We start from the raw sequence: 288,358 nt of genomic DNA on the forward strand, positions 1-288,358 counted from the left end.
AACTCCACAGAAATATGCCCCGAACATGTACACGTCCATAACCTCCCTGTCTCACTGGAACGTCCCACCGCAGAACTCCACACAAATCTGCCATGGACCTGTATCCTCCATAACCTCCCTGTCTCACTGGAAAGTACCAATGCAGAGCTCCACACAAATATGCCCTGAACCTGTACCCGTCCATAACCTCCCTGTCTCACTGGAACGTACCACTGCAGAACTCCACAAAAATATGCGGTGAACCTGTACCCTCCATAACCTCCCTGTCTCACTGGAACGTACCAATGTAGAACTACACACAAATTTGCCCTGAACCTGTACCCCTCCATAACATCCCTGTCTCACTGGAATGTACCAATGAAGAACTCCAAACAAATATGCCCTGAACCTGTACCCCTCCATAACCTCCCAGTTACCCTGGAACGTACCAACGCAGAACTCCACACAAATATACCCTGGATCTGTGCCACTCCATAACCTCCCTGTCTCACTGGAACGTCCCACTGCAGAACTCCACACAAATCTGCCATGAACCTGTATCCTCCATAACCTCCCTGTCTCACTGGAAAGTACCAATGCAGAACTCCACACAAATATGCCCTGAACCTGTACCCGTCCATAACCTCCCTGTCTCACTGGAACGTACCACTGCAGAACTCCACACAAATATGCGGTGAACCTGTACCCTCCATAACCTCCCTGTCTCACTGGAACGTACCAATGTAGAACTACACACAAATTTGCCCTGAACCTGTACCCCTCCATAACATCCCTGTCTCACTGGAACGTACCAATGCAGAACTCCACACAAATATGCCCTGAACCTGTACCCCTCCATAACCTCCAGGTCTCACTGGAACGTACCAATGCAGAAGTCCACACAAATGTGCCCTGAACCTGTACCCGTCCATAACCTCATGTCTCACTGGAACGTCCCACTGCAGAACTACACACAAATTTGCCCTGAACCTGTACCCCTCCATAACCTCCCTGTCTCACTGGAACGTACCAATGCAGAGCTCCACACAAATATGCCCTGAACCAGTACCCCTCCATAACCTCCCTGTCTCACTGGAACGTACCAATGCAGAAATCCACACAAATGTGCCCTGAACCTGTACCCCTCCATAACCTCCCTGTCTCACTGGAACGTCCCACTGCAGAACTACACACAAATTTGCCCTGAACCTTTACCCCTCCATAACCTCCCTGTCTCAATGGAACGTACCAATGCAGAGCTCCACACAAATATGCCCTGACCTGTACCCCTCCATAACCTCCCTGTCTCACTGGAACGTACCAATGCAGAAATCCACACAAATATGCCCTGAGCCTGTACTCCACCTTAACCTCCCTGTCTCACTGGAACGTACCACTGCAGAACTCCAAACAAATATGCCCTGAACCTGTACCCCTCCATAACCTCACTGTCTCACTGGAACGTACCAATGCAGAAATCCAAAAAAATATGCCCTGAACCTGTACTCCACCATAACCACCCTGTCTCACTGGAACGTACCACTGCAGAACTCCACACAAATATGCTCTGAACCTGTAACCTCCATAAACTCCCTGTCTCACTGGAACGTACCAATGCAGAACTACACTCAAATTTGTCCTGAACCTGTACCCTCCATAACCTCCCTGTCTCACTGGAACGTACCAATGCAGAACTCCACACAAATATGCCCTGAACGTGTACCCTCCATAACCTCCCAGTCACACTGGAACGTACCAATGCAGAACTCCAAACAAATATGCCCTTAACCTGTACCCCTCCAAAACCTCCCTGTCTCACTGGAACGTACCAATGCAGGATTCCACACAAATATGCCCTGAACCTGTACCCTCCATAACCTCTCTGTCTCACTGGAACATACCAATGCAGAACTCCACACAAATATGCCCTGAAAATGTAACCCTCCATAAACTCCATGTCTCACTGGAACGCACCAATGCCGAACTGCACTCAAATATGCCCTGATCCTGTACCGTGCATAACCTCCCTGTCTCACTGGAACGAACCATTGCAGAACACCACACAAATATGCCCTGAACCTGTACCCCTCCAAAACCTCCCTGTCTCACTGGAACGTACCAATGCAGAATTCCAAACAAATAGGCCCTGAACCTGTACACGTCCATAAACTCCCTGTCTCACTGGAACGTCCCATTGCAGAAATCCACACAAATATGCCATGAACCGGTACCCTCCATAACCTCCCTGTCCCACTGGAAAGTACCAATGCAGAACTCCACACAAATATGCCCTGAACCTGTAACCATCCATAACCTCCCTGTCTCACTGGAACGTACCAATGCAGAACTCAACACAAATATGCCCTGAACCTGTACACGTCCATAACCTCCCTGTCTCACTGGAACGTACAACTGCCGAACTCCACAGAAATATGCCCTGAACCTGTACCCTCCATAACGTCCCTGTCTCACTGGAACGGACCATTGCAGAACTACACACAAATATGCCCTGAACCTGTACACTCCATAACCTCACTGTCACACTGGAACGTACCATTGCAGAACACCAGACAAATATGCCCTGAACATGTACCCCTCCATAACCTCCCTGTCTCACTGGAACGTACCAATGCAGAACTCCGCACAAATATGCCCTGAACCTTTACCCCTCCATAACTTCCCTGTCTCACTGGAATGTACCAATGCAGAACTCCACACAAATATGCCCCGAACCTGTACACGTCCATAACCTCCCTGTCTCACTGGAACGTCCCACTGCAGAACTCCACACAAATCAGCCATGAACCTTTATCCTCCATAATCTCCCTGTCTCACTGGAAAGTACCAATGCAGAACTCCACACAAATATGCCCTGAACCTGTACCCGTCCATAACCTCCATGTCTCACCTGAACGTACCACTGCAGAACTCCACAGAAATATGCGGTGAACCTGTACCCTCCATAACCTCCCTGTCTCACTGGAACGTACCAATGCAGAACTACACACAAATTTGCCCTGAACCTGTACACCTCCATAACGTCCCTGTCTCACTGGAACGTACCAATGCAGAACTCCACACAAATATGCCCTGAACCTGTACCACTCCATATCCTCCCTGTCTCACTGGAATGTACCAATGAAGAACTCCAAACAAATATGCCCTGAATATGTACCCCTCCATAACCTCCCAGTTACCCTGGAACGTACCAACGCAGAACTCCACACAAATATACCCTGAACCTGTACCCCTCCATAACCTCCCTGTCTCACTGGAACGTACCATTGCAGAACTCCACACAAATATGCCCTGAACCTGTACCCTCCATAACCTCCCTGTTTCACTGGAACGTACCAATGCAGAATTCCACACAAATATGCCCTGAACCTGTACCCACCCAGAACCTCCTTGTCTCACTGGAATGGACCAATGCAGAACTCCACACAAATTTGCCCTGAACCTGTACCTCTCCATAACCTCCTTGTCTCACTGGAATGTACCACTGCAGAACTCCACACAAATATGCCCTGAACCTGTACCCTCCATAACCTCCCTGTCTTACTGGAACGTACCAATGCAGAACTCCACACAAATATGTCCTGAACGTGTACCCTCCATAACCTCCCAGACACACTGGAACGTACCAATGCAGAACTCCAAACAAATATGCCCTTAACCTGTACCCCTGCAAAACCACCCTGTCTCACTGGAACGTACCAATGCCGGATTCCACACAAATATGCCCTGAACCTCTACCCTCCATAACCTCCCTGTCTCACTGGAAGGTACCAATGCAGAATTCCACACAAATATGCCTTGAACCTGTACCCGCCCATATCCTCCTTGTCTCACTGGAACATACCAATGCAGAACTCCACACAAATATGCCCTGAACCTGTACCCTCCATAAACTCCCTGTCTCACTGGAACGCACCAATGCCGAACTCCACTCAAATATGCCCTGATCCTGTACCGTGCATAACCTCCCTGTCTCACTGGAGCGAACCATTGCAGAACACCAGACAAATATTCCCTGAACCTGTACCCCTCCAAAACCTCCCTGTCTCACTGGAACGTACCAATGCAGAATTCCACACAAATAGGCCCTGAACCTGTACACGTCCATAAACTCCCGGTCTCACTGGAACGTCCCACTGCAGAATTCCACACAAATATGCCCTGAACCGGTACCCTCCATAACCTCCCTGTCACACTGGAAAGTACCAATGCAGAACTCCACACAAATATGCCCTGAACCTGTACCCATCCATAACCTCCCTGTCTCACTGGAACGTACCAATGCAGAACTCCACACAAATATGCCCTGAACTTGTACCCTCCATAACCTCCCTGTCTCACTGGAACGTACCATTGCAGAACTCCACACAAATATGCCCTGAAACTGTACCCCTCCATAACCTCCCTGTCTCACTGGAACGTATCACTGCAGAACTCCACACAAATATGCCCTGAACCTGTACCCTCCATAACCTCCCTATCTCACTGGAACGTACCAATGCAGAATTCCACACAAATATGCCCTGAACCTGTACCCACCCAGAAAGTCCTTGTCTCACTGGACCGTACCAATGCAGAAATCCACACAAATATGACCTGAACCTGTTCTCCACGTTAACCTCCCAGTCTCACTGGAACGTCCCAACGCAGAACTCCACACAAATATGCCCTGAACCTGTACCCTCCATAACCTCACTGTCTCACTGGAACGTACCATTGCAGAACACCACACAAATATGCCCTGAACCTGTACCCCTCCATAACCTCCCTGTCTCACTGGAACGTACCAATGCAGAACTCCACACAAATATGCCCAGAACCTGTACCCCGCCATAACTTCCCTGTCTCACTGGAACGTACAACTGATGAACTCCACAGAAATATACCCTGAACCTGTACCACTCCATAACCTCCCCGTCTCACTGGAACGTCCCACTGCAGAACTACACACAAATTTGCCCTGAACCTGTACCCCTCCATAACCTCCCAGTCTCAGTGGAACGTACCAATGCAGAGCTCCACACAAATATGCCCTGAACCTGTACCCTCCATAAACTCCCTGTCTCACTGGAACGCACCAATGCCGAACTCCACTCAAATATGCCCTGATCCTGTACCGTGCATAACCTCCCTGTCTCACTGGAGCGAACCATTGCAGAACACCAGACAAATATTCCCTGAACCTGTACCCCTCCAAAACCTCCCTGTCTCACTGGAACGTACCAATGCAGAATTCCACACAAATAGGCCCTGAACCTGTACACGTCCATAAACTCCCGGTCTCACTGGAACGTCCCACTGCAGAATTCCACACAAATATGCCCTGAACCGGTACCCTCCATAACCTCCCTGTCACACTGGAAAGTACCAATGCAGAACTCCACACAAATATGCCCTGAACCTGTACCCATCCATAACCTCCCTGTCTCACTGGAACGTACCAATGCAGAACTCCACACAAATATGCCCTGAACTTGTACCCTCCATAACCTCCCTGTCTCACTGGAACGTACCATTGCAGAACTCCACACAAATATGCCCTGAAACTGTACCCCTCCATAACCTCCCTGTCTCACTGGAACGTATCACTGCAGAACTCCACACAAATATGCCCTGAACCTGTACCCTCCATAACCTCCCTATCTCACTGGAACGTACCAATGCAGAATTCCACACAAATATGCCCTGAACCTGTACCCACCCAGAAAGTCCTTGTCTCACTGGACCGTACCAATGCAGAAATCCACACAAATATGACCTGAACCTGTTCTCCACGTTAACCTCCCAGTCTCACTGGAACGTCCCAACGCAGAACTCCACACAAATATGCCCTGAACCTGTACCCTCCATAACCTCACTGTCTCACTGGAACGTACCATTGCAGAACACCACACAAATATGCCCTGAACCTGTACCCCTCCATAACCTCCCTGTCTCACTGGAACGTACCAATGCAGAACTCCACACAAATATGCCCAGAACCTGTACCCCGCCATAACTTCCCTGTCTCACTGGAACGTACAACTGATGAACTCCACAGAAATATACCCTGAACCTGTACCACTCCATAACCTCCCCGTCTCACTGGAACGTCCCACTGCAGAACTACACACAAATTTGCCCTGAACCTGTACCCCTCCATAACCTCCCAGTCTCAGTGGAACGTACCAATGCAGAGCTCCACACAAATATGCCCTGAACCTGTACCCCTCCATAACCTCCCTGTCTCACTGGAACGTCCCAATGCAGAAATCCACACAAATGTGCCCTGAACCTGTACCCGTCCATAACCTCATGTCTCACTGGAACGTCCCACTGCAGAACTCCACACAAATATGCCCTGAACCTGTACCCCTCCATAACTTCACTGTCTCACTGGAAAGTACCAATGCAGAACTCCACACAAATATGCCCCGAACATGTACACGTCCATAACCTCCCTGTCTCACTGGAACGTCCCACCGCAGAACTCCACACAAATCTGCCATGAACCTGTATCCTCCATAACCTCCCTGTCTCACTGGAAAGTACCAATGCAGAGCTCCACACAAATATGCCCTGAACCTGTACCCGTCCATAACCTCCCTGTCTCACTGGAACGTACCACTGCAGAACTCCACAAAAATATGCGGTGAACCTGTACCCTCCATAACCTCCCTGTCTCACTGGAACGTACCAATGTAGAACTACACACAAATTTGCCCTGAACCTGTACCCCTCCATAACATCCCTGTCTCACTGGAATGTACCAATGAAGAACTCCAAACAAATATGCCCTGAACCTGTACCCCTCCATAACCTCCCAGTTACCCTGGAACGTACCAACGCAGAACTCCACACAAATATACCCTGGACCTGTGCCCCTCCATAACCTCCCTGTCTCACTGGAACGTACCATTGCAGAACTCCACACAAATAGGCCCTGAACCTGTACCCCTCCATAACCTCCCTGTCTCACTGGAACGTACCAATGCAGAAATCCACACAAATATGCCCTGAACCTGTACTCCACCTTAACCTCCCTGTCTCACTGGAACGTCCCACTGCAGAACTCCACACAAATATGCCCTGAACCTGTACACTCCATAACCTCACTGTCACACTGGAACGTACCATTGCAGAACACCACACAAATATGCCCTGAACCTGTACCCCTCCATAACCTCCCTGTCTCACTGGAACGTACCATTGCAGAACTCCACACAAATAGGCCATGAACCTGTACCCCTCAATAACATCCCTGTCTCACTGGAACGTACCAATGCAGAACTCCACACAAATATGCCCTGAACCTGTACCCCTCCATAACCTCCCGGTCTCACTGGAACGTACCAATTTAGAAGTCCACACAAATGTGCCCTGAACCTGTACTCCACCTTAACCTCCCTGTCTCACTGGAACGTCCCACTGCAGAACTCCACACAAATATGCCCTGAACCTGTACACTCCATAACCTCACTGTCACACTGGAACGTACCATTGCAGAACACCACACAAATATGCCCTGAACCTGTACCCCTCCATAACTTCACTGTCTCACTGGAATGTACCAATGCAGAACTCCACACAAATATGCCCCGAACATGTACACGTCCATAACCTCCCTGTCTCACTGGAACGTCCCACTGCAGAACTCCACACAAATCTGCCATGAACCTGTATCCTCCATAACCTCCCTGTCTCACTGGAAAGTACCAATGCAGAACTCCACACAAATATGCCCTGAACCTGTACCCGTCCATAACCTCCCTGTCTCACTGGAACGTACCAATGCAGAAGTCCACACAAATGTGCCCTGAACCTGTACCCGTCCATAACCTCATGTCTCACTGGAACGTCCCACTGCAGAACTACACACAAATTTGCCCTGAACCTGTACCCCTCCATAACCTCCCTGGCTCACTGGAACGTACCAATGCAGAGCTCCACACAAATATGCCCTGAACCTGTACCCCTCCATAACCTCCCTGTCTCACTGGAACGTACCAATGCAGAAATCCACACAAATGTGCCCTGAACCTGTACCCCTCCATAACCTCCCTGTCTCACTGGAACGTACCATTGCAGAACTCCACACAAATATACCCTGAACCTGTACCACTCCATAACCTCCCCGTCTCACTGGAACGTCCCACTGCAGAACTACACACAAATTTGCCCTGAACCTGTACCCCTCCATAACCTCCCAGTCTCAGTGGAACGTACCAATGCAGAGCTCCACACAAATATGCCCTGAACCTGTACCCCTCCATAACCTCCCTGTCTCACTGGAACGTCCCAATGCAGAAATCCACACAAATGTGCCCTGAACCTGTACCCGTCCATAACCTCATGTCTCACTGGAACGTCCCACTGCAGAACTCCACACAAATATGCCCTGAACCTGTACCCGCCATAACTTCCCTGTCTCACTGGAATGTACCAATGAAGAACTCCAAACAAATATGCCCTGAACCTGTACCCCTCCATAACCTCCCAGTTACCCTGGAACGTACCATTGCAGAACTCCACACAAATAGGCCCTGAACCTGTACCCCTCCATAACATCCCTGTCTCACTGGAACGTACCAATGCAGAAGTCCACACAAATATGCCCTGAACCTGTACCCCTCCATAACCTCCCGGTCTCACTGGAACGTACCAATGCAGAACTCCACACATATATGCCCTGAACCTGTACCCCTCCATAACCTCCCTGTCTCACTGGAACGAACCATTGCAGAACACCACACAAATATGCCCTGAACCTGTACCCCTCCAAAACCTCCCAGTCTCACTGGAACGTACCAATGCAGAATTCCAAACAAATAGGCCCTGAACCTGTACACGTCCATAAACTCCCTGTCTCACTGGAACGTCCCATTGCAGAAATCCACACAAATATGCCATGAACCGGTACCCTCCATAACCTCCCTGTCCCACTGGAAAGTACCAATGCAGAACTCCACACAAATATGCCCTGAACCTGTACCCATCCATAACCTCCCTGTCTCACTGGAACGTACCAATGAAGAACTCCACACAAATATGCCCGGAACTTGTACCCTCCATAAACTCCCTGTCTCACTGGAACGTACCAATGCAGCACTCCACACAAATATGCCCTGAACCTGTACTCCAACTTAACCTCCCTGTCTCAATGGAACGTACCACTGCAGAACTCCACACAAATATGCCCTGAACCTGTACCCCTCCATAACCTCCCTGTCTCACTGGAACGTACCAATGCAAAAATCCACAAAAATATGCCCTGAACCTGTACTCCACCATAACCTCCCTGTCTCACTGGAACGTACCACTGCAGAACTCCACACAAATATGCCCTGATCCTGTACCCTCCATAACCTCCCTGTCTCACTGGAACGTACCAATGCAGAACTACACTCAAATTTGCCCTGAACCTGTACCCTCCATAACCTCCCTGTCTCACTGGAACGTACCAATGCAGTACTCCACACAAATGTGCCCTGAACCTGTACCCTCCATAACTTCCCTGTCTCACTGGAACGTCCCACTGCAGAACTCCACACAAGTATGCCCTGAACGTGTACCCTCCATAACCTCCCAGTCACACTGGAACGTACCAATGCAGAACTCCAAACAAATATGCCCTGAACCTATACCCCTCCATAACCTCCCAGTCACACTGGAACGTACCAACGCAGAACTCCAAACAAATATTCCCTGAACCTGTACCCCTCCAAAACCTCCCTGTCTCACTGGAACGTACCAATGCAGAACTCCACAAAAATATGCCCTGAACCTGTAGCCTCCATAACCTCCCTGTCGCACTGGAACCTACCAATGCAGAATTGCACACAAATATGCCCTGAACCTGTACCCGCCCATAACCTCCTTGTCTCACTGGAACGTACCAATGCAGAACTCCACACAAATTTGCCCTGAACCTGTACCCCTCCATAATCTCCCTGTCTCACTGGAACGTACCAATGCAGAACTCCACAGAAATATGCCCTGAAACTGTACCCCTCCATAACCTCCCTGTTTCACTGGAACGTACCAAAGCAGAAATTCATAGAAAATGCCCTGAACCTGTACCCCTCCATAACCTCATGTCTCACTGGAACGTCCCACTGCAGAACTACACACAAATTTGCCCTGAACCTGTACACCTCCATAACCTCCCTGTCTCACTGGAACGTACCAATGCAGAGCTCCACACAAATATGCCCTGAACCTGTACCCCTCCATAACCTCCCTGTCTCACTGGAACGTACCAATGCAGAGCTCCACACAAATATGCCCTGAACCTGTACCCCTCCTTAACCTCCCTGTCTCACTGGAACGTACCAATGCAGAAATCCACACAAATGTGCCCTGAACCTGTACCCCTCCATAACCTCCCTGTCTCACTGGAACGTACCATTGCAGAACTCCACACAAATATACCCTGAACCTGTACCCCTCTATAACCTCCCCGTCTCACTGGAACGTCCCACTGCAGAACTACACACAAATTTGCCCTGAACCTGTACCCCTCCATAACCTCCCTGTCTCAGTGGAACGTACCAATGCAGAGCTCCACACAAATATGCCCTGAACCTGTACCCCTCCATAACCTCCCTGTCTCACTGGAACGTCCCAATGCAGAAATCCACACAAATGTGCCCTGAACCTGTACACGTCCATAACCTCATGTCTCACTGGAACGTCCCACTGCAGAACTCCACACAAATATGCCCTGAACCTGTACCCGCCATAATTTCCCTGTCTCACTGGAATGTACCAATGAAGAACTCCAAACAAATATGCCCTGAACCTGTACCCCTCCATAACCTCCCAGTTACCCTGGAACGTACCATTGCAGAACTCCACACAAATAGGCCCTGAACCTGAACCCCTCCATAACATCCCTGTCTCACTGGAACGTACCAATGCAGAACTCCACACAAATATGCCCTGAACCTGTACCCCTCCATAACCTCCCGGTCTCACTGGAACGTACCAATGCAGAAGTCCACACAAATGTGCCCTGAACCTGTACTCCACCTTAACCTCCCTGTCTCACTGGAACGTTCCACTGCAGAACTCCACACAAATATGCCCTGAACCTGTACACTCCATAACCTCACTGTCACACTGGAACGTACCATTGCAGAACACCACACAAATATGCCCTGAACCTGTACCCCTCCATAACTTCACTGTCTCACTGGAATGTACCAATGCAGAACTCCACAGAAATATGCCCCGAACATGTACACGTCCATAACCTCCCTGTCTCACTGGAACGTCCCACTGCAGAACTCCACACAAATCTGCCATGAACCTGTATCCTCCATAACCTCCCTGTCTCACTGGAACGTACCAATGCAGAACTCCACACAAATATGCCCTGAACCTGTACCCCTCCATAACCTCCCTGTCTCACTGGAACGAACCATTGCAGAACACCACACAAATATGCCCTGAACCTGTACCCCTCCAAAACCTCCCTGTCTCACTGGAACGTACCAATGCAGAATTCCAAACAAATAGGCCCTGAACCTGTACACGTCCATAAACTCCCTGTCTCACTGGAACGTCCCATTGCAGAAATCCACACAAATATGCCATGAACCGGTACCCTCCATAACCTCCCTGTCCCACTGGAAAGTACCAATGCAGAACTCCACACAAATATGCCCTGAACCTGTACCCATCCATAACCTCCCTGTCTCACTGGAACGTACCAATGAAGAACTCCACACAAATATGCCCTGAACTTGTACCCTCCATAAACTCCCTGTCTCACTGGAACGTACCAATGCAGCACTCCACACAAATATGCCCTTTACCTGTACCCTCCATAACCTCCCTGTCTCACTGGAACGTACCAATGCAGAATTCCACACAAATATGCCCTGAACCTGTACCCACCCAGAACCTCCTTGTCTCACTGGAATGTACCAATGCAGAACTCCACAAAAATTTGCCCTGAACCTGTATCCCTCCATAACCTCCCTGTCTCACTGGAACGTAGCAATGCAGAAATCCACACAAATATGCCCTGAACCTGTACTCCAACTTAACCTCCCTGTCTCAATGGAACGTGCCACTGCAGAACTCCACACAAATCTGCCATGAACCTGTACCCCTCCATAACCTCCCTGTCTCACTGGAACGTACCAATGCAGAGCTCCACACAAATATGCCCTGAACCTGTACCCCTCCATAACATCCCTGTCTCACTGGAACGTACCAATGCAGAACTCCACACAAATATGCCCTGAACCTGTACCCCTCCATAACCTCCCGGTCTCACTGGAACGTACCAATGCAGAAGTCCACACAAATGTGCCCTGAACCTGTACCCGTCCATAGCCTCATGTCTCACTGGAACGTCCCACTGCAGAACTACACACAAATTTGCCCTGAACCTGTACCCCTCCATAACCTCCCTGTCTCACTGGAACGTACCAATGCAGAGCTACACACAAATATGCCCTGAACCTGTACCCCTCCATAACCTCCCAGTTACCCTGGAACGTACCAACGCAGAACTCCACACAAATATACCCTGAACCTGTACCCCTCCATAACCTCCCTGTCTCACTGAAACGTACCAATGCAGAACTCCAAACAAATATGCCCTGAACCTGTACCCCTCCATAACCTCCCAGTTACCCTGGAACGTACCATTGCAGAACTCCACACAAATAGGCCCTGAACCTGTACCCCTCCATAACATCCCTGTCTCACTGGAACGTACCAATGCAGAACTCCACACAAATATGCCCTGAACCTGTACCCCTCCATAACCTCCCGGTCTCACTGGAACGTACCAATGCAGAAGTCCACACAAATGTGCCCTGAACCTGTACTCCACCTTAACCTCCCTGTCTCACTGGAATGTCCCACTGCAGACCTCCACACAAATATGCCCTGAACCTGTACACTCCATAACCTCACTGTCACACTGGAACGTACCATTGCAGAACACCACACAAATATGCCCTGAACCTGTACCCCTCCATAACTTCACTGTCTCACTGGAATGTACCAATGCAGAACTCCACACAAATATGCCCCGAACATGTACACGTCCATAACCTCCCTGTCTCACTGGAACGTCCCACTGCAGAACTCCACACAAATCTGCCATGAACCTGTATCCTCCATAACCTCCCTGTCTCACTGGAAAGTACCAATGCAGAACACCACACAAATATGCCCTGAACCTGTACCCGTCCATAACCTCCCTGTCTCACTGGAACGTACCACTGCAGAACTCCACACAAATATGCGGTGAACCTGTACCCTCCATAACCTCCCTGTCTCACTGGAACGTACCAATGTAGAATTACACACAAATTTGCCCTGAACCTGTACCCCTCCATAACCTCCCTGTCTCACTGGAACGTACCAATGCAGAACTCCACACAAATATGCCCTGAACCTGTACCCCTCCATAACCTCCCTGTCTCACTGGAACGAACCATTGCAGAACACCACACAAATATGCCCTGAACCTGTACCCCTCCAAAACCTCCCTGTCTCACTGGAACGTACCAATGCAGAATTCCAAACAAATAGGCCCTGAACCTGTACACGTCCATAAACTCCCAGTCTCACTGGAACGTCCCATTGCAGAAATCCACACAAATATGCCATGAACCGGTACCCTCCATAACCTCCCTGTCCCACTGGAAAGTACCAATGCAGAACTCCACACAAATATGCCGTGAACCTGTACCCATCCATAACCTCCCTGTCTCACTGGAACGTACCAATGAAGAACTCCACACAAATATGCCCTGAACTTCTACCCTCCATAAACTCCCTGTCTCACTGGAACGTACCAATGCAGCACTCCACACAAATATGCCCTTTACCTGTACCCTCCATAACCTCCCTGTCTCACTGGAACGTACCAATGCAGAATTCCACACAAATATGCCCTGAACCTGTACCCACCCAGAAACTCCTTGTCTCACTGGAATGTACCAATGCAGAACTCCACAAAAATTTGCCCTGAACCTGTATCCCTCCATAACCTCCCTGTCTCACTGGAACGTAGCAATGCAGAAATCCACACAAATATGCCCTGAACCTGTACTCCAACTTAACCTCCCTGTCTCAATGGAACGTGCCACTGCAGAACTCCACACAAATCTGCCATGAACCTGTATCCTCCATAACCTCCCTGTCTCACTGGAACGTACCAATGCAGAACTCCACACAAATATGCCCTGAACCTGTACCCCTCCATAACCTCCCTGTCTCACTGGAACGAACCATTGCAGAACACCACACAAATATGCCCTGAACCTGTACCCCTCCAAAACCTCCCTGTCTCACTGGAACGTACCAATGCAGAATTCCAAACAAATAGGCCCTGAACCTGTACACGTCCATAAACTCCCTGTCTCACTGGAACGTCCCATTGCAGAAATCCACACAAATATGCCATGAACCGGTACCCTCCATAACCTCCCTGTCCCACTGGAAAGTACCAATGCAGAACTCCACACAAATATGCCCTGAACCTGTACCCATCCATAACCTCCCTGTCTCACTGGAACGTACCAATGAAGAACTCCACACAAATATGCGCTGAACTTGTACCCTCCATAAACTCCCTGTCTCACTGGAACGTACCAATGCAGCACTCCACACAAATATGCCCTTTACCTGTACCCTCCATAACCTCCCTGTCTCACTGGAACGTACCAATGCAGAATTCCACACAAATATGCCCTGAACCTGTACCCACCCAGAACCTCCTTGTCTCACTGGAATGTACCAATGCAGAACTCCACAAAAATATGCCCTGAACCTGTATCCCTCCATAACCTCCCTGTCTCACTGGAACGTAGCAATGCAGAAATCCACACAAATATGCCCTGAACCTGTACTCCAACTTAACCTCCCTGTCTCAATGGAACGTGCCACTGCAGAACTCCACACAAATCTGCCATGAACCTGTACCCCTCCATAACCTCCCTGTCTCACTGGAACGTACCAATGCAGAGCTCCACACAAATATGCCCTGAACCTGTACCCCTCCATAACCTCCCTGTCTCACTGGAAAGTACCAATGCAGAACTCCACACAAATATGCACTGAACCTGTACCCGTCCATAACCTCCCTGTCTCTCTGGAACGTACCACTGCAGAACTCCACACAAATATGCGGTGAACCTGTACCCTCCATAACCTCCCTGTCTCACTGGAACGTACCAATGCAGAACTACACTCAAATTTGCTCTGAACCTGTACCCCTCCATAACATCCCTGTCTCACTGGAACGTACCAATGCAGAACTCCACACAAATATGCCCTGAACCTGTACCCCTCCATAACCTCCCGGTCTCACTGGAACGTACCAATGCAGAAGTCCACACAAATGTGCCCTGAACCTGTACCCGTCCATAGCCTCATGTCTCACTGGAACGTCCCACTGCAGAACTACACACAAATTTGCCCTGAACCTGTACCCCTCCATAACCTCCCTGTCTCACTGGAACGTACCAATGCAGAGCTACACACAAATATGCCCTGAACCTGTACCCCTCCATAACCTCCCAGTTACCCTGGAACGTACCAACGCAGAACTCCACACAAATATACCCTGAACCTGTAACCCTCCATAACCTCCCTGTCTCACTGAAACGTACCAATGCAGAACTCCAAACAAATATGCCCTGAACCTGTACCCCTCCATAACCTCCCAGTTACCCTGGAACGTACCATTGCAGAACTCCACACAAATAGGCCCTGAACCTGTACCCCTCCATAACATCCCAGTCTCACTGGAACGTACCAATGCAGAACTCCACACAAATATGCCCTGAACCTGTACCCCTCCATAACCTCCCGGTCTCACTGGAACGTACCAATGCAGAAGTCCACACAAATGTGCCCTGAACCTGTACTCCACCTTAACCTCCCTGTCTCACTGGAACGTCCCACTGCAGACCTCCACACAAATATGCCCTGAAACTGTACACTCCATAACCTCACTGTCACACTGGAACGTACCATTGCAGAACACCACACAAATATGCCCTGAACCTGTACCCCTCCATAACTTCACTGTCTCACTGGAATGTACCAATGCAGAACTCCACACAAATATGCCCCGAACATGTACACGTCCATAACCTCCCTGTCTCACTGGAACGTCCCACTGCAGAACTCCACACAAATCTGCCATGAACCTCTATCCTCCATAACCTCCCTGTCTCACTGGAAAGTACCAATGCAGAACACCACACAAATATGCCCTGAACCTGTACCCGTCCATAACCTCCCTGTCTCTCTGGAACGTACCACTGCAGAACTCCACACAAATATGCGGTGAACCTGTACCCTCCATAACCTCCCTGTCTCACTGGAACGTACCAATGCAGAACTACACTCAAATTTGCTCTGAACCTGTACCCCTCCATAACATCCCTGTCTCACTGGAACGTACCAATGCAGAACTCCACACAAATATGCCCTGAACCTGTACCCCTCCATAACCTCCCGGTCTCACTGGAACGTACCAATGCAGAAGTCCACACAAATGTGCCCTGAACCTGTACCCGTCCATAGCCTCATGTCTCACTGGAACGTCCCACTGCAGAACTACACACAAATTTGCCCTGAACCTGTACCCCTCCATAACCTCCCTGTCTCACTGGAACGTACCAATGCAGAGCTACACACAAATATGCCCTGAACCTGTACCCCTCCATAACCTCCCAGTTACCCTGGAACGTACCAACGCAGAACTCCACACAAATATACCCTGAACCTGTACCCCTCCATAACCTCCCTGTCTCACTGAAACGTACCATTGCAGAACTCCACACTAATATGCCCTGAACCTGTACCCCTCCATAACCTCCATGTCTCACTGGAACGCACCAATGCAGAAATCCACACAAATATGCCCTGAACCTGTACTCCACCTTAACCTCCCTGTCTCACCGGAACGTACCACTGCAGAACTCCACACAAATATGCCCTGAACCTGTACTCCACCATAACCACCCTGTCTCACTGGAACGTACCACTGCAGAACTCCACACAAATATACCCTGAACCTGTAACCTCCATAACCTCCCTGTCTCACAGGAACGTACCAATGCAGAACTACACTCAAATTTGCCCTGAACCTGTACCCTCCATAACCTCCCTGTCTCACTGGAACGTACCAATGCAGAACTCAATACAAATATGCCCTGAACGTGTACCCTCCATAACCTCCCAGTCAGACTGGAACGTACCAATGCAGAGCTCCACACAAATTTGCCCGGAACCTGTACCCCTCCATAACCTCCCTGTCTCACTGGAACGTACCAATGCAGAGCTCCACACAAATATGCCCTGAACCTGTACCTCTCCATAAACTCCCAGTTACCCTGGAACGTACCAACGCAGAACTCCACACAAATATACCCTGAGCATGTACCCCTCCATAACCTCCCTGTCTCACTTGAACGTACCATTGCAGAACTCCACACAAATAGGCCCTGAACCTGTACCCCTCCATAACATCCCTGTCTCACTGGAACGTACCAATGCAGAACTCCACACAAATATGCCCTGAACCTGTACCCCTCCATAACCTCCCGGTCTCACTGGAACGTACCAATGCAGAAGTCCACACAAATGTGCCCTGAACCTGTACTCCACCTTAACCTCCCTGTCTCACTGGAACGTCCCACTGCAGAACTCCACACAAATATGCCCTGAACCTGTACACTCCATAACCTCACTGTCACACTGGAACGTACCATTGCAGAACACCACACAAATATGCCCTGAACCTGTACCCCTCCATAACTTCACTGTCTCACTGGAATGTACCAATGCAGAACTCCACACAAATATGCCCCGAACATGTACACGTCCATAACCTCCCTGTCTCACTGGAACGTCCCACTGCAGAACTCCACACAAATCTGCCATGAACCTGTATCCTCCATAACCTCCCTGTCTCACTGGAAAGTACCAATGCAGAGCACCACACAAATATGCCCTGAACCTGTACCCGTCCATAACCTCCCTGTCTCACTGGAACGTACCACTGCAGAACTCCACACAAATATGCGGTGAACCTGTACCCTCCATAACCTCCCTGTCTCACTGGAACGTACCAATGTAGAACTACACACAAATTTGCCCTGAACCTGTACCCCTCCATAACCTCCCTGTCTCACTGGAACGTACCAATGCAGAACTCCACACAAATATGCCCTGAACCTGTACCCCTCCATAACCTCCCTGTCTCACTGGAACGAACCATTGCAGAACACCACACAAATATGCCCTGAACCTGTACCCCTCCAAAACCTCCCTGTCTCACTGGAACGTACCAATGCAGAATTCCAAACAAATAGGCCCTGAACCTGTACACGTCCATAAACTCCCAGTCTCACTGGAACGTCCCATTGCAGAAATCCACACAAATATGCCATGAACCGGTACCCTCCATAACCTCCCTGTCCCACTGGAAAGTACCAATGCAGAACTCCACACAAATATGCCCTGAACCTGTACCCATCCATAACCTCCCTGTCTCACTGGAACGTACCAATGAAGAACTCCACACAAATATGCCCTGAACTTCTACCCTCCATAAACTCCCTGTCTCACTGGAACGTACCAATGCAGCACTCCACACAAATATGCCCTTTACCTGTACCCTCCATAACCTCCCTGTCTCACTGGAACGTACCAATGCAGAATTCCACACAAATATGCCCTGAACCTGTACCCACCCAGAACCTCCTTGTCTCACTGGAATGTACCAATGCAGAACTCCACAAAAATTTGCCCTGAACCTGTATCCCTCCATAACCTCCCTGTCTCACTGGAACGTAGCAATGCAGAAATCCACACAAATATGCCCTGAACCTGTACTCCAACTTAACCTCCCTGTCTCAATGGAACGTGCCACTGCAGAACTCCACACAAATCTGCCATGAACCTGTACCCTCCGTAACCTCCCTGTCTCACTGGAACGTACCAATGCAGAACTACACTCAAATTTGCTCTGAACCTGTACCCCTCCATAACATCCCTGTCTCACTGGAACGTACCAATGCAGAACTCCACACAAATATGCCCTGAACCTGTACCCCTCCATAACCTCCCGGTCTCACTGGAACGTACCAATGCAGAACTCCACACAAATATGCGGTGAACCTGTACCCTCCATAACCTCCCTGTCTCACTGGAACGTACCAATGCAGAACTACACTCAAATTTGCTCTGAACCTGTACCCCTCCATAACATCCCTGTCTCACTGGAACGTACCAATGCAGAACTCCACACAAATATGCCCTGAACCTGTACCCCTCCATAACCTCCCGGTCTCACTGGAACGTACCAATGCAGAAGTCCACACAAATGTGCCCTGAACCTGTACCCGTCCATAGCCTCATGTCTCACTGGAACGTCCCACTGCAGAACTACACACAAATTTGCCCTGAACCTGTACCCCTCCATAACCTCCCTGTCTCACTGGAACGTACCAATGCAGAGCTACACACAAATATGCCCTGAACCTGTACCCCTCCATAACCTCCCAGTTACCCTGGAACGTACCAACGCAGAACTCCACACAAATATACCCTGAACCTGTAACCCTCCATAACCTCCCTGTCTCACTGAAACGTACCAATGCAGAACTCCAAACAAATATGCCCTGAACCTGTACCCCTCCATAACCTCCCAGTTACCCTGGAACGTACCATTGCAGAACTCCACACAAATAGGCCCTGAACCTGTACCCCTCCATAACATCCCTGTCTCACTGGAACGTACCAATGCAGAACTCCACACAAATATGCCCTGAACCTGTACCCCTCCATAACCTCCCGGTCTCACTGGAACGTACCAATGCAGAAGTCCACACAAATGTGCCCTGAACCTGTACTCCACCTTAACCTCCCTGTCTCACTGGAACGTCCCACTGCAGACCTCCACACAAATATGCCCTGAAACTGTACACTCCATAACCTCACTGTCACACTGGAACGTACCATTGCAGAACACCACACAAATATGCCCTGAACCTGTACCCCTCCATAACTTCACTGTCTCACTGGAATGTACCAATGCAGAACTCCACACAAATATGCCCCGAACATGTACACGTCCATAACCTCCCTGTCTCACTGGAACGTCCCACTGCAGAACTCCACACAAATCTGCCATGAACCTGTATCCTCCATAACCTCCCTGTCTCACTGGAAAGTACCAATGCAGAACACCACACAAATATGCCCTGAACCTGTACCCGTCCATAACCTCCCTGTCTCTCTGGAACGTACCACTGCAGAACTCCACACAAATATGCGGTGAACCTGTACCCTCCATAACCTCCCTGTCTCACTGGAACGTACCAATGCAGAACTACACTCAAATTTGCTCTGAACCTGTACCCCTCCATAACATCCCTGTCTCGCTGGAACGTACCAATGCAGAACTCCACACAAATATGCCCTGAACCTGTACCCCTCCATAACCTCCCGGTCTCACTGGAACGTACCAATGCAGAAGTCCACACAAATGTGCCCTGAACCTGTACCCGTCCATAGCCTCATGTCTCACTGGAACGTCCCACTGCAGAACTACACACAAATTTGCCCTGAACCTGTACCCCTCCATAACCTCCCTGTCTCACTGGAACGTACCAATGCAGAGCTACACACAAATATGCCCTGAACCTGTACCCCTCCATAACCTCCCAGTTACCCTGGAACGTACCAACGCAGAACTCCACACAAATATACCCTGAACCTGTACCCCTCCATAACCTCCCTGTCTCACTGAAACGTACCATTGCAGAACTCCACACTAATATGCCCTGAACCTGTACCCCTCCATAACCTCCATGTCTCACTGGAACGCACCAATGCAGAAATCCACACAAATATGCCCTGAACCTGTACTCCACCTTAACCTCCCTGTCTCACCGGAACGTACCACTGCAGAACTCCACACAAATATGCCCTGAACCTGTACTCCACCATAACCACCCTGTCTCACTGGAACGTACCACTGCAGAACTCCACACAAATATACCCTGAACCTGTAACCTCCATAACCTCCCTGTCTCACAGGAACGTACCAATGCAGAACTACACTCAAATTTGCCCTGAACCTGTACCCTCCATAACCTCCCTGTCTCACTGGAACGTACCAATGCAGAACTCAATACAAATATGCCCTGAACGTGTACCCTCCATAACCTCCCAGTCAGACTGGAACGTACCAATGCAGAGCTCCACACAAATTTGCCCGGAACCTGTACCCCTCCATAACCTCCCTGTCTCACTGGAACGTACCAATGCAGAGCTCCACACAAATATGCCCTGAACCTGTACCTCTCCATAAACTCCCAGTTACCCTGGAACGTACCAACGCAGAACTCCACACAAATATACCCTGAGCATGTACCCCTCCATAACCTCCCTGTCTCACTTGAACGTACCATTGCAGAACTCCACACAAATAGGCCCTGAACCTGTACCCCTCCATAACATCCCTGTCTCACTGGAACGTACCAATGCAGAACTCCACACAAATATGCCCTGAACCTGTACCCCTCCATAACCTCCCGGTCTCACTGGAACGTACCAATGCAGAAGTCCACACAAATGTGCCCTGAACCTGTACTCCACCTTAACCTCCCTGTCTCACTGGAACGTCCCACTGCAGAACTCCACACAAATATGCCCTGAACCTGTACACTCCATAACCTCACTGTCACACTGGAACGTACCATTGCAGAACACCACACAAATATGCCCTGAACCTGTACCCCTCCATAACTTCACTGTCTCACTGGAATGTACCAATGCAGAACTCCACACAAATATGCCCCGAACATGTACACGTCCATAACCTCCCTGTCTCACTGGAACGTCCCACTGCAGAACTCCACACAAATCTGCCATGAACCTGTATCCTCCATAACCTCCCTGTCTCACTGGAAAGTACCAATGCAGAGCACCACACAAATATGCCCTGAACCTGTACCCGTCCATAACCTCCCTGTCTCACTGGAACGTACCACTGTAGAACTCCACACAAATATGCGGTGAACCTGTACCCTCCATAACCTCCCTGTCTCACTGGAACGTACCAATGTAGAACTACACACAAATTTGCCCTGAACCTGTACCCCTCCATAACCTCCCTGTCTCACTGGAACGTACCAATGCAGAACTCCACACAAATATGCCCTGAACCTGTACCCCTCCATAACCTCCCTGTCTCACTGGAACGAACCATTGCAGAACACCACACAAATATGCCCTGAACCTGTACCCCTCCAAAACCTCCCTGTCTCACTGGAACGTACCAATGCAGAATTCCAAACAAATAGGCCCTGAACCTGTACACGTCCATAAACTCCCAGTCTCACTGGAACGTCCCATTGCAGAAATCCACACAAATATGCCATGAACCGGTACCCTCCATAACCTCCCTGTCCCACTGGAAAGTACCAATGCAGAACTCCACACAAATATGCCCTGAACCTGTACCCATCCATAACCTCCCTGTCTCACTGGAACGTACCAATGAAGAACTCCACACAAATATGCCCTGAACTTCTACCCTCCATAAACTCCCTGTCTCACTGGAACGTACCAATGCAGCACTCCACACAAATATGCCCTTTACCTGTACCCTCCATAACCTCCCTGTCTCACTGGAACGTACCAATGCAGAATTCCACACAAATATGCCCTGAACCTGTACCCACCCAGAACCTCCTTGTCTCACTGGAATGTACCAATGCAGAACTCCACAAAAATTTGCCCTGAACCTGTATCCCTCCATAACCTCCCTGTCTCACTGGAACGTAGCAATGCAGAAATCCACACAAATATGCCCTGAACCTGTACTCCAACTTAACCTCCCTGTCTCAATGGAACGTGCCACTGCAGAACTCCACACAAATCTGCCATGAACCTGTACCCTCCGTAACCTCCCTGTCTCACTGGAACGTACCAATGCAGAACTACACTCAAATTTGCTCTGAACCTGTACCCCTCCATAACATCCCTGTCTCACTGGAACGTACCAATGCAGAACTCCACACAAATATGCCCTGAACCTGTACCCCTCCATAACCTCCCGGTCTCACTGGAACGTACCAATGCAGAAGTCCACACAAATGTGCCCTGAACCTGTACCCGTCCATAGCCTCATGTCTCACTGGAACGTCCCACTGCAGAACTACACACAAATTTGCCCTGAACCTGTACCCCTCCATAACCTCCCTGTCTCACTGGAACGTACCAATGCAGAGCTACACACAAATATGCCCTGAACCTGTACCCCTCCATAACCTCCCAGTTACCCTGGAACGTACCAACGCAGAACTCCACACAAATATACCCTGAACCTGTACCCCTCCATAACCTCCCTGTCTCACTGAAACGTACCATTGCAGAACTCCACACAAATATGCCCTGAACCTGTACCCCTCCATAACCTCCATGTCTCACTGGAACGCACCAATGCAGAAATCCACACAAATATGCCCTGAACCTGTACTCCACCTTAACCTCCCTGTCTCACCGGAACGTACCACTGCAGAACTCCACACAAATATACCCTGAACCTGTAACCTCCATAACCTCCCTGTCTCACAGGAACGTACCAATGCAGAACTACACTCAAATTTGCCCTGAACCTGTACCCTCCATAACCTCCCTGTCTCACTGGAACGTACCAATGCAGAACTCCACACAAATATGCCCTGAACGTGTACCCTCCATAACCTCCCAGTCAGACTGGAACGTACCAATGCAGAGCTCCACACAAATTTGCCCGGAACCTGTACCCCTCCATAACCTCCCTGTCTCACTGGAACGTACCAATGCAGAGCTCCACACAAATATGCCCTGAACCTGTACCTCTCCATAACCTCCCAGTTACCCTGGAACGTACCAACGCAGAACTCCACACAAATATACCCTGAGCCTGTACCCCTCCATAACCTCCCTGTCTCACTTGAACGTACCATTGCAGAACTCCACACAAATATGCCGTGAACCTGTACCCCTCCATAACCTCCCTGTCTCACTGGAACGTACCAATGCAGAAATCCACACAAATATGCCCTGAGCCTGTACTCCACCTTAACCTCCCTGTCTCACTGGAACGTCCCACTGCAGAACTCCACACAAATATGCCCTGAACCTGTACCCTTCCATAACCTCCCTGTCTCACTGGAACGTACCAATGCAGAACTCCACACAAATATGCCCCGAACATGTACACGTCCATAACCTCCCTGTCTCACTGGAACGTCCCACGGCAGAACTCCACACAAATCTGCCATGAACCTGTATCCTCCATAACCTCCCTGTCTCACTGGAAAGTATCAATGCAGAACTCCACACAAATATGCCCTGAACCTGTACCCGTCCATAACCTCCCTGTCTCACTGGAACGTACCACTGCAGAACTCCACACAAATATGCTGTGAACCTGTACCCTCCATGACCTCCCTGTCTCACTGGAACGTACCAATGTAGAACTACACACAAATTTGCCCTGAACCTGTACTCCAACTTAACCTCCCTGTCTCAATGGAACGTACCAATGCAGAAATCCACACAAATATGCCCTCAGCCTGTACTCCACCTTAACCTCCCTGTCTCACTGGAACGTACCACTGCAGAACTCCACACAAATATGCCCTGAACCTGTACCCCTCTATAACCTCACTGTCTCACTGGAACGTACCAATGCAGAAATCCAAAAAAATATGCCCTGAACCTGTACTCCACCATAACCACCCTGTCTCACTGGAACGTACCACTGCAGAACTCCACACAAATATGCTCTGAACCTGTAACCTCCATAAACTCCCTGTCTCACTGGAACGTACCAATGCAGAAGTACACTCAAATTCGTCCTGAACCTGTACCCTCCATAACCTCCCTGTCTCACCGTAACGTACCAATGCAGAACTCCACACAAATATGCCCTGAACGTGTACCCTCCATAACCTCCCAGTCACACTGGAACGTACCAATGCAGAACTCCAAACAAATATGCCCTTAACCTGTACCCCTCCAAAACCTCCCTGTCTCACTGGAACGTACCAATGCAGGATTCCACACAAATATGCCCTGAACCTGTACCCTCCATAACCTCTCTGTCTCACTGGAACATACCAATGCAGAACTCCACACAAATATGCCCTGAAAATGTAACCCTCCATAAACTCCCTGTCTCACTGGAACGCACCAATGCCGAACTCCACTCAAATATGCCCTGATCCTGTACCGTGCATAACCTCCCTGTCTCACTGGAACGAACCATTGCAGAACACCACACAAATATGCCCTGAACCTGTACCCCTCCAAAACCTCCCTGTCTCACTGGAACGTACCAATGCAGAATTCCAAACAAATATGCCCTGAACTTGTACCCTCCATAAACTCCCTGTCTCACTGGAACGTACCAATGCAGCACTCCACACCATTATGCCCTTTACCTGTACCCTCCATAACCTCCCTGTCTCACTGGAACGTACCAATGCAGAATTCCACACAAATATGCCCTGAACCTGTACCCACCCAGAACCTCCTTGTCTCACTGGAATGTACCAATGCAGAACTCCACAAAAATTTGCCCTGAACCTGTACCCCTCCATAACCTCCCTGTCTCACTGGAACGTACCAATGCAGAAATCCACACAAATATGCCCTGAGCCTGTACTCCACCTTAACCTCCCTGTCTCACTGGAACGTCCCACTGCAGAACTACACTCAAATTTGCCCTGAACCTGTACCCTCCATAACCTCCCTGTCTCACTGGAACGTACCAATGCAGAACTCCACACAAATATGCCCTGAACGTGTACCCTCCATAACCTCCCAGTCACACTGGAACGTACCAATGCAGAGCTCCACACAAATTTGCCCTGAACCTGTACCCCTCCATAACCTCCCTGTCTCACTGGAACGTACCAATGCAGAGCTCCACACAAATATGCCCTGAACCTGTACCCCTCCATAACCTCCCAGTTACCCTGGAACGTACCAACGCAGAACTCCACACAAATATACCCTGAACCTGTACCCCTCCATAACCTCCCTGTCTCACTTGAACGTACCATTGCAGAACTCCACACAAATATGCCCTGAACCTGTACCCCTCCATAACCTCCCTGTCTCACTGGAACGTACCAATGCAGAAATCCACACAAATATGCCCTGAGCCTGTACTCCACCTTAACCTCCCTGTCTCACTGGAACGTCCCACTGCAGAACTCCACACAAATATGCCCTGAACCTGTACCCTTCCATAACCTCCCTGTCTCACTGGAACGTACCAATGCAGAACTCCGCACAAATATGCCCTGAACCTTTACCCCTCCATAACTTCCCTGTCTCACTGGAATGTACCAATGCAGAACTCCACACAAATATGCCCCGAACATGTACACGTCCATAACCTCCCTGTCTCACTGGAACGTCCCACGGCAGAACTCCACACAAATCTGCCATGAACCTGTATCCTCCATAACCTCCCTGTCTCACTGGAAAGTATCAATGCAGAACTCCACACAAATATGCCCTGAACCTGTACCCGTCCATAGCCTCCCTGTCTCACTGGAACGTACCACTGCAGAACTCCACACAAATATGCTGTGAACCTGTACCCTCCATGACCTCCCTGTCTCACTGGAATGTACCAATGTAGAACTACACACAAATTTGCCCTGAACCTGTACCCCTCCATAACCTCCCTGTCTCACTGGAACGTACCAATGCAGAACTCCACACAAATATGCCCTGAACCTGTACCCCTCCATAACCTCCCGGTCTCACTGGAACGTACCACTGCAGAACTCCACACAAATATGCCCTGAACCTGTACCCCTCCATAACCTCCCTGTCTCACTGGAACGTACCAATGCAGAAATCCAAAAAAATATGCCCTGAACCTGTACTCCACCATAACCACCCTGTCTCACTGGAACGTACCACTGCAGAACTCCACACAAATATGCCCTGAACCTGTAACCTCCATAAACTCCCTGTCTCACTGGAACGTACCAATGCAGAACTACACTCAAATTTGCCCTGAACCTGTACCCTCCATAACCTCCCTGTCTCACTGGAAAGTACCAATGCAGAACTCCACACAAATATGCCCTGAACGTGTACCCTCCATAACCTCCCAGTCACACTGGAACGTACCAATGCAGAACTCCAAACAAATATGCCCTTAACCTGTACCCCTCCAAAACCTCCCTGTCTCACTGGAACGTACCAATGCAGAATTCCAAACAAATAGGCCCTGAACCTGTACACGTCCATAAACTCCCTGTCTCACTGGAACGTCCCATTGCAGAAATCCACACAAATATGCCATGAACCGGTACCCTCCATAACCTCCCTGTCCCACTGGAAAGTACCAATGCAGAACTCCACACAAATATGCCCTGAACCTGTACCCATCCATAACCTCCCTGTCTCACTGGAACGTACCAATGCAGAACTCAACACAAATATGCCCTGAACTTGTACCCTCCATAAACTCCCTGTCTCACTGGAACGTACCAATGCAGCACTCCACACAAATATGCCCTTTACCTGTACCCTCCATAACCTCCCTGTCTCACTGGAACGTACCAATGCAGAATTCCACACAAATATGCCCTGAACCTGTACCCACCCAGAACCTCCTTGTCTCACTGGAATGTACCAATGCAGAACTCCACAAAAATTTGCCCTGAACCTGTACCCCTCCATAACCTCCCTGTCTCACTGGAACGTACCAATGCAGAAATCCACACAAATATGCCCTGAGCCTGTACTCCACATTAACCTCCCTGTCTCACTGGAACGTACCAATGCAGAACTCCGCACAAATATGCCCTGAACCTGTACCCGTCCATAACCTCCCTGTCTCTCTGGAACGTACCACTGCAGAACTCCACACAAATATGCGGTGAACCTGTACCCTCCATAACCTCCCTGTCTCACTGGAACGTACCAATGCAGAACTACACTCAAATTTGCTCTGAACCTGTACCCCTCCATAACATCCCTGTCTCACTGGAACGTACCAATGCAGAACTCCACACAAATATGCCCTGAACCTGTACCCCTCCATAACCTCCCGGTCTCACTGGAACGTACCAATGCAGAAGTCCACACAAATGTGCCCTGAACCTGTACCCGTCCATAGCCTCATGTCTCACTGGAACGTCCCACTGCAGAACTACACACAAATTTGCCCTGAACCTGTACCCCTCCATAACCTCCCTGTCTCACTGGAACGTACCAATGCAGAGCTACACACAAATATGCCCTGAACCTGTACCCCTCCATAACCTCCCAGTTACCCTGGAACGTACCAACGCAGAACTCCACACAAATATACCCTGAACCTGTACCCCTCCATAACCTCCCTGTCTCACTGAAACGTACCATTGCAGAACTCCACACAAATATGCCCTGAACCTGTACCCCTCCATAACCTCCATGTCTCACTGGAACGCACCAATGCAGAAATCCACACAAATATGCCCTGAACCTGTACTCCACCTTAACCTCCCTGTCTCACCGGAAGGTACCACTGCAGAACTACACACAAATATGCCCTGAACCTGTACCCCTCCATAACCTCCCTGTCTCACTGGAACGTACCAATTCAGAAATCCACAAAAATATGCCCTGAACCTGTACTCCACCATAACCACCCTGTCTCACTGGAACGTACCACTGCAGAACTCCACACAAATATACCCTGAACCTGTAACCTCCATAACCTCCCTGTCTCACAGGAACGTACCAATGCAGAACTACACTCAAATTTGCCCTGAACCTGTACCCTCCATAACCTCCCTGTCTCACTGGAACGTACCAATGCAGAACTCCACACAAATATGCCCTGAACGTGTACCCTCCATAACCTCCCAGTCAGACTGGAACGTACCAATGCAGAGCTCCACACAAATTTGCCCGGAACCTGTACCCCTCCATAACCTCCCTGTCTCACTGGAACGTACCAATGCAGAGCTCCACACAAATATGCCCTGAACCTGTACCTCTCCATAACCTCCCAGTTACCCTGGAACGTACCAACGCAGAACTCCACACAAATATACCCTGAGCCTGTACCCCTCCATAACCTCCCTGTCTCACTGGAACGTACCAATGCAGAACTCCACACAAATATGCCCTGAACCTGTACCCCTCCATAACCTCCCGGTCTCACTGGAACGTACCACTGCAGAACTCCACACCAATATGCCCTGAACCTGTACCCCTCCATAACCTCCCTGTCTCACTGGAACGTACCAATGCAGAAATCCAAAAAAATATGCCCTGAACCTGTACTCCACCATAACCACCCTGTCTCACTGGAACGTACCACTGCAGAACTCCACACAAATATGCCCTGAACCTGTAACCTCCATAAACTCCCTGTCTCACTGGAACGTACCAATGCAGAACTACACTCAAATTTGCCCTGAACCTGTACCCTCCATAACCTCCCTGTCTCACTGGAAAGTACCAATGCAGAACTCCACACAAATATGCCCTGAACGTGTACCCTCCATAACCTCCCAGTCACACTGGAACGTACCAATGCAGAACTCCAAACAAATATGCCCTTAACCTGTACCCCTCCAAAACCTCCCTGTCTCACTGGAACGTACCAATGCAGAATTCCAAACAAATAGGCCCTGAACCTGTACACGTCCATAAACTCCCTGTCTCACTGGAACGTCCCATTGCAGAAATCCACACAAATATGCCATGAACCGGTACCCTCCATAACCTCCCTGTCCCACTGGAAAGTACCAATGCAGAACTCCACACAAATATGCCCTGAACCTGTACCCATCCATAACCTCCCTGTCTCACTGGAACGTACCAATGCAGAACTCAACACAAATATGCCCTGAACTTGTACCCTCCATAAACTCCCTGTCTCACTGGAACGTACCAATGTAGAACTACACACAAATTTGCCCTGAACCTGTACTCCAACTTAACCTCCCTGTCTCAATGGAACGTGCCACTGCAGAACTCCACACAAATATGCCCTGAACCTGTACCCCTCCATAACCTCCCGGTCTCACTGGAACGTACCAATGCAGAAGTCCACACAAATGTGCCCTGAACCTGTACCCGTCCATAACCTCATGTCTCACTGGAACGTCCCACTGCAGAACTACACACAAATTTGCCCTGAACCTATACCCCTCCATAACCTCCCTGTCTCAATGGAACGTACCAATGAAGAGCTCCACACAAATATGCCTGACTGTACCCCTCCATAACCTCCCTGTCTCACTGGAACGTACCAATGCAGAAATCCACACAAATATGCCCTGAGCCTGTACTCCACCTTAAACTCCCTGTCTCACTGGAACGTACCACTGCAGAACTCCACACAAATATGCCCTGAACCTGTACCCCTCCATAACCTCACTGTCTCACTGGAACGTACCAATGCAGAAATCCAAAAAAATATGCCCTGAACCTGTACTCCACCATAACCACCCTGTCTCACTGGAACGTACCACTGCAGAACTCCACACAAATATGCTCTGAACCTGTAACCTCCATAACTCCCTGTCTCACTGGAACGTACCAATGCAGAAGTACACTCAAATTTGTCCTGAACCTGTACCCTCCATAACCTCCCTGTCTCACTGGAACGTACCAATGCAGAACTCCACACAAATATGCCCTGAACGTGTACCCTCCATAACCTCCCAGTCACACTGGAACGTACCAATGCAGAACTCCAAACAAATATGCCCTTAACCTGTACCCCTCCAAAACCTCCCTTTCTCACTGGAACGTACCAATGCAGGATTCCACACAAATATGCCCTGAACCTGTACCCTCCATAACCTCTCTGTCTCACTGGAACATACCAATGCAGAACTCCACACAAATATGCCCTGAAAATGTAACCCTCCATAAACTCCCTGTCTCACTGGAACGCACCAATGCCGAACTCCACTCAAATATGCCCTGATCCTGTACCGTGCATAACCTCGCTGTCTCACTGGAACGAACCATTGCAGAACACCACACAAATATGCCCTGAACCTGTACCCCTCCAAAACCTCCCTGTCTCACTGGAACGTACCAATGCAGCACTCCACACCATTATGCCCTTTACCTGTACCCTCCATAACCTCCCTGTCTCACTGGAACGTACCAATGCAGAATTCCACACAAATATGCCCTGAACCTGTACCCACACAGAACCTCCTTGTGTCACTGGAATGTACCAATGCAGAACTCCACAAAAATTTGCCCTGAACCTGTACCCCTCCATAACCTCCCTGTCTCACTGGAACGTACCAATGCAGAAATCCACACAAATATGCCCTGAGCCTGTACTCCACCTTAACCTCCCTGTCTCACTGGAACGTACCAATGCAGAACTCCACACAAATATGCCCTGAACGTGTACCCTCCATAACCTCCCAGTCACACTGGAACGTACCAATGCAGAGCTCCACACAAATTTGCCCTGAACCTGTACCCCTCCATAACCTCCCTGTCTCACTGGAACGTACCAATGCAGAGCTCCACACAAATATGCCCTGAACCTGTACCCCTCCATAACCTCCCAGTTACCCTGGAACGTACCAACGCAGAACTCCACACAAATATACCCTGAACCTGTACCCCTCCATAACCTTCCTGTCTCACTTGAACGTACCATTGCAGAACTCCACACAAATATGCCCTGAACCTGTACCCCTCCATAACCTCCCTGTCTCACTGGAACGTACCAATGCAGAAATCCACACAAATATGCCCTGAGCCTGTACTCCACCTTAACCTCCCTGTCTCACTGGAACGTCCCACTGCAGAACTCCACACAAATATGCCCTGAACCTGTACCCTTCCATAACCTCCCTGTCTCACTGGAACGTACCAATGCAGAACTCCGCACAAATATGCCCTGAACCTTTACCCCTCCATAACTTCCCTGTCTCACTGGAATGTACCAATGCAGAACTCCACACAAATATGCCCCGAACATGTACACGTCCATAACCTCCCTGTCTCACTGGAACGTCCCACGGCAGAACTCCACACAAATCTGCCATGAACCTGTATCCTCCATAACCTCCCTGTCTCACTGGAAAGTATCAATGCAGAACTCCACACAAATATGCCCTGAACCTGTACCCGTCCATAGCCTCCCTGTCTCACTGGAACGTACCACTGCAGAACTCGACACAAATATGCTGTGAACCTGTACCCTCCATGACCTCCCTGTCTCACTGGAATGTACCAATGTAGAACTACACACAAATTTGCCCTGAACCTGTACCCCTCCATAAACTCCCTGTCTCACTGGAACGTACCAATGCAGAACTCCACACAAATATGCCCTGAACCTGTACCCCTCCATAACCTCTCTGTCTCACTGGAACATACCAATGCAGAACTCCACACAAATATGCCCTGAAAATGTAACCCTCCATAAACTCCCTGTCTCACTGGAACGCACCAATGCCGAACTCCACTCAAATATGCCCTGATCCTGTACCGTGCATAACCTCCCTGTCTCACTGGAACGAACCATTGCAGAACACCACACAAATATGCCCTGAACCTGTACCCCTCCAAAACCTCCCTGTCTCACTGGAAAGTACCAATGCAGAATTCCAAACAAATATGCCCTGAACTTGTACCCTCCATAAACTCCCTGTCTCACTGGAACGTACCAATGCAGCACTCCACACCATTATGCCCTTTACCTGTACCCTCCATAACCTCCCTGTCTCACTGGAACGTACCAATGCAGAATTCCACACAAATATGCCCTGAACCTGTACCCACCCAGAACCTCCTTGTCTCACTGGAATGTACCAATGCAGAACTCCACAAAAATTTGCCCTGAACCTGTACCCCTCCATAACCTCCCTGTCTCACTGGAACGTACCAATGCAGAAATCCACACAAATATGCCCTGAGCCTGTACTCCACCTTAACCTCCCTGTCTCACTGGAACGTACCAATGCAGAACTCCACACAAATATGCCCTGAACGTGTACCCTCCATAACCTCCCAGTCACACTGGAACGTACCAATGCAGAGCTCCACACAAATTTGCCCTGAACCTGTACCCCTCCATAACCTCCCTGTCTCACTGGAACGTACCAATGCAGAGCTCCACACAAATATGCCCTGAACCTGTACCCCTCCATAACCTCCCTGTCTCACTGGAACGTACCAATGCAGAAATCCACACAAATATGCCCTGAGCCTGTACTCCACCTTAACCTCCCTGTCTCACTGGAACGTCCCACTGCAGAACTCCACACAAATATGCCCTGAACCTGTACCCTTCCATAACCTCCCTGTCTCACTGGAACGTACCAATGCATAACTCCGCACAAATATGCCCTGAACCTTTACCCCTCCATAACTTCCCTGTCTCACTGGAATGTACCAATGCAGAACTCCACACAAATATGCCCCGAACATGTACACGTCCATAACCTCCCTGTCTCACTGGAACGTCCCACGGCAGAACTCCACACAAATCTGCCATGAACCTGTATCCTCCATAACCTCCCTGTCTCACTGGAAAGTATCAATGCAGAACTCCGCACAAATATGCCCTGAACCTGTACCCGTCCATAGCCTCCCTGTCTCACTGGAACGTACCACTGCAGAACTCGACACAAATATGCTGTGAACCTGTACCCTCCATGACCTCCCTGTCTCACTGGAATGTACCAATGTAGAACTACACACAAATTTGCCCTGAACCTGTACCCCTCCATAACCTCCCTGTCTCACTGGAACGTACCAATGCAGAACTCCACACAAATATGCCCTGAACCTGTACCCCTCCATAACCTCCCGGTCTCACTGGAACGTACCACTGCAGAACTCCACACAAATATGCCCTGAACCTGTACCCCTCCATAACCTCCCTGTCTCACTGGAACGTACCAATGCAGAAATCCAAAAAAATATGCCCTGAACCAGTACTCCACCATAACCACCCTGTCTCACTGGAACGTACCACTGCAGAACTCCACACAAATATGCCCTGAACCTGTAACCTCCATAAACTCCCTGTCTCACTGGAACGTACCAATGCAGAACTACACTCAAATTTGCCCTGAACCTGTACCCTCCATAACCTCCCTGTCTCACTGGAAAGTACCAATGCAGAACTCCACACAAATATGCCCTGAACGTGTACCCTCCATAACCTCCCAGTCACACTGGAACGTACCAATGCAGAACTCCAAACAAATATGCCCTTAACCTGTACCCCTCCAAAACCTCCCTGTCTCACTGGAACGTACCAATGCAGAATTCCAAACAAATAGGCCCTGAACCTGCACACGTCCATAAACTCCCTGTCTCACTGGAACGTCCCATTGCAGAAATCCACACAAATATGCCATGAACCGGTACCCTCCATAACCTCCCTGTCCCACTGGAAAGTACCAATGCAGAACTCCACACAAATATGCCCTGAACCTGTACCCATCCATAACGTCCCTGTCTCACTGGAACGTACCAATGCAGAACTCAACACAAATATGCCCTGAACTTGTACCCTCCATAAACTCCCTGTCTCACTGGAACGTACCAATGCAGCACTCCACACAAATATGCCCTTTACCTGTACCCTCCATAACCTCCCTGTCTCACTGGAACGTACCAATGCAGAATTCCACACAAATATGCCCTGAACCTGTACCCACCCAGAACCTCCTTGTCTCACTGGAATGTACCAATGCAGAACTCCACAAAAATTTGCCCTGAACCTGTACCCCTCCATAACCTCCCTGTCTCACTGGAACGTACCAATGCAGAAATCCACACAAATATGCCCTGAGCCTGTACTCCACATTAACCTCCCTGTCTCACTGGAACGTACCAATGCAGAACTCCGCACAAATATGCCCTGAACCTTTACCCCTCCATAACTTCCCTGTCTCACTGGAATGAACCAATGCAGAACTCCACACAAATATGCCCCGAACATGTACACGTCCATAACCTCCCTGTCTCACTGGAACGTCCCACTGCAGAACTCCACACAAATCTGCCATGAACCGGTATCCTCCATAACCTCCCTGTCTCACTGGAAAGTACCAATGCAGAACTCCACACAAATATGCCCTGAACCTGTACCCGTTCATAACCTCCCTGTCTCACTGGAACGTACCACTGCAGAACTCCACACAAATATGCGGTGAACCTGTACCCTCCATAACCTCCCTGTCTCACTGGAAAGTACCAATGTAGAACTACACACAAATTTTCCCTGAATCTGTACCCGTCCATAACCTCATGTCTCACTGGAACGTCCCACTGCAGAACAACACACAAATTTGCCCTGAACCTGTACCCCTCCATAACCTCCCTGTCTCAATGGAACGTACCAATGCAGAGCTCCACACAAATATGCCCTGAACCTGTACCCCTCCATAACCTCCCTGTCTCACTGGAACGTACCAATGCAGAAATCCACACAAATGTGCCCTGAACCTGTACCCGTCCATAACCTCATGTCTCACTGGAACGTCCAACTGCAGAACTCCTCACAAATATGCCCTGAACCTGTACCCTCCATAACTTCCCTGTCTCACTGGAATGTACCAATGAAGAACTCCAAACAAATATGCCCTGAACCTGTACCCCTCCATAATCTCCCAGTTACCCTGGAACGTACCAACGCAGAACTCCACACAAATATACCCTGAACCTGTACCCCTCCATAACTTCCCTGTCTCACTGGAACGTACCATTGCAGAACTCCACACAAATATGCCCTGAACCTGTACTCCACCTTAACCTCCCTGTCTCACTGGAACGTACCACTGCAGAACTCCACACAAATATGCCCTGAACCTGTACCCCTCCATAACCTCCCTGTCTCACTGGAACGTACCAATGCAGAAATCCACAAATATATGCCCTGAACCTGTACTCCACCATAACCACCCTGTCTCACTGGAACGTACCACTGCAGAACTCCACACAAATATGCCCTGAACCTGTAACCTCCATAAACTCCCTGTCTCACTGGAACGTACCAATGCAGAACTACACTCAAAATTGCCCTGAACCTATACCCTCCATAACCTCCCTGTCTCACTGGAACGTACCAATGCAGAACTCCAAACAAATATGCCCTTAACCTGTACCCCTCCAAAATCTCCCTGTCTCACTGGAACGTATCAATGCAGGATTCCACACAAATATGCCCTGAACCTGTACCCTCCATAACCTCTCTGTCTCACTGGAACGTATCAATGCAGAATTCCACACAAATATGCCTTGAACCTGTACCCGCCCATAACCTCCTTGTCTCACTGGAACATACCAATGCAGAACTCCACACAAATATGCCCTGAAAATGTAACCCTCCATAAACTCCCTGTCTCACTGGAACGCACCAATGCCGAACTCCACTCAAATATGCCCTGATCCTGTACCGTGCATAACCTCCCTTTCTCACTGGAACGAACCATTGCAGAACACCACACAAATATGCCCTGAACCTGTACCCCTCCAAAACCTCCCTGTCTCACTGGAACGTACCAATGCAGAATTCCAAACAAATAGGCCCTGAACCTGTACACGTCCATAAACTCCCTGTCTCACTGGAACGTCCCTTTGCAGAAATCCACACAAATATGCCATGAACCGGTACCCTCCATAACCTCCCTGTCCCACTGGAAAGTACCAATGCAGAACTCCACACAAATATGCCCTGAACCTGTACCCATCCATAACCTCCCTGTCTCACTGGAACGTACCAATGCAGAACACCACACAAATATGCCCTGAACTTGTACCCTCCATAAACTCCCTGTCTCACTGGAACGTACCAATGCAGCACTCCACAGAAATATGCCCTTTACCTGTACCCTCCATAACCTCCCTGTCTCACTGGAACGTACCAATGCAGAACTCCACACAAATGTGCCCTGAACCTGTACCCTCCATAACTTCCCTATCTCACAGGAACGTACCAATGCAGAACTCCACACAAATATGCCCTGAACCTGTACCCGTCCATAATCTCCCTGTCTCACTGGAACGTCCCACTGCAGAACTCCACACAAATATGCCCTGAACGTGTACCCTCCGTAACCTCCCAGTCACACTGGAACGTACCAATGCAGAACTCCAAACAAATATGCCCTGAACCTATACCCCTCCATAACCTCCCAGTCACACTGGAACGTACCAACGCAGAACTCCAAACAAATATTCCCTGAACCTGTACCCCTCCAAAACCTCCCTGTCTCACTGGAACGTACCAATGCAGAACTCCACAAAAATATGCCCTGAAACTGTACCCTCCATAACCTCCCTGTCGCACTGGAACGTACCAATGCAGAATTGCACACAAATATGCCCTGAACCTGTACCCGCCCATAACCTCCTTGTCTCACTGGAACGTACCAATGCAGAACTCCACACAAATTTGCCCTGAACCTGTACCCCTCCATAATCTCCCTGTCTCACTGGAACGTACCAATGCAGAACTCCACAGAAACATGCCCTGAACCTGTACCCCTCCATAACCTCCCTGTCTCACTGGAACGTACCAAAGCAGAAATTCACAGAAAATGCCCTGAACCTGTACCCCTCCATAACCTCATGTCTCACTAGAACGTCCCATTGCAGAACTCCACACAAATATGCCCTGAACCTGTACCCCTCCATAACCTCCCTGTCTCATTGGAACGTACCAATGCAGAAATCCACACAAATATGCCCTGAACCTGTACTCCACCTTAACCTCCCTGTCTCACTGGAACGTCCCACTGCAGAACTCCACACAAATATGCCCTGAACCTTTAACCCTCCATAACATCCCTGTCTCACTGGAATGTACCAATGCAGAACTCCACACAAATATGCCACGAACATGTACACGTCCATAACCTCCCTGTCTCACTGGAACGTCCCACTGCAGAACTCCACAAAAATCTGCCATGAACCGGTATCCTCCATAACCTCCCTGTCTCACTGGAAAGTACCAATGCAGAACTCCACACAAATATGCCCTGAACCTGTACCCGTCCATAACCTCCCTGTCTCACTGGAACGTACCACTGCAGAACTCCACACAAATATGCGCTGAACCTGTACCCTCCATAACCTCCCTGTCTCACTGGAACGTACCAATGTAGAACTACACACAAATTTGCCCTGAACCTGTACCCCTCCATAACCTCCCTGTCTCACTGGAACGTACCAATGCAGAACTCCACACAAATATGCCCTGAACTTGTACCCCTCCATAACCTCCCGGTCTCACTGGAACGTACCAATGCAGAAGTCCACACAAATGTGCCCTGAACCTGTAACCGTCCATAACCTGATATCTCACTGGAACGTCCCACTGCAGAACTACACTCAAATTTGCCCTGAACCTGTACCCCTCCATAACCTCCCTTTCTCAATGGAACGTACCAATGCAGAGCTCCACACAAATATGCCCTGAACCTGTAACCCTCCATAACCTCCCTGTCTCACTGGAACGTACCAACGCAGAACTCCACACAAATATGCCCTGAACCTGTACCCTCCATAACTTCCCTGTCTCACTGGAATGTACCAATGAAGAACTCCAAACAAATATGCCCTGAACCTGTACACCTCCATAACCTCCCAGTTACCCTGGAACGTACCAACGCAGAACTCCACACAAATATACTCTGAACCTGTACCCCTCCATAACCTCCCTGTCTCACTGGAACGTACCATTGCAGAACTCCACACAAATATACCCTGAACCTGTACTCCTCCATAACCTCCCTGTCTCACTGGAACGTACCAATGCAGAAATCCACACAAATATGCCCTGAACCTGTACTCCACCTTAACCTCCCTGTCTCACTGGAACGTACCACTGCAGAACTCCACACAAATATGCCCTGAACCTGTACCCGTCCATAACCTCCCTGTCTCACTGGAACGTCCCACTGCACAACTCCACACAAATATGCGCTGAACCTGTACCCTCCATAACCTCCCTGTCTCACTGGAACGTACCAATGTAGAACTACACACAAATTTGCCCTGAACCTGTACCCCTCAATAACCTCCCTGTCTCACTGGAACGTACCAATGCAGAACTCCACACAAATATGCCCTGAACCTGTAACCCTCCATAACCTCCCTGTCTCACTGGAACGTACCAATGCAGAAATCCACACAAATGTGCCCTGAACCTGTACCCGTCCATAACCTCATGTCTCACTGGAACGTCCAACTGCAGAACTCCACACAAATATGCCCTGAACCTGTACCCTCCATAACTTCCCTGTCTCACTGGAATGTACCAATGAAGAACTCCAAACAAATATGCCCTGAACCTGTACCCCTCCATAACCTCCCAGTTACCCTGGAACGTACCAACGCAGAACTCCACACAAATATACCCTGAACCTGTACCCCTCCATAACCTCCCTGTCTCACTGGAACGTACCATTGCAGAACTCCACACAAATATACCCTGAACCTGTACCCCTCCATAACCTCCCTGTCTCACTGGAACGTACCAATGCAGAAATCCACACAAATATGCCCTGAACCTGTACTCCACCTTAACCTCCCTGTCTCACTGGAACGTACCACTGCAGAACTCCAAACATATATGCCCTTAACCTGTACCCCTCCAAAACCTCCCTGTCTCACTGGAACGTACCAATGCAGGATTCCACACAAATATGCCCTGATCCTGTACCCTCCATAACCTCCCTGTCTCACTGGAACGTACCAATGCAGAATTCCACACAAATATGTCTTGAACCTGTACCCGCCCATAACCTCCTCGTCTCACTGGAACATACCAATGCAGAACTCCACACAAATATGCCCTGATCCTGTACCCTCCATAACCTCCCTGTCTCACTGGAACGTACCAATGCCGAAATCCACTCAAATATGCCCTGATCCTGTACCGTGCATAACCTCCCTGTCTCACTGGAACGAACCATTGCAGAACACCACACAAATATGCCCTGAACCTGTACCCCTCCAAAACCTCCCTGTCTCACTGGAACGTACCAATGCAGAATTCCAAACAAATAGGCCCTGAACCTGTACACGTCCATAAACTCCCTGTCTCACTGGAACGTCCCATTGCAGAAATCCACACAAATATGCTATGAACCGGTACCCTCCATAACCTCCCTGTCCCACTGGAAAGTACCAATGCAGAACTCCACACAAATATGCCCTGAACCTGTACCCATCCATAACCTCCCTGTCTCACTGGAACGTACCAATGCAGAACACCACACAAATATGCCCTCAACTTGTACCCTCCATAAACTCCCTGTCTCACTGGAACGTACCAATGCAGCACTCCACACAAATATGCCCTTTACCTGTACCCTCCATAACCTCCCTGTCTCACTGGAACGAACCAATGCAGAATTCCACACAAATATGCCCTGAACCTGTACCCACCCAGAACCTCCTTGTCTCACTGGAATGTACCAATGCAGAACTCCACAAAAATTTGCCCTGAACCTGTACCCCTCCATAACCTCCCTGACCCACTGGAACGTACCAATGCAAAAATCCACAAAAATATGCCCTGAACCTGTACTCCACCATAACCTCCCTGTCTCACTGGAACGTACCACTGCAGAACTCCACACAAATATGCCCTGATCCTGTATCCTCCATAACCTTCCTGTCTCACTGGAACGTACCAATGCAGAACTACACTCAAATTTGCCCTGAACCTGTACCCTCCATAACCTCCCTGTCTCACTGGAACGTACCAATGCAGAACTCCACACAAATGTGCCCTGAACCTGTACCCTCCATAACTTCCCTGTCTCACAGGAACGTACCAATGCAGAACTCCACACAAATATGCCCTGAACCTGTACCCGTCCATAACCTCCCTGTCTCACTGGAACGTCCCACAGCAGAACTCCACACAAATATGCCCTGAACGTGTACCCTCCGTAACCTCCCAGTCACACTGGAACGTACCAATGCAGAACTCCAAACAAATATGCCCTGAACCTATACCCCTCCATAACCTCCCAGTCACACTGGAACGTACCAACGCAGAACTCCAAACAAATATTCCCTGAACCTGTACCCCTCCAAAACCTCCCTGTCTCACTGGAACGTACCAATGCAGAACTCCACAAAAATATGCCCTGAACCTGTACTCCACCTTAACCTCCCTGTCTCACTGGAACGTACCACTGCAGAACTCCACACAAATATGCCCTGAACCTGTACCCCTCCATAACCTCCCTGTCTCACTGGAACGTACCAATGCAGAAATCCACAAATATATGCCCTGAACCTGTACTCCACCATAACCACCCTGTCTCACTGGAACGTACCACTGCAGAACTCCACACAAATATGCCCTGAACCTGTAACCTCCATAAACTCCCTGTCTCACTGGAACGTACCAATGCAGAACTACACTCAAATTTGCCCTGAACCTATACCCTCCATAACCTCCCTGTCTCACTGGAACGTACCAATGCAGAACTCCACACAAATATGCCCTGAACGTGTACCCTCCATAACCTCCCAGTCACACTGGAACGTACCAATGCAGAACTCCAAACAAATATGCCCTTAACCTGTACCCCTCCAAAATCTCCCTGTCTCACTGGAACGTATCAATGCAGGATTCCACACAAATATGCCCTGAACCTGTACCCTCCATAACCTCTCTGTCTCACTGGAACGTATCAATGCAGAATTCCACACAAATATGCCTTGAACCTGTACCCGCCCATAACCTCCTTGTCTCACTGGAACATACCAATGCAGAACTCCACACAAATATGCCCTGAAAATGTAACCCTCCATAAACTCCCTGTCTCACTGGAACGCACCAATGCCGATCTCCACTCAAATATGCCCTGATCCTGTACCGTGCATAACCTCCCTTTCTCACTGGAACGAACCATTGCAGAACACCACACAAATATGCCCTGAACCTGTACCCCTCCAAAACCTCCCTGTCTCACTGGAACGTACCAATGCAGAATTCCAAACAAATAGGCCCTGAACCTGTACACGTCCATAAACTCCCTGTCTCACTGGAACGTCCCTTTGCAGAAATCCACACAAATATGCCATGAACCGGTACCCTCCATAACCTCCCTGTCCCACTGGAAAGTACCAATGCAGAACTCCACACAAATATGCCCTGAACCTGTACCCATCCATAACCTCCCTGTCTCACTGGAACGTACCAATGCAGAACACCACACAAATATGCCCTGAACTTGTACCCTCCATAAACTCCCTGTCTCACTGGAACGTACCAATGCAGCACTCCACAGAAATATGCCCTTTACCTGTACACTCCATAACCTCCCTGTCTCACTGGAACGTACCAATGCAGAACTCCACACAAATGTGCCCTGAACCTGTACCCTCCATAACTTCCCTATCTCACAGGAACGTACCAATGCAGAACTCCACACAAATATGCCCTGAACCTGTACCCGTCCATAATCTCCCTGCCTCACTGGAACGTCCCACTGCAGAACTCCACACAAATATGCCCTGAACGTGTACCCTCCGTAACCTCCCAGTCACACTGGAACGTACCAATGCAGAACTCCAAACAAATATGCCCTGAACCTATACCCCTCCATAACCTCCCAGTCACACTGGAACGTACCAACGCAGAACTCCAAACAAATATTCCCTGAACCTGTACCCCTCCAAAACCTCCCTGTCTCACTGGAACGTACCAATGCAGAACTCCACAAAAATATGCCCTGAAACTGTACCCTCCATAACCTCCCTGTCGCACTGGAACGTACCAATGCAGAATTGCACACAAATATGCCCTGAACCTGTACCCGCCCATAACCTCCTTGTCTCACTGGAACGTACCAATGCAGAACTCCACACAAATTTGCCCTGAACCTGTACCCCTCCATAATCTCCCTGTCTCACTGGAACGTACCAATGCAGAACTCCACAGAAACATGCCCTGAACCTGTACCCCTCCATAACCTCCCTGTCTCACTGGAACGTACCAAAGCAGAAATTCACAGAAAATGCCCTGAACCTGTACCCCTCCATAACCTCATGTCTCACTAGAACGTCCCATTGCAGAACTCCACACAAATATGCCCTGAACCTGTACCCCTCCATAACCTCCCTGTCTCATTGGAACGTACCAATGCAGAAATCCACACAAATATGCCCTGAACCTGTACTCCACCTTAACCTCCCTGTCTCACTGGAACGTCCCACTGCAGAACTCCACACAAATATGCCCTGAACCTTTAACCCTCCATAACATCCCTGTCTCACTGGAATGTACCAATGCAGAACTCCACACAAATATGCCACGAACATGTACACGTCCATAACCTCCCTGTCTCACTGGAACGTCCCACTGCAGAACTCCACAAAAATCTGCCATGAACCGGTATCCTCCATAACCTCCCTGTCTCACTGGAAAGTACCAATGCAGAACTCCACACAAATATGCCCTGAACCTGTACCCGTCCATAACCTCCCTGTCTCACTGGAACGTACCACTGCAGAACTCCACACAAATATGCGCTGAACCTGTACCCTCCATAACCTCCCTGTCTCACTGGAACGTACCAATGTAGAACTACACACAAATTTGCCCTGAACCTGTACCCCTCCATAACCTCCCTGTCTCACTGGAACGTACCAATGCAGAACTCCACACAAATATGCCCTGAACTTGTACCCCTCCATAACCTCCCGGTCTCACTGGAACGTACCAATGCAGAAGTCCACACAAATGTGCCCTGAACCTGTAACCGTCCATAACCTGATATCTCACTGGAACGTCCCACTGCAGAACTACACTCAAATTTGCCCTGAACCTGTACCCCTCCATAACCTCCCTTTCTCAATGGAACGTACCAATGCAGAGCTCCACACAAATATGCCCTGAACCTGTAACCCTCCATAACCTCCCTGTCTCACTGGAACGTACCAACGCAGAACTCCACACAAATATGCCCTGAACCTGTACCCATCCATAACCTCCCTGTCTCACTGGAACGTACCAATGCAGAACACCACACAAATATGCCCTGAACTTGTACCCTCCATAAACTCCCTGTCTCACTGGAACGTACCAATGCAGCACTCCACAGAAATATGCCCTTTACCTGTACACTCCATAACCTCCCTGTCTCACTGGAACGTACCAATGCAGAACTCCACACAAATGTGCCCTGAACCTGTACCCTCCATAACTTCCCTATCTCACAGGAACGTACCAATGCAGAACTCCACACAAATATGCCCTGAACCTGTACCCGTCCATAATCTCCCTGCCTCACTGGAACGTCCCACTGCAGAACTCCACACAAATATGCCCTGAACGTGTACCCTCCGTAACCTCCCAGTCACACTGGAACGTACCAATGCAGAACTCCAAACAAATATGCCCTGAACCTATACCCCTCCATAACCTCCCAGTCACACTGGAACGTACCAACGCAGAACTCCAAACAAATATTCCCTGAACCTGTACCCCTCCAAAACCTCCCTGTCTCACTGGAACGTACCAATGCAGAACTCCACAAAAATATGCCCTGAAACTGTACCCTCCATAACCTCCCTGTCGCACTGGAACGTACCAATGCAGAATTGCACACAAATATGCCCTGAACCTGTACCCGCCCATAACCTCCTTGTCTCACTGGAACGTACCAATGCAGAACTCCACACAAATTTGCCCTGAACCTGTACCCCTCCATAATCTCCCTGTCTCACTGGAACGTACCAATGCAGAACTCCACAGAAACATGCCCTGAACCTGTACCCCTCCATAACCTCCCTGTCTCACTGGAACGTACCAAAGCAGAAATTCACAGAAAATGCCCTGAACCTGTACCCCTCCATAACCTCATGTCTCACTAGAACGTCCCATTGCAGAACTCCACACAAATATGCCCTGAACCTGTACCCCTCCATAACCTCCCTGTCTCATTGGAACGTACCAATGCAGAAATCCACACAAATATGCCCTGAACCTGTACTCCACCTTAACCTCCCTGTCTCACTGGAACGTCCCACTGCAGAACTCCACACAAATATGCCCTGAACCTTTAACCCTCCATAACATCCCTGTCTCACTGGAATGTACCAATGCAGAACTCCACACAAATATGCCACGAACATGTACACGTCCATAACCTCCCTGTCTCACTGGAACGTCCCACTGCAGAACTCCACAAAAATCTGCCATGAACCGGTATCCTCCATAACCTCCCTGTCTCACTGGAAAGTACCAATGCAGAACTCCACACAAATATGCCCTGAACCTGTACCCGTCCATAACCTCCCTGTCTCACTGGAACGTACCACTGCAGAACTCCACACAAATATGCGCTGAACCTGTACCCTCCATAACCTCCCTGTCTCACTGGAACGTACCAATGTAGAACTACACACAAATTTGCCCTGAACCTGTACCCCTCCATAACCTCCCTGTCTCACTGGAACGTACCAATGCAGAACTCCACACAAATATGCCCTGAACTTGTACCCCTCCATAACCTCCCGGTCTCACTGGAACGTACCAATGCAGAAGTCCACACAAATGTGCCCTGAACCTGTAACCGTCCATAACCTGATATCTCACTGGAACGTCCCACTGCAGAACTACACTCAAATTTGCCCTGAACCTGTACCCCTCCATAACCTCCCTTTCTCAATGGAACGTACCAATGCAGAGCTCCACACAAATATGCCCTGAACCTGTAACCCTCCATAACCTCCCTGTCTCACTGGAACGTACTAATGCAGAAATCCACACAAATGTGCCCTGAACCTGTACCCGTCCATAACCTCATGTCTCACTGGAACGTCCAACTGCAGAACTCCACACAAATATGCCCTGAACCTGTACCCTCCATAACCTCCCTGTCTCACTGGAACGTACCAATGCAGGATTCCACACAAATATGCCCTGATCCTGTACCCTCCATAACCTCCCTGTCTCACTGGAACGTACCAATGCAGAATTCCACACAAATATGTCTTGAACCTGTACCCGCCCATAACCTCCTCGTCTCACTGGAACATACCAATGCAGAACTCCACACAAATATGCCCTGATCCTGTACCCTCCATAACCTCCCTGTCTCACTGGAACGTACCAATGCCGAAATCCACTCAAATATGCCCTGATCCTGTACCGTGCATAACCTCCCTGTCTCACTGGAACGAACCATTGCAGAACACCACACAAATATGCCCTGAACCTGTACCCCTCCAAAACCTCCCTGTCTCACTGGAACGTACCAATGCAGAATTCCAAACAAATAGGCCCTGAACCTGTACACGTCCATAAACTCCCTGTCTCACTGGAACGTCCCATTGCAGAAATCCACACAAATATGCTATGAACCGGTACCCTCCATAACCTCCCTGTCCCACTGGAAAGTACCAATGCAGAACTCCACACAAATATGCCCTGAACCTGTACCCATCCATAACCTCCCTGTCTCACTGGAACGTACCAATGCAGAACACCACACAAATATGCCCTCAACTTGTACCCTCCATAAACTCCCTGTCTCACTGGAACGTACCAATGCAGCACTCCACACAAATATGCCCTTTACCTGTACCCTCCATAACCTCCCTGTCTCACTGGAACGAACCAATGCAGAATTCCACACAAATATGCCCTGAACCTGTACCCACCCAGAACCTCCTTGTCTCACTGGAATGTACCAATGCAGAACTCCACAAAAATTTGCCCTGAACCTGTACCCCTCCATAACCTCCCTGACCCACTGGAACGTACCAATGCAAAAATCCACAAAAATATGCCCTGAACCTGTACTCCACCATAACCTCCCTGTCTCACTGGAACGTACCACTGCAGAACTCCACACAAATATGCCCTGATCCTGTATCCTCCATAACCTTCCTGTCTCACTGGAACGTACCAATGCAGAACTACACTCAAATTTGCCCTGAACCTGTACCCTCCATAACCTCCCTGTCTCACTGGAACGTACCAATGCAGAACTCCACACAAATGTGCCCTGAACCTGTACCCTCCATAACTTCCCTGTCTCACAGGAACGTACCAATGCAGAACTCCACACAAATATGCCCTGAACCTGTACCCGTCCATAACCTCCCTGTCTCACTGGAACGTCCCACAGCAGAACTCCACACAAATATGCCCTGAACGTGTACCCTCCGTAACCTCCCAGTCACACTGGAACGTACCAATGCAGAACTCCAAACAAATATGCCCTGAACCTATACCCCTCCATAACCTCCCAGTCACACTGGAACGTACCAACGCAGAACTCCAAACAAATATTCCCTGAACCTGTACCCCTCCAAAACCTCCCTGTCTCACTGGAACGTACCAATGCAGAACTCCACAAAAATATGCCCTGAACCTGTAACCTCCATAACCTCCCTGTCGCACTGGAACGTACCAATGCAGAATTGCACACAAATATGCCCTGAACCTGTACCCGCCCATAACCTCCTTGTCTCACTGGAACGTACCAATGCAGGATTCCACACAAATATGCCCTGAACCTGTACCCTCCATAACCTCTCTGTCTCACTTGAACGTACCAATGCAGAATTCCACACAAATATGCCCTGAACCTGTACCCTCCATAACCTCTCTGTCTCACTTGAACGTACCAATGCAGAATTCCACACAAATATGCCTTGAACCTGTACCCGCCCATAACCTCCTTGTCTCACTGGAACGCACCAATGCCGAACTCCACTCAAATATGCCCTGATCCTGTACCGTGCATAACCTCCCTGTCTCACTGGAACGAACCATTGCAGAACACCACACAAATATGCCCTGAAACTGTACCCCTCCAAAACCTCCCTGTCTCACTGGAACGTACCAATGCAGAATTCCAAACAAATAGGCCCTGAACCTGTACACGTCCATAAACTCCCAGTCTCACTGGAACGTCCCATTGCAGAAATCCACACAAATATGCCCTGAACCGGTACCCTCCATAACCTCCCTGTCCCACTGGAAAGTACCAATGCAGAACTCCACACAAATATGCCCTGAACCTGTACCCCTCCATAACCTCCCTGTCTCACTGGAACGTACCAAAGCAGAAATTCACAGAAAATGCCCTAAACCTGTACCCCTCCATAACCTCATGTCTCACTGGAACGTCCCATTGCAGAACTCCACACAAATATGCCCTGAACCTGTACCCCTCCATAACCTCCCTGTCTCACTGGAACGTACCAATGCAGAAATCCACACAAATATGCCCTGAACCTCTACTCCACCTTAACCTCCCTGTCTCACTGGAACGTCCCACTGCAGAACTCCACACAAATATGCCCTGAACCTTTAACCCTCCATAACATCCCTGTCTCACTGGAAAGTACTAATGCAGAACTCCACACAAATATGCCCTGAACCTGTACCCGTCCATAACCTCCCTGTCTCACTGGAACGTACCACTGCAGAACTCCACACAAATATGCGCTGAACCTGTACCCTCCATAACCTCCCTGTCTCACTGGAACGTACCAATGTAGAACTACACACAAATTTGCCCTGAACCTGTACCCCTCCATAACCTCCCTGTCTCACTGGAACGTACCAATGCAGAACTCCACACAAATATGCCCTGAACTTGTACCCCTCCATAACCTCCCGGTCTCACTGGAACGTACCAATGCAGAAGTCCACACAAATGTGCCCTGAACCTGTACCCGTCCATAACCTCATATCTCACTGGAACGTCCCACTGCAGAACTACACACAAACTTGCCCTGAACCTGTACCCCTCCATAACCTCCCTGTCTCAATGGAACGTACCAATGCAGAGCTCCACACAAATATGCCCTGAACCTGTAACCCTCCATAACCTCCCTGTCTCACTGGAACGTACCAATGCAGAAATCCACACAAATGTGCCCTGAACCTGTACCCGTCCATAAACTCATGTCTCACTGGAACGTCCAACTGCAGAACTCCACACAAATATGCCCTGAACCTGTACCCTCCATAACTTCCCTGTCTCACTGGAATGTACCAATGAAGAACTCCAAACAAATATGCCCTGAACCTGTAACCCTCCATAACCACCCAGTTACCCTGGAACGTACCAACGCAGAACTCCACACAAATATACCCTGAACCTGTACCCCTCCATAACCTCCCTGTCTCACTGGAACGTACCATTGCAGAACTCCACACAAATATACCCTGAACCTGTACGCCTCCATAACCTCCCTGTCTCACTGGAACGTACCAATGCAGAAATCCACACAAATATGCCCTGAACCTGTACTCCACCTTAACCTCCCTGTCTCACTGGAACGTACCACTGCAGAACTCCACACAAATATGCCCTGAACCTGTACCCGTCCATAACCTCCCTGTCTCACTGGAACGTCCCACTGCAGAACTCCACACAAATATGCGCTGAACCTGTACCCTCCATAACCTCCCTGTCTCACTGGAACGTACCAATGTAGATCTACACACAAATTTGCCCTGAACCTGTACCCCTCCATAACCTCCCTGTCTCACTGGAACGTACCAATGCAGAACTCCACACAAATATGCCCTGAACCTGTAACCCTCCATAACCTCCCTGTCTCACTGGAACGTACCAATGCAGAAATCCACACAAATGTGCCCTGAACCTGTACCCGTCCATAACCTCATGTCTCACTGGAACGTCCAACTGCAGAACTCCACACAAATATGCCCTGAACCTGTACCCTCCATAACTTCCCTGTCTCGCTGGAATGTACCAATGAAGAACTCCAAACAAATATGCCCTGAACCTGTACCCCTCCATAACCTCCCAGTTACCCTGGAACGTACCAACGCAGAACTCCACACAAATATACCCTGAACCTGTACCCCTCCATAACCTCCCTGTCTCACTGGAACGTACCATTGCAGAACTCCACACAAATTTACCCTGAACCTGTACCCCTCCATAACCTCCCTGTCTCACTGGAACGTACCAATGCAGAAATCCACACAAATATGCCCTGAACCTGTACTCCACCTTAACCTCCCTGTCTCACTGGAACGTACCACTGCAGAACTCCACACAAATATGCCCTGAACGTGTACCCTCCGTAACCTCCCAGTCACACTGGAACGTACCAATGCAGAACTCCAAGCAAATATGCCCTGTACCTATACCCCTCCATAACCTCCCAGTCACACTGGAACGTACCAACGCAGAACTCCAAACAAATATTCCCTGAACCTGTACCCCTCCAAAACCTCCCTGTCTCACTGGAACGTACCAATGCAGAACTCCACAAAAATATGCCCTGAAACTGTACCCTCCATAACCTCCCTGTCGCACTGGAACGTACCAATGCAGAATTGCACACAAATATGCCCTGAACCTGTACCCGCCCATAACCTCCTTGTCTCACTGGAACGTACCAATGCAGAACTCCACACAAATTTGCCCTGAACCTGTACCCCTCCATAATCTCCCTGTCTCACTGGAACGTACCAATGCAGAACTCCACAGAAACATGCCCTGAACCTGTACCCCTCCATAACCTCCCTGTCTCACTGGAACGTACCAAAGCAGAAATTCACAGAAAATGCCCTGAACCTGTACCCCTCCATAACCTCATGTCTCACTGGAACGTCCCATTGCAGAACTCCACACAAATATGCCCTGAACCTGTACCCCTCCATAACCTCCCTGTCTCATCGGAACGTACCAATGCAGAAATCCACACAAATATGCCCTGAACCTGTACTCCACCTTAACCTCCCTGTCTCACTGGAACGTCCCACTGCAGAACTCCACACAAATATGCCCTGAACCTTTAACCCTCCATAACATCCCTGTCTCACTGGAATGTACCAATGCAGAACTCCACACAAATATGCCACGAACATGTACACGTCCATAACCTCCCTGTCTCACTGGAACGTCCCACTGCAGAACTCCACAAAAATCTGCCATGAACCGGTATTCTCCATAACCTCCCTGTCTCACTGGAAAGTACCAATGCAGAACTCCACACAAATATGCCCTGAACCTGTACCCGTCCATAACCTCCCTGTCTCACTGGAACGTACCACTGCAGAACTCCACACAAATATGCGCTGAACCTGTACCCTCCATAACCTCCCTGTCTCACTGGAACGTACCAATGTAGAACTACACACAAATTTGCCCTGAACCTGTACCCCTCCATAACCTCCCTGTCTCACTGGAACGTACCAATGCAGAACTCCACACAAATATGCCCTGAACTTGTACCCCTCCATAACCTCCCGGTCTCACTGGAACGTACCAATGCAGAAGTCCACACAAATGTGCCCTGAACCTGTAACCGTCCATAACCTCATATCTCACTGGAACGTCCCACTGCAGAACTACACTCAAATTTGCCCTGAAGCTGTACCCCTCCATAACCTCCCTTTCTCAATGGAACGTACCAATGCAGAGCTCCACACAAATATGCCCTGAACCTGTAACCCTCCATAACCTCCCTGTCTCACTGGAACGTACTAATGCAGAAATCCACACAAATGTGCCCTGAACCTGTACCCGTCCATAACCTCATGTCTCACTGGAACGTCCAACTGCAGAACTCCACACAAATATGCCCTGAACCTGTACCCTCCATAACTTCCCTGTCTCACTGGAATGTACCAATGAAGAACTCCAAACAAATATGCCCTGAACCTGTACACCTCCATAACCTCCCAGTTACCCTGGAACGTACCAACGCAGAACTCCACACAAATATACTCTGAACCTGTACCCCTCCATAACCTCCCTGTCTCACTGGAACGTACCATTGCAGAACTCCACACAAATATACCCTGAACCTGTACTCCTCCATAACCTCCCTGTCTCACTGGAACGTACCAATGCAGAAATCCACACAAATATGCCCTGAACCTGTACTCCACCTTAACCTCCCTGTCTCACTGGAACGTACCACTACAGAACTCCACACAAATATGCCCTGAACCTGTACCCGTCCATAACCTCCCTGTCTCACTGGAACGTCCCACTGCACAACTCCACACAAATATGCGCTGAACCTGTACCCTCCATAACCTCCCTGTCTCACTGGAACGTACCAATGTAGAACTACACACAAATTTGCCCTGAACCTGTACCCCTCCATAACCTCCCTGTCTCACTGGAACGTACCAATGCAGAACTCCACACAAATATGCCCTGAACCTGTAACCCTCCATAACCTCCCTGTCTCAATGGAACGTACCAATGCAGAAATCCACACAAATGTGCCCTGAACCTGTACCCGTCCATAACCTCATGTCTCACTGGAACGTCCAACTGCAGAACTCCACACAAATATGCCCTGAACCTGTACCCTCCATAACTTCCCTGTCTCACTGGAATGTACCAATGAAGAACTCCAAACAAATATGCCCTGAACCTGTACCCCTCCATAACCTCCCAGTTACCCTGGAACGTACCAACGCAGAACTCCACACAAATATACCCTGAACCTGTACCCCTCCATAACCTCCCTGTCTCACTGGAACGTACCATTGCAGAACTCCACACAAATATACCCTGAACCTGTACCCCTCCATAACCTCCCTGTCTCACTGGAACGTACCAATGCAGAAATCCACACAAATATGCCCTGAACCTGTACTCCACCTTAACCTCCCTGTCTCACTGGAACGTACCACTGCAGAACTCCAAACATATATGCCCTTAACCTGTACCCCTCCAAAACCTCCCTGTCTCACTGGAACGTACCAATGCAGGATTCCACACAAATATGCCCTGATCCTGTACCCTCCATAACCTCCCTGTCTCACTGGAACGTACCAATGCAGAATTCCACACAAATATGTCTTGAACCTGTACCCGCCCATAACCTCCTCGTCTCACTGGAACATACCAATGCAGAACTCCACACAAATATGCCCTGATCCTGTACCCTCCATAACCTCCCTGTCTCACTGGAACGTACCAATGCCGAAATCCACTCAAATATGCCCTGATCCTGTACCGTGCATAACCTCCCTGTCTCACTGGAACGAACCATTGCAGAACACCACACAAATATGCCCTGAACCTGTACCCCTCCAAAACCTCCCTGTCTCACTGGAACGTACCAATGCAGAATTCCAAACAAATAGGCCCTGAACCTGTACACGTCCATAAACTCCCTGTCTCACTGGAACGTCCCATTGCAGAAATCCACACAAATATGCTATGAACCGGTACCCTCCATAACCTCCCTGTCCCACTGCAAAGTACCAATGCAGAACTCCACACAAATATGCCCTGAACCTGTACCCATCCATAACCTCCCTGTCTCACTGGAACGTACCAATGCAGAACACCACACAAATATGCCCTCAACTTGTACCCTCCATAAACTCCCTGTCTCACTGGAACGTACCAATGCAGCACTCCACACAAATATGCCCTTTACCTGTACCCTCCATAACCTCCCTGTCTCACTGGAACGAACCAATGCAGAATTCCACACAAATATGCCCTGAACCTGTACCCACCCAGAACCTCCTTGTCTCACTGGAATGTACCAATGCAGAACTCCACAAAAATTTGCCCTGAACCTGTACCCCTCCATAACCTCCCTGACCCACTGGAACGTACCAATGCAAAAATCCACAAAAATATGCCCTGAACCTGTACTCCACCATAACCTCCCTGTCTCACTGGAACGTACCACTGCAGAACTCCACACAAATATGCCCTGATCCTGTATCCTCCATAACCTTCCTGTCTCACTGGAACGTACCAATGCAGAACTACACTCAAATTTGCCCTGAACCTGTACCCTCCATAACCTCCCTGTCTCACTGGAACGTACCAATGCAGAACTCCACACAAATGTGCCCTGAACCTGTACCCTCCATAACTTCCCTGTCTCACAGGAACGTACCAATGCAGAACTCCACACAAATATGCCCTGAACCTGTACCCGTCCATAACCTCCCTGTCTCACTGGAACGTCCCACAGCAGAACTCCACACAAATATGCCCTGAACGTGTACCCTCCGTAACCTCCCAGTCACACTGGAACGTACCAATGCAGAACTCCAAACAAATATGCCCTGAACCTATACCCCTCCATAACCTCCCAGTCACACTGGAACGTACCAACGCAGAACTCCAAACAAATATTCCCTGAACCTGTACCCCTCCAAAACCTCCCTGTCTCACTGGAACGTACCAATGCAGAACTCCACAAAAATATGCCCTGAACCTGTAACCTCCATAACCTCCCTGTCGCACTGGAACGTACCAATGCAGAATTGCACACAAATATGCCCTGAACCTGTACCCGCCCATAACCTCCTTGTCTCACTGGAACGTACCAATGCAGGATTCCACACAAATATGCCCTGAACTTGTACCCCTCCATAACCTCCCTGTCTCACTGGAACGTACCAATGCAGAACTCCACACAAATATGCCCTGAACTTGTACCCCTCCATAACCTCCCGGTCTCACTGGAACGTACCAATGCAGAAGTCCACACAAATGTGCCCTGAACCTGTAACCGTCCATAACCTCATATCTCACTGGAACGTCCCACTGCAGAACTACACTCAAATTTGCCCTGAACCTGTACCCCTCCATAACCTCCCTTTCTCAATGGAACGTACCAATGCAGAGCTCCACACAAATATGCCCTGAACCTGTAACCCTCCATAACCTCCCTGTCTCACTGGAACGTACTAATGCAGAAATCCACACAAATGTGCCCTGAACCTGTACCCGTCCATAACCTCATGTCTCACTGGAACGTCCAACTGCAGAACTCCACACAAATATGCCCTGAACCTGTACCCTCCATAACTTCCCTGTCTCACTGGAATGTACCAATGAAGAACTCCAAACAAATATGCCCTGAACCTGTACACCTCCATAACCTCCCAGTTACCCTGGAACGTACCAACGCAGAACTCCACACAAATATACTCTGAACCTGTACCCCTCCATAACCTCCCTGTCTCACTGGAACGTACCATTGCAGAACTCCACACAAATATACCCTGAACCTGTACTCCTCCATAACCTCCCTGTCTCACTGGAACGTACCAATGCAGAAATCCACACAAATATGCCCTGAACCTGTACTCCACCTTAACCTCCCTGTCTCACTGGAACGTACCACTGCAGAACTCCACACAAATATGCCCTGAACCTGTACCCGTCCATAACCTCCCTGTCTCACTGGAACGTCCCACTGCACAACTCCACACAAATATGCGCTGAACCTGTACCTTCCATAACCTCCCTGTCTCACTGGAACGTACCAATGTAGAACTACACACAAATTTGCCCTGAACCTGTACCCCTCCATAACCTCCCTGTCTCACTGGAACGTACCAATGCAGAACTCCACACAAATATGCCCTGAACCTGTAACCCTCCATAACCTCCCTGTCTCACTGGAACGTACCAATGCAGAAATCCACACAAATGTGCCCTGAACCTGTACCCGTCCATAACCTCATGTCTCACTGGAACGTCCAACTGCAGAACTCCACACAAATATGCCCTGAACCTGTACCCTCCATAACTTCCCTGTCTCACTGGAATGTACCAATGAAGAACTCCAAACAAATATGCCCTGAACCTGTACCCCTCCATAACCTCCCAGTTACCCTGGAACGTACCAACGCAGAACTCCACACAAATATACCCTGAACCTGTACCCCTCCATAACCTCCCTGTCTCACTGGAACGTACCATTGCAGAACTCCACACAAATATACCCTGAACCTGTACCCCTCCATAACCTCCCTGTCTCACTGGAACGTACCAATGCAGAAATCCACACAAATATGCCCTGAACCTGTACTCCACCTTAACCTCCCTGTCTCACTGGAACGTACCACTGCAGAACTCCAAACATATATGCCCTTAACCTGTACCCCTCCAAAACCTCCCTGTCTCACTGGAACGTACCAATGCAGGATTCCACACAAATATGCCCTGATCCTGTACCCTCCATAACCTCCCTGTCTCACTGGAACGTACCAATGCAGAATTCCACACAAATATGTCTTGAACCTGTACCCGCCCATAACCTCCTCGTCTCACTGGAACATACCAATGCAGAACTCCACACAAATATGCCCTGATCCTGTACCCTCCATAACCTCCCTGTCTCACTGGAACGTACCAATGCCGAAATCCACTCAAATATGCCCTGATCCTGTACCGTGCATAACCTCCCTGTCTCACTGGAACGAACCATTGCAGAACACCACACAAATATGCCCTGAACCTGTACCCCTCCAAAACCTCCCTGTCTCACTGGAACGTACCAATGCAGAATTCCAAACAAATAGGCCCTGAACCTGTACACGTCCATAAACTCCCTGTCTCACTGGAACGTCCCATTGCAGAAATCCACACAAATATGCTATGAACCGGTACCCTCCATAACCTCCCTGTCCCACTGGAAAGTACCAATGCAGAACTCCACACAAATATGCCCTGAACCTGTACCCATCCATAACCTCCCTGTCTCACTGGAACGTACCAATGCAGAACACCACACAAATATGCCCTCAACTTGTACCCTCCATAAACTCCCTGTCTCACTGGAACGTACCAATGCAGCACTCCACACAAATATGCCCTTTACCTGTACCCTCCATAACCTCCCTGTCTCACTGGAACGAACCAATGCAGAATTCCACACAAATATGCCCTGAACCTGTACCCACCCAGAACCTCCTTGTCTCACTGGAATGTACCAATGCAGAACTCCACAAAAATTTGCCCTGAACCTGTACCCCTCCATAACCTCCCTGACCCACTGGAACGTACCAATGCAAAAATCCACAAAAATATGCCCTGAACCTGTACTCCACCATAACCTCCCTGTCTCACTGGAACGTACCACTGCAGAACTCCACACAAATATGCCCTGATCCTGTATCCTCCATAACCTTCCTGTCTCACTGGAACGTACCAATGCAGAACTACACTCAAATTTGCCCTGAACCTGTACCCTCCATAACCTCCCTGTCTCACTGGAACGTACCAATGCAGAACTCCACAGAAATGTGCCCTGAACCTGTACCCTCCATAACTTCCCTGTCTCACAGGAACGTACCAATGCAGAACTCCACACAAATATGCCCTGAACCTGTACCCGTCCATAACCTCCCTGTCTCACTGGAACGTCCCACAGCAGAACTCCACACAAATATGCCCTGAACGTGTACCCTCCGTAACCTCCCAGTCACACTGGAACGTACCAATGCAGAACTCCAAACAAATATGCCCTGAACCTATACCCCTCCATAACCTCCCAGTCACACTGGAACGTACCAACGCAGAACTCCAAACAAATATTCCCTGAACCTGTACCCCTCCAAAACCTCCCTGTCTCACTGGAACGTACCAATGCAGAACTCCACAAAAATATGCCCTGAACCTGTAACCTCCATAACCTCCCTGTCGCACTGGAACGTACCAATGCAGAATTGCACACAAATATGCCCTGAACCTGTACCCGCCCATAACCTCCTTGTCTCACTGGAACGTACCAATGCAGGATTCCACACAAATATGCCCTGAACCTGTACCCTCCATAACCTCTCTGTCTCACTTGAACGTACCAATGCAGAATTCCACACAAATATGCCTTGAACCTGTACCCGCCCATAACCTCCTTGTCTCACTGGAACATACCAATGCAGAACTCCACACAAATATGCCCTGAAAATGTAACCCTCCATAAACTCCCTGTCTCACTGGAACGCACCAATGCCGAACTCCACTCAAATATGCCCTGATCCTGTACCGTGCATAACCTCCCTGTCTCACTGGAACGAACCATTGCAGAACACCACACAAATATGCCCTGAAACTGTACCCCTCCAAAACCTCCCTTTCTCACTGGAACGTACCAATGCAGAATTCCAAACAAATAGGCCCTGAACCTGTACACGTCCATAAACTCCCAGTCTCACTGGAACGTCCCATTGCAGAAATCCACACAAATATGCCCTGAACCGGTACCCTCCATAACCTCCCTGTCCCACTGGAAAGTACCAATGCAGAACTCCACACAAATATGCCCTGAACCTGTACCCCTCCATAACCTCCCTGTCTCACTGGAACGTACCAAAGCAGAAATTCACAGAAAATGCCCTAAACCTGTACCCCTCCATAACCTCATGTCTCACTGGAACGTCCCATTGCAGAACTCCACACAAATATGCCCTGAACCTGTACCCCTCCATAACCTCCCTGTCTCACTGGAACGTACCAATGCAGAAATCCACACAAATATGCCCTGAACCTCTACTCCACCTTAACCTCCCTGTCTCACTGGAACGTCCCACTGCAGAACTCCACACAAATATGCCCTGAACCTTTAACCCTCCATAACATCCCTGTCTCACTGGAAAGTACTAATGCAGAACTCCACACAAATATGCCCTGAACCTGTACCCGTCCATAACCTCCCTGTCTCACTGGAACGTACCACTGCAGAACTCCACACAAATATGCGCTGAACCTGTACCCTCCATAACCTCCCTGTCTCACTGGAACGTACCAATGTAGAACTACACACAAATTTGCCCTGAACCTGTACCCCTCCATAACCTCCCTGTCTCACTGGAACGTACCAATGCAGAACTCCACACAAATATGCCCTGAACTTGTACCCCTCCATAACCTCCCGGTCTCACTGGAACGTACCAATGCAGAAGTCCACACAAATGTGCCCTGAACCTGTACCCGTCCATAACCTCATATCTCACTGGAACGTCCCACTGCAGAACTACACACAAACTTGCCCTGAACCTGTACCCCTCCATAACCTCCCTGTCTCAATGGAACGTACCAATGCAGAGCTCCACACAAATATGCCCTGAACCTGTAACCCTCCATAACCTCCCTGTCTCACTGGAACGTAACAATGCAGAAATCCACACAAATGTGCCCTGAACCTGTACCCGTCCATAACCTCATGTCTCACTGGAACGTCCAACTGCAGAACTCCACACAAATATGCCCTGAACCTGTACCCTCCATAACTTCCCTGTCTCACTGGAATGTACCAATGAAGAACTCCAAACAAATATGCCCTGAACCTGTAACCCTCCATAACCACCCAGTTACCCTGGAACGTACCAACGCAGAACTCCACACAAATATACCCTGAACCTGTACCCCTCCATAACCTCCCTGTCTCACTGGAACGTACCATTGCAGAACTCCACACAAATATACCCTGAACCTGTACGCCTCCATAACCTCCCTGTCTCACTGGAACGTACCAATGCAGAAATCCACACAAATATGCCCTGAACCTGTACTCCACCTTAACCTCCCTGTCTCACTGGAACGTACCACTGCAGAACTCCACACAAATATGCCCTGAACCTGTACCCGTCCATAACCTCCCTGTCTCACTGGAACGTCCCACTGCAGAACTCCACACAAATATGCGCTGAACCTGTACCCTCCATAACCTCCCTGTCTCACTGGAACGTACCAATGTAGAACTACACACAAATTTGCCCTGAACCTGTACCCCTCCATAACCTCCCTGTCTCACTGGAACGTACCAATGCAGAACTCCACACAAATATGCCCTGAACCTGTAACCCTCCATAACCTCCCTGTCTCACTGGAACGTACCAATGCAGAACTCCACACAAATATGCCCTGAACGTGTACCCTCCATAACCTCCCAGTCAGACTGGAACGTACCAATGCAGAGCTCCACACAAATTTGCCCGGAACCTGTACCGCTCCATAACCTCCCTGTCTCACTGGAACGTACCAATGCAGAGCTCCACACAAATATGCCCTGAACCTGTACCTCTCCATAACCTCCCAGTTACCCTGGAACGTACCAACGCAGAACTCCACACAAATATACCCTGAGCCTGTACCCCTCCATAACCTCCCTGTCTCACTTGAACGTACCATTGCAGAACTCCACACAAATATGCCGTGAACCTGTACCCCTCCATAACCTCCCTGTCTCACTGGAACGTACCAATGCAGAAATCCACACAAATATGCCCTGAGCCTGTACTCCACCTTAACCTCCCTGTCTCACTGGAACGTCCCACTGCAGAACTCCACACAAATATGCCCTGAACCTGTACCCTTCCATAACCTCCCTGTCTCACTGGAACGTACCAATGCAGAACTCCACACAAATATGCCCCGAACATGTACACGTCCATAACCTCCCTGTCTCACTGGAACGTCCCACGGCAGAACTCCACACAAATCTGCCATGAACCTGTATCCTCCATAACCTCCCTGTCTCACTGGAAAGTATCAATGCAGAACTCCACACAAATATGCCCTGAACCTGTACCCGTCCATAACCTCCCTGTCTCACTGGAACGTACCACTGCAGAACTCCACACAAATATGCTGTGAACCTGTACCCTCCATGACCTCCCTGTCTCACTGGAACGTACCAATGTAGAACTACACACAAATTTGCCCTGAACCTGTACTCCAACTTAACCTCCCTGTCTCAATGGAACGTGCCACTGCAGAACTCCACACAAATATGCCCTGAACCTGTACCCCTCCATAACCTCCCGGTCTCACTGGAACGTACCAATGCAGAAGTCCACACAAATGTGCCCTGAACCTGTACCCGTCCATAACCTCATGTCTCACTGGAACGTCCCACTGCAGAACTACACACAAATTTGCCCTGAACCTATACCCCTCCATAACCTCCCTGTCTCAATGGAACGTACCAATGCAGAGCTCCACACAAATATGCCCTGACCTGTACCCCTCCATAACCTCCCTGTCTCACTGGAACGTACCAATGCAGAAATCCACACAAATATGCCCTGAGCCTGTACTCCACCTTAAACTCCCTGTCTCACTGGAACGTACCACTGCAGAACTCCACACAAATATGCCCTGAACCTGTACCCCTCCATAACCTCACTGTCTCACTGGAACGTACCAATGCAGAAATCCAAAAAAATATGCCCTGAACCTGTACTCCACCATAACCACCCTGTCTCACTGGAACGTACCACTGCAGAACTCCACACAAATATGCTCTGAACCTGTAACCTCCATAAACTCCCTGTCTCACTGGAACGTACCAATGCAGAAGTACACTCAAATTTGTCCTGAACCTGTACCCTCCATAACCTCCCTGTCTCACTGGAACGTACCAATGCAGAACTCCACACAAATATGCCCTGAACGTGTACCCTCCATAACCTCCCAGTCACACTGGAACGTACCAATGCAGAACTCCAAACAAATATGCCCTTAACCTGTACCCCTCCAAAACCTCCCTGTCTCAGTGGAACGTACCAATGCAGGTTTCCACACAAATATGCCCTGAACCTGTACCCTCCATAACCTCTCTGTCTCACTGGAACATACCAATGCAGAACTCCACACAAATATGCCCTGAAAATGTAACCCTCCATAAACTCCCTGTCTCACTGGAACGCACCAATGCCGAACTCCACTCAAATATGCCCTGATCCTGTACCGTGCATAACCTCCCTGTCTCACTGGAACGAACCATTGCAGAACACCACACAAATATGCCCTGAAACTGTACCCCTCCAAAACCTCCCTTTCTCACTGGAACGTACCAATGCAGAATTCCAAACAAATAGGCCCTGAACCTGTACACGTCCATAAACTCCCAGTCTCACTGGAACGTCCCATTGCAGAAATTCACAGAAAATGCCCTAAACCTGTACCCCTCCATAACCTCATGTCTCACTGGAACGTCCCATTGCAGAACTCCACACAAATATGCCCTGAACCTGTACCCCTCCATAACCTCCCTGTCTCACTGGAACGTACCAATGCAGAAATCCACACAAATATGCCCTGAACCTCTACTCCACCTTAACCTCCCTGTCTCACTGGAACGTCCCACTGCAGAACTCCACACAAATATGCCCTGAACCTTTAACCCTCCATAACATCCCTGTCTCACTAGAAAGTACTAATGCAGAACTCCACACAAATATGCCCTGAACCTGTACCCGTCCATAACCTCCCTGTCTCACTGGAACGTACCACTGCAGAACTCCACACAAATATGCGCTGAACCTGTACCCTCCATAACCTCCCTGTCTCACTGGAACGTACCAATTTAGAACTACACACAAATTTGCCCTGAACCTGTACCCCTCCATAACCTCCCTGTCTCACTGGAACGTACCAATGCAGAACTCCACACAAATATGCCCTGAACTTGTACCCCTCCATAACCTCCCGGTCTCACTGGAACGTACCAATGCAGAAGTCCACACAAATGTGCCCTGAACCTGTACCCGTCCATAACCTCATATCTCACTGGAACGTCCCACTGCAGAACTACACACAAACTTGCCCTGAACCTGTACCCCTCCATAACCTCCCTGTCTCAATGGAACGTACCAATGCAGAGCTCCACACAAATATGCCCTGAACCTGTAACCCTCCATAACCTCCCTGTCTCACTGGAACGTAACAATGCAGAAATCCACACAAATGTGCCCTGAACCTGTACCCGTCCATAACCTCATGTCTCACTGGAACGTCCAACTGCAGAACTCCACACAAATATGCCCTGAACCTGTACCCTCCATAACTTCCCTGTCTCACTGGAATGTACCAATGAAGAACTCCAAACAAATATGCCCTGAACCTGTAACCCTCCATAACCACCCAGTTACCCTGGAACGTACCAACGCAGAACTCCACACAAATATACCCTGAACCTGTACCCCTCCATAACCTCCCTGTCTCACTGGAACGTACCATTGCAGAACTCCACACAAATATACCCTGAACCTGTACTCCACCTTAACCTCCCTGTCTCACTGGAACGTACCACTGCAGAACTCCACACAAATATGCCCTGAACCTGTACCCGTCCATAACCTCCCTGTCTCACTGGAACGTCCCACTGCAGAACTCCACACAAATATGCGCTGAACCTGTACCCTCCATAACCTCCCTGTCTCACTGGAACGTACCAATGTAGAACTACACACAAATTTGCCCTGAACCTGTACCCCTCCATAACCTCCCTGTCTCACTGGAACGTACCAATGCAGAACTCCACACAAATATGCCCTGAACCTGTAACCCTCCATAACCTCCCTGTCTCACTGGAACGTACCAATGCAGAACTCCACACAAATATGCCCTGAACGTGTACCCTCCATAACCTCCCAGTCAGACTGGAACGTACCAATGCAGAGCTCCACACAAATATGCCCTGAACCTGTACCCTTCCATAACCTCCCTGTCTCACTGGAACGTACCAATGCAGAACTCCACACAAATATGCCCCGAACATGTACACGTCCATAACCTCCCTGTCTCACTGGAACGTCCCACGGCAGAACTCCACACAAATCTGCCATGAACCTGTATCCTCCATAACCTCCCTGTCTCACTGGAAAGTATCAATGCAGAACTCCACACAAATATGCCCTGAACCTGTACCCGTCCATAACCTCCCTGTCTCACTGGAACGTACCACTGCAGAACTCCACACAAATATGCTGTGAACCTGTACCCTCCATGACCTCCCTGTCTCACTGGAACGTACCAATGTAGAACTACACACAAATTTGCCCTGAACCTGTACTCCAACTTAACCTCCCTGTCTCAATGGAACGTGCCACTGCAGAACTCCACACAAATATGCCCTGAACCTGTACCCCTCCATAACCTCCCGGTCTCACTGGAACGTACCAATGCAGAAGTCCACACAAATGTGCCCTGAACCTGTACCCGTCCATAACCTCATGTCTCACTGGAACGTCCCACTGCAGAACTACACACAAATTTGCCCTGAACCTATACCCCTCCATAACCTCCCTGTCTCAATGGAACGTACCAATGCAGAGCTCCACACAAATATGCCCTGACCTGTACCCCTCCATAACCTCCCTGTCTCACTGGAACGTACCAATGCAGAAATCCACACAAATATGCCCTGAGCCTGTACTCCACCTTAAACTCCCTGTCTCACTGGAACGTACCACTGCAGAACTCCACACAAATATGCCCTGAACCTGTACCCCTCCATAACCTCACTGTCTCACTGGAACGTACCAATGCAGAAATCCAAAAAAATATGCCCTGAACCTGTACTCCACCATAACCACCCTGTCTCACTGGAACGTAACACTGCAGAACTCCACACAAATATGCTCTGAACCTGTAACCTCCATAAACTCCCTGTCTCACTGGAACGTACCAATGCAGAAGTACACTCAAATTTGTCCTGAACCTGTACCCTCCATAACCTCCCTGTCTCACTGGAACGTACCAATGCAGAACTCCACACAAATATGCCCTGAACGTGTACCCTCCATAACCTCCCAGTCACACTGGAACGTACCAATGCAGAACTCCAAACAAATATGCCCTTAACCTGTACCCCTCCAAAACCTCCCTGTCTCAGTGGAACGTACCAATGCAGGTTTCCACACAAATATGCCCTGAACCTGTACCCTCCATAACCTCTCTGTCTCACTGGAACATACCAATGCAGAACTCCACACAAATATGCCCTGAAAATGTAACCCTCCATAAACTCCCTGTCTCACTGGAACGCACCAATGCCGAACTCCACTCAAATATGCCCTGATCCTGTACCGTGCATAACCTCCCTGTCTCACTGGAACGAACCATTGCAGAACACCACACAAATATGCCCTGAACCTGTACCCCTCCAAAACCTCCCTGTCTCACTGGAAAGTACCAATGCAGAATTCCAAACAAATATGCCCTGAACTTGTACCCTCCATAAACTCCCTGTCTCACTGGAACGTACCAATGCAGCACTCCACACCATTATGCCCTTTACCTGTACCCTCCATAACCTCCCTGTCTCACTGGAACGTACCAATGCAGAATTCCACACAAATATGCCCTGAACCTGTACCCCTCCATAACCTCCCTGTCTCACTGGAACGTACCAATGCAGAAATCCAAAAAAATATGCCCTGAACCAGTACTCCACCATAACCACCCTGTCTCACTGGAACGTACCACTGCAGAACTCCACACAAATATGCCCTGAACCTGTAACCTCCATAAACTCCCTGTCTCACTGGAACGTACCAATGCAGAACTACACTCAAATTTGCCCTGAACCTGTACCCTCCATAACCTCCCTGTCTCACTGGAAAGTACCAATGCAGAACTCCACACAAATATGCCCTGAACGTGTACCCTCCATAACCTCCCAGTCACACTGGAACGTACCAATGCAGAACTCCAAACAAATATGCCCTTAACCTGTACCCCTCCAAAACCTCCCTGTCTCACTGGAACGTACCAATGCAGAATTCCAAACAAATAGGCCCTGAACCTGCACACGTCCATAAACTCCCTGTCTCACTGGAACGTCCCATTGCAGAAATCCACACAAATATGCCATGAACCGGTACCCTCCATAACCTCCCTGTCCCACTGGAAAGTACCAATGCAGAACTCCACACAAATATGCCCTGAACCTGTACCCATCCATAACGTCCCTGTCTCACTGGAACGTACCAATGCAGAACTCAACACAAATATGCCCTGAACTTGTACCCTCCATAAACTCCCTGTCTCACTGGAACGTACCAATGCAGCACTCCACACAAATATGCCCTTTACCTGTACCCTCCATAACCTCCCTGTCTCACTGGAACGTACCAATGCAGAATTCCACACAAATATGCCCTGAACCTGTACCCACCCAGAACCTCCTTGTCTCACTGGAATGTACCAATGCAGAACTCCACAAAAATTTGCCCTGAACCTGTACCCCTCCATAACCTCCCTGTCTCACTGGAACGTACCAATGCAGAAATCCACACAAATATGCCCTGAGCCTGTACTCCACATTAACCTCCCTGTCTCACTGGAACGTACCAATGCAGAACTCCGCACAAATATGCCCTGAACCTTTACCCCTCCATAACTTCCCTGTCTCACTGGAATGAACCAATGCAGAACTCCACACAAATATGCCCCGAACATGTACACGTCCATAACCTCCCTGTCTCACTGGAACGTCCCACTGCAGAACTCCACACAAATCTGCCATGAACCGGTATCCTCCATAACCTCCCTGTCTCACTGGAAAGTACCAATGCAGAACTCCACACAAATATGCCCTGAACCTGTACCCGTCCATAACCTCCCTGTCTCACTGGAACGTACCACTGCAGAACTCCACACAAATATGCGGTGAACCTGTACCCTCCATAACCTCCCTGTTTCACTGGAACGTACCAATGTAGAACTACACACAAATTTGCCCTGAATCTGTACCCGTCCATAACCTCATGTCTCACTGGAACGTCCCACTGCAGAACAACACACAAATTTGCCCTGAACCTGTACCCCTCCATAACCTCCCTGTCTCAATGGAACGTACCAATGCAGAGCTCCACACAAATATGCCCTGAACCTGTACCCCTCCATAACCTCCCTGTCTCACTGGAACGTACCAATGCAGAAATCCACACAAATGTGCCCTGAACCTGTACCCGTACCCGTCCATAACCTCATGTCTCACTGGAACGTCCAACTGCAGAACTCCTCACAAATATGCCCTGAACCTGTACCCTCCATAACTTCCCTGTCTCACTGGAATGTACCAATGAAGAACTCCAAACAAATATGCCCTGAACCTGTACCCCTCCATAATCTCCCAGTTACCCTGGAACGTACCAACGCAGAACTCCACACAAATATACCCTGAACCTGTACCCCTCCATAACTTCCCTGTCTCACTGGAACGTACCATTGCAGAACTCCACACAAATATGCCCTGAACCTGTACTCCACCTTAACCTCCCTGTCTCACTGGAACGTACCACTGCAGAACTCCACACAAATATGCCCTGAACCTGTACCCCTCCATAACCTCCCTGTCTCACTGGAACGTACCAATGCAGAAATCCACAAATATATGCCCTGAACCTGTACTCCACCATAACCACCCTGTCTCACTGGAACGTACCACTGCAGAACTCCACACAAATATGCCCTGAACCTGTAACCTCCATAAACTCCCTGTCTCACTGGAACGTACCAATGCAGAACTACACTCAAATTTGCCCTGAACCTATACCCTCCATAACCTCCCTGTCTCACTGGAACGTACCAATGCAGAACTCCACACAAATATGCCCTGAACGTGTACCCTCCATAACCTCCCAGTCACACTGGAACGTACCAATGCAGAACTCCAAACAAATATGCCCTTAACCTGTACCCCTCCAAAATCTCCCTGTCTCACTGGAACGTATCAATGCAGGATTCCACACAAATATGCCCTGAACCTGTACCCTCCATAACCTCTCTGTCTCACTGGAACGTATCAATGCAGAATTCCACACAAATATGCCTTGAACCTGTACCCGCCCATAACCTCCTTGTCTCACTGGAACATACCAATGCAGAACTCCACACAAATATGCCCTGAAAATGTAACCCTCCATAAACTCCCTGTCTCACTGGAACGCACCAATGCCGAACTCCACTCAAATATGCCCTGATCCTGTACCGTGCATAACCTCCCTTTCTCACTGGAACGAACCATTGCAGAACACCACACAAATATGCCCTGAACCTGTACCCCTCCAAAACCTCCCTGTCTCACTGGAACGTACCAATGCAGAATTCCAAACAAATAGGCCCTGAACCTGTACACGTCCATAAACTCCCTGTCTCACTGGAACGTCCCTTTGCAGAAATCCACACAAATATGCCATGAACCGGTACCCTCCATAACCTCCCTGTCCCACTGGAAAGTACCAATGCAGAACTCCACACAAATATGCCCTGAACCTGTACCCATCCATAACCTCCCTGTCTCACTGGAACGTACCAATGCAGAACACCACACAAATATGCCCTGAACTTGTACCCTCCATAAACTCCCTGTCTCACTGGAACGTACCAATGCAGCACTCCACAGAAATATGCCCTTTACCTGTACCCTCCATAACCTCCCTGTCTCACTGGAACGTACCAATGCAGAACTCCACACAAATGTGCCCTGAACCTGTACCCTCCATAACTTCCCTATCTCACAGGAACGTACCAATGCAGAACTCCACACAAATATGCCCTGAACCTGTACCCGTCCATAATCTCCCTGTCTCACTGGAACGTCCCACTGCAGAACTCCACACAAATATGCCCTGAACGTGTACCCTCCGTAACCTCCCAGTCACACTGGAACGTACCAATGCAGAACTCCAAACAAATATGCCCTGAACCTATACCCCTCCATAACCTCCCAGTCACACTGGAACGTACCAACGCAGAACTCCAAACAAATATTCCCTGAACCTGTACCCCTCCAAAACCTCCCTGTCTCACTGGAACGTACCAATGCAGAACTCCACAAAAATATGCCCTGAAACTGTAACCTCCATAACCTCCCTGTCGCACTGGAACGTACCAATGCAGAATTGCACACAAATATGCCCTGAACCTGTACCCGCCCATAACCTCCTTGTCTCACTGGAACGTACCAATGCAGAACTCCACACAAATTTGCCCTGAATCTGTACCCCTCCATAATCTCCCTGTCTCACTGGAACGTACCAATGCAGAACTCCACAGAAACATGCCCTGAACCTGTACCCCTCCATAACCTCCCTGTCTCACTGGAACGTACCAAAGCAGAAATTCACAGAAAATGCCCTGAACCTGTACCCCTCCATAACCTCATGTCTCACTGGAACGTCCCATTGCAGAACTCCACACAAATATGCCCTGAACCTGTACCCCTCCATAACCTCCCTGTCTCACTGGAACGTACCAATGCAGAAATCCACACAAATATGCCCTGAACCTGTACTCCACCTTAACCTCCCTGTCTCACTGGAACGTCCCACTGCAGAACTCCACACAAATATGCCCTGAACCTTTAACCCTCCATAACATCCCTGTCTCACTGGAATGTACCAATGCAGAACTCCACACAAATATGCCACGAACATGTACACGTCCATAACCTCCCTGTCTCACTGGAACGTCCCACTGCAGAACTCCACAAAAATCTGCCATGAACCGGTATCCTCCATAACCTCCCTGTCTCACTGGAAAGTACCAATGCAGAACTCCACACAAATATGCCCTGAACCTGTACCCGTCCATAACCTCCCTGTCTCACTGGAACGTACCACTGCAGAACTCCACACAAATATGCGCTGAACCTGTACCCTCCATAACCTCCCTGTCTCACTGGAACGTACCAATGTAGAACTACACACAAATTTGCCCTGAACCTGTACCCCTCCATAACCTCCCTGTCTCACTGGAACGTACCAATGCAGAACTCCACACAAATATGCCCTGAACTTGTACCCCTCCATAACCTCCCGGTCTCACTGGAACGTACCAATGCAGAAGTCCACACAAATGTGCCCTGAACCTGTAACCGTCCATAACCTCATATCTCACTGGAACGTCCCACTGCAGAACTACACTCAAATTTGCCCTGAACCTGTACCCCTCCATAACCTCCCTTTCTCAATGGAACGTACCAATGCAGAGCTCCACACAAATATGCCCTGAACCTGTAACCCTCCATAACCTCCCTGTCTCACTGGAACGTACTAATGCAGAACTCCACACAAATGTGCCCTGAACCTGTACCCGTCCATAACCTCATGTCTCACTGGAACGTCCAACTGCAGAACTCCACACAAATATGCCCTGAACCTGTACCCTCCATAACTTCCCTGTCTCACTGGAATGTACCAATGAAGAACTCCAAACAAATATGCCCTGAACCTGTACACCTCCATAACCTCCCAGTTACCCTGGAACGTACCAACGCAGAACTCCACGCAAATATACTCTGAACCTGTACCCCTCCATAACCTCCCTGTCTCACTGGAACGTACCATTGCAGAACTCCACACAAATATACCCTGAACCTGTACTCCTCCATAACCTCCCTGTCTCACTGGAACGTACCAATGCAGAAATCCACACAAATATGCCCTGAACCTGTACTCCACCTTAACCTCCCTGTCTCACTGGAACGTACCACTGCAGAACTCCACACAAATATGCCCTGAACCTGTACCCGTCCATAACCTCCCTGTCTCACTGGAACGTCCCACTGCACAACTCCACACAAATATGCGCTGAACCTGTACACTCCATAACCTCCCTGTCTCACTGGAACGTACCAATGTAGAACTACACACAAATTTGCCCTGAACCTGTACCCCTCCATAACCTCCCTGTCTCACTGGAACGTACCAATGCAGAACTCCACACAAATATGCCCTGAACCTGTAACCCTCCATATCCTCCCTGTCTCACTGGAACGTACCAATGCAGAAATCCACACAAATGTGCCCTGAACCTGTACCCGTCCATAACCTCATGTCTCACTGGAACGTCCAACTGCAGAACTCCACACAAATATGCCCTGAACCTGTACCCTCCATAACTTCCCTGTCTCACTGGAATGTACCAATGAAGAACTCCAAACAAATATGCCCTGAACCTGTACCCCTCCATAACCTCCCCGTTACCCTGGAACGTACCAACGCAGAACTCCACACAAATATACCCTGAACCTGTACCCCTCCATAACCTCCCTGTCTCACTGGAACGTACCATTGCAGAACTCCACACAAATATACCCTGAACCTGTACCCCTCCATAACCTCCCTGTCTCACTGGAACGTACCAATGCAGAAATCCACACAAATATGCCCTGAACCTGTACTCCACCTTAACCTCCCTGTCTCACTGGAACGTACCACTGCAGAACTCCAAACATATATGCCCTTAACCTGTACCCCTCCAAAACCTCCCTGTCTCACTGGAACGTACCAATGCAGGATTCCACACAAATATGCCCTGATCCTGTACCCTCCATAACCTCCCTGTCTCACTGGAACGTACCAATGCAGAATTCCACACAAATATGTCTTGAACCTGTACCCGCCCATAACCTCCTCGTCTCACTGGAACATACCAATGCAGAACTCCACACAAATATGCCCTGATCCTGTACCCTCCATAACCTCCCTGTCTCACTGGAACGTACCAATGCCGAAATCCACTCAAATATGCCCTGATCCTGTACCGTGCATAACCTCCCTGTCTCACTGGAACGAACCATTGCAGAACTCCACACAAATATGCCCTGAACCTGTACCCCTCCAAAACCTCCCTGTCTCACTGGAACGTACCAATGCAGAATTCCAAACAAATAGGCCCTGAACCTGTACACGTCCATAAACTCCCTGTCTCACTGGAACGTCCCATTGCAGAAATCCACACAAATATGCTATGAACCGGTACCCTCCATAACCTCCCTGTCCCACTGGAAAGTACCAATGCAGAACTCCACACAAATATGCCCTGAACCTGTACCCATCCATAACCTCCCTGTCTCACTGGAACGTACCAATGCAGAACACCACACAAATATGCCCTCAACTTGTACCCTCCATAAACTCCCTGTCACACTGGAACGTACCAATGCAGCACTCCACACAAATATGCCCTTTACCTGTACCCTCCATAACCTCCCTGTCTCACTGGAACGAACCAATGCAGAATTCCACACAAATATGCCCTGAACCTGTACCCACCCAGAACCTCCTTGTCTCACTGGAATGTACCAATGCAGAACTCCACAAAAATTTGCCCTGAACCTGTACCCCTCCATAACCTCCCTGACCCACTGGAACGTACCAATGCAAAAATCCACAAAAATATGCCCTGAACCTGTACTCCACCATAACCTCCCTGTCTCACTGGAACGTACCACTGCAGAACTCCACACAAATATGCCCTGATCCTGTACCCTCCATAACCTTCCCGTCTCACTGGAACGTACCAATGCAGAACTCCACACAAATGTGCCCTGAACCTGTACCCTCCATAACTTCCCTGTCTCACAGGAACGTACCAATGCAGAACTCCACACAAATATGCCCTGAACCTGTACCCGTCCATAACCTCCCTGTCTCACTGGAACGTCCCACTGCAGAACTCCACACAAATATGCCCTGAACGTGTACCCTCCGTAACCTCCCAGTCACACTGGAACGTACCAATGCAGAACTCCAAACAAATATGCCCTGAACCTATACCCCTCCATAACCTCCCAGTCACACTGGAACGTACCAACGCAGAACTCCAAACAAATATTCCCTGAACCTGTACCCCTCCAAAACCTCCCTGTCTCACTGGAACGTACCAATGCAGAACTCCACAAAAATATGCCCTGAACCTGTAACCTCCATAACCTCCCTGTCGCACTGGAACGTACCAATGCAGAATTGCACACAAATATGCCCTGAACCTGTACCCGCCCATAACCTCCTTGTCTCACTGGAACGTACCAATGCAGGATTCCACACAAATATGCCCTGAACCTGTACCCTCCATAACCTCTCTGTCTCACTTGAACGTACCAATGCAGAATTCCACACAAATATGCCTTGAACCTGTACCCGCCCATAACCTCCTTGTCTCACTGGAACATACCAATGCAGAACTCCACACAAATATGCCCTGAAAATGTAACCCTCCATAAACTCCCTGTCTCACTGGAACGCACCAATGCCGAACTCCACTCAAATATGCCCTGATCCTGTACCGTGCATAACCTCCCTGTCTCACTGGAACGAACCATTGCAGAACACCACACAAATATGCCCTGAAACTGTACCCCTCCAAAACCTCCCTGTCTCACTGGAACGTACCAATGCAGAATTCCAAACAAATAGGCCCTGAACCTGTACACGTCCATAAACTCCCTGTCTCACTGGAACGTCCCATTGCAGAAATCCACACAAATATGCCCTGAACCGGTACCCTCCATAACCTCCCTGTCCCACTGGAAAGTACCAATGCAGAACTCCACACAAATATGCCCTGAACCTGTACCCCTCCATAACCTCCCTGTCTCACTGGAACGTACCAAAGCAGAAATTCACAGAAAATGCCCTAAACCTGTACCCCTCCATAACCTCATGTCTCACTGGAACGTCCCATTGCAGAAATCCACACAAATATGCCCTGAACCTGTACCCCTCCATAACCTCCCTGTCTCACTGGAACGTACCAATGCAGAAATCCACACAAATATGCCCTGAACCTCTACTCCACCTTAACCTCCCTGTCTCACTGGAACGTCCCACTGCAGAACTCCACACAAATATGCCCTGAACCTTTAACCCTCCATAACATCCCTGTCTCACTGGAATGTACCAATGCAGAACTCCACACAAATATGCCACGAACATGTACACGTCCATAACCTCCCTGTCTCACTGGAACGTCCCACTGCAGAACTCCACACAAATCTGCCATGAACGGGTATCCTCCATAACCTCCCTGTCTCACTGGAAAGTACCAATGCAGAACTCCACACAAATATGCCCTGAACCTGTACCCGTCCATAACCTCCCTGTCTCACTGGAACGTACCACTGCAGAACTCCACACAAATATGCGCTGAACCTGTACCCTCCATAACCTCCCTGTCTCACTGGAACGTACCAATGTAGAACTACACACAAATTTGCCCTGAACCTGTACCCCTCCATAACCTCCCTGTCTCACTGGAACGTACCAATGCAGAACTCCACACAAATATGCCCTGAACTTGTACCCCTCCATAACCTCCCGGTCTCACTGGAACGTACCAATGCAGAAATCCACACAAATGTGCCCTGAACCTGTACCCGTCCATAACCTCATGTCTCACTGGAACGTCCAACTGCAGAACTCCACACAAATATGCCCTGAACCTGTACCCTCCATAACTTCCCTGTCTCACTGGAATGTACCAATGAAGAACTCCAAACAAATATGCCCTGAACCTGTAACCCTCCATAACCACCCAGTTACCCTGGAACGTACCAACGCAGAACTCCACACAAATATACCCTGAACCTGTACCCCTCCATAACCTCCCTGTCTCACTGGAACGTACCATTGCAGAACTCCACACAAATATACCCTGAACCTGTACGCCTCCATAACCTCCCTGTCTCACTGGAACGTACCAATGCAGAAATCCACACAAATATGCCCTGAACCTGTACTCCACCTTAACCTCCCTGTCTCACTGGAACGTACCACTGCAGAACTCCACACAAATATGCCCTGAACCTTTAACCCTCCATAACATCCCTGTCTCACTGGAATGTACCAATGCAGAACTCCACACAAATATGCCACGAACATGTACACGTCCATAACCTCCCTGTCTCACTGGAACGTCCCACTGCAGAACTCCACACAAATCTGCCATGAACGGGTATCCTCCATAACCTCCCTGTCTCACTGGAAAGTACCAATGCAGAACTCCACACAAATATGCCCTGAACCTGTACCCGTCCATAACCTCCCTGTCTCACTGGAACGTACCACTGCAGAACTCCACACAAATATGCGCTGAACCTGTACCCTCCATAACCTCCCTGTCTCACTGGAACGTACCAATGTAGAACTACACACAAATTTGCCCTGAACCTGTACCCCTCCATAACCTCCCTGTCTCACTGGAACGTACCAATGCAGAACTCCACACAAATATGCCCTGAACTTGTACCCCTCCATAACCTCCCGGTCTCACTGGAACGTACCAATGCAGAAATCCACACAAATGTGCCCTGAACCTGTACCCGTCCATAACCTCATGTCTCACTGGAACGTCCAACTGCAGAACTCCACACAAATATGCCCTGAACCTGTACCCTCCATAACTTCCCTGTCTCACTGGAATGTACCAATGAAGAACTCCAAACAAATATGCCCTGAACCTGTAACCCTCCATAACCACCCAGTTACCCTGGAACGTACCAACGCAGAACTCCACACAAATATACCCTGAACCTGTACCCCTCCATAACCTCCCTGTCTCACTGGAACGTACCATTGCAGAACTCCACACAAATATACCCTGAACCTGTACGCCTCCATAACCTCCCTGTCTCACTGGAACGTACCAATGCAGAAATCCACACAAATATGCCCTGAACCTGTACTCCACCTTAACCTCCCTGTCTCACTGGAACGTACCACTGCAGAACTCCACACAAATATGCCCTGAACCTGTACCCGTCCATAACCTCCCTGTCTCACTGGAACGTCCCACTGCAGAACTCCACACAAATATGCGCTGAACCTGTACCCTCCATAACCTCCCTGTCTCACTGGAACGTACCAATGTAGAACTACACACAAATTTGCCCTGAACCTGTACCCCTCCATAACCTCCCTGTCTCACTGGAACGTACCAATGCAGAACTCCACACAAATATGCCCTGAACCTGTAACCCTCCATAACCTCCCTGTCTCACTGGAACGTACCAATGCAGAAATCCACACAAATGTGCCCTGAACCTGTACCCGTCCATAACCTCATGTCTCACTGGAACGTCCAACTGCAGAACTCCACACAAATATGCCCTGAACCTGTACCCTCCATAACTTCCCTGTCTCACTGGAATGTACCAATGAAGAACTCCAAACAAATATGCCCTGAACCTGTACCCCTCCATAACCTCCCAGTTACCCTGGAACGTACCAACGCAGAACTCCACACAAATATACCCTGAACCTGTACCCCTCCATAACCTCCCTGTCTCACTGGAACGTACCATTGCAGAACTCCACACAAATTTACCCTGAACCTGTACCCCTCCATAACCTCCCTGTCTCACTGGAACGTACCAATGCAGAAATCCACACAAATATGCCCTGAACCTGTACTCCACCTTAACCTCCCTGTCTCACTGGAACGTACCACTGCAGAACTCCACACAAATATGCCCTGAACCTGTACCCCTCCATAACCTCCCTGTCTCACTGGAACGTACCAATGCAGAAAACCACAAAAATATGCCCTGAACCTGTACTCCACCATAACCACCCTGTCTCACTGGAACGTACCACTGCAGAACTCCACACAAATATGCCCTGAACCTGTAACCTCCATAAACTCCCTGTCTCACTGGAACGTACCAATGCAGAACTACACTCAAATTTGCCCTGAACCTGTACCCTCCATAACCTCCCTGTCTCACTGGAAGGTACCAATGCAGAACTCCACACAAATATGCCCTGAACGTGTACCCTCCATAACCTCCCAGTCACACTGGAACGTACCAATGCAGAACTCCAAACATATATGCCCTTAACCTGTACCCCTCCAAAACCTCCCTGTCTCACTGGAACGTACCAATGCAGGATTCCACACAAATATGCCCTGATCCTGTACCCTCCATAACCTCCCTGTCTCACTGGAACGTACCAATGCAGAATTCCACACAAATATGTCTTGAACCTGTACCCGCCCATAACCTCCTCGTCTCACTGGAACATACCAATGCAGAACTCCACACAAATATGCCCTGAAAATGTAACCCTCCATAAACTCCCTGTCTCACTGGAACGCACCAATGCCGAAATCCACTCAAATATGCCCTGATCCTGTACCGTGCATAACCTCCCTTTCTCACTGGAACGAACCATTGCAGAACACCACACAAATATGCCCTGAACCTGTACCCCTCCAAAACCTCCCTGTCTCACTGGAACGTACCAATGCAGAATTCCAAACAAATAGGCCCTGAACCTGTACACGTCCATAAACTCCCTGTCTCACTGGAACGTCCCATTGCAGAAATCCACACAAATATGCCATGAACCGGTACCCTCCATAACCTCCCTGTCCCACTGGAAAGTACCAATGCAGAACTCCACACAAATATGCCCTGAACCTGTACCCATCCATAACCTCCCTGTCTCACTGGAACGTACCAATGCAGAACACCACACAAATATGCCCTCAACTTGTACCCTCCATAAACTCCCTGTCTCACTGGAACGTACCAATGCAGCACTCCACACAAATATGCCCTTTACCTGTACCCTCCATAACCACCCTGTCTCACTGGAACGAACCAATGCAGAATTCCACACAAATATGCCCTGAACCTGTACCCACCCAGAACCTCCTTGTCTCACTGGAATGTACCAATGCAGAACTCCACAAAAATTTGCCCTGAACCTGTACCCCTCCATAACCTCCCTGTCCCACTGGAACGTACCAATGCAAAAATCCACAAAAATATGCCCTGAACCTGTACTCCACCATAACCTCCCTGTCTCACTGGAACGTACCACTGCAGAACTCCACACAAATATGCCCTGATCCTGTACCCTCCATAACCTTCCTGTCTCACTGGAACGTACCAATGCAGAACTACACTCAAATTTGCCCTGAACCTGTACCCTCCATAACCTCCCTGTCTCACTGGAACGTACCAATGCCGAACTCCACACAAATGTGCCCTGAACCTGTACCCTCCATAACTTCCCTGTCTCACAGGAACGTACCAATGCAGAACTCCACACAAATATGCCCTGAACCTGTACCCGTCCATAACCTCCCTGTCTCACTGGATCGTCCCACTGCAGAACTCCACACAAATATGCCCTGAACGTGTACCCTCCGTAACCTCCCAGTCACACTGGAACGTACCAATGCAGAACTCCAAACAAATATGCCCTGAACCTATACCCCTCCATAACCTCCCAGTCACACTGGAACGTACCAACGCAGAACTCCAAACAAATATTCCCTGAACCTGTACCCCTCCAATACCTCCCTGTCTCACTGGAACGTACCAATGCAGAACTCCACAAAAATATGCCCTGAACCTGTACCCTCCATAACCTCCCTGTCGCACTGGAACGTACCAATGCAGAATTTCACACAAATATGCCCTGAACCTGTACCCGCCCATAACCTCCTTGTCTCACTGGAACGTACCAATGCAGGATTCCACACAAATATGCCCTGAACCTGTACCCTCCATAACCTCTCTGTCTCACTGGAACGTACCAATGCAGAATTCCACACAAATATGCCTTGAACCTGTACCCGCCCATAACCTCCTTGTATCACTGGAACATACCAATGCAGAACTCCACACAAATATGCCCTGAAAATGTAACCCTCCATAAACTCCCTGTCTCACTGGAACGCACCAATGCCGAACTCCACTCAAATATGCCCTGATCCTGTACCGTGCATAACCTCCCTGTCTCACTGGAACGAACCATTGCAGAACACCACACAAATATGCCCTGAAACTGTACCCCTCCAAAACCTCCCTGTCTCACTGGAACGTACCAATGCAGAATTCCAAACAAATAGGCCCTGAACCTGTACACGTCCATAAACTCCCTGCCTCACTGGAACGTCCCATTGCAGAAATCCACACAAATATGCCATGAACCAGTACCCTCCATAACCTCCCTGTCCCACTGGAAAGTACCAATGCAGAACTCCACACAAATATGCCCTGAACCTGTACCCATCCATAACCTCCCTGTCTCACTGGAACGTACCATTGCAGAACTCAACACAAATATGCCCTGAACTTGTACCCTCCATAAACTCCCTGTCTCACTGGAACGTACCAATGCAGCACTCCACACAAATATGCCCTTTACCTGTACTCTCCATAACCTCCCTGTCTCACTGGAACGTACCAATGCAGAATTCCACACAAATATGCCCTGAACCTGTACCCACCCAGAACCTCCTTGTCTCACTGGAATGTACCAATGCAGAACTCCACAAAAATTTGCCCTGAACCTGTACCCCTCCATAACCTCCCTGTCTCACTGGAACGTACCAATGCAGAAATCCACACAAATATGCCCTGAGCCTGTACTCCACCTTAACCTCCCTGTCTCACTGGAACGTACCACTGCAGAACTCCACACAAATATGCCCTGAACCTGTACCCGTCCATAACCTCCCTGTCTCACTGGAACGTCCCACTGCAGAACTCCACACAAATATGCGCTGAACCTGTACCCTCCATAACCTCCCTGTCTCACTGGAACGTACCAATGTAGAACTACACACAAATTTGCCCTGAACCTGTACCCCTCCATAACCTCCCTGTCTCACTGGAACGTACCAATGCAGAACTCCACACAAATATGCCCTGAACCTGTAACCCTCCATAACCTCCCTGTCTCACTGGAACGTACCAATGCAGAACACCACACAAATATGCCCTCAACTTGTACCCTCCATAAACTCCCTGTCTCACTGGAACGTACCAATGCAGCACTCCACACAAATATGCCCTTTACCTGTACCCTCCATAACCTCCCTGTCTCACTGGAACGAACCAATGCAGAATTCCACACAAATATGCCCTGAACCTGTACCCACCCAGAACCTCCTTGTCTCACTGGAATGTACCAATGCAGAACTCCACAAAAATTTGCCCTGAACCTGTACCCCTCCATAACCTCCCTGTCCCACTGGAACGTACCAATGCAAAAATCCACAAAAATATGCCCTGAACCTGTACTCCACCATAACCTCCCTGTCTCACTGGAACGTACCACTGCAGAACTCCACACAAATATGCCCTGATCCTGTACCCTCCATAACCTTCCTGTCTCACTGGAACGTACCAATGCAGAACTACACTCAAATTTGCCCTGAACCTGTACCCTCCATAACCTCCCTGTCTCACTGGAACGTACCAATGCAGAACTCCACACAAATGTGCCCTGAACCTGTACCCTCCATAACTTCCCTGTCTCACAGGAACGTACCAATGCAGAACTCCACACAAATATGCCCTGAACCTGTACCCGTCCATAACCTCCCTGTCTCACTGGATCGTCCCACTGCAGAACTCCACACAAATATGCCCTGAACGTGTACCCTCCGTAACCTCCCAGTCACACTGGAACGTACCAATGCAGAACTCCAAACAAATATGCCCTGAACCTATACCCCTCCATAACCTCCCTGTCTCACTGGAACGTACCAATGCAGAAATCCACACAAATATGCCCTGAGCCTGTACTCCACCTTAACCTCCCTGTCTCACTGGAACGTCCCACTGCAGAACTCCACACAAATATGCCCTGAACCTGTACCCCTCCATAACCTCCCTGTCTCACTGGAACGTACCAATGCAGAACTCCGCACAAATATGCCCTGAACCTTTACCCCTCCATAACTTCCCTGTCTCACTGGAATGTACCAATGCAGAACTCCACACAAATATGCCCCGAACATGTACACGTCCATAACCTCCCTGTCTCACTGGAACGTCCCACTGCAGAACTCCACACAAATCTGCCATGAACCGGTATCCTCCATAACCTCCCTGTCTCACTGGAAAGTACCAATGCAGAACTCCACACAAATATGCCCTGAACCTGTACCCGTCCATAACCTCCCTGTCTCACTGGAACGTACCACTGCAGAACTCCACACAAATATGCGGTGAACCTGTACCCTCCATAACCTCCCTGTCTCACTGGAACGTACCAATGTAGAACTACACACAAATTTGCCCTGAACCTGTACCCGTCCATAACCTCATGTCTCACTGGAACGTCCCACTGCAGAACTACAGACAAATTTGCCCTGAACCTGTACCCCTCCATAACCTCCCTGTCTCACTGGAACGTACCAATGCAGAGCTACACACAAATATGCCCTGAACCTGTACCCCTCCATAACCTCCCAGTTACCCTGGAACGTACCAACGCAGAACTCCACACAAATATACCCTGAACCTGTACCCCTCCATAACCTCCCTGTCTCACTGAAACGTACCATTGCAGAACTCCACACAAATATGCCCTGAACCTGTACCCCTCCATAACCTCCATGTCTCACTGGAACGCACCAATTCAGAAATCCACAAAAATATGCCCTGAACCTGTACTCCACCATAACCACCCTGTCTCACTGGATCGTACCACTGCAGAACTCCACACAAATATACCCTGAACCTGTAACCTCCATAACCTCCCTGTCTCACAGGAACGTACCAATGCAGAACTACACTCAAATTTGCCCTGAACCTGTACCCTCCATAATCTCCCTGTCTCACTGGAACGTACCAATGCAGAACTCCACACAAATATGCCCTGAACGTGTACCCTCCATAACCTCCCAGTCACACTGGAACGTACCAATGCAGAGCTCCACACAAATTTGCCCTGAACCTGTACCCCTCCATAACCTCCCTGTCTCACTGGAACGTACCAATGCAGAGCTCCACACAAATATGCCCTGAACCTGTACCCCTCCATAACCTCCCAGTTTCCCTGGAACTTACCAACGCAGAACTCCACACAAATATGCCCTGAGCCTGTACTCCACCTTAACCTCCCTGTCTCACTGGAACGTCCCACTGCAGAACTCCACACAAATATGCCCTGAACCTGTACCCCTCCATAACCTCCCTGTCTCACTGGAACGTACCAATGCAGAACTCCGCACAAATATGCCCTGAACCTTTACCCCTCCATAACTTCCCTGTCTCACTGGAACGTTCCAATGCAGAAATCCACACAAATATCCCCTGAACCTGTACTCCACCTTAACCTCCCTGTCTCACTGGAACGTACCACTGCAGAACTCCACACAAATATGCCCTGAACCTGTACCCCCCCCATAACCTCCCTGTCTCACTGGAACGTACCAATGCAGAAATCCACAAAAATATGCCCTGAACCTGTACTCCACCATAACCACCCTGTCTCACTGGAACGTACCACTGCAGAACTCCACAGAAATATGCCCTGAACCTGTAACCTCCATAAACTCCCTGTCTCACTGGAACGTACCAATGCAGAACTACACTCAAATTTGCCCTGAACCTGTACCCTCCATAACCTCCCTGTCTCACTGGAACGTACCAATGCAGAACTCCACACAAATGTGCCCTGAACCTGTACCCTCCATAACTTCCCTGTCTCACAGGAACGTACCAATGCAGAACTCCACACAAATATGCCCTGAACCTGTACCCGTCCATAACCTCCCTGTCTCACTGGAACGCCCCACTGCAGAAATCCACACAAATATGCCCTGAACGTGTACCCTCAGTAACCTCCCAGTCACACTGGAACGTACCAACGCAGAACTCCAAACAAATATTCCCTGAACCTGTACCCCTCCAAAACCTCCCTGTCTCACTGGAACGTACCAATGCAGAACTCCACAAAAAATATGCCCTGAACCTGTACCCTCCATAACCTCCTTGTCTCACTGGAACGTACCAATGCAGAACTCCACACAAATTTGCCCTGAACCTGTACCCCTCCATAATCTCCCTGTCTCACTGGAACGTACCAATGCAGAACTCCACAGAAACATGCCCTGAACCTGTACCCCTCCATAACCTCCCTGTCTCACTGGAACGTACCAAATCAGAAATTCACAGAAAATGCACTGACCCTGTACCCCTCCATAACCTCATGTCTCACTGGAACGTCCCACTGCAGAACTACACACAAATTTGCCCTGAACCTGTACCCCTCCATAACCTCCCTGTCTCACTGGAACGTACCAATGCAGAGCTCCACACAAATATGCCCTGAACCTGTACCCCTCCATAACCTCCCAGTTACCCTGGAACGTACCAACGCAGAACTCCACACAAATATACCCTGAACCTGTACCCCTCCATAACCTGCCTGTCTCACTGGAACGTACCATTGCAGAACTCCACACAAATATGCCCTGAACCTGTACCCCTCCATAACCTCCCTGTCTCACTGGAACGTACCAATGCAGAAATCCACACAAATATGCCCTGAACCTGTACTCCACCTTAACCTCCCTGTCTCACTGGAACGTCCCACTGCAGAACTCCCCACAAATATGCCCTGAACCTTTAACCCTCCATAACATCCCTGTCTCACTGGAATAAACCAATGCAGAACTCCACACAAATATGCCACGAACATGTACACGTCCATAACCTACCTGTCTCACTGGAACGTGCCACTGCAGAACTCCACACAAATCTGCCATGAACCTGAATCCTCCATAACCTCCCTGTCTCACTGGAAAGTACCAATGCAGAACTCCACACAAATTTGCCCTGAACCTGTACCCCTCCATAACCTCCCGGTCTCACTGGAACGTACCAATGCAGAAGTCCACACAAATGTGCCCTGAACCTGTACCCGTCCATAACCTCATGTCTCACTGGAACGTCCCACTGCAGAACTACACACAAATTTGCCCTGAACCTGTACCCCTCCATAACCTCCCTGTCTCAATGGAACGTACCAATGCAGAGCTACACACAAATATGCCCTGAGCCTGTACTCCACCTTAACCTCCCTGTCTCACTGGAACGTCCCACTGCAGAACTCCACACAAATATGCCCTGAACCTGTACCCCTCCATAACCTCCCTGTCTCACTGGAACGTACCAATGCAGAACTCCGCACAAATATGCCCTGAACCTTTACCCCTCCATAACTTCCCTGTCTCACTGGAACGTTCCAATGCAGAAATCCACACAAATATCCCCTGAACCTGTACTCCACCTTAACCTCCCTGTCTCACTGGAACGTACCACTGCAGAACTCCACACAAATATGCCCTGAACCTGTACCCCCCCATAACCTCCCTGTCTCACTGGAACGTACCAATGCAGAAATCCACAAAAATGTGCCCTGGACCTGTACCCTCCATAACTTCCCTGTCTCACAGGAACGTACCAATGCAGAACTCCACACAAATATGCCCTGAACCTGTACCCGTCCATAACCTCCCTGTCTCACTGGATCGTCCCACTGCAGAACTCCACACAAATATGCCCTGAACGTGTACCCTCCGTAACCTCCCAGTCACACTGGAACGTACCAATGCAGAACTCCAAACAAATATGCCCTGAACCTATACCCCTCCATAACCTCCCAGTCACACTGGAACGTACCAACGCAGAACTCCAAACAAATATTCCCTGAACCTGTACCCCTCCAATACCTCCCTGTCTCACTGGAACGTACCAATGCAGAACTCCACAAAAATATGCCCTGAACCTGTACCCTCCATAACCTCCCTGTCGCACTGGAACGTACCAATGCAGAATTTCACACAAATATGCCCTGAACCTGTACCCGCCCATAACCTCCTTGTCTCACTGGAACGTACCAATGCAGGATTCCACACAAATATGCCCTGAACCTGTACCCTCCATAACCTCTCTGTCTCACTCGAACGTACCAATGCAGAATTCCACACAAATATGCCTTGAACCTGTACCCGCCCATAACCTCCTTGTATCACTGGAACATACCAATGCAGAACTCCACACAAATATGCCCTGAAAATGTAACCCTCCATAAACTCCCTGTCTCACTGGAACGCACCAATGCCGAACTCCACTCAAATATGCCCTGATCCTGTACCGTGCATAACCTCCCTGTCTCACTGGAACGAACCATTGCAGAACACCACACAAATATGCCCTGAAACTGTACCCCTCCAAAACCTCCCTGTCTCACTGGAACGTACCAATGCAGAATTCCAAACAAATAGGCCCTGAACCTGTACACGTCCATAAACTCCCTGCCTCACTGGAACGTCCCATTGCAGAAATCCACACAAATATGCCATGAACCAGTACCCTCCATAACCTCCCTGTCCCACTGGAAAGTACCAATGCAGAACTCCACACAAATATGCCCTGAACCTGTACCCATCCATAACCTCCCTGTCTCACTGGAACGTACCAATGCAGAACTCAACACAAATATGCCCTGAACTTGTACCCTCCATAAACTCCCTGTCTCACTGGAACGTACCAATGCAGCACTCCACACAAATATGCCCTTTACCTGTACTCTCCATAACCTCCCTGTCTCACTGGAACGTACCAATGCAGAATTCCACACAAATATGCCCTGAACCTGTACCCACCCAGAACCTCCTTGTCTCACTGGAATGTACCAATGCAGAACTCCACAAAAATTTGCCCTGAACCTGTACCCCTCCATAACCTCCCTGTCTCACTGGAACGTACCAATGCAGAAATCCACACAAATATGCCCTGAGCCTGTACTCCACCTTAACCTCCCTGTCTCACTGGAACGTAGCACTGCAGAACTCCACACAAATATGCCCTGAACCTGTACCCGTCCATAACCTCCCTGTCTCACTGGAACGTCCCACTGCAGAACTCCACACAAATATGCGCTGAACCTGTACCCTCCATAACCTCCCTGTCTCACTGGAACGTACCAATGTAGAACTACACACAAATTTGCCCTGAACCTGTACCCCTCCATAACCTCCCTGTCTCACTGGAACGTACCAATGCAGAACTCCACACAAATATGCCCTGAACCTGTAACCCTCCATAACCTCCCTGTCTCACTGGAACGTACCAATGCAGAACACCACACAAATATGCCCTCAACTTGTACCCTCCATAAACTCCCTGTCTCACTGGAACGTACCAATGCAGCACTCCACACAAATATGCCCTTTACCTGTACCCTCCATAACCTCCCTGTCTCACTGGAACGAACCAATGCAGAATTCCACACAAATATGCCCTGAACCTGTACCCACCCAGAACCTCCTTGTCTCACTGGAATGTACCAATGCAGAACTCCACAAAAATTTGCCCTGAACCTGTACCCCTCCATAACCTCCCTGTCCCACTGGAACGTACCAATGCAAAAATCCACAAAAATATGCCCTGAACCTGTACTCCACCATAACCTCCCTGTCTCACTGGAACGTACCACTGCAGAACTCCACACAAATATGCCCTGATCCTGTACCCTCCATAACCTTCCTGTCTCACTGGAACGTACCAATGCAGAACTACACTCAAATTTGCCCTGAACCTGTACCCTCCATAACCTCCCTGTCTCACTGGAACGTACCAATGCAGAACTCCACACAAATGTGCCCTGAACCTGTACCCTCCATAACTTCCCTGTCTCACAGGAACGTACCAATGCAGAACTCCACACAAATATGCCCTGAACCTGTACCCGTCCATAACCTCCCTGTCTCACTGGATCGTCCCACTGCAGAACTCCACACAAATATGCCCTGAACGTGTACCCTCCGTAACCTCCCAGTCACACTGGAACGTACCAATGCAGAACTCCAAACAAATATGCCCTGAACCTATACCCCTCCATAACCTCCCTGTCTCACTGGAACGTACCAATGCAGAAATCCACACAAATATGCCCTGAGCCTGTACTCCACCTTAACCTCCCTGTCTCACTGGAACGTCCCACTGCAGAACTCCACACAAATATGCCCTGAACCTGTACCCCTCCATAACCTCCCTGTCTCACTGGAACGTACCAATGCAGAACTCCGCACAAATATGCCCTGAACCTTTACCCCTCCATAACTTCCCTGTCTCACTGGAATGTACCAATGCAGAACTCCACACAAATATGCCCCGAACATGTACACGTCCATAACCTCCCTGTCTCACTGGAACGTCCCACTGCAGAACTCCACACAAATCTGCCATGAACCGGTATCCTCCATAACCTCCCTGTCTCACTGGAAAGTACCAATGCAGAACTCCACACAAATATGCCCTGAACCTGTACCCGTCCATAACCTCCCTGTCTCACTGGAACGTACCACTGCAGAACTCCACACAAATATGCGGTGAACCTGTACCCTCCATAACCTCCCTGTCTCACTGGAACGTACCAATGTAGAACTACACACAAATTTGCCCTGAACCTGTACCCTCCATAACCTCTCTGTCTCACTGGAACGTACCAATGCAGAATTCCACACAAATATGCCTTGAACCTGTACCCGCCCATAACCTCCTTGTATCACTGGAACATACCAATGCAGAACTCCACACAAATATGCCCTGAAAATGTAACCCTCCATAAACTCCCTGTCTCACTGGAACGCACCAATGCCGAACTCCACTCAAATATGCCCTGATCCTGTACCGTGCATAACCTCCCTGTCTCACTGGAACGAACCATTGCAGAACACCACACAAATATGCCCTGAAACTGTACCCCTCCAAAACCTCCCTGTCTCACTGGAACGTACCAATGCAGAATTCCAAACAAATAGGCCCTGAACCTGTACACGTCCATAAACTCCCTGCCTCACTGGAACGTCCCATTGCAGAAATCCACACAAATATGCCATGAACCAGTACCCTCCATAACCTCCCTGTCCCACTGGAAAGTACCAATGCAGAACTCCACACAAATATGCCCTGAACCTGTACCCATCCATAACCTCCCTGTCTCACTGGAACGTACCAATGCAGAACTCAACACAAATATGCCCTGAACTTGTACCCTCCATAAACTCCCTGTCTCACTGGAACGTACCAATGCAGCACTCCACACAAATATGCCCTTTACCTGTACTCTCCATAACCTCCCTGTCTCACTGGAACGTACCAATGCAGAATTCCACACAAATATGCCCTGAACCTGTACCCACCCAGAACCTCCTTGTCTCACTGGAATGTACCAATGCAGAACTCCACAAAAATTTGCCCTGAACCTGTACCCCTCCATAACCTCCCTGTCTCACTGGAACGTACCAATGCAGAAATCCACACAAATATGCCCTGAGCCTGTACTCCACCTTAACCTCCCTGTCTCACTGGAACGTACCACTGCAGAACTCCACACAAATATGCCCTGAACCTGTACCCGTCCATAACCTCCCTGTCTCACTGGAACGTCCCACTGCAGAACTCCACACAAATATGCGCTGAACCTGTACCCTCCATAACCTCCCTGTCTCACTGGAACGTACCAATGTAGAACTACACACAAATTTGCCCTGAACCTGTACCCCTCCATAACCTCCCTGTCTCACTGGAACGTACCAATGCAGAACTCCACACAAATATGCCCTGAACCTGTAACCCTCCATAACCTCCCTGTCTCACTGGAACGTACCAATGCAGAACACCACACAAATATGCCCTCAACTTGTACCCTCCATAAACTCCCTGTCTCACTGGAACGTACCAATGCAGCACTCCACACAAATATGCCCTTTACCTGTACCCTCCATAACCTCCCTGTCTCACTGGAACGAACCAATGCAGAATTCCACACAAATATGCCCTGAACCTGTACCCACCCAGAACCTCCTTGTCTCACTGGAATGTACCAATGCAGAACTCCACAAAAATTTGCCCTGAACCTGTACCCCTCCATAACCTCCCTGTCCCACTGGAACGTACCAATGCAAAAATCCACAAAAATATGCCCTGAACCTGTACTCCACCATAACCTCCCTGTCTCACTGGAACGTACCACTGCAGAACTCCACACAAATATGCCCTGATCCTGTACCCTCCATAACCTTCCTGTCTCACTGGAACGTACCAATGCAGAACTACACTCAAATTTGCCCTGAACCTGTACCCTCCATAACCTCCCTGTCTCACTGGAACGTACCAATGCAGAACTCCACACAAATGTGCCCTGAACCTGTACCCTCCATAACTTCCCTGTCTCACAGGAACGTACCAATGCAGAACTCCACACAAATATGCCCTGAACCTGTACCCGTCCATAACCTCCCTGTCTCACTGGATCGTCCCACTGCAGAACTCCACACAAATATGCCCTGAACGTGTACCCTCCGTAACCTCCCAGTCACACTGGAACGTACCAATGCAGAACTCCAAACAAATATGCCCTGAACCTATACCCCTCCATAACCTCCCTGTCTCACTGGAACGTACCAATGCAGAAATCCACACAAATATGCCCTGAGCCTGTACTCCACCTTAACCTCCCTGTCTCACTGGAACGTCCCACTGCAGAACTCCACACAAATATGCCCTGAACCTGTACCCCTCCATAACCTCCCTGTCTCACTGGAACGTACCAATGCAGAACTCCGCACAAATATGCCCTGAACCTTTACCCCTCCATAACTTCCCTGTCTCACTGGAATGTACCAATGCAGAACTCCACACAAATATGCCCCGAACATGTACACGTCCATAACCTCCCTGTCTCACTGGAACGTCCCACTGCAGAACTCCACACAAATCTGCCATGAACCGGTATCCTCCATAACCTCCCTGTCTCACTGGAAAGTACCAATGCAGAACTCCACACAAATATGCCCTGAACCTGTACCCGTCCATAACCTCCCTGTCTCACTGGAACGTACCACTGCAGAACTCCACACAAATATGCGGTGAACCTGTACCCTCCATAACCTCCCTGTCTCACTGGAACGTACCAATGTAGAACTACACACAAATTTGCCCTGAACCTGTACCCGTCCATAACCTCATGTCTCACTGGAACGTCCCACTGCAGAACTACAGACAAATTTGCCCTGAACCTGTACCCCTCCATAACCTCCCTGTCTCACTGGAACGTACCAATGCAGAGCTACACACAAATATGCCCTGAACCTGTACCCCTCCATAACCTCCCAGTTACCCTGGAACGTACCAACGCAGAACTCCACACAAATATACCCTGAACCTGTACCCCTCCATAACCTCCCTGTCTCACTGAAACGTACCATTGCAGAACTCCACACAAATATGCCCTGAACCTGTACCCCTCCATAACCTCCATGTCTCACTGGAACGCACCAATTCAGAAATCCACAAAAATATGCCCTGAACCTGTACTCCACCATAACCACCCTGTCTCACTGGATCGTACCACTGCAGAACTCCACACAAATATACCCTGAACCTGTAACCTCCATAACCTCCCTGTCTCACAGGAACGTACCAATGCAGAACTACACTCAAATTTGCCCTGAACCTGTACCCTCCATAATCTCCCTGTCTCACTGGAACGTACCAATGCAGAACTCCACACAAATATGCCCTGAACGTGTACCCTCCATAACCTCCCAGTCACACTGGAACGTACCAATGCAGAGCTCCACACAAATTTGCCCTGAACCTGTACCCCTCCATAACCTCCCTGTCTCACTGGAACGTACCAATGCAGAGCTCCACACAAATATGCCCTGAACCTGTACCCCTCCATAACCTCCCAGTTTCCCTGGAACTTACCAACGCAGAACTCCACACAAATATGCCCTGAGCCTGTACTCCACCTTAACCTCCCTGTCTCACTGGAACGTCCCACTGCAGAACTCCACACAAATATGCCCTGAACCTGTACCCCTCCATAACCTCCCTGTCTCACTGGAACGTACCAATGCAGAACTCCGCACAAATATGCCCTGAACCTTTACCCCTCCATAACTTCCCTGTCTCACTGGAACGTTCCAATGCAGAAATCCACACAAATATCCCCTGAACCTGTACTCCACCTTAACCTCCCTGTCTCACTGGAACGTACCACTGCAGAACTCCACACAAATATGCCCTGAACCTGTACCCCCCCCATAACCTCCCTGTCTCACTGGAACGTACCAATGCAGAAATCCACAAAAATATGCCCTGAACCTGTACTCCACCATAACCACCCTGTCTCACTGGAACGTACCACTGCAGAACTCCACAGAAATATGCCCTGAACCTGTAACCTCCATAAACTCCCTGTCTCACTGGAACGTACCAATGCAGAACTACACTCAAATTTGCCCTGAACCTGTACCCTCCATAACCTCCCTGTCTCACTGGAACGTACCAATGCAGAACTCCACACAAATGTGCCCTGAACCTGTACCCTCCATAACTTCCCTGTCTCACAGGAACGTACCAATGCAGAACTCCACACAAATATGCCCTGAACCTGTACCCGTCCATAACCTCCCTGTCTCACTGGAACGCCCCACTGCAGAAATCCACACAAATATGCCCTGAACGTGTACCCTCAGTAACCTCCCAGTCACACTGGAACGTACCAACGCAGAACTCCAAACAAATATTCCCTGAACCTGTACCCCTCCAAAACCTCCCTGTCTCACTGGAACGTACCAATGCAGAACTCCACAAAAAATATGCCCTGAACCTGTACCCTCCATAACCTCCTTGTCTCACTGGAACGTACCAATGCAGAACTCCACACAAATTTGCCCTGAACCTGTACCCCTCCATAATCTCCCTGTCTCACTGGAACGTACCAATGCAGAACTCCACAGAAACATGCCCTGAACCTGTACCCCTCCATAACCTCCCTGTCTCACTGGAACGTACCAAATCAGAAATTCACAGAAAATGCACTGACCCTGTACCCCTCCATAACCTCATGTCTCACTGGAACGTCCCACTGCAGAACTACACACAAATTTGCCCTGAACCTGTACCCCTCCATAACCTCCCTGTCTCACTGGAACGTACCAATGCAGAGCTCCACACAAATATGCCCTGAACCTGTACCCCTCCATAACCTCCCAGTTACCCTGGAACGTACCAACGCAGAACTCCACACAAATATACCCTGAACCTGTACCCCTCCATAACCTGCCTGTCTCACTGGAACGTACCATTGCAGAACTCCACACAAATATGCCCTGAACCTGTACCCCTCCATAACCTCCCTGTCTCACTGGAACGTACCAATGCAGAAATCCACACAAATATGCCCTGAACCTGTACTCCACCTTAACCTCCCTGTCTCACTGGAACGTCCCACTGCAGAACTCCCCACAAATATGCCCTGAACCTTTAACCCTCCATAACATCCCTGTCTCACTGGAATAAACCAATGCAGAACTCCACACAAATATGCCACGAACATGTACACGTCCATAACCTACCTGTCTCACTGGAACGTGCCACTGCAGAACTCCACACAAATCTGCCATGAACCTGAATCCTCCATAACCTCCCTGTCTCACTGGAAAGTACCAATGCAGAACTCCACACAAATATGCCCTGAAACTGTACCCGTCCATAACCTCCCTGTCTCTCTGGAACGTACCACTGCAGAACTCCACACAAATATGCGGTGAACCTGTACCCTCCATAAACTCCCTGTCTCACTGGAACGTACCAATGCAGAACTACACTCAAATTTCCCCTAACCTGTACCCCTCCATAACCTCCCTGTCTCACTGGAACGTACCAATGCAGAACTCCACACAAATTTGCCCTGAACCTGTACCCCTCCATAACCTCCCGGTCTCACTGGAACGTACCAATGCAGAAGTCCACACAAATGTGCCCTGAACCTGTACCCGTCCATAACCTCATGTCTCACTGGAACGTCCCACTGCAGAACTACACACAAATTTGCCCTGAACCTGTACCCCTCCATAACCTCCCTGTCTCAATGGAACGTACCAATGCAGAGCTACACACAAATATGCCCTGAGCCTGTACTCCACCTTAACCTCCCTGTCTCACTGGAACGTCCCACTGCAGAACTCCACACAAATATGCCCTGAACCTGTACCCCTCCATAACCTCCCTGTCTCACTGGAACGTACCAATGCAGAACTCCGCACAAATATGCCCTGAACCTTTACCCCTCCATAACTTCCCTGTCTCACTGGAACGTTCCAATGCAGAAATCCACACAAATATCCCCTGAACCTGTACTCCACCTTAACCTCCCTGTCTCACTGGAACGTACCACTGCAGAACTCCACACAAATATGCCCTGAACCTGTACCCCCCCATAACCTCCCTGTCTCACTGGAACGTACCAATGCAGAAATCCACAAAAATGTGCCCTGGACCTGTACCCTCCATAACTTCCCTGTCTCACAGGAACGTACCAATGCAGAACTCCACACAAATATGCCCTGAACCTGTACCCGTCCATAACCTCCCTGTCTCACTGGATCGTCCCACTGCAGAACTCCACACAAATATGCCCTGAACGTGTACCCTCCGTAACCTCCCAGTCACACTGGAACGTACCAATGCAGAACTCCAAACAAATATGCCCTGAACCTATACCCCTCCATAACCTCCCAGTCACACTGGAACGTACCAACGCAGAACTCCAAACAAATATTCCCTGAACCTGTACCCCTCCAATACCTCCCTGTCTCACTGGAACGTACCAATGCAGAACTCCACAAAAATATGCCCTGAACCTGTACCCTCCATAACCTCCCTGTCGCACTGGAACGTACCAATGCAGAATTTCACACAAATATGCCTTGAACCTGTACCCGCCCATAACCTCCTTGTATCACTGGAACATACCAATGCAGAACTCCACACAAATATGCCCTGAAAATGTAACCCTCCATAAACTCCCTGTCTCACTGGAACGCACCAATGCCGAACTCCACTCAAATATGCCCTGATCCTGTACCGTGCATAACCTCCCTGTCTCACTGGAACGAACCATTGCAGAACACCACACAAATATGCCCTGAAACTGTACCCCTCCAAAACCTCCCTGTCTCACTGGAACGTACCAATGCAGAATTCCAAACAAATAGGCCCTGAACCTGTACACGTCCATAAACTCCCTGCCTCACTGGAACGTCCCATTGCAGAAATCCACACAAATATGCCATGAACCAGTACCCTCCATAACCTCCCTGTCACACTGGAAAGTACCAATGCAGAACTCCACACAAATATGCCCTGAACCTGTACCCATCCATAACCTCCCTGTCTCACTGGAACGTACCAATGCAGAACTCAACACAAATATGCCCTGAACTTGTACCCTCCATAAACTCCCTGTCTCACTGGAACGTACCAATGCAGCACTCCACACAAATATGCCCTTTACCTGTACTCTCCATAACCTCCCTGTCTCACTGGAACGTACCAATGCAGAATTCCACACAAATATGCCCTGAACCTGTACCCACCCAGAACCTCCTTGTCTCACTGGAATGTACCAATGCAGAACTCCACAAAAATTTGCCCTGAACCTGTACCCCTCCATAACCTCCCTGTCTCACTGGAACGTACCAATGCAGAAATCCACACAAATATGCCCTGAGCCTGTACTCCACCTTAACCTCCCTGTCTCACTGGAACGTACCACTGCAGAACTCCACACAAATATGCCCTGAACCTGTACCCGTCCATAACCTCCCTGTCTCACTGGAACGTCCCACTGCAGAACTCCACACAAATATGCGCTGAACCTGTACCCTCCATAACCTCCCGGTCTCACTGGAACGTACCAATGTAGAACTACACACAAATTTGCCCTGAACCTGTACCCCTCCATAACCTCCCTGTCTCACTGGAACGTACCAATGCAGAACTCCACACAAATATGCCCTGAACCTGTAACCCTCCATAACCTCCCTGTCTCACTGGAACGTACCAATGCAGAACACCACACAAATATGCCCTCAACTTGTACCCTCCATAAACTCCCTGTCTCACTGGAACGTACCAATGCAGCACTCCACACAAATATGCCCTTTACCTGTACCCTCCATAACCTCCCTGTCTCACTGGAACGAACCAATGCAGAATTCCACACAAATATGCCCTGAACCTGTACCCACCCAGAACCTCCTTGTCTCACTGGAATGTAACAATGCAGAACTCCACAAAAATTTGCCCTGAACCTGTACCCCTCCATAACCTCCCTGTCCCACTGGAACGTACCAATGCAAAAATCCACAAAAATATGCCCTGAACCTGTACTCCACCATAACCTCCCTGTCTCACTGGAACGTACCACTGCAGAACTCCACACAAATATGCCCTGATCCTGTACCCTCCATAACCTTCCTGTCTCACTGGAACGTACCAATGCAGAACTACACTCAAATTTGCCCTGAACCTGTACCCTCCATAACCTCCCTGTCTCACTGGAACGTACCAATGCAGAACTCCACACAAATGTGCCCTGAACCTGTACCCTCCATAACTTCCCTGTCTCACAGGAACGTACCAATGCAGAACTCCACACAAATATGCCCTGAACCTGTACCCGTCCATAACCTCCCTGTCTCACTGGATCGTCCCACTGCAGAACTCCACACAAATATGCCCTGAACGTGTACCCTCCGTAACCTCCCAGTCACACTGGAACGTACCAATGCAGAACTCCAAACAAATATGCCCTGAACCTATACCCCTCCATAACCTCCCTGTCTCACTGGAACGTACCAATGCAGAAATCCACACAAATATGCCCTGAGCCTGTACTCCACCTTAACCTCCCTGTCTCACTGGAACGTCCCACTGCAGAACTCCACACAAATATGCCCTGAACCTGTACCCCTCCATAACCTCCCTGTCTCACTGGAACGTACCAATGCAGAACTCCGCACAAATATGCCCTGAACCTTTACCCCTCCATAACTTCCCTGTCTCACTGGAATGTACCAATGCAGAACTCCACACAAATATGCCCCGAACATGTACACGTCCATAACCTCCCTGTCTCACTGGAACGTCCCACTGCAGAACTCCACACAAATCTGCCATGAACCGGTATCCTCCATAACCTCCCTGTCTCACTGGAAAGTACCAATGCAGAACTCCACACAAATATGCCCTGAACCTGTACCCGTCCATAACCTCCCTGTCTCACTGGAACGTACCACTGCAGAACTCCACACAAATATGCGGTGAACCTGTACCCTCCATAACCTCCCTGTCTCACTGGAACGTACCAATGTAGAACTACACACAAATTTGCCCTGAACCTGTACCCGTCCATAACCTCATGTCTCACTGGAACGTCCCACTGCAGAACTACAGACAAATTTGCCCTGAACCTGTACCCCTCCATAACCTCCCTGTCTCACTGGAACGTACCAATGCAGAGCTACACACAAATATGCCCTGAACCTGTACCCCTCCATAACCTCCCAGTTACCCTGGAACGTACCAACGCAGAACTCCACACAAATATACCCTGAACCTGTACCCCTCCATAACCTCCCTGTCTCACTGAAACGTACCATTGCAGAACTCCACACAAATATGCCCTGAACCTGTACCCCTCCATAACCTCCATGTCTCACTGGAACGCACCAATTCAGAAATCCACAAAAATATGCCCTGAACCTGTACTCCACCATAACCACCCTGTCTCACTGGATCGTACCACTGCAGAACTCCACACAAATATACCCTGAACCTGTAACCTCCATAACCTCCCTGTCTCACAGGAACGTACCAATGCAGAACTACACTCAAATTTGCCCTGAACCTGTACCCTCCATAATCTCCCTGTCTCACTGGAACGTACCAATGCAGAACTCCACACAAATATGCCCTGAACGTGTACCCTCCATAACCTCCCAGTCACACTGGAACGTACCAATGCAGAGCTCCACACAAATTTGCCCTGAACCTGTACCCCTCCATAACCTCCCTGTCTCACTGGAACGTACCAATGCAGAGCTCCACACAAATATGCCCTGAACCTGTACCCCTCCATAACCTCCCAGTTTCCCTGGAACGTACCAACGCAGAACTCCACACAAATATGCCCAGAGCCTGTACTCCACCTTAACCTCCCTGTCTCACTGGAACGTCCCACTGCAGAACTCCACACAAATATGCCCTGAACCTGTACCCCTCCATAACCTCCCTGTCTCACTGGAACGTACCAATGCAGAACTCCGCACAAATATGCCCTGAACCTTTACCCCTCCATAACTTCCCTGTCTCACTGGAACGTTCCAATGCAGAAATCCACACAAATATCCCCTGAACCTGTACTCCACCTTAACCTCCCTGTCTCACTGGAACGTACCACTGCAGAACTCCACACAAATATGCCCTGAACCTGTACCCCCCCCATAACCTCCCTGTCTCACTGGAACGTACCAATGCAGAAATCCACAAAAATATGCCCTGAACCTGTACTCCACCATAACCACCCTGTCTCACTGGAACGTACCACTGCAGAACTCCACAGAAATATGCCCTGAACCTGTAACCTCCATAAACTCCCTGTCTCACTGGAACGTACCAATGCAGAACTACACTCAAATTTGCCCTGAACCTGTACCCTCCATAACCTCCCTGTCTCACTGGAACGTACCAATGCAGAACTCCACACAAATGTGCCCTGAACCTGTACCCTCCATAACTTCCCTGTCTCACAGGAACGTACCAATGCAGAACTCCACACAAATATGCCCTGAACCTGTACCCGTCCATAACCTCCCTGTCTCACTGGAACGCCCCACTGCAGAAATCCACACAAATATGCCCTGAACGTGTACCCTCAGTAACCTCCCAGTCACACTGGAACGTACCAACGCAGAACTCCAAACAAATATTCCCTGAACCTGTACCCCTCCAAAACCTCCCTGTCTCACTGGAACGTACCAATGCAGAACTCCACAAAAAATATGCCCTGAACCTGTACCCTCCATAACCTCCTTGTCTCACTGGAACGTACCAATGCAGAACACCACACAAATTTGCCCTGAACCTGTACCCCTCCATAATCTCCCTGTCTCACTGGAACGTACCAATGCAGAACTCCACAGAAACATGCCCTGAACCTGTACCCCTCCATAACCTCCCTGTCTCACTGGAACGTACCAAATCAGAAATTCACAGAAAATGCACTGACCCTGTACCCCTCCATAACCTCATGTCTCACTGGAACGTCCCACTGCAGAACTACACACAAATTTGCCCTGAACCTGTACCCCTCCATAACCTCCCTGTCTCACTGGAACGTACCAATGCAGAGCTCCACACAAATATGCCCTGAACCTGTACCCCTCCATAACCTCCCAGTTACCCTGGAACGTACCAACGCAGAACTCCACACAAATATACCCTGAACCTGTACCCCTCCATAACCTGCCTGTCTCACTGGAACGTACCATTGCAGAACTCCACACAAATATGCCCTGAACCTGTACCCCTCCATAACCTCCCTGTCTCACTGGAACGTACCAATGCAGAAATCCACACAAATATGCCCTGAACCTGTACTCCACCTTAACCTCCCTGTCTCACTGGAACGTCCCACTGCAGAACTCCCCACAAATATGCCCTGAACCTTTAACCCTCCATAACATCCCTGTCTCACTGGAATAAACCAATGCAGAACTCCACACAAATCTGCCATGAACCTGAATCCTCCATAACCTCCCTGTCTCACTGGAAAGTACCAATGCAGAACTCCACACAAATATGCGGTGAACCTGTACCCTCCATAAACTCCCTGTCTCACTGGAACGTACCAATGCAGAACTACACTCAAATTTCCCCTAACCTGTACCCCTCCATAACCTCCCTGTCTCACTGGAACGTACCAATGCAGAACTCCACACAAATTTGCCCTGAACCTGTACCCCTCCATAACCTCCCGGTCTCACTGGAACGTACCAATGCAGAAGTCCACACAAATGTGCCCTGAACCTGTACCCGTCCATAACCTCATGTCTCACTGGAACGTCCCACTGCAGAACTACACACAAATTTGCCCTGAACCTGTACCCCTCCATAACCTCCCTGTCTCAATGGAACGTACCAATGCAGAGCTACACACAAATATGCCCTGAGCCTGTACTCCACCTTAACCTCCCTGTCTCACTGGAACGTCCCACTGCAGAACTCCACACAAATATGCCCTGAACCTGTACCCCTCCATAACCTCCCTGTCTCACTGGAACGTACCAATGCAGAACTCCGCACAAATATGCCCTGAACCTTTACCCCTCCATAACTTCCCTGTCTCACTGGAACGTTCCAATGCAGAAATCCACACAAATATCCCCTGAACCTGTACTCCACCTTAACCTCCCTGTCTCACTGGAACGTACCACTGCAGAACTCCACACAAATATGCCCTGAACCTGTACCCCCCCATAACCTCCCTGTCTCACTGGAACGTACCAATGCAGAAATCCACAAAAATATGCCCTGAACCTGTACTCCACCATCACCACCCTGTCTCACTGGAACGTACCACTGCAGAACTCCACAGAAATATGCCCTGAACCTGTAACCTCCATAAACTCCCTGTCTCACTGGAACGTACCAATGCAGAACTACACTCAAATTTGCCCTGAACCTGTACCCTCCATAACCTCCCTGTCTCACTGGAACGTACCAATGCAGAACTCCACACAAATGTGCCCTGAACCTGTACCCTCCATAACTTCCCTGTCTCACAGGAACGTACCAATGCAGAACTCCACACAAATATGCCCTGAACCTGTACCCGTCCATAACCTCCCTGTCTCACTGGAACGCCCCACTGCAGAAATCCACACAAATATGCCCTGAACGTGTACCCTCCGTAACCTCCCAGTCACACTGGAACGTACCAACGCAGAACTCCAAACAAATATTCCCTGAACCTGTACCCCTCCAAAACCTCCCTGTCTCACTGGAACGTACCAATGCAGAACTCCACAAAAAATATGCCCTGAACCTGTACCCTCCATAACCTCCTTGTCTCACTGGAACGTACCAATGCAGAACTCCACACAAATTTGCCCTGAACCTGTACCCCTCCATAATCTCCCTGTCTCACTGGAACGTACCAATGCAGAACTCCACAGAAACATGCCCTGAACCTGTACCCCTCCATAACCTCCCTGTCTCACTGGAACGTACCAAATCAGAAATTCACAGAAAATGCACTGACCCTGTACCCCTCCATAACCTCATGTCTCACTGGAACGTCCCACTGCAGAACTACACACAAATTTGCCCTGAACCTGTACCCCTCCATAACCTCCCTGTCTCACTGGAACGTACCAATGCAGAGCTCCACACAAATATGCCCTGAACCTGTACCCCTCCATAACCTCCCAGTTACCCTGGAACGTACCAACGCAGAACTCCACACAAATATACCCTGAACCTGTACCCCTCCATAACCTGCCTGTCTCACTGGAACGTACCATTGCAGAACTCCACACAAATATGCCCTGAACCTGTACCCCTCCATAACCTCCCTGTCTCACTGGAACGTACCAATGCAGAAATCCACACAAATATGCCCTGAACCTGTACTCCACCTTAACCTCCCTGTCTCACTGGAACGTCCCACTGCAGAACTCCCCACAAATATGCCCTGAACCTTTAACCCTCCATAACATCCCTGTCTCACTGGAATAAACCAATGCAGAACTCCACACAAATATGCCACGAACATGTACACGTCCATAACCTACCTGTCTCACTGGAACGTGCCACTGCAGAACTCCACACAAATCTGCCATGAACCTGTATCCTCCATAACCTCCCTGTCTCACTGGAAAGTACCAATGCAGAACTCCACACAAATATGCACTGAAACTGTACCCGTCCATAACCTCCCTGTCTCTCTGGAACGTACCACTGCAGAACTCCACACAAATATGCGGTGAACCTGTACCCTCCATAACCTCCCTGTCTCACTGGAACGTACCAATGCAGAACTACACTCAAATTTCCCCTAACCTGTACCCCTCCATAACCTCCCTGTCTCACTGGAACGTACCAATGCAGAACTCCACACAAATTTGCCCTGAACCTGTACCCCTCCATAACCTCCCGGTCTCACTGGAACGTACCAATGCAGAAGTCCACACAAATGTGCCCTGAACCTGTACCCGTCCATAACCTCATGTCTCACTGGAACGTCCCACTGCAGAACTACACACAAATTTGCCCTGAACCTGTACCCCTCCATAACCTCCCTGTCTCAATGGAACGTACCAATGCAGAGCTACACACAAATATGCCCTGAGCCTGTACTCCACCTTAACCTCCCTGTCTCACTGGAACGTCCCACTGCAGAACTCCACACAAATATGCTCTGAACCTGTACCCCACCATAACCTCCCTGTCTCACTGGAACGTACCAATGCAGAACTCCGCACAAATATGCCCTGAACCTTTACCCCTCCATAACTTCCCTGTCTCACTGGAACGTCCCAATGCAGAAATCCACACAAAAATCCCCTGAACCTGTACTCCACCTTAACCTCCCTGTCTCACTGGAATGCACCACTGCAGAACTCCACACAAATATGCCCTGAACCTGTACCCCTCCATAACCTCCCTGTCTCACTGGAACGTACCAATGCAGAAATCCACAAAAATATGCCCTGAACCTGTACTCCACCATAACCACCCTGTCTCACTGGAACGTACCACTGCAGAACTCCACACAAATATGCCCTGAACCTGTAACCTCCATAAACTCCCTGTCTCACTGGAACGTACCAATGCAGAACTACACTCAAATTTGCCCTGAACCTGTACCCTCCATAACCTCCCTGTCTCACTGGAACGTACCAATGCAGAACTCCACACAAATATGCCCTGAACGTGTACCCTCCATAACCTCCCAGTCACACTGGAACGTACCAATGCAGAACTCCAAACAAATATGCCCTTAACCTGTACCCCTCCAAAACCTCCCTGTCTCACTGGAACGTACCAATGCAGGATTCCACACAAATATGCCCTGAACCTGTACCCTCCATAACCTCTCTGTCTCACTGGAACGTACCAATGCAGAATTCCACACAAATATGCCTTGAACCTGTACCCGCCCATAACCTCCTTGTCTCACTGGAACATACCAATGCAGAACTCCACACAAATATGCCCTGAAAATGTAACCCTCCAAAACCTCCCTGTCTCACTGGAACGTACCAATGCAGAATTCCAAACAAATAGGCCCTGAACCTGTACACGTCCATAAACTCCCTGTCTCACTGGAACGTCCCATTGCAGAAATCCACACAAACATGCCATGAACCGGTACCCTCCATAACCTCCCTGACCCACTGGAAAGTACCAATGCAGAACTCCACACAAATATGCCCTGAACCTGTACCCATCCATAACCTCCCTGTCTCACTGGAACGTACCAATGCAGAACACCACACAAATATGCCCTGAACTTGTACCCTCCATAAACTCCCTGTCTCACTGGAACGTACCAATGCAGCACTCCACACAAATATGCCCTTTACCTGTACCCTCCATAACCTCCCTGTCTCACTGGAACGAACAAATGCAGAATTCCACACAAATATGCCCTGAACCTGTACCCACCCAGAACCTCCTTGTCTCACTGGAACGTAGCAATGCAGAAATCCACACAAATATGCCCTGAACCTGTACTCCAACTTAATCTCTCTGTCTCAATGGAACGTACCACTGCAGAACTCCACACAAATATGCCCTGAACCTGTACCCCTCCATAACCTCCCTGTCTCACTGGAACGTACCAATGCAGAACTACACTCAAATTTGCCCTGAACCTGTACCCTCCATAATCTCCCTGTCTCACTGGAACGTACCAATGCAGAACTCCACACAAATATGCCCTGAACGTGTACCCTCCATAATCTCCCAGTCACACTGGAACGTACCAATGCAGAGCTCCACACAAATTTGCCCTGAACCTGTACCCCTCCATAACCTCCCTGTCTCACTGGAACGTACCAATGCAGAGCTCCACACAAATATGCCCTGAACCTGTACCCCTCCATAACCTCCCAGTTACCCTGGAACTTACCAACGCAGAACTCCACACAAATATACCCTGACCCTGTACCCCTCCATAACCTCCCTGTCTCAACTGAACGTACCATTACAGAACTCCACACAAATATCCCCTGAACCTGTACCCCTCCATAACCTCCCTGTCTCACTGGAACGTCCCACTGCAGAACTCCACACAAATATGCCCTGAACCTGTACCCCTCCATAACCTCCCTGTCTCAACTGGAACGTACCAATGCAGAACTCCGCACAAATATGCCCTGAACCTTTACCCCTCCATAACTTCCCTGTCACACTGGAACGTACCAATGCAGAAATCCACACAAATATCCCCTGAACCTGTACTCCACCTTAACCTCCCTGTCTCACTGGAACGTACCACTGCAGAACTCCACACAAATATGCCCTGAACCTGTACCCCTCCATAACCTCCCTGTCTCACTGGAACGTACCAATGCAGAAATCCACAAAAATATGCCCTGAACCTGTACTCCACCATATCCACCCTGTCTCACTGGAACGTACCACTGCAGAACTCCACAGAAATATGCCCTGAACCTGTACCCTCCATAACCTCCCTGTCTCACTGGAACGTACCAATGCAGAACTCCACACAAATGTGCCCTGAACCTGTACCCTCCATAACTTCCCTGTCTCACAGGAACGTACCAATGCAGAACTCCACACAAATATGCCCTGAACCTGTACCCGTCCATAACCTCCCTGTCTCACTGGAACGCCCAACTGCAGAAATCCACACAAATATGCCCTGAACGTGTACCCTCCGTAACCTCCCAGTCACACTGGAACGTACCAATGCAGAACTCCAAACAAATATGCCCTGAACCTATACCCCTCCATAACCTCCCAGTCACACTGGAACGTACCAACGCAGAACTCCAAACAAATATTCCCTGAACCTGTACCCCTCCAAAACCTCCCTGTCTCACTGGAACGTACCAATGCAGAACTCCACAAAAATATGCCCTGAACCTGTACCCTCCATAACCTCCCTGTCGCACTGGAACGTACCAATGCAGAATTGCACACAAATATGCCCTGAACCTGTACCCGTCCATAACCTCCTTGTCTCACTGGAACGTACCAATGCAGAACTCCACACAAATTTGCCCTGAACCTGTACCCCTCCATAATCTCCCTGTCTCACTGGAACGTACCAATGCAGAACTCCACAGAAACATGCCCTGAACCTGTACCCTTCCATAACCTCCCGGTCTCACTGGAACGTACCAATGCAGAAGTCCACACAAATGTGCCCTGAACCTGTACCCGTCCATAACCTCATGTCTCACTGGAACGTCCCACTGCAGAACTACACACAAATTTGCCCTGAACCTGTACCCCTCCATACCCTCCCTGTCTCAATGGAACGTACCAATGCAGAGCTACACACAAATATGCCCTGAACCTGTACCCCTCCATAACCTCCCAGTTACCCTGGAACGTACCAACGCAGAACTCCACACAAATATACCCTGAACCTGTACCCCTCCATAACCTCCCTGTCTCACTGAAACGTACCATTGCAGAACTCCACACAAATATGCCCTGAACCTGTACCCCTCCATAACCTCCCAGTTACCGTGGAACGTACCAACGCAGAACTCCACACAAATATACCCTGAACCTGTACCCCTCCATAACCTCCCTGTCTCAACTGAACGTACCATTGCAGAACTCCACACAAATATCCCCTGAACCTGTACCCCTCCATAACCTCCCTGTCTCACTGGAACGTACCAATGCAGAAATCCACACAAATATGCCCTGAGCCTGTACTCCACCTTAACCTCCCTGTCTCACTGGAACGTCCCACTGCAGAACTCCACACAAATATGCTCTGAACCTGTACCCCACCATAACCTCCCTGTCTCACTGGAACGTACCAATGCAGAACTCCGCACAAATATGCCCTGAACCTTTACCCCTCCATAACTTCCCTGTCTCACTGGAACGTACCAATGCAGAAATCCACACAAATATCCCCTGAACCTGTACTCCACCTTAACCTCCCTGTCTCACTGGAACGTACCACTGCAGAACTCCACACAAATATGCCCTGAACGTGTACCCTCCATAACCTCCCAGTCACACTGGAACGTACCAATGCAGAACTCCAAACAAATATGCCCTTAACCTGTACCCCTCCAAAACCTCCCTGTCTCACTGGAACGTACCAATGCAGGATTCCACACAAATATGCCCTGAACCTGTACCCTCCATAACCTCTCTGTCTCACTGGAACGTACCAAAGCAGAATTCCACACAAATATGCCTTGAACCTGTACCCGCCCATAACCTCCTTGTCTCACTGGAACGTACCAATGCAGAACTCCACACAAATATGCCCTGAAAATGTAACCCTCCAAAACCTCCCTGTCTCACTGGAACGTACCAATGCAGAATTCCAAACAAATAGGCCCTGAACCTGTACACGTCCATAAACTCCCTGTCTCACTGGAACGTCCCATTGCAGAAATCCACACAAACATGCCATGAACCGATACCCTCCATAACCTCCCTGACCCACTGCAAAGTACCAATGCAGAACTCCACACAAATATGCCCTGAACCTGTACCCATCCATAACCTCCCTGTCTCACTGGAACGTACCAATGCAGAACACCACACAAATATGCCCTGAACTTGTACCCTCCATAAACTCCCTGTCTCACTGGAACGTACCAATGCAGCACTCCACACAAATATGCCCTTTACCTGTACCCTCCATAACCTCCCTGTCTCACTGGAACGAACAAATGCAGAATTCCACACAAATATGCCCTGAACCTGTACCCACCCAGAACCTCCTTGTCTCACTGGAACGTAGCAATGCAGAAATCCACACAAATATGCCCTGAACCTGTACTCCAACTTAACCTCTCTGTCTCAATGGAACGTACCACTGCAGAACTCCACACAAATATGCCCTGAACCTGTACCCCTCCATAACCTCCCTGTCTCACTGGAACGTACCAATGCAGAACTACACTCAAATTTGCCCTGAACCTGTACCCTCCATAATCTCCCTGTCTCACTGGAACGTACCAATGCAGAACTCCACACAAATATGCCCTGAACGTGTACCCTCCATAACCTCCCAGTCACACTGGAACGTACCAATGCAGAACTCCAAACAAATATGCCCTTAACCTGTACCCCTCCAAAACCTCCCTGTCTCACTGGAACGTACCAATGCAGGATTCCACACAAATATGCCCTGAACCTGTACCCTCCATAACCTCTCTGTCTCACTGGAACGTACCAATGCAGAATTCCACACAAATATGCCTTGAACCTGTACCCGCCCATAACCACCTTGTCTCACTGGAACATACCAATACAGAACTCCACACAAATATGCCCTGAAAATGTAACCCTCCAAAAACTCCCTGTCTCACTGGAACGTACCAATGCAGAATTCCAAACAAATAGGCCCTGAACCTGTACACGTCCATAAACTCCCTGTCTCACTGGAACGTCCCATTGCAGAAATCCACACAAACATGCCATGAACCGGTACCCTCCATAACCTCCCTTACCCACTGGAAAGTACCAATGCAGAACTCCACACAAATATGCCCTGAACCTGTACCCATCCATAACCTCCCTGTCTCACTGGAACGTACCAATGCAGAACACCACACAAATATGCCCTGAACTTGTACTCTCCATAAACTCCCTGTCTCACTGGAACGTACCAATTCAGCACTCCACACAAATATGCCCTTTACCTGTACCCTCCATAACCTCCCTGTCTCACTGGAACGAACAAATGCAGAATTCCACACAAATATGCCCTGAACCTGTACCCACCCAGAACCTCCTTGTCTCACTGGAACGTAGCAATGCAGAAATCCACACAAATATGCCCTGAACCTGTACTCCAACTTAACCTCTCTGTCTCAATGGAACGTACCACTGCAGAACTCCACACAAATATGCCCTGAACCTGTACCCCTCCATAACCTCCCTGTCTCACTGGAACGTACCAATGCAGAACTACACTCAAATTTGCCCTGAACCTGTACCCTCCATAATCTCCCTGTCTCACTGGAACGTACCAATGCAGAACTCCACACAAATATGCCCTGAACGTGTACCCTCCATAACCTCCCAGTCACACTGGAACGTACCAATGCAGAGCTCCACACAAATTTGCCCTGAACCTGTACCCCTCCATAACCTCCCTGTCTCACTGGAACGTACCAATGCAGAGCTCCACACAAATATGCCCTGAACCTGTACCCCTCCATAACCTCCCAGTTACCCTGGAACTTACCAACGCAGAACTCCACACAAATATACCCTGAACCTGTACCCCTCCATAACCTCCCTGTCTCAACTGAACGTACCATTGCAGAACTCCACACAAATATCCCCTGAACCTGTACCCCTCCATAACCTCCCTGTCTCACTGGAACGTACCAATGCAGAAATCCACACAAATATGCCCTGAGCCTGTACTCCACCTTAACCTCCCTGTCTCACTGGAACGTCCCACTGCAGAACTCCACACAAATATGCCCTGAACCTGTACCCCTCCATAATCTCCCTGTCTCACTGGAACGTACCAATGCAGAACTCCGCACAAATATGCCCTGAACCTTTACCCCTCCATAACTTCCCTGTCTCACTGGAACGTACCAATGCAGAAATCCACACAAATATCCCCTGAACCTGTACTCCACCTTAACCTCCCTGTCTCACTGGAACGTACCACTGCAGAACTCCACACAAATATGCCCTGAACCTGTACCCCTCCATAACCTCCCTGTCTCACTGGAACGTACCAATGCAGAAATCCACAAAAATATGCCCTGAACCTGTACTCCACCATATCCACCCTGTCTCACTGGAACGTACCACTGCAGAACTCCACAGAAATATGCCCTGAACCTGTAACCTCCATAAACTCCCTGTCTCACTGGAACGTACCAATGCAGAACTACACTCAAATTTGCCCTGAACCTGTACCCTCCATAACCTCCCTGTCTCACTGGAACGTACCAATGCAGAACTACACTCAAATTTGCCCTGAACCTGTACCCTCCATAACTTCCCTGTCTCACAGGAACGTACCAATGCAGAACTCCACACAAATATGCCCTGAACCTGTACCCGTCCATAACCTCCCTGTCTCACTGGAACGCCCCACTGCAGAAATCCACACAAATATGCCCTGAACGTGTACCCTCCGTAACCTCCCAGTCACACTGGAACGTACCAATGCAGAACTCCAAACAAATATGCCCTGAACCTATACCCCTCCATAACCTCCCAGTCACACTGGAACGTACCAACGCAGAACTCCAAACAAATATTCCCTGAACCTGTACCCCTCCAAAACCTCTCTGTCTCACTGGAACGTACCAATGCAGAACTCCACAAAAATATGCCCTGAACCTGTACCCTCCATAACCTCCCTGTCGCACTGGAACGTACCAATGCAGAATTGCACACAAATATGCCCTGAACCTGTACCCCTCCATAACCTCCCAGTTACCCTGGAACGTACCAACGCAGAACTCCACACAAATATACCCTGAACCTGTACCCCTCCATAACCTGCCTGTCTCACTGGAACGTGCCATTGCAGAACTCCACACAAATATGCCCTGAACCTGTACCCCTCCATAACCTCCCTGTCTCACTGGAACGTACCAATGCAGAAATCCACACAAATATGCCCTGAACCTGTACTCCACCTTAACCTCCCTGTCTCACTGGAACGTCCCACTGCAGAACTCCCCACAAATATGCCATGAACCTTTAACCCTCCATAACATCCCTGTCTCACTGGAATGAACCAATGCAGAACTCCACACAAATATGCCACGAACATGTACACGTCCATAACCTACCTGTCTCACTGGAACGTGCCACTGCAGAACTCCACACAAATCTGCCATGAACCTGTATCCTCCATAACCTCCCTGTCTCACTGGAAAGTACCAATGCAGAACTCCACACAAATATGCCCTGAAACTGTACCCGTCCATAACCTCCCTGTCTCTCTGGAACGTACCACTGCAGAACTCCACACAAATATGCGGTGAACCTGTACCCTCCATAACCTCCCTGTCTCACTGGAACGTACCAATGCAGAACTACACTCAAATTTCCTCTAACCTGTACCCCTCCATAACCTCCCTGTCTCACTGGAACGTACCAATGCAGAACTCCACACAAATATGCCCTGAACCTGTACCCCTCCATAACCTCCCGGTCTCACTGGAACGTACCAATGCTGAAGTCCACACAAATGTGCCCTGAACCTGTACCCGTCCATAACCTCATGTCTCACTGGAACGTCCCACTGCAGAACTACACACAAATTTGCCCTGAACCTGTACCCCTCCATAACCTCCCTGTCTCAAAGGAACGTACCAATGCAGAGCTACACACAAATATGCCCTGAACCTGTACCCCTCCATAACCTCCCAGTTACCCTGGAACGTACCAACGCAGAACTCCACACAAATATACCCTGAACCTGTACCCCTCCATAACCTCCCTGTCTCACTGAAACGTACCATTGCAGAACTCCACACAAATATGCCCTGAACCTGTACCCCTCCATAACCTCCCAGTTACCGTGGAACGTACCAACGCAGAACTCCACACAAATATACCCTGAACCTGTACCCCTCCATAACCTCCCTGTCTCAACTGAACGTACCATTGCAGAACTCCACACAAATATCCCCTGAACCTGTACCCCTCCATAACCTCCCTGTCTCACTGGAACGTACCAATGCAGAAATCCACACAAATATGCCCTGAGCCTGTACTCCACCTTAACCTCCCTGTCTCACTGGAACGTCCCACTGCAGAACTCCACACAAATATGCTCTGAACCTGTACCCCACCATAACCTCCCTGTCTCACTGGAACGTACCAATGCAGAACTCCGCACAAATATGCCCTGAACCTTTACCCCTCCATAACTTCCCTGTCTCACTGGAACGTACCAATGCAGAAATCCACACAAATATCCCCTGAACCTGTACTCCACCTTAACCTCCCTGTCTCACTGGAACGTACCACTGCAGAACTCCACACAAATATGCCCTGAACCTGTACCCCTCCATAACCTCCCTGTCTCACTGGAACGTACCAATGCAGAAATCCACAAAAATATGCCCTGAACCTGTACTCCACCATAACCACCCTGTCTCACTGGAACGTACCACTGCAGAACTCCACACAAATATGCCCTGAACCTGTAACCTCCATAAACTCCCTGTCTCACTGGAACGTACCAATGCAGAACTACACTCAAATTTGACCTGAACCTGTACCCTCCATAACCTCCCTGTCTCACTGGAACGTACCAATGCAGAACTCCACACAAATATGCCCTGAACGTGTACCCTCCATAACCTCCCAGTCACACTGGAACGTACCAATGCAGAACTCCAAACAAATATGCCCTTAACCTGTACCCCTCCAAAACCTCCCTGTCTCACTGGAACGTACCAAAGCAGGATTCCACACAAATATGCCCTGAACCTGTACCCTCCATAACCTCTCTGTCTCACTGGAACGTACCAATGCAGAATTCCACACAAATATGCCTTGAACCTGTACCCGCCCATAACCTCCTTGTCTCACTGGAACATACCAATGCAGAACTCCACACAAATATGCCCTGAAAATGTAACCCTCCAAAACCTCCCTGTCTCACTGGAACGTACCAATGCAGAATTCCAAACAAATAGGCCCTGAACCTGTACACGTCCATAAACTCCCTGTCTCACTGGAACGTCCCATTGCAGAAATCCACACAAACGTGCCATGAACCGGTACCCTCCATAACCTCCCTGACCCACTGGAAAGTACCAATGCAGAACTCCACACAAATATGCCCTGAACCTGTACCCATCCATAACCTCAGTGTCTCACTGGAACGTACCAATGCAGAACACCACACAAATATGCCCTGAACTTGTACCCTCCATAAACTCCCTGTCTCACTGGAACGTACCAATGCAGTACTCCACACAAATATGCCCTTTACCTGTACCCTCCATAACCTCCCTGTCTCACTGGAACGAACAAATGCAGAATTCCACACAAATATGCCCTGAACCTGTACCCACCCAGAACCTCCTTGTCTCACTGGAACGTAGCAATGCAGAAATCCACACAAATATACCCTGAACCTGTACTCCAACTTAACCTCTCTGTCTCAATGGAACGTACCACTGCAGAACTCCACACAAATATGCCCTGAACCTGTACCCCTCCATAACCTCCCGGTCTCACTGGAACGTACCAATGCAAAAATCCACAAAAATATGCCCTGAACCTGTACTCCACCATAACATCCCTGTCTCACTGGAACGTACCACTGCAGAACTCCACACAAATATGCCCTGACCCTGTACCCTCCATAACCTCCCTGTCTCACTGGAACGTACCAATGCAGAATTACACTCAAATTTGCCCTGAACCTGTACCCTCCATAACCTCCCTGTCTCACTGGAACGTACCAATGCAGAACTCCACACAAATGTGCCCTGAACCTGTACCCTCCATAACTTCCCTGTCTCACAGGAACGTACCACTGCAGAAATCCACACAAATATGCCCTGAACGTGTACCCTCCGTAACCTCCCAGTCACACTGGAACGTACCAACGCAGAACTCCAAACAAATATTCCCTGAACCTGTACCCCTCCAAAACCTCCCTGTCTCACTGGAACGTACCAATGCAGAACTCCTCAAAAATATGCCCTGAACCTGTACCCTCCATAACCTCCCTGTCGCACTGGAACGTACCAATGCAGAGCTCCACACAAATATGCCCTGAACCTGTACCCCTCCATAACCTCCCAGTTACCCTGGAACGTACCAACGCAGAACTCCACACAAATATACCCTGAACCTGTACCCCTCCATAACCTCCCTGTCTCACTGGAACGTACCATTGCAGAACTCGACACAAATATGCCCTGAACCTGTACCCCTCCATAACCTCCCTGTCTCACTGGAACGAACCAATGCAGAAATCCACACAAATATGCCCTGAACCTGTACTCCACCTTAACCTCCCTGTCTCACTGGAACGTCCCACTGCAGAATTCCCCACAAATATGCCCTGAACCTTTAACCCTCCATAACATCCCTGTCTCACTGGAATGTACCAATGCAGAACTCCACACAAATATGCCACGAACATGTACACGTCCATAACCTCCCTGTCTCACTGGAACGTGCCACTGCAGAACTCCACACAAATCTGCCATGAACCTGTATCCTCCATAACCTCCCTGTCTCACTGGAAAGTACCAATGCAGAACTCCACACAAATATGCCCTGAACCTGTACCCGTCCATAACCTCCCTGTCTCTCTGGAACGTACCACTGCAGAACTCCACACAAATATGCGGTGAACCTGTACCATCCATAACCTCCCTGTCTCACTGGAACGTACCAATGCAGAACTACACTCAAATTTCTCCTAACCTGTACCCCTCCATAACCTCCCTGTCTCACTGGAACGTACCAATGCAGAACTCCACACAAATATGCCCTGAACCTGTACCCCTCCATAACCTCCCGGTCTCACTGGAACGTACCAATGCAGAAGTCCACACAAATGTGCCCTGAACCTGTACCCGTCCATAACCTCATGTCTCACTGGAACGTCCCACTGCAGAACTACACACAAATTTGCCCTGAACCTGTACCCCACCATAACCTCCCTGTCTCACTGGAACGTACCAATTCAGAGCTACACACAAATATGCCCTGAATCTGTACCCCTCCATAACCTCCCAGTTACCCTGGAACGTACCAACGCAGAACTCCACACAAATATACCCTGAACCTGTAGCCCTCCATAACCTCCCTGTCTCACTGAAACGTACCATTGCAGAACTCCACACAAATATGCCCTGAACCTGTACCCCTCCATAACCTCCATGTCTCACTGGAACGTACCAAAGCAGAACTCCACACAAATATCCCCTGAACCTGTACCCCTCCATAACCTCCCTGTCTCACTGGAACGTACCAATGCAGAAATCCACACAAATATGCCCTGAGCCTGTACTCCACCTTAACCTCCCTGTCTCACTGGAACGTCCCACTGCAGAACTCCACACAAATATGCCCTGAACCTGTACCCCTCCATAACCTCCCTGTCTCACTGGAACGTACCAATGCAGAACTCCGCACAAATATGCCCTGAACCTTTACCCCTCCATAACTTCCCTGTCTCACTGGAACGTACCAATGCAGAAATCCACACAAATATCCCCTGAACCTGTACTCCACCTTAACCTCCCTGTCTCACTGGAACGTACCACTGCAGAACTCCACACAAATATACCCTGAACCTGTACCCCTCCATAACCTCCCTGTCTCACTGGAACGTACCAATGCAGAAATCCACAAAAATATGCCCTGAACCTGTACTCCACCATAACCACCCTGTCTCACTGGAACGTACCACTGCAGAACTCCACACAAATATGCCCTGAACCTGTAACCTCCATAAACTCCCTGTCTCACTGGAACGTACCAATGCAGAACTACACTCAAATTTGCACTGAACCTCTACCCTCCATAACCTCCCTGTCTCACTGGAACGTACCAATGCAGAACTCCACACAAATGTGCCCTGAACCTGTACCCTCCATAACTTCCCTGTCTCACAGGAACGTACCAATGCAGAACTCCACACAAATATGCCCTGAACCTGTACCCGTCCATAACCACCCTGTCTCACTGGAACGTCCCACTGCAGAAATAAACACAAATATGCCCTGAACGTGAACACTCAGTAACCTCCCAGTCACACTGGAACGTACCAATGCAGAACTCCAAACAAATATGCCCTGAACCTATACCCCTCCATAACCTCCCAGTCACACTGGAACGTACCAACGCAGAACTCCAAACAAATATTCCCTGAAACTGTACCCCTCCAAAACCTCCCTGTCTCACTGGAACGCACCAATGCAGAACTCCACAAAAATATGCCCTGAACCTGTACCCTCCATAACCTCCCTGTCGCACTGGAACGTACCAATGCAGAACTCCACACAAATATGCCCTGAACCTGTACCCGCCCATAACCTCCTTGTCTCACTGGAGCGTACCAATGCAGAACTCCACAGAAACATGCCCTGAACCTGTACCCCTCCATAACCTCCCTGTCTCACTGGAACGTACCAAAGCAGAAATTCACAGAAAATGCCCTGAACCTGTACCCCTCCATAACCTCATGTCTCACTGGAATGTCCCACTGCAGAACTACACACAAATTTGCCCTGAACCTGAACCCCTCCATAACCTAACTGTCTCACTGGAACGTACCAATGCAGAGTTCCACACAAATATGCCCTGAACCTGTACCCCTCCATAACCTCCCTGTCTCTCTGGAACGTACCACTGCAGAACTCCACACAAATATGCGGTGAACCTGTACCATCCATAACCTCCCTGTCTCACTGGAACGTACCAATGCAGAACTACACTCAAATTTCTCCTAACCTGTACCCCTCCATAACCTCCCTGTCTCACTGGAACGTACCAATGCAGAACTCCACACAAATATGCCCTGAACCTGTACCCCTCCATAACCTCCCGGTCTCACTGGAACGTACCAATGCAGAAGTCCACACAAATGTGCCCTGAACCTGTACCCGTCCATAACCTCATGTCTCACTGGAACGTCCCACTGCAGAACTACACACAAATTTGCCCTGAACCTGTACCCCACCATAACCTCCCTGTCTCACTGGAACGTACCAATTCAGAGCTACACACAAATATGCCCTGAATCTGTACCCCTCCATAACCTCCCAGTTACCCTGGAACGTACCAACGCAGAACTCCACACAAATATACCCTGAACCTGTAGCCCTCCATAACCTCCCTGTCTCACTGAAACGTACCATTGCAGAACTCCACACAAATATGCCCTGAACCTGTACCCCTCCATAACCTCCATGTCTCACTGGAACGCACCAATTCAGAAATCCACAAAAATATGCCCTGAACCTGTACTCCACCATAACCACCCTGTCTCACTGGAACGTACCACTGCAGAACTCCACACAAATATACCCTGAACCTGTAACCTTCATAACCTCCCTGTCTCACAGGAACGTACCAAAGCAGAACTACACTCAAATTTGCCCTGAACCTGTACCCTCCATAACCTCCCTGTCTCACTGGAACGTACCAATGCAGAGCTCCACACAAATATGCCCTGAACCTGTACCCCTCCATAACCTCCCAGTTACCCTGGAACGTACCAACGCAGAACTCCACACAAATATACCCTGAACCTGTACCCCTCCAATACCTCCCTGTCTCAACTGAACGTACCATTGCAGAACTCCACACAAATATCCCCTGAACCTGTACCCCTCCATAACCTCCCTGTCTCACTGGAACGTACCAATGCAGAAATCCACACAAATATGCCCTGAGCCTGTACTCCACCTTAACCTCCCTGTCTCACTGGAACGTCCCACTGCAGAACTCCACACAAATATGCCCTGAACCTGTACCCCTCCATAACCTCCCTGTCTCACTGGAACGTACCAATGCAGAACTCCGCACAAATATGCCCTGAACCTTTACCCCTCCATAACTTCCCTGTCTCACTGGAACGTACCAATGCAGAAATCCACACAAATATCCCCTGAACCTGTACTCCACCTTAACCTCCCTGTCTCACTGGAACGTACCACTGCAGAACTCCACACAAATATACCCTGAACCTGTACCCCTCCATAACCTCCCTGTCTCACTGGAACGTACCAATGCAGAAATCCACAAAAATATGCCCTGAACCTGTACTCCACCATAACCACCCTGTCTCACTGGAACGTACCACTGCAGAACTCCACACAAATATGCCCTGAACCTGTAACCTCCATAAACTCCCTGTCTCACTGGAACGTACCAATGCAGAACTCCACACAAATGTGCCCTGAACCTGTACCCTCCATAACTTCCCTGTCTCACAGGAACGTACCAATGCAGAACTCCACACAAATATGCCCTGAACCTGTACCCGTCCATAACCTCCCTGTCTCACTGGAACGTCCCACTGCAGAAATAAACACAAATATGCCCTGAACGTGAACACTCCGTAACCTCCCAGTCACACTGGAACGTACCAATGCAGAACTCCAAACAAATATGCCCTGAACCTATACCCCTCCATAACCTCCCAGTCACACTGGAACGTACCAACGCAGAACTCCAAACAAATATTCCCTGAAACTGTACCCCTCCAAAACCTCCCTGTCTCACTGGAACGCACCAATGCAGAACTCCACAAAAATATGCCCTGAACCTGTACCCTCCATAACCTCCCTGTCGCACTGGAACGTACCAATGCAGAACTCCACACAAATATGCCCTGAACCTGTACCCGCCCATAACCTCCTTGTCTCACTGGAGCGTACCAATGCAGAACTCCACAGAAACATGCCCTGAACCTGTACCCCTCCATAACCTCCCTGTCTCACTGGAACGTACCAAAGCAGAAATTCACAGAAAATGCCCTGAACCTGTACCCCTCCATAACCTCATGTCTCACTGGAATGTCCCACTGCAGAACTACACACAAATTTGCCCTGAACCTGAACCCCTCCATAACCTAACTGTCTCACTGGAACGTACCAATGCAGAGTTCCACACAAATATGCCCTGAACCTGTACCCCTCCATAACCTCCCAGTTACCCTGGAACGTACCAACGCAGAACTCCACACAAATATACCCTGAACCTGTACCCCTCCATAACCTCCCTGTCTCACTGGAACGTACCATTGCAGAACTCCACACAAATGTGCCCTGAACCTGTACCCTCCATAACTTCCCTGTCTCACTGGAACGTACCAATGCAGAACTCCACACAAATGTGCCCTGAACCTGTACCCTCCATAACTTCCCTGTCTCACAGGAACGTACCACTGCAGAAATCCACACAAATATGCCCTGAACGTGTACCCTCCGTAACCTCCCAGTCACACTGGAACGTACCAACGCAGAACTCCAAACAAATATTCCCTGAACCTGTACCCCTCCAAAACCTCCCTGTCTCACTGGAACGTACCAATGCAGAACTCCTCAAAAATATGCCCTGAACCTGTACCCTCCATAACCTCCCTGTCGCACTGGAACGTACCAATGCAGAGCTCCACACAAATATGCCCTGAACCTGTACCCCTCCATAACCTCCCAGTTACCCTGGAACGTACCAACGCAGAACTCCACACAAATATACCCTGAACCTGTACCCCTCCATAACCTCCCTGTCTCACTGGAACGTACCATTGCAGAACTCGACACAAATATGCCCTGAACCTGTACCCCTCCATAACCTCCCTGTCTCACTGGAACGAACCAATGCAGAAATCCACACAAATATGCCCTGAACCTGTACTCCACCTTAACCTCCCTGTCTCACTGGAACGTCCCACTGCAGAACTCCCCACAAATATGCCCTGAACCTTTAACCCTCCATAACATCCCTGTCTCACTGGAATGTACCAATGCAGAACTCCACACAAATATGCCACGAACATGTACACGTCCATAACCTCCCTGTCTCACTGGAACGTGCCACTGCAGAACTCCACACAAATCTGCCATGAACCTGTATCCTCCATAACCTCCCTGTCTCACTGGAAAGTACCAATGCAGAACTCCACACAAATATGCCCTGAACCTGTACCCGTCCATAACCTCCCTGTCTCTCTGGAACGTACCACTGCAGAACTCCACACAAATATGCGGTGAACCTGTACCATCCATAACCTCCCTGTCTCACTGGAACGTACCAATGCAGAACTACACTCAAATTTCTCCTAACCTGTACCCCTCCATAACCTCCCTGTCTCACTGGAACGTACCAATGCAGAACTCCACACAAATATGCCCTGAACCTGTACCCCTCCATAACCTCCCGGTCTCACTGGAACGTACCAATGCAGAAGTCCACACAAATGTGCCCTGAACCTGTACCCGTCCATAACCTGATGTCTCACTGGAACGTCCCACTGCAGAACTACACACAAATTTGCCCTGAACCTGTACCCCACCATAACCTCCCTGTCTCACTGGAACGTACCAATTCAGAGCTACACACAAATATGCCCTGAATCTGTACCCCTCCATAACCTCCCAGTTACCCTGGAACGTACCAACGCAGAACTCCACACAAATATACCCTGAACCTGTAGCCCTCCATAACCTCCCTGTCTCACTGAAACGTACCATTGCAGAACTCCACACAAATATGCCCTGAACCTGTACCCCTCCATAACCTCCATGTCTCACTGGAACGCACCAATTCAGAAATCCACAAAAATATGCCCTGAACCTGTACTCCACCATAACCACCCTGTCTCACTGGAACGTACCACTGCAGAACTCCACACAAATATACCCTGAACCTGTAACCTTCATAACCTCCCTGTCTCACAGGAACGTACCAAAGCAGAACTACACTCAAATTTGCCCTGAACCTGTACCCTCCATAACCTCCCTGTCTCACTGGAACGTACCAATGCAGAGCTCCACACAAATATGACCTGAACCTGTACCCCTCCATAACCTCCCAGTTACCCTGGAACGTACCAACGCAGAACTCCACACAAATATACCCTGAACCTGTACCCCTCCAATACCTCCCTGTCTCAACTGAACGTACCATTGCAGAACTCCACACAAATATCCCCTGAACCTGTACCCCTCCATAACCTCCCTGTCTCACTGGAACGTACCAATGCAGAAATCCACACAAATATGCCCTGAGCCTGTACTCCACCTTAACCTCCCTGTCTCACTGGAACGTCCCACTGCAGAACTCCACACAAATATGCCCTGAACCTGTACCCCTCCATAACCTCCCTGTCTCACTGGAACGTACCAATGCAGAACTCCGCACAAATATGCCCTGAACCTTTACCCCTCCATAACTTCCCTGTCTCACTGGAACGTACCAATGCAGAAATCCACACAAATATCCCCTGAACCTGTACTCCACCTTAACCTCCCTGTCTCACTGGAACGTACCACTGCAGAACTCCACACAAATATACCCTGAACCTGTACCCCTCCATAACCTCCCTGTCTCACTGGAACGTACCAATGCAGAAATCCACAAAAATATGCCCTGAACCTGTACTCCACCATAACCACCCTGTCTCACTGGAACGTACCACTGCAGAACTCCACACAAATATGCCCTGAACCTGTAACCTCCATAAACTCCCTGTCTCACTGGAACGTACCAATGCAGAACTACACTCAAATTTGCCCTGAACCTCTACCCTCCATAACCTCCCTGTCTCACTGGAACGTACCAATGCAGAACTCCACACAAATGTGCCCTGAACCTGTACCCTCCATAACTTCCCTGTCTCACAGGAACGTACCAATGCAGAACTCCACACAAATATGCCCTGAACCTGTACCCGTCCATAACCTCCCTGTCTCACTGGAACGTCCCACTGCAGAAATCCACACAAATATGCCCTGAACGTGAACACTCCGTAACCTCCCAGTCACACTGGAACGTACCAATGCAGAACTCCAAACAAATATGCCCTGAACCTATACCCCTCCATAACCTCCCAGTCACACTGGAACGTACCAACGCAGAACTCCAAACAAATATTCCCTGAAACTGTACCCCTCCAAAACCTCCCTGTCTCACTGGAACGCACCAATGCAGAACTCCACAAAAATATGCCCTGAACCTGTACCCTCCATAACCTCCCTGTCGCACTGGAACGTACCAATGCAGAACTCCACACAAATATGCCCTGAACCTGTACCCGCCCATAACCTCCTTGTCTCACTGGAGCGTACCAATGCAGAACTCCACAGAAACATGCCCTGAACCTGTACCCCTCCATAACCTCCCTGTCTCACTGGAACGTACCAAAGCAGAAATTCACAGAAAATGCCCTGAACCTGTACCCCTCCATAACCTCATGTCTCACTGGAATGTCCCACTGCAGAACTACACACAAATTTGCCCTGAACCTGAACCCCTCCATAACCTAACTGTCTCACTGGAACGTACCAATGCAGAGTTCCACACAAATATGCCCTGAACCTGTACTCCACCTTAACCTCCCTGTCTCACTGGAACGTCCCACTGCAGAACTCCCCACAAATATGCCCTGAACCTTTAACCCTCCATAACATCCCTGTCTCACAGGAACGTACCAAAGCAGAACTACACTCAAATTTGCCCTGAACCTGTACCCTCCATAACCTCCCTGTCTCACTGGAACGTACCAATGCAGAGCTCCACACAAATATGCCCTGAACCTGTACCCCTCCATAACCTCCCAGTTACCCTGGAACGTACCAACGCAGAACTCCACACAAATATACCCTGAACCTGTACCCCTCCAATACCTCCCTGTCTCAACTGAACGTACCATTGCAGAACTCCACACAAATATCCCCTGAACCTGTACCCCTCCATAACCTCCCTGTCTCACTGGAACGTACCAATGCAGAAATCCACACAAATATGCCCTGAGCCTGTACTCCACCTTAACCTCCCTGTCTCACTGGAACGTCCCACTGCAGAACTCCACACAAATATGCCCTGAACCTGTACCCCTCCATAACCTCCCTGTCTCACTGGAACGTACCAATGCAGAACTCCGCACAAATATGCCCTGAACCTTTACCCCTCCATAACTTCCCTGTCTCACTGGAACGTACCAATGCAGAAATCCACACAAATATCCCCTGAACCTGTACTCCACCTTAACCTCCCTGTCTCACTGGAACGTACCACTGCAGAACTCCACACAAATATACCCTGAACCTGTACCCCTCCATAACCTCCCTGTCTCACTGGAACGTACCAATGCAGAAATCCACAAAAATATGCCCTGAACCTGTACTCCACCATAACCACCCTGTCTCACTGGAACGTACCACTGCAGAACTCCACACAAATATGCCCTGAACCTGTAACCTCCATAAACTCCCTGTCTCACTGGAACGTACCAATGCAGAACTACACTCAAATTTGCACTGAACCTCTACCCTCCATAACCTCCCTGTCTCACTGGAACGTACCAATGCAGAACTCCACACAAATGTGCCCTGAACCTGTACCCTCCATAACTTCCCTGTCTCACAGGAACGTACCAATGCAGAACTCCACACAAATATGCCCTGAACCTGTACCCGTCCATAACCTCCCTGTCTCACTGGAACGTCCCACTGCAGAAATAAACACAAATATGCCCTGAACGTGAACACTCCGTAACCTCCCAGTCACACTGGAACGTACCAATGCAGAACTCCAAACAAATATGCCCTGAACCTATACCCCTCCATAACCTCCCAGTCACACTGGAACGTACCAACGCAGAACTCCAAACAAATATTCCCTGAAACTGTACCCCTCCAAAACCTCCCTGTCTCACTGGAACGCACCAATGCAGAACTCCACAAAAATATGCCCTGAACCTGTACCCTCCATAACCTCCCTGTCGCACTGGAACGTACCAATGCAGAACTCCACACAAATATGCCCTGAACCTGTACCCGCCCATAACCTCCTTGTCTCACTGGAGCGTACCAATGCAGACCTCCACAGAAACATGCCCTGAACCTGTACCCCTCCATAACCTCCCTGTCTCACTGGAACGTACCAAAGCAGAAATTCACAGAAAATGCCCTGAACCTGTACCCCTCCATAACCTCATGTCTCACTGGAATGTCCCACTGCAGAACTACACACAAATTTGCCCTGAACCTGAACCCCTCCATAACCTAACTGTCTCACTGGAACGTACCAATGCAGAGTTCCACACAAATATGCCCTGAACCTGTACCCCTCCATAACCTCCCAGTTACCCTGGAACGTACCAACGCAGAACTCCACACAAATATACCCTGAACCTGTACCCCTCCATAACCTCCCTGTCTCACTGGAACGTACCATTGCAGAACTCCACACAAATGTGCCCTGAACCTGTACCCTCCATAACTTCCCTGTCTCACTGGAACGTACCAATGCAGAACTCCACACAAATGTGCCCTGAACCTGTACCCTCCATAACTTCCCTGTCTCACAGGAACGTACCACTGCAGAAATCCACACAAATATGCCCTGAACGTGTACCCTCCGTAACCTCCCAGTCACACTGGAACGTACCAACGCAGAACTCCAAACAAATATTCCCTGAACCTGTACCCCTCCAAAACCTCCCTGTCTCACTGGAACGTACCAATGCAGAACTCCTCAAAAATATGCCCTGAACCTGTACCCTCCATAACCTCCCTGTCGCACTGGAACGTACCAATGCAGAGCTCCACACAAATATGCCCTGAACCTGTACCCCTCCATAACCTCCCAGTTACCCTGGAACGTACCAACGCAGAACTCCACACAAATATACCCTGAACCTGTACCCCTCCATAACCTCCCTGTCTCACTGGAACGTACCATTGCAGAACTCGACACAAATATGCCCTGAACCTGTACCCCTCCATAACCTCCCTGTCTCACTGGAACGAACCAATGCAGAAATCCACACAAATATGCCCTGAACCTGTACTCCACCTTAACCTCCCTGTCTCACTGGAACGTCCCACTGCAGAACTCCCCACAAATATGCCCTGAACCTTTAACCCTCCATAACATCCCTGTCTCACTGGAATGTACCAATGCAGAACTCCACACAAATATGCCACGAACATGTACACGTCCATAACCTCCCTGTCTCACTGGAACGTGCCACTGCAGAACTCCACACAAATCTGCCATGAACCTGTATCCTCCATAACCTCCCTGTCTCACTGGAAAGTACCAATGCAGAACTCCACACAAATATGCCCTGAACCTGTACCCGTCCATAACCTCCCTGTCTCTCTGGAACGTACCACTGCAGAACTCCACACAAATATGCGGTGAACCTGTACCATCCATAACCTCCCTGTCTCACTGGAACGTACCAATGCAGAACTACACTCAAATTTCTCCTAACCTGTACCCCTCCATAACCTCCCTGTCTCACTGGAACGTACCAATGCAGAACTCCACACAAATATGCCCTGAACCTGTACCCCTCCATAACCTCCCGGTCTCACTGGAACGTACCAATGCAGAAGTCCACACAAATGTGCCCTGAACCTGTACCCGTCCATAACCTGATGTCTCACTGGAACGTCCCACTGCAGAACTACACACAAATTTGCCCTGAACCTGTACCCCACCATAACCTCCCTGTCTCACTGGAACGTACCAATTCAGAGCTACACACAAATATGCCCTGAATCTGTACCCCTCCATAACCTCCCAGTTACCCTGGAACGTACCAACGCAGAACTCCACACAAATATACCCTGAACCTGTAGCCCTCCATAACCTCCCTGTCTCACTGAAACGTACCATTGCAGAACTCCACACAAATATGCCCTGAACCTGTACCCCTCCATAACCTCCATGTCTCACTGGAACGCACCAATTCAGAAATCCACAAAAATATGCCCTGAACCTGTGCTCCACCATAACCACCCTGTCTCACTGGAACGTACCACTGCAGAACTCCACACAAATATACCCTGAACCTGTAACCTTCATAACCTCCCTGTCTCACAGGAACGTACCAAAGCAGAACTACACTCAAATTTGCCCTGAACCTGTACCCTCCATAACCTCCCTGTCTCACTGGAACGTACCAATGCAGAGCTCCACACAAATATGACCTGAACCTGTACCCCTCCATAACCTCCCAGTTACCCTGGAACGTACCAACGCAGAACTCCACACAAATATACCCTGAACCTGTACCCCTCCAATACCTCCCTGTCTCAACAGAACGTACCATTGCAGAACTCCACACAAATATCCCCTGAACCTGTACCCCTCCATAACCTCCCTGTCTCACTGGAACGTACCAATGCAGAAATCCACACAAATATGCCCTGAGCCTGTACTCCACCTTAACCTCCCTGTCTCACTGGAACGTCCCACTGCAGAACTCCACACAAATATGCCCTGAACCTGTACCCCTCCATAACCTCCCTGTCTCACTGGAACGTACCAATGCAGAACTCCGCACAAATATGCCCTGAACCTTTACCCCTCCATAACTTCCCTGTCTCACTGGAACGTACCAATGCAGAAATCCACACAAATATCCCCTGAACCTGTACTCCACCTTAACCTCCCTGTCTCACTGGAACGTACCACTGCAGAACTCCACACAAATATACCCTGAACCTGTACCCCTCCATAACCTCCCTGTCTCACTGGAACGTACCAATGCAGAAATCCACAAAAATATGCCCTGAACCTGTACTCCACCATAACCACCCTGTCTCACTGGAACGTACCACTGCAGAACTCCACACAAATATGCCCTGAACCTGTAACCTCCATAAACTCCCTGTCTCACTGGAACGTACCAATGCAGAACTACACTCAAATTTGCCCTGAACCTCTACCCTCCATAACCTCCCTGTCTCACTGGAACGTACCAATGCAGAACTCCACACAAATGTGCCCTGAACCTGTACCCTCCATAACTTCCCTGTCTCACAGGAACGTACCAATGCAGAACTCCACACAAATATGCCCTGAACCTGTACCCGTCCATAACCTCCCTGTCTCACTGGAACGTCCCACTGCAGAAATCCACACAAATATGCCCTGAACGTGAACACTCCGTAACCTCCCAGTCACACTGGAACGTACCAATGCAGAACTCCAAACAAATATGCCCTGAACCTATACCCCTCCATAACCTCCCAGTCACACTGGAACGTACCAACGCAGAACTCCAAACAAATATTCCCTGAAACTGTACCCCTCCAAAACCTCCCTGTCTCACTGGAACGCACCAATGCAGAACTCCACAAAAATATGCCCTGAACCTGTACCCTCCATAACCTCCCTGTCGCACTGGAACGTACCAATGCAGAACTCCACACAAATATGCCCTGAACCTGTACCCGCCCATAACCTCCTTGTCTCACTGGAGCGTACCAATGCAGAACTCCACAGAAACATGCCCTGAACCTGTACCCCTCCATAACCTCCCTGTCTCACTGGAACGTACCAAAGCAGAAATTCACAGAAAATGCCCTGAACCTGTACCCCTCCATAACCTCATGTCTCACTGGAATGTCCCACTGCAGAACTACACACAAATTTGCCCTGAACCTGAACCCCTCCATAACCTAACTGTCTCACTGGAACGTACCAATGCAGAGTTCCACACAAATATGCCCTGAACCTGTACTCCACCTTAACCTCCCTGTCTCACTGGAACGTCCCACTGCAGAACTCCCCACAAATATGCCCTGAACCTTTAACCCTCCATAACATCCCTTTCTCACTGGAATGTACCAATGCAGAACTCCACACAAATATGCCACGAACATGTACACGTCCATAACCTACCTGTCTCACTGGAACGTGCCACTGCAGAACTCCACACAAATCTGCCATGAACCTGTATCCTCCATAACCTCCCTGTCTCACTGGAAAGTACCAATTCAGAACTCCACACAAATATGCCCTGAACCTGTACCCGTCCATAACCTCCCTGTCTCTCTGGAACGTACCACTGCAGAACTCCACACAAATATGCGGTGAACCTGTACCCTCCATAACCTCCCTGTCTCACTGGAACGTACCAATGCAGAACTACACTCAAATTTCCCCTAACCTGTACCCCTCCATAACCTGCCTGTCTCACTGGAACGTACCAATGCAGAACTCCACACAAATATGCCCTGAACCTGTACCCCTCCATAACCTCCCGGTCTCACTGGAACGTACCAATGCAGAAGTCCACACAAATGTGCCCTGAACCTGTACCCGTCCATAACCTCATGTCTCACTGGAACGTCCCACTGCAGAACTACACACAAATTTGCCCTGAACCTGTACCCCTCCATAACCTCCCTGTCTCACTGGAACGTACCAATGCAGAGCTACACTCAAATTTGCCCTGAACCTGTACCCTCCATAACCTCCCTGTCTCACTGGAACGTACCAATGCAGAACTCCACACAAATATGCCCTGAACGTGTACCCTCCATAACCTCCCAGTCACACTGGAACGTACCAATGCAGAGCTCCACACAAATTTGCCCTGAACCTGTACCCCTCCATAACCTCCCTGTCTCACTGGAACGTACCAATGCAGAGCTCCACACAAATATACCCTGAACCTGTACCCCTCCATAACCTCCCTGTCTCAACTGAACGTACCATTGCAGAACTCCACACAAATATCCCCTGAACCTGTACCCCTCCATAACCTCCCTGTCTCACTGGAACGTACCAATGCAGAAATCCACACAAATATGCCCTGAGCCTGTACTCCACCTTAACCTCCCTGTCTCAGTGGAACATCCCACTGCAGAACTCCACACAAATATGCTCTGAACCTGTACCCCACCATAACCTCCCTGTCTCACTGGAACGTACCAATGCAGAACTCCGCACAAATATGCCCTGAACCTTCACCCCTCCATAACTTCCCTGTCTCACTGGAACGTATCAATGCAGAAATCCACACAAATATCCCCTGAACCTGTACTCCACCTTAACCTCCCTGTCTCACTGGAACGTACCACTGCAGAACTCCACACAAATATGCCCTGAACCTGTACCCCTCCATAACCTCCCTGTCTCACTGGAACGTACCACTGCAGAACTCCACACAAATATGCCCTGATCCTGTACCCTCCATAACCTCCCTGTCTCACTGGAACGTACCAATGCAGAATTACACTCAAATTTGCCCTGAACCTGTACCCTCCATAACCTCCCTGTCTCACTGGAACGTACCAATGCAGAACTCCACACAAATGTGCCCTGAACCTGTACCCTCCATAACTTCCCTGTCTCACAGGAACGTACCAATGCAGAACTCCACACAAATATGCTCTGAACCTGTACCCGTCCATAACCTCCCTGTCTCACTGGAACGTCCCACTGCAGAAATCCACACAAATATGCCCTGAACGTGTACCCTCCGTAACCTCCCAGTCACACTGGAACGTACCAACGCAGAACTCCAAACAAATATTCCCTGAACCTGTACCCCTCCAAAACCTCCCTGTCTCACTGGAACGTACCAATGCAGAACTCCACAAAAATATGCCCTGAACCTGTACCCTCCATAACCTCCCTGTCGCATGGAACGTACCAATGCAGAGCTCCACAGAAATATGCCCTGAACCTGTACCCCTCCATAACCTCCCAGTTACCCTGGAACGTACCAACGCAGAACTCCACACAAATATACCCTGAACCTGTACCCCTCCATAACCTCCCTATCTCACTGGAACGAACCAATGCAGAAATCCACACAAATATGCCCTGAACCTGTACTCCACCTTAACCTCCCTGTCTCACTGGAACGTCCCACTGCAGAACTCCCCACAAATATGCCCTGAACCTTTAACCCTCCATAACATCCCTGTCTCACTGGAATGTACCAATGCAGAACTCCACACAAATATGCCACGAACATGTACACGTCCATAACCTCCCTGTCTCACTGGAACGTGCCACTGCAGAACTCCACACAAATCTGCCATGAACCTGTATCCTCCATAACCTCCCTGTCTCACTGGAAAGTACCAATGCAGAACTCCACACAAATATGCCCTGAACCTGTACCCGTCCATAACCTCCCTGTCTCTCTGGAACGTACCACTGCAGAACTCCACACAAATATGCGGTGAACCTGTACCCTCCATAACCTCCCTGTCTCACTGGAACGTACCAATGCAGAACTACACTCAAATTTGCCCTGAACCTGTACCCCTCCATAACCTCCCTGTCTCACTGGAACGTACCAACGCAGAACTCCACACAAATATACCCTGAACCTGTACCCCTCCATAACCTCCCTGTCTCACTGAAACGTACCATTGCAGAACTCCACACAAATATGCCCTGAACCTGAACCCCTCCATAACCTCCATGTCTCACTGGAACGCACCAATTCAGAAATCCACAAAAATATGCCCTGAACCTGTACTCCACCATAACCACCCCGTCTCAGTGGAACGTACCACTGCAGAACTCCACACAAATATACCCTGAACCTGTAACTTCCATAACCTCATGTCTCACTGGAACGTCCCACTGCAGAACTACACACAAATTTGCCCTGAACCTGTACCCCTCCATAACCTCCCTGTCTCACTTGAACGTACCAACGCAGAACTCCACACAAATATACCCTGAACCTGTACCCCTCCATAACCTCCCTGTCTCACTGAAACGTACCATTGCAGAACTCCACACAAATATGCCCTGAACCTGAACCCCTCCATAACCTCCATGTCTCACTGGAACGCACCAATTCAGAAATCCACAAAAATATGCCCTGAACCTGTACTCCACCATAACCACCCCGTCTCACTGGAACGTACCACTGCAGAACTCCACACAAATATACCCTGAACCTGTAACTTCCATAACCTCCCTGTCTCACAGGAACGTACCAAAGCAGAACTACACTCAAATTTGCCCTGAACCTGTACCCTCCATAACCTCCCTGTCTCACTGGAACGTACCAATGCAGAACTCCACACAAATATGCCCTGAACGTGTACCCTCCATAACCTCCCTGTCTCACTGGAACGTACCAATGCAGAACTACACTCAAATTTCCCCTAACCTGTACCCATCCATAACCTCCCTGTCTCACTGGAACGTACCAATGCAGAACTCCACACAAATATGCCCTGAACCTTTACCCCTCCATAACTTCCCTGTCTCACTGGAACGTACCAATGCAGAAATCCACACAAATATCCCCTGAACCTGTACTCGACCTTAACCTCCCTGTCTCACTGGAACGTACCACTGCAGAACTCCACACAAATATGCCCTGAACCTGTACCCCTCCATAACCTCCCTGTCTCACTGGAACGTACCAATGCAGAAATCCACAAAAATATGCCCTGAACCTGTACTCCACCATATCCACCCTGTCTCACTGGAACGTACCACTGCAGAACTCCACACAAATATGCCCTGAACCTGTAACCTCCATAAATTCCCTGTCTCACTGGAACGTACCAATGCAGAACTACACTCAAATTTGCCCTGAACCTCTACCCTCCATAACCTCCCTGTCTCACTGGAACGTAACAATGCAGAACTCCACACAAATGTGCCCTGAACCTGTACCCTCCATAACTTCCCTGTCTCACAGGAACGTACCAATGCAGAACTCCACACAAATATGCCCTGAACCTGTACCCGTCCATAACCTCCCTGTCTCACTGGAACGTCCCACTGCAGAAATCCACACAAATATGCCCTGAACGTGAACACTCCGTAACCTCCCAGTCACACTGGAACGTACCAATGCAGAACTCCAAACAAATATGCCCTGAACCTATACCCCTCCATAACCTCCCAGTCACACTGGAACGTACCAACGCAGAACTCCAAACAAATATTCCCTGAACCTGTACCGCTCCAAAACCTCCCTGTCTCACTGGAACGTACCAATGCAGAACTCCACAAAAATATGCCCAGAACCTGTACCCTCCATAACCTCCCTGTCGCACTGGAACGTACCAATGCAGAATTGCGCACAAATATGCCCTGAACCTGTACCCGCCCATAACCTCCTTGTCTCACTGGAGCGTACCAATGCAGAACTCCACACAAATTTGCCCTGAACCTGTACCCCTCCATAATCTCCCTGTCTCACTGGAACGTACCAATGCAGAACTCCACAGAAACATGCCCTGAACCTGTACCCCTCCATAACCTCCCTGTCTCACTGGAACGTACCAAAGCAGAAATTCACAGAAAATGCCCTGAACCTGTACCCCTCCATAACCTCATGTCTCACTGGAACGTCCCACTGCAGAACTACACACAAATTTGCCCTGAACCTGTACCCCTCCATAACCTAACTGTCTCACTGGAACGTCCCACTGCAGAACTCCCCACAAATATGCCCTGAACCTTTAACCCTCCATAACATCCCTTTCTCACTGGAATGTACCAATGCAGAACTCCACACAAATATGCCACGAACATGTACACGTCCATAACCTACCTGTCTCACTGGAACGTGCCACTGCAGAACTCCACACAAATCTGCCATGAACCTGTATCCTCCATAACCTCCCTGTCTCACTGGAAACTACCAATTCAGAACTCCACACAAATATGCCCTGAACCTGTACCCGTCCATAACCTCCCTGTCTCTCTGGAACGTAGCACTGCAGAACTCCACACAAATATGCGGTGAACCTGTACCCTCCATAACCTCCCTGTCTCACTGGAACGTACCAATGCAGAACTACACTCAAATTTCCCCTAACCTGTACCCCTCCACAACCTGCCTGTCTCACTGGAACGTACCAATGCAGAACTCCACACAAATATGCCCTGAACCTGTACCCCTCCATAACCTCCCGGTCTCACTGGAACGTACCAATGCAGAAGTCCACACAAATGTGCCCTGAACCTGTACCCGTCCATAACCTCATGTCTCACTGGAACGTCCCACTGCAGAACTACACACAAATTTGCCCTGAAACTGTACCCCTCCATAACCTCCCTGTCTCACTGGAACGTACCAATGCAGAGCTACACTCAAATTTGCCCTGAACCTGTACCCTCCATAACCTCCCTGTCTCACTGGAACGTACCAATGCAGAACTCCACACAAATATGCCCTGAACGTGAACCCTCCATAACCTCCCAGTCACACTGGAACGTACCAATGCAGAGCTCCACACAAATTTGCCCTGAACCTGTACCCCTCCATAACCTCCCTGTCTCACTGGAACGTACCAATGCAGAGCTCCACACAAATATGCCCTAAACCTGTACCCCTCCATAACCTCCCAGTTACCGTGGCACGTACCAACGCAGAACTCCACACAAATATACCCTGAACCTGTACCCCTCCATAACCTCCCTGTCTCAACTGAACGTACCATTGCAGAACTCCACACAAATATCCCCTGAACCTGTACCCCTCCATAACCTCCTTGTCTCACTGGAACGTACCAATGCAGAAATCCACACAAATATGCCCTGAGCCTGTACTCCTACCTTAACCTCCCTGTCTCACTGGAACGTCCCACTGCAGAACTCCACACAAATATGCTCTGAACCTGTACCCCACCATAACCTCCCTGTCTCACTGGAACGTACCAATGCAAAACTCCGCACAAATATGCCCTGAACCTTCACCCCTCCATAACTTCCCTGTCTCACTGGAACGTACCAATGCAGAAATCCACACAAATATCCCCTGAACCTGTACTCAACCTTAACCTCCCTGTCTCACTGGAACGTACCACTGCAGAACTCCACACAAATATGCCCTGAACCTGTACCCCTCCATAACCTCCCTGTCTCACTGGAACGTACCAATGCAGGAATCCACAAAAATATGCCCTGAACCTGTACTCCACCATAACCACCCTGTCTCACTGGAACGTACCACTGCAGAACTCCACACAAATATGCCCTGAACCTGTAACCTCCATAAACTCCCTGACTCACTGGAACGTACCAATGTAGGATTCCACACAAATATGCCCTGAACCTGCACCCTCCATAACCTCTCTGTCTCACTGGAACGTACCAATGCAGAATTCCACACAAATATGCCTTGAACCTGTACCCGCCCATAACCTCCTTGTCTCACTGGAACATACCAATGCAGAACTCCACACAAATATGCCCTGAAAATGTAACCCTCCAAAACCTCCCTGTCTCACTGGAACGTAACAATGCAGAATTCCAAACAAATAGGCCCTGAACCTGTACACGTCCATAAACTCCCTGTCTCACTGGAACGTCCCATTGCAGAAATCCACACAAATATGCCATGAACCGGTACCCTCCATAACCTCCCTGTCCCACTGGAAAGTACCAATGCAGAACTCCACACAAATATGCCCTGGACCTGTACCCATCCATAACCTCCCTGTCTCACTGGAACGTACCAATGCAGCACTCCACACAAATATGCCCTTTACCTGTACCCTCCATAACCTCCCTGTCTCACTGGAACGAACAAATGCAGAATTCCACACAAATATGCCCTGAACCTGTACCCACCCAGAACCTCCTTGTCTCACTGGAACGTAGCAATGCAGAAATCCACACAAATATGCCCTGAACCTGTACTCCAACTTAACCTCTCTGTCTCAATGGAACGTACCACTGCAGAACTCCACACAAATATGCCCTGAACCTGTACCCCTCCATAACCTCCCTGTCTCACTGGAACGTACCTATGCAAAAATCCACAAAAATATGCCCTGAACCTGTACTCCACCATAACATCCCTGTCTCACTGGAACGTACCACTGCAGAACTCCACACAAATATGCCCTGATCCTGTACCCTCCATAACCTCCCTGTCTCACTGGAACGTACCAATACAGAATTACACTCAAATTTGCCCTGAACCTGTACCCTCCATAACCTCCCTGTCTCACTGGAACGTACCAATGCAGAACTCCACACAAATGTGCCCTGAACCTGTACCCTCCATAACTTCCCTGTCTCACAGGAACGTACCAATGCAGAACTCCACACAAATATGCCCTGAACCTGTACCCGTCCATAACCTCCCTGTCTCACTGGAACGTCCCACTGCAGAAATCCACACAAATATGCCCTGAACATGTACCCTCCGTAACCTCCCAGTCACACTGGAACGTACCAACGCAGAACTCCAAACAAATATTCCCTGAACCTGTACCCCTCCACAACCTCCCTGTCTCACTGGAACGTACCAATGCAGAACTCCACAAAAATATGCCCTGAACCTGTACCCTCCATAACCTCCCTGTCGCACTGGAACGTACCAATGCAGAGCTCCACACAAATATGCCCTGAACCTGTACCCCTCCATAACCTCCCAGTTACCCTGGAACGTACCAACGCAGAACTCCACACAAATATACCCTGAACCTGTACCCCTCCATAACCTCCCAGTTACCCTGGAACGTACCAACGCAGAACTCCACACAAATATACCCTGAACCTGTACCCCTCCATAACCTCCCTGTCTCACTGGAACGTACCATTGCAGAACTCCACACAAATATGCCCTGAACCTGTACCCCTCCATAACCTCCCTATCTCACTGGAACGAACCAATGCAGAAATCCACACAAATATGCCCTGAACCTGTACTCCACCTTAACCTCCCTGTCTCACTGGAACGTCCCACTGCAGAACTCCCCACAAATATGCCCTGAACCTTTAACCCTCCATAACATCCCTGTCTCACTGGAATGTACCAATGCAGAACTCCACACAAATATGCCACGAACATGTACACGTCCATAACCTCCCTGTCTCACTGGAACGTGCCACTGCAGAACTCCACACAAATCTGCCATGAACCTGTATCCTCCATAACCTCCCTGTCTCACTGGAAAGTACCAATGCAGAACTCCACACAAATATGCCCTGAACCTGTACCCGTCCATAACCTCCCTGTCTCTCTGGAACGTACCACTGCAGAACTCCACACAAATATGCGGTGAACCTGTACCCTCCATAACCTCCCTGTCTCACTGGAACGTACCAATGCAGAACTACACTCAAATTTGCCCTGAACCTGTACCCCTCCATAACCTCCCTGTCTCACTGGAACGTACCAACGCAGAACTCCACACAAATATACCCTGAACCTGTACCCCTCCATAACCTCCCTGTCTCACTGAAACGTACCATTGCAGAACTCCACACAAATATGCCCTGAACCTGAACCCCTCCATAACCTCCATGTCTCACTGGAACGCACCAATTCAGAAATCCACAAAAATATGCCCTGAACCTGTACTCCACCATAACCACCCCGTCTCACTGGAACGTCCCATTGCAGAAATCCACACAAATATGCCATGAACCGGTACCCTCCATAACCTCCCTGTCCCACTGGAAAGTACCAATGCAGAACTCCACACAAATATGCCCTGAACCTGTACCCATCCATAACCTCCCTGTCTCACTGGAACATACCAATGCAGAACACCACACAAATATGCCCTGAACTTGTACCCTCCATAAACTCCCTGTCTCACTGGAACGTACCAATGCAGCACTCCACACAAATATGCCCTTTACATGTACCCTCCATAACCTCCCTGTCTCACTGGAACGAACAAATGCAGAATTCCACACAAATATGCCCTGAACCTGTACCCACCAAGAACCTCCTTGTCTCACTGGAACGTAGCAATGCAGAAATCCACGCAAATATGCCCTGAACCTGTACTCCAACTTAACCTCTCTGTCTCAATGGAACGTACCACTGCAGAACTCCACACAAATATGCCCTGAACCTGTACCCCTCCATAACCTCCCTGTCTCACTGGAACGTACCTATGCAAAAATCCACAAAAATATGCCCTGAACCTGTACTCCACCATAACCTCCCTGTCTCACTGGAACGTACCACTGCAGAACTCCACACAAATATGCCCTGATCCTGTACCCTCCATAACCTCCCTGTCTCACTGGAACGTACCAATACAGAATTACACTCAAATTTGCCCTGAACCTGTACCCTCCATAACCTCCCTGTCTCACTGGAACGTACCAATGCAGAACTCCACACAAATGTGCCCTGAACCTGTACCCTCCATAACTTCCCTGTCTCACAGGAACGTACCAATGCAGAACTCCACACAAATATGCCCTGAACCTGTACCCGTCCATAAACTCCCTGTCTCACTGGAACGTCCCACTGCAGAAATCCACACAAATATGCCCTGAACGTGTACCCTCCGTAACCTCCCAGTCACACTGGAACGTACCAACGCAGAACTCCAAACAAATATTGCCTGAACCTGTACCCCTCCAAAACCTCCCTGTCTCACTGGAACGTACCAATGCAGAACTCCACAAAAATATGCCCTGAACCTGTACCCTCCATAACCTCCCTGTCGCACTGGAACGTACCAATGCAGAGCTCCACACAAATATGCCCTGAACCTGTACCCCTCCATAACCTCCCAGTTACCCTGGAACGTACCAACGCAGAACTCCACACAAATATACCCTGAACCTGTACCCCTCCATAACCTCCCAGTTACCCTGGAACGTACCAACGCAGAACTCCACACAAATATACCCTGAACCTGTACCCCTCCATAACCTCCCTGTCTCACTGGAACGTACCATTGCAGAACTCCACACAAATATGCCCTGAACCTGTACCCCTCCATAACCTCCCTATCTCACTGGAACGAACCAATGCAGAAATCCACACAAATATGCCCTGAACCTGTACTCCACCTTAACCTCCCTGTCTCACTGGAACGTCCCACTGCAGAACTCCCCACAAATATGCCCTGAACCTTTAACCCTCCATAACATCCCTGTCTCACTGGAACGTACCAATGCAGAACTCCACACAAATATGCCACGAACATGTACACGTCCATAACCTCCCTGTCTCACTGGAACGTGCCACTGCAGAACTCCACACAAATCTGCCATGAACCTGTATCCTCCATAACCTCCCTGTCTCACTGGAAAGTACCAATGCAGAACTCCACACAAATATGCCCTGAACCTGTACCCGTCCATAACCTCCCTGTCTCTCTGGAACGTACCACTGCAGAACTCCACACAAATATGCGGTGAACCTGTACCCTCCATAACCTCCCTGTCTCACTGGAACGTACCAATGCAGAACTACACTCAAATTTGCCCTGAACCTGTACCCCTCCATAACCTCCCTGTCTCACTGGAACGTACCAACGCAGAACTCCACACAAATATACCCTGAACCTGTACCCCTCCATAACCTCCCTGTCTCACTGAAACGTACCATTGCAGAACTCCACACAAATATGCCCTGCACCTGAACCCCTCCATAACCTCCATGTCTCACTGGAACGCACCAATTCAGAAATCCACAAAAATATGCCCTGAACCTGTACTCCACCATAACCACCCCGTCTCACTGGAACGTACCACTGCAGAACTCCACACAAATATACCCTGAACCTGTAACTTCCATAACCTCATGTCTCACTGGAACGTCCCACTGCAGAACTACACACAAATTTGCCCTGAACCTGTACCCCTCCATAACCACCCTGTCTCACTGGAACGTACCAACGCAGAACTCCACACAAATATACCCTGAACCTGTACCCCTCCATAACCTCCCTGTCTCACTGAAACGTACCATTGCAGAACTCCACACAAATATGCCCTGAACCTGAACCCCTCCATAACCTCCATGTCTCACTGGAACGCACCAATTCAGAAATCCACAAAAATATGCCCTGAACCTGTACTCCACCATAACCACCCCGTCTCACTGGAACGTACCACTGCAGAACTCCACACAAATATACCCTGAACCTGTAACTTCCATAACCTCCCTGTCTCACAGGAACGTACCAAAGCAGAACTACACTCAAATTTGCCCTGAACCTGTACCCTCCATAACCTCCCTGTCTCACTGGAACGTACCAATGCAGAACTCCACACAAATATGCCCTGAACGTGTACCCTCCATAACCTCCCTGTCTCACTGGAACGTACCAATGCAGAACTACACTCAAATTTCCCCTAACCTGTACCCCTCCATAACCTCCCTGTCTCACTGGAACGTACCAATGCAGAACTCCACACAAATATGCCCTGAACCTTTACCCCTCCATAACTTCCCTGTCTCACTGGAACGTACCAATGCAGAAATCCACACAAATATCCCCTGAACCTGTACTCGACCTTAACCTCCCTGTCTCACTGGAACGTACCACTGCAGAACTCCACACAAATATGCCCTGAACCTGTACCGCTCCATAACCTCCCTGTCTCACTGGAACGTACCAATGCAGAAATCCACAAAAATATGCCCTGAACCTGTACTCCACCATAACCACCCTGTCTCACTGGAACGTACCACTGCAGAACTCCACACAAATATGCCCTGAACCTGTAACCTCCAAAAATTCCCTGTCTCACTGGAACGTACCAATGCAGAACTACACTCAAATTTGCCCTGAACCTCTACCCTCCATAACCTCCCTGTCTCACTGGAACGTACCAATGCAGAACTCCACACAAATGTGCCCTGAACCTGTACCCTCCATAACTTCCCTGTCTCACAGGAACGTACCAATGCAGAACTCCACACAAATATGCCCTGAACCTGTACCCGTCCATAACCTCCCTGTCTCACTGGAACGTCCCACTGCAGAAATCCACACAAATATGCCCTGAACGTGAACACTCCGTAACCTCCCAGTCACACTGGAACGTACCAATGCAGAACTCCAAACAAATATGCCCTGAACCTATACCCCTCCATAACCTCCCAGTCACACTGGAACGTACCAACGCAGAACTCCAAACAAATATTCCCTGAACCTGTACCCCTCCAAAACCTCCCTGTCTCACTGGAACATACCAATGCAGAACTCCACAAAAATATGCCCAGAACCTGTACCCTCCATAACCTCCCTGTCGCACTGGAACGTACCAATGCAGAATTGCACACAAATATGCCCTGAACCTGTACCCGCCCATAACCTCCTTGTCTCACTGGAGCGTACCAATGCAGAACTCCACACAAATTTGCCCTGAACCTGTACCCCTCCATAATCTCCCTGTCTCACTGGAACGTACCAATGCAGAACTCCACAGAAACATGCCCTGAACCTGTACCCCTCCATAACCTCCCTGTCTCACTGGAACGTACCAAAGCAGAAATTCACAGAAAATGCCCTGAACCTGTACCCCTCCATACCCTCATGTCTCACTGGAACGTCCCACTGCAGAACTACACACAAATTTGCCCTGAACCTGTACCCCTCCATAACCTAACTGTCTCACTGGAACGTCCCACTGCAGAACTCCCCACAAATATGCCCTGAACCTTTAACCCTCCATAACATCCCTTTCTCACTGGAATGTACCAATGCAGAACTCCACACAAATATGCCACGAACATGTACACGTCCATAACCTACCTGTCTCACTGGAACGTGCCACTGCAGAACTCCACACAAATCTGCCATGAACCTGTATCCTCCATAACCTCCCTGTCTCACTGGAAACTACCAATTCAGAACTCCACACAAATATGCCCTGAACCTGTACCCGTCCATAACCTCCCTGTCTCTCTGGAACGTAGCACTGCAGAACTCCACACAAATATCCGGTGAACCTGTACCCTCCATAACCTCCCTGTCTCACTGGAACGTACCAATGCAGAACTACACTCAAATTTCCCCTAACCTGTACCCCTCCACAACCTGCCTGTCTCACTGGAACGTACCAATGCAGAACTCCACACAAATATGCCCTGAACCTGTACCCCTCCATAACCTCCCGGTCTCACTGGAACGTACCAATGCAGAAGTCCACACAAATGTGCCCTGAACCTGTACCCGTCCATAACCTCATGTCTCACTGGAACGTCCCACTGCAGAACTACACACAAATTTGCCCTGAACCTGTACCCCTCCATAACCTCCCTGTCTCACTGGAACGTATCAATGCAGAGCTACACTCAAATTTGCCCTGAACCTGTACCCTCCATAACCTCCCTGTCTCACTGGAACGTACCAATGCAGAACTCCACACAAATTTGCCCTGAACGTGAACCCTCCATAACCTCCCAGTCACACTGGAACGTACCAATGCAGAGCTCCACACAAATTTGCCCTGAACCTGTACCCCTCCATAACCTCCCTGTCTCACTGGAACGTACCAATGCAGAGCTCCACACAAATATGCCCTAAACCTGTACCCCTCCATAACCTCCCAGTTACCGTGGCACGTACCAACGCAGAACTCCACACAAATATACCCTGAACCTGTACCCCTCCATAACCTCCCTGTCTCAACTGAACGTACCATTGCAGAACTCCACACAAATATCCCCTGAACCTGTACCCCTCCATAACCTCCTTGTCTCACTGGAACGTACCAATGCAGAAATCCACACAAATATGCCCTGAGCCTGTACTCCACCTTAACCTCCCTGTCTCACTGGAACGTCCCACTGCAGAACTCCACACAAATATGCTCTGAACCTGTACCCCACCATAACCTCCCTGTCTCACTGGAACGTACCAATGCAGAACTCCGCACAAATATGCCCTGAACCTTCACCCCTCCATAACTTCCCTGTCTCACTGGAACGTACCAATGCAGAAATCCACACAAATATCCCCTGAACCTGTACTCAACCTTAACCTCCCTGTCTCACTGGAACGTACCACTGCAGAACTCCACACAAATATGCCCTGAACCTGTACCCCTCCATAACCTCCCTGTCTCACTGGAACGTACCAATGCAGAAATCCACAAAAATATGCCCTGAACCTGTACTCCACCATAACCACCCTGTCTCACTGGAACGTACCACTGCAGAACTCCACACAAATATGCCCTGAACCTGTAACCTCCATAAACTCCCTGACTCACTGGAACGTACCAATGCAGGATTCCACACAAATATGCCCTGAACCTGTACCCTCCATAACCTCTCTGTCTCACTGGAACGTACCAATGCAGAATTCCACACAAATATGCCCTGAACCTGTACCCTCCATAACCTCTCTGTCTCACTGGAACGTACCAATGCAGAACTACACTCAAATTTGCCCTGAACCTGTACCCCTCCATAACCTCCCTGTCTCACTGGAACGTACCAACGCAGAACTCCACACAAATATACCCTGAACCTGTACCCCTCCATAACCTCCCTGTCTCACTGAAACGTACCATTGCAGAACTCCACACAAATATGCCCTGAACCTGAACCCCTCCATAACCTCCATGTCTCACTGGAACGCACCAATTCAGAAATCCACAAAAATATGCCCTGAACCTGTACTCCACCATAACCACCCCGTCTCACTGGAACGTCCCATTGCAGAAATCCACACAAATATGCCATGAACCGGTACCCTCCATAACCTCCCTGTCCCACTGGAAAGTACCAATGCAGAACTCCACACAAATATGCCCTGAACCTGTACCCATCCATAACCTCCCTGTCTCACTGGAACGTACCAATGCAGAACACCACACAAATATGCCCTGAACTTGTACCCTCCATAAACTCCCAGTCTCACTGGAACGTACCAATGCAGCACTCCACACAAATATGCCCTTTACATGTACCCTCCATAACCTCCCTGTCTCACTGGAACGAACAAATGCAGAATTCCACACAAATATGCCCTGAACCTGTACCCACCAAGAACCTCCTTGTCTCACTGGAACGTAGCAATGCAGAAATCCACACAAATATGCCCTGAACCTGTACTCCAACTTAACCTCTCTGTCTCAATGGAACGTACCACTGCAGAACTCCACACAAATATGCCCTGAACCTGTACCCCTCCATAACCTCCCTGTCTCACTGGAACGTACCTATGCAAAAATCCACAAAAATATGCCCTGAACCTGTACTCCACCATAACCTCCCTGTCTCACTGGAACGTACCACTGCAGAACTCCACACAAATATGCCCTGATCCTGTACCCTCCATAACCTCCCTGTCTCACTGGAACGTACCAATACAGAATTACACTCAAATTTGCCCTGAACCTGTACCCTCCATAACCTCCCTGTCTCACTGGAACGTACCAATGCAGAACTCCACACAAATGTGCCCTGAACCTGTACCCTCCATAACTTCCCTGTCTCACAGGAACGTACCAATGCAGAACTCCACACAAATATGCCCTGAACCTGTACCCGTCCATAACCTCCCTGTCTCACTGGAACGTCCCACTGCAGAAATCCACACAAATATGCCCTGAACGTGTACCCTCCGTAACCTCCCAGTCACACTGGAACGTACCAACGCAGAACTCCAAACAAATATTGCCTGAACCTGTACCCCTCCAAAACCTCCCTGTCTCACTGGAACGTACCAATGCAGAACTCCACAAAAATATGCCCTGAACCTGTACCCTCCATAACCTCCCTGTCGCACTGGAACGTACCAATGCAGAGCTCCACACAAATATGCCCTGAACCTGTACCCCTCCATAACCTCCCAGTTACCCTGGAACGTACCAACGCAGAACTCCACACAAATATACCCTGAACCTGTACCCCTCCATAACCTCCCAGTTACCCTGGAACGTACCAACGCAGAACTCCACACAAATATACCCTGAACCTGTACCCCTCCATAACCTCCCTGTCTCACTGGAACGTACCATTGCAGAACTCCACACAAATATGCCCTGAACCTGTACCCCTCCATAACCTCCCTATCTCACTGGAACGAACCAATGCAGAAATCCACACAAATATGCCCTGAACCTGTACTCCACCTTAACCTCCCTGTCTCACTGGAACGTCCCACTGCAGAACTCCCCACAAATATGCCCTGAACCTTTAACCCTCCATAACATCCCTGTCTCACTGGAATGTACCAATGCAGAACTCCACACAAATATGCCACGAACATGTACACGTCCATAACCTCCCTGTCTCACTGGAACGTGCCACTGCAGAACTCCACACAAATCTGCCATGAACCTGTATCCTCCATAACCTCCCTGTCTCACTGGAAAGTACCAATGCAGAACTCCACACAAATATGCCCTGAACCTGAACCCCTCCATAACCTCCATGTCTCACTGGAACGCACCAATTCAGAAATCCACAAAAATATGCCCTGAACCTGTACTCCACCATAACCACCCCGTCTCACTGGAACGTACCACTGCAGAACTCCACACAAATATACCCTGAACCTGTAACTTCCATAACCTCATGTCTCACTGGAACGTCCCACTGCAGAACTACACACAAATTTGCCCTGAACCTGTACCCCTCCATAACCACCCTGTCTCACTGGAACGTACCAACGCAGAACTCCACACAAATATACCCTGAACCTGTACCCCTCCATAACCTCCCTGTCTCACTGAAACGTACCATTGCAGAACTCCACACAAATATGCCCTGAACCTGAACCCCTCCATAACCTCCATGTCTCACTGGAACGCACCAATTCAGAAATCCACAAAAATATGCCCTGAACCTGTACTCCACCATAACCACCCCGTCTCACTGGAACGTACCACTGCAGAACTCCACACAAATATACCCTGAACCTGTAACTTCCATAACCTCCCTGTCTCACAGGAACGTACCAAAGCAGAACTACACTCAAATTTGCCCTGAACCTGTACCCTCCATAACCTCCCTGTCTCACTGGAACGTACCAATGCAGAACTCCACACAAATATGCCCTGAACGTGTACCCTCCATAACCTCCCTGTCTCACTGGAACGTACCAATGCAGAACTACACTCAAATTTCCCCTAACCTGTACCCCTCCATAACCTCCCTGTCTCACTGGAACGTACCAATGCAGAACTCCACACAAATATGCCCTGAACCTTTACCCCTCCATAACTTCCCTGTCTCACTGGAACGTACCAATGCAGAAATCCACACAAATATCCCCTGAACCTGTACTCGACCTTAACCTCCCTGTCTCACTGGAACGTACCACTGCAGAACTCCACACAAATATGCCCTGAACCTGTACCGCTCCATAACCTCCCTGTCTCACTGGAACGTACCAATGCAGAAATCCACAAAAATATGCCCTGAACCTGTACTCCACCATAACCACCCTGTCTCACTGGAACGTACCACTGCAGAACTCCACACAAATATGCCCTGAACCTGTAACCTCCAAAAATTCCCTGTCTCACTGGAACGTACCAATGCAGAACTACACTCAAATTTGCCCTGAACCTCTACCCTCCATAACCTCCCTGTCTCACTGGAACGTACCAATGCAGAACTCCACACAAATGTGCCCTGAACCTGTACCCTCCATAACTTCCCTGTCTCACAGGAACGTACCAATGCAGAACTCCACACAAATATGCCCTGAACCTGTACCCGTCCATAACCTCCCTGTCTCACTGGAACGTCCCACTGCAGAAATCCACACAAATATGCCCTGAACGTGAACACTCCGTAACCTCCCAGTCACACTGGAACGTACCAATGCAGAACTCCAAACAAATATGCCCTGAACCTATACCCCTCCATAACCTCCCAGTCACACTGGAACGTACCAACGCAGAACTCCAAACAAATATTCCCTGAACCTGTACCCCTCCAAAACCTCCCTGTCTCACTGGAACGTACCAATGCAGAACTCCACAAAAATATGCCCAGAACCTGTACCCTCCATAACCTCCCTGTCGCACTGGAACGTACCAATGCAGAATTGCACACAAATATGCCCTGAACCTGTACCCGCCCATAACCTCCTTGTCTCACTGGAGCGTACCAATGCAGAACTCCACACAAATTTGCCCTGAACCTGTACCCCTCCATAATCTCCCTGTCTCACTGGAACGTACCAATGCAGAACTCCACAGAAACATGCCCTGAACCTGTACCCCTCCATAACCTCCCTGTCTCACTGGAACGTACCAAAGCAGAAATTCACAGAAAATGCCCTGAACCTGTACCCCTCCATAACCTCATGTCTCACTGGAACGTCCCACTGCAGAACTACACACAAATTTGCCCTGAACCTGTACCCCTCCATAACCTAACTGTCTCACTGGAACGTCCCACTGCAGAACTCCCCACAAATATGCCCTGAACCTTTAACCCTCCATAACATCCCTTTCTCACTGGAATGTACCAATGCAGAACTCCACACAAATATGCCACGAACATGTACACGTCCATAACCTACCTGTCTCACTGGAACGTGCCACTGCAGAACTCCACACAAATCTGCCATGAACCTGTATCCTCCATAACCTCCCTGTCTCACTGGAAACTACCAATTCAGAACTCCACACAAATATGCCCTGAACCTGTACCCGTCCATAACCTCCCTGTCTCTCTGGAACGTAGCACTGCAGAACTCCACACAAATATGCGGTGAACCTGTACCCTCCATAACCTCCCTGTCTCACTGGAACGTACCAATGCAGAACTACACTCAAATTTCCCCTAACCTGTACCCCTCCACAACCTGCCTGTCTCACTGGAACGTTCCAATGCAGAACTCCACACAAATATGCCCTGAACCTGTACCCCTCCATAACCTCCCGGTCTCACTGGAACGTACCAATGCAGAAGTCCACACAAATGTGCCCTGAACCTGTACCCGTCCATAACCTCATGTCTCACTGGAACGTACCACTGCAGAACTCCACACAAATATGCCCTGAACCTGTACCGCTCCATAACCTCCCTGTCTCACTGGAACGTACCAATGCAGAAATCCACAAAAATATGCCCTGAACCTGTACTCCACCATAACCACCCTGTCTCACTGGAACGTACCACTGCAGAACTCCACACAAATATGCCCTGAACCTGTACCCCTCCATAACCTCCCGGTCTCACTGGAACGTACCAATGCAGAAGTCCACACAAATGTGCCCTGAACCTGTACCCGTCCATAACCTCATGTCTCACTGGAACGTACCACTGCAGAACTCCACACAAATATGCCCTGAACCTGTACCGCTCCATAACCTCCCTGTCTCACTGGAACGTACCAATGCAGAAATCCACAAAAATATGCCCTGAACCTGTACTCCACCATAACCACCCTGTCTCACTGGAACGTACCACTGCAGAACTCCACACAAATATGCCCTGAACCTGTAACCTCCAAAAATTCCCTGTCTCACTGGAACGTACCAATGCAGAACTACACTCAAATTTGCCCTGAACCTCTACCCTCCATAACCTCCCTGTCTCACTGGAACGTACCAATGCAGAACTCCACACAAATGTGCCCTGAACCTGTACCCTCCATAACTTCCCTGTCTCACAGGAACGTACCAATGCAGAACTCCACACAAATATGCCCTGAACCTGTACCCGTCCATAACCTCCCTGTCTCACTGGAACGTCCCACTGCAGAAATCCACACAAATATGCCCTGAACGTGAACACTCCGTAACCTCCCAGTCACACTGGAACGTACCAATGCAGAACTCCAAACAAATATGCCCTGAACCTATACCCCTCCATAACCTCCCAGTCACACTGGAACGTACCAACGCAGAACTCCAAACAAATATTCCCTGAACCTGTACCCCTCCAAAACCTCCCTGTCTCACTGGAACGTACCAATGCAGAACTCCACAAAAATATGCCCAGAACCTGTACCCTCCATAACCTCCCTGTCGCACTGGAACGTACCAATGCAGAATTGCACACAAATATGCCCTGAACCTGTACCCGCCCATAACCTCCTTGTCTCACTGGAGCGTACCAATGCAGAACTCCACACAAATTTGCCCTGAACCTGTACCCCTCCATAATCTCCCTGTCTCACTGGAACGTACCAATGCAGAACTCCACAGAAACATGCCCTGAACCTGTACCCCTCCATAACCTCCCTGTCTCACTGGAACGTACCAAAGCAGAAATTCACAGAAAATGCCCTGAACCTGTACCCCTCCATAACCTCATGTCTCACTGGAACGTCCCACTGCAGAACTACACACAAATTTGCCCTGAACCTGTACCCCTCCATAACCTAACTGTCTCACTGGAACGTCCCACTGCAGAACTCCCCACAAATATGCCCTGAACCTTTAACCCTCCATAACATCCCTTTCTCACTGGAATGTACCAATGCAGAACTCCACACAAATATGCCACGAACATGTACACGTCCATAACCTACCTGTCTCACTGGAACGTGCCACTGCAGAACTCCACACAAATCTGCCATGAACCTGTATCCTCCATAACCTCCCTGTCTCACTGGAAACTACCAATTCAGAACTCCACACAAATATGCCCTGAACCTGTACCCGTCCATAACCTCCCTGTCTCTCTGGAACGTAGCACTGCAGAACTCCACACAAATATGCGGTGAACCTGTACCCTCCATAACCTCCCTGTCTCACTGGAACGTACCAATGCAGAACTACACTCAAATTTCCCCTAACCTGTACCCCTCCACAACCTGCCTGTCTCACTGGAACGTTCCAATGCAGAACTCCACACAAATATGCCCTGAACCTGTACCCCTCCATAACCTCCCGGTCTCACTGGAACGTACCAATGCAGAAGTCCACACAAATGTGCCCTGAACCTGTACCCGTCCATAACCTCATGTCTCACTGGAACGTCCCACTGCAGAACTACACACAAATTTGCCCTGAACCTGTACCCCTCCATAACCTCCCTGTCTCACTGGAACGTATCAATGCAGAGCTACACTCAAATTTGCCCTGAACCTGTACCCTCCATAACCTCCCTGTCTCACTGGAACGTACCAATGCAGAACTCCACACAAATTTGCCCTGAACGTGAACCCTCCATAACCTCCCAGTCACACTGGAACGTACCAATGCAGAGCTCCACACAAATTTGCCCTGAACCTGTACCCCTCCATAACCTCCCTGTCTCACTGGAACGTACCAATGCAGATTCCACACAAATATGCCCTAAACCTGTACCCCTCCATAACCTCCCAGTTACCGTGGCACGTACCAACGCAGAACTCCACACAAATATACCCTGAACCTGTACCCCTCCATAACCTCCCTGTCTCAACTGAACGTACCATTGCAGAACTCCACACAAATATCCCCTGAACCTGTACCCCTCCATAACCTCCTTGTCTCACTGGAACGTACCAATGCAGAAATCCACACAAATATGCCCTGAGCCTGTACTCCACCTTAACCTCCCTGTCTCACTGGAACGTCCCACTGCAGAACTCCACACAAATATGCTCTGAACCTGTACCCCACCATAACCTCCCTGTCTCACTGGAACGTACCAATGCAGAACTCCGCACAAATATGCCCTGAACCTTCACCCCTCCATAACTTCCCTGTCTCACTGGAACGTACCAATGCAGAAATCCACACAAATATCCCCTGAACCTGTACTCAACCTTAACCTCCCTGTCTCACTGGAACGTACCACTGCAGAACTCCACACAAATATGCCCTGAACCTGTACCCCTCCATAACCTCCCTGTCTCACTGGAACGTACCAATGCAGAAATCCACAAAAATATGCCCTGAACCTGTACTCCACCATAACCACCCTGTCTCACTGGAACGTACCACTGCAGAACTCCACACAAATATGCCCTGAACCTGTAACCTCCATAAACTCCCTGACTCACTGGAACGTACCAATGCAGGATTCCACACAAATATGCCCTGAACCTGTACCCTCCATAACCTCTCTGTCTCACTGGAACGTACCAATGCAGAATTCCACACAAATATGCCTTGAACCTGTACCCGCCCATAACCTCCTTGTCTCACTGGAACATACCAATGCAGAACTCCACACAAATATGCCCTGAAAATGTAACCCTCCAAAACCTCCCTGTCTCACTGGAACGTAACAATGCAGAATTCCAAACAAATAGGCCCTGAACCTGTACACGTCCATAAACTCCCTGTCTCACTGGAACGTCCCATTGCAGAAATCCACACAAATATGCCATGAACCGGTACCCTCCATAACCTCCCTGTCCCACTGGAAAGTACCAATGCAGAACTCCACACAAATATGCCCTGAACCTGTACCCATCCATAACCTCCCTGTCTCACTGGAACGTACCAATGCAGAACACCACACAAATATGCCCTGAACTTGTACCCTCCATAAACTCCCTGTCTCACTGGAACGTACCAATGCAGCACTCCACACAAATATGCCCTTTACCTGTACCCTCCATAACCTCCCTGTCTCACTGGAACGAACAAATGCAGAATTCCACACAAATATGCCCTGAACCTGTACCCACCCAGAACCTCCTTGTCTCACTGGAACGTAGCAATGCAGAAATCCACACAAATATGCCCTGAACCTGTACTCCAACTTAACCTCTCTGTCTCAATGGAACGTACCACTGCAGAACTCCACACAAATATGCCCTGAACCTGTACCCCTCCATAACCTCCCTGTCTCACTGGAACGTACCTATGCAAAAATCCACAAAAATATGCCCTGAACCTGTACTCCACCATAACCTCCCTGTCTCACTGGAACGTACCACTGCAGAACTCCACACAAATATGCCCTGATCCTGTACCCTCCATAACCTCCCTGTCTCACTGGAACGTACCAATGCAGAATTACACTCAAATTTGCCCTGAACCTGTACCCTCCATAACCTCCCTGTCTCACTGGAACGTACCAATGCAGAACTCCACACAAATGTGCCCTGAACCTGTACCCTCCATAACTTCCCTGTCTCACAGGAACGTACCAATGCAGAACTCCACACAAATATGCCCTGAACCTGTACCCGTCCATAACCTCCCTGTCTCACTGGAACGTCCCACTGCAGAAATCCACACAAATATGCCCTGAACGTGTACCCTCCGTAACCTCCCAGTCACACTGGAACGTACCAACGCAGAACTCCAAACAAATATTCCCTGAACCTGTACCCCTCCAAAACCTCCCTGTCTCACTGGAACGTACCAATGCAGAACTCCACAAAAATATGCCCTGAACCTGTACCCTCCATAACCTCCCTGTCGCCCTGGAACGTACCAATGCAGAGCTCCACACAAATATGCCCTGAACCTGTACCCCTCCATAACCTCCCAGTTACCCTGGAACGTACCAACGCAGAACTCCACACAAATATACCCTGAACCTGTACCCCTCCATAACCTCCCTGTCTCACTGGAACGTACCATTGCAGAACTCCACACAAATATGCCCTGAACCTGTACCCCTCCATAACCTCCCTGTCTCACTGGAACGAACCAATGCAGAAATCCACACAAATATGCCCTGAACCTGTACTCCACCTTAACCTCCCTGTCTCACTGGAACGTCCCACTGCAGAACAGCCCACAAATATGCCCTGAACCTTTAACCCTCCATAACATCCCTGTCTCACTGGAATGTACCAATGCAGAACTCCACACAAATATGCCACGAACATGTACACGTCCATAACCTCCCTGTCTCACTGGAACGTGCCACTGCAGAACTCCACACAAATCTGCCATGAACCTGTATCCTCCATAACCTCCCTGTCTCACTGGAAAGTACCAATGCAGAACTCCACACAAATATGCCCTGAACCTGTACCCGTCCATAACCTCCCTGTCTCTCTGGAACGTACCACTGCAGAACTCCACACAAATATGCGGTGAACCTGTACCCTCCATAACCTCCCTGTCTCACTGGAACGTACCAATGCAGAACTACACTCAAATTTCCCCTAACCTGTACCCCTCCATAACCTCCCTGTCTCACTGGAACGTACCAATGCAGAACTCCACACAAATATGCCCTGAACCTGTACCCCTCCATAACCTCCCGGTCTCACTGGAACGTACCAATGCAGAAGTCCACACAAATGTGCCCTGAACCTGTACCCGTCCATAACCTCATGTCTCACTGGAACGTCCCACTGCAGAACTACACACAAATTTGCCCTGAACCTGTACCCCTCCATAACCTCCCTGTCTCACTGGAACGTACCAACGCAGAACTCCACACAAATATACCCTGAACCTGTACCCCTCCATAACCTCCCTGTCTCACTGAAACGTACCATTGCAGAACTCCACACAAACATGCCCTGAACCTGTACCCCTCCATAACCTCCATGTCTCACTGGAACGCACCAATTCAAAAATCCACAAAAATATGCCCTGAACCTGTACTCCACCATAACCACCCTGTCTCACTGGAACGTACCACTGCAGAACTCCACACAAATATACCCTGAACCTGTAACCTCCATAACCTCCCTGTCTCACAGGAACGTACCAAAGCAGAACTACACTCAAATTTGCCCTGAACCTGTACCCTCCATAACCTCCCTGTCTCACTGGAACGTACCAATGCAGAACTCCACACAAATATGCCCTGAACGTGTACCCTCCATAACCTCCCAGTCACACTGGAACGTACCAATGCAGAGCTCCACACAAATATGCCCTGAACCTGTACCCGTCCATAACCTCCCAGTTACCCTGGAACTTACCAACGCAGAACTCCACACAAATATACCCTGAACCTGTACCCCTCCATAACCTCCCTGTCTCAACTGAACGTACCATTGCAGAACTCCACACAAATATCCCCTCAACCTGTACCCCTCCATAACCTCCCTGTCTCACTGGAACGTACCAATGCAGAAATCCACACAAATATGCCCTGAGCCTGTACTCCACCTTAACCTCCCTGTCACACTGGAACGTCCCACTGCAGAACTCCACACAAATATGCCCTGAACCTGTACCCCTCCATAACCTCCCTGTCTCACTGGAACGTACCAATGCAGAACTCCGCACAAATATGCCCTGAACCTTTTCCCCTCCATAACTTCCCTGTCTCACTGGAACGTACCAATGCAGAAATCCACACAAATATCCCCTGAACCTGTACTCCACCTTAACCTCCCTGTCTCACTGGAACGTACCACTGCAGAACTCCACACAAATATGCCCTGAACCTGTACCCCTCCATAACCTCCCTGTCTCACTGGAACGTACCAATGCAGAAATCCACAAAAATATGCCCTGAACCTGTACTCCACCATAACCACCCTGTCTCACTGGAACGTACCACTGCAGAACTCCACACAAATATGCCCTGAACCTGTAACCTCCATAAACTCCCTGTCTCACTGGAACGTACCAATGCAGTACTACACTCAAATTTGCCCTGAACCTCTACCCTCCATAACCTCCCTGTCTCACTGGAACGTACCAATGCAGAACTCCACACAAATGTGCCCTGAACCTGTACCCTCCATAAATTCCCTGTCTCACAGGAACGTACCAATGCAGAACTCCACACAAATATGCCCTGAACCTGTACCCGTCCATAACCTCCCTGTCTCACTGGAACGTCCCACTGCAGAAATCCACACAAATATGCCCTGAACGTGAACCCTCCGTAACCTCCCAGTCACACTGGAACGTACCAATGCAGAACTCCAAACAAATATGCCCTGAACCTATACCCCTCCATAACCTCCCAGTCACACTGGAACGTACCAACGCAGAACTCCAAACAAATATTCCCTGAACCTGTACCCCTCCAAAACCTCCCTGTCTCACTGGAACGTACCAATGCAGAACTCCACAAAAATATGCCCTGAACCTGTACCCTCCATAACCTCCCTGTCGCACTGGAACGTACCAATGCAGCATTGCACACAAATATGCCCTGAACCTGTACCCGCCCATAACCTCCTTGTCTCACTGGAGCGTACCAATGCAGAACTCCACACAAATTTGCCCTGAACCTGTACCCCTCCATAATCTCCCTGTCTCACTGGAACGTACCAATGCAGAACTCCACGGAAACATGCCCTGAACCTGTACCCCTCCATAACCTCCCTGTCTCACTGGAACGTACAAAAGCAGAATTTCACAGAAAATGCCCTGAACCTGTACCCCTCCATAACCTCATGTCTCACTGGAACGTCCCACTGCAGAACTACACACAAATTTGCCCTGAACCTGTACCCCTCCATAACCTCCCTGTCTCACTGGAACGTACCAATGCAGAGTTCCACACAAATATGCCCTGAACCTGTACCCCTCCATAACCTCCCAGTTACCCTGGAACGTACCAACGCAGAACTCCACACAAATATACCCTGAACCTGTACCCCTCCATAACCTCCCTGTCTCACTGGAACGTACCATTGCAGAACTCCACACAAATATGCCCTGAACCTGTACCCCTCCATAACCTCCCTGTCTCACTGGAACGTACCAATGCAGAAATCCACACAAATATGCCCTGAACCTGTACTCCACCTTAACCTCCCTGTCTCACTGGAACGTCCCACTGCAGAACTCCCCACAAATATGCCCTGAACCTTTAACCCTCCATAACATCCCTTTCTCACTGGAATGTACCAATGCAGAACTCCACACAAATATGCCACGAACATGTACACGTCCATAACCTACCTGTCTCACTGGAAGGTGCCACTGCAGAACTCCACACAAATCTGCCATGAACCTGTATCCTCCATAACCTCCCTGTCTCACTGGAATGTACCAATTCAGAACTCCACACAAATATGCCCTGAACCTGTACCCGTCCATAACCTCCCTGTCTCTCTGGAACGTACCACTGCAGAACTCCACACAAATATGCGGTGAACCTGTACCCTCCATAACCTCCCTGTCTCACTGGAACGTACCAATGCAGAACTACACTCAAATTTCCCCTAACCTGTACCCCTCCATAACCTGCCTGTCTCACTGGAACGTACCAATGCAGAACTCCACACAAATATGCCCTGAACCTGTACCCCTCCATAACCTCCCGGTCTCACTGGAACGTACCAATGCAGAAGTCCACACAAATGTGCCCTGAACCTGTACCCGTCCATAACCTCATGTCTCACTGGAACGTCCCACTGCAGAACTACACACAAATTTGCCCTGAACCTGTACACCTCCATAACCTCCCTGTCTCACTGGAACGTACCAATGCCGAGCTACACACAAATATGCCCTGAACCTGTACCCCTCCATATCCTCCCAGTTACACTGGAACGTACCAACGCAGAACTCCACACAAATATACCCTGAACCTGTACACCTCCATAACCTCCCTGTCTCACAGGAACGTACCAATGCAGAACTACACTCAAATTTGCCCTGAATCTGTACCCTCCATAACCTCCCTGTCTCACTGGAACGTACCAATGCAGAGCTCCACACAAATATGCCCTGAACGTGTACCCTCCATAACCTCCCAGTCACACTGGAACGTACCAATGCAGAGCTCCACACAAATTTGCCCTGAACCTGTACCCCTCCATAACCTCCCTGTCTCACTGGAACGTACCAATGCAGAGCTCCACACAAATATGCCCTGAACCTGTACCCCTCCATATCCTCCCAGTTACCCTGGAACGTACCAACGCAGAACTCCACACAAATATACCCTGAACCTGTACCCCTCCATAACCTCCCTGTCTCACTGGAACGTACCATTGCAGAACTCCACACAAATATCCCCTGAACCTGTACCCCTCCATAACCTCCCTGTCTCACTGGAACGAACCAATGCAGAAATCCACACAAATATGCCCTGAACCTGTACTCCACCTTAACCTCCCTGTCTCACTGGAACGTCCCGCTGCAGAACTCCCCACAAATATGCCCTGAACCTTTAACCCTCCATAACATCCCTGTCTCACTGGAATGTACCAATGCAGAACTCCACACAAATATGCCACGAACATGTACACGTCCATAACCTCCCTGTCAAACTGGAACGTGCCACTGCAGAACTCCACACAAATCTGCCATGAACCTGTATCCTCCATAACCTCCCTGTCTCACTGGAAAGTACCAATGCAGAACTCCACACAAATATGCCCTGAACCTGTACCCGTCCATAACCTCCCTGTCTCTCTGGAACGTACCACTGCAGAACTCCACACAAATATGCGGTGAACATGTACCCTCCATAACCTCCCGGTCTCACTGGAACGTACCAATGCAGAAGTCCACACAAATGTGCCCTGAACCTGTACCCGTCCATAACCTCATGTCTCACTGGAACGTCCCACAGCAGAACTACACACAAATTTGCCCTGAACATGTACCCCTCCATAACCTCCCTGTCTCACTGGAACGTACCAATGCAGAGCTACACACAAATATGCCCTGAACCTGTACCCCTCCATAACCTCCCAGTTACCCTGGAACGTACCAACGCAGAACTCCACACAAATATACCCTGAACCTGTACCCCTCCATAACCTCCCTGTCTCACTGAAACGTACCATTGCAGAACTCCACACAAATATGCCCTGAACCTGTACCCCTCCATAACCTCCATGTCTCACTGGAACGCACCAATTCAGAAATCCACAAAAATATGCCCTGAACCTGTACTCCACCATAACCACCCTGACTCACTGGAACGTACCATTGCAGAACTCCACACAAATATACCCTGAACCTGTAACCTCCATAACCTCCCTGTCTCACAGGAACGTACCAATGCAGAACTACACTCAAATTTGCCCTGAACCTGTACCCTCCATAACCTCCCTGTCTCACTGGAACGTACCAATGCAGAACTCCACACAAATATGCCCTGAACGTGTACCCTCCATAACCTCCCAGTCACACTGGAACGTACCAATGCAGAGCTCCACACAAATTTGCCCTGAACCTGTACCCCTCCATAACCTCCCTGTGTCACTGGAACGTACCAATGCAGAGCTCCACACAAATATGCCCTGAACCTGTACCCCTCCATAACCTCCCAGTTACCCTGGAACGTACCAACGCAGAACTCCACACAAATATACCCTGAACCTGTACCCCTCCATAACCTCCCTGTCTCAACTGAACGTACCATTGCAGAACTCCACACAAATATCCCCTGAACCTGTACCCCTCCATAACCTCCCTGTCTCACTGGAACGTACCAATGCAGAAATCCACACAAATATGCCCTGAGCCTGTACTCCACCTTAACCTCCCTGTCTCACTGGAACGTCCCACTGCAGAACTCCACACAAATATGCCCTGAACCTGTACCCCTCCATAACCTCCCTGTCTCACTGGAACGTACCAATGCTGAACTCCGCACAAATATGCCCTGAACCTTTACCCCTCCATAACTTCCCTGTCTCACTGGAACGTACCAATGCAGAAATCCACACAAATATCCCCTGAACCTGTACTCCACCTTAACCTCCCTGTCTCACTGGAACGTACCACTGCAGAACTCCACACAAATATGCCCTGAACCTGTACCCCTCCATAACCTCCCTGTCTCACTGGAACGTACCAATGCAGAAATCCACAAAAATATGCCCTGAACCTGTACTCCACCATAACCACCCTGTCTCACTGGAACGTACCACTGCAGAACTCCACACAAATATGCCCTGAACCTGTAACCTCCATAAACTCCCTGTCTCACTGGAACGTACCAATGCAGAACTCCACTCAAATTTGCCCTGAACCTGTACCCTCCATAACTTCCCTGTCTCACAGGAACGTACCAATGCAGAACTCCACACAAATATGCCCTGAACCTGTACCCCTCCATAACCTCCCGGTCTCACTGGAACGTACCAATGCAGAAGTCCACACAAATGTGCCCTGAACCTGTACCCGTCCATAACCTCATGTCTCACTGGAACGTCCCACTGCAGAACTACACACAAATTTGCCCTGAACCTGCACCCCTCCATAACCTCCCTGTCTCACTGGAACGTACCAACGCAGAACTCCACACAAATATACCCTGAACCTGTACCCCTCCATAACCTCCCTGTCTCACTGAAACGTACCATTGCAGAACTCCACACAAATATGCCCTGAACCTGTACCCCTCCATAACCTCCATGTCTCACTGGAACGCACCAATTCAAAAATCCACAAAAATATGCCCTGAACCTGTACTCCACCATAACCACCCTGTCTCACTGGAACGTACCACTGCAGAACTCCACACAAATATACCCTGAACCTGTAACCTCCATAACCTCCCTGTCTCACAGGAACGTACCAAAGCAGAACTACACTCAAATTTGCCCTGAACCTGTACCCTCCATAACCTCCCTGTCTCACTGGAACGTACCAATGCAGAACTCCACACAAATATGCCCTGAACGTGTACCCTCCATAACCTCCCAGTCACACTGGAACGTACCAATGCAGAGCTCCACACAAATTTGCCCTGAACCTGTACCCCTCCATAACCTCCCTGTCTCACTGGAACGTACCAATGCAGAAATCCACACAAATATCCCCTGAACCTGTACTCCACCTTAACCTCCCTGTCTCACTGGAACGTACCACTGCAGAACTCCACACAAATATGCCCTGAACCTGTACCACTCCATAACCTCCCTGTCTCACTGGAACGTACCAATGCAGAAATCCACAAAAATATGCCCTGAACCTGTACTCCACCATAACCACCCTGTCTCACTGGAACGTACCACTGCAGAACTCCACACAAATATGCCCTGAACCTGTAACCTCCATAAACTCCCTGTCTCACTGGAACGTACCAATGCAGAACTACACTCAAATTTGCCCTGAACCTCTACCCTCCATAACCTCCCTGTCTCACTGGAACGTACCAATGCAGAACTCCACACAAATGTGCCCTGAACCTGTACCCTCATAAATTCCCTGTCTCACAGGAACGTACCAATGCAGAACTCCACACAAATATGCCCTGAACCTGTACACGTCCATAACCTCCCTGTCTCACTGGAACGTCCCACTGCAGAAATCCACACAAATATGCCCTGAACGTGAACCCTCCGTAACCTCCCAGTCACACTGGAACGTACCAATGCAGAACTCCAAACAAATATGCCCTGAACCTATACCCCTCCATAACCTCCCAGTCACACTGGAACGTACCAACGCAGAACTCCAAACAAATATTCCCTGAACCTGTACCCCTCCAAAACCTCCCTGTCTCACTGGAACGTACCAATGCAGAACTCCACAAAAATATGCCCTGAACCTGTACCCTCCATAACCTCCCTGTCGCACTGGAACGTACCAATGCAGCATTGCACACAAATGTGCCCTGAACCTGTACCCGCCCATAACCTTCTTGTCTCACTGGAGCGTACCAATGCAGAACTCCACACAAATTTGCCCTGAACCTGTACCCCTCCATAATCTCCCTGTCTCACTGGAACGTACCAATGCAGAACTCCACAGAAACATGCCCTGAACCTGTACCCCTCCATAACCTCCCTGTCTCACTGGAACGTACCAAAGCAGAAATTCACAGAAAATGCCCTGAACCTGTACCCCTCCATAACCTCATTTCTCACTGGAACGTCCCACTGCAGAACTACACACAAATTTGCCCTGAACCTGTACCCCTCCATAACCTCCCTGTCTCACTGGAACGTACCAATGCAGAGTTCCACACAAATATGCCCTGAACCTGTACCCCTCCATAACCTCCCAGTTACCCTGGAACGTACCAACGCAGAACTCCACACAAATATACCCTGAACCTGTACCCCTCCATAACCTCCCTGTCTCACTGGAACGTACCATTGCAGAACTCCACACAAATATGCCCTGAACCTGTACCCCTCCATAACCTCCCTGTCTCACTGGAACGTACCAATGCAGAAATCCACACAAATATGCCCTGAACCTGTACTCCACCTTAACCTCCCTGTATCACTGGAACGTCCCACTGCAGAACTCCCCACAAATATGCCCTGAACCTTTAACCCTCCATAACATCCCTTTCTCACTGGAATGTACCAATGCAGAACTCCACACAAATATGCCACGAACATGTACACGTCCATAACCTACCTGTCTCACTGGAAGGTGCCACTGCAGAACTCCACACAAATCTGCCATGAACCTGTATCCTCCATAACCTCCCTGTCTCACTGGAAAGTACCAATTCAGAAATCCACACAAATATGCCCTGAACCTGTACCCGTCCATAACCTCCCTGTCTCTCTGGAACGTACCACTGCAGAACTCCACACAAATATGCGGTGAACCTGTACCCTCCATAACCTCCCTGTCTCACTGGAACGTACCAATGCAGAACTACACTCAAATTTCCCCTAACCTGTACCCCTCCATAACCTGGCTGTCTCACTGGAACGTACCAATGCAGAACTCCACACAAATATGCCCTGAACCTGTACCCCTCCATAACCTCCCGGTCTCACTGGAACGTACCAATGCAGAAGTCCACACAAATGTGCCCTGAACCTGTACCCGTCCATAACCTCATGTCTCACTGGAACGTCCCACTGCAGAACTACACACAAATTTGCCCTGAACCTGTACCCCTCCATAACCTCCCTGTCTCACTGGAACGTACCAATGCCGAGCTACACACAAATATGCCCTGAACCTGTACCCCTCCATATCCTCCCAGTTACACTGGAACGTACCAACGCAGAACTCCACACAAATATACCCTGAACCTTTACCCCTCCATAACCTCCCTGTCTCACAGGAACGTACCAATGCAGAACTACACTCAAATTTGCCCTGAACCTGTACCCTCCATAACCTCCCTGTCTCACTGGAACGTACCAATGCAGAACTCCACACAAATATGCCCTGAGCCTGTACTCCACCTTAACCTCCCTGTCACACTGGAACGTCCCACTGCAGAACTCCACACAAATATGCCCTGAACCTGTACCCCTCCATAACCTCCCTGTCTCACTGGAACGTACCAATGCAGAACTCCGCACAAATATGCCCTGAACCTTTACCCCTCCATAACTTCCCTGTCTCACTGGAACGTACCAATGCAGAAATCCACACAAATATCCCCTGAACCTGTACTCCACCTTAACCTCCCTGTCTCACTGGAACGTACCACTGCAGAACTCCACACAAATATGCCCTGAACCTGTACCACTCCATAACCTCCCTGTCTCACTGGAACGTACCAATGCAGAAATCCACAAAAATATGCCCTGAACCTGTACTCCACCATAACCACCCTGTCTCACTGGAACGTACCACTGCAGAACTCCACACAAATATGCCCTGAACCTGTAACCTCCATAAACTCCCTGTCTCACTGGAACGTACCAATGCAGAACTACACTCAAATTTGCCCTGAACCTCTACCCTCCATAACCTCCCTGTCTCACTGGAACGTACCAATGCAGAACTCCACACAAATGTGCCCTGAACCTGTACCCTCATAAATTCCCTGTCTCACAGGAACGTACCAATGCAGAACTCCACACAAATATGCCCTGAACCTGTACACGTCCATAACCTCCCTGTCTCACTGGAACGTCCCACTGCAGAAATCCACACAAATATGCCCTGAACGTGAACCCTCCGTAACCTCCCAGTCACACTGGAACGTACCAATGCAGAACTCCAAACAAATATGCCCTGAACCTATACCCCTCCATAACCTCCCAGTCACACTGGAACGTACCAACGCAGAACTCCAAACAAATATTCCCTGAACCTGTACCCCTCCAAAACCTCCCTGTCTCACTGGAACGTACCAATGCAGAACTCCACAAAAATATGCCCTGAACCTGTACCCTCCATAACCTCCCTGTCGCACTGGAACGTACCAATGCAGCATTGCACACAAATATGCCCTGAACCTGTACCCGCCCATAACCTTCTTGTCTCACTGGAGCGTACCAATGCAGAACTCCACACAAATTTGCCCTGAACCTGTACCCCTCCATAATCTCCCTGTCTCACTGGAACGTACCAATGCAGAACTCCACAGAAACATGCCCTGAACCTGTACCCCTCCATAACCTCCCTGTCTCACTGGAACGTACCAAAGCAGAAATTCACAGAAAATGCCCTGAACCTGTACCCCTCCATAACCTCATTTCTCACTGGAACGTCCCACTGCAGAACTACACACAAATTTGCCCTGAACCTGTACCCCTCCATAACCTCCCTGTCTCACTGGAACGTACCAATGCAGAGTTCCACACAAATATGCCCTGAACCTGTACCCCTCCATAACCTCCCAGTTACCCTGGAACGTACCAACGCAGAACTCCACACAAATATACCCTGAACCTGTACCCCTCCATAACCTCCCTGTCTCACTGGAACGTACCATTGCAGAACTCCACACAAATATGCCCTGAACCTGTACCCCTCCATAACCTCCCTGTCTCACTGGAACGTACCAATGCAGAAATCCACACAAATATGCCCTGAACCTGTACTCCACCTTAACCTCCCTGTATCACTGGAACGTCCCACTGCAGAACTCCCCACAAATATGCCCTGAACCTTTAACCCTCCATAACATCCCTTTCTCACTGGAATGTACCAATGCAGAACTCCACACAAATATGCCACGAACATGTACACGTCCATAACCTACCTGTCTCACTGGAAGGTGCCACTGCAGAACTCCACACAAATCTGCCATGAACCTGTATCCTCCATAACCTCCCTGTCTCACTGGAAAGTACCAATTCAGAACTCCACACAAATATGCCCTGAACCTGTACCCGTCCATAACCTCCCTGTCTCTCTGGAACGTACCACTGCAGAACTCCACACAAATATGCGGTGAACCTGTACCCTCCATAACCTCCCTGTCTCACTGGAACGTACCAATGCAGAACTACACTCAAATTTCCCCTAACCTGTACCCCTCCATAACCTGCCTGTCTCACTGGAACGTACCAATGCAGAACTCCACACAAATATGCCCTGAACCTGTACCCCTCCATAACCTCCCGGTCTCACTGGAACGTACCAATGCAGAAGTCCACACAAATGTGCCCTGAACCTGTACCCGTCCATAACCTCATGTCTCACTGGAACGTCCCACTGCAGAACTACACACAAATTTGCCCTGAACCTGTACCCCTCCATAACCTCCCTGTCTCACTGGAACGTACCAATGCCGAGCTACACACAAATATGCCCTGAACCTGTACCCCTCCATATCCTCCCAGTTACACTGGAACGTACCAACGCAGAACTCCACACAAATATACCCTGAACCTTTACCCCTCCATAACCTCCCTGTCTCACAGGAACGTACCAATGCAGAACTACACTCAAATTTGCCCTGAACCTGTACCCTCCATAACCTACCAGTCACACTGGAACGTACCAATGCAGAGCTCCACACAAATTTGCCCTGAACCTGTACCCCTCCATAACCTCCCTGTCTCACTGGAACGTACCAATGCAGAGCTCCACACAAATATGCCCTGAACCTGTACCCCTCCATATCCTCCCAGTTACCCTGGAACGTACCAACGCAGAACTCCACACAAATATACCCTGAACCTGTACCCCTCCATAACCTCCCTGTCTCACTGGAACGTACCATTGCAGAACTCCACACAAATATCCCCTGAACCTGTACCCCTCCATAACCTCCCTGTCTCACTGGAACGAACCAATGCAGAAATCCACACAAATATGCCCTGAACCTGTACTCCACCTTAACCTCCCTGTCTCACTGGAACGTCCCACTGCAGAACTCCCCAAAAATATGCCCTGAACCTTTAACCCTCCATAACATCCCTGTCTCACTGGAATGTACCAATGCAGAACTCCACACAAATATGCCACGAACATGTACACGTCCATAACCTCCCTGTCAAACTGGAACGTGCCACTGCAGAACTCCACACAAATCTGCCATGAACCTGTATCCTCCATAACCTCCCTGTCTCACTGGAAAGTACCAATGCAGAACTCCACACAAATATGCCCTGAACCTGTACCCGTCCATAACCTCCCTGTCTCTCTGGAACGTACCACTGCAGAACTCCACAGAAACATGCCCTGAACCTGTACCCCTCCATAACCTCCCTGTCTCACTGGAACGTACCAAAGCAGAAATTCACAGAAAATGCCCTGAACCTGTACCCCTCCATAACCTCATTTCTCACTGGAACGTCCCACTGCAGAACTACACACAAATTTGCCCTGAACCTGTACCCCTCCATAACCTCCCTGTCTCACTGGAACGTACCAATGCAGAGTTCCACACAAATATGCCCTGAACCTGTACCCCTCCATAACCTCCCAGTTACCCTGGAACGTACCAACGCAGAACTCCACACAAATATACCCTGAACCTGTACCCCTCCATAACCTCCCTGTCTCACTGGAACGTACCATTGCAGAACTCCACACAAATATGCCCTGAACCTGTACCCCTCCATAACCTCCCTGTCTCACTGGAACGTACCAATGCAGAAATCCACACAAATATGCCCTGAACCTGTACTCCACCTTAACCTCCCTGTATCACTGGAACGTCCCACTGCAGAACTCCCCACAAATATGCCCTGAACCTTTAACCCTCCATAACATCCCTTTCTCACTGGAATGTACCAATGCAGAACTCCACACAAATATGCCACGAACATGTACACGTCCATAACCTACCTGTCTCACTGGAAGGTGCCACTGCAGAACTCCACACAAATCTGCCATGAACCTGTATCCTCCATAACCTCCCTGTCTCACTGGAATGTACCAATTCAGAACTCCACACAAATATGCCCTGAACCTGTACCCGTCCATAACCTCCCTGTCTCTCTGGAACGTACCACTGCAGAACTCCACACAAATATGCGGTGAACCTGTACCCTCCATAACCTCCCTGTCTCACTGGAACGTACCAATGCAGAACTACACTCAAATTTCCCCTAACCTGTACCCCTCCATAACCTGCCTGTCTCACTGGAACGTACCAATGCAGAACTCCACACAAATATGCCCTGAACCTGTACCCCTCCATAACCTCCCGGTCTCACTGGAACGTACCAATGCAGAAGTCCACACAAATGTGCCCTGAACCTGTACCCGTCCATAACCTCATGTCTCACTGGAACGTCCCACTGCAGAACTACACACAAATTTGCCCTGAACCTGTACCCCTCCATAACCTCCCTGTCTCACTGGAACGTACCAATGCCGAGCTACACACAAATATGCCCTGAACCTGTACCCCTCCATATCCTCCCAGTTACACTGGAACGTACCAACGCAGAACTCCACACAAATATACCCTGAACCTTTACCCCTCCATAACCTCCCTGTCTCACAGGAACGTACCAATGCAGAACTACACTCAAATTTGCCCTGAACCTGTACCCTCCATAACCTCCCTGTCTCACTGGAACGTACCAATGCAGAACTCCACACAAATATGCCCTGAACGTGTACCCTCCATAACCTCCCAGTCACACTGGAACGTACCAATGCAGAGCTCCACACAAATTTGCCCTGAACCTGTACCCCTCCATAAGCTCCCTGTCTCACTGGAACGTACCAATGCAGAGCTCCACACAAATATGCCCTGAACCTGTACCCCTCCATATCCTCCCAGTTACCCTGGAACGTACCAACGCAGAACTCCACACAAATATACCCTGAACCTGTACCCCTCCATAACCTCCCTGTCTCACTGGAACGTACCATTGCAGAACTCCACACAAATATCCCCTGAACCTGTACCCCTCCATAACCTCCCTGTCTCACTGGAACGAACCAATGCAGAAATCCACACAAATATGCCCTGAACCTGTACTCCACCTTAACCTCCCTGTCTCACTGGAACGTCCCACTGCAGAACTCCCCACAAATATGCCCTGAACCTTTAACCCTCCATAACATCCCTGTCTCACTGGAATGTACCAATGCAGAACTCCACACAAATATGCCACGAACATGTACACGTCCATAACCTCCCTGTCAAACTGGAACGTGCCACTGCAGAACTCCACACAAATCTGCCATGAACCTGTATCCTCCATAACCTCCCTGTCTCACTGGAAAGTACCAATGCAGAACTCCACACAAATATGCCCTGAACCTGTACCCGTCCATAACCTCCCTGTCTCTCTGGAACGTACCACTGCAGAACTCCACACAAATATGCGGTGAACACGTACCCTCCATAACCTCCCTGTCTCACTGGAACGTACCAATGCAGAACTACACTCAAATTTCCCCTAACCTGTACCCCTCCATAACCTCCCTGTCTCACTGGAACGTACCAATGCGGAACTCCACACAAATATGCCCTGAACCTGTACCCCTCCATAACCTCCCGGTCTCACTGGAACGTACCAATGCAGAAGTCCACACAAATGTGCCCTGAACCTGTACCCGTCCATAACCTCATGTCTCACTGGAACGTCCCACTGCAGAACTACACACAAATTTGCCCTGAACCTGTACCTCTCCATAACCTCCCTGTCTCACTGGAACGTACCAATGCAGAGCTACACACAAATATGCCCTGAACCTGTACCCCTCCATAACCTCCCAGTTACCCTGGAACGTACCAACGCAGAACTCCACACAAATATACCCTGAACCTGTACCCCTCCATAACCTCCCTGTCTCACTGAAACGTACCATTGCAGAACTCCACACAAATATGCCCTGAACCTGTACCCCTCCATAACCTCCATGTCTCACTGGAACGCACCAATTCAGAAATCCACAAAAATATGCCCTGAACCTGTACTCCACCATAACCACCCTGTCTCACTGGAACGTACCACTGCAGAACTCCTCACAAATATACCCTGAACCTGTAACCTCCATAACCTCCCTGTCTCACAGGAACGTACCAATGCAGAACTACACTCAAATTTGCCCTGAACCTGTACCCTCCATAACCTCCCTGTCTCACTGGAACGTACCAATGCAGAACTCCACACAAATATGCCCTGAACGTGTACCCTCCATAACCTCCCAGTCACACTGGAACGTACCAATGCAGAGCTCCACACAAATTTGCCCTGAACCTGTACCCCTCCATAACCTCCCTGTGTCACTGGAACGTACCAATGCAGAGCTCCACACAAATATGCCCTGAACCTGTACCCCTCCATAACCTCCCAGTTACCCTGGAACGTACCAACGCAGAACTCCACACAAATATACCCTGAACCTGTACCCCTCCATAACCTCCCTGTCTCAACTGAACGTACCATTGCAGAACTCCACACAAATATCCCCTGAACCTGTACCCCTCCATAACCTCCCTGTCTCACTGGAACGTACCAATGCAGAACTCCACACAAATATGCCCTGAACCTGTACCCCTCCATAACCTCCCTGTCTCACTGGAACGTACCAATGCAGAACTCCGCACAAATATGCCCTGAACCTTTACCCCTCCATAACTTCCCTGTCTCACTGGAACGTACCAATGCAGAAATCCACACAAATATCCCCTGAACCTGTACTCCACCTTAACCTCCCTGTCTCACTGGAACGTACCACTGCAGAACTCCACACAAATATGCCCTGAACCTGTACCACTCCATAACCTCCCTGTCTCACTGGAACGTACCAATGCAGAAATCCACAAAAATATGCCCTGAACCTGTACTCCACCATAACCACCCTGTCTCACTGGAACGTACCACTGCAGAACTCCACACAAATATGCCCTGAACCTGTAACCTCCATAAACTCCCTGTCTCACTGGAACGTACCAATGCAGAACTACACTCAAATTTGCCCTGAACCTCTACCCTCCATAACCTCCCTGTCTCACTGGAACGTACCAATGCAGAACTCCACACAAATGTGCCCTGAACCTGTACCCTCATAAATTCCCTGTCTCACAGGAACGTACCAATGCAGAACTCCACACAAATATGCCCTGAACCTGTACACGTCCATAACCTCCCTGTCTCACTGGAACGTCCCACTGCAGAAATCCACACAAATATGCCCTGAACGTGAACCCTCCGTAACCTCCCAGTCACACTGGAACGTACCAATGCAGAACTCCAAACAAATATGCCCTGAACCTATACCCCTCCATAACCTCCCAGTCACACTGGAACGTACCAACGCAGAACTCCAAACAAATATTCCCTGAACCTGTACCCCTCCAAAACCTCCCTGTCTCACTGGAACGTACCAATGCAGAACTCCACAAAAATATGCCCTGAACCTGTACCCTCCATAACCTCCCTGTCGCACTGGAACGTACCAATGCAGCATTGCACACAAATATGCCCTGAACCTGTACCCGCCCATAACCTTCTTGTCTCACTGGAGCGTACCAATGCAGAACTCCACACAAATTTGCCCTGAACCTGTACCCCTCCATAATCTCCCTGTCTCACTGGAACGTACCAATGCAGAACTCCACAGAAACATGCCCTGAACCTGTACCCCTCCATAACCTCCCTGTCTCACTGGAACGTACCAAAGCAGAAATTCACAGAAAATGCCCTGAACCTGTACCCCTCCATAACCTCATTTCTCACTGGAACGTCCCACTGCAGAACTACACACAAATTTGCCCTGAACCTGTACCCCTCCATAACCTCCCTGTCTCACTGGAACGTACAAATGCAGAGTTCCACACAAATATGCCCTGAACCTGTACCCCTCCATAACCTCCCAGTTACCCTGGAACGTACCAACGCAGAACTCCACACAAATATACCCTGAACCTGTACCCCTCCATAACCTCCCTGTCTCACTGGAACGTACCATTTCAGAACTCCACACAAATATGCCCTGAACCTGTACCCCTCCATAACCTCCCTGTCTCACTGGAACGTACCAATGCAGAAATCCACACAAATATGCCCTGAACCTGTACTCCACCTTAACCTCCCTGTATCACTGGAACGTCCCACTGCAGAACTCCCCACAAATATGCCCTGAACTTTTAACCCTCCATAACATCCCTTTCTCACTGGAATGTACCAATGCAGAACTCCACACAAATATGCCACGAACATGTACACGTCCATAACCTACCTGTCTCACTGGAAGGTGCCACTGCAGAACTCCACACAAATCTGCCATGAACCTGTATCCTCCATAACCTCCCTGTCTCACTGGAAAGTACCAATTCAGAACTCCACACAAATATGCCCTGAACCTGTACCCGTCCATAACCTCCCTGTCTCTCTGGAACGTACCACTGCAGAACTCCACACAAATATGCGGTGAACCTGTACCCTCCATAACCTCCCTGTCTCACTGGAACGTACCAATGCAGAACTACACTCAAATTTCCCCTAACCTGTACCCCTCCATAACCTGCCTGTCTCACTGGAACGTACCAATGCAGAACTCCACACAAATATGCCCTGAACCTGTACCCCTCCATAACCTCCCGGTCTCACTGGAACGTACCAATGCAGAAGTCCACACAAATGTGCCCTGAACCTGTACCCGTCCATAACCTCATGTCTCACTGGAACGTCCCACTGCAGAACTACACACAAATTTGCCCTGAACCTGTACCCCTCCATAACCTCCCTGTCTCACTGGAACGTACCAATGCCGAGCTACACACAAATATGCCCTGAACCTGTACCCCTCCATATCCTCCCAGTTACACTGGAACGTACCAACGCAGAACTCCACACAAATATACCCTGAACCTTTACCCCTCCATAACCTCCCTGTCTCACAGGAACGTACCAATGCAGAACTCCACACAAATATACCCTGAACCTGTACCCCTCCATAACCTCCCTGTCTCACTGGAACGTACCATTGCAGAACTCCACACAAATACCCCTGAACCTGTACCCCTCCATAACCTCCCTGTCTCACTGGAACGAACCAATGCAGAAATCCACACAAATATGCCCTGAACCTGTACTCCACCTTAACCTCCCTGTCTCAACTGAACGTACCATTGCAGAACTCCACACAAATATCCCCTGAACCTGTACCCCTCCATAACCTCCCTGTCTCACTGGAACGTACCAATGCAGAACTCCACACAAATATGCCCTGAACCTGTACCCCTCCATAAACTCCCTGTCTCACTGGAACGTACCAATGCAGAACTCCGCACAAATATGCCCTGAACCTTTACCCCTCCATAACTTCCCTGTCTCACTGGAACGTACCAATGCAGAAATCCACACAAATATCCCCTGAACCTGTACTCCACCTTAACCTCCCTGTCTCACTGGAACGTACCACTGCAGAACTCCACACAAATATGCCCTGAACCTGTACCACTCCATAACCTCCCTGTCTCACTGGAACGTACCAATGCAGAAATCCACAAAAATATGCCCTGAACCTGTACTCCACCATAACCACCCTGTCTCACTGGAACGTACCACTGCAGAACTCCACACAAATATGCCCTGAACCTGTAACCTCCATAAACTCCCTGTCTCACTGGAACGTTCCAATGCAGAACTACACTCAAATTTGCCCTGAACCTCTACCCTCCATAACCTCCCTGTCTCACTGGAACGTACCAATGCAGAACTCCACACAAATGTGCCCTGAACCTGTACCCTCATAAATTCCCTGTCTCACAGGAACGTACCAATGCAGAACTCCACACAAATATGCCCTGAACCTGTACACGTCCATAACCTCCCTGTCTCACTGGAACGTCCCACTGCAGAAATCCACACAAATATGCCCTGAACGTGAACCCTCCGTAACCTCCCAGTCACACTGGAACGTACCAATGCAGAACTCCAAACAAATATGCCCTGAACCTATACCCCTCCATAACCTCCCAGTCACACTGGAACGTACCAACGCAGAACTCCAAACAAATATTCCCTGAACCTGTACCCCTCCAAAACCTCCCTGTCTCACTGGAACGTACCAATGCAGAACTCCACAAAAATATGCCCTGAACCTGTACCCTCCATAACCTCCCTGTCGCACTGGAACGTACCAATGCAGCATTGCACACAAATATGCCCTGAACCTGTACCCGCCCATAACCTTCTTGTCTCACTGGAGCGTACCAATGCAGAACTCCACACAAATTTGCCCTGAACCTGTACCCCTCCATAATCTCCCTGTCTCACTGGAACGTACCAATGCAGAACTCCACAGAAACATGCCCTGAACCTGTACCCCTCCATAACCTCCCTGTCTCACTGGAACGTACCAAAGCAGAAATTCACAGAAAATGCCCTGAACCTGTACCCCTCCATAACCTCATTTCTCACTGGAACGTCCCACTGCAGAACTACACACAAATTTGCCCTGAACCTGTACCCCTCCATAACCTCCCTGTCTCACTGGAACGTACAAATGCAGAGTTCCACACAAATATGCCCTGAACCTGTACCCCTCCATAACCTCCCAGTTACCCTGGAACGTACCAACGCAGAACTCCACACAAATATACCCTGAACCTGTACCCCTCCATAACCTCCCTGTCTCACTGGAACGTACCATTTCAGAACTCCACACAAATATGCCCTGAACCTGTACCCCTCCATAACCTCCCTGTCTCACTGGAACGTACCAATGCAGAAATCCACACAAATATGCCCTGAACCTGTACTCCACCTTAACCTCCCTGTATCACTGGAACGTCCCACTGCAGAACTCCCCACAAATATGCCCTGAACCTTTAACCCTCCATAACATCCCTTTCTCACTGGAATGTACCAATGCAGAACTCCACACAAATATGCCACGAACATGTACACGTCCATAACCTACCTGTCTCACTGGAAGGTGCCACTGCAGAACTCCACACAAATCTGCCATGAACCTGTATCCTCCATAACCTCCCTGTCTCACTGGAAAGTACCAATTCAGAACTCCACACAAATATGCCCTGGACCTGTACCCGTCCATAACCTCCCTGTCTCTCTGGAACGTACCACTGCAGAACTCCACACAAATATGCGGTGAACCTGTACCCTCCATAACCTCCCTGTCTCACTGGAACGTACCAATGCAGAACTACACTCAAATTTCCCCTAACCTGTACCCCTCCATAACCTGCCTGTCTCACTGGAACGTACCAATGCAGAACTCCACACAAATATGCCCTGAACCTGTACCCCTCCATAACCTCCCGGTCTCACTGGAACGTACCAATGCAGAAGTCCACACAAATGTGCCCTGAACCTGTACCCGTCCATAACCTCATGTCTCACTGGAACGTCCCACTGCAGAACTACACACAAATTTGCCCTGAACCTGTACCCCTCCATAACCTCCCTGTCTCACTGGAACGTACCAATGCCGAGCTACACACAAATATGCCCTGAACCTGTACCCCTCCATATCCTCCCAGTTACACTGGAACGTACCAACGCAGAACTCCACACAAATATACCCTGAACCTTTACCCCTCCATAACCTCCCTGTCTCACAGGAACGTACCAATGCAGAACTACACTCAAATTTGCCCTGAACCTGTACTCTCCATAACCTCCCTGTCTCACTGGAACGTACCAATGCAGAACTCCACACAAATATGCCCTGAACGTGTACCCTCCATAACCTCCCAGTCACACTGGAACGTACCAATGCAGAGCTCCACACAAATTTGCCCTGAACCTGTACCCCTCCATAACCTCCCTGTCTCACTGGAACGTACCAATGCAGAGCTCCACACAAATATGCCCTGAACCTGTACCCCTCCATATCCTCCCAGTTACCCTGGAACGTACCAACGCAGAACTCCACACAAATATACCCTGAACCTGTACCCCTCCATAACCTCCCTGTCTCACTGGAACGTACCATTGCAGAACTCCACACAAATATCCCCTGAACCTGTACCCCTCCATAACCTCCCTGTCTCACTGGAACGAACCAATGCAGAAATCCACACAAATATGCCCTGAACCTGTACTCCACCTTAACCTCCCTGTCTCACTGGAACGTCCCACTGCAGAACTCCCCACAAATATGCCCTGAACCTTTAACCCTCCATAACCTCCCTGTCTCACTGGAAAGTACCAATGCAGAACTCCACACAAATATGCCCTGAACCTGTACCCGTCCATAACCTCCCTGTCTCTCTGGAACGTTCCACTGCAGAACTCCACACAAATATGCGGTGAACACGTACCCTCCATAACCTCCCTGTCTCACTGGAACGTACCAATGCAGAACTACACTCAAATTTCCCCTAACCTGTACCCCTCCATAACCTCCCTGTCTCACTGGAACGTACCAATGCAGAACTCCACACAAATATGCCCTGAACCTGTACCCCTCCATAACCTCCCGGTCTCACTGGAACGTACCAATGCAGAAGTCCACACAAATGTGCCCTGAACCTGTACCCGTCCATAACCTCATGTCTCACTGGAACGTCCCACTGCAGAACTACACAAAAATTTGCCCTGAACCTGTACCTCTCCATAACCTCCCTGTCTCACTGGAACGTACCAATGCAGAGCTACACACAAATATGCCCTGAACCTGTACCCCTCCATAACCTCCCAGTTACCCTGGAACGTACCAACGCAGAACTCCACACAAATATACCCTGAACCTGTACCCCTCCATAACCTCCCTGTCTCACTGAAACGTACCATTGCAGAACTCCACACAAATATGCCCTGAACCTGTACCCCTCCATAACCTCCATGTCTCACTGGAACGCACCAATTCAGAAATCCACAAAAATATGCCCTGAACCTGTACTCCACCATAACCACCCTGTCTCACTGGAACGTACCACTGCAGAACTCCTCACAAATATACCCTGAACCTGTAACCTCCATAACCTCCCTGTCTCACAGGAACGTACCAATGCAGAACTACACTCAAATTTGCCCTGAACCTCTACCCTCCATAACCTCCCTGTCTCACTGGAACGTACCAATGCAGAACTCCACACAAATATGCCCTGAACGTGTACCCTCCATAACCTCCCAGTCACACTGGAACGTACCAATGCAGAGCTCCACACAAATTTGCCCTGAACCTGTACCCCTCCATAACCTCCCTGTGTCACTGGAACGTACCAATGCAGAGCTCCACACAAATATGCCCTGAACCTGTACCCCTCCATAACCTCCCAGTTACCCTGGAACGTACCAACGCAGAACTCCACACAAATATACCCTGAACCTGTACCCCTCCATAACCTCCCTGTCTCAACTGAACGTACCATTGCAGAACTCCACACAAATATCCCCTGAACCTGTACCCCTCCATAACCTCCCTGTCTCACTGGAACGTACCAATGCAGAAATCCACACAAATATGCCCTGAGCCTGTACTCCACCTTAACCTCCCTGTCTCACTGGAACGTCCCACTGCAGAACTCCACACAAATATGCCCTGAACCTGTACCCCTCCATAACCTCCCTGTCTCACTGGAACGTACCAATGCTGAACTCCGCACAAATATGCCCTGAACCTTTACCCCTCCATAACTTCCCTGTCTCACTGGAACGTACCAATGCAGAAATCCACACAAATATCCCCTGAACCTGTACTCCACCTTAACCTCCCTGTCTCACTGGAACGTACCACTGCAGAACTCCACACAAATATGCCCTGAACCTGTACCCCTCCATAACCTCCCTGTCTCACTGGAACGTACCAATGCAGAAATCCACAAAAATATGCCCTGAACCTGTACTCCACCATAACCACCCTGTCTCACTGGAACGTACCACTGCAGAACTCCACACAAATATGCCCTGAACCTGTAACCTCCATAAACTCCCTGTCTCACTGGAACGTACCAATGCAGAACTCCACTCAAATTTGCCCTGAACCTCTACCCTCCATAACCTCCCTGTCGCACTGGAACGTACCAATGCAGAATTGCACACAAATATGCCCTGAACCTGTACCCGCCCATAACCTCCTTGTCTCACTGGAACGTACCAATGCAGAACTCCACACAAATTTGCCCTGAACCTGTACCCCTCCATAATCTCCCTGTCTCACTGGAACGTACCAATGCAGAGCTCCACACAAATATGCCCTGAAACTGTACCCCTCCATAACCTCCCAGTTACCCTGGAACGTACCAACGCAGAACTCCACACAAATATACCCTGAACCTGTACCCCTCCATAACCTCCCTGTCTCACTGGAACGTACCATTGCAGAACTCCACACAAATATGCCCTGAACCTGTACCCCTCCATAACCTCCCTGTCTCACTGGAACGAACCAATGCAGAAATCCACACAAATATGCCCTGAACCTGTACTCCACCTTAACCTCCCTGTCTCACTGGAACGTCCCACTGCAGAACTCCCCTCAAATATGCCCTGAACCTTTAACCCTCCATAACATCCCTGTCTCACTGGAATGTACCAATGCAGAACTCCACACAAATATGCCACGAACATGTACACCTCCATAACCTCCCTGTCTCACTGGAACGTGCCACTGCAGAATCCACACAAATCTGCCATGAACCTGTATCCTCCATAACCTCCCTGTCTCACTGGAAAGTACCAATGCAGAACTCCACACAAATATGCCCTGAACCTGTACCCGTCCATAACCTCCCTGTCTCTCTGGAACGTACCACTGCAGAACTCCACACAAATATGCGGTGAACCTGTACCCTCCATAACCTCCCTGTCTCACTGGAACGTACCAATGCAGAACTACACTCAAATTTCCCCTAACCTGTACCCCTCCATAACCTGCCTGTCTCACTGGAACGTACCAATGCAGAACTCCACACAAATATGCCCTGAACCTGTACCCCTCCATAACCTCCCGGTGTCACTGGAACGTACCAATGCAGAAGTCCACACAAATGTGCCCTGAACCTGTACCCGTCCATAACCTCATGTCTCACTGGAACGTCCCACTGCAGAACTACACACAAATTTGCCCTGAACCTGTACCCCTCCATAACCTCCCTGTCTCACTGGAACGTACCAATGCCGAGCTACACACAAATATGCCCTGAACCTGTACCCCTCCATATCCTCCCAGTTACACTGGAACGTACCAACGCAGAACTCCACACAAATATACCCTGAACCTTTACCCCTCCATAACCTCCCTGTCTCACAGGAACGTACCAATGCAGAACTACACTCAAATTTGCCCTGAACCTGTACCCTCCATAACCTCCCTGTCTCACTGGAACGTACCAATGCAGAACTCCACACAAATATGCCTTGAACGTGTACCCTCCATAACCTCCCAGTCACACTGGAACGTACCAATGCAGAGCTCCACACAAATTTGCCCTGAACCTGTACCCCTCCATAACCTCCCTGTCTCACTGGAACGTACCAATGCAGAGCTCCACACAAATATGCCCTGAACCTGTACCCCTCCATATCCTCCCAGTTACCCTGGAACGTACCAACGCAGAACTCCACACAAATATACCCTGAACCTGTACCCCTCCATAACCTCCCTGTCTCACTGGAACGTACCATTGCAGAACTCCACACAAATATCCCCTGAACCTGTACCCCTCCATAACCTCCCTGTCTCACTGGAACGAACCAATGCAGAAATCCACACAAATATGCCCTGAACCTGTACTCCACCTTAACCTCCCTGTCTCACTGGAACGTCCCACTGCAGAACTCCCCACAAATATGCCCTGAACCTGTACCCGTCCATAACCTCCCTGTCTCTCTGGAACGTACCACTGCAGAACTCCACACAAATATGCGGTGAACACGTACCCTCCATAACCTCCCTGTCTCACTGGAACGTACCAATGCAGAACTACACTCAAATTTCCCCTAACCTGTACCCCTCCATAACCTCCCTGTCTCACTGGAACGTACCAATGCAGAACTCCACACAAATATGCCCTGAACCTGTACCCCTCCATAACCTCCCGGTCTCACTGGAACGTACCAATGCAGAAGTCCACACAAATGTGCCCTGAACCTGTACCCGTCCATAACCTCATGTCTCACTGGAACGTCCCACTGCAGAACTACACACAAATTTGCCCTGAACCTGTACCTCTCCATAACCTCCCTGTCTCACTGGAACGTACCAATGCAGAACTCCACACAAATATGCCCTGAACGTGTACCCTCCATAACCTCCCAGTCACACTGGAACGTACCAATGCAGAGCTCCACACAAATTTGCCCTGAACCTGTACCCCTCCATAACCTCCCTGTGTCACTGGAACGTACCAATGCAGAGCTCCACACAAATATGCCCTGAACCTGTACCCCTCCATAACCTCCCAGTTACCCTGGAACGTACCAACGCAGAACTCCACACAAATATACCCTGAACCTGTACCCCTCCATAACCTCCCTGTCTCAACTGAACGTACCATTGCAGAACTCCACACAAATATCCCCTGAACCTGTACCCCTCCATAACCTCCCTGTCTCACTGGAACGTACCAATGCAGAAATCCACACAAATATGCCCTGAGCCTGTACTCCACCTTAACCTCCCTGTCTCACTGGAACGTCCCACTGCAGAACTCCACACAAATATGCCCTGAACCTGTACCCCTCCATAACCTCCCTGTCTCACTGGAACGTACCAATGCTGAACTCCGCACAAATATGCCCTGAACCTTTACCCCTCCATAACTTCCCTGTCTCACTGGAACGTACCAATGCAGAAATCCACACAAATATCCCCTGAACCTGTACTCCACCTTAACCTCCCTGTCTCACTGGAACGTACCACTGCAGAACTCCACACAAATATGCCCTGAACCTGTACCCCTCCATAACCTCCCTGTCTCACTGGAACGTACCAATGCAGAAATCCACAAAAATATGCCCTGAACCTGTACTCCACCATAACCACCCTGTCTCACTGGAACGTACCACTGCAGAACTCCACACAAATATGCCCTGAACCTGTAACCTCCATAAACTCCCTGTCTCACTGGAACGTACCAATGCAGAACTCCACTCAAATTTGCCCTGAACCTCTACCCTCCATAACCTCCCTGTCGCACTGGAACGTACCAATGCAGAATTGCACACAAATATGCCCTGAACCTGTACCCGCCCATAACCTCCTTGTCTCACTGGAACGTACCAATGCAGAACTCCACACAAATTTGCCCTGAACCTGTACCCCTCCATAATCTCCCTGTCTCACTGGAACGTACCAATGCAGAGCTCCACACAAATATGCCCTGAAACTGTACCCCTCCATAACCTCCCAGTTACCCTGGAACGTACCAACGCAGAACTCCACACAAATATACCCTGAACCTGTACCCCTCCATAACCTCCCTGTCTCACTGGAACGTACCATTGCAGAACTCCACACAAATATGCCCTGAACCTGTACCCCTCCATAACCTCCCTGTCTCACTGGAACGAACCAATGCAGAAATCCACACAAATATGCCCTGAACCTGTACTCCACCTTAACCTCCCTGTCTCACTGGAACGTCCCACTGCAGAACTCCCCTCAAATATGCCCTGAACCTTTAACCCTCCATAACATCCCTGTCTCACTGGAATGTACCAATGCAGAACTCCACACAAATATGCCACGAACATGTACACCTCCATAACCTCCCTGTCTCACTGGAACGTGCCACTGCAGAATCCACACAAATCTGCCATGAACCTGTATCCTCCATAACCTCCCTGTCTCACTGGAAAGTACCAATGCAGAACTCCACACAAATATGCCCTGAACCTGTACCCGTCCATAACCTCCCTGTCTCTCTGGAACGTACCACTGCAGAACTCCACACAAATATGCGGTGAACCTGTACCCTCCATAACCTCCCTGTCTCACTGGAACGTACCAATGCAGAACTACACTCAAATTTCCCCTAACCTGTACCCCTCCATAACCTGCCTGTCTCACTGGAACGTACCAATGCAGAACTCCACACAAATATGCCCTGAACCTGTACCCCTCCATAACCTCCCGGTGTCACTGGAACGTACCAATGCAGAAGTCCACACAAATGTGCCCTGAACCTGTACCCGTCCATAACCTCATGTCTCACTGGAACGTCCCACTGCAGAACTACACACAAATTTGCCCTGAACCTGTACCCCTCCATAACCTCCCTGTCTCACTGGAACGTACCAATGCCGAGCTACACACAAATATGCCCTGAACCTGTACCCCTCCATATCCTCCCAGTTACACTGGAACGTACCAACGCAGAACTCCACACAAATATACCCTGAACCTTTACCCCTCCATAACCTCCCTGTCTCACAGGAACGTACCAATGCAGAACTACACTCAAATTTGCCCTGAACCTGTACCCTCCATAACCTCCCTGTCTCACTGGAACGTACCAATGCAGAACTCCACACAAATATGCCCTGAACGTGTACCCTCCATAACCTCCCAGTCACACTGGAACGTACCAATGCAGAGCTCCACACAAATTTGCCCTGAACCTGTACCCCTCCATAACCTCCCTGTCTCACTGGAACGTACCAATGCAGAGCTCCACACAAATATGCCCTGAACCTGTACCCCTCCATATCCTCCCAGTTACCCTGGAACGTACCAACGCAGAACTCCACACAAATATACCCTGAACCTGTACCCCTCCATAACCTCCCTGTCTCACTGGAACGTACCATTGCAGAACTCCACACAAATATCCCCTGAACCTGTACCCCTCCATAACCTCCCTGTCTCACTGGAACGAACCAATGCAGAAATCCACACAAATATGCCCTGAACCTGTACTCCACCTTAACCTCCCAGTCTCACTGGAACGTCCCACTGCAGAACTCCCCACAAATATGCCCTGAACCTGTACCCGTCCATAACCTCCCTGTCTCTCTGGAACGTACCACTGCAGAACTCCACACAAATATGCGGTGAACACGTACCCTCCATAACCTCCCTGTCTCACTGGAACGTACCAATGCAGAACTACACTCAAATTTCCCCTAACCTGTACCCCTCCATAACCTCCCTGTCTCACTGGAACGTACCAATGCAGAACTCCACACAAATATGCCCTGAACCTGTACCCCTCCATAACCTCCCGGTCTCACTGGAACGTACCAATGCAGAAGTCCACACAAATGTGCCCTGAACCTGTACCCGTCCATAACCTCATGTCTCACTGGAACGTCCCACTGCAGAAGTACACACAAATTTGCCCTGAACCTGTACCTCTCCATAACCTCCCTGTCTCACTGGAACGTACCAATGCAGAGCTACACACAAATATGCCCTGAACCTGTACCCCTCCATAACCTCCCAGTTACCTTGGAACGTACCAACGCAGAACTCCACACAAATATACCCTGAACCTGTACCCCTCCATAACCTCCCTGTCTCACTGAAACGTACCATTGCAGAACTCCACACAAATATGCCCTGAACCTGTACCCCTCCATAACCTCCATGTCTCACTGGAACGCACCAATTCAGAAATCCACAAAAATATGCCCTGAACCTGTACTCCACCATAACCACCCTGTCTCACTGGAACGTACCACTGCAGAACTCCTCACAAATATACCCTGAACCTGTAACCTCCATAACCTCCCTGTCTCACAGGAACGTACCAATGCAGAACTACACTCAAATTTGCCCTGAACCTGTACCCTCCATAACCTCCCTGTCTCACTGGAACGTACCAATGCAGAACTCCACACAAATATGCCCTGAACGTGTACCCTCCATAACCTCCCTGTCACACTGGAACGTACCAATGCAGAGCTCCACACAAATTTGCCCTGAACCTGTACCCCTCCATAACCTCCCTGTGTCACTGGAACGTACCACTGCAGAACTCCACACAAATATGCGGTGAACCTGTACCCTCCATAACCTCCCTGTCTCACGGGAACGTACCAATGCAGAACTACACTCAAATTTCCCCTAACCTGTACCCCTCCATAACCTGCCTGTCTCACTGGAACGTACCAATGCAGAACTCCACACAAATATGCCCTGAACCTGTACCCCTCCATAACCTCCCGGTGTCACTGGAACGTACCAATGCAGAAGTCCACACAAATGTGCCCTGAACCTGTACCCGTTCATAACCTCATGTCTCACTGGAACGTCCCACTGCAGAACTACACACAAATTTGCCCTGAACCTGTACCCCTCCATAACCTCCCTGTCTCACTGGAACGTACCAATGCCGAGCTACACACAAATATGCCCTGAACCTGTACCCCTCCATATCCTCCCAGTTACACTGGAACGTACCAACGCAGAACTCCACACAAATATACCCTGAACCTTTACCCCTCCATAACCTCCCTGTCTCACAGGAACGTACCAATGCAGAACTACACTCAAATTTGCCCTGAACCTGTACCCTCCATAACCTCCCTGTCTCACTGGAACGTACCAATGCAGAACTCCACACAAATATGCCCTGAACGTGTACCCTCCATAACCTCCCAGTCACACTGGAACGTACCAATGCAGAGCTCCACACAAATTTGCCCTGAACCTGTACCCCTCCATAACCTCCCTGTCTCACTGGAACGTACCAATGCAGAGCTCCACACAAATATGCCCTGAACCTGTACCCCTCCATATCCTCCCAGTTACCCTGGAACGTACCAACGCAGAACTCCACACAAATATACCCTGAACCTGTACCCCTCCATAACCTCCCTGTCTCACTGGAACGTACCATTGCAGAACTCCACACAAATATCCCCTGAACCTGTACCCCTCCATAACCTCCCTGTCTCACTGGAACGAACCAATGCAGAAATCCACACAAATATGCCCTGAACCTGTACTCCACCTTAACCTCCCTGTCTCACTGGAACGTCCCACTGCAGAACTCCCCACAAATATGCCCTGAACCTGTACCCGTCCATAACCTCCCTGTCTCTCTGGAACGTACCACTGCAGAACTCCACACAAATATGCGGTGAACACGTACCCTCCATAACCTCCCTGTCTCACTGGAACGTACCAATGCAGAACTACACTCAAATTTCCCCTAACCTGTACCCCTCCATAACCTCCCTGTCTCACTGGAACGTACCAATGCAGAACTCCACACAAATATGCCCTGAACCTGTACCCCTCCATAACCTCCCGGTCTCACTGGAACGTACCAATGCAGAAGTCCACACAAATGTGCCCTGAACCTGTACCCGTCCATAACCTCATGTCTCACTGGAACGTCCCACTGCAGAACTACACACAAATTTGCCCTGAACCTGTACCTCTCCATAACCTCCCTGTCTCACTGGAACGTACCAATGCAGAGCTACACACAAATATGCCCTGAACCTGTACCCCTCCATAACCTCCCAGTTACCCTGGAACGTACCAACGCAGAACTCCACACAAATATACCCTGAACCTGTACCCCTCCATAACCTCCCTGTCTCACTGAAACGTACCATTGCAGAACTCCACACAAATATGCCCTGAACCTGTACCCCTCCATAACCTCCATGTCTCACTGGAACGCACCAATTCAGAAATCCACAAAAATATGCCCTGAACCTGTACTCCACCATAACCACCCTGTCTCACTGGAACGTACCACTGCAGAACTCCTCACAAATATACCCTGAACCTGTAACCTCCATAACCTCCCTGTCTCACAGGAACGTACCAATGCAGAACTACACTCAAATTTGCCCTGAACCTGTACCCTCCATAACCTCCCTGTCTCACTGGAACGTACCAATGCAGAACTCCACACAAATATGCCCTGAACGTGTACCCTCCATAACCTCCCAGTCACACTGGAACGTACCAATGCAGAGCTCCACACAAATTTGCCCTGAACCTGTACCCCTCCATAACCTCCCTGTGTCACTGGAACGTACCAATGCAGAGCTCCACACAAATATGCCCTGAACCTGTACCCCTCCATAACCTCCCAGTTACCCTGGAACGTACCAACGCAGAACTCCACACAAATATACCCTGAACCTGTACCCCTCCATAACCTCCCTGTCTCAACTGAACGTACCATTGCAGAACTCCACACAAATATCCCCTGAACCTGTACCCCTCCATAACCTCCCTGTCTCACTGGAACGTACCAATGCAGAAATCCACACAAATATCCCCTGAACCTGTACTCCACCTTAACCTCCCTGTCTCACTGGAACGTACCACTGCAGAACTCCACACAAATATGCCCTGAACCTGTACCCCTCCATAACCTCCCTGTCTCACTGGAACGTACCAATGCAGAAATCCACAAAAATATGCCCTGAACCTGTACTCCACCATAACCACCCTGTCTCACTGGAACGTACCACTGCAGAACTCCACACAAATATGCCCTGAACCTGTAACCTCCATAAACTCCCTGTCTCACTGGAACGTACCAATGCAGAACTCCACTCAAATTTGCCCTGAACCTCTACCCTCCATAACCTCCCTGTCGCACTGGAACGTACCAATGCAGAATTGCACACAAATATGCCCTGAACCTGTACCCGCCCATAACCTCCTTGTCTCACTGGAACGTACCAATGCAGAACTCCACACAAATTTGCCCTGAACCTGTACCCCTCCATAATCTCCCTGTCTCACTGGAACGTACCAATGCAGAGCTCCACACAAATATGCCCTGAACCTGTACCCCTCCATAACCTCCCAGTTACCCTGGAACGTACCAACGCAGAACTCCACACAAATATACCCTGAACCTGTACCCCTCCATAACCTCCCTGTCTCACTGGAACGTACCATTGCAGAACTCCACACAAATATGCCCTGAACCTGTACCCCTCCATAACCTCCCTGTCTCACTGGAACGAACCAATGCAGAAATCCACACAAATATGCCCTGAACCTGTACTCCACCTTAACCTCCCTGTCTCACTGGAACGTCCCACTGCAGAACTCCCCTCAAATATGCCCTGAACCTTTAACCCTCCATAACATCCCTGTCTCACTGGAATGTACCAATGCAGAACTCCACACAAATATGCCACGAACATGTACACCTCCATAACCTCCCTGTCTCACTGGAACGTGCCACTGCAGAATCCACACAAATCTGCCATGAACCTGTATCCTCCATAACCTCCCTGTCTCACTGGAAAGTACCAATGCAGAACTCCACACAAATATGCCCTGAACCTGTACCCGTCCATAACCTCCCTGTCTCTCTGGAACGTACCACTGCAGAACTCCACACAAATATGCGGTGAACCTGTACCCTCCATAACCTCCCTGTCTCACTGGAACGTACCAATGCAGAACTACACTCAAATTTCCCCTAACCTGTACCCCTCCATAACCTGCCTGTCTCACTGGAACGTACCAATGCAGAACTCCACACAAATATACCCTGAACCTGTACCCCTCCATAACCTCCCGGTCTCACTGGAACGTACCAATGCAGAAGTCCACACAAATGTGCCCTGAACCTGTACCCGTCCATAACCTCATGTCTCACTGGAACGTCCCACTGCAGAACTACACACAAATTTGCCCTGAACCTGTACCCCGCCATAACCTCCCTGTCTCACTGGAACGTACCAATGCCGAGCTACACACAAATATGCCCTGAACCTGTACCCCTCCATATCCTCCCAGTTACACTGGAACGTACCAACGCAGAACTCCACACAAATATACCCTGAACCTTTACCCCTCCATAACCTCCCTGTCTCACAGGAACGTACCAATGCAGAACTACACTCAAATTTGCCCTGAACCTGTACCCTCCATAACCTCCCTGTCTCACTGGAACGTACCAATGCAGAACTCCACACAAATATGCCCTGAACGTGTACCCTCCATAACCTCCCAGTCACACTGGAACGTACCAATGCAGAGCTCCACACAAATTTGCCCTGAACCTGTACCCCTCCATAACCTCCCTGTCTCACTGGAACGTACCAATGCAGAGCTCCACACAAATATGCCCTGAACCTGTACCCCTCCATATCCTCCCAGTTACCCTGGAACGTACCAACGCAGAACTCCACACAAATATACCCTGAACCTGTACCCCTCCATAACCTCCCTGTCTCACTGGAACGTACCATTGCAGAACTCCACACAAATATCCCCTGAACCTGTACCCCTCCATAACCTCCCTGTCTCACTGGAACGAACCAATGCAGAAATCCACACAAATATGCCCTGAACCTGTACTCCACCTTAACCTCCCTGTCTCACTGGAACGTCCCACTGCAGAACTCCCCACAAATATGCCCTGAACCTTTAACCCTCCATAACATCCCTGTCTCACTGGAATGTACCAATGCAGAACTCCACACAAATATGCCACGAACATGTACACGTCCATAACCTCCCGGTCTCACTGGAACGTACCAATGCAGAAGTCCACACAAATGTGCCCTGAACCTGTACCCGTCCATAACCTCATGTCTCACTGGAACGTCCCACTGCAGAACTACACACAAATTTGCCCTGAACCTGTACCTCTCCATAACCTCCCTGTCTCACTGGAACGTACCAATGCAGAGCTACACACAAATATGCCCTGAACCTGTACCCCTCCATAACCTCCCAGTTACCCTGGAACGTACCAACGCAGAACTCCACACAAATATACCCTGAACCTGTACCCCTCCATAACCTCCCTGTCTCACTGAAACGTACCATTGCAGAACTCCACACAAATATGCCCTGAACCTGTACCCCTCCATAACCTCCATGTCTCACTGGAACGCACCAATTCAGAAATCCACAAAAATATGCCCTGAACCTGTACTCCACCATAACCACCCTGTCTCACTGGAACGTACCACTGCAGAACTCCTCACAAATATACCCTCAACCTGTAACCTCCATAACCTCCCTGTCTCACAGGAACGTACCAATGCAGAACTACACACAAATTTGCCCTGAACCTGTACCCTCCATAACCTCCCTGTCTCACTGGAACGTACCAATGCAGAACTCCACACAAATATGCCCTGAACGTGTACCCTCCATAACCTCCCAGTCACACTGGAACGTACCAATGCAGAGCTCCACACAAATTTGCCCTGAACCTGTACCCCTCCATAACCTCCCTGTGTCACTGGAACGTACCAATGCAGAGCTCCACACAAATATGCCCTGAACCTGTACCCCTCCATAACCTCCCAGTTACCCTGGAACGTACCAACGCAGAACTCCACACAAATATACCCTGAACCTGTACCCCTCCATAACCTCCCTGTCTGAACTGAACGTACCATTGCAGAACTCCACACAAATATCCCCTGAACCTGTACCCCTCCATAACCTCCCTGTCTCACTGGAACGTACCAATGCAGAAATCCACACAAATATGCCCTGAGCCTGTACTCCACCTTAACCTCCCTGTCTCACTGGAACGTCCCACTGCAGAACTCCACACAAATATGCCCTGAACCTGTACCCCTCCATAACCTCCCTGTCTCACTGGAACGTACCAATGCAGAAATCCACACAAATATCCCCTGAACCTGTACTCCACCTTAACCTCCCTGTCTCACTGGAACGTACCACTGCAGAACTCCACACAAATATGCCCTGAACCTGTACCCCTCCATAACCTCCCTGTCTCACTGGAACGTACCAATGCAGAAATCCACAAAAATATGCCCTGAACCTGTACTCCACCATAACCACCCTGTCTCACTGGAACGTACCACTGCAGAACTCCACACAAATATGCCCTGAACCTGTAACCTCCATAAACTCCCTGTCTCACTGGAACGTACCAATGCAGAACTTCACTCAAATTTGCTCTGAACCTCTACCCTCCATAACCTCCCTGTCGCACTGGAACGTACCAATGCAGAATTGCACACAAATATGCCCTGAACCTGTACCCGCCCATAACCTCCTTGTCTCACTGGAACGTACCAATGCAGAACTCCACACAAATTTGCCCTGAACCTGTACCCCTCCATAATCTCCCTGTCTCACTGGAACGTACCAATGCAGAGCTCCACACAAATATGCCCTGAACCTGTACCCCTCCATAACCTCCCAGTTACCCTGGAACGTACCAACGCAGAACTCCACACAAATATACCCTGAACCTGTACCCCTCCATAACCTCCCTGTCTCACTGGAACGTACCATTGCAGAACTCCACACAAATATGCCCTGAACCTGTACCCCTCCATAACCTCCCTGTCTCACTGGAACGAACCAATGCAGAAATCCACACAAATATGCCCTGAACCTGTACTCCACCTTAACCTCCCTGTCTCACTGGAACGTCCCACTGCAGAACTCCCCTCAAATATGCCCTGAACCTTTAACCTCCATAACATCCCTGTCTCACTGGAATGTACCAATGCAGAACTCCACACAAATATGCCACGAACATGTACACCTCCATAACCTCCCTGTCTCACTGGAACGTGCCACTGCAGAATCCACACAAATCTGCCATGAACCTGTATCCTCCATAACCTCCCTGTCTCACTGGAAAGTACCAATGCAGAACTCCACACAAATATGCCCTGAACCTGAACCCGTCCATAACCCTCCTGTCTCTCTGGAACGTACCACTGCAGAACTCCACACAAATATGCGGTGAACCTGTACCCTCCATAACCTCCCTGTCTCACTGGAACGTACCAATGCAGAACTACACTCAAATTTCCCCTAACCTGTACCCCTCCATAACCTCCCTGTCTCACTGGAATGTACCAATGCAGAACTCCACACAAATATGCCCTGAACCTGTACCCCTCCATAACCTCCCGGTCTCACTGGAACGTACCAATGCAGAAGTCCACTCAAATGTGCCCTGAACCTGTACCCGTCCATAACCTCATTTCTCACTGGAACGTCCCACTGCAGAACTACACACAAATTTGCCCTGAACCTTTACCCCTCCATAACCTCCCTGTCTCACTGGAACGTAACAATGCAGAGCTACACACAAATATGCCCTGAACCTGTACCCCTCCATAACCTCCCAGTTACCCTGGAACGTACCAACGCAGAACTCCACACAAATATACCCTGAACCTGTACCCCTCCTTAACCTCCCTGTCTCACTGAAACGTACCATTGCAGAACTCCAAACAAATATGCCCTGAACCTGTACCCCTCCATAACCTCCATGTCTCCCTGGAACGCACCAATTCAGAAATCCACAAAAATATGCCCTGAACCTGTACTCCACCATAACCACCCTGTCTCACTGGAACGTACCACTGCAGAACTCCACACAAATATACCCTGAACCTGTAACCTCCATAACCTCCCTGTCTCACAGGAACGTACCAATGCAGAGCTCCACACAAATATGCCCTGAACCTGTACCCCTCCATAACCTCCCAGTTACCCTGGAACGTACCAACGCAGAATTCCACACAAATATACCCTGAACCTGTACCCCTCCATAACCTCCCTGTCTCACTGGAACGTACCATTGCAGAACTCCACACAAATATCCCCTGAACCTGTACCCCTCCATAACCTCCCTGTCTCACTGGAACGTACCAATGCAGAAATCCACACAAATATGCCCTGAGCCTGTACTCCACCTTAACCTCCCTGTCTCACTGGAACGTCCCACTGCAGAACTCCACACAAATATGCCCTGAACCTGCACCCTCCATAACCTCCCTGTCTCACTGGAACGTACCAATGCAGAACTCCACACAAATATGCCCTGAACGTGTACCCTCCATAACCTCCCAGTCACACTGGAATGTACCAATGCAGAGCTCCACACAAATTTGCCCTGAACCTGTACCCCTCCATAACCTCCCTGTCTCACTGGAACGTACCAATGCAGAGCTCCACACAAATATGCCCTGAACCTGTACCCCTCCATAACCTCCCAGTTACCCTGGAACGTACCAACGCAGAACTCCACACAAATATACCCTGAACCTGTACCCCTCCATAAACTCCCTGTCTCAACTGAACGTACCATTGCAGAACTCCACACAAATATCCCCTGAACCTGTACCCCTCCATAACCTCCCTGTCTCACTGGAACGTACCAATGCAGAAATCCACTCAAATATGCCCTGAACCTGTACTCCACCTTAACCTCCCTGTCTCACTGGAACGTCCCACTGCAGAACTCCACACAAATATGCCCTGAACCTGTACCCCTCCATATCCTCCCTGTCTCACTGGAACGTACCAATGCAGAACTCCGCACAAATATGCCCTGAACCTTTACCCCTCCATAACTTCCCTGTCTCAGTGGAACGTACCAATGCAGAAATCCACACAAATATCCCCTGAACCTGTACGCCACCTTAACCTCCCTGTCTCACTGGAACGTACCACAGCAGAACTCCACACAAATATGCCCTGAACCTGTACCCCTCCATAACCTCCCTGTCTCACTGGAACGTACCAATGCAGAAATCCACAAAAATATGCCCTGAACCTGTACTCCACCATAACCACCCTGTCTCACTGGAACGTACCACTGCAGAACTACACACAAATTTGCCCTGAACCTGTACCCCTCCATAACCTCCCTGTCTCACTGGAACGTACCAATGCAGAGCTACACACAAATATGCCCTGAACCTGTACCCCTCCATAACCTCCCAGTTACCCTGGAACGTACCAACGCAGAACTCCACACAAATATACCCTGAACCTGTACCCCTCCATAACCTCCCTGTCTCACTGAAACGTACCATTGCAGAACTCCACACAAATATGCCCTGAACCTGTACCCCTCCATAACCTCCATGTCTCACTGGAACGCACCAATTCAGAAATCCACAAAAATATGCCCTGAACCTGTACTCCACCATAACCACCCTGTCTCACTGGAACGTACCACTGCAGAACTCCACACAAATATACCCTGAACCTGTAACCTCCATAACCTCCCTGTCTCACAGGAACGTACCAATGCAGAGCTCCACACAAATTTGCCCTGAACCTGTACCCCTCCATAACCTCCCTGTCTCACTGGAACGTACCAATGCAGAGCTCCACACAAATATGCCCTGAACCTGTACCCCTCCATAACCTCCCAGTTAACCTGGAACGTACCAACGCAGAACTCCCCACAAATATACCCTGAACCTGTAACCCTCCATAACCTCCCTGTCTCAACTGAACGTACCATTGCAGAACTCCACACAAATATCCCCTGAACCTGTACCCCTCCATAACCTCCCTGTCTCACTGGAACGTACCAATGCAGAAATCCACACAAATATGCCCTGAGCCTGTACTCCACCTTAACCTCCCTGTCTCACTGGAACGTCCCACTGCAGAACTCCACACAAATATGCCCTGAACCTGTACCCTCCATAACCTCCCTGTCTCACTGGAACGTACCAATGCAGATCTCCACACAAATATGCCCTGAACGTGTACCCTCCATAACCTCCCAGTCACACTGGAACGTACCAATGCAGAGCTCCACACAAATTTGCCCTGAACCTGTACCCCTCCATAACCTCCCTGTCTCACTGGAACGTACCAATGCAGAGCTCCACACAAATATGCCCTGAACCTGTACCCCTCCATAACCTCCCAGTTACCCTGGAACGTACCAACGCAGAACTCCACACAAATATACCCTGAACCTGTACCCCTCCATAATGTCCCTGTCTCAACTGAACGTACCATTGCAGAACTCCACACAAATATCCCCTGAACCTGTACCCCTCCATAACCTCCCTGTCTCACTGGAACGTACCAATGCAGAAATCCACACAAATATGCCCTGAGCCTGTACTCCACCTTAACCTCCCTGTCTCACTGGAACGTCCCACTGCAGAACTCCACACAAATATGCCCTGAACCTGTACCCCTCCATAACCTCCCTGTCTCACTGGAACGTACCAATGCAGAACTCCGCACAAATATGCCCTGAACCTTTACCCCTCCATAACTTCCCTGTCTCACTGGAACGTACCAATGCAGAAATCCACACAAATATCCCCTGAACCTGTACTCCACCTTAACATCCCTGTCTCACTGGAACGTACCACTGCAGAACTCCACACAAATATGCCCTGAACCTGTACCCCTCCATAACCTCCCTGTCTCACTGGAACGTACCAATGCAGAAATCCACAAAAATATGCCCTGAACCTGTACCCCTCCAAAACCTCCCTGTCTCACTTGAACGTACCAATGCAGAACGCCACAAAAATATGCCCTGAACCTGTACCCTCCATAAACTCCCTGTCGCACTGGAACGTACCAATGCAGAACTCCACAGAAACATGCCCTGAACCTGTACCCCTCCATAACCTCCCTGTCTCACTGGAACGTACCAAAGCAGAAATTCACAGAAAATGCCCTGAACCTGTACCCCTCCATAACCTCATGTCTCACTGGAACGTCCCACTGCAGAACTACACACAAATTTGCCCTGAACCTGTACCCCTCCATAACCTCCCTGTCTCACTGGAACGTACCAATGCAGAGCTCCACACAAATATGCCCTGAACCTGTACCCCTCCATAACCTCCCAGTTACCCTGGAACGTACCAACGCAGAACTCCACACAAATATACCCTGAACCTGTACCCCTCCATAACCTCCCTGTCTCACTGGAACGTACCATTGCAGAACTCCACACAAATATGCCCTGAACCTGTACCCCTCCATAACCTCCCTGTCTCACTGGAACGTACCAATGCAGAAATCCACACAAATATGCCCTGAACCTGTACTCCACCTTAACCTCCCTGTCTCACTGGAACGTCCCACTGCAGAACTCCCCACAAATATGCCCTGAACCTTTAACCCTCCATAACATCCCTTTCTCACTGGAATGTACCAATGCAGAACTCCACACAAATATGCCACGAACATGTACACGTCCATAACCTACCTGTCTCACTGGAACGTGCCACTGCAGAACTCCACACAAATATGCCCTGAACCTGTACCCGTCCAAAACCTCCCTGTCTCTCTGGAACGTACCACTGCAGAACTCCACACAAATATGCGGTGAACCTGTACCCTCCATAACCTCCCTGTCTCACTGGAACGTACCAATGCAGAACTACACTCAAATTTCCCCTAACCTGTACCCCTCCATAACCTCCCTGTCTCACTGGAACGTACCAATGCAGAACTCCACAGAAATATGCCCTGAACCTGTACCCCTCCATAACCTCCCGGTCTCACTGGAACGTACCAATGCAGAAGTCCACACAAATGTGCCCTGAAACTGTACCCGTCCATAACCTCTTGTCTCACTGGAACGTCCCACTGCAGAACTACACACAAATTTGCCCTGAACCTGTACCCCTCCATAACCTCCCTGTCTCACTGGAACGTACCAATGCAGAGTTACACACAAATATGCCCTGAACCTGTACCCCTCCATAACCTCCCAGTTACCCTGGAACGTACCAACGCAGAACTCCTCACAAATATACCCTGAACCTGTACCCCTCCATAACCTCCCTGTCTCACTGAAACGTACCATTGCAGAACTCCACACAAATATGCCCTGAACCTGTACCCCTCCATAACCTCCATGTCTCACTGGAACGCACCAATTCAGAAATCCACAAAAATATGCCCTGAACCTGTACTCCACCATAACCACCCTGTCTCACTGGAACGTACCACTGCAGAACTCCACAAAAATATACCCTGAACCTGTAACCTCCATAACCTCCCTGTCTCACAGGAACGTACCAATGCAGAACTACACTCAAATTTGCCCTGAACCTGTACCCTCCATAACCTCCCTGTCTCACTGGAACGTACCAATGCAGAACTCCACACAAATATGCCCTGAACGTGTACCCTCCATAACCTCCCAGTCACACTGGAACGTACCAATGCAGAGCTCCACACAAATTTGCCCTGAACCTGTACCCCTCCATAACCTCCCTGTCTCACTGGAACGTACCAATGCAGAGCTCCACACAAATATGCCCTGAACCTGTACCCCTCCATAACCTCCCAGTTACCCTGGAACGTACCAACGCAGAACTCCACACAAATATACCCTGAACCTGTACCCCTCCATAACCTCCCTGTCTCACTGGAACGTACCAAAGCAGAAATCCACACAAATATGCCCTGAGCCTGTACTCCACCTTAACCTCCCTGTCTCACTGGAACGTCCCACTGCAGAACTCCACACAAATATGCCCTGAACCTGTACCCCTCCATAACCTCCCTGTCTCACTGGAACGTACCAATGCAGAACTCCGCACAAATATGCCCTGAACCTTTACCCCTCCATAACTTCCCTGTCTCACTGGAACGTACCAATGCAGAAATCCACACAAATATCCCCTGAACCTGTACTCCACCTTAACCTCCCTGTCTCACTGGAACGTAGCACTGCAGAACTCCACACAAATGTGCCCTGAACCTGTACCCCTCCATAACCTCCCTGTCTCACTGGAACGTACCAATGCAGAAATCCACAAAAATATGCCCTGAACCTGTACTCCACCATAACCACCCTGTCTCCTTGGAACGTACCACTGCAGAACTCCACACAAATATGCCCTGAACCTGTAACCTCCATAAACTCCCTGTCTCACTGGAACGTACCAATGCAGAACTACACTCAAATTTGCCCTGAACCTGTACACTCCATAACCTCCCTGTCTCACTGGAACGTACCAATGCAGAACTCCACACAAATATGCCCTGAACGTGTACCCTCCATAACCTCCCAGTCACACTGGAACGTACCAAAGCAGAAATTCACAGAAAATGCCCTGAACCTGTACCCCTCCATAACCTCATGTCTCACTGGAACGTCCCACTGCAGAACTACACACAAATTTGCCCTGAACCTGTCCCTGTCTCACTGGAACGTACCAATGCAGAGCTCCACACAAATATGCCCTGAACCTGTACCCCTCCATAACCTCCCAGTTACCCTGGAACGTACCAACGCAGAACTCCACACAAATATACCCTGAACCTGTACCCCTCCATAACCTCCCTGTCTCACTGGAACGTACCATTGCAGAACTCCACACAAATATGCCCTGAACCTGTACCCCTCCATAACCTCCCTGTCTCACTGGAACGTACCAATGCAGAAATCCACACAAATATGCCCTGAACCTGTACTCCACCTTAACCTCCCTGTCTCACTGGAACGTCCCACTGCAGAACTCCCCACAAATATGCCCTGAACCTTTAACCCTCCATAACATTCCTTTCTCACTGGAATGTACCAATGCAGAACTCCACACAAATATGCCACGAACATGTACACGTCCATAACCTACCTGTCTCACTGGAACGTGCCACTGCAGAACTCCACACAAATATGCCCTGAACCTGTACCCTTCCATAACCTCAATGTCTCTCTGGAACGTACCACTGCAGAACTCCACACAAATATGCGGTGAACCTGTACCCTCCATAACCTCCCTGTCTCACTGGAACGTACCAATGCAGAACTACACTCAAATTTCCCCTAACCTGTACCTCTCCATAACCTCCCTGTCTCACTGGAACGTACCAATGCAGAAATCCACAAAAATATGCCCTGAACCTGTACTCCACCATAACCACCCTGTCTCACTGGAACGTACCACTGCAGAATTCCACAAAAATATACCCTGAACCTGTAACCTCCATAACCTCCCTGTCTCACAGGAACGTACCAATGCAGAACTACACTCAAATTTGCCCTGAACCTGTACCCTCCATAACATCCCTGTCTCACTGGAACGTACCAATGCAGAACTCCACACAAATATGCCCTGAACGTGTACCCTCCATAAACTCCCAGTCACACTGGAACGTACCAATGCAGAGCTCCACACAAATTTGCCCTGAACCTGTACCCCTCCATAACCTCCCTGTCTCACTGGAACGTACCAATGCAGAGCTCCACACAAATATGCCCTGAACCTGTACCCCTCCATAACCTCCCAGTTGCCCTGGAACGTACCAACGCAGAACTCCACACAAATATACCCTGAACCTGTACCCCTCCATAACCTCCCTGTCTCAACTGAACGTACCATTGCAGAACTCCACACAAATATCCCCTGAACCTGTACCCCTCCATAACCTCCCTGTCTCATTGGAACGTACCAATGCAGAAATCCACACAAATATGCCCTGAGCCTGTACTCCACCTTAACCTCCCTGTCTCACTGGAACGTCCAACTGCAGAACTCCATACAAATATGCCCTGAACCTGTACCCCTCCATAACCTCCCTGTCTCACTGGAACGTACCAATGCAGAACTCGGCACAAATATGCCCTGAACCTTTACCCCTCCATAACTTCCCTGTCTCACTGGAACGTACCAATGCAGAAATCCACACAAATATCCCCTGAACCTGTACTCCACCTTAACCTCCCTGTCTCACTGGAACGTACCAACGCAGAACTCCACACAAATATGCCCTGAACCTGTACCCCTCCATACCCTCCCTGTCTCACTGGAACGTACCAATGCAGAAATCCACAAAAATATGCCCTGAACCTGTACTCCACCATAACCACCCTGTCTCACTGGAACGTACCACTGCAGAACTCCACACAAATATGCTGTGAACCTGTAACCTCCATAAACTCCCTGTCTCACTGGAACGTACCAATGCAGAACTACACTCAAATTTGCCCTGAACCTGTACCCTCCATAACCTCCCTGTCTCACTGGAATGTACCAATGCAGAACTCCACACAAATATGCCCTGAACGTTTACCCTCCATAACCTCCCAGTCACACTGGAACGTACCAATGCAGAACTCCAAACAAATATGCCCTTAACCAGTACCCCTCCAAAACCTCCCTGTCTCACTGGAACGTACCAATGCAGGATTCCACACAAATATGCCCTGAACCTGTACCCTCCATAACCACTCTGTCTCACTGGAACGTACCAATGCTGAATTCCACACAGATATGCCTTGAACCTGTACCCGCCCATAACCTCCTTGTCTCACTGGAACATACCAATGCAGAACTCCACACAAATATGCCCTGAAAATGTAACCCTCCATAAACTCCCTGTCTCACTGGAACGCACCAATGCCGAAATCCACTCAAATATGCCCTGATCCTGTACCGTGCATAACCTCCCTGTCTCACTGGAACGAACCATTGCAGAACACCACACAAATATGCCCTGAACCCGTACCCCTCCAAAACCTCCCTGTCTCACTGGAACGTACCAATGCAGAATTCCAAACAAATAGGCCCTGAACCTGTACCCCTCCATAACCTCCCTGTCTCACTGAAACGTACCATTGCAGAACTCCACACAAATATGCCCTGAACCTGTACCCCTCCATAACCTCCATGTCTCACTGGAACGCACCAATTCAGAAATCCACAAAAATATGCCCTGAACCTGTACTCCACCATAACCACCCTGTCTCACTGGAACGTACCACTGCAGAACTCCACAAAAATATACCCTGAACCTGTAACCTCCATAACCTCCCTGTCTCACAGGAACGTACCAATGCAGAACTACACTCAAATTTGCCCTGAACCTGTACCCTCCATAACCTCCCTGTCTCACTGGAACGTACCAATGCAGAACTCCACACAAATATGCCCTGAACGTTTACCCTCCATAACCTCCCAGTCACACTGGAACGTACCAATGCAGAGCTCCACACAAATTTGCCCTGAACCTGTACCCCTCCATAACCTCCCTGTCTCACTGGAACGTACCAATGCAGAGCTCCACACAAATATGCCCTGAACCTGTACCCCTCCATAACCTCCCAGTTACCCTGGAACGTACCAACGCAGAACTCCACACAAATATACCCTGAACCTGTACCCCTCCATAACCTCCCTGTCTCACTGGAACGTACCAAAGCAGAAATCCACACAAATATGCCCTGAGCCTGTACTCCACCTTAACCTCCCTGTCTCACTGGAACGTCCCACTGCAGAACTCCACACAAATATGCCCTGAACCTGTACCCCTCCATAACCTCCCTGTCTCACTGGAACGTACCAATGCAGAACTCCGCACAAATATGCCCTGAACCTTTACCCCTCCATAACTTCCCTGTCTCACTGGAACGTACCAATGCAGAAATCCACACAAATATCCCCTGAACCTGTACTCCACCTTAACCTCCCTGTCTCACTGGAACGTAGCACTGCAGAACTCCACACAAATGTGCCCTGAACCTGTACCCCTCCATAACCTCCCTGTCTCACTGGAACGTACCAATGCAGAAATCCACAAAAATATGCCTTGAACCTGTACTCCACCATAACCACCCTGTCTCCTTGGAACGTACCACTGCAGAACTCCACACAAATATGCCCTGAACCTGTAACCTCCATAAACTCCCTGTCTCACTGGAACGTACCAATGCAGAAATTCACAGAAAATGCCCTGAACCTGTACACCTCCATAACCTCATGTCTCACTGGAACGTCCCACTGCAGAACTACACACAAATTTGCCCTGAACCTGTCCCTGTCTCACTGGAACGTACCAATGCAGAGCTCCACACAAATATGCCCTGAACCTGTACCCCTCCATAACCTCCCAGTTACCCTGGAACGTACCAACGCAGAACTCCACACAAATATACCCTGAACCTGTACCCCTCCATAACCTCCCTGTCTCACTGGAACGTACCAATGCAGAACTCCACACAAATATGCCCTGAACGTTTACCCTCCATAACCTCCCAGTCACACTGGAACGTACCAATGCAGAGCTCCACACAAATTTGCCCTGAACCTGTACCCCTCCATAACCTCCCTGTCTCACTGGAACGTACCAATGCAGAGCTCCACACAAATATGCCCTGAACCTGTACCCCTCCATAACCTCCCAGTTACCCTGGAACGTACCAACGCAGAACTCCACACAAATATACCCTGAACCTGTACCCCTCCATAACCTCCCTGTCTCACTGGAACGTACCAAAGCAGAAATCCACACAAATATGCCCTGAGCCTGTACTCCACCTTAACCTCCCTGTCTCACTGGAACGTCCCACTGCAGAACTCCACACAAATATGCCCTGAACCTGTACCCCTCCATAACCTCCCTGTCTCACTGGAACGTACCAATGCAGAACTCCGCACAAATATGCCCTGAACCTTTACCCCTCCATAACTTCCCTGTCTCACTGGAACGTACCAATGCAGAAATCCACACAAATATCCCCTGAACCTGTACTCCACCTTAACCTCCCTGTCTCACTGGAACGTAGCACTGCAGAACTCCACACAAATGTGCCCTGAACCTGTACCCCTCCATAACCTCCCTGTCTCACTGGAACGTACCAATGCAGAAATCCACAAAAATATGCCCTGAACCTGTACTCCACCATAACCACCCTGTCTCCTTGGAACGTACCACTGCAGAACTCCACACAAATATGCCCTGAACCTGTAACCTCCATAAACTCCCTGTCTCACTGGAACGTACCAATGCAGAAATTCACAGAAAATGCCCTGAACCTGTACCCCTCCATAACCTCATGTCTCACTGGAACGTCCCACTGCAGAACTACACACAAATTTGCCCTGAACCTGTCCCTGTCTCACTGGAACGTACCAATGCAGAGCTCCACACAAATATGCCCTGAACCTGTACCCCTCCATAACCTCCCAGTTACCCTGGAACGTACCAACGCAGAACTCCACACAAATATACCCTGAACCTGTACCCCTCCATAACCTCCCTGTCTCACTGGAACGTACCATTGCAGAACTCCACACAAATATGCCCTGAACCTGTACCCCTCCATAACCTCCCTGTCTCACTGGAACGTACCAATGCAGAAATCCACACAAATATGCCCTGAACCTGTACTCCACCTTAACCTCCCTGTCTCACTGGAACGTCCCACTGCAGAACTCCCCACAAATATGCCCTGAACCTTTAACCCTCCATAACATTCCTTTCTCACTGGAATGTACCAATGCAGAACTCCACACAAATATGCCACGAACATGTACACGTCCATAACCTACCTGTCTCACTGGAACGTGCCACTGCAGAACTCCACACAAATATGCCCTGAACCTGTACCCTTCCATAACCTCAATGTCTCTCTGGAACGTACCACTGCAGAACTCCACACAAATATGCGGTGAACCTGTACCCTCCATAACCTCCCTGTCTCACTGGAACGTACCAATGCAGAACTACACTCAAATTTCCCCTAACCTGTACCCCTCCATAACCTCCCTGTCTCACTGGAACGTACCAATGCAGAACTCCACACAAATATGCCGTGAACCTGTACCCCTCCATAACCTCCCGGTCTCACTGGAACGTACCAATGCAGAAGTCCACACAAATGTGCCCTGAAACTGTACCCGTCCATAACCTCATGTCTCACTGGAACGTCCCACTGCAGAACTACACACAAATTTGCCCTGAACCTGTACCCCTCCATAACCTCCCTGTCTCACTGGAACGTACCAATGCAGAGCTACACACAAATATGCCCTGAACCTGTACCCCTCCATAACCTCCCAGTTACCCTGGAACGTACCAACGCAGAACTCCTCACAAATATACCCTGAACCTGTACCCCTCCATAACCTCCCTGTCTCACTGAAACGTACCATTGCAGAACTCCACACAAATATGCCCTGAACCTGTACCCCTCCATAACCTCCATGTCTCACTGGAACGCACCAATTCAGAAATCCACAAAAATATGCCCTGAACCTGTACTCCACCATAACCACCCTGTCTCACTGGAACGTACCACTGCAGAATTCCACAAAAATATACCCTGAACCTGTAACCTCCATAACCTCCCTGTCTCACAGGAACGTACCAATGCAGAACTACACTCAAATTTGCCCTGAACCTGTACCCTCCATAACATCCCTGTCTCACTGGAACGTACCAATGCAGAACTCCACACAAATATGCCCTGAACGTGTACCCTCCATAAACTCCCAGTCACACTGGAACGTACCAATGCAGAGCTCCACACAAATTTGCCCTGAACCTGTACCCCTCCATAACCTCCCTGTCTCACTGGAACGTACCAATGCAGAGCTCCACACAAATATGCCCTGAACCTGTACCCCTCCATAACCTCCCAGTTGCCCTGGAACGTACCAACGCAGAACTCCACACAAATATACCCTGAACCTGTACCCCTCCATAACCTCCCTGTCTCAACTGAACGTACCATTGCAGAACTCCACACAAATATCCCCTGAACCTGTACCCCTCCATAACCTCCCTGTCTCATTGGAACGTACCAATGCAGAAATCCACACAAATATGCCCTGAGCCTGTACTCCACCTTAACCTCCCTGTCTCACTGGAACGTCCAACTGCAGAACTCCATACAAATATGCCCTGAACCTGTACCCCTCCATAACCTCCCTGTCTCACTGGAACGTACCAATGCAGAACTCGGCACAAATATGCCCTGAACCTTTACCCCTCCATAACTTCCCTGTCTCACTGGAACGTACCAATGCAGAAATCCACACAAATATCCCCTGAACCTGTACTCCACCTTAACCTCCCTGTCTCACTGGAACGTACCAACGCAGAACTCCACACAAATATGCCCTGAACCTGTACCCCTCCATACCCTCCCTGTCTCACTGGAACGTACCAATGCAGAAATCCACAAAAATATGCCCTGAACCTGTACTCCACCATAACCACCCTGTCTCACTGGAACGTACCACTGCAGAACTCCACACAAATATGCTGTGAACCTGTAACCTCCATAAACTCCCTGTCTCACTGGAACGTACCAATGCAGAACTACACTCAAATTTGCCCTGAACCTGTACCCTCCATAACCTCCCTGTCTCACTGGAACGTACCAATGCAGAACTCCACACAAATATGCCCTGAACGTTTACCCTCCATAACCTCCCAGTCACACTGGAACGTACCAATGCAGAACTCCAAACAAATATGCCCTTAACCAGTACCCCTCCAAAACCTCCCTGTCTCACTGGAACGTACCAATGCAGGATTCCACACAAATATGCCCTGAACCTGTACCCTCCATAACCACTCTGTCTCACTGGAACGTACCAATGCTGAATTCCACACAGATATGCCTTGAACCTGTACCCGCCCATAACCTCCTTGTCTCACTGGAACATACCAATGCAGAACTCCACACAAATATGCCCTGAAAATGTAACCCTCCATAAACTCCCTGTCTCACTGGAACGCACCAATGCCGAAATCCACTCAAATATGCCCTGATCCTGTACCGTGCATAACCTCCCTGTCTCACTGGAACGAACCATTGCAGAACACCACACAAATATGCCCTGAACCCGTACCCCTCCAAAACCTCCCTGTCTCACTGGAACGTACCAATGCAGAATTCCAAACAAATAGGCCCTGAACCTGTACACGTCCATAAACTCCCTGTCTCACTGGAACGTCCCATTGCAGAAATCCACACAAATATGCCATGAACCGGTACCCTCCATAACCTCCCTGTCCCAGTGGAAAGTACCAATGCAGAACTCCACACAAATATGCCCTGAACCTGTACCCATCCATAACCTCCCTGTCTCACTGGAACGTACCAATGCAGAACACCACACAAATATGCCCTGAACTTGTACCCTCCATAAACTCCCTGTCTCACTGGAACGTACCAATGCAGCACTCCACACAAATATGCCCTTTACCTGTACCCTCCATAACCTCCCTGTCTCACTGGAACGAACGAATGCAGAATTCCACACAAATATGCCCTGACCCTGTACCCACCCAGAACCTCCTTGTCTCACTGGAATGTACCAATGCAGAACTCCACAAAAATTTGCCCTGAACCTGTACCCCTCCATAACCTCCCTGTCTCACTGGAACGTAGCAATGCAGAAATCCACACAAATATGCCCTGAACCTGTACTCCAACTTAACCTCTCTGTCTCAATGGAACGTACCACTGCAGAACTCCACACAAATATGCCCTGAACCTGTACCCCTCCATAACCTCCCTGTCTCACTGGAACGTACCAATGCAAAAATCCACAAAAATATGCCCTGAACCTGTACTCCTCCATAACCTCCCTGTCTCACTGGAACGTACCACTGCAGAACTCCACACAAATATGCCCTGATCCTGTACCCTCCATAACCTCCCTGTCTCACTGGAACGTACCAATGCAGAACTACACTCAAATTTGCCCTGAACCTGTACCCTCCATAACCTCCCTGTCTCACTGGAACGTACCAATGCAGAACTCCACACAAATGTGCCCTGAACCTGTACCCTCCATAACTTCCCTGTCTCACAGGAACGTACCAATGCAAAACTCCACACAAATATGCCCTGAACCTGTACCCGTCCATAACCTCCCTGTCTCACTGGAACGTCCCACTGCAGAAATCCACACAAATATGCCCTGATCGTGTACCCTCCCTAACCTCCCAGTCACACTGGAACGTACCAATGCAGAACTCCAAACAAATATGCCCTGAACCTATACCCCTCCATAACCTCCCAGTCACACTGGAACGTACCAACGCAGAACTCCAAACAAATATTCCCTGAACCTGTACCCCTCCAAAACCTCCCTGTCTCACTGGAACGTACCAATGCAGAACTCCACAAAAATATGCCCTGAACCTGTACCCTCCATAACCTCCCTGTCGCACTGGAACGTACCAATGCAGAATTGCACACAAATATGCCCTGAACCTGTACCCGCCCATAACCTCCTTGTCTCACTGGAACGTAGCAATGCAGAACTCCACACAAATTTGCCCTGAACCTGTACCCCTCCATAATCTCCCTGTCTCACTGGAACGTACCAATTCTGAACTCCACAGAAACATGCCCTGAACCTGTACCCCTCCATAACCTCCCTGTCTCTCTGGAACGTACCAAAGCAGAAATTCACAGAAATTGCCCTGAACCTGTACCCCTCCATAACCTCATGTCTCACTGGAACGTCCCACTGCAGAACTACACACAAATTTGCCCTGAACCTGTACCCCTCCATAACCTCCCTGTCTCACTGGAACGTACCAATGCAGAGCTCCACACAAATATGCCCTGAACCTGTACCCCTCCATAACCTCCCAGTTACCCTGGAACGTACCAACGCAGAACTCCACACAAATATACCCTGAACCTGTACCCCTCCATAACCTCCCTGACTCACTGGAACGTACCATTGCAGAACTCCACACAAATATGCCCTGAACCTGTACTCCACCTTAACCTCCCTGTCTCACTGGAACGTCCCACTGCAGAACTCCCCACAAATATGCCCTGAACCTTTAACCCTCCATAACATTCCTGTCTCACTGGAATGTACCAATGCAGAACTCCACACAAATATGCCACGAACATGTACACGTCCATAACCTTCCTGTCTCACTGGAACGTGCCACTGCAGAACTCCACACAAATCTGCCATGAACCTGTATCCTCCATAACCTCCCTGTCTCACTGGAAAGTACCAATGCAGAACTCCACACAAATATGCCCTGAACCTGTACCCGTCCATAACCTCCCTGTCTCTCTGGAACGTACCACTGCAGAACTCCACACAAATATGCGGTGAACCTGTACCATCCATAACCTCCCTGTCTCACTGGAACGTACCAATGCAGAACTACACTCAAATTTCCCCTAACCTGTACCCCTCCATAACCTCCCTGTCTCACTGGAACGAACCAATGCAGAACTCCACACAAATATGCCCTGAACCTGTACACCTCCATAACCTCCCTGTCTCACTGGAACGTACCAATGCAGAGCTACACAGAAATATGCCCTGAACCTGTACCCCTCCATAACCTCCCAGTTACCCTGGAACGTACCAACGCAGAACTCCACACAAATATACCCTGAACCTGTACCCCTCCATAACCTCCCTGTCTCACTGGAACGTACCACTGCAGAACCCCACACAAATATACCCTGAACCTGTACCCCTCCATAACTCCCTGTCTCACTGGAACGTACCAATGCAGAGCTACACACAAATATGCCCTGAACCTGTACCCCTCCATAACCTCCCAGTTACCCTGGAACGTACCAACGCAGAACTCAACACAAATATACCCTGAACCTGTACCCCTCCATAACCTCCCTGTCTCACTGGAACGTACCATTGCAGAACTCCACACAATTATGCCCTGAACCTGTACCCCTCCATAACCTCCATGTCTCACTGGAACGCACCAATTCAGAAATCCACAAAAATATGCCCTGAACCTGTACTCCACCATAACCACCCTGTCTCACTGGAACGTACCACTGCAGAACTCCACACAAATATACACTGAACCTGTAACCTCCATAACCTCCCTGTCTCACAGGAACGTACCAATGCAGAACTACACTCAAATTTGCCCTGAACCTGTACCCTCCATAACCTTCCTGTCTCACTGGAACGTACCAATGCAGAGCTCCACACAAATATGCCCTGAACCTGTACCCCTCCATAACCTCCCAGTTACCCTGGAACGTACCAACGCAGAACTCCACACAAATATACCCTGAACCTGTACCCCTCCATAACCTCCCTGTCTCAACTGAACGTACCATTGCAGAACTCCACACAAATATCCCCTGAACCTGTACCCCTCCATAACCTCCCTGTCTCACTGGAACGTACCAATGCAGAAATCCACACAAATATGCCCTGAGCCTGTACTCCACCTTAACCTCCCTGTCTCACTGGAACGTCCCACTGCAGAACTCCCCACAAATTTGCCCTGAACCTGTACCCTCCATAACCTTCCTGTCTCACTGGAACGTACCAATGCAGAGCTCCACACAAATATGCCCTGAACCTGTACCCCTCCATAACCTCCCAGTTACCCTGGAACGTACCAACGCAGAACTCCACACAAATATACCCTGAACCTGTACCCCTCCATAACCTCCCTGTCTCAACTGAACGTACCATTGCAGAACTCCACACAAGTATCCCCTGAACCTGTACCCCTCCATAACCTCCCTGTCTCACTGGAACGTACCAATGCAGAAATCCACACAAATATGCCCTGAGCCTGTACTCCACCTTAACCTCCCTGTCTCACTGGAACGTACCATTGCAGAACTCCACACAAATATCCCCTGAACCTGTACCCCTCCATAACCTCCCTGTCTCACTGGAACGTCCCACTGCAGAACTCCACACAAATATGCCCTGAACCTGTACTCCACCTTAACCTCCCTGTCTCACTGGAACGTCCCACTGCAGAACTCCCCTCAAATATGCCCTGAACCTTTAACCCTCCATAACATCCCTGTCTCACTGGAATGTACCAATGCAGAACTCCACACAAATATGCCACGAACATGTACACCTCCATAACCTCCCTGTCTCACTGGAACGTGCCACTGCAGAATCCACACAAATCTGCCATGAACCTGTATCCTCCATAACCTCCCTGTCTCACTGGAAAGTACCAATGCATAACTCCACACAAATATGCCCTGAACCTGTACTCCACCTTAACCTCCCTGTCTCACTGGAACGTCCCACTGCAGAACTCCCCACAAATATGCCCTGAACCTTTAACCCTCCATAACATCCCTGTCTCACTGGAATGTACCAATGCAGAACTAAACACAAATATGCCACGAACATGTACACCTCCATAACCTCCCTGTCTCACTGGAACGTGCCACTGCAGAATCCACACAAATCTGCCATGAACCTGTATCCTCCATAACCTCCCTGTCTCACTGGAAAGTACCAATGCAGAACTCCACACAAATATGCCCTGAACCTGAACCAGTCCATAACCCTCCTGTCTCTCTGGAACGTACCACTGCAGAACTCCACACAAATATGCGGTGAACCTGTACCCTCCATAACCTCCCTGTCTCACTGGAATGTACCAATGCAGAACTACACTCAAATTTCCCCTAACCTGTACCCCTCCATAACCTCCCTGTCTCACTGGAATGTACCAATGCAGAACTCCACACAAATATGCCCTGAACCTGTACCCCTCCATAACCTCCCGGTCTCACTGGAACGTACCAATGCAGAAGTCCACTCAAATGTGCCCTGAACCTGTACCCCTCCATAACCTCCCTGTCTCAATGGAACGTAACAATGCAGAGCTACACACAAATATGCCCTGAACCTGTACCCCTCCATAACCTCCCAGTTACCCTGGAACGTACCAACGCAGAACTCCACACAAATATACCCTGAACCTGTACCCCTCCATAACCTCCCTGTCTCACTGGAATGTACCAATGCAGAACTCCACACAAATATGCCCTGAACCTGTACCCCTCCATAACCTCCCGGTCTCACTGGAACGTACCAATGCAGAAGTCCACTCAAATGTGCCCTGAACCTGTACCCGTCCATAACCTCATGTCTCACTGGAACGTCCCACTGCAGAACTACACACAAATTTCCCCTGAACCTGTACCCCTCCATAACCTCCCTGTCTCAATGGAACGTAACAATGCAGAGCTACACACAAATATGCCCTGAACCTGTACCCCTCCATAACCTCCCAGTTACCCTGGAACGTACCAACGCAGAACTCCACACAAATATACCCTGAACCTGTACCCCTCCATAACCTCCATGTCTCACTGGAACGCACCAATTCAGAAATCCACAAAAATATGCCCTGAACCTGTACTCCACCATAACCACCCTGTCTCACTGGAACGTACCACTGCAGAACTCCACACAAATATACCCTGAACCTGTAACCTCCATAACCTCCCTGTCTCACAGGAACGTACCAATGCAGAGCTCCACACAAATTTGCCCTGAACCTGTACCCCTCCATAACCTCCCTGTCTCACTGGAACGTACCAATGCAGAGCTCCACACAAATATGCCCTGAACCTGTACCCCTCCATAACCTCCCAGTTACCCTGGAACGTACCAACGCAGAACTCCACACAAATATACCCTGAACCTGTACCCCTCCATAACCTCCCTGTCTCAACTGAACGTACCATTGCAGAACTCCACACAAATATCCCCTGAACCTGTACCCCTCCATAACCTCCCTGTCTCACTGGAACGTACCAATGCAGAAATCCACACAAATATACCCTGAGCCTGTACTCCACCTTAACCTCCCTGTCTCACTGGAACGTCCCACTGCAGAACTCCACACAAATATGCCCTGAACCTGTACCCTCCATAACCTCCCTGTCTCACTGGAACGTACCAATGCAGAACTCCACACAAATATGCCCTGAACGTGTACCCTCCATAACCTCCCAGTCACACTGGAACGTACCAATGCAGAGCTCCACACAAATATGCCCTGAACCTGTACCCTCCATAACCTCCCTGTCTCACTGGAACGTACCAATGCAGAACTCCACACAAATATGCCCTGAACGTGTACCCTCCATAACCTCCCAGTCACACTGGAACGTACCAATGCAGAGCTCCACACAAATTTGCCCTGAACCTGTACCCCTCCATAACCTCCCTGTCTCACTGGAACGTACCAATGCAGAGCTCCACACAAATATGCCCTGAACCTGTACCCCTCCATAATCTCCCAGTTACCCTGGAACGTACCAACGCAGAACTCCACACTAATATACCCTGAACCTGTACCCCTCCATAAAGTCCCTGTCTCAACTGAACGTACCATTGCAGAACTCCACACAAATATCCCCTGAACCTGTACCCCTCCATAACCTCCCTGTCTCACTGGAACGTACCAATGCAGAAATCCACACAAATATGCCCTGAGCCTGTACTCCACCTTAACCTCCCTGTCTCACTGGAACGTCCCACTGCAGAACTCCACACAAATATGCCCTGAACCTGTACCCCTCCATAACCTCCCTGTCTCACTGGAACGTACCAATGCAGAACTCTGCACAAATATGCCCTGAACCTTTACCCCTCCATAACTTCCCTGTCTCACTGGAACGTACCAATGCAGAAATCCACACAAATATCCCCTGAACCTGTACTCCACCTTAAACTCCCTGTCTCACTGGAACGTACCACTGCAGAACTCCACACAAATATGCCCTGAACCTGTACCCCTCCATAACCTCCCTGTCTCACTGGAACGTACCAATGCAGAAATCCACAAAAATATGCCCTGAACCTGTACTCCACCATAACCACCCTGTCTCACTGGAACGTACCACTGCAGAACTACACACAAATTTGCCCTGAACCTGTACCCCTCCATAACCTCCCTGTCTCACTGGAACGTACCAATGCAGAGCTACACACAAATATGCCCTGAACCTGTACCCCTCCATAACCTCCCAGTTACCCTGGAACGTACCAACGCAGAACTGCACACAAATATACCCTGAACCTGTACCCCTCCATGACCTCCCTGTCTCACTGAAACGTACCATTGCAGAACTCCACACAAATATGCCCTGAACCTGTACCCCTCCATAACCTCCATGTCTCACTGGAACGCACCAATTCAGAAATCCACAAAAATATGCCCTGAACCTGTACTCCACCATAACCACCCTGTCTCACTGGAACGTACCACTGCAGAACTCCACACAAATATACCCTGAACCTGTAACCTCCATAACCTCCCTGTCTCACAGGAACGTACCAATGCAGAGCTCCACACAAATTTGCCCTGAACCTGTACCCCTCCATAACCTCCCTGTCTCACTGGAACGTACCAATGCAGAGCTCCACACAAATATGCCCTGAACCTGTACCCCTCCATAACCTCCCAGTTACCCTGGAACGTACCAATGCAGAACTCCACACAAATATACCCTGAACCTGTACCCCTCCATAACCTCCCTGTCTCAACTGAACGTACCATTGCAGAACTCCACACAAATATCCCCTGAACCTGTACCCCTCCATAACCTCCCTGTCTCACTGGAACGTACCAATGCAGAAATCCACACAAATATGCCCTGAGCCTGTACTCCACCTTAACCTCCCTGTCTCACTGGAACGTCCCACTGCAGAACTCCACACAAATATGCCTTGAACCTGTACCCTCCATAACCTCCCTGTCTCACTGGAACGTACCAATGCAGATCTCCACACAAATATGCCCTGAACGTGTACCCTCCATAACCTCCCAGTCACACTGGAACGTACCAATGCAGAGCTCCACACAAATTTGCCCTGAACCTGTACCCCTCCATAACCTCCCTGTCTCACTGGAACGTACCAATGCAGAGCTCCACACAAATATGCCCTGAACCTGTACCCCTCCATAACCTCCCATTTACCCTGGAACGTACCAACGCAGAACTCCACACAAATATACCCTGAACCTGTACCCCTCCATAACCTCCCTGTCTCAACTGAACGTACCATTGCAGAACTCCACACAAATATCCCCTGAACCTGTACCCCTCCATAACCTCCCTGTCTCACTGGAACGTCCCACTGCAGAACTCCCCACAAATATGCCCTGAACCTTTAACCCTCCATAACATCCCTGTCTCACTGGAATGTACCAATGCAGAACTCCACACAAATATGCCACGAACATGTACACCTCCATAACCTCCCTGTCTCACTGGAACGTGCCACTGCAGAATCCACACAAATCTGCCATGAACCTGTATCCTCCATAACCTCCCTGTCTCACTGGAAAGTACCAATGCAGAACTCCACACAAATATGCCCTGAACCTGAACCCGTCCATAACCCTCCTGTCTCTCTGGAACGTACCACTGCAGAACTCCACACAAATATGCGGTGAACCTGTACCCTCCATAACCTCCCTGTCTCACTGGAACGTACCAATGCAGAACTACACTCAAATTTCCCCTAACCTGTACCCCTCCATAACCTCCCTGTCTCACTGGAATGTACCAATGCAGAACTCCACACAAATATGCCCTGAACCTGTACCCCTCCATAACCTCCCGGTCTCACTGGAACGTACCAATGCAGAAGTCCACTCAAATGTGCCCTGAACCTGTACCCGTCCATAACCTCATGTCTCACTGGAACGTCCCACTGCAGAACTACACACAAATTTCCCCTGAACCTGTACCCCTCCATAACCTCCCTGTCTCAATGGAACGTAACAATGCAGAGCTACACACAAATATGCCCTGAACCTGTACCCCTCCATAACATCCCAGTTACCCTGGAACGTACCAACGCAGAACTCCACACAAATATACCCTGAACCTGTACCCCTCCATAACCTCCCTGTCTCACTGAAACGTACCATTGCAGAACTCCACACAAATATGCCCTGAACCTGTACCCCTCCATAACCTCCATGTCTCACTGGAACGCACCAATTCAGAAATCCACAAAAATATGCCCTGAACCTGTACTCCACCATAACCACCCTGTCTCACTGGAACTTACCACTGCAGAACTCCACACAAATATACCCTGAACCTGTAACCTCCATAACCTCCCTGTCTCACAGGAACGTACCAATGCAGAGCTCCACACAAATTTGCCCTGAACCTGTACCCCTCCATAACCTCCCTGTCTCACTGGAACGTACCAATGCAGAGCTCCACACAAATATGCCCTGAACCTGTACCCCTCCATAACCTCCCAGTTACCCTGGAACGTACCAACGCAGAACTCCACACAAATATACCCTGAACCTGTACCCCTCCATAACCTCCCTGTCTCAACTGAACGTACCATTGCAGAACTCCACACAAATATCCCCTGAACCTGTACCCCTCCATAACCTCCCTGTCTCACTGGAACGTCCCACTGCAGAACTCCCCACAAATATGCCCTGAACCTTTAACCCTCCATAACATCCCTGTCTCACTGGAATGTACCAATGCAGAACTCCACACAAATATGCCACGAACATGTACACCTCCATAACCTCCCTGTCTCACTGGAACGTGCCACTGCAGAATCCACACAAATCTGCCATGAACCTGTATCCTCCATAACCTCCCTGTCTCACTGGAAAGTACCAATGCAGAACTCCACACAAATATGCCCTGAACCTGAACCCGTCCATAACCCTCCTGTCTCTCTGGAACGTACCACTGCAGAACTCCACACAAATATGCGGTGAACCAGTACCCTCCATAACCTCCCTGTCTCACTGGAACGTACCAATGCAGAACTACACTCAAATTTCCCCTAACCTGTACCCCTCCATAACCTCCCTGTCTCACTGGAATGTACCAATGCAGAACTCCACACAAATATGCCCTGAACCTGTACCCCTCCATAACCTCCCGGTCTCACTGGAACGTACCAATGCAGAAGTCCACTCAAATGTGCCCTGAACCTGTACCCGTCCATAACCTCATGTCTCACTGGAACGTCCCACTGCAGAACTACACACAAATTTCCCCTGAACCTGTACCCCTCCATAACCTCCCTGTCTCAATGGAACGTAACAATGCAGAGCTACACACAAATATGCCCTGAACCTGTACCCCTCCATAACATCCCAGTTACCCTGGAACGTACCAACGCAGAACTCCACACAAATATACCCTGAACCTGTACCCCTCCATAACCTCCCTGTCTCACTGAAACGTACCATTGCAGAACTCCACACAAATATGCCCTGAACCTGTACCCCTCCATAACCTCCATGTCTCACTGGAACGCACCAATTCAGAAATCCACAAAAATATGCCCTGAACCTGTACTCCACCATAACCACCCTGTCTCACTGGAACTTACCACTGCAGAACTCCACACAAATATACCCTGAACCTGTAACCTCCATAACCTCCCTGTCTCACAGGAACGTACCAATGCAGAGCTCCACACAAATTTGCCCTGAACCTGTACCCCTCCATAACCTCCCTGTCTCACTGGAACGTACCAATGCAGAGCTCCACACAAATATGCCCTGAACCTGTACCCCTCCATAACCTCCCAGTTACCCTGGAACGTACCAACGCAGAACTCCACACAAATATACCCTGAACCTGTACCCCTCCATAACCTCCCTGTCTCAACTGAACGTACCATTGCAGAACTCCACACATATATCCCCTGAACCTGTACCCCTCCATAACCTCCCTGTCTCACTGGAACGTACCAATGCAGAAATCCACACAAATATGCCCTGAGCCTGTACTCCACCTTAACCTCCCTGTCTCACTGGAACGTCCCACTGCAGAACTCCACACAAATATGCCCTGAACCTGTACCCTCCATAACCTCCCTGTCTCACTGGAACGTACCAATGCAGAACTCCACACAAATATGCCCTGAACGTGTACCCTCCATAACCTCCCAGTCACACTGGAACGTACCAATGCAGAGCTCCACACAAATTTGCCCTGAACCTGTACCCCTCCATAACCTCCCTGTCTCACTGGAACGTACCAATGCAGAGCTCCACACAAATATGCCCTGAACCTGTACCCCTCCATAACCTCCCAGTTACCCTGGAACGTACCAACGCAGAACTCCACACAAATATACCCTGAACCTGTACCCCTCCATAAACTCCCTGTCTCAACTGAACGTACCATTGCAGAACTCCACACAAATATCCCCTGAACCTGTACCCCTCCATAACCTCCCTGTCTCACTGGAACGTACCAATGCAGAAATCCACACAAATATGCCCTGAGCCTGTACTCCACCTTAACCTCCCTGTCTCACTGGAACGTCCCACTGCAGAACTCCACACAAATATGCCCTGAACCTGTACCCCTCCATAACCTCCCTGTCTCACTGGAACGTACCAATGCAGAACTCCGCACAAATATGCCCTGAACCTTTACCCCTCCATAACTTCCCTGTCTCACTGGAACGTACCAATGCAGAAATCCACACAAATATCCCCTGAACCTGTACTCCACCTTAACCTCCCTGTCTCACTGGAACGTACCACTGCAGAACTCCACACAAATATGCCCTGAACCTGTACCCCTCCATAACCTCCCTGTCTCACTGGAACGTACCAATGCAGAAATCCACAAAAATATGCCCTGAACCTGTACTCCACCATAACCACCCTGTCTCACTGGAACGTACCACTGCAGAACTACACACAAATTTGCCCTGAACCTGTACCCCTCCATAACCTCCCTGTCTCACTGGAACGTACCAATGCAGAGCTACACACAAATATGCCCTGAACCTGTACCCCTCCATAACCTCCCAGTTACCCTGGAACGTACCAACGCAGAACTCCACACAAATATACCCTGAACCTGTACCCCTCCATGACCTCCCTGTCTCACTGAAACGTACCATTGCAGAACTCCACACAAATATGCCCTGAACCTGTACCCCTCCATAACCTCCATGTCTCACTGGAACGCACCAATTCAGAAATCCACAAAAATATGCCCTGAACCTGTACTCCACCATAACCACCCTGTCTCACTGGAACGTACCACTGCAGAACTCCACAAAAATATACCCTGAACCTGTAACCTCCATAACCTCCCTGTCTCACAGGAACGTACCAATGCAGAGCTCCACACAAGTTTGCCCTGAACCTGTACCCCTCCATAACCTCCCTGTCTCACAGGAACCTACCAATGCAGAACTCCACACAAATATGCCCTGAACCTGTACCCGTCCATAACCTCCCTGTCTCACTGGAACGTCCCACTGCAGAAATCCACACAAATATGCCCTGAACGTGTACCCTCCGTAACCTCCCAGTCACACTGGAACGTACCAATGCAGAACTCCAAACAAATATGCCCTGAACCTATACCCCTCCATAACCTCCCAGTCACACTGGAACGTACCAACGCAGAACTCCAAACAAATATTCCCTGAACCTGTACCCCTCCAAAACCTCCCTGTCTCACTGGAACGTACCAATGCAGAACGCCACAAAAATATGCCCTGAACCTGTACCCTCCATAACCTCCCTGTCGCACTGGAACGTACCAATGCAGAACTCCACAGAAACATGCCCTGAACCTGTACCCCTCCATAACCTCCCTGTCTCACTGGAACGTACCAAAGCAGAAATTCACAGAAAATCCCCTGTACCTGTACCCCTCCATAACCTCATGTCTCACTGGAACGTCCCACTGCAGAACTACACACAAATTTGCCCTGAACCTATACCCCTCCATAACCTCCCTGTCTCACTGGAACGTACCAATGCAGAGCTCCACACAAATATGCCCTGAACCTGTACCCCTCCATAACCTCCCAGTTACCCTGGAACGTACCAATGCAGAACTCCACACAAATATACCCTGAACCTGTACCCCTCCATAACCTCCCTGTCTCAACTGAACGTACCATTGCAGAACTCCACACAAATATCCCCTGAACCTGTACCCCTCCATAACCTCCCTGTCTCACTGGAACGTACCAATGCAGAACTCCACACAAATATGCCCTGAACGTGTACCCTCCATAACCTCCCAGTCACACTGGAACGTACCAATGCAGAGCTCCACACAAATTTGCCCTGAACCTGTACCCCTCCATAACCTCCCTGTCTCACTGGAACGTACCAATGCAGAGCTCCACACAAATATGCCCTGAACCTGTACCCCTCCATAATCTCCCAGTTACCCTGGAACGTACCAACGCAGAACTCCACACTAATATACCCTGAACCTGTACCCCTCCATAAACCCCCTGTCTCAACTGAACGTACCATTGCAGAACTCCACACAAATATCCCCTGAACCTGTACCCCTCCATAACCTCCCTGTCTCACTGGAACGTACCAATGCAGAAATCCACACAAATATGCCCTGAGCCTGTACTCCACCTTAACCTCCCTGTCTCACTGGAACGTACCACTGCAGAACTCCACACAAATATGCCCTGAACCTGTACCCCTCCATAACCTCCCTGTCTCACTGGAACGTACCAATGCAGAAATCCACAAAAATATGCCCTGAACCTGTACTCCACCATAACCACCCTGTCTCACTGGAACGTACCACTGCAGAACTACACACAAATTTGCCCTGAACCTGTACCCCTCCATAAACTCCCTGTCTCACTGGAACGTACCAATGCAGAGCTACACTCAAATATGCCCTGAACCTGTACCCCTCCATAACCTCCCAGTTACCCTGGAACGTACCAACGCAGAACTCCACACAAATATACCCTGAACCTGTACCCCTCCATGACCTCCCTGTCTCACTGAAACGTACCATTGCAGAACTCCACACAAATATGCCCTGAACCTGTACCCCTCCATAACCTCCATGTCTCACTGGAACGCACCAATTCAGAAATCCACAAAAATATGCCCTGAACCTGTACTCCACCATAACCACCCTGTCTCACTGGAACGTACCACTGCAGAACTCCACACAAATATACCCTGAACCTGTAACCTCCATAACCTCCCTGTCTCACAGGAACGTACCAATGCAGAGCTCCACACAAATTTGCCCTGAACCTGTACCCCTCCATAACCTCCCTGTCTCACTGGAACGTACCAATGCAGAGCTCCACACAAATATGCCCTGAACCTGTACCCCTCCATAACCTCCCAGTTACCCTGGAACGTACCAATGCAGAACTCCACACAAATATACCCTGAACCTGTACCCCTCCATAACCTCCCTGTCGCAACTGAACGTACCATTGCAGAACTCCACACAAATATCCCCTGAACCTGTACCCCTCCATAACCTCCCTGTCTCACTGGAACGTACCAATGCAGAAATCCACACAAATATGCCCTGAGCCTGTACTCCACCTTAACCTCCCTGTCTCACTGGAACGTCCCACTGCAGAACTCCACACAAATATGCCTTGAACCTGTACCCTCCATAACCTCCCTGTCTCACTGGAACGTACCAATGCAGATCTCCACACAAATATGCCCTGAACGTGTACCCTCCATAACCTCCCAGTCTCACTGGAACGTACCAATGCAGAGCTCCACACAAATATGCCCTGAACCTGTACCCCTCCATTACCTCCCATTTACCCTGGAACGTACCAACGCAGAACTCCACACAAATATACCCTGAACCTGTACCCCTCCATAACCTCCCTGTCTCAACTGAACGTACCATTGCAGAACTCCACACAAATATCCCCTGAACCTGTACCCCTCCATAACCTCCCTGTCTCACTGGAACGTCCCACTGCAGAACTCCCCACAAATATGCCCTGAACCTTTAACCCTCCATAACATCCCTGTCTCACTGGAATGTACCAATGCAGAACTCCACACAAATATGCCACGAACATGTACACCTCCATAACCTCCCTGTCTCACTGGAACGTGCCACTGCAGAATCCACACAAATCTGCCATGAACCTGTATCCTCCATAACCTCCCTGTCTCACTGGAAAGTACCAATGCAGAACTCCACACAAATATGCCCTGAACCTGAACCCGTCCATAACCCTCCTGTCTCTCTGGAACGTACCACTGCAGAACTCCACACAAATATGCGGTGAACCTGTACCCTCCATAACCTCCCTGTCTCACTGGAACGTACCAATGCAGAACTACACTCAAATTTCCCCTAACCTGTACCCCTCCATAACCTCCCTCTCTCACTGGAATGTACCAATGCAGAACTCCACACAAATATGCCCTGAACCTGTACCCCTCCATAACCTCCCGGTCTCACTGGAACGTACCAATGCAGAAGTCCACTCATATGTGCCCTGAACCTGTACCCGTCCATAACCTCATGTCTCACTGGAACGTCCCACTGCAGAACTACACACAAATTTCCACTGAACCTGTACCCCTCCATAACCTCCCTGTCTCAATGGAACGTAACAATGCAGAGCTACACACAAATATGCCCTGAACCTGTACCCCTCCATAACATCCCAGTTACCCTGGAACGTACCAACGCAGAACTCCACACAAATATACCCTGAACCTGTACCCCTCCATAACCTCCCTGTCTCACTGAAACGTACCATTGCAGAACTCCACACAAATATGCCCTGAACCTGTACCCCTCCATAACCTCCATGTCTCACTGGAACGCACCAATTCAGAAATCCACAAAAATATGCCCTGAACCTGTACTCCACCATAACCACCCTGTCTCACTGGAACTTACCACTGCAGAACTCCACACAAATATACCCTGAACCTGTAACCTCCATAACCTCCCTGTCTCACAGGAACGTACCAATGCAGAGCTCCACACAAATTTGCCCTGAACCTGTACCCCTCCATAACCTCCCTGTCTCACTGGAACGTACCAATGCAGAAATCCACACAAATATGCCCTGAGCCTGTACTCCACCTTAACCTCCCTGTCTCACTGGAACGTCCCACTGCAGAACTCCACACAAATATGCCTTGAACCTGTACCCTCCATAACCTCCCTGTCTCACTGGAACGTACCAATGCAGATCTCCACACAAATATGCCCTGAACGTGTACCCTCCATAACCTCCCAGTCACACTGGAACGTACCAATGCAGAGCTCCACACAAATTTGCCCTGAACCTGTACCCCTCCATAACCTCCCTGTCTCACTGGAACGTACCAATGCAGAGCTCCACACAAATATGCCCTGAACCTGTACCCCTCCATAACCTCCCATTTACCCTGGAACGTACCAACGCAGAACTCCACACAAATATACCCTGAACCTGTACCCCTCCATAACCTCCCTGTCTCAACTGAACGTACCATTGCAGAACTCCACACAAATATCCCCTGAACCTGTACCCCTCCATAACCTCCCTGTCTCACTGGAACGTCCCACTGCAGAACTCCCCACAAATATGCCCTGAACCTTTAACCCTCCATAACATCCCTGTCTCAATGGAACGTAACAATGCAGAGCTACACACAAATATGCCCTGAACCTGAACCCCTCCATAACATCCCAGTTACCCTGGAACGTACCAACGCAGAACTCCACACAAATATCCCCTGAACCTGTACCCCTCCATAACCTCCCTGTCTCACTGGAACGTACCAATGCAGAAATCCACACAAATATGCCCTGAGCCTGTACTCCACCTTAACCTCCCTGTCTCACTGGAACGTCCCACTGCAGAACTCCACACAAATATGCCCTGAACCTGTACCCCTCCATAACCTCCCTGTCTCACTGGAACGTACCAATGCAGAACTCCGCACAAATATGCCCTGAACCTTTACCCCTCCATAACTTCCCTGTCTCACTGGAACGTACCAATGCAGAAATCCACACAAATATCCCCTGAACCTGTACTCCACCTTAACCTCCCTGTCTCACTGGAACGTACCACTGCAGAACTCCACACAAATATGCCCTGAACCTGTACCCCTCCATAACCTCCCTGTCTCACTGGAACGTACCAATGCAGAAATCCACAAAAATATGCCCTGAACCTGTACTCCACCATAACCACCCTGTCTCACTGGAACGTACCACTGCAGAACTACACACAAATTTGCCCTGAACCTGTACCCCTCCATAACCTCCCTGTCTCACTGGAACGTACCAATGCAGAGCTACACACAAATATGCCCTGAACCTGTACCCCTCCATAACCTCCCAGTTACCCTGGAACGTACCAACGCAGAACTCCACACAAATATACCCTGAACCTGTACCCCTCCATGACCTCCCTGTCTCACTGAAACGTACCATTGCAGAACTCCACACAAATATGCCCTGAACCTGTACCCCTCCATAACCTCCATGTCTCACTGGAACGCACCAATTCAGAAATCCACAAAAATATGCCCTGAACCTGTACTCCACCATAACCACCCTGTCTCACTGGAACGTACCACTGCAGAACTCCACAAAAATATACCCTGAACCTGTAACCTCCATAACCTCCCTGTCTCACAGGAACGTACCAATGCAGAGCTCCACACAAGTTTGCCCTGAACCTGTACCCCTCCATAACCTCCCTGTCTCACTGGAACGTACCAATGCAGAACTCCACACAAATGTGCCCTGAACCTGTACCGTCCATAACTTCCCTGTCTCACAGGAACGTCCCACTGCAGAAATCCACACAAATATGCCCTGAACGTGTACCCTCCGTAACCTCCCAGTCACACTGGAACGTACCAATGCAGAACTCCAAACAAATATGCCCTGAACCTATACCCCTCCATAACCTCCCAGTCACACTGGAACGTACCAACGCAGAACTCCAAACAAATATTCCCTGAACCTGTACCCCTCCAAAACCTCCCTGTCTCACTGGAACGTACCAATGCAGAACGCCACAAAAATATGCCCTGAACCTGTACCCTCCATAACCTCCCTGTCGCACTGGAACGTACCAATGCAGAACTCCACAGAAACATGCCCTGAAACTGTACCCCTCCATAACCTCCCTGTCTCACTGGAACGTACCAAAGCAGAAATTCACAGAAAATGCCCTGTACCTGTACCCCTCCATAAACTCATGTCTCACTGGAACGTCCCACTGCAGAACTACACACAAATTTGCCCTGAACCTATACCCCTCCATAACCTCCCTGTCTCACTGGAACGTACCAATGCAGAGCTCCACACAAATATGCCCTGAACCTGTACCCCTCCATAACCTCCCAGTTACCCTGGAACGTACCAATGCAGAACTCCACACAAATATACCCTGAACCTGTACCCCTCCATAACCTCCCTGTCTCAACTGAACGTACCATTGCAGAACTCCACACAAATATCCCCTGAACCTGTACCCCTCCATAACCTCCCTGTCTCACTGGAACGTACCAATGCAGAAATCCACACAAATATGCCCTGAGCCTGTACACCACCTTAACCTCCCTGTCTCACTGGAACGTCCCACTGCAGAACTCCACACAAATATGCCTTGAACCTGTACCCTCCATAACCTCCCTGTCTCACTGGAACGTACCAATGCAGATCTCCACACAAATATGCCCTGAACGTGTACCCTCCATAACCTCCCAGTCACACTGGAACGTACCAATGCAGAGCTCCACACAAACTTGCCCTGAACCTGTACCCCTCCATAACCTCCCTGTCTCACTGGAACGTACCAATGCAGAGCTCCACACAAATATGCCCTGAACCTGTACCCCTCCATAACCTCCCATTTACCCTGGAACGTACCAACGCAGAACTCCACACAAATATACCCTGAACCTGTACCCCTCCATAACCTCCCTGTCTCAACTGAACGTACCATTGCAGAACTCCACACAAATATCCCCTGAACCTGTACCCCTCCATAACCTCCCTGTCTCACTGGAACGTCCCACTGCAGAACTCCCCACAAATATGCCCTGAACCTTTAACCCTCCATAACATCCCTGTCTCACTGGAATGTACCAATGCAGAACTCCACACAAATATGCCACGAACATGTACACCTCCATAACCTCCCTGTCTCACTGGAACGTGCCACTGCAGAATCCACACAAATCTGCCATGAACCTGTACCCTCCATAACCTCCCTGTCTCACTGGAAAGTACCAATGCAGAACTCCACACAAATATGCCCTGAACCTGAACCCGTCCATAACCCTCCTGTCTCTCTGGAACGTACCACTGCAGAACTCCACACAAATATGCGGTGAACCTGTACCCTCCATAACCTCCCTGTCTCACTGGAACGTACCAATGCAGAACTACACTCAAATTTCCCCTAACCTGTACCCCTCCATAACCTCCCTGTCTCACTGGAATGTACCAATGCAGAACTCCACACAAATATGCCCTGAACCTGTACCCCTCCATAACCTCCCGGTCTCACTGGAACGTACCAATGCAGAAGTCCACTCAAATGTGCCCTGAACCTGTACCCGTCCATAACCTCATGTCTCACTGGAACGTCCCACTGCAGAACTACACACAAATTTCCCCTGAACCTGTACCCCTCCATAACCTCCCTGTCTCAATGGAACGTAACAATGCAGAGCTACACACAAATATGCCCTGAACCTGTACCCCTCCATAACATCCCAGTTACCCTGGAACGTACCAACGCAGAACTCCACACAAATATACCCTGAACCTGTACCCCTCCATAACCTCCCTGTCTCACTGAAACGTACCATTGCAGAAATCCACACAAATATGCCCTGAACCTGTACCCCTCCATAACCTCCATGTCTCACTGGAACGCACCAATTCAGAAATCCACAAAAATATGCCCTGAACCTGTACTCCACCATAACCACCCTGTCTCACTGGAACTTACCACTGCAGAACTCCACACAAATATACCCTGAACCTGTAACCTCCATAACCTCCCTGTCTCACAGGAACGTACCAATGCAGAGCTCCACACAAATTTGCCCTGAACCTGTACCCCTCCATAACTTCCCTGTCTCACTGGAACGTACCAATGCAGAGCTCCACACAAATATGCCCTGAACCTGTACCCCTCCATAACCTCCCAGTTACCCTGGAACGTACCAACGCAGAACTCCACACAAATATACCCTGAACCTGTACCCCTCCATAACCTCCCTGTCTCACTGAAACGTACCATTGCAGAAATCCACACAAATATGCCCTGAACCTGTACCCCTCCATAACCTCCATGTCTCACTGGAACGCACCAATTCAGAAATCCACAAAAATATGCCCTGAACCTGTACTCCACCATAACCACCCTGTCTCACTGGAACTTACCACTGCAGAACTCCACACAAATATACCCTGAACCTGTAACCTCCATAACCTCCCTGTCTCACAGGAACGTACCAATGCAGAGCTCCACACAAATTTGCCCTGAACCTGTACCCCTCCATAACTTCCCTGTCTCACTGGAACGTACCAATGCAGAGCTCCACACAAATATGCCCTGAACCTGTACCCCTCCATAACCTCCCAGTTACCCTGGAACGTACCAACGCAGAACTCCACACAAATATACCCTGAACCTGTACCCCTCCATAACCTCCCTGTCTCAACTGAACGTACCATTGCAGAACTCCACACAAATATCCCCTGAACCTGTACCCCTCCATAACCTCCCTGTCTCACTGGAACGTACCAATGCAGAAATCCACACAAATATGCCCTGAGCCTGTACTCCACCTTAACCTCCCTGTCTCACTGGAACGTCCCACTGCAGAACTCCACACAAATATGCCCTGAACCTGTACCCTCCATAACCTCCCTGTCTCACTGGAACGTACCAATGCAGAACTCCACACAAATATGCCCTGAACGTGTACCCTCCATAACCTCCCAGTCACACTGGAACGTACCAATGCAGAGCTCCACACAAATTTGCCCTGAACCTGTACCCCTCCATAACCTCCCTGTCTCACTGGAACGTACCAATGCAGAGCTCCACACAAATATGCCCTGAACCTGTACCCCTCCATAACCTCCCAGTTACCCTGGAACGTACCAACGCAGAACTCCACACAAATATACACTGAACCTGTACCCCTCCATAAACTCCCTATCTCAACTGAACGTACCATTGCAGAACTCCACACAAATATCCCCTGAACCTGTACCCCTCCATAACCTCCCTGTCTCACTGGAACGTATCAATGCAGAAATCCACACAAATATGCCCTGAGCCTGTACTCCACCTTAACCTCCCTGTCTCACTGGAACGTCCCACTGCAGAACTCCACACAAATATGCCCTGAACCTGTACCCCTCCATAACCTCCCTGTCTCACTGGAACGTACCAATGCAGAACTCCGCACAAATATGCCCTGAACCTTTACCCCTCCATAACTTCCCTGTCTCACTGGAACGTACCAATGCAGAAATCCACACAAATATCCCCTGACCCTGTACTCCACCTTAACCTCCCTGTCTCACTGGAACGTACCACTGCAGAACTCCACACAAATATGCCCTGAACCTGTACCCCTCCATAACCTCCCTGTCTCACTGGAACGTACCAATGCAGAAATCCACAAAAATATGCCCTGAACCTGTACTCCACCATAACCACCCTGTCTCACTGGAACGTACCACTGCAGAACTACACACAAATTTGCCCTGAACCTGTACCCCTCCATAACCTCCCTGTCTCACTGGAACGTACCAATGCAGAGCTACACACAAATATGCCCTGAACCTGTACCCCTCCATAACCTCCCAGTTACCCTGGAACGTACCAACGCAGAACTCCACACAAATATACCCTGAACCTGTACCCCTCCATGACCTCCCTGTCTCACTGAAACGTACCATTGCAGAACTCCACACAAATATGCCCTGAACCTGTACCCCTCCATAACCTCCATGTCTCACTGGAACGCACCAATTCAGAAATCCACAAAAATATGCCCTGAACCTGTACTCCACCATAACCACCCTGTCTCACTGGAACGTACCACTGCAGAACTCCACAAAAATATACCCTGAACCTGTAACCTCCATAACCTCCCTGTCTCACAGGAACGTACCAATGCAGAGCTCCACACAAGTTTGCCCTGAACCTGTACCCCTCCATAACCTCCCTGTCTCACTGGAACGTACCAATGCAGAACTCCACACAAATGTGCCCTGAACCTGTACCGTCCATAACTTCCCTGTCTCACAGGAACGTACCAATGCAGAACTCCACACAAATATGCCCTGAACCTGTACCCGTCCATAACCTCCCTGTCTCACTGGAACGTCCCACTGCAGAAATCCACACAAATATGCCCTGAACGTGTACCCTCCGTAACCTCCCAGTCACACTGGAACGTACCAATGCAGAACTCCAAACAAATATGCCCTGAACCTATACCCCTCCATAACCTCCCAGTCACACTGGAACGTACCAACGCAGAACTCCAAACAAATATTCCCTGAACCTGTACCCCTCCAAAACCTCCCTGTCTCACTGGAACGTACCAATGCAGAACGCCACAAAAATATGCCCTGAACCTGTACCCTCCATAACCTCCCTGTCGCACTGGAACGTACCAATGCAGAACTCCACAGAAACATGCCCTGAACCTGTACCCCTCCATAACCTCCCTGTCTCACTGGAACGTACCAAAGCAGAAATTCACAGAAAATGCCCTGTACCTGTACCCCTCCATAACCTCCCTGTCTCACTGGAACGTACCAATGCAGAGCTCCACACAAATATGCCCTGAACCTGTACCCCTCCATAACCTCCCAGTAACCCTGGAACGTACCAACGCAGAACTCCACACAAATATACCCTGAACCTGTACCCCCCATAACCTCCCTGTCTCACTGGAACGTACCATTCCAGAACTCCACACAAATATGCCCTGAACCTGTACCCCTCCATAACCTCCCTGTCTCACTGGAACGTACCAATGCAGAAATCCACACAAATATGCCCTGAACCTGTACTCCACCTTAACCTCCCTGTCTCACTGGAACGTCCCACTGCAGAACTCCCCACAAAAATGCCCTGAACCTGAACCCGTCCATAACCCTCCTGTCTCTCTGGAACGTACCACTGCAGAACTCCACACAAATATGCGGTGAACCTGTACCCTCCATAACCTCCCTGTCTCACTGGAACGTACCAATGCAGAACTACACTCAAATTTCCCCTAACCTGTACCCCTCCATAACCTCCCTGTCTCACTGGAATGTACCAATGCAGAACTCCACACAAATATGCCCTGAACCTGTACCCCTCCATAACCTCCCGGTCTCACTGGAACGTACCAATGCAGAAGTCCACTCAAATGTGCCCTGAACCTGTACCCGTCCATAACCTCATGTCTCACTGGAACGTCCCACTGCAGAACTACACACAAATTTCCCCTGAACCTGTACCCCTCCATAACCTCCCTGTCTCAATGGAACGTAACAATGCAGAGCTACACACAAATATGCCCTGAACCTGTACCCCTCCATAACATCCCAGTTACCCTGGAACGTACCAACGCAGAACTCCACACAAATATACCCTGAACCTGTACCCCTCCATAACCTCCCTGTCTCACTGAAACGTACCATTGCAGAAATCCACACAAATATGCCCTGAACCTGTACCCCTCCATAACCTCCATGTCTCACTGGAACGCACCAATTCAGAAATCCACAAAAATATGCCCTGAACCTGTACTCCACCATAACCACCCTGTCTCACTGGAACTTACCACTGCAGAACTCCACACAAATATACCCTGAACCTGTAACCTCCATAACCTCCCTGTCTCACAGGAACGTACCAATGCAGAGCTCCACACAAATCTGCCCTGAACCTGTACCCCTCCATAACTTCCCTGTCTCACTGGAACGTACCAATGCAGAGCTCCACACAAATATGCCCTGAACCTGTACCCCTCCATAACCTCCCAGTTACCCTGGAACGTACCAACGCAGAACTCCACACAAATATACCCTGAACCTGTACCCCTCCATAACCTCCCTGTCTCAACTGAACGTACCATTGCAGAACTCCACACAAATATCCCCTGAACCTGTACCCCTCCATAACCTCCCTGTCTCACTGGAACGTACCAATGCAGAAATCCACACAAATATGCCCTGAGCCTGTACTCCACCTTAACCTCCCTGTCTCACTAGAACGTCCCACTGCAGAACTCCACACAAATATGCCCTGAACCTGTACCCTCCATAACCTCCCTGTCTCACTGGAACGTACCAATGCAGAACTCCACACAAATATGCCCTGAACGTGTACCCTCCATAACCTCCCAGTCACACTGGAACGTACCAATGCAGAGCTCCACACAAATTTGCCCTGAACCTGTACCCCTCCATAACCTCCCTGTCTCACTGGAACGTACCAATGCAGAGCTCCACACAAATATGCCCTGAACCTGTACCCCTCCATAACCTCCCAGTTACCCTGGAACGTACCAACGCAGAACTCCACACAAATATACACTGAACCTGTACCCCTCCATAAACTCCCTATCTCAACTGAACGTACCATTGCAGAACTCCACACAAATATCCCCTGAACCTGTACCCCTCCATAACCTCCCTGTCTCACTGGAACGTACCAATGCAGAAATCCACACAAATATGCCCTGAGCCTGTACTCCACCTTAACCTCCCTGTCTCACTGGAACGTCCCACTGCAGAACTCCACACAAATATGCCCTGAACCTGTACCCCTCCATAACCTCCCTGTCTCACTGGAACGTACCAATGCAGAACTCCGCACAAATATGCCCTGAACCTTTACCCCTCCATAACTTCCCTGTCTCACTGGAACGTACCAATGCAGAAATCCACACAAATATCCCCTGACCCTGTACTCCACCTTAACCTCCCTGTCTCACTGGAACGTACCACTGCAGAACTCCACACAAATATGCCCTGAACCTGTACCCCTCCATAACCTCCCTGTCTCACTGGAACGTACCAATGCAGAAATCCACAAAAATATGCCCTGAACCTGTACTCCACCATAACCACCCTGTCTCACTGGAACGTACCACTGCAGAACTACACACAAATTTGCCCTGAACCTGTACCCCTCCATAACCTCCCTGTCTCACTGGAACGTACCAATGCAGAGCTACACACAAATATGCCCTGAACCTGTACCCCTCCATAACCTCCCAGTTACCCTGGAACGTACCAACGCAGAACTCCACACAAATATACCCTGAACCTGTACCCCTCCATGACCTCCCTGTCTCACTGAAACGTACCATTGCAGAACTCCACACAAATATGCCCTGAACCTGTACCCCTCCATAACCTCCATGTCTCACTGGAACGCACCAATTCAGAAATCCACAAAAATATGCCCTGAACCTGTACTCCACCATAACCACCCTGTCTCACTGGAACGTACCACTGCAGAACTCCACAAAAATATACCCTGAACCTGTAACCTCCATAACCTCCCTGTCTCACAGGAACGTACCAATGCAGAGCTCCACACAAGTTTGCCCTGAACCTGTACCCCTCCATAACCTCCCTGTCTCACTGGAACGTACCAATGCAGAACTCCACACAAATGTGCCCTGAACCTGTACCTTCCATAACTTCCCTGTCTCACAGGAACGTCCCACTGCAGAAATCCACACAAATATGCCCTGAACGTGTACCCTCCGTAACCTCCCAGTCACACTGGAACGTACCAATGCAGAACTCCAAACAAATATGCCCTGAACCTATACCCCTCCATAACCTCCCTGTCTCACTGGAATGTACCAATGCAGAACTCCACACAAATATGCCCTGAACCTGTACCCCTCCATAACCTCCCGGTCTCACTGGAACGTACCAATGCAGAAGTCCACTCAAATGTGCCCTGAACCTGTACCCGTCCATAACCTCATGTCTCACTGGAACGTCCCACTGCAGAACTACACACAAATTTCCCCTGAACCTGTACCCCTCCATAACCTCCCTGTCTCAATGGAACGTAACAATGCAGAGCTACACACAAATATGCCCTGAAACTGTACCCCTCCATAACATCCCAGTTACCCTGGAACGTACCAACGCAGAACTCCACACAAATATACCCTGAACCTGTACCCCTCCATAACCTCCCTGTCTCACTGAAACGTACCATTGCAGAAATCCACACAAATATGCCCTGAACCTGTACCCCTCCATAACCTCCATGTCTCACTGGAACGCACCAATTCAGAAATCCACAAAAATATGCCCTGAACCTGTACTCCACCATAACCACCCTGTCTCACTGGAACTTACCACTGCAGAACTCCACACAAATATACCCTGAACCTGTAACCTCCATAACCTCCCTGTCTCACAGGAACGTACCAATGCAGAGCTCCACACAAATTTGCCCTGAACCTGTACCCCTCCATAACTTCCCTGTCTCACTGGAACGTACCAATGCAGAGCTCCACACAAATATGCCCTGAACCTGTACCCCTCCATAACCTCCCAGTTACCCTGGAACGTACCAACGCAGAACTCCACACAAATATACCCTGAACCTGTACCCCTCCATAACCTCCCTGTCTCAACTGAACGTACCATTGCAGAACTCCACACAAATATCCCCTGAACCTGTACCCCTCCATAACCTCCCTGTCTCACTGGAACGTACCAATGCAGAAATCCACACAAATATGCCCTGAGCCTGTACTCCACCTTAACCTCCCTGTCTCACTAGAACGTCCCACTGCAGAACTCCACACAAATATGCCCTGAACCTGTACCCTCCATAACCTCCCTGTCTCACTGGAACGTACCAATGCAGAACTCCACACAAATATGCCCTGAACGTGTACCCTCCATAACCTCCCAGTCACACTGGAACGTACCAATGCAGAGCTCCACACAAATTTGCCCTGAACCTGTACCCCTCCATAACCTCCCTGTCTCACTGGAACGTACCAATGCAGAGCTCCACACAAATATGCCCTGAACCTGTACCCCTCCATAACCTCCCAGTTACCCTGGAACGTACCAACGCAGAACTCCACACAAATATACACTGAACCTGTACCCCTCCATAAACTCCCTATCTCAACTGAACGTACCATTGCAGAACTCCACACAAATATCCCCTGAACCTGTACCCCTCCATAACCTCCCTGTCTCACTGGAACGTACCAATGCAGAAATCCACACAAATATGCCCTGAGCCTGTACTCCACCTTAACCTCCCTGTCTCACTGGAACGTCCCACTGCAGAACTCCACACAAATATGCCCTGAACCTGTACCCCTCCATAACCTCCCTGTCTCACTGGAACGTACCAATGCAGAACTCCGCACAAATATGCCCTGAACCTTTACCCCTCCATAACTTCCCTGTCTCACTGGAACGTACCAATGCAGAAATCCACACAAATATCCCCTGACCCTGTACTCCACCTTAACCTCCCTGTCTCACTGGAACGTACCACTGCAGAACTCCACACAAATATGCCCTGAACCTGTACCCCTCCATAACCTCCCTGTCTCACTGGAACGTACCAATGCAGAAATCCACAAAAATATGCCCTGAACCTGTACTCCACCATAACCACCCTGTCTCACTGGAACGTACCACTGCAGAACTACACACAAATTTGCCCTGAACCTGTACCCCTCCATAACCTCCCTGTCTCACTGGAACGTACCAATGCAGAGCTACACACAAATATGCCCTGAACCTGTACCCCTCCATAACCTCCCAGTTACCCTGGAACGTACCAACGCAGAACTCCACACAAATATACCCTGAACCTGTACCCCTCCATGACCTCCCTGTCTCACTGAAACGTACCATTGCAGAACTCCACACAAATATGCCCTGAACCTGTACCCCTCCATAACCTCCATGTCTCACTGGAACGCACCAATTCAGAAATCCACAAAAATATGCCCTGAACCTGTACTCCACCATAACCACCCTGTCTCACTGGAACGTACCACTGCAGAACTCCACAAAAATATACCCTGAACCTGTAACCTCCATAACCTCCCTGTCTCACAGGAACGTACCAATGCAGAGCTCCACACAAGTTTGCCCTGAACCTGTACCCCTCCATAACCTCCCTGTCTCACTGGAACGTACCAATGCAGAACTCCACACAAATGTGCCCTGAACCTGTACCGTCCATAACTTCCCTGTCTCACAGGAACGTACCAATGCAGAACTCCACACAAATATGCCCTGAACCTGTACCCGTCCATAACCTCCCTGTCTCACTGGAACGTCCCACTGCAGAAATCCACACAAATATGCCCTGAACGTGTACCCTCCGTAACCTCCCAGTCACACTGGAACGTACCAATGCAGAACTCCAAACAAATATGCCCTGAACCTATACCCCTCCATAACCTCCCAGTCACACTGGAACGTACCAACGCAGAACTCCAAACAAATATTCCCTGAACCTGTACCCCTCCAAAACCTCCCTGTCTCACTGGAACGTACCAATGCAGAACGCCACAAAAATATGCCCTGAACCTGTACCCTCCATAACCTCCCTGTCGCACTGGAACGTACCAATGCAGAACTCCACAGAAACATGCCCTGAACCTGTACCCCTCCATAACCTCCCTGTCTCACTGGAACGTACCAAAGCAGAAATTCACAGAATATGCCCTGTACCTGTACCCCTCCATAACCTCATGTCTCACTGGAACGTCCCACTGCAGAACTACACACAAATTTGCCCTGAACCTATACCCCTCCATAACCTCCCTGTCTCACTGGAACGTACCAATGCAGAGCTCCACACAAATATGCCCTGAACCTGTACCCCTCCATAACCTCCCAGTAACCCTGGAACGTACCAACGCAGAACTCCACACAAATATACCCTGAACCTGTACCCCTCCATAACCTCCCTGTCTCACTGGAACGTACCATTCCAGAACTCCACACAAATATGCCCTGAACCTGTACCCCTCCATAACCTCCCTGTCTCACTGGAACGTACCAATGCAGAAATCCACACAAATATGCCCTGAACCTGTACTCCACCTTAACCTCCCTGTCTCACTGGAACGTCCCACTGCAGAACTCCCCACAAATATGCCCTGAACCTTTAACCCTCCATAACATCCCTTTCTCACTGGAATGTACCAATGCAGAACTCCACACAAATATGCCACGAACATGTACACGTCCATAACCTACCTGTCTCACTGGAACGTGCCACTGCAGAACTCCACACAAATATGCCCTGAAGCTGTACCCGTCCATAACCTCCCTGTCTCTCTGGAACGTACCACTGCAGAACTCCACACAAATATGCGGTGAACCTGTACCCTCCATAACCTCCCTGTCTCACTGGAACGTACCAATGCAGAACTACACTCAAATTTCCCCTAACCTGTACCCCTCCATAACCTCCCTGTCTCACTGGAACGTACCAATGCAGAACTCCACACAAATATGCCCTGAACCTGTACCCCTCCATAACCTCCCGGTCTCACTGGAACGTACCAATGCAGAAGTCCACACAAATGTGCCCTGAAACTGTACCCGTCCATAACCTCTTGTCTCACTGGAACGTCCCACTGCAGAACTACACACAAATTTGCCCTGAACCTGTACCCCTCCATAACCTCCCTGTCTCACTGGAACGTACCAATGCAGAGTTACACACAAATATGCCCTGAACCTGTACCCCTCCATAACCTCCCAGTTACCCTGGAACGTACCAACGCAGAACTCCTCACAAATATACCCTGAACCTGTACCCTTCCATAACCTCCCTGTCTCACTGAAACGTACCATTGCAGAACTCCACACAAATATGCCCTGAACCTGTACCCCTCCATAACCTCCATGTCTCACTGGAACGCACCAATTCAGAAATCCACAAAAATATGCCCTGAACCTGTACTCCACCATAACCACCCTGTCTCACTGGAACGTACCACTGCAGAACTCCACAAAAATATACCCTGAACCTGTAACCTCCATAACCTCCCTGTCTCACAGGAACGTACCAATGCAGAACTACACTCAAATTTGCCCTGAACCTGTACCCTCCATAACCTCCCTGTCTCACTGGAACGTACCAATGCAGAACTCCACACAAATATGCCCTGAACGTGTACCCTCCATAACCTCCCAGTCACACTGGAACGTACCAATGCAGAGCTCCACACAAATTTGCCCTGAACCTGTACTCCACCTTAACCTCCCTGTCTCACTGGAACGTCCCACTGCAGAACTCCCCACAAATATGCCCTGAACCTTTAACCCTCCATAACATCCCTTTCTCACTGGAATGTACCAATGCAGAACTCCACACAAATATGCCACGAACATGTACACGTCCATAACCTACCTGTCTCACTGGAACGTGCCACTGCAGAACTCCACACAAATATGCCCTGAACCTGTACCCGTCCATAACCTCCCTGTCTCTCTGGAACGTACCACTGCAGAACTCCACACAAATATGCCACGAACATGTACACGTCCATAACCTTCCTGTCTCACTGGAACGTACCAATGCAGAGCTCCACACAAATATGCCCTGAACCTGTACCCCTCCATAACCTCCCAGTTACCCTGGAACGTACCAACGCAGAACTCCACACAAATATACCCTGAACCTGTACCCCTCCATAACCTCCCTGTCTCAACTGAACGTACCATTGCAGAACTCCACACAAATATCCCCTGAACCTGTACCCCTCCATAACCTCCCTGTCTCACTGGAACGTACCAATGCAGAAATCCACACAAATATGCCCTGAGCCTGTACTCCACCTTAACCTCCCTGTCTCACTGGAACGTCCCACTGCAGAACTCCACACAAATATGCCCTGAACCTGTACTCCACCTTAACCTCCCTGTCTCACTGGAACGTCCCACTGCAGAACTCCCCACAAATATGCCCTGAACCTTTAACCCTCCATAACATCCCTGTCTCACTGGAATGTACCAATGCAGAACTCCACACAAATATGCCACGAACATGTACACCTCCATAACCTCCCTGTCTCACTGGAACGTGCCACTGCAGAATCCACACAAATCTGCCATGAACCTGTATCCTCCATAACCTCCCTGTCTCACTGGAAAGTACCAATGCAGAACTCCACACAAATATGCCCTGAACCTGAACCCGTCCATAACCCTCCTGTCTCTCTGCAACGTACCACTGCAGAACTCCACACAAATATGCGGTGAACCTGTACCCTCCATAACCTCCCTGTCTCACTGGAATGTACCAATGCAGAACTACACTCAAATTTCCCCTAACCTGTACCCCTCCATAACCTCCCTGTCTCACTGGAATGTACCAATGCAGAACTCCACACAAATATGCCCTGAACCTGTACCCCTCCATAACCTCCCGGTCTCACTGGAACGTACCAATGCAGAATTCCACTCAAATGTGCCCTGAACCAGTACCCCTCCATAACCTCCCTGTCTCAATGGAACGTAACAATGCAGAGCTACACACAAATATGCCCTGAACCTGTACCCCTCCATAACCTCCCAGTTACCCTGGAACGTACCAACGCAGAACTCCACACAAATATACCCTGAACCTGTACCCCTCCATAACCTCCCTGTCTCACTGGAATATACCAATGCAGAACTCCACACAAATATGCCCTGAACCTGTACCCCTCCATAACCTCCCGGTCTCACTGGAACGTACCAATGCAGAAGTCCACTCAAATGTGCCCTGAACCTGTACCCGTCCATAACCTCATGTCTCACTGGAACGTCCCACTGCAGAACTACACACAAATTTCCCCTGAACCTGTACCCCTCCATAACCTCCCTGTCTCAATGGAACGTAACAATGCAGAGCTACACAATAATATGCCCTGAACCTGTACCCCTCCATAACCTCCCATTTACCCTGGAACGTACCAACGCAGAACTCCACTCAAATACACCCTGAACCTCTACCCCTCCATGACCTCCCTGTCTCACTGAAACGTACCATTGCAGAACTCCACACAAATATGCCCTGAACCTGTACCCCTCCATAACCTCCATGTCTCACTGGAACGCACCAATTCAGAAATCCACAAAAATATGCCCGGAACCTGTACTCCACCATAACCACCCTGTCTCACTGGAACGTACCACTGCAGAACTCCACACAAATATACCCTGAACCTGTAACCTCCATAACCTCCCTGTCTCACAGGAACGTACCAATGCAGAGCTCCACACAAATTTGCCCTGAACCTGTACCCCTCCATAACCGCCCTGTCTCACTGGAACGTACCAATGCAGAGCTCCACACAAATATGCCCTGAACCTGTACCCCTCCATAACCTCCCAGTTACCCTGGAACGTACCAATGCAGAACTCCACACAAATATACCCTGAACCTGTACCCCTCCATAACCTCCCTGTCTCAACTGAACGTACCATTGCAGAACTCCACACAAATATCCCCTGAACCTGTACCCCTCCATAACCTCCCTGTCTCACTGGAACGTACCAATGCAGAAATCCACACAAATATGCCCTGAGCCTGTACTCCACCTTAACCTCCCTGTCTCACTGGAACGTCCCACTGCAGAACTCCACACAAATATGCCTTGAACCTGTACCCTCCATAACCTCCCTGTCTCACTGGAACGTACCAATGCAGATCTCCACACAAATATGCCCTGAACGTGTACCCTCCATAACCTCCCAGTCACACTGGAACGTACCAATGCAGAGCTCCACACAAATTTGCCCTGAACCTGTACCCCTCCATAACCTCCCTGTCTCACTGGAACGTACCAATGCAGAGCTCCACACAAATATGCCCTGAACCTGTACCCCTCCATAACCTCCCAGTTACCCTGGAACGTACCAACGCAGAACTCCACACAAATATACCCTGAACCTGTACCCCTCCATAACCTCCCTGTCTCAACTGAACGTACCATTGCAGAACTCCACACAAATATCCCCTGAACCTGTACCCCTCCATAACCTCCCTGTCTCACTGGAACGTCCCACTGCAGAACTCCCCACAAATATGCCCTGAACCTTTAACCCTCCATAACATCCCTGTCTCACTGGAATGTACCAATGCAGAACTCCACACAAATATGCCACGAACATGTACACCTCCATAACCTCCCTGTCTCACTGGAACGTGCCACTGCAGAATCCACACAAATCTGCCATGAACCTGTATCCTCCATAACCTCCCTGTCTCACTGGAAAGTACCAATGCAGAACTCCACACAAATATGCCCTGAACCTGAACCCGTCCATAACCCTCCTGTCTCTCTGGAACGTACCACTGCAGAACTCCACACAACTATGCGGTGAACCTGTACCCTCCATAACCTCCCTGTCTCACTGGAACGTACCAATGCAGAGCTACACTCAAATTTCCCCTAACCTGTACCCCTCCATAACCTCCCTGTCTCACTGGAATGTACCAATGCAGAACTCCACACAAATATGCCCTGAACCTGTACCCCTCCATAACCTCCCGGTCTCACTGGAACGTACCAATGCAGAAGTCCACTCAAATGTGCCCTGAACCTGTACCCGTCCATAACCTCATGTCTCACTGGAACGTCCCACTGCAGAACTACACACAAATTTCCCCTGAACCTGTACCCCTCCATAACCTCCCTGTCTCAATGGAACGTAACAATGCAGAGCTACACACAAATATGCCCTGAACCTGTACCCCTCCATAACCTCCCAGTTACCCTGGAACGTACCAACGCAGAACTCCACAGAAATATACCCTGAACCTGTACCCCTCCATAACCTCCCTGTCTCACTGAAACGTACCATTGCAGAACTCCACACAAATATGCCCTGAACCTGTACCCCTCCATAACCTCCATGTCTCACTGGAACGCACCAATTCAGAAATCCACAAAAATATGCCCTGAACCTGTACTCCACCATAACCACCCTGTCTCACTGGAACGTACCACTGCAGAACTCCACACAAATATACCCTGAACCTGTAACCTCCATAACCTCCCTGTCTCACAGGAACGTACCAATGCAGAGCTCCACACAAATTTGCCCTGAACCTGTACCCCTCCATAACCTCCCTGTCTCACTGGAACGTACCAATGCAGAGCTCCACACAAATATGCCCTGAACCTGTACCCCTCCATAACCTCCCAGTTACCCTGGAACGTACCAACGCAGAACTCCACACAAATATACCCTGAACCTGTACCCCTCCATAACCTCCCTGTCTCAACTGAACGTACCATTGCAGAACTCCACACAAATATCCCCTGAACCTGTACCCCTCCATAACCTCCCTGTCTCACTGGAACGTACCAATGCAGAAATCCACACAAATATGCCCTGAGCCTGTACTCCACCTTAACCTCCCTGTCTCACTGGAACGTCCCACTGCAGAACTCCACACAAATATGCCCTGAACCTGTACCCTCCATAACCTCCCTGTCTCACTGGAACGTACCAATGCAGAACTCCACACAAATATGCCCTGAACGTGTACCCTCCATAACCTCCCAGTCACACTGGAACGTACCAATGCAGAGCTCCACACAAATTTGCCCTGAACCTGTACCCCTCCATAACCTCCCTGTCTCACTGGAACGTACCAATGCAGAGCTCCACACAAATATGCCCTGAACCTGTACCCCTCCATAACCTCCCAGTTACCCTGGAACGTACCAACGCAGAACTCCACACAAATATACCCTGAACCTGTACCCCTCCATAAACTCCCTGTCTCAACTGAACGTACCATTGCAGAACTCCACACAAATATCCCCTGAACCTGTACCCCTCCATAACCTCCCTGTCTCACTGGAACGTACCAATGCAGAAATCCACACAAATATGCCCTGAGCCTGTACTCCACCTTAACCTCCCTGTCTCACTGGAACGTCCCACTGCAGAACTCCACACAAATATGCCCTGAACCTGTACCCCTCCATAACCTCCCTGTCTCACTGGAACGTACCAATGCAGAACTCCGCACAAATATGCCCTGAACCTTTACCCCTCCATAACTTCCCTGTCTCACTGGAACGTACCAATGCAGAAATCCACACAAATATCCCCTGAACCTGTACTCCACCTTAACCTCCCTGACTCACTGGAACGTACCACTGCAGAACTCCACACAAATATGCCCTGAACCTGTACCCCTCCATAACCTCCCTGTCTCACTGGAACGTACCAATGCAGAAATCCACAAAAATATGCCCTGAACCTGTACTCCACCATAACCACCCTGTCTCACTGGAACGTACCACTGCAGAACTACACACAAATTTGCCCTGAACCTGTACCCCTCCATAACCTCCCTGTCTCACTGGAACGTACCAATGCAGAGCTACACACAAATATGCCCTGAACCTGTACTCCACCATAACCACCCTGTCTCACTGGAACGTACCACTGCAGAACTCCACAAAAATATACCCTGAACCTGTAACCTCCATAACCTCCCTGTCTCACAGGAACGTACCAATGCAGAACTACACTCAAATTTGCCCTGAACCTGTACCCTCCATAACCTCCCTGTCTCACTGGAACGTACCAATGCAGAACTCCACACAAATATGCCCTGAACGTGTACCCTCCGTAACCTCCCAGTCACACTGGAACGTACCAATGCAGAACTCCAAACAAATATGCCCTGAACCTATACCCCTCCATAACCACCCAGTCACACTGGAACGTACCAACGCAGAACTCCAAACAAATATTCCCTGAACCTGTACCCCTCCAAAACCTCCCTGTCTCACTGGAATGTACCAATGCAGAACGCCACAAAAATATGCCCTGAACCTGTACCCTCCATAATCTCCCTGTCGCACTGGAACGTACCAATGCAGAACTCCACAGAAACATGCCCTGAACCTGTACCCCTCCATAACCTCCCTGTCTCACTGGAACGTACCAAAGCAGAAATTCACAGAAAATGCCCTGTACCTGTACCCCTCCATAACCTCATGTCTCACTGGAACGTCCCACTGCAGAGCTCCACACAAATATGCCCTGAACCTGTACCCCTCCATAACCTCCCAGTAACCCTGGAACGTACCAACGCAGAACTCCACACAAATATACCCTGAACCTGTACCCCTCCATAACCTCCCTGTCTCACTGGAACGTACAATTCCAGAACTCCACACAAATATGCCCTGAACCTGTACCCCTCCATAACCTCCCTGTCTCACTGGAACGTACCAATGCAGAAATCCACACAAATATGCCCTGAACCTGTACTCCACCTTAACCTCCCTGTCTCACTGGAACGTCCCACTGCAGAACTCCCCACAATTATGCCCTGAACCTTTAACCCTCCATAACATCCCTTTCTCACTGGAATGTACCAATGCAGAACTCCACACAAATATGCCACGAACATGTACACGTCCATAACCTACCTGTCTCACTGGAACGTGCCACTGCAGAACTCCACACAAATATGCCCTGAAGCTGTACCCGTCCATAACCTCCCTGTCTCTCTGGAACGTACCACTGCAGAACTCCACACAAATATGCGGTGAACCTGTACCCTCCATAACCTCCCTGTCTCACTGGAACGTACCAATGCAGAACTACACTCAAATTTCCCCTAACCTGTACCCCTCCATAACCTCCCTGTCTCACTGGAACGTACCAATGCAGAACTCCACACAAATATGCCCTGAACCTGTACCCCTCCATAACCTCCCGGTCTCACTGGAACGTACCAATGCAGAAGTCCACACAAATGTGCCCTGAAACTGTACCCGTCCATAACCTCTTGTCTCACTGGAACGTCCCACTGCAGAACTACACACAAATTTGCCCTGAACCTGTACCCCTCCATAACCTCCCTGTCTCACTGGAACGTACCAATGCAGAGTTACACACAAATATGCCCTGAACCTGTACCCCTCCATAACCTCCCAGTTACCCTGGAACGTACCAACGCAGAACTCCTCACAAATATACCCTGAACCTGTACCCTTCCATAACCTCCCTGTCTCACTGAAACGTACCATTGCAGAACTCCACACAAATATGCCCTGAACCTGTACCCCTCCATAACCTCCATGTCTCACTGGAACGCACCAATTCAGAAATCCACAAAAATATGCCCTGAACCTGTACTCCACCATAACCACCCTGTCTCACTGGAACGTACCACTGCAGAACTCCACAAAAATATACCCTGAACCTGTAACCTCCATAACCTCCCTGTCTCACAGGAACGTACCAATGCAGAACTACACTCAAATTTGCCCTGAACCTGTACCCTCCATAACCTCCCTGTCTCACTGGAACGTACCAATGCAGAACTCCACACAAATATGCCCTGAACGTGTACCCTCCATAACCTCCCAGTCACACTGGAACGTACCAATGCAGAGCTCCACACAAATTTGCCCTGAACCTGTACTCCACCTTAACCTCCCTGTCTCACTGGAACGTCCCACTGCAGAACTCCCCACAAATATGCCCTGAACCTTTAACCCTCCATAACATCCCTTTCTCACTGGAATGTACCAATGCAGAACTCCACACAAATATGCCACGAACATGTACACGTCCATAACCTACCTGTCTCACTGGAACGTGCCACTGCAGAACTCCACACAAATATGCCCTGAACCTGTACCCGTCCATAACCTCCCTGTCTCTCTGGAACGTACCACTGCAGAACTCCACACAAATATGCGGTGAACCTGTACCCTCCATAACCTCCCTGTCTCACTGGAACGTACCAATGCAGAACTACACTCAAATTTGCCCTGAACCTGTACCCTCCATAACCTCCCTGTCTCACTGGAACGTACCAATGCAGAACTCCACACAAATATGCCCTGAACGTGTACCCTCCATAACCTCCCAGTCACACTGGAACGTACCAATGCAGAGCTCCACACAAATTTGCCCTGAACCTGTACTCCACCTTAACCTCCCTGTCTCACTGGAACGTCCCACTGCAGAACTCCCCACAAATATGCCCTGAACCTTTAACCCTCCATAACATCCCTTTCTCACTGGAATGTACCAATGCAGAACTCCACACAAATATGCCACGAACATGTACACGTCCATAACCTACCTGTCTCACTGGAACGTGCCACTGCAGAACTCCACACAAATATGCGGTGAACCTGTACCCTCCATAACCTCCCTGTCTCACTGGAACGTACCAATGCAGAACTACACTCAAATTTCCCCTAACCTGTACCCCTCCATAACCTCCCTGTCTCACTGGAACGTACCAATGCAGAACTCCACAAAAATATACCCTGAACCTGTAACCTCCATAACCTCCCTGTCTCACAGGAACGTACCAATGCAGAACTACACTCAAATTTGCCCTGAACCTGTACCCTCCATAACCTCCCTGTCTCACTGGAACGTACCAATGCAGAACTCCACACAAATATGCCCTGAACGTGTACCCTCCGTAACCTCCCAGTCACACTGGAACGTACCAATGCAGAACTCCAAACAAATATGCCCTGAACCTATACCCCTCCATAACCACCCAGTCACACTGGAACGTACCAACGCAGAACTCCAAACAAATATTCCCTGAACCTGTACCCCTCCAAAACCTCCCTGTCTCACTGGAATGTACCAATGCAGAACGCCACAAAAATATGCCCTGAACCTGTACCCTCCATAATCTCCCTGTCGCACTGGAACGTACCAATGCAGAACTCCACAGAAACATGCCCTGAACCTGTACCCCTCCATAACCTCCCTGTCTCACTGGAACGTACCAAAGCAGAAATTCACAGAAAATGCCCTGTACCTGTACCCCTCCATAACCTCATGTCTCACTGGAACGTCCCACTGCAGAGCTCCACACAAATATGCCCTGAACCTGTACCCCTCCATAACCTCCCAGTAACCCTGGAACGTACCAACGCAGAACTCCACACAAATATACCCTGAACCTGTACCCCTCCATAACCTCCCTGTCTCACTGGAACGTACCATTCCAGAACTCCACACAAATATGCCCTGAACCTGTACCCCTCCATAACCTCCCTGTCTCACTGGAACGTACCAATGCAGAAATCCACACAAATATGCCCTGAACCTGTACTCCATCTTAACCTCCCTGTCTCACTGGAACGTCCCACTGCAGAACTCCCCACAATTATGCCCTGAACCTTTAACCCTCCATAACATCCCTTTCTCACTGGAATGTACCAATGCAGAACTCCACACAAATATGCCACGAACATGTACACGTCCATAACCTACCTGTCTCACTGGAACGTGCCACTGCAGAACTCCACACAAATATGCCCTGAAGCTGTACCCGTCCATAACCTCCCTGTCTCTCTGGAACGTACCACTGCAGAACTCCACACAAATATGCGGTGAACCTGTACCCTCCATAACCTCCCTGTCTCACTGGAACGTACCAATGCAGAACTACACTCAAATTTCCCCTAACCTGTACCCCTCCATAACCTCCCTGTCTCACTGGAACGTACCAATGCAGAACTCCACACAAATATGCCCTGAACCTGTACCCCTCCATAACCTCCCGGTCTCACTGGAACGTACCAATGCAGAAGTCCACACAAATGTGCCCTGAAACTGTACCCGTCCATAACCTCTTGTCTCACTGGAACGTCCCACTGCAGAACTACACACAAATTTGCCCTGAACCTGTACCCCTCCATAACCTCCCTGTCTCACTGGAACGTACCAATGCAGAGTTACACACAAATATGCCCTGAACCTGTACCCCTCCATAACCTCCCAGTTACCCTGGAACGTACCAACGCAGAACTCCTCACAAATATACCCTGAACCTGTACCCTTCCATAACCTCCCTGTCTCACTGAAACGTACCATTGCAGAACTCCACACAAATATGCCCTGAACCTGTACCCCTCCATAACCTCCATGTCTCACTGGAACGCACCAATTCAGAAATCCACAAAAATATGCCCTGAACCTGTACTCCACCATAACCACCCTGTCTCACTGGAACGTACCACTGCAGAACTCCACAAAAATATACCCTGAACCTGTAACCTCCATAACCTCCCTGTCTCACAGGAACGTACCAATGCAGAACTACACTCAAATTTGCCCTGAACCTGTACCCTCCATAACCTCCCTGTCTCACTGGAACGTACCAATGCAGAACTCCACACAAATATGCCCTGAACGTGTACCCTCCATAACCTCCCAGTCACACTGGAACGTACCAATGCAGAGCTCCACACAAATTTGCCCTGAACCTGTACTCCACCTTAACCTCCCTGTCTCACTGGAACGTCCCACTGCAGAACTCCCCACAAATATGCCCTGAACCTTTAACCCTCCATAACATCCCTTTCTCACTGGAATGTACCAATGCAGAACTCCACACAAATATGCCACGAACATGTACACGTCCATAACCTACCTGTCTCACTGGAACGTGCCACTGCAGAACTCCACACAAATATGCCCTGAACCTGTACCCGTCCATAACCTCCCTGTCTCTCTGGAACGTACCACTGCAGAACTCCACACAAATATGCGGTGAACCTGTACCCTCCATAACCTCCCTGTCTCACTGGAACGTACCAATGCAGAACTACACTCAAATTTCCCCTAACCTGTACCCCTCCATAACCTCCCTGTCTCACTGGAACGTACCAATGCAGAACTCCACACAAATATGCCCTGAACCTGTACCCCTCCATAACCTCCCGGTCTCACTGGAACGTACCAATGCAGAAGTCCACACAAATGTGCCCTGAAACTGTACCCGTCCATAACCTCTTGTCTCACTGGAACGTCCCACTGCAGAACTACACACAAATTTGCCCTGAACCTGTACCCCTCCATAACCTCCCTGTCTAACTGGAACGTACCAATGCAGAGTTACACACAAATATGCCCTGAACCTGTACCCCTCCATAACCTCCCAGTTACCCTGGAACGTACCAACGCAGAACTCCTCACAAATATACCCTGAACCTGTACCCTTCCATAACCTCCCTGTCTCACTGAAACGTACCATTGCAGAACTCCACACAAATATGCCCTGAACCTGTACCCCTCCATAACCTCCATGTCTCACTGGAACGCACCAATTCAGAAATCCACAAAAATATGCCCTGAACCTGTACTCCACCATAACCACCCTGTCTCACTGGAACGTACCACTGCAGAACTCCACAAAAATATACCCTGAACCTGTAACCTCCATAACCTCCCTGTCTCACAGGAACGTACCAATGCAGAACTACACTCAAATTTGCCCTGAACCTGTACCCTCCATAACCTCCCTGTCTCACTGGAACGTACCAATGCAGAACTCCACACAAATATGCCCTGAACGTGTACCCTCCATAACCTCCCAGTCACACTGGAACGTACCAATGCAGAGCTCCACACAAATATGCCCTGAGCCTGTACTCCACCTTAACCTCCCTGTCTCACTGGAACGTCCCACTGCAGAACTCCACACAAATATGCCCTGAACCTGTACCCCTCCATTACCTCCCTGTCTCACTGGAACGTACCAATGCAGAACTCCGCACAAATATGCCCTGAACCTTTACCCCTCCATAACTTCCCTGTCTCACTGGAACGTACCAATGCAGAAATCCATACAAATATCCCCTGAACCTGTACTCCACCTTAACCTCCCTGTCTCACTGGAACGTTACACTGCAGAACTCCACACAAATATGCCCTGAACCTGTACCCCTCCATAACCTCCCTGTCTCAGTGGAACGTTCCAATGCAGAAATCCACAAAAATATGCCCTGAACCTGTACTCCACCATAACCACCCTGTCTCACTGGAACGTACCACTGCAGAGCTCCACACAAATATGCCCTGAACCTGTAACCTCCATAAACTCCCTGTCTCACTGGAACGTACCAATGCAGAACTACACTCAAATTTGCCCAGAACCTGTACCCTCCATAACCTCCCTGTCTCACTGGAACGTACCAATGCAGAACTCCACACAAATATGCCCTGAACGTGTACCCTCCATAACCTCCCAGTCACACTGGAACGTACCAAAGCAGAAATTCACAGAAAATGCCCTGAACCTGTACCCCTCCATAACCTCATGTCTCACTGGAACGTCCCACTGCAGAACTACACACAAATTTGCCCTGAACCTGTACCCCTCCATAACCTCCCTGTCTCACTGGAACGTACCAATGCAGAGCTCCACACAAATATGCCCTGAACCTGTACCCCTCCATAACCTCCCAGTTACCCTGGAACGTACCAACGCAGAACTCCACACAAATATACCCTGAACCTGTACCCCTCCATAACCTCCCTGTCTCACTGGAACGTACCATTGCAGAACTCCACACAAATATGCCCTGAACCTGTACCCCTCCATAACCTCCCTGTCTCACTGGAACGTACCAATGCAGAAATCCACACAAATATGCCCTGAACCTGTACTCCACCTTAACCTCCCTGTCTCACTGGAACGTCCCACTGCAGAACTCCCCACAAATATGCCCTGAACCTTTAACCCTCCATAACATTCCTTTCTCACTGGAATGTACCAATGCAGAACTCCACACAAATATGCCACGAACATGTACACGTCCATAACCTACCTGTCTCACTGGAACGTGCCACTGCAGAACTCCACACAAATATGCCCTGAACCTGTACCCTTCCATAACCTCCCTGTCTCTCTGGAACGTACCACTGCAGAACTCCACACAAATATGCGGTGAACCTGTACCCTCCATAACCTCCCTGTCTCACTGGAACGTACCAATGCAGAACTACACTCAAATTTCCCCTAACCTGTACCCCTCCATAACCTCCCTGTCTCACTGGAACGTACCAATGCAGAACTCCACACAAATATGCCCTGAACCTGTACCCCTCCATAACCTCCCGGTCTCACTGGAACGTACCAATGCAGAAGTCCACACAAATGTGCCCTGAAACTGTACCCGTCCATAACCTCATGTCTCACTGGAACGTCCCGCTGCAGAACTACACACAAATTTGCCTTGAACCTGTACCCCTCCATAACCTCCCTGTCTCACTGGAACGTACCAATGCAGAGCTACACACAAATATGCCCTGAACCTGTACCCCTCCATAACCTCCCAGTTACCCTGGAACGTACCAACGCAGAACTCCTCACAAATATACCCTGAACCTGTACCCCTCCATAACCTCCCTGTCTCACTGAAACGTACCATTGCAGAACTCCACACAAATATGCCCTGAACCTGTACCCCTCCATAACCTCCATGTCTCACTGGAACGCACCAATTCAGAAATCCACAAAAATATGCCCTGAACCTGTACTCCACCATAAACACCCTGTCTCACTGGAACGTACCACTGCAGAACTCCACAAAAATATACCCTGAACCTGTAACCTCCATAACCTCCCTGTCTCACAGGAACGTACCAATGCAGAACTACACTCAAATTTGCCCTGCACCTGTACCCTCCATAACATCCCTGTCTCACTGGAACGTACCAATGCAGAACTCCACACAAATATGCCCTGAACGTGTACCCTCCATAAACTCCCAGTCACACTGGAACGTACCAATGCAGAGCTCCACACAAATTTGCCCTGAACCTGTACCCCTCCATAACCTCCCTGTCTCACTGGAACGTACCAATGCAGAACTACACTCAAATTTCCCCTAACCTGTACCCCTCCATAACCTCCCTGTCTCACTGGAACGTACCAATGCAGAACTCCACACAAATATGCCCTGAACCTGTACCCCTCCATAACCTCCCGGTCTCACTGGAACGTACCAATGCAGAAGTCCACACAAATGTGCCCTGAAACTGTACCCGTCCATAACCTCATGTCTCACTGGAACGTCCCGCTGCAGAACTACACACAAATTTGCCTTGAACCTGTACCCCTCCATAACCTCCCTGTCTCACTGGAACGTACCAATGCAGAACTCCACACAAATATGCCCTGAACGTGTACCCTCCATAACCTCCCAGTCACACTGGAACGTACCAAAGCAGAAATTCACAGAAAATGCCCTGAACCTGTACCCCTCCCTAACCTCATGTCTCACTGGAACGTCCCACTGCAGAACTACACACAAATTTGCCCTGAACCTGTACCCCTCCATAACCTCCCTGTCTCACTGGAACGTACCAATGCAGAGCTCCACACAAATATGCCCTGAACCTGTACCCCTCCATAACCTCCCAGTTACCCTGGAACGTACCAACGCAGAACTCCACACAAATATACCCTGAACCTGTACCCCTCCATAACCTCCCTGTCTCACTGGAACGTACCATTGCAGAACTCCACACAAATATGCCCTGAACCTGTACCCCTCCATAACCTCCCTGTCTCACTGGAACGTACCAATGCAGAAATCCACACAAATATGCCCTGAACCTGTACTCCACCTTAACCTCCCTGTCTCACTGGAACGTCCCACTGCAGAACTCCCCACAAATATGCCCTGAACCTTTAACCCTCCATAACATTCCTTTCTCACTGGAATGTACCAATGCAGAACTCCACACAAATATGCCACGAACATGTACACGTCCATAACCTACCTGTCTCACTGGAACGTGCCACTGCAGAACTCCACACAAATATGCCCTGAACCTGTACCCTTCCATAACCTCCCTGTCTCTCTGGAACGTACCACTGCAGAACTACACTCAAATTTCCCCTAACCTGTACCCCTCCATAACCTCCCTGTCTCACTGGAACGTACCAATGCAGAACTCCACACAAATATGCCCTGAACCTGTACCCCTCCATAACCTCCCGGTCTCACTGGAACGTACCAATGCAGAAGTCCACACAAATGTGCCCTGAAACTGTACCCGTCCATAACCTCATGTCTCACTGGAACGTCGCGCTGCAGAACTACACACAAATTTGCCTTGAACCTGTACCCCTCCATAACCTCCCTGTCTCACTGGAACGTACCAATGCAGAGCTACACACAAATATGCCCTGAACCTGTACCCCTCCATAACCTCCCAGTTACCCTGGAACGTACCAACGCAGAACTCCTCACAAATATACCCTGAACCTGTACCCCTCCATAACCTCCCTGTCTCACTGAAACGTACCATTGCGGAACTCCACACAAATATGCCCTGAACCTGTACCCCTCCATAACCTCCATGTCTCACTGGAACGCACCAATTCAGAAATCCACAAAAATATGCCCTGAACCTGTACTCCACCATAAACACCCTGTCTCACTGGAACGTACCACTGCAGAACTCCACAAAAATATACCCTGAACCTGTAACCTCCATAACCTCCCTGTCTCACAGGAACGTACCAATGCAGAACTACACTCAAATTTGCCCTGCACCTGTACCCTCCATAACATCCCTGTCTCACTGGAACGTACCAATGCAGAACTCCACACAAATATGCCCTGAACGTGTACCCTCCATAAACTCCCAGTCACACTGGAACGTACCAATGCAGAGCTCCACACAAATTTGCCCTGAACCTGTACACCTCCATAACCTCCCTGTTTCACTGGAACGTACCAATGCAGAGCTCCACACAAATATGCCCTGAACCTGTACCCCTCCATAACCTCCCAGTTACCCTGGAACGTACCAACGCAGAACTCCACACAAATATACCCTGAACCTGTACCCCTCCATAACCTCCCTGTCTCAACTGAACGTACCATTGCAGAACTCCACACAAATATCCCCTGAACCTGTACCCCTCCATAACCTCCCTGTCTCATTGGAACGTACCAATGCAGAAATCCACACAAATATGCCCTGAGCCTGTACTCCACCTTAACCTCCCTGTCTCACTGGAACGTTCCACTGCAGAACTCCACACAAATATGCCCTGAACCTGTACCATTCCATAACCTCCCTGTCTCACTGGAACGTACCAATGCAGAACTCGGCACAAATATGCCCTGAACCTTTACCCCTCCATAACCTCCCTGTCTCACTGGAACGTACCAATGCAGAAATCCACAAAAATATGCCCTGAACCTGTACTCCACCATAACCACCCTGTCTCACTGGAACGTACCACTGCAGAACTCCACACAAATATGCCCTGAACCTGTAACCTCCATAAACTCCCTGTCTCACTGGAACGTACCAATGCAGAACTACACTCAAATTTGCCCTGAACCTGTACCCTCCATAACCTCCCTGTCTCACTGGAACGTACCAATGCAGAACTCCACACAAATATGCCCTGAACGTTTACCCTCCATAACCTCCCAGTCACACTGGAACGTACCAATGCAGAACTCCAAACAAATATGCCCTTAACCAGTACCCCTCCAAAACCTCCCTGTCTCACTGGAACGTACCAATGCAGGATTCCACACAAATATGCCCTGAACCTGTACCCTCCATAACCTCTCTGTCTCACTGGAACGTACCAATGCTGAATTCCACACAAATATGCCTTGAACCTGTACCCGCCCATAACCTACTTGTCTCACTGGAACATACCAATGCAGAACTCCACACAAATATGCCCTGAAAATGTAACCCTCCATAAACTCCCTGTCTCACTGGAACGCACCAATGCCGAAATCCACTCAAATATGCCCTGATCCTGTACCGTGCATAACCTCCCTGTCTCACTGGAACGAACCATTGCAGAACACCACACAAATATGCCCTGAACCCGTACCCCTCCAAAACCTCCCTGTCTCACTGGAACGTACCAATGCAGAATTCCAAACAAATAGGCCCTGAACCTGTACACGTCCATAAACTCCCTGTCTCACTGGAACGTCCCATTGCAGAAATCCACACAAATATGCCATGAACCGCTACCCTCCATAACCTCCCTGTCCCACTGGAAAGTACCAATGCAGAACTCCACACAAATATGCCCTGAACCTGTACCCATCCATAACCTCCCTGTCTCACTGGAACGTACCAATGCAGAACACCACACAAACATGCCCTGAACTTGTACCCTCAATAAACTCCCTGTCTCACTGGAACGTACCAATGCAGCACTCCACACAAATATGCCCTTTACCTGTACCCTCCATAACCTCCCTGTCTCTCTGGAACGAACGAATGCAGAATTCCACACAAATATGACCTGAACCTGTACCCACCCAGAACCTCCTTGTCTCACTGGAATGTACCAATGCAGAACTCCACAAAAATTTGCCCTGAACCTGTACCCTTCCATAACCTCCCTGTCTCTCTGGAACGTACCACTGCAGAACTCCACACAAATATGCGGTGAACCTGTACCCTCCATAACCTCCCTGTCTCACTGGAACGTACCAATGCAGAAGTCCACACAAATGTGCCCTGAAACTGTACCCGTCCATAACCTCATGTCTCACTGGAACGTCCCGCGTCAGAACTACACACAAATTTGCCTTGAACCTGTACCCCTCCATAACCTCCCTGTCTCACTGGAACGTACCAATGCAGAGCTACACACAAATATGCCCTGAACCTGTACCCCTCCATAACCTCCCAGTTACCCTGGAACGTACCAACGCAGAACTCCTCACAAATATACCCTGAACCTGTACCCCTCCATAACCTCCCTGTCTCACTGAAACGTACCATTGCAGAACTCCACACAAATATGCCCTGAACCTGTACCCCTCCATAACCTCCATGTCTCACCGGAACGCACCAATTCAGAAATCCACAAAAATATGCCCTGAACCTGTACTCCACCATAAACACCCTGTCTCACTGGAACGTACCACTGCAGAACTCCACAAAAATATACCCTGAACCTGTAACCTCCATAACCTCCCTGTCTCACAGGAACGTACCAATGCAGAACTACACTCAAATTTGCCCTGCACCTGTACCCTCCATAACATCCCTGTCTCACTGGAACGTACCAATGCAGAACTCCACACAAATATGCCCTGAACGTGTACCCTCCATAAACTCCCAGTCACACTGGAACGTACCAATGCAGAGCTCCACACAAATTTGCCCTGAACCTGTACCCCTCCATAACCTCCCTGTCTCACTGGAACGTACCAATGCAGAACTACACTCAAATTTCCCCTAAACTGTACCCCTCCATAACCTCCCTGTCTCACTGGAACGTACCAATGCAGAACTCCACACAAATATGCCCTGAACCTGTACCCCTCCATAACCTCCCGGTCTCACTGGAACGTACCAATGCAGAAGTCCACACAAATGTGCCCTGAAACTGTACCCGTCCATAACCTCATGTCTCACTGGAACGTCCCGCTGCAGAACTACACACAAATTTGCCTTGAACCTGTACCCCTCCATAACCTCCCTGTCTCACTGGAACGTACCAATGCAGAACTCCACACAAATATGCCCTGAACGTGTACCCTCCATAACCTCCCAGTCACACTGGAACGTACCAAAGCAGAAATTCACAGAAAATGCCCTGAACCTGTACCCCTCCATAACCTCATGTCTCACTGGAACGTCCCACTGCAGAACTACACACAAATTTGCCCTGAACCTGTACCCCTCCATAACCTCCCTGTCTCACTGGAACGTACCAATGCAGAGCTCCACACAAATATGCCCTGAACCTGTACCCCTCCATAACCTCCCAGTTACCCTGGAACGTACCAACGCAGAACTCCACACAAATATACCCTGAACCTGTACCCCTCCATAACCTCCCTGTCTCACTGGAACGTACCATTGCAGAACTCCACACAAATATGCCCTGAACCTGTACCCCTCCATAACCTCCCTGTCTCACTGGAACGTACCAATGCAGAAATCCACACAAATATGCCCTGAACCTGTACTCCACCTTAACCTCCCTGTCTCACTGGAACGTCCCACTGCAGAACTCCCCACAAATATGCCCTGAACCTTTAACCCTCCATAACATTCCTTTCTCACTGGAATGTACCAATGCAGAACTCCACACAAATATGCCACGAACATGTACACGTCCATAACCTACCTGTCTCACTGGAACGTGCCACTGCAGAACTCCACACAAATATGCCCTGAACCTGTACCCTTCCATAACCTCCCTGTCTCTCTGGAACGTACCACTGCAGAACTCCACACAAATATGCGGTGAACCTGTACCCTCCATAACCTCCCTGTCTCACTGGAACGTACCAATGCAGAACTACACTCAAATTTCCCCTAACCTGTACCCCTCCATAACCTCCCTGTCTCACTGGAACGTACCAATGCAGAACTCCACACAAATATGCCCTGAACCTGTACCCCTCCATAACCTCCCGGTCTCACTGGAACGTACCAATGCAGAAGTCCACACAAATGTGCCCTGAAACTGTACCCGTCCATAACCTCATGTCTCACTGGAACGTCCCGCTGCAGAACTACACACAAATTTGCCTTGAACCTGTACCCCTCCATAACCTCCCTGTCTCACTGGAACGTACCAATGCAGAGCTACACACAAATATGCCCTGAACCTGTACCCCTCCATAACCTCCCAGTTACCCTGGAACGTACCAACGCAGAACTCCTCACAAATATACCCTGAACCTGTACCCCTCCATAACCTCCCTGTCTCACTGAAACGTACCATTGCGGAACTCCACACAAATATGCCCTGAACCTGTACCCCTCCATAACCTCCATGTCTCACTGGAACGCACCAATTCAGAAATCCACAAAAATATGCCCTGAACCTGTACTCCACCATAAACACCCTGTCTCACTGGAACGTACCACTGCAGAACTCCACAAAAATATACCCTGAACCTGTAACCTCCATAACCTCCCTGTCTCACAGGAACGTACCAATGCAGAACTACACTCAAATTTGCCCTGCACCTGTACCCTCCATAACATCCCTGTCTCACTGGAACGTACCAATGCAGAACTCCACACAAATATGCCCTGAACGTGTACCCTCCATAAACTCCCAGTCACACTGGAACGTACCAATGCAGAGCTCCACACAAATTTGCCCTGAACCTGTACACCTCCATAACCTCCCTGTTTCACTGGAACGTACCAATGCAGAGCTCCACACAAATATGCCCTGAACCTGTACCCCTCCATAACCTCCCAGTTACCCTGGAACGTACCAACGCAGAACTCCACACAAATATACCCTGAACCTGTACCCCTCCATAACCTCCCTGTCTCAACTGAACGTACCATTGCGGAACTCCACACAAATATCCCCTGAACCTGTACCCCTCCATAACCTCCCTGTCTCATTGGAACGTACCAATGCAGAAATCCACACAAATATGCCCTGAGCCTGTACTCCACCTTAACCTCCCTGTCTCACTGGAACGTTCCACTGCAGAACTCCACACAAATATGCCCTGAACCTGTACCCCTCCATAACCTCCCTGTCTCACTGGAACGTACCAATGCAGAACTCGGCACAAATATGCCCTGAACCTTTACCCCTCCATAACCTCCCTGTCTCACTGGAACGTACCAATGCAGAAATCCACAAAAATATGCCCTGAACCTGTACTCCACCATAACCACCCTGTCTCACTGGAACGTACCACTGCAGAACTCCACACAAATATGCCCTGAACCTGTAACCTCCATAAACTCCCTGTCTCACTGGAACGTACCAATGCAGAACTACACTCAAATTTGCCCTGAACCTGTACCCTCCATAACCTCCCTGTCTCACTGGAACGTACCAATGCAGAACTCCACACAAATATGCCCTGAACGTTTACCCTCCATAACCTCCCAGTCACACTGGAACGTACCAATGCAGAACTCCAAACAAATATGCCCTTAACCAGTACCCCTCCAAAACCTCCCTGTCTCACTGGAACGTACCAATGCAGGATTCCACACAAATATGCCCTGAACCTGTACCCTCCATAACCTCTCTGTCTCACTGGAACGTACCAATGCTGAATTCCACACAAATATGCCTTGAACCTGTACCCGCCCATAACCTACTTGTCTCACTGGAACATACCAATGCAGAACTCCACACAAATATGCCCTGAAAATGTAACCCTCCATAAACTCCCTGTCTCACTGGAACGCACCAATGCCGAAATCCACTCAAATATGCCCTGATCCTGTACCGTGCATAACCTCCCTGTCTCACTGGAACGAACCATTGCAGAACACCACACAAATATGCCCTGAACCCGTACCCCTCCAAAACCTCCCTGTCTCACTGGAACGTACCAATGCAGAATTCCAAACAAATAGGCCCTGAACCTGTACACGTCCATAAACTCCCTGTCTCACTGGAACGTCCCATTGCAGAAATCCACACAAATATGCCATGAACCGGTACCCTCCATAACCTCCCTGTCCCACTGGAAAGTACCAATGCAGAACTCCACACAAATATGCCCTGAACCTGTACCCATCCATAACCTCCCTGTCTCACTGGAACGTACCAATGCAGAACACCACACAAACATGCCCTGAACTTGTACCCTCCATAAACTCCCTGTCTCACTGGAACGTACCAATGCAGCACTCCACACAAATATGCCCTTTACCTGTACCCTCCATAACCTCCCTGTCTCTCTGGAACGAACGAATGCAGAATTCCACACAAATATGACCTGAACCTGTACCCACCCAGAACCTCCTTGTCTCACTGGAATGTACCAATGCAGAACTCCACAAAAATTTGCCCTGAACCTGTACCCCTCCATAACCTCCCTGTCTCACTGGAACGTACCATTGCAGAACTCCACACAAATATGCCCTGAACCTGTGCCCCTCCATAACCTCCCTGTCTCACTGGAACGTACCAATGCAGAAATCCACACAAATATGCCCTGAACCTGTACTCCACCTTAACCTCCCTGTCTCACTGGAACGTCCCACTGCAGAACTCCCCACAAATATGCCCTGAACCTTTAACCCTCCATAACATTCCTTTCTCACTGGAATGTACCAATGCAGAACTCCACACAAATATGCCACGAACATGTACACGTCCATAACCTACCTGTCTCACTGGAACGTGCCACTGCAGAACTCCACACAAATATGCCCTGAACCTGTACCCTTCCATAACCTCCCTGTCTCTCTGGAACGTACCACTGCAGAACTCCACACAAATATGCGGTGAACCTGTACCCTCCATAACCTCCCTGTCTCACTGGAACGTACCAATGCAGAACTACACTCAAATTTCCCCTAACCTGTACCCCTCCATAACCTCCCTGTCTCACTGGAACGTACCAATGCAGAACTCCACACAAATATGCCCTGAACCTGTACCCCTCCATAACCTCCCGGTCTCACTGGAACGTACCAATGCAGAAGTCCACACAAATGTGCCCTGAAACTGTACCCGTCCATAACCTCATGTCTCACTGGAACGTCCCGCTGCAGAACTACACACAAATTTGCCTTGAACCTGTACCCCTCCATAACCTCCCTGTCTCACTGGAACGTACCAATGCAGAGCTACACACAAATATGCCCTGAACCTGTACCCCTCCATAACCTCCCTGTCTCACTGAAACGTACCATTGCAGAACTCCACACAAATATGCCCTGAACCTGTACCCCTCCATAACCTCCATGTCTCACTGGAACGCACCAATTCAGAAATCCACAAAAATATGCCCTGAACCTGTACTCCACCATAAACACCCTGTCTCACTGGAACGTACCACTGCAGAACTCCACAAAAATATACCCTGAACCTGTAACCTCCATAACCTCCCTGTCTCACAGGAACGTACCAATGCAGAACTACACTCAAATTTGCCCTGAACCTGTACCCTCCATAACATCCCTGTCTCACTGGAACGTACCAATGCAGAACTCCACACAAATATGCCCTGAACGTGTACCCTCCATAAACTCCCAGTCACACTGGAACGTACCAATGCAGAGCTCCACACAAATTTGCCCTGAACCTGTACCCCTCCATAACCTCCCTGTCTCACTGGAACGTACCAATGCAGAGCTCCACACAAATATGCCCTGAACCTGTACCCCTCCATAACCTCCCAGTTACCCTGGAACGTACCAAAGCAGAACTCCACACAAATATACCCTGTACCTGTACCCCTCCATAACCTCCCTGTCTCAACTGAACGTACCATTGCAGAACTCCACACAAATATCCCCTGAACCTGTACCCCTCCATAACCTCCCTGTCTCATTGGAACGTACCAATGCAGAAATCCACACAAATATGCCCTGAGCCTGTACTCCACCTTAACCTCCCTGTCTCACTGGAACGTCCCACTGCAGAACTCCACACAAATATGCCCTGAACCTGTACCCCTCCATAACCTCCCTGTCTCACTGTTACGTACCAATGCAGAACTCGGCACAAATATGCCCTGAACCTTTACCCCTCCATAACTTCCCTGTCTCACTGGAACGTACCAATGCAGAAATCCACACAAATATCCCCTGAACCTGTACTCCACCTTAACCTCCCTGTCTCACTGGAACGTACCACTGCAGAACTCCACACAAATATGCCCTGAACCTGTACCCCTCCATAACCTCCCTGTCTCACTGGAACGTACCAATGCAGAAATCCACAAAAATATGCCCTGAACCTGTACTCCACCATAACCACCCTGTCTCACTGGAACGTACCACTGCAGAACTCCACACAAATATGCCCTTAACCTGTAACCTCCATAAACTCCCTGTCTCACTGGAACGTACCAATGCAGAACTACACTCAAATTTGCCCTGAACCTGTACCCTCCATAACCTCCCTGTCTCACTGGAACGTACCAATGCAGAACTCCACACAAATATGCCCTGAACGTTTACCCTCCATAACCTCAAAGTCACACTGGAACGTACCAATGCAGAACTCCAAACAAATATGCCCTTAACCAGTACCCCTCCAAAACCTCCCTGTCTCACTGGAACGTACCAATGCAGGATTCCACACAAATATGCCCTGAACCTGTACCCTCCATAACCTCTCTGTCTCACTGGAACGTACCAATGCTGAATTCCACACAAATATGCCTTGAACCTGTACCCGCCCATAACCTACTTGTCTCACTGGAACATACCAATGCAGAACTCCACACAAATATGCCCTGAAAATGTAACCCTCCATAAACTCCCTGTCTCACTGGAACGCACCAATGCCGAAATCCACTCAAATATGCCCTGATCCTGTACCGTGCATAACCTCCCTGTCTCACTGGAACGAACCATTGCAGAACACCACACAAATATGCCCTGAACCCGTACCCCTCCAAAACCTCCCTGTCTCACTGGAACGTACCAATGCAGAATTCCAAATAAATAGGCCCTGAACCTGTACACGTCCATAAACTCCCTGTCTCACTGGAACGTCCCATTGCAGAAATCCACACAAATATGCCATGAACCGGTACCCTCCATAACCTCCCTGTCTCACTGGAACGTACCAATGCAGAACACCACACAAACATGCCCTGAACTTGTACCCTCCATAAACTCCCTGTCTCACTGGAACGTACCAATGCAGCACTCCACACAAATATGCCCTTTACCTGTACCCTCCATAACCTCCCTGTCTCTCTGGAACGAACGAATGCAGAATTCCACACAAATATGACCTGAACCTGTACCCACCCAGAACCTCCTTGTCTCACTGGAATGTACCAATGCAGAACTCCACAAAAATTTGCCCTGAACCTGTACCCCTCCATAACCTCCCTGTCTCACTGGAACGTAGCAATGCAGAAATCCACACAAATATGCCCTGAACCTGTACTCCAACTTAACCTCTCTGTCTCAATGGAACGTACCACTGCAGAACTCCACACAAATATGCCCTGAACCTGTACCCCTCCATAACCTCCCTGTCTCACTGGAACGTACCAATGCAAAAATCCACAAAAATATGCCCTGAACCTGTACTCCTCCATAACCTCCCTGTCTCACTGGAACGTACCACTGCAGAACTCCACACAAATATGCCCTGATCCTGTACCCTCCATAACCTCCCTGTCTCACTGGAACGTACCAATGCAGAACTACACTCAAATTTGCCCTGAACCTGTACCCTCCATAACCTCCCTGTCTCACTGGAACGTACCACTGCAGAACTCCACACAAATATGCCCTGAACCTGTACCCCTCCATAACCTCCCTGTCCCACTGGAACGTACCAATGCAGAAATCCACAAAAATATGCCCTGAACCTGTGCTCCACCATAACCACCCTGTCTCACTGGAACGTACCACTGCAGAACTCCACACAAATATGCCCTGAACCTGTAACCTCCATAAACTCCCTGTCTCACTGGAACGTACCAATGCAGAACTACACTCAAATTTGCCCTGAACCTGTACCCTCCATAACCTCCCTGTCTCACTGGAACGTACCAATGCAGAACTCCACACAAATATGCCCTGAACGTTTACCCTCCATAACCTCCCAGTCACACTGGAACGTACCAATGCAGAACTCCAAACAAATATGCCCTTAACCAGTACCCCTCCAAAACCTCCCTGTCTCACTGGAACGTACCAATGCAGGATTCCACACAAATATGCCCTGAACCTGTACCCTCCATAACCTCTCTGTCTCACTGGAACGTACCAATGCTGAATTCCACACAAATATGCCTTGAACCTGTACCCGCCCATAACCTCCTTGTCTCACTGGAACATGCCAATGCAGAACTCCACACAAATATGCCCTGAAAATGTAACCCTCCATAAACTCCCTGTCTCACTGGAACGCACCAATGCCGAAATCTACTCAAATATGCCCTGATCCTGTACCGTGCATAACCCGACTGTCTCACTGGAACGAACCATTGCAGAACACCACACAAATATGCCCTGAACCCGTACCCCTCCAAAACCTCCCTGTCTCACTGGAACGTACCAATGCAGAATTCCAAACAAATAGGCCCTGAACCTGTACACGTCCATAAACTCCCTGTCTCACTGGAACGTCCCATTGCAGAAATCCACACAAATATGCCATGAACCGGTACCCTCCATAACCTCCCTGTCCCACTGGAAAGTACCAATGCAGAACTCCACACAAATATGCCCTGAACCTGTACCCATCCATAACCTCCCTGTCTCACTGGAACGTACCAATGCAGAACACCACACAAATATGCCCTGAACTTGTACCCTCCATAAACTCCCTGTCTCACTGGAACGTACCAATGCAGCACTCCACACAAATATGCCCTTTACCTGTACCCTCCATAACCTCCCTGTCTCACTGGAACGAACGAATGCAGAATTCCACACAAATATGACCTGAACCTGTCCCCACCCAGAACCTCCTTGTCTCACTGGAATGTACCAATGCAGAACTCCACAAAAATTTGCCCTGAACCTGTACCCCTCCATAACCTCCCTGTCTCACTGGAACGTACCAATGCAGAAATCCACACAAATATGCCCTGAGCCTGTACTCCACCTTAACCTCCCTGTCTCACTGGAACGTCCCACTGCAGAACTCCACACAAATATGCCCTGAACCTGTACCCCTCCATTACCTCCCTGTCTCACTGGAACGTACCAATGCAGAACTCCGCACAAATATGCCCTGAACCTTTACCCCTCCATAACTTCCCTGTCTCACTGGAACGTACCAATGCAGAAATCCACACAAATATCCCCTGAACCTGTACTCCACCTTAACCTCCCTGTCTCACTGGAACGTTACACTGCAGAACTCCACACAAATATGCCCTGAACCTGTACCCCTCCATAACCTCCCTGTCTCACTGGAACGTACCAATGCAGAAATCCACAAAAATATGCCCTGAACCTGTACTCCACCATAACCACCCTGTCTCACTGGAACGTACCACTGCAGAGCTCCACACAAATATGCCCTGAACCTGTAACCTCCATAAACTCCCTGTCTCACTGGAACGTACCAATGCAGAACTACACTCAAATTTGCCCTGAACCTGTACCCTCCATAACCTCCCTGTCTCACTGGAACGTACCAATGCAGAACTCCACACAAATATGCCCTGAACGTGTACCCTCCATAACCTCCCAGTCACACTGGAACGTACCAAAGCAGAAATTCACAGAAAATGCCCTGAACCTGTACCCCTCCATAACCTCATGTCTCACTGGAACGTCCCACTGCAGAACTACACACAAATTTGCCCTGAACCTGTACCCCTCCATAACCTCCCTGTCTCACTGGAACGTACCAATGCAGAGCTCCACACAAATATGCCCTGAACCTGTACCCCTCCATAACCTCCCAGTTACCCTGGAACGTACCAACGCAGAACTCCACACAAATATACCCTGAACCTGTACCCCTCCATAACCTCCCTGTCTCACTGGAACGTACCATTGCAGAACTCCACACAAATATGCCCTGAACCTGTACCCCTCCATAACCTCCCTGTCTCACTGGAACGTACCAATGCAGAAATCCACACAAATATGCCCTGAACCTGTACTCCACCTTAACCTCCCTGTCTCACTGGAACGTCCCACTGCAGAACTCCCCACAAATATGCCCTGAACCTTTAACCCTCCATAACATTCCTTTCTCACTGGAATGTACCAATGCAGAACTCCACACAAATATGCCACGAACATGTACACGTCCATAACCTACCTGTCTCACTGGAACGTGCCACTGCAGAACTCCACACAAATATGCCCTGAACCTGTACCCTTCCATAACCTCCCTGTCTCTCTGGAACGGACCACTGCAGAACTCCACACAAATATGCGGTGAACCTGTACCCTCCATAACCTCCCTGTCTCACTGGAACGTACCAATGCAGAACTACACTCAAATTTCCCCTAACCTGTACCCCTCCATAACCTCCCTGTCTCACTGGAACGTACCAATGCAGAACTCCACACAAATATGCCCTGAACCTGTACCCCTCCATAACCTCCCGGTCTCACTGGAACGTACCAATGCAGAAGTCCACACAAATGTGCCCTGAAACTGTACCCGTCCATAACCTCATGTCTCACTGGAACGTCTCACTGCAGAACTACACACAAATTTGCCTTGAACCTGTACCCCTCCATAACCTCCCTGTCTCACTGGAACGTACCAATGCAGAGCTACACACAAATATGCCCTGAACCTGTACCCCTCCATAACCTCCCAGTTACCCTGGAACGTACCAACGCAGAACTCCTCACAAATATACCCTGAACCTGTACCCCTCCATAACCTCCCTGTCTCACTGAAACGTACCATTGCAGAACTCCACACAAATATGCCCTGAACCTGTACCCCTCCATAACCTCCATGTCTCACTGGAACGCACCAATTCAGAAATCCACAAAAATATGCCCTGAACCTGTACTCCACCATAAACACCCTGTCTCACTGGAACGTACCACTGCAGAACTCCACAAAAATATACCCTGAACCTGTAACCTCCATAACCTCCCTGTCTCACAGGAACGTACCAATGCAGAACTACACTCAAATTTGCCCTGAACCTGTACCCTCCATAACATCCCTGTCTCACTGGAACGTACCAATGCAGAACTCCACACAAATATGCCCTGAACGTGTACCCTCCATAAACTCCCAGTCACACTGGAACGTACCAATGCAGAGCTCCACACAAATTTGCCCTGAACCTGTACCCCTCCATAAGCTCCCTGTCTCACTGGAACGTACCAATGCAGAGCTCCACACAAATATGCCCTGAACCTGTACCCCTCCATAACCTCCCAGTTACCCTGGAACGTACCAACGCAGAACTCCACACAAATATACCCTGAACCTGTACCCCTCCATAACCTCCCTGTCTCAACTGAACGTACCATTGCAGAACTCCACACAAATATCCCCTGAACCTGTACCCCTCCATAACCTCCCTGTCTTATTGGAACGTACCAATGCAGAAATCCACACAAATATGCCCTGAGCCTGTACTCCACCTTAACCTCCCTGTCTCACTGGAACGTCCCACTGCAGAACTCCACACAAATATGCCCTGAACCTGTACCCCTCCATAACCTCCCTGTCTCACTGGAACGTACCAATGCAGAACTCGGCACAAATATGCCCTGAACCTTTACCCCTCCATAACTTCCCTGTCTCACTGGAACGTACCAATGCAGAAATCCACACAAATATCCCCTGAACCTGTACTCCACCTTAACCTCCCTGTCTCACTGGAACGTACCACTGCAGAACTCCACACAAATATGCCCTGAACCTGTACCCCTCCATAACCTCCCTGTCTCACTGGAACGTACCAATGCAGAAATCCACAAAAATATGCCCTGAACCTGTACTCCACCATAACCACCCTGTCTCACTGGAACGTACCACTGCAGAACTCCACACAAATATGCCCTGAACGTTTACCCTCCATAACCTCCCAGTCACACTGGAACGTACCAATGCAGAACTCCAAACAAATATGCCCTTAACCAGTACCCCTCCAAAACCTCCCTGTCTCACTGGAACGTACCAATGCAGGATTCCACACAAATATGCCCTGAACCTGTACCCTCCATAACCTCTCTGTCTCACTGGAACGTACCAATGCTGAATTCCACACAAATATGCCTTGAACCTGTACCCGCCCATAACCTACTTGTCTCACTGGAACATACCAATGCAGAACTCCACACAAATATGCCCTGAAAATGTAACCCTCCATAAACTCCCTGTCTCACTGGAACGCACCAATGCTGAAATCCACTCAAATATGCCCTGAACCTGTACCCCTCCATAACCTCCCTGTCTCACTGGAACGTACCAATGCAAAAATCCACAAAAATATGCCCTGAACCTGTACTCCTCCATAACCTCCCTGTCTCACTGGAACGTACCACTGCAGAACTCCACACAAATATGCCCTGATCCTGTACCCTCCATAACCTCCCTGTCTCACTGGAACGTACCAATGCAGAACTACACTCAAATTTGCCCTGAACCTGTACCCTCCATAACCTCCCTGTCTCACTGGAACGTACCACTGCAGAACTCCACACAAATATGCCCTGAACCTGTACCCCTCCATAACCTCCCTGTCCCACTGGAACGTACCAATGCAGAAATCCACAAAAATATGCCCTGAACCTGTACTCCACCATAACCACCCTGTCTCACTGGAACGTACCACTGCAGAACTCCACACAAATATGCCCTGAACCTGTAACCTCCATAAACTCCCTGTCTCAATGGAACGTACCAATGCAGAACTACACTCAAATTTGCCCTGAACCTGTACCCTCCATAACCTCCCTGTCTCACTGGAACGTACCAATGCACAACTCCACACAAATATGCCCTGAACGTTTACCCTCCATAACCTCCCAGTCACACTGGAACGTACCAATGCAGAACTCCAAACAAATATGCCCTTAACCAGTACCCCTCCAAAACCTCCCTGTCTCACTGGAACGTACCAATGCAGGATTCCACACAAATATGCCCTGAACCTGTACCCTCCATAACCTCTCTGTCTCACTGGAACGTACCAATGCTGAATTCCACACAAATATGCCTTGAACCTGAACCCGCCCATAACCTCCTTGTCTCACTGGAACATGCCAATGCAGAACTCCACACAAATATGCCCTGAAAATGTAACCCTCCATAAACTCCCTGTCTCACTGGAACGCACCAATGCCGAAATCCACTCAAATATGCCCTGATCCTGTACCGTGCATAACCCCCCTGTCTCACTGGAACGAACCATTGCAGAACACCACACAAATATGCCCTGAACCCGTACCCCTCCAAAACCTCCCTGTCTCACTGGAACGTACCAATGCAGAATTCCAAACAAATAGGCCCTGAACCTGTACACGTCCATAAACTCCCTGTCTCACTGGAAAGTCCCATTGCAGAAATCCACACAAATATGCCATGAACCGGTACCCTCCATAACCTCCCTGTCCCACTGGAAAGTACCAATGCAGAACTCCACACAAATATGCCCTGAACCTGTACCCATCCATAACGTCCCTGTCTCACTGGAACGTACCAATGCAGAACACCACACAAATATGCCCTGAACTTGTACCCTCCATAAACTCCCTGTCTCACTGGAACGTACCAATGCAGCACTCCACACAAATATGCCCTTTACCTGTACCCTCCATAACCTCCCTGTCTCACTGGAACGAACGAATGCAGAATTCCACACAAATATGACCTGAACCTGTACCCACCCAGAACCTCCTTGTCTCACTGGAATGTACCAATGCAGAACTCCACAAAAATTTGCCCTGAACCTGTACCCCTCCATAACCTCCCTGTCTCACTGGAACGTAGCAATGCAGAAATCCACACAAATATGCCCTGAACCTGTACTCCAACTTAACCTCTCTGTCTCAATGGAACGTACCACTGCAGAACTCCACACAAATATGCCCTGAACCTGTACCCCTCCATAACCTCCCTGTCTCACTGGAACGTACCAATGCAAAAATCCACAAAAATATGCCCTGAACCTGTACTCCTCCATAACCTCCCTGTCTCACTGGAACGTACCACTGCAGAACTCCACACAAATATGCCCTGATTCTGTACCCTCCATAACCTCCCTGTCTCACTGGAACGTACCAATGCAGAACTACACTCAAATTTGCCCTGAACCTGTACCCTCCATAACCTCCCTGTCTCACTGGAACGTACAAATGCAGAGCTCCACACAAATGTGCCCTGAACCTGTACCCTCCATAACTTCCCTGTCTCACAGGAACGTACCAATGCAAAACTCCACACAAATATGCCCTAAACCTGTACCCGTCCATAACCTCCCTGTCTCACTGGAACGTCCCACTGCAGAAATCCACACAAATATGCCCTGATCGTGTACCCTCCGTAACCTCCCAGTCACACTGGAACGTACCAATGCAGAACTCCAAACAAATATGCCCTGAACCTATACCCCTCCATAACCTCCCAGTCACACTGGAATGTACCAACGCAGAACTCCAAACAAATATTCCCTGAACCTGTACCCCTCCAAAACCTCCCTGTCTCACTGGAACGTACCAATGCAGAACTCCACAAAAATATGCCCTGAACCTGTACCCCTCCATAACCCCCCAGTTACCCTGGAACGTACCAACGCAGAACTCCACACAAATATACCCTGAACCTGTACCCCTCCATAACCTCCCTGTCTCAACTGAACGTACCATTGCAGAACTCCACACAAATATCCCCTGAACCTGTACCCCTCCATAACCTCCCTGTCTCATTGGAACGTACCAATGCAGAAATCCACACAAATATGCCCTGAGCCTGTACTCCACCTTAACCTCCCTGTCTCACTGGAACCTCCCACTGCAGAACTCCACACAAATATGCCCTGAACCTGTACCCATCCATAACCTCCCTGTCTCACTGGAACGTACCAATGCAGAACTCGGCACAAATATGCCCTGAACCTTTACCCCTTAATAACTTCCCTGTCTCACTGGAACGTACCAATGCAGAAATCCACACAAATATCCCCTGAACCTGTACTCCACCTTAACCTCCCTGTCTCACTGGAACGTACCACTGCAGAACTCCACACAAATATGCCCTGAACCTGTACCCCTCCATAACCTCCCTGTCTCACTGGAACGTACCAATGCAGAAATCCACAAAAATATGCCCTGAACCTGTACTCCACCATAACCACCCTGTCTCACTGGAACGTACCACTGCAGAACTCCACACAAATATGCCCTGAACCTGTAACCTCCATAAACTCCCTGTCTCACTGGAACGTACCAATGCAGAACTACACTCAAATTTGCCCTGAACCTGTACCCTCCATAACCTCCCTGTCTCACTGGAACGTACCAATGCAGAACTCCACACAAATATGCCCTGAACGTTTACCCTCCATAACCTCCCAGTCACACTGGAACGTACCAATGCAGAACTCCAAACAAATATGCCCTTAACCAGTACCCCTCCAAAACCTCCCTGTCTCAATGGAACGTACCAATGCAGGATTCCACACAAATATGCCCTGAACCTGTACCCTCCATAACCTCTCTGTCTCACTGGAACGTACCAATGCTGAATTCCACACAAATATGCCTTGAACCTGTACCCTCCCATAACCTCCTTGTCTCACTGGAACATACCAATGCAGAACTCCACACAAATATGCCCTGAAAATGTAACCCTCCATAAACTCCCTGTCTCACTGGAACGCACCAATGCCGAAATCCACTCAAATATGCCCTGATCCTGTACCGTGCATAACCTCCCTGTCTCACTGGAACGAACCATTGCAGAACACCACACAAATATGCCCTGAACCCGTACCCCTCCAAAACCTCCCTGTCTCACTGGAACGTACCAATGCAGAATTCCAAACAAATAGGCCCTGAACCTGTACACGTCCATAAACTCCCTGTCTCACTGGAACGTCCCATTGCAGAAATCCACACAAATATGCCATGAACCGGTACCCTCCATAACCTCCCTGTCCCACTGGAAATTACCAATGCAGAACTCCACACAAATATGCCCTGAACCTGTACCCATCCATAACCTCCCTGTCTCACTGGAACGTACCAATGCAGAACACCACACAAATATGCCCTGAACTTGTATCCTCCATAAACTCCCTGTCTCACTGGAACGTACCAATGCAGCATTCCACACAAATATGCCCTTTACCTGTACCCTCCATAACCTCCCTGTCTCACTGGAACGAACGAATGCAGAATTCCACACAAATATGCCCTGAACCTGTACCCACCCAGAACCTCCTTGTCTCACTGGAATGTACCAATGCAGAACTCCACAAAAATTTGCCCTGAACCTGTACCCCTCCATATCCTCCCTGTCTCACTGGAACGTAGCAATGCAGAAATCCACACAAATATGCCCTGAACCTGTACTCCAACTTAACCTCTCTGTCTCAATGGAACGTACCACTGCAGAACTCCACACAAATATGCCCTGAACCTGTACCCCTCCATAACATCCCTGTCTCACTGGAACGTACCAATGCAAAAATCCACAAAAATATGCCCTGAACCTGTACTCCTCCATAACCTCCCTGTCTCACTGGAACGTACCACTGCAGAATTCCACACAAATATGCCCTGATCCTGTACCCTCCATAACCTCCCTGTCTCACTGGAACGTACCAATGCAGAACTACACTCAAATTTGCCCTGAACCTGTACCCTCCATAACCTCCCTGTCTCACTGGAACGTACAAATGCAGAACTCCACACAAATGTGCCCTGAACCTGTACCCTCCATAACTTCCCTGTCTCACAGGAACGTACCAATGCAAAACTCCACACAAATATGCCCTGAACCTGTACCCGTCCATAACCTCCCTGTCTCACTGGAACGTCCCACTGCAGAAATCCACACAAATATGCCCTGATCGTGTACCCTCCGTAACCTCCCAGTCACACTGGAACGTACCAATGCAGAACTCCAAACAAATATGCCCTGAACCTATACCCCTCCATAACCTCCCAGTCACACTGGAATGTACCAACGCAGAACTCCAAACAAATATTCCCTGAACCTGTACCCCTCCAAAACCTCCCTGTATCACTGGAACGTACCAATGCAGAACTCCACAAAAATATGCCCTGAACCTGTACCCTCCATAACCTCCCTGTCGCACTGGAACGTACCAATGCAGAATTGCACACAAATATGCCCTGAACCTGTACCCGCCCATAACCTCCTTGTCTCACTGGAACGTAGCAATGCAGAACTCCACACAAATTTGCCCTGAACCTGTACCCCTCCATAATCTCCCTGTCTCACTGGAACGTACCAATGCAGAACTCCACAGAAACATGCCCTGAACCTGTACCCCTCCATAACCTCCCTGTCTCACTGGAACGTACCAAAGCAGAAATTCACAGAAATTGCCCTGAACCTGTACCCCTCCATAACCTCATGTCTCACTGGAACGTCCCACTGCAGAACTACACACAAATTTGCCCTGAACCTGTACCCCTCCATAACCTCCCTGTCTCACTGGAACGTACCAATGCAGAGCTCCACACAAATATGCCCTGAACCTGTACCCCTCCATAACCTCCCAGTTACCCTGGAACGTACCAACGCAGAACTCCACACAAATATACCCTGAACCTGTACCCCTCCATAACCTCCCTGTCTCACTGGAACGTACCATTGCAGAACTTCACACAAATATGCCCTGAACCTGTACCCCTCCATAACCTCCCTGTCTCACTGGAACGTACCAATGCAGAAATCCACACAAATATGCCCTGAACCTGTACTCCACCTTAACCTCCCTGTCTCCCTGGAACGTCCCACTGCAGAACTCCCCACAAATATGCCCTGAAACTTTAACCCTCCATAACATCCCTGTCTCACTGGAATGTACCAATGCAGAACTCCACACAAATATGCCACGAACATGTACACGTCCATAACCTCCCTGTCTCACTGGAACGTACCAATGCAGAGCTACACACAAATATGCCCAGAACCTGTACCCCTCCATAACCTCCCAGTTACCCTGGAACGTACCAACGCAGAACTCCACACAAATATACCCTGAACCTGTACCCCTCCATAACCTCATGTCTCACTGGAACGTCCCACTGCAGAACTACACACAAATTTGCCCTGAACCTGTACCCCTCCATAACCTCCCTGTCTCACTGGAACGTACCAATGCAGAGCTACACACAAATATGCCCTGAACCTGTACCCCTCCATAACCTCCCAGTTACCCTGGAACGTACCAACGCAGAACTCCACACAAATATACCCTGAACCTGTACCCCTCCATAACCTCCCTGTCTCACTGGAACGTACCATTGCAGAACTCCACACAAATATGCCCTGAACCTGTACCCCTCCATAACCTCCATGTCTCACTGGAACGCACCAATTCAGAAATCCACAAAAATATGCCCTGAACCTGTACTCCACCATAACCACCCTGTCTCACTGGAACGTACCACTGCAGAACTCAACACAAATATAGCCTGAACCTGTAACCTCCATAACCTCCCTGTCTCACAGGAACGTACCAATGCAGAACTACACTCAAATTTGCCCTGAACCTGTACCCTCCATAACCTCCCTGTCTCACTGGAACGTGCCAATGCAGAGCTCCACACAAATATGCCCTGAACCTGTACCCCTCCATAACCTCCCAGTTACCCTGGAACGTACCAACGCAGAACTCCACACAAATATACCCTGAACCTGTACCCCTCCATAACCTCCCTGTCTCAACTGAACGTACCATTGCAGAACTCCACACAAATATCCCCTGAACCTGTACCCCTCCATAACCTCCCTGTCTCACTGGAACGTACCAATGCAGAAATCCACACAAATATGCCCTGAGCCTGTACTCCACCTTAACCTCCCTGTCTCACTGGAACGTCCCACTGCAGAACTCCACACAAATATGCCCTGAACCTGTACCCCTCCATAACCTCATGTCTCACTGGAACGTCCCACTGCAGAACTACACACAAATTTGCCCTGAACCTGTACCCCTCCATAACCTCCCTGTCTCACTGGAACGTACCAATGCAGAGCTCCACACAAATATGCCCTGAACCTGTACCCCTCCATAACCTCCCAGTTACCCTGGAACGTACCAACGCAGAACTCCACACAAATATACCCTGAACCTGTACCCCTCCATAACCTCCCTGTCTCACTGGAACGTACCAATGCAGAAATCCACACAAATATGCCCTGAACCTGTACTCCACCTTAACCTCCCTGTCTCACTGGAACGTCCCACTGCAGAACTCCCCACAAATATGCCCTGAACCTTTAACCCTCCATAACATCCCTGTCTCACTGGAATGTACCAATGCAGAACTCCACACAAATATGCCACGAACATGTACACGTCCATAACCTCCCTGTCTCACTGGAACGTGCCACTGCAGAACTCCACACAAATCTGCCATGAATCTGTATCCTCCATAACCTCCCTGTCTCACTGGAAAGTACCAATGCAGAACTCCACACAAATATGCCCTGAACCTGTACCCCTCCATAACCTCCCAGTTACCCTGGAACGTACCAACGCAGAACTCCACACAAATATACCCTGAACCTGTACCCCTCCATAACCTCCCTGTCTCACTGGAACGTACCAATGCAGAAATCCACACAAATATGCCCTGAACCTGTACTCCACCTTAACCTCCCTGTCTCACTGGAACGTCCCACTGCAGAACTCCCCACAAATATGCCCTGAACCTTTAACCCTCCATAACATCCCTGTCTCACTGGAATGTACCAATGCAGAACTCCACACAAATATGCCACGAACATGTACACGTCCATAACCTCCCTGTCTCACTGGAACGTGCCACTGCAGAACTCCACACAAATCTGCCATGAACCTGTATCCTCCATAACCTCCCTGTCTCACTGGAAAGTACCAATGCTGAACTCCACACAAATATGCCCTGAACCTGTACCCGTCCATAACCTCCCTGTCTCTCTGGAACGTACCACTGCAGAACTCCACACAAATATGCGGTGAACCTGTACCATCCATAACCTCCCTGTCTCACTGGAACGTACCAATGCAGAACTACACTCAAATTTCCCCTAACCTGTACCCCTCCATAACCTCCCTGTCTCAATGGAACTTACCAATGCAGAACTCCACACAAATATGCCCTGAACCTGTACCCCTCCATAACCTCCCTGTCTCACTGGAACGTACCAATGCAGAGCTACACACAAATATGCCCTGAACCTGTACCCCTCCATAACCTCCCAGTTACCCTGGAACGTACCAACGCAGAACTCCACACAAATATACCCTGAACCTGTACCCCTCCATAACCTCCCTGTCTCACTGGAACGTACCATTGCAGAACTCCACACAAATATACCCTGAACCTGTACCCCTCCATAACCTCCCTGTCTCACTGGAACGTACCAATGCAGAGCTACACACAAATATGCCCTGAACCTGTACCCCTCCATAACCTCCCAGTTACCCTGGAACGTACCAACGCAGAACTCCACACAAATATACCCTGAACCTGTACCCCTCCATAACCTCCCTGTCTCACTGGAACGTACCATTGCAGAACTCCACACAAATATGCCCTGAACCTGTACCCCTCCATAACCTCCATGTCTCACTGGAACGCACCAATTCAGAAATCCACAAAAATATGCCCTGAACCTGTACTCCACCATAACCACCCTGTCTCACTGGAACGTACCACTGCAGAACTCCACACAAATATACCCTGAACCTGTAACCCCCATAACCTCCCTGTCTCACAGGAACGTACCAATGCAGAACTACACTCAAATTTGCCCTGAACCTGTACCCTCCATAACCTCCCTGTCTCACTGGAACGTACCAATGCAGAGCTCCACACAAATATGCCCTGAACCTGTACCCCTCCATAACCTCCCAGTTACCCTGGAACGTACCAACGCAGACCTCCACACAAATATACCCTGAACCTGTACCCCTCCATAACCTCCCTGTCTCAACTGAACGTACCATTGCAGAGCTCCACACAAATATGCCCTGAACCTGTACCCCTCCATAACCTCCCAGTTACCCTGGAACGTACCAATGCAGAACTCCACAGAAACATGCCCTGAACCTGTACCCCTCCATAACCTCCCTGTCTCACTGGAACGTACCAAAGCAGAAATTCACAGAAATTGCCCTGAACCTGTACCCCTCCATAACCTCATGTCTCACTGGAACGTCCCACTGCAGAACTACACACAAATTTGCCCTGAACCTGTACCCCTCCATAACCTCCCTGTCTCACTGGAACGTACCAATGCAGAGCTCCACACAAATATGCCCTGAACCTGTACCCCTCCATAACCTCCCAGTTACCCTGGAACGTACCAACGCAGAACTCCACACAAATATACCCTGAACCTGTACCCCTCCATAACCTCCCTGTCTCACTGGAACGTACCATTGCAGACCTCCACACAAATATGCCCTGAACCTGTACCCCTCCATAACCTCCCTGTCTCACTGGAACGTACCAATGCAGAAATCCACACAAATATGCCCTGAACCTGTACTCCACCTTAACCTCCCTGTCTCACTGGAACGTCCCACTGCAGAACTCCCCACAAATATGCCCTGAACCTTTAACCCTCCATAACATCCCTGTCTCACTGGAATGTACCAATGCAGAACTCCACACAAATATGCCACGAACATGTACACGTCCATAACCTCCCTGAGTCACTGGAACGTACCAATGCAGAGCTACACACAAATATGCCCTGAACCTGTACCCCTCCATAACCTCCCAGTTACCCTGGAACGTACCAACGCAGAACTCCACACAAATATACCCTGAACCTGTACCCCTCCATAACCTCCCTGTCTCACTGGAACGTACCATTGCAGAACTCCACACAAATATACCCTGAACCTGTACCCCTCCATAACCTCCCTGTCTCACTGGAACGTACCAATGCAGAGCTACACACAAATATGCCCTGAACCTGTACCCCTCCATAACCTCCCAGTTACCCTGGAACGTACCAACGCAGAACTCCACACAAATATACCCTGAACCTGTACCCCTCCATAACCTCCCTGTCTCACTGGAACGTACCATTGCAGAACTCCACACAAATATGCCCTGAACCTGTACCCCTCCATAACCTCCATGTCTCACTGGAACGCACCAATTCAGAAATCCACAAAAATATGCCCTGAACCTGTACTCCACCATAACCACCCTGTCTCACTGGAACGTACCACTGCAGAACTCCACACAAATATACCCTGAACCTGTAACCTCCATAACCTCCCTGTCTCACAGGAACGTACCAATGCAGAACTACACTCAAATTTGCCCTGAACCTGTACCCTCCATAACCTCCCTGTCTCACTGGAACGTACCAATGCAGAGCTCCACACAAATATGCCCTGAACCTGTACCCCTCCATAACCTCCCAGTTACCCTGGAACGTACCAACGCAGAACTCCACACAAATATACCCTGAACCTGTACCCCTCCATAACCTCCCTGTCTCAACTGAACGTACCATTGCAGAACTCCACACAAATATCCCCTGAACCTGTACCCCTCCATAACCTCCCTGTCTCACTGGAACGTACCAATGCAGAAATCCACACAAATATGCCCTGAGCCTGTACCCGTCCATAACCTCCCTGTCTCTCTGGAACGTACCACTGCAGAACTCCACACAAATATGCGGTGAACCTGTACCATCCATAACCTCCCTGTCTCACTGGAACGTACCAATGCAGAACTACACTCAAATTTCCCCTAACCTGTACCCCTCCATAACCTCCCTGTCTCAATGGAACTTACCAATGCAGAACTCCACACAAATATGCCCTGAACCTGTACCCCTCCATAACCTCCCTGTCTCACTGGAACGTACCAATGCAGAGCTACACACAAATATGCCCTGAACCTGTACCCCTCCATAACCTCCCAGTTACCCTGGAACGTACCAACGCAGAACTCCACACAAATATACCCTGAACCTGTACCCCTCCATAACCTCCCTGTCTCACTGGAACGTACCATTGCAGAACTCCACACAAATATACCCTGAACCTGTACCCCTCCATAACCTCCCTGTCTCACTGGAACGTACCAATGCAGAGCTACACACAAATATGCCCTGAACCTGTACCCCTCCATAACCTCCCAGTTACCCTGGAACGTACCAACGCAGAACTCCACACAAATATACCCTGAACCTGTACCCCTCCATAACCTCCCTGTCTCACTGGAACGTACCATTGCAGAACTCCACACAAATATGCCCTGAACCTGTACCCCTCCATAACCTCCATGTCTCACTGGAACGCACCAATTCAGAAATCCACAAAAATATGCCCTGAACCTGTACTCCACCATAACCACCCTGTCTCACTGGAACGTACCACTGCAGAACTCCACACAAATATACCCTGAACCTGTAACCTCCATAACCTCCCTGTCTCACAGGAACGTACCAATGCAGAACTACACTCAAATTTGCCCTGAACCTGTACCCTCCATAACCTCCCTGTCTCACTGGAACGTACCAATGCAGAGCTCCACACAAATATGCCCTGAACCTGTACCCCTCCATAAACTCCCAGTTACCCTGGAACGTACCAACGCAGAACTCCACACAAATATACCCTGAACCTGTACCCCTCCATAACCTCCCTGTCTCAACTGAACGTACCATTGCAGAGCTCCACACAAATATGCCCTGAACCTGTACCCCTCCATAACCTCCCAGTTACCCTGGAACGTACCAATGCAGAACTCCACAGAAACATGCCCTGAACCTGTACCCCTCCATAACCTCCCTGTCTCACTGGAACGTACCAAAGCAGAAATTCACAGAAATTGCCCTGAACCTGTACCCCTCCATAACCTCATGTCTCACTGGAAGGTCCCACTGCAGAACTACACACAAATTTGCCCTGAACCTGTACCCCTCCATAACCTCCCTGTCTCACTGGAACGTACCAATGCAGAGCTCCACACAAATATGCCCTGAACCTGTACCCCTCCATAACCTCCCAGTTACCCTGGAACGTACCAACGCAGAACTCCACACAAATATACCCTGAACCTGTACCCCTCCATAACCTCCCTGTCTCACTGGAACGTACCATTGCAGACCTCCACACAAATATGCCCTGAACCTGTACCCCTCCATAACCTCCCTGTCTCACTGGAACGTACCAATGCAGAAATCCACACAAATATGCCCTGAACCTGTACTCCACCTTAACCTCCCTGTCTCACTGGAACGTCCCACTGCAGAACTCCCCACAAATATGCCCTGAACCTTTAACCCTCCATAACATCCCTGTCTCACTGGAATGTACCAATGCAGAACTCCACACAAATATGCCACGAACATGTACACGTCCATAACCTCCCTGTCTCACTGGAACGTACCAATGCAGAGCTACACACAAATATGCCCTGAACCTGTACCCCTCCATAACCTCCCAGTTACCCTGGAACGTACCAACGCAGAACTCCACACAAATATACCCTGAACCTGTACCCCTCCATAACCTCCCTGTCTCACTGGAACGTACCATTGCAGAACTCCACACAAATATACCCTGAACCTGTACCCCTCCATAACCTCCCTGTCTCACTGGAACGTACCAATGCAGAGCTACACACAAATATGCCCTGAACCTGTACCCCTCCATAACCTCCCAGTTACCCTGGAACGTACCAACGCAGAACTCCACACAAATATACCCTGAACCTGTACCCCTCCATAACCTCCCTGTCTCACTGGAACGTACCATTGCAGAACTCCACACAAATATGCCCTGAACCTGTACCCCTCCATAACCTCCATGTCTCACTGGAACGCACCAATTCAGAAATCCACAAAAATATGCCCTGAACCTGTACTCCACCATAACCACCCTGTCTCACTGGAACGTACCACTGCAGAACTCCACACAAATATACCCTGAACCTGTAACCTCCATAACCTCCCTGTCTCACAGGAACGTACCAATGCAGAACTACACTCAAATTTGCCCTGAACCTGTACCCTCCATAACCTCCCTGTCTCACTGGAACGTACCAATGCAGAGCTCCACACAAATATGCCCTGAACCTGTACCCCTCCATAACCTCCCAGTTACCCTGGAACGTACCAACGCAGAACTCCACACAAATATACCCTGAACCTGTACCCCTCCATAACCTCCCTGTCTCAACTGAACGTACCATTGCAGAACTCCACACAAATATCCCCTGAACCTGTACCCCTCCATAACCTCCCTGTCTCACTGGAACGTACCAATGCAGAAATCCACACAAATATGCCCTGAGCCTGTACTCCACCTTAACCTCCCTGTCTCACTGGAACGTCCCACTGCAGAACTCCACACAAATATGCCCTGAACCTGTACCCCTCCATAACCTCATGTCCAACTGGAACGTCCCACTGCAGAACTACACACAAATTTGCCCTGAACCTGTACCCCTCCATAACCTCCCTGTCTCACTGGAACGTACCAATGCAGAGCTCCACACAAATATGCCCTGAACCTGTACCCCTCCATAACCTCCCAGTTACCCTGGAACGTACCAACGCAGAACTCCACACAAATATACCCTGAACCTGTACCCCTCCATAACCTCCCTGTCTCACTGGAACGTACCATTGCAGAACTCCACACAAATATGCCCTGAACCTGTACCCCTCCATAACCTCCCTGTCTCACTGGAACGTACCAATGCAGAAATCCACACAAATATGCCCTGAACCTGTACTCCACCTTAACCTCCCTGTCTCACTGGAACGTCCCACTGCAGAACTCCCCACAAATATGCCCTGAACCTTTAACCCTCCATAACATCCCTGTCTCACTGGAATGTACCAATGCAGAACTCCACACAAATATGCCACGAACATGTACACGTCCATAACCTCCCTGACTCACTGGAACGTGCCACTGCAGAACTCCACACAAATCTGCCATGAACCTGTATCCTCCATAACCTCCCTGTCTCACTGGAAAGTACCAATGCAGAACTCCACACAAATATGCCCTGAACCTGTACCCGTCCATAACCTCCCTGTCTCTCTGGAACGTACCACTGCAGAACTCCACACAAATATGCGGTGAACCTGTACCATCCATAACCTCCCTGTCTCACTGGAACGTACCAATGCAGAACTACACTCAAATTTCCCCTAACCTGTACCCCTCCATAACCTCCCTGTCTCACTGGAACGTACCAATGCAGAACTCCACACAAATATGCCCTGAACCTGTACCCCTCCATAACCTCCCTGTCTCACTGGAACGTACCAATGCAGAGCTACACACAAATATGCCCTGAACCTGTACCCCTCCATAACCTCCCAGTTACCCTGGAACGTACCAACGCAGAACTCCACACAAATATACCCTGAACCTGTACCCCTCCATAACCTCCCTGTCTCACTGGAACGTACCATTGCAGAACTCCACACAAATATACCCTGAACCTGTACCCCTCCATAACCTCTCTGTCTCACTGGAACGTACCAATGCAGAGCTACACACAAATATGCCCTGAACCTGTACCCCTCCATAACCTCCCAGTTACCCTGGAACGTACCAACGCAGAACTCCACACAAATATACCCTGAACCTGTACCCCTCCATAACCTCCCTGTCTCACTGGAACGTACCATGGCAGAACTCCACACAAATATGCCCTGAACCTGTACCCCTCCATAACCTCCATGTCTCACTGGAACGCACCAATTCAGAAATCCACAAAAATATGCCCTGAACCTGTACTCCACCATAACCACCCTGTCTCACTGGAACGTACCACTGCAGAACTCCACACAAATATACCCTGAACCTGTAACCTCCATAACCTCCCTGTCTCACAGGAACGTACCAATGCAGAACTACACTCAAATTTGCCCTGAACCTGTACCCTCCATAACCTCCCTGTCTCACTGGAACGTACCAATGCAGAGCTCCACACAAATATGCCCTGAACCTGTACCCCTCCATAACCTCCCAGTTACCCTGGAACGTACCAACGCCGAACTCCACACAAATATACCCTGAACCTGTACCCCTCCATAACCTCCCTGTCTCAACTGAACGTACCATTGCAGAGCTCCACACAAATATGCCCTGAACCTGTACCCCTCCATAACCTCCCAGTTACCCTGGAACGTACCAATGCAGAACTCCACAGAAACATGCCCTGAACCTGTACCCCTCCATAACCTCCCTGTCTCACTGGAACGTACCAAAGCAGAAATTCACAGAAATTGCCCTGAACCTGTACCCCTCCATAACCTCATGTCTCACTGGAACGTCCCACTGCAGAACTACACACAAATTTGCCCTGAACCTGTACCCCTCCATAACCTCCCTGTCTCACTGGAACGTACCAATGCAGAGCTCCACACAAATATGCCCTGAACCTGTACCCCTCCATAACCTCCCAGTTACCCTGGAACGTACCAACGCAGAACTCCACACAAATATACCCTGAACCTGTACCCCTCCATAACCTCCCTGTCTCACTGGAACGTACCATTGCAGAACTCCAGACAAATATGCCCTGAACCTGTACCCCTCCATAACCTCCCTGTCTCACTGGAACGTACCAATGCAGTAATCCACACAAATATGCCCTGAACCTGTACTCCACCTTAACCTCCCTGTCTCACTGAACGTCCCACTGCAGAACTCCCCACAAATATGCCCTGAACCTTTAACCCTCCATAACATCCCTGTCTCACTGGAATGTACCAATGCAGAACTCCACACAAATATGCCACGAACATGTACACGTCCATAACCTCCCTGTCTCACTGGAACGTACCAATGCAGAGCTACACACAAATATGCCCTGAACCTGTACCCCTCCATAACCTCCCAGTTACCCTGGAACGTACCAACGCAGAACTCCACACAAATATACCCTGAACCTGTACCCCTCCATAACCTCCCTGTCTCACTGGAACGTACCATTGCAGAACTCCACACAAATATACCCTGAACCTGTACCCCTCCATAACCTCCCTGTCTCACTGGAACGTACCAATGCAGAGCTACACACAAATATGCCCTGAACCTGTACCCCTCCATAACCTCCATGTCTCACTGGAACGCACCAATTCAGAAATCCACAAAAATATGCCCTGAACCTGTACTCCACCATAACCACCCTGTCTCACTGGAACGTACCACTGCAGAACTCCACACAAATATACCCTGAACCTGTAACCTCCATAACCTCCCTGTCTCACAGGAACGTACCAACGCAGAACTCCACACAAATATACCCTGAACCTGTACCCCTCCATAACCTCCCTGTCTCACTGGAACGTACCATGGCAGAACTCCACACAAATATGCCCTGAACCTGTACCCCTCCATAACCTCCATGTCTCACTGGAACGCACCAATTCAGAAATCCACAAAAATATGCCCTGAACCTGTACTCCACCATAACCACCCTGTCTCACTGGAACGTACCACTGCAGAACTCCACACAAATATACCCTGAACCTGTAACCTCCATAACCTCCCTGTCTCACAGGAACGTACCAATGCAGAACTACACTCAAATTTGCCCTGAACCTGTACCCTCCATAACCTCCCTGTCTCACTGGAACGTACCAATGCAGAGCTCCACACAAATATGCCCTGAACCTGTACCCCTCCATAACCTCCCAGTTACCCTGGAACGTACCAACGCAGAACTCCACACAAATATACCCTGAACCTGTACCCCTCCATAACCTCCCTGTCTCAACTGAACGTACCATTGCAGAGCTCCACACAAATATGCCCTGAACCTGTACCCCTCCATAACCTCCCAGTTACCCTGGAACGTACCAATGCAGAACTCCACAGAAACATGCCCTGAACCTGTACCCCTCCATAACCTCCCTGTCTCACTGGAACGTACCAAAGCAGAAATTCACAGAAATTGCCCTGAACCTGTACCCCTCCATAACCTCATGTCTCACTGGAACGTCCCACTGCAGAACTACACACAAATTTGCCCTGAACCTGTACCCCTCCATAACCTCCCTGTCTCACTGGAACGTACCAATGCAGAGCTCCACACAAATATGCCCTGAACCTGTACCCCTCCATAACCTCCCAGTTACCCTGGAACGTACCAACGCAGAACTCCACACAAATATACCCTGAACCTGTACCCCTCCATAACGTCCCTGTCTCACTGGAACGTACCATTGCAGAACTCCAGACAAATATGCCCTGAACCTGTACCCCTCCATAACCTCCCTGTCTCACTGGAACGTACCAATGCAGTAATCCACACAAATATGCCCTGAACCTGTACTCCACCTTAACCTCCCTGTCTCACTGGAACGTCCCACTGCAGAACTCCCCACAAATATGCCCTGAACCTTTAACCCTCCATATCATCCCTGTCTCACTGGAATGTACCAATGCAGAACTCCACACAAATATGCCACGAACATGTACACGTCCATAACCTCCCTGTCTCACTGGAACGTACCAATGCAGAGCTACACACAAATATGCCCTGAACCTGTACCCCTCCATAACCTCCCAGTTACCCTGGAACGTACCAACGCAGAACTCCACACAAATATACCCTGAACCTGTACCCCTCCATAACCTCCCTGTCTCACTGGAACGTACCATTGCAGAACTCCACACAAATATACCCTGAACCTGTACCCCTCCATAACCTCCCTGTCTCACTGGAACGTACCAATGCAGAGCTACACACAAATATGCCCTGAACCTGTACCCCTCCATAACCTCCATGTCTCACTGGAACGCACCAATTCAGAAATCCACAAAAATATGCCCTGAACCTGTACTCCACCATAACCACCCTGTCTCACTGGAACGTACCACTGCAGAACTCCACACAAATATACCCTGAACCTGTAACCTCCATAACCTCCCTGTCTCACAGGAACGTACCAATGCAGAACTACACTCAAATTTGCCCTGAACCTGTACCCTCCATAACCTCCCTGTCTCACTGGAACGTACCAATGCAGAGCTCCACACAAATATGCCCTGAACCTGTACCCCTCCATAACCTCCCAGTTACCCTGGAACGTACCAACGCAGAACTCCACACAAATATACCCTGAACCTGTACCCCTCCATAACCTCCCTGTCTCAACTGAACGTACCATTGCAGAACTCCACACAAATATCCCCTGAACCTGTACCCCTCCATAACCTCCCTGTCTCACTGGAACGTACCAATGCAGAAATCCACACAAATATGCCCTGAGCCTGTACTCCACCTTAACCTCCCTGTCTCACTGGAACGTCCCACTGCAGAACTCCACACAAATATGCCCTGAACCTGTACCCCTCCATAACCTCATGTCTCACTGGAACGTCCCACTGCAGAACTACACACAAATTTGCCCTGAACCTGTACCCCTCCATAACCTCCCTGTCTCACTGGAACGTACCAATGCAGAGCTCCACACAAATATGCCCTGAACCTGTACCCCTCCATAACCTCCCAGTTACCCTGGAACGTACCAACGCAGAACTCCACACAAATATACCCTGAACCTGTACCCCTCCATAACCTCCCTGTCTCACTGGAACGTACCATTGCAGAACTCCACACAAATATGCCCTGAACCTGTACCACTCCATAACCTCCCTGTCTCACTGGAACGTACCAATGCAGAAATCCACACAAATATGCCCTGAACCTGTACTCCACCTTAACCTCCCTGTCTCACTGGAACGTCCCACTGCAGAACTCCCCACAAATATGCCCTGAACCTTTAACTCTCCATAACATCCTTGTCTCACTGGAATGTACCAATGCAGAACTCCACACAAATATGCCACGAACATGTACACGTCCATAACCTCCCTGACTCACTGGAACGTGCCACTGCAGAACTCCACACAAATATGCGGTGAACCTGTACCATCCATAACCTCCCTGTCTCACTGGAACGTACCAATGCAGAACTACACTCAAATTTCCCCTAACCTGTACGCCTCCATAACCTCCCTGTCTCACTGGAAAGTACCAATGCAGAACTCCACACAAATATGCCCTGAACCTGTACCCCTCCATAACCTCCCTGTCTCACTGGAACGTACCAATGCAGAGCTACACACAAATATGCCCTGAACCTGTACCCCTCCATAACCTCCCAGTTACCCTGGAACGTACCAACGCAGAACTCCACACAAATATACCCTGAACCTGTACCCCTCCATAACCTCCATGTCTCACTGGAACGCACCAATTCAGAAATCCACAAAAATATGCCCTGAACCTGTACTCCACCATAACCACCCTGTCTCACTGGAACGTACCACTGCAGAACTCCACACAAATATACCCTGAACCTGTAACCTCCATAACCTCCCTGTCTCACAGGAACGTACCAATGCAGAACTACACTCAAATTTGCCCTGAACCTGTACCCTCCATAACCTCCCTGTCTCACTGGAACGTACCAATGCGGAGCTCCACACAAATATGCCCTGAACCTGTACCCCTCCATAACCTCCCAGTTACCCTGGAACGTACCAACGCAGAACTCCACACAAATATACCCTGAACCTGTACCCCTCCATAACCTCCCGGTCTCAACTGAACGTACCATTGCAGAGCTCCACACAAATATGCCCTGAACCTGTACCCCTCCATAACCTCCCAGTTACCCTGGAACGTACCAATGCAGAACTCCACAGAAACATGCCCTGAACCTATACCCCTCCATAACCTCCCTGTCTCACTGGAACGTACCAAAGCAGAAATTCACAGAAATTGCCCTGAACCTGTACCCCTCCATAACCTCATGTCTCACTGGAACGTCCCACTGCAGAACTACACACAAATTTGCCCTGAACCTGTACCCCTCCATAACCTCCCTGTCTCACTGGAACGTACCAATGCAGAGCTCCACACAAATATGCCCTGAACCTGTACCCCTCCATAACCTCCCAGTTACCCTGGAACGTACCAACGCAGAACTCCACACAAATATACCCTGAACCTGTACCCCTCCATAACCTCCCTGTCTCACTGGAACGTACCATTGCAGAACTCCACACAAATATGCCCTGAACCTGTACCCCTCCATAACCTCCCTGTCTCACTGGAACGTACCAATGCAGAAATCCACACAAATATGCCCTGAACCTGTACTCCACCTTAACCTCCCTGTCTCACTGGAACGTCCCACTGCAGAACTCCCCACAAATATGCCCTGGACCTTTAACCCTCCATAACATCCCTGTCTCACTGGAATGTACCAATGCAGAACTCCACACAAATATGCCACGAACATGTACACGTCCATAACCTCCCTGTCTCACTGGAACGTACCAATGCAGAGCTACACACAAATATGCCCTGAACCTGTACCCCTCCATAACCTCCCAGTTACCCTGGAACGTACCAACGCAGAACTCCACACAAATATACCCTGAAACTGTACCCCTCCATAACCTCCCTGTCTCACTGGAACGTACCATTGCGGAACTCCACACAAATATACCCTGAACCTGTACCCCTCCATAACCTCCCTGTCTCACTGGAACGTACCAATGCAGAGCTACACACAAATATGCCCTGAACCTGTACCCCTCCATAACCTCCCAGTTACCCTGGAACGTACCAACGCAGAACTCCACACAAATATACCCTGAACCTGTACCCCTCCATAACCTCCCTGTCTCACTGGAACGTACCATTGCAGAACTCCACACAAATATACCCTGAACCTGTACCCCTCCATAACCTCCCTGTCTCACTGGAACGTACCAATGCAGAGCTACACACAAATATGCCCTGAACCTGTACCCCTCCATAACCTCCCAGTTACCCTGGAACGTACCAACGCAGAACTCCACACAAATATACCCTGAACCTGTACCCCTCCATAACATCCCTGTCTCACTGGAACGTACCATTGCAGAACTCCACACAAATATGCCCTGAACCTGTACCCCTCCATAACCTCCATGCCTCACTGGAACGCACCAATTCAGAAATCCACAAAAATATGCCCTGAACCTGTACTCCACCATAACCACCCTGTCTCACTGGAACGTACCACTGCAGAACTCCACACAAATATACCCTGAACCTGTAACCTCCATAACCTCCCTGTCTCACAGGAACGTACCAATGCAGAACTACACTCAAATTTGCCCTGAACCTGTACCCTCCATAACCTCCCTGTCTCACTGGAACGTACCAATGCAGAGCTACACACAAATATGCCCTGAACCTGTACCCCTCCATAACCTCCCAGTTACCCTGGAACGTACCAACGCAGAAATCCACACAAATATACCCTGAACCTGTACCCCTCCATAACCTCCCTGTCTCAACTGAACGTACCATTGCAGAGCTCCACACAAATATGCCCTGAACCTGTACCCCTCCATAACCTCCCAGTTACCCTGGAACGTACCAATGCAGAACTCCACAGAAACATGCCCTGAACCTGTACCCCTCCATAACCTCCCTGTCTCACTGGAACGTACCAAAGCAGAAATTCACAGAAATTGCCCTGAACCTGTACCCCTCCATAACCTCATGTCTCACTGGAACGTCCCACTGCAGAACTACACACAAATTTCCCCTGAACCTGCACCCCTCCATAACCTCCCTGTCTCACTGGAACGTACCAATGCAGAGCTCCACACAAATATGCCCTGAACCTGTACCCCTCCATAACCTCCCAGTTACCCTGGAACGTACCAACGCAGAACTCCACACAAATATACCCTGAACCTGTACCCCTCCATAACCTCCCTGTCTCACTGGAACGTACCATTGCAGAACTCCACACAAATATGCCCTGAACCTGTACCCCTCCATAACCTCCCTGTCTCACTGGAACGTACCAATGCAGAAATCCACACAAATATGCCCTGAACCTGTACTCCACCTTAACCTCCCTGTCTCACTGGAACGTCCCACTGCAGAACTCCCCACAAATATGCCCTGGACCTTTAACCCTCCATAACATCCCTATCTCACTGGAATGTACCAATGCAGAACTCCACACAAATATGCCACGAACATGTACACGTCCATAACCTCCCTGTCTCACTGGAACATACCAATGCAGAGCTACACACAAATATGCCCTGAACCTGTACCCCTCCATAACCTCCCAGTTACCCTGGAACGTACCAACGCAGAACTCCACACAAATATACCCTGAACCTATACCCCTCCATAACCTCCCTGTCTCACTGGAACGTACCATTGCAGAACTCCACACAAATATACCCTGAACCTGTACCCCTCCATAACCTCCCTGTCTCACTGGAACGTACCAATGCAGACCTACACACAAATATGCCCTGAACCTGTACCCCTCCATAACCTCCCAGTTACCCTGGAACGTACCAACGCAGAACTCCACACAAATATACCCTGAACCTGTACCCCTCCATAACCTCCCTGTCTCACTGGAACGTACCATTGCAGAACTCCACACAAATATGCCCTGAACCTGTACGCCTCCATAACCTCCATGTCTCACTGGAACGCACCAATTCAGAAATCCACAAAAATATGCCCTGAACCTGTACTCCACCATAACCACCCTGTCTCACTGGAACGTACCACTGCAGAACTCCACACAAATATACCCTGAACCTGTAACCTCCATAACCTCCCTGTCTCACAGGAACGTACCAATGCAGAACTACACTCAAATTTGCCCTGAACCTGTACCCTCCATAACCTCCCTGTCTCACTGGAACGTACCAATGCAGAGCTCCACACAAATATGCCCTGAACCTGTACCCCTCCATAACCTCCCAGTTACCCTGGAACGTACCAACGCAGAACTCCACACAAATATACCCTGAACCTGTACCCCTCCATAACCTCCCTGTCTCAACTGAACGTACCATTGCAGAACTCCACACAAATATCCCCTGAACCTGTACCCCTCCATAACCTCCCTGTCTCACTGGAACGTACCAATGCAGAAATCCACACAAATATGCCCTGAGCCTGTACTCCACCTTAACCTCCCTGTCTCACTGGAACGTCCCACTGCAGAACTCCACACAAATATGCCCTGAACCTGTACCCCTCCATAACCTCATGTCTCACTGGAACGTCCCACTGCAGAACTACACACAAATTTGCCCTGAACCTGTACCCCTCCATAACCTCCCTGTCTCACTGGAACGTACCATTGCAGAACTCCACACAAATATGCCCTGAACCTGTACCCCTCCATAACCTCCCTGTCTCACTGGAACGTACCAATGCAGAAATCCACACAAATATGCCCTGAACCTGTACTCCACCTTAACCTCCCTGTCTCACTGGAACGTCCCACTGCAGAACTCCCCACAAATATGCCCTGAACCTTTAACCCTCCATAACATCCCTGTCTCACTGGAATGTACCAATGCAGAACTCCACACAAATATGCCACGAACATGTACACGTCCATAACCTCCCTGTCTCACTGGAACGTGCCACTGCAGAACTCCACACAAATCTGCCATGAACCTGTATCCTACATAACCTCCCTGTCTCACTGGAACGTACCAATGCAGAACTACACTCAAATTTCCCCTAACCTGTACCCCTCCATAACCTCCCTGTCTCACTGGAATGTACCAATGCAGAACTCCACACAAATATGCCCTGAACCTGTACCCCTCCATAACCTCCCTGTCTCACTGGAACGTACCAATGCAGAGCTACACACAAATATGCCCTGAACCTGTACCCCTCCAGAACCTCCCAGTTACCCTGGAACGTACCAACGCAGAACTCCACACAAATATACCCTGAACCTGTACCCCTCCATAACCTCCCTGTCTCACTGGAACGTACCATTGCAGAACTCCACACAAATATACCCTGAACCTGTACCCCTCCATAACCTCCCTGTCTCCCTGGAACGTACCAATGCAGAGCTACACACAAATATGCCCTGAACCTGTACCCCTCCATAACCTCCCAGTTACCCTGGAACGTACCAACGCAGAACTCCACACAAATATACCCTGAACCTGTACCCCTCCATAACCTCCCTGTCTCACTGGAACGTACCATTGCAGAACTCCACACAAATATGCCCTGAACCTGTACCCCTCCATAACCTCCATGTCTCACTGGAACGCACCAATTCAGAAATCCACAAAAATATGCCCTGAACCTGTACTCCACCATAACCACCCTGTCTCACTGGAACGTACCACTGCAGAACTCAACACAAATATACCCTGAACCTGTAACCTCCATAACCTCCCTGTCTCACAGGAACGTACCAATGCAGAACTACACTCAAATTTGCCCTGAACCTGTACCCTCCATAACCTCCCTGTCTCACTGGAACGTACCAATGCAGAGCTCCACACAAATATGCCCTGAGCCTGTACCCCTCCATAACCTCCCAGTTACCCTGGAACGTACCAATGCAGAACTCCTCACAAATATGCGGTGAACCTGTACCCCTCCATAACCTCCCTGTCTCACTGGAACGTAGCAATGCAGAAATCCACACAAATATGCCCAGAACCTGTACTCCAACTTAACCTCTCTGTCTCAATGGAACGTACCACTGCAGAACTCCACACAAATATGCCCTGAACCTGTACCCCTCCATAACCTCCCTGTCTCACTGGAACGTACCAATGCAAAAATCCACAAAAATATGCCCTGAACCTGTACTCCACCATAACATCCCTGTCTCACTGGAACGTACCACTGCAGAACTCCACACAAATATGCCCTGATCCTGTACCCTCCATAACCTCCCTGTCTCACTGGAACGTACCAATGCAGAACTACACTCAAATTTGCCCTGAACTTGTACCCTCCATAACCTCCCTGTCTCACCGGAACGTACCAATGCAGAACTCCACACAAATGTGCCCTGAACCTGTACCCTCCATAACTTCCCTGTCTCACAGGAACGTACCAATGCAGAACTCCACACAAATATGCCCTGAACCTGTACCCGTCCATAACCTCCCTGTCTCACTGGAACGTCCCACTGCAGAACTCCACACAAATATGCCCTGAACGTGTACCCTCCGTAACCTCCCAGTCACACTGGAACGTACCAATGCAGAACTCCAAACAAATATGCCCTGAACCTATACCCCTCCATAACCTCCCAGTCACACTGGAACGTACCAACGCAGAACTCCAAACAAATATTCCCTGAACCTGTACCCCTCCAAAACCTCCCTGTCTCACTGGAACGTACCAATGCAGAACTCCACACAAATATGCCCTGAACCTGTACCCGCCCATAACCTCCTTGTCTCACTGGAACGTACCAATGCAGAACTCCACACAAATTTGCCCTGAACCTGTACCCCTCCATAATCTCCCTGTCTCACTGGAACGTACCAATGCAGAACTCCACAGAAACATGCCCTGAACCTGTACCCCTCCATAACCTCCCTGTCTCACTGGAACGTACCAAAGCAGAAATTCACAGAAAATGCCCTGAACCTGTACGCCTCCATAACCTCATGTCTCACTGGAACGTCCCACTGCAGAACTACACACAAATTTGCCCTGAACCTGTACCCCTCCATAACCTCCCTGTCTCACTGGAACGTACCAATGCAGAGCTCCACACAAATATGCCCTGAACCTGTACCCCTCCATAACCTCCCAGTTACCCTGGAACGTACCAACGCAGAACTCTACACAAATATACCCTGAACCTGTACCCCTCCATAACCTCCCTGTCTCACTGGAACGTACCATTGCAGAACTCCACACAAATATGCCCTGAACCTGTACCCCTCCATAACCTCCCTGTCTCACTGGAACGTACCAATGCAGAGCTCCACACAAATATGCCCTGAACCTGTACCCCTCCATAACCTCCCAGTTACCCTGGAACGTACCAACGCAGAACTCTACACAAATATACCCTGAACCTGTACCCCTCCATAACCTCCCTGTCTCACTGGAACGTACCATTGCAGAACTCCACACAAATATGCCCTGAACCTTTAACCCTCCATAACATCCCTGTCTCACTGGAATGTACCAATGCAGAACTCCACACAAATATGCCACGAACGTGTACACGTCCATAACCTCCCTGTCTCACTGGAACGTCCCACTGCAGAACTCCACACAAATCTGCCATGAACCGGTATCCTCCATAACCTCCCTGTCTCACTGGAAAGTACCAATGCAGAACTCCACACAAATATGCCCTGAACCTGTACCCGTCCATAACCTCCCTGTCTCACTGGAACGTACCACTGCAGAACTCCACACAAATATGCGGTGAACCTGTACCCTCCATAACCTCCCTGTCTCACTGGAACGTACCAATGTAGTACTACACACAAATTTGCCCTGAACCTGTACCCTCCATAACTTCCCTGTCTCACAGGAACGTACCAATGCAGAACTCCACACAAATATGCCCTGAACCTGTACCCGTCCATAACCTCCCTGTCTCACTGGAACGTACCAATGCAGAACTCCACACAAATATGCCCTGAACTTGTACCCCTCCATAACCTCCCGGTCTCACTGGAACGTACCAATGCAGAAGTCCACACAAATGTGCCCTGAACCTGTACCCGTCCATAACCTCATATCTCACTGGAACGTCCCACTGCAGAACTACACACAAATTTGCCCTGAACCTGTACCCCTCCATAACCTCCCTGTCTCAATGGAACGTACCAATGCAGAGCTCCACACAAATATGCCCTGAACCTGTAACCCTCCATAACCTCCCTGTCTCACTGGAACGTAGCAATGCAGAAATCCACACAAATGTGCCCTGAACCTGTACCCGTCCATAACCTCATGTCTCACTGGAACGTCCAACTGCAGAACTCCACACAAATATGCCCTGAACCTGTACCCTCCATAACTTCCCTGTCTCACTGGAATGTACCAATGAAGAACTCCAAACAAATATGCCCTGAACCTGTACCCCTCCATAACCTCCCTGTCTCACTGGAACGTACCATTGCAGAACTCCACACAAATATACCCTGAACCTGTACCCCTCCATAACCTCCCTGTCTCACTGGAACGTACCAATGCAGAAATCCACACAAATATGCCCTGAACCTGTACCCGTCCATAACCTCCCTGTCTCTCTGGAACGTACCACTGCAGAACTCCACACAAATATGCGGTGAACCTGTACCATCCATAACCTCCCTGTCTCACTGGAACGTACCAATGCAGAACTACACTCAAATTTCCCCTAACCTGTACCCCTCCATAACCTCCCTGTCTCACTGGAACGTACCAATGCAGAACTCCACACAAATATGCCCTGAACCTGTACCCCTCCATAACCTCCCTGTCTCACTGGAACGTACCAATGCAGAGCTACACACAAATATGCCCTGAACCTGTACCCCTCCATAACCTCCCAGTTACCCTGGAACGTACCAACGCAGAATTCCACACAAATATACCCTGAACCTGTACCCCTCCATAACCTCCATGTCTCACTGGAACGCACCAATTCAGAAAACCACAAAAATATGCCCTGAACCTGTACTCCACCATAACCACCCTGTCTCACTGGAACGTACCAATGCAGAGCTACACTCAAATTTGCCCTGAACCTGTACCCTCCATAACCTCCCTGTCTCACTGGAACGTACCAATGCAGAGCTCCACACAAATATGCCCTGAACCTGTACCCCTCCATAACCTCCCAGTTGCCCTGGAACGTACCAACGCAGAACTCCACACAAATATACCCTGAACCTGTACCCCTCCATAACCTCCCTGTCTCAACTGAACGTACCATTGCAGAGCTCCACACAAATATGCCCTGAACCTGTACCCCTCCATAACCTCCCAGTTACCCTGGAACGTACCAATGCAGAACTCCACAGAAACATGCCCTGAACCTGTACCCCTCCATAACCTCCCTGTCTCACTGGAACGTACCAAAGCAGAAATTCACAGAAATTGCCCTGAACCTGTACCCCTCCATAACCTCATGTCTCACTGGAACGTCCCACTGCAGAACTACACACAAATTTGCCCTGAACCTGTACCCCTCCATAACCTCCCTGTCTCACTGGAACGTACCAATGCAGAGCTCCACACAAATATGCCCTGAACCTGTACCCCTCCATAACCTCCCAGTTACCCTGGAACGTACCAACGCAGAACTCCACACAAATATACCCTGAACCTGTACCCCTCCATAACCTCCCTGTCTCACTGGAACGTACCATTGCAGAACTCCACACAAATATGCCCTGAACCTGTACCCCTCCATAACCTCCCTGTCTCACTGGAACGTACCAATGCAGAAATCCACACAAATATGCCCTGAACCTGTACTCCACCTTAACCTCCCTGTCTCACTGGAACGTCCCACTGCAGAACTCCCCACAAATATGCCCTGGACCTTTAACCCTCCATAACATCCCTGTCTCACTGGAATGTACCAATGCAGAACTCCACACAAATATGCCACGAACATGTACACGTCCATAACCTCCCTGTCTCACTGGAACGTACCAATGCAGAGCTACACACAAATATGCCCTGAACCTGTACCCCTCCATAACCTCCCAGTTACCCTGGAACGTACCAACGCAGAACTCCACACAAATATACCCTGAACCTGTACCCCTCCATAACCTCCCTGTCTCACTGGAACGTACCATTGCAGAACTCCACACAAATATACCCTGAACCTGTACCCCTCCATAACCTCCCTGTCTCACTGGAACGTACCAATGCAGAGCTACACAGAAATATGCCCTGAACCTGTACCCCTCCATAACCTCCCAGTTACCCTGGAACGTACCAACGCAGAACTCCACACAAATATACCCTGAACCTGTACCCCTCCATAACCTCCCTGTCTCACTGGAACGTACCATTGCAGAACTCCACACAAATATACCCTGAACCTGTACCCCTCCATAACCTCCCTGTCTCACTGGAACGTACCAATGCAGAGCTACACACAAATATGCCCTGAACCTGTACCCTCCATAACTTCCCTGTCTCACTGGAATGTACCAATGAAGAACTCCAAACAAATATGCCCTGAACCTGTACCCCTCCATAACCTCCCTGTCTCACTGGAACGTACCATTGCAGAACTCCACACAAATATACCCTGAACCTGTACCCCTCCATAACCTCCCTGTCTCACTGGAACGTACCAATGCAGAAATCCACACAAATATGCCCTGAACCTGTACCCGTCCATAACCTCCCTGTCTCTCTGGAACGTACCACTGCAGAACTCCACACAAATATGCGGTGAACCTGTACCATCCATAACCTCCCTGTCTCACTGGAACGTACCAATGCAGAACTACACTCAAATTTCCCCTAACCTGTACCCCTCCATAACCTCCCTGTCTCACTGGAACGTACCAATGCAGAACTCCACACAAATATGCCCTGAACCTGTACCCCTCCATAACCTCCCTGTCTCACTGGAACGTACCAATGCAGAGCTACACACAAATATGCCCTGAACCTGTACCCCTCCATAACCTCCCAGTTACCCTGGAACGTACCAACGCAGAACTCCACACAAATATACCCTGAACCTGTACCACTCCATAACCTCCATGTCTCACTGGAACGCACCAATTCAGAAAACCACAAAAATATGCCCTGAACCTGTACTCCACCATAACCACCCTGTCTCACTGGAACGTACCAATGCAGAGCTACACTCAAATTTGCCCTGAACCTGTACCCTCCATAACCTCCCTGTCTCACTGGAACGTACCAATGCAGAGCTCCACACAAATATGCCCTGAACCTGTACCCCTCCATAACCTCCCAGTTACCCTGGAACGTACCAACGCAGAACTCCACACAAATATACCCTGAACCTGTACCCCTCCATAACCTCCCTGTCTCAACTGAACGTACCATTGCAGAGCTCCACACAAATATGCCCTGAACCTGTACCCCTCCATAACCTCCCAGTTACCCTGGAACGTACCAATGCAGAACTCCACAGAAACATGCCCTGAACCTGTACCCCTCCATAACCTCCCTGTCTCACTGGAACGTACCAAAGCAGAAATTCACAGAAATTGCCCTGAACCTGTACCCCTCCATAACCTCATGTCTCACTGGAACGTCCCACTGCAGAACTACACACAAATTTGCCCTGAACCTGTACCCCTCCATAACCTCCCTGTCTCACTGGAACGTACCAATGCAGAGCTCCACACAAATATGCCCTGAACCTGTACCCCTCCATAACCTCCCAGTTACCCTGGAACGTACCAACGCAGAATTCCACACAAATATACCCTGAACCTGTACCCCTCCATAACCTCCCTGTCTCACTGGAACGTACCATTGCAGAACTCCACACAAATATGCCCTGAACCTGTACCCCTCCATAACCTCCCTGTCTCACTCGAACGTACCAATGCAGAAATCCACACAAATATGCCCTGAACCTGTACTCCACCTTAACCTCCCTGTCTCACTGGAACGTCCCACTGCAGAACTCCCCACAAATATGCCCTGGACCTTTAACCCTCCATAACATCCCTGTCTCACTGGAATGTACCAATGCAGAACTCCACACAAATATGCCACGAACATGTACACGTCCATAACCTCCCTGTCTCACTGGAACGTACCAATGCAGAGCTACACACAAATATGCCCTGAACCTGTACCCCTCCATAACCTCCCAGTTACCCTGGAACGTACCAACGCAGAACTCCACACAAATATACCCTGAACCTGTACCCCTCCATAACCTCCCTGTCTCACTGGAACGTACCATTGCAGAACTCCACACAAATATACCCTGAACCTGTACCCCTCCATAACCTCCCTGTCTCACTGGAACGTACCAATGCAGAGCTACACACAAATATGCCCTGAACCTGTACCCCTCCATAACCTCCCAGTTACCCTGGAACGTACCAACGCAGAACTCCACACAAATATACCCTGAACCTGTACCCCTCCATAACCTCCCTGTCTCACTGGAACGTACCATTGCAGAACTCCACACAAATATACCCTGAACCTGTACCCCTCCATAACCTCCCTGTCTCACTGGAACGTACCAATGCAGAGCTACACACAAATATGCCCTGAACCTGTACCCCTCCATAACCTCCCAGTTACCCTGGAACGTACCAACGCAGAACTCCACACAAATATACCCTGAACCTGTACCCCTCCATAACCTCCCTGTCTCACTGGAACGTACCATTGCAGAACTCCACACAAATATGCCCTGAACCTGTACCCCTCCATAACCTCCATGCCTCACTGGAACGCACCAATTCAGAAATCCACAAAAATATGCCCTGAACCTGTACTCCACCATAACCACCCTGTCTCACTGGAACGTACCACTGCAGAACTCCACACAAATATACCCTGAACCTGTAACCTCCATAACTTCCCTGTCTCACAGGAACGTACCAATGCAGAACTACACTCAAATTTGCCCTGAACCTGTACCCTCCATAACCTCCCTGTCTCACTGGAACGTACCAATGCAGAGCTCCACACAAATATGCCCTGAACCTGTACCCCTCCATAAACTCCCAGTTACCCTGGAACGTACCAACGCAGAACTCCACACAAATATACCCTGAACCTGTACCCCTCCATAACCTCCCTGTCTCAACTGAACGTACCATTGCAGAGCTCCACACAAATATGCCCTGAACCTGTACCCCTCCATAACCTCCCAGTTACCCTGGAACGTACCAATGCCGAACTCCACAGAAACATGCCCTGAACCTGTACCCCTCCATAACCTCCCTGTCTCACTGGAACGTACCAAAGCAGAAATTCACAGAAATTGCCCTGAACATGTACCCCTCCATAACCTCATGTCTCACTGGAACGTCCCACTGCAGAACTACACACAAATTTGCCCTGAACCTGTACCCCTCCATAACCTCCCTGTCTCAC

The sequence above is a fragment of the Hemitrygon akajei genome, unplaced genomic scaffold, assembly GCF_048418815.1.
Source record: "Hemitrygon akajei unplaced genomic scaffold, sHemAka1.3 Scf000093, whole genome shotgun sequence".
Taxonomy (NCBI): Eukaryota; Metazoa; Chordata; class Chondrichthyes; order Myliobatiformes; family Dasyatidae; genus Hemitrygon; species Hemitrygon akajei.